We start from the raw sequence: 275,517 nt of genomic DNA on the forward strand, positions 1-275,517 counted from the left end.
TCGAACTCGTTAAAAGTGTACGGAAATATGCCGAAACATCGAAGCACAAATGTGAAAACACTAAGCGTTGTTTTGAACAGTAAAGCTGTATGACGATGCATCGTGAAGTGTTTGTCAACAATAAATCGAATGGTTGTGCATTTCCGTTTGAATATAGACCGAGTGACTCCAACAAATTCGATAGTTAATTAATAATTGATGGTGATAAAAATGGTTAACAATTTCGAATTTAGGTGCGTCGTATTGATGCTTTCTTTCCAAAAATAATTCCAACGCTTTCGATTCGGCCGTTTCCGGAAACTTCATTTATTATGCAAGTGCATGCTGGAAGGATAACCAGCAACGTAAGGTCACAATGAGTGTATGTAATTCAACGAATCGACATAAGTGCCCGTATCTAGCATAAACTGTTGATTTACTTATTGTAGCAGAAGCAATTACTAGCTTCCCGTAGTATTTGGTACGATATGTGGGAACAATTCATTCACAATTCCGACAGTTGAAATTGTACCATTATTATAAGATAAGAAGTGATAGTTCCAACCATCTGAAAGAAAGAGAAATAGAAGCAGGTTGTAAATTGATTTGATTTAGGTCATTATTTTAATCAACATACAATTCTGATTGTCAAACAATAATGCTAATGTTTTTTTTTCGAATTCGATAGTACCGAACATTGATTGGTTCCAGTTCCGGAAAATATTTTTAGGAAAATTTGACCAGCATTTTCCATTTATTATGGAGATTGCCGGCCAATAAATTCTTAAAAGTTAATTTTGGCCATACATTTTGTGTGACTGTAATATTTAAAATTTAAGCTATGGGCATACACAACAATATCCGGTTGTACGCACGTATATTATTGCAAGTACTTTATAAATCGTTCTTATTTTCGCTTTCTAGCTTCATATCGCTGTTTCGCCGATTGAGAGCAGCTTATGGAATTTGCGTTTCAACTCGTCTCATCAGAATCCGACACTAAGTGAGCAAAACTTAACGCGCGAATGCGGAATATATCATAGTGCTCTCCTACGTTTCTTAAACATTCTGTTCTTAGACACCCAATATGATAAATATATTGATTTAGGGAGATGTACGGGAAAAATCTCTTCGGTCCACAACTTTAAACGGCTTGCCATACCAGCATTTCAATCTATGGTACAATATTCCGCGTCACTCTAACTTCCTCACTTCTCAGGGATTTTCAGAAGCCGCAGGATTTGTGTAGCGTAGACGTTTCTGCATGCATTAATTTAAAAAAAAGTTCGATTACTGTATTTTGTGCAGCAAAACTATCAGGGAATGAATACCTCTGTAATATACACTAAAAAAAGGTTTTCATTTTTCACAAAAACAAAAATTTATGTTAAAAATTTGAATTGCAAAAACCCATTTTATATATTTTGTCCACAAAATCCGAATGAGAGAAGAAACGTTTTGAATGTAATTGCATGATGGAGAACTTGTCGATATAAATTGTTCTAAGCCAGTGCTGCATTCGGTAACCGTAAACAGAAAACCTTCCTACACGGTCGCAAGTACTCATATTCGACTCTTTTTCCGTATAAGTTCTCACACTGTGACAGCAGCATATAGTGTCAGTCATACTACGTGAGTGCCTTTGCGAAAAAAATGTTCTGTCTTTTCGCTCTTTTGTTCACTCGGTTTGACTGAAACCTCTCGATGGCAGTCAGTTTTGGAAATTTTTTTCCTTAAGCCTAGCAAAGGAAATTTTAAATTCTGCACGGTGTAAGTCTTTAATTCAATATTACAGTTCAAATACATTACCTATTAAACAATTGGTTTGGTTGCTAACCGAAAATATTTTGACAAATATTGTCTTTCATTTTCCGTCACCGTTTTGATAAGAGCCACGTAAATTGCTCATGTAATGTCATATTTAAAAATATAATATTCATTCTGTATTCTATTGGATTCCTTAATAACATTAAACTATCTTTTGTTTATTCGCAGTCTAGAGCACCCAATTACAGTAGGCAAGGTTAAAATGCAAGGAAATCAAAAGAAATATATGCTGTGTTTTGATCATGTTGTTCGGTTAGTTAAAAATATGCTCTGTCTGTTGATAAATATTTTTGCAGTAAACCAGGTCAAAAAACAACATGCATTACAACCAATTCGGGAGCATATAGGCTATAAGTATATTTCAAGTTTATCAGTATATTACTGATTTCGATCCAATTTAAAGCAAGTGCGAAGGGTCAATAAACACTGGCTAGTGATTGAATCATTTATGGTGACTATATAGTGAACTAGCTAATACGCGACGGGTTGCTGCGACTTTCAACGAAATGGGTGTAAAACACAATTTGTTCCGAAGCGCCATCTGGCGGGCAAACAATTCCCAACCAATAGCACACAAACACGCTCCATAACAAATGCCTACTATGTATAAATTTTGACGGCAATCAATGAAGCCGTTTTAGAGTCCATAAATCATATACATTTTTTTAACAAAATATTTAATACTAGCTAATACCCATCGCGCGTTGCTGCGACTTTCATCTAAATAGGAGAAAAACACAATTTGATCCGAAGCGCCATATGACGGGCAGATGATCCCCAACCAATAGCACATAAACACGCTCATAACAAACGCCTACTATGTACAAATTTTAACGGCAATCGGTTAAGCCGTTTGGGAGTCTATAAATCATATGCATACAAACATTGACTTTTATATATATATATATATATATATATATATATATATATATATATATATATATATATATATATATATATATATATATATATATATATATATATATATATATATATATATATATATATATATATATATATATATATATATATATATATATATATATATATATATATATATATATATATATATAGATAGATAAAAACTACGCTTGTTGAATTTGCGTGGTAGACAAAAAGCAAAGAGAAATTATCATTGCGTTTTCACTTGACTCGGCTGTCTGCGTCTAGTCAATTTTTTTTCTCACTTTCCCTCGTCACTGTTGTTGGTACTCACTATGCTCAGTTTCGGTTGCTCAAGTTCTCTCAAATGGAAAAGACGATCATTTTGATTTCTGACCGAAGCTTTGCGCACATTTTGAAGAAAAAGTGATAGTCATGATTTTGTGCAACTCTGGTTCTAACAATAACATACTTATTGCCTTGTTGTCTCTTGCTGTATTCAAAAACCATCTCAACTCAACTCGGACCATTGCTGCTTGTCGCCAGCCTCGCAGTCTTCGAAAGGTCCACAGGTCGTCCTCTATCTGGTCAATCCACCGTGCTCGCTGTGCGCCCCGTCTTCTTGTTCCTGTAAGGTCGCCCTCAAGAGGCATCTTCACCGGGTCGTCGTCCGACATTCTTACAAAGTGTCCAGCCCACCTCAAATGTCCTATTTTTGCGGTATACGCGATAGATGGTTCTTCCAGCAGCTGATGCAACTCATGGTTCATTTGCCTGCATCACGTTCCGTATTTCATCTGCACGCCACCATAGATGGTACGCAACACCTTTCGTTCAAAAACTCAAAGGGCGCGTTGGTCCTCCACGAGCATAGTCCAGGTCTCGTGGCCGTAGAGGACCACCGGTCCAATCAGCGTCTTGTAGATAATCGTGCGGCGGCGAATTTTGTTCGACCGGAGCGTCCTCCGGAGTTCAAAGTAGACACGATTTCCCTCCAATATCCGTCTCTGATTTTCTCTGCTGGTAGCATTGTCGGCGGTTGACCATCTCGATTTCGGCACCGTCAATCCGAACTCGGGATGGGAGGTTCACATTGTCGTCTCTAGAACCTCTTCCTCTCATGTATTTTGTCTTCGAAACGTTGATGGCAAGTCCAATCCTGCTGGCTTTAGCTTTCAGTCTGATGTACGTTTCCGACATCGCCTCAAAGTTCCGTGTCATTATGTCAACGTCATCGGCGAAGCCAAGAAGCTGGACGGACTTCTTGAAGAACGTGCCACTCGTGTCTATTCCCGCTCTTCTATTACACCTTCTAACCTTCTAACGTTGAACAGCAGGCACGATAGACCATCACCTTGCCGTAACCTTCTTCGAGATTCAAAGGGACTCGAGAGTGTCCCTGATACTCGAACAACGCACATCACCCGATCCATTGTCGCTTTGACTAATCGTGTTAGCTCATCCGGAAAACCGTACTCGTGCAATATCTGCCATAGCTAATCTCGATCGATTGTGTCATACGCCGATTTGAAAACGATGTACAAATGATGTGTAGGCACGTTGTATTCGCGGCACTTCTGCAGAATCTGCCGAATCGCGAATTTTTGGTCCGTGGTGGCGCGGGAACCCATGTATCCCGGTTGGTAGTGCCCCACGAACTCCCTTGCAAATGGTGACAATCGGCGGCAAAGAATTTGGGAGAGGACCTTGTAGGCGTCGCTAAATAATGCGATCGCGCGATAGTTGCAGCAATCCAACTTGGCACTCTTTTTTGTAGATTGGGCAAAGGACACCCTCCATCAACTCCTCCGGAAGAATCTCCTCCTCCCAAATTTTGGCGATTACCCAGTGCAGCGCTCTAGCCAGTGTTTCACCGCCGTATTTTAATAGCTCGCTGGGTAGTTGGCCTACATCGGCAGCTTTGTTGTTTTTCAGCCGACCGATCTCCTCCTTGACTTCTTGAAGATCAGGGGCCGGCAGCCTATCGTCTTCTGAGCGTGCTCCAAGATCCGTTACCATACCGCTTTCGTCTTCTGCTGCTTCACCGTTGAGGTACTCGTCATAATATTGCTTCCACCTCTCAATCACCTCACACTCGTCTGTAAGAAGGTTGCCGTCTAAGTCCCTGCACATATCGGCTTGCGGAACGTAGCCTTTGCGCGAACTGTTCAGCTTCTCGTAGAACTTCCGTGTGTCGTTTACGCGATACAGTTGTTCCATCGCTTCGCGATCTCGTTCCTCCTGTTGGTGCTTCTTTCTCCGGAGGATCGAGGTTTGCCTGTTCCGTGCTTGTTTGTAACGCTCCATATTCTGTGTCGTTCCGCTTTGCATCATCCTCGCCCGTGCTGCATTCTTCTCCTCTATTAACTGCTTACATTCGTTATCGGACCAGTCGTTTCCTCGATTCTGAATCGCTGTACCTAGTGCCGCTATAGCAATACTTCCTATGGTGGAACGGATCTCCCTCCAGCCATCTTCAAGAGTAGCTGCGCCCAGCTGTTCTTCCGTGGGTAGTGCCGCTTCCAGCCGCTGTTCGTAGTCTTGGGCAACCCCAGCGTTCCGAAGTTGCGCAATGTTGGGCCTTGGCGTCCGACTACGACGAGTTTTGTACACCATCTAGAGTTTTGAGCGCATGCATACTGCAACTAGGTAATGGTCCGAATCTATATTCGCACTGCGGTAGGTACGAACGTTATAAATATCAGAGAAGAATCGCCCGTCGATTAGAGCGTAATCCAATTGGTTTTCGGTGCGTTGGTCAGGTGATCTCCAGGTGGCTTTGTGGAGATCTTTGCGAGGTAAGAAGGTACTTCGGACTACCATGCCACGGGAGGCTGCGAAGTTCATGCATCGTTGGCCGTTGTCATTCGATACGGTGTGCAAGCTAAATTCGGTTTGAACATTACCTCCCGTTCTACCTGAGCGTTCAAATCACTGATGGCGATTGTCACGTCCCGTTGCACCTCCTCCAGCTTCGCATAGAACGCTTCCTTCTCGTCATGGGGTCTCCCATCGTGTGGGCAGTGTACGTTGATGATTGTGTAGTTGAAGAAACGGCCTTTGATCCTCAACTTACACATTCTTGCGTTGAACGGGGTCCATCCAATCACGCGTTGACGCATTCTACCAAGCACTACAAAGCCGGTTCCCAGCTCGTTGGTGGTGCCACAGCTCTGGCAGAAAGTAGCCGCCCGATGCCCGCTTTTCCATACCTTTTGTCCTGTCAAGCAAAGTTCCTGCAGTTCTACGACTTCAAAGTCGCGTGGTTGCAGTTCGACGTAGATTATCCTGTCGAAAGCTGGAAAGCAGAGTGACCTGCAGTTCCATGTTTCGAGTTTCCAATAGCAGTCCTTATTTCGTCGCGTAGGTCTTTGCCGGTTGTTCCAATTCGTATTTTCTTCTGCATTGTTCGTAACGGTTAGTTTTCCAGCGCGGCTTGTTGGGTCTTCCCCAACTTCTGTCTCGCCGGAGGACCATCGTGTCAGCTCTGTTTAGAGTCCCACGCTGTCACGAGGACGATAAGAGGAGCCCCCCTTCCCTATCAGCATACGACCATGGTCCCAGCGGGGTTGTTTACCTGATCTTTCCTATGGTTACTCGTACCCCAGCTGGCAACGCGGAGAGGTAGGAATAGAAGTTACTGGACTAGAAGCTAAGGACCACTGTAGCGAACCACAGGGTCCATATTACACATTACCCAGTCATTTACCAACCAACGTGTAATTACGCCCATTTATAAGTTATTAGCGTTACCTCGTCATAAAATATCAACAATCTAATGTTTATCGTTTTGAAGACATAAAAGAAACGTTTTCAGTGTAATTAGATCATGGAGAAGCCTTCAATAAAAAGTTTTCCTAACAGCCCTCTTAAAAAATTGCTCTTGAGTCAAAATAATCTTATTGACCGTGGAAAATGTTCAGTCTTCCATGCCGGCGAAACGCGTAGCGTTTCATCGGAATCTAAGATAGTCGGTCAGGATTTTAAAGATTTCTGGACGGATCTTCGCGGAATTTCTCATATGCTGTTTTTATCTAAGCCAAAATTGAGTACGTAAACAGTCGTATGAGACAAATTGTTCAGACTCAGTTACTTTGTCCTCTCGTCGTTTGAGCGGGTGTCAATCACACATAGGTTAATCAATCCTATACAAATTGTATCAATACCAGCCGCCATTTTTCTTTCTCGATCAATATTGTCGCGAGGAACATTATGTTATAACTAGTAGCAACATTTTAGTCGCTTTACATGATTGGTTATATACAAGCAGGCACGCTGTGCGATGAAACAGAAAAGAGACATCACAAGGTAATTAGGCTGTTTCTCACAACCAAAGCCATGTACATATCCAGAACACATTAATACGTGCCCGTTCTGTGAGCAGACTGCACATTATGCTAAACCTAGCACAGCAGCCATTAAGAACAACTTATCTATAGCTATCCATTGGGACCGTACGTCAGATTAGCATTTGAACTAAAAATCGTTGACAAAATTGTGGCTGTGGTTCAGGCAATAACGACAACAGCAAAATGTATACGCGAACGGAGGTCTTAGTGGAATGTACGTAATTTTCAAAGGTTTTCTTCCATTTAATTCCACTATGTTTTACATAGTGGAATCAAATGGGAGAAAATCTTTGAAATATTAACAGCAAAAGTCACAACTGGTACCTCCAAATCAATAGCCAGCATGAGTTATTAGATAAGAAACTAATTCAAAAGACAGTGGGTTAGCATGGCTAGAACTTTGCAGTTTGTCGATGGATTGCATTTTTTATACATCGACTTAATCAGAAACAGCTGACTTTACTATTGTTAGCGGTTTAGTTTTGTTCATGTACTATAACTATAAAAATATTCAAGAGTTATTGAAATTTACCCCTTTCAGATCTAGTTAGATCGCGAAGAACACCACCTATGTAGTATTAGAACATATGACCGAAAACTACGATATCACTAAAGTAGCACGGGGTTATCGGGCTAAAAAAACCTTCGATGCACAGTACAGTTTAAAAATCTCAACAGGATGCTGAAATAAAATCAGATTGCCGAAAACTTTGCAAAAAAGTCATAAATGCAAGCAAACTATGATCAAGTGCATACGATGTATTTCGATGTGAAAGTGGACTTTTGACAAATCCCGGGTAAAAATTTTACTTCACTAAACGATGTAAATAAAATCTAACATTTTCTTGACTATGAATAATAATGAACTTTTCATGGAATAGTTCATCCAGACGCAAACTTTTCCATTCATTTAATGACATGGAGGTTCAGTGCAATTCGGGCCTAGCTTTGTCAGATGTGAGCAGAATTGTATCGACAAGGAGTGGTTTTGCTGTCGAACGAGCCCAGCGCACCTTCACAGTTAAACGCCAAGGAAGACGAAACAGGGCAGATATGGGAAGCTCATTGCGGTGAGCACCACTACTGCAGTCATGTAAACCAACGAACATTCCAAATCCATGGCAAAATCAGTACGAAAGAGGGTAGCTCTCGTTAATCGTGGCATTGAAAAATGGTGCCTAAAGAATCGTCATTTTATAAAACAAATTAACGGTTACCTCTTTCATGTTATGTATCCAACGGAGAAAGGAGATACAAAAAATAAAAATATAAAAAACTTCAAAGTAGTTCTGAGAAAATAAAAAAATTATATCATCTTTGGGGGGCCCTTCAAATGCGGAATCCACAAAATGTATAATAAATCTTCAAATGGCATTGATAGATTGAAAAACAAATTGCAATCCTTGAAGATGTTTCTTGTTAAAATCACTTGTAACTGTCCAAACAAAAGGGATTGGAACTTCATTGTTTTGGCGAAAATGTGTGCCAATGACAGTTCCAAAAATCTTTTTTTTTATTTTGATTACAGAGGTTTTAGCTCTAGAATCATTCGCCTCTTTTCGGGTTAGAGAATTCTCTTTTTTAGAAAAATCTCTAACCCTATGTGCAGGGTTCGGAATCAAACCCAGGTGAACTGCATACAATGCAATCGATTTACTAACTACGCTATGCCCGTTCCCCCGGTCCAAAAATCTGTAGAACAATGAATTTGCGAAAAAAAATAACACATTAAAAGATAATATAAGAAAACCCATTTTTAAGCACCGTAGTTTTTAAATAATTACAAAAAAAGGAATTATTATAGATAGCCTTTATTTAGTAAAGTTGACTCAATTTAATTGTTTTATAACAATGAAGATCATTACGCAGGTAAACTTCATACATCCAAACAGTTGGTCCTTTGAGCACCCTAACCACAAGGACCACCCTCATACCACCAATTCGAAAAAATGCCAACAGATTCCTAATAAAGTTTTCTTAAAACTTAAAGCTAAAGCAAAATAATTGGGCGCCAGCAGTTTTGTATTCCTTAACAAGGCTTTCGATATGGGCTGAAAAATTAGTGCAAAGTTTTATAGTGACGTCGTAATAACCGAAAAAGAAAGTAAGTACAGAGAGGCTCGCAGTATTACTAAGGTCTTTTTTAAAAATTTATAACACAAATAATAATTTACGTCATTCAGGTAAGAAAATGAGGAAGTGGCAAATGATGTGAAAAATCTTGAAACCGCGGAAGGAAATGTTGAAAAAACATGCTCGTTCAGCAGCTGCGTTTGGTTATGTATTTGCAAACGACTTCTTCGATGTGCACGTCGCCGCCAGAGTGTGGAATAGAAGTTGTGCATTCCTGCTCACGTGGTTTCTTAGCTGTGCGACAACTTTAAATTGTTATGTTGTTAACTCACGCAAAATATATGACGCGCTTTCAATGATGATGAGCACTTTCCTTTCATACGAGCACGTAATGTTTCGAACTTTGAATTGTTTAGAACAGGGATTCTCAACCTCTTTCGTACCACGGACCCCTTAAAAATCACCCTGGGTTGCTCCGGACCCCCAAGGATAAACATCGATTTTGTATGCTATCAATATATTATTTTCAGTTTGTTAGGAAACAAGACTTGAAATTTCAATCTGCACTCGGAAAATATATTTTTCTTCGCAAACCTCCAGCAACGACTTCGCAGCCCCCTACGGTCCGCGGACCTCAGGTTGAGAATTCAGAGTATGATCGAATACTGGCGCCATCATGAACAGATGCAATTACGTTCTTTATGTCCTCTTAACTTCGTTTTGGCGTTTTTGCAGAAAAACAAGCGAAAACATAAACGACGCCGAAACTAATACAGCTGATCCACGGTAGCAGCCGAAATGACAGTCGCCAACGATGTTCTCTACCATGTATCTAATTCACAGCGACCTCTGCAATAACATTGCATAGATAATGCCCTATACCGATTGTACCCTCTTACCTATTTGACCCCATTCTACTATATCCGAAACCCGACATCAACAAAATCAGACCGCGAGAGGAAATCAAAAAACGTACGGGAGGAATAAGTTATGTGACAGCAGTAGAGAGCCGGGCTGTAGATTTGGAATGGATACTGTGGCAAATCCATCTACATCATCACAATACTTACCGAGTACATCAATGTAAAGTCAACCTTAAACATTCCGAAATTTTCCACGCTGTACGATTGATGAAGTAATGCCATAGAAAACATGTCAATCTAGAATCAGTAGAAAACATACAGAAAATTGCTTTCAATAATTAAATAATAATATTCCAAGACCATTCCTTTTATGAGGATATCAACATACAGTTCGCTCTACTCTCTCGTCGATTTCAGCTTTGAAGAATCGATTCACCACCAGGCCAGTCTTCTCGGCTCGTTTGGTCAGTAATGCCGATGCGGACACAATGTAGTAGAACTGCAGCGCTTGAAACACGGATAGACCGAACGCATGGGCGTATTTCAGCAGTGGTGGTCTAACGTTATCACGAAGATCCTGCACCAACGAAGTGTACGCAAAGAAGGTCTGAAAACGATTTTATCAACATTCCAGAACGAGCGAGCAGATTGATCATAGTAACAACATACCCCGGAAATTGTGATTAAAAAACACCAAATAATTGTCATCAGCAAAGAGTAGTCTAACTGTTTCACAAACTTTTTCAATACCGTTGTCACGTCCTGATGAAGATAGGCCAACTTATCCAAACTCGCAGCCACTCGGTAGCAGATTTGCTTCTTCTCCGACGGGTGTAGCAACCAGTAAGATTGATCAAGCTCAAAATCACACAACTTCTGAACCGATTCATTCACCTGCAGATTGATTAATCGGTAGAGATGAGCTGCGAAATAGCACATAGCCACAAATCCATTGCAGAAGACCTCCATTGACCACATGAAGACGAAGTTCAATCCTGTCAGAAATCCAATAAACCCACGACCTCCGTACGTGTAGAAACTGCCGCAGATGGCTAATTTCATGCAAAAGTCTACGAAAACCAATTTGCACAGATATTTTTTCAACAGTTTATAGTCATTCTGAACTCGACTTTGTCGGATGAGAATAGTTGCCAGCATAATGAAAACATTCAACAAGTTCTTCGTATGATTACGACAAAGTATAGCAATAACAATGGTAACCACGAGAAAGCAATAATTCAACGTAAACTGAGCCCAGGAGAAATATGCAGTCCCGGACGGTGAATGGCGTTGGTAAAAATTAGCAGCGCGCCAGTAGACATACGCCATTCCGGTACTGTAGGCAAGCATAATTACCACCGAATAGTATACAGATCGTCGACTATTCTCGAACTTATTCACTCGAAAGTCGTAGCGTAGCGGAAGAATCCCATATAACTTCCACAGGAAATAGGTCACCCTGAACAGGATCCGGAAAAGTTTGTTTCGATCCATTGTACCCTGGTGCCGTGTTTGCTCAAACTGATGCGTTAGGGGTGAAAACTAAATTGCATAAGAACGGCCATGTCGGTGCTAATTGCGAGTAAGCGAATTTAATTCATTAACAAATGAGTTAGTTTACTGTCACGCTTCGGATGATGTACGGATCATGTCGAGGGGCAAGTCTTCGATACGAAGCGGTGCTAAAAGTCGTACTTACATAGCTATCTGTTTAAGGGACCATTAAGTACATTCTTTTAAAAAGTACCTAACAAATTAACAGTATATTAATTTCAGAAGAGGTTTCATTTATGATGTATTGGAATTTTATATACATCAAATATTTTAGGTACATGTATTCCAAGTAATTTAAGTACTTTTGAAACAAACTTAATTTTATTAAATACAGGCATGATTATTGTTAAGTATCACAGATATATGTTTTAGTCCTGTTTTTAATTAATATAACTACTACAACACACTCAAACCTACTAATGCTGGCCCCTCGGATTGTTCATTAAAGTGATGAACAATCGAGAAATTTCCAAACTCACCTTTTCATTAAACCAAAAATAATTGCTATTTTTCTCTAGTGCATATATAATACAAAAAAAAATTGTGCAAAAAGGGGACAATACCAATCTTTGATAAATCGATAAATAAGTGTTCGGATTTGGTACATCGAATTATTTTCATCAGTAACTATTCAGTACTTTCGAGCTCTCTAGATGCGATTCCGTTTACCGGATCCATTACGTACTGATGTATACTGAACCGTCCACTAGATCTGAACCACATTTTCTTGCAAAATAAGAGATAAACCTTGTTTTTATAATCCCATTCGTACCGATTTTGGCAGTTGCCGATTAACTCTTCATAATACACTAATCGATTAATCCATTCCTCGATCGACAAAATTACTTCAATCGTCAACGAATGATTCGAAGAAACGAGCAGATACCGACAGTCCGAGCACGTTTAATTTCTCTGAAACCAAGAACGAATTCCCCTATGCTCACAACCACGCTGAACTTCGTACATAATTCACCACTACATTTACGATGTTAGCTTGGGCATACACAACGTGGTCCACAGCATTGAAAAGGCTATTTCGTAAACGCAATCAAGCTTAGGAGTGTTTCTTGACATTGAAGGTGTTTTTAACAAAGTGTCATTCGCATCTATTTTGGAAGCAGCACGAGATCACGGAGTACCTTCATATATCACAAACTGGATACACGTAATGCTTAGCAACCGACATCTGTGTTCATCGTTAAGACAAGTAGAAATGAAGAAACTAAGTGTCTGCGGATGTTGCTGTCCTTGTTTTTCGGGGCTGTGCCAACGTAAGGAGCTGATTCACACTCATAAAAACGCGACGCGACACATGGATAGTACCGGTCCGTACGAAGAGTGCAAATATAAAAACGGTAAGCCAATAGACCCGCTCAACGTAATGATAGAGGAGGCAAACACTGTCCGTCAAAAAGTCGCTCGTTTGATGGGAGAAGAAAAATTCGAACGGAGATTCCACGTCCCGAACCCGAAAGTCTCTTCACTATACTGCCTTCCGAAAATTCATAAAAACCCAGTGTCTATGCGACCAATCTCATCCAGCATTTGAGCACCCACCGAGAAGATGGCTGTTTGGCTGGTGGATGAAATGAAAAAGTAGCCTGTTACCCACGGAAAAAGTGTAAAAACAGCATAGGTTTAATGGATCCCCTGAAAGGATTGCCCCGCAGTATACATACCCGCTGAAAGTTGTAACCCGTGAGGGTAGCACTGGGTAGAAATATACTATTTTTTTGGGTATACGCTCCGTAGAGTGTATTTGTTGACATAAAATTATGCTCACCGCTGTTCGGTACCGTTCACTTTTTCTTGTAAATTTTTATATAGTTTCGCGTTTGTGAACGGTTTTGTGCGTGCAGACAGGTGTAGTAATTTTTGTTTGATAATTGTGAATTAATAACATAAGGTTTAGTTAGGTAACCGCTCTCCTCTCGCTGCAAAAGTGTGCGGACTATGCTGTACCATAGCAATGACAGCTATACGGCGGTGGGTTTTTTGTGGAGTGCGGAAGGCGGCCTTCGTAAAAGGGAGAAAGTGACGGAGCACGAGAAAGAACAGACGCCCAGAATATTCAGTTTTGCATTCGGGACAGTTTTGCGCCACCGTAACGGAGGAGTTTAATGCGCGCGTGTGACAGTAAAAATCCCTGTCGAAAAGTGCCGACTTGTGGTTCGGGTACTCGTGTGTGGTGTTTTCTCGCCATGGAGGGAAAGCTAACCGCGAAGGAGCGATCTCCCTTCCCCAGCTAAACGTTAAGGAGCGAACACCGACCGTTCTCACTGTGGAGGATCAGTCAAACGAGCCAAGCTCTCCTCCACAGTTAATTGCCAAGGAGAACGAAGCAGGGTGGACAAAGGTTCCCCCTAGGAAGTTTACTGCGGTGACTTCCGGAAAAGTTTACGGCGAGTAGACGATCCGGCAATTCGTCGCCAACGTCGCTAGGGAGGTTCCAACAAAGGAGCCAAGCTCACCTCCCTAGCTAAACGCCAAGGACCGCTGCCGGAGCAGCCAACGGAACCCGGACGAGTACGTGGCCGTTGTTGTCCCGGCCTGTCGGAAGGAAACCGCTCGCCTTCCCTTCACCAGCAGCATTGGGATCCCGCATCAGCAGCAGTGGAGAGTAGGAGTGAAATAAATACGGTAAATTTAGTTTAATAGATCGTGCAAGACTGTGGCTCCAAATGGTTACTTGTGATGAGTCTAAACTTGCTCCCAGTGACCTTACACTTACATGTAGTTTTCCTTTTAGAACTTTCAATGTGAGAATTTCTCCTCGGGAGGAATGGCTGTTTGGCTGAATGGAGAGACAAGTTGAAGAATACGTAGTTTGTTATAATGACGGTTCTTTGTTGGGAGCAGAGTTAAAAATAATCAAAGCTCTTTTTTGACGGCTGAAAATGAACCGGATGCGACTCATGGTGAATAAAAACAATATGTATTCCCAAATCCATGTTATTCATTCAGTTGAATATCGTACAATAATATTTATATAGCTAATTACCTAGGCAAATGTTTTAAAATGTCGGTAGAGCATGTAAAATATCAGTTATCATCGCTTACATTCTTCCCGGGGCCTACTATGATGCGTTTGATCCGTTGCTGCATGTTTGTTTCGTGTAATAATCGGAGACGAATGAAAAGCTGCATGAATGAATGGGCTGGGCGGTTTGTTCGTTTGACGTTTTCAGCTGAGTCACTGAATATTGAAAATGAATGCGGCTGAATATGATCAATTTCCGTTCAATGAATTTGAATATTTGTAACTCTGGTTGGAAGGCCGAGCCGGTTCTGGTGTCTATTGTCGTGCAATGAGATTAGACCAATCCAATTCGCTGGGTAGATACTGTACCGCATTCCAAGCAGAAATATTCGCGATGTTGTGTGGCGTACAATCGGCACTTCAACAGGGCATTTGCAGTAAAAGAATTTATTTTTGCTCTGACAGTCAGGCTACCCCAAAAGCACTTAGTTTAGCAGATTCGAGATCGAAATTAGTACACCTGCGTGTCGAACTCAAATCGAAGAACTTCAAATGCTATCTACCTTTTATGGATCATTCCGGATAAAAGAAAATAAATGGGTGGATGAATTGTCTAAAGGATTTCCCTTCGTCTTTCACTGCCTCCTTCGTCACTAAATCTCCACAAAACAAATTTCGTACTACACGATAAATAATGCGTGTACCTTTAATTACATTGATATACCGACAAATGTCTCGAGACACTAAAAGTAATCGCTTTTCATTATATTCTATTGTTTTGCCGGAATGACGGAACAAGGAATAATAAAATCGTTCACCTGCCGTTTGCTTCAATCAAACGGAAGCAACACTCCCGGCTGTCCGAAGCTGAAGTTGCATTTTCTACAAACCGATCATTTCAAAATTACTTCATTAAACGATAAATCTATCATAAATTCTCGGCAGCCGGCTGTCCAGAGCAATAAACACATGATAACATTACCGAGAGTTGCATAGAACGTATCACTAATCCAGACCCACAGTGTGCGGTTGGCCCCCGTCAAGGGCGCCAACCGTAGAGGAGCGTGGAAATCTTAATGTGCTTTATCAAATAAGAAAGCCATAAGTGTGTCATTTCCAGGAGCTTTTTAAATTAATGTTTGAAAGTCAAACTGAAAAAGAAAATCAATGTATACACCAAAGGGGCGCTAAACTGTGGCTTCATCGAAGGCATTAGAAGAATTCGCTACGGCCTGTAAGTCCCATTCATTTTTTTTTCACAATAAATAGCGTTGCTCTCAAATCTAAAGTCGATAGAAGAATAAATAACGAAGCTATCTGAGTTGCACGACACAAAACTTTCAACAGCAAAGATTTCAAATTTGAAAACTAGCGAAAAGTATTGCTAACTTTATCGCTCGTTTTCATTGTTTCATAGATACACAAATGAAACAGAAATCATAGTCATATGCAAGTTGAGCAGGCCGTCTCCTTCAAGCTGTAGCAAAGATCATGCAGTAAGCTAGATCGATTATCATTGAGAAAATAACCCCATGTTGAACCGTGAGAATAGTAGTTTCTTCGGTGCCGAGAGAAGCTCCGCAATATCATAAAGTTTCCAATGCCCAACCAACCCAACACTAAGTTGAATCACTGGTTGAAATCTTCAGCCATTTGCGATTTTTGGTGTTCCTGGAAGCGATGGAAACTCTTGTTTGATCTAAAATTTTTAAAACCAGGAGCTGGTTTCTTCGACTTTGTGTCAGCGCTTGCTCGAGCAATAATATTTTGCGTCCCCTCAAGAGACAAATTCTAGCCTTTACAAGGAGTTTTATAAGCGTATAGTTTTTATGCGCAGTAACAGATGTCCCCACATGGAGAATGTCATAGTCGATTCTTTACCGAGCCAGGATAACAAGGTTGGATAAATTGGTAACGAACGGAACCAAAGAAAGAAGCTCCAAAGAATTCGCATGGATCGACGAGCGTGGATGGTGGTGAGTAGGGAAGCTCTCTTTCGTATTTCTGTAAAAGGGGCGTTCTTTAAGAGATATCATCCACATGATTCTCTGCGCACATGCCACACCGGTCCTTATTGCTACAAAGGCTCATTTGCATGTATTTGGCGCAAACCATGCCGAAGGAGCGTCTGCCTTCTCTACAGTTTGTTGCGAAGGAGTATTCCGTTTTAATTAGCTGAGGTCACCCGATACGAGTTTTTAGATACGTCAATTTTGTCCCGTCCGGTGCAATTGCAATTTTCACTCAGTGGAGAAAGGGGTCCTTAAAACGGTCAACTCCTTCACCACATGCATGACCAACTCAAATCAGTGATGACACCGTCCATCTCAACTATGTACTACTATGACGCATGAGTCCTTCATAAAACACTTGTCGTCAGTAATGCCATTTGCTTTATTTGGACAGGATATCTGTAACTGGCCAATTCTGAGATTATCTGGGCAAACTTTCGCGATATTTGTCACGACTCAATGTTTCTGCGTCAGTTCTTTCGAAATCTAGCCGCCTTTAAACACCTAGTGTCAACTGATCTCACGAACATTCAGATCAAGATTTGCAACTGAAATTTACACGAAATGAGCGACAGCCAACGAGCTTCGGTTGAATCATTTGGAAATCCGATTTCCAGTGTTTTTAACAAGTTTACCACCGGCGGAAAAAAGTTAACGGTTGGTGGAGAAACAAATATTGAAATGAATTGTTGTGTGATAGGCTGCTGGAACTAATGAATCGTCCGCTTATTGAAACAAATCTGCACACACAGTCTCTCGAAAAAATGCTATATCCATTGCCTTCTAACACCCAGCGTAAGCTGACTTCACAAATTCGCCCGCAAAAATAATTCATCAGTCGCTTTCTGACACCTGCCTAAGTTCTTAATTTCACAAAACTAAAGGTTCTCTCTTGGAGAACATTCGAAAGATTTTCTCAAATTTAGTTTTCGTGTTTTATTATAAAATTCATATATGCCACGAAAATTTTTTTTTTTAAATTGATCAAATGAATGCCAATGTAAACAAAAAAGGGATACCAAAATGAGACTCCGCCCAGAATGCAAGAAGTCCACCTTACGAATCTGCACTCATCAAGGTGAATCCATATTTGTGCAACTCTTTACCCCATCCTACTAACAAATACTCCTTCCAGTGGTAAGCCTGGAGATGAAGAGGTATACATTGTCTCCATAACAACGTTTGTTACACTAGCATTCCTTCCCATCCCCGATGACTGTAAGGATGTGGTCGGCGCTGTTATTAACATTTCAATGTATAGAACTCTCAAAACGTGCACATTGAGGATGGTTAGCTCCCTCCAGGCCTCGTTCGTTGATTCTCTTTGCAATTTCGCTTGTTCTGGACAATCACGGAGTAGCAACTACGAATTGTAAGGGTCATCGTGCTCATGCTCTTGCTCATGATAGTCAGGCTGCCCTAAAAGCACTTAGTTGCGCAGATTCGAGATGAAAATTAGTAATCGAATACTGAGCTCAAATCGAATAACTTAGCATTTCAAATGCTGTCTATCTTTTATGGATCATTTCGGATTAGGTGAAATGGATGGTTGGATGAATTGGCTAGTGATTATTAGTTGGGTAAGCATTCGACCTTGGGCTATTACCGAACATGCCAACCATTTGCGTAGCTTGCAATCCCGCGTTTCAACAAAAAAAATAAATATATAAATTTCTTCTCATATTCGACTCAGAATATTTCCGCTATAAAACATTTCAGTTTCTTTGCAATCGACATGAAAATATTTGAAAATAAATACAAAATCCCTTATTTTAATGAATATTTGCATATTTCAGGATGCAAAAGGAACTACATATGCCATCGAATCGTGACGATTCAAATAGAAAATCTGAATGAAATGAATACAAACAAAGCACCAAAAAGAAGGATGCAATTAGTAACTTACCGAATACATTAATGTAAAATCAACCTTAAACATTCCGAAATTTTCTACACTGTACGATTGATGAAGTAGTGCCATGGAAAACATGTCGATCTGAAATAAGTAGAAAAAAAACAAAAGACCAATCATTAATTAAATATTTAAAAAATATGTTGCCTGACCCTGACCAGTACATAACAATCGCAACTTACAGTTCGCTCTGTTTTCTCGTCGATGTCAATCTTGAAGAATCGATTCACAACCAGGCCGGTCTTCTCCGCTCGCTTGGTCAGTAATGCCGATGCGGACACAATGTAGTAGAACTGCAGCGCTTGAAACACGGATAGACCGAAAGCATGGGCGTATTTTAGCAGTGGTGGTCTAACGTTATCACGAAGGTCCTGCACCAGTGAAGTATACGCGAAGAAGGTCTAAAATCGTATTAAACAATAGCAAAAGTCATTACGAGCGAGTAGCTTCGTAAAAGTAACAGCATACCCCGGATATTGTGATAAAAAAGCACCAAACAATTGTCATCAACAACGGATAGTCTAGTTGTTTCACAATCTTTTTCAACACCGTTGTCACGTCCTGATGAAGATAGGCCAGATTCTCCAGATTCGCAGCCACTCGGTAGCAAATTTGCTTCTTCTCCAACGGGTGTAGTGACCAGTACGGTTGATCGAGCTCAAAATCACACAGCTGCTGAACAGATTCGTCCACTTGCAGATTGATCAATCGATAGAGGTGAGCTACGAAGTAGCACATAGCCACGAATCCATTGCAGAAGACCTCCATAGAAGACATGAAAACAAAATTCAATCCGGCCATGCATGCTATAAATCCATCATTTGAAAACAAGTAGAAACAACTGCAGATGGCTAGTTTCATGCAAACGTCTACGAAAATCAATTTGCACAGATACTTTTTCATCAGTTTGTAATCCTTTTGTACTCGACTTTTTAGGATAAGAATGGTAGCCAGCATAATCAAAACATTCAGCAGGTTCTTGGTGTGATCACGACACAGTATAACAATAATTAGGGTAACCACGAGAAAGCAATAATTCAATGTAAATTGAACCCAGATAATAATTGCAACCATTGGCGGTACGTGATGATAATAAAAATAACCCGCAGTCCAGTAGACATACGCCATTCCGGTGCTGAAGGCAAGCACAATCACCACGGAGTAGTATACTGACCGCCGGCAGTTCTCGAACTTATTCACTTCGAAATCATAGCGTAGTGGAAGAATCCCATATAACTTCCACAGGAAATAGGTAACCCTGAAAAGGATCATAAAAAGTTTGCGTCGATCCATTGCACCCTTCGGCAGTGTTTGCCCTATACTGATGGGTTTAGGGCGAAAATAAATCGCATAGGGCATGTAGGCACTTATTGTGAGTGAAGTGAATATAATTCGCCAACTGTCACGAAAGATAGACGAATCGTGCATTAGAGTAATGAATTGTCGAAAGGCTTTTAAACTTGGCTCTTTATTGAAGTAATTGAGAGAGTCCCTGAAGCAGATTTATTACATTTTCAGAAAAAGTGTAAAACTGAACTATACTGTTTCGAACATGAACAATACTTTAAATCTATTATTGAAAATTACAGTCATTTGATGTATGAAATATGGATTAATAAAGGATCGCGTAGACACGTGAACACCTATCTTTTTTTGATCGAACACATGTTATCTAGGTTACGACCCAAAGCCCAGATGAGTTTAAGGTTCATCTGAGAAAGTTTGGAAAAGCGACCATCTTGGAAAATTAAAAAACAGTTTTTTCTCCCACTGTTGGAAAATTCTTCATGAAAATCAATCAGTTATACTCTACCAATACCCTGAATACATTGATTCATTTTCATGAAAATTTTTGCAGCGATGTGAGAAAAAACTGCTTTTTTCGGTTTTCCAGGATGGCCGCTTATTGAAGCGTTCTCAGTTGAACATTAAAGGATTTATTTATTCGGATTGTTAGAATCAGGGTACTCAGTTATGAAAACATACATAATATCAGGAGGTTTCTCGTCCAGGCGTTACCATAGTTGCGGATTTTTCCGCAATCCTGCGGATTTTTCGCAATTTAAAATAGTGGCGGATTTTTCTGCGGATTTTCTGAATTTGCGGATTTTTCATGAATCAAATAGTTGGCCTTAATTTTTGAATTTTAAATTGTATGTTTAATCACAATACGTACATTATACTATTTTAAAAATTAAATTATGCAATAATTGCCGTACAGGGATGTAACCGACTTTCATATATAGGGGAACATGGGGAGACTTGCACAGGTGTTCAGCTAAACCTACATAACTCTCTAAAAAAGTTTTCAATCCTTCAAAACCCATTGAGATATGATGTACAAAGGTATTGTGCGTGTTCATGATTTTATTGCAGAATTTTTAAATTATTTTTGCAAAAGTTATTCAAGTTTTTTTTCTGTGAACGTTTTCTCTGGTCATCTGCGGGGAGACTTGACCAAGGCCTGGGGAGACTTGACCAAGAAAATATTGAAAAATCAGGACAAAAAATAAAGTCATTCCATGTTGTCCAGATCCTTAGGTAGCAGTAAAAAATAGAAAAGGGTTACGTTTCGTACATTTGGATTTTTAAATGTATTTCCTTTTAAGGATTATCTGTACTGGTAACATTGCATCTTCACACGTTACGAAATTATCCATATTACTGCTCACTTTGATTACTAATACTAAAAGATATAGACTGATATTTTAGGTGGGATTTTTGTGTAACGTGATTAACATTAACAGTAGGTAGCATAGCGTAGTGAATATCAGAAATTTGAAATTTTTCTTCAGCTTATTGCCACTTAGTCAAGTCTCCCCAAACATTGGTTCTAACGTAAAATGTCGTGCAAATTTTAGTAATAATAATTCCAATGTTCCGATTATTTTAAAACAATTTTGCTATTTCATAGGGAATAAGATGTGGTATAGTACTTTGAAAGTAATTATTAGTCGAATAGAAAGTACAAAGTTTGATAAAAAATTACATCATTTAACTTGATTTCATTAACTTCGGAATATTTTCTATAAGGAAAGGATTTTCCATTCCAAACTTTTAAAATTACCTTTTAAAATTACCAAGCATGAAAATATTTTTGAAATTTTCTTAAGAACCTAATAGAATTCGTCATAGCCAATAATAAAATTCTGCGCTTGGTCAAGTCTCCCCATGTTCCCCTACTCACTTAACTACGAAATTTCCGCAACGAGTTGATTTAGAAACGGCAAAGTAAACTTCGGTTGCTGAATTTCAGCGAAATAGTTTCCCCAACCATTGAGAACTCAATAAAAATACATTAAGTGTTGAAGGTCGACAAAAATACTATAAACTGAGATTGTTTCTTCGTTCCCGCTTTTCTCATTGTTTCAACTATTCGTTAAGTATTATTTTAAATTTTTAAGCATTTAAATTTAAAAACGCCAAAGTTTTAAAACTAAAGATTTCAAAGACTAAATTTATGAATGTTTAATTTTTTTGTTTTGAATTTCTGAATATTTTTCTTTTTGATTTTCAATTTATTAAATTTCAAAATTCTTGGATTCTTAAATTTTTATATTTCCGATTTTTAAATTTTGAGAAGAAATTGAACTTTAAAATTTTTGAATTTTATAGTTTTTAATGTTAAATCCTTTAAACTTTATGTTTTTAAAATTTTTAATTCCCAAATTCTGATATAATTTTTACATCATAAAATTTTAAAATAACAAATCTTCAAATTTTAGAATCTATGCATTTTTAAATGTTTAATTTCTTGAATTATCAAATATATTTATTTTTGAATTTTCAAATTTTTTAACCATTATATTTTTAAATTTTCATGCATTTAAATTTTCAAAATAAAAAAAATCGGACTTTCAAATTAAACCTACAAAGAATTTTAATTTCTTATTTCTTTCTTCTTCTTCTTTAATTTGTTCTTCTTTCCAAATTTTTAACCTTTAAAATTTTTGAATCCTCAGATTTTAATATATTTTTAAATTTTTATATCTTTCAACTTTCAATTTTTCATACCTTTCAACTTTTAAACTTTTAAATTTTGAAATGATTTTCTTTTTGAAGTTTTAAATAACTTATTTTTTAATTTCATAGTTTTTAGATTTTTAAAGAATTTAATTTCTAAAAATTTAAATCATGAAGCTTGAAATTTTGAAGCATTTTGATTTTTATATTCGTGAATTTAATATCTCTTCTGGGACAGATACTCCCGAACAAGCTCACAGAACAAGAGACCGTACTGGGTAATCGAAGGCGCTTCGCGAAACAAGGTTGTGCACAAAACTATTGTATTTCTAGGATGTGGAAAAGTGAAATTTATTTAAATAAAAGTGAGCAAACTAGGTGTGGGTGCGTGGTGTGGTTTATTGGGCTATTGTAGGTCTCAAGTTCACTACCGTACCGATGCTGGGCTGCTCGTGGTGTTTGCTGATGGCGAGCGCTCGCTGATGATTCCGGGCGATGCTCGCAGTTCGTTGGGTTCGCTTTTGGTGCTGGTGGTACAGCTATGGCGTCCCGATTTGCGTGGGTCGCAAAGACTCCAGTCGATTGTAATGGCGGATGGGTGGCGTTGCGGGAAAGGAACTATACGGCGTCTTCCTTCTTTGGCTCGATCGATGGGCCACGGACGATACCGTAATGGCTTCACCCTCCTTTACGTTTAGAGCACAATATCCGAGGGTTCACAGGGCGCTGCGGCACCTGTACGCCAACTCCTTGGCAGTTAAATGTCAGCAGATTTCTCTGCCTAGGCCGAAACATGTGCAGTGAGTGTTTTATTGGGGTATAAAAAAGGTTCTGAATGAACAGCACGGTTGGGATCTTCAAGATGTCCGCTAAATATTATCTCACTACTTATAATTCTTTTCACTCACTTCCAATGCACACGAACGCCACGGTACTAATGACCAATGGCGGGTTTTTCATGGTCCCCTTTCTTTACTACTGCCACCCACCATTACCATTTCCATCCCAGGTGTAACCTATCACCACCTCATTCAGGGATGTATTATCTCTCAGTGAGCAACTGTTAGCTCACTTTTCAACCCATTACCGCCCGATGTTGTTATTTACATTATTTTATTATTTATTTTTGTCATGTGTATTTGTCCCTACTATTTAAAATTCATATTTATTTATTTATTTACCAACTAATACTAACCCTACTAACATTAACATTAAGAAACACAACAATTTAAAAAAATACAATAATGCACATAAAAATCATCGTGACTTGTAACGACGGTTATAAGTTCCTGAGTTAGATTGTTTTTACTTCGATCACAGACGTTTTAGCTTTAGGGTAATTTGCCTGCATTTTCAGGACGGAAAAATCTCTTTAGAAAACTCTCTAACTCTATGTGCGAGATTGATAATTGAACCCAAGTGAGCTGCGAACGATTTGTCATCTACGCTATGCCCGCCCTTTGAATTTGATTGACGCATCCTTAAATTTTTGTGCTTTTTGGTCATTTGTTCAGTTCATTTTTTTTTTAATTTTCGATGCTTTTATTTTTGAATTTTAATTGCTTTATTTTTTCATTTTTGGAATTAGGTTTTAATTGTGATTTTTCGATCATTTAAATAAATTTGCAATTTTTATATTGCCAATTCTTATTTTTTTTAAATGTTCCTTTTTGAAAATTTCTGGAACAAGTCAAATTTCCGCATCTTCTTTAGTTCATTGAGAAAGTGGATTTTCTCCCAAATTCAGCGGCGAGTGTGGTAAGAGTTTTCAGTCAAACATTTGAAAATTGAAAAATAAAAGTTATATAAGTAATGATAATAGATTGTAAAAAATCTCGAAAAGCTCTTAGGGATCATCTATAAATGACGTAGCATTATATGGGGAAGGGGGGAGTTTTGTATTTTACGATGATGTGCGACGACAGGGGGGTAGGGGGTCATGTCATGCTACGTAGCTTTTTTGTAGGGGAATAACTAACATCGGTCTCTATTTTTTTTTTAATTTTACAGGGACAAGGATGGGGAGAGTTACCATCAAACTACGTAATTACCAGGAGGGGGAGGGTTTAGGTTTGTGACGAAATGCTACGATGGGGGAGGGGGGTGTTAAAAATCACTCAAAGGATGCTACGTCATTTATGGATGATCCCTTAATGGTGGAAAAAAATAAAAAAATGGGGTTTTTATTGCGCGGATTTTTGCGGATTTTTACGTCAGCCAGGGATATCACATTTGCGGATTTCCAAAAATAGATAATGACAACGAGGTAAACTCAGCCATTTCGACATAGATCTTTCATTAGGGCTTAAATCGCAAATGTAAACAAACTGCGTTTTCGCCTTTATGACATTATTCGACAAAAATACTACAAGATTGAGGTGAAAATTAGTTAAAATGGTTTTTAGTTCGATTTATAATTAAAGAAAACAAAACGGCGAAACATGCATTTTCTTCGAGATTTCGACTTAGGCCCTTTTTGACATATGGAATATAAAGGCTAAACTTACATTTTTAGACAGAACCGGGGCGTACGGTTATTATTCACAAAATGATTTTTGAATCGACGGTTCTATTATATAAATGATAAGCAATATCTACTATGATCATGTCTACGTCGATAGTTGTTGCACTTAAACATTCGAATATTTCGATATTTTCATAAAATTTGAAGAAAAGATGTACGCTCCCTTTCATTTACATTGGGTTTCTATACGCCTATTTGCTGAGCCCTATTAAAAAGTATACTGTCAAGCTCGCCAATTTACCCAGCCCTACCGAGCAAGACAGAGTCAGTTAAGCCCATTTACCGTGCCCTTCTGAAAATTATGTTCACGGTTTAGCCCTTTCGAAAATGGTGGTGGCTGAAGCATTTTTTTTAGTTTCTACCCACTAAAAGCACATAGGAATCAAATTCTTTGTTATATTGTCATAAAGTTTAACCAAAGATGCTTGAGGAAAAACATGGTCATAAAGTAATTTATTCCTACAATAAAAACTACATTTAGAAAAGCATCGCCGAATATTGAAACTGATTTTTCTCCATTTGAGTATATTGCGACTTAGGCCCTAATGAAAGATCTGTGTCGATTTGTGCCCGAAAGTTGCGTGATATGTATGCGAAGAGTGAAAAATGTTTTCTTTCAATATTAATCGCTCGAAATAGTTTATTGTCTTTGAAGTACACTTTACCAAAATATACATTATCTTCCCGTCTATTCGCTGATTTGTAGTTGAACAAGCACAATCAGTTTGCTGGTAATAGCAGCGAAGATCTAGAATTATTATAATGTATAGAGAAGCGGATCCACAAGGATCACTTTATTATACATTTACCGAAAAAAGTAAAGTAAAATCTAATCTGTATAATCCACAAAGAAGAACAGTGTGATCCCGCAGCAATAAACCAACTGTAAATGTTTGAATCTGCAATTATGACGATGCGTTATAAAAGTGACAATAGTACCGTCACTGGTCTTACGCTCTCGTCCACAGCGATATCGACATCGGTTTCGAAAAATTCATTCAACAGGATCAAAGTTTTCTCAGCCTAGTAAAGAAATATAAAAATTAACATTTACATATCTCACTGATTTACTAAATAAAACTCACCCGTCTTACTGTAAGTGCACATGCAGATACCAAACAAAGAAGATGAATAAATTCAAAACACAAATAGAAAATTGAGTTGAAGTATCGGCTTAAAGTGATTGAAAATTCCTTATTCAACTCATAGATGATGGAAACGTAGACAAAGTATACCTAAAAAACAAGAGAATCATATGTTAATTATTAATCACTATATTAATAACAAAAACAAACCCTTGAAATGATCACTAAAAATTGGTTCAAATTGATTAGGGCCAACGGAACACCAAAAATGTCTAAAATACCACGAATCGACTGAGTAGTTTTGTAGTGCAACCTTCGCAACAGAGCAAGTTTTTCACGAACGTCATCAAACAGCCGCGGATCACGGTTTTGGAAAGCTCTTTCGCTCCCCTGACCCAGACTACGATCTAGATCACAGAGCATTCCTATTGTTAGCCTCACTTGCCAGTTGATGAGTCGATATAAATGGGCACCCAGATAAACCGTAAACATGCAAACATTGGACACTTGAGCCACAACAAAAACAGCAAAAACATTCACGACGCGTTCGAACAGCGACACGGGATCGTTCGAAGCATTGACTCCGAAGTTAATAGCAAACAGGAAGCTCATCATAATATCTACAATGCAAATTTTAACCAGTCCGTACACCACCAGTTTTCTATCGATCCAAGCTGGGATGACAAACGGTTTAAGATCCTTTAAATTTTCCAGAAAAGCGTTTCCACAGACCTTGAACTGCCTACGGTATATCCAGGCTAGAACGTAGCACGAAGAAATGATCCCAAAGCGAACAATGAACTCACAGTAGATCAACTGGCGGACAATGTACAGTGAAGGGTACGTGATCAGGGTCACTATTCGATAGAAGCTGAAACCAACCAAGGCGATGATACTGATCCCAGCACACAGAGACCATAGCAGTTGAAATTCACAGTTTACGAAACGATTCAAAGCGTAGCGGAACGGTAATATTCCACAAATTGTTACTCCGTAGTACAGATAGATAGCAGCAAAGTGGAATAGCATCCCTCTGGAAAAGTCCATGGCTTTAAACTGAGCTGCCGATTGTTTTAGCATGTTGCTGATTGCTAGGATAGTGCACTGAAATGAATAAATAATGAAGCACATTCGCATGCAATTAGATGGAGTTCTTCTTTCGGAACTATATCTAACCTTCGGACGTGGCCATCATCTCGACACAATTTTTACAGAAAACTATCTACTGCAGTATCCAATTCAGCAGAAATCAAAACGGAGTGAAAAAGTTTATTGGTCATTTTACTGACAGCCGCCAATAAAAAATCCCGCATTTAAAAATAGCGATAAACCAACGGCTGTTAAGTATGCTGTTATGCACCTAGTCAACATATGGATTCCAGAAACATGAATAATGCTTAAAATTGAAATATAAATGAATACTTCAATGTACTAGAACTCGCAACCTACGGTATTGAAAACAAAATAAATACACACAATAAAAACAGTTACAGTTAAATTCGGAATTTATTATCCTTAAAAGATCAGCTAAAAACGAACGGCTATGAATGGTTTTCTTCCAAACCAAATTGCACCAAGATGATCAGATAATGAGTGATAGTACCTACAATCTGCAAATAAAAACAATGATTCTAGTATTATCCACGTATGTAATAATGAGCATATGAAGAGTTTTTCAAATAGGTCCAATCTACAAAAGAGAGCCTTTCTTGTTTTTATTTTCTCGTCCGCGAATTACTCGGTCACCTTTCTGATTTCCCTGTCTACGTAATAAGCTAGTAAAAATCTTGCTCTTTCGAAACATACTGATAAATGTTTAAAAAGTTTTATGGTTTTGCGTTGCGTTGTGACAATGATTTTGGCGGATTACACACTGATTACATCATATTTGACTGCAGATTTCTAATAAGAGTTACTTAGGAAGTGCTAAGTAGGAATTCATACCAATCCGACCCATATTAAAACCTCAACAGCATGATAGACATCATTGCCGGCCACCCCCATCTCCATCGTTCACGGGGAAGGGTAAAGGATAAGGTAGACGGGAAGTGTTGATGCTGCACCTACTTAACGGAAGGTAAACGACTCATCAGACTCTTCCATAGGTGTCGCGGAGTTGGTGGTTTGGAAGCGAAATAAAGTCTAGGATTCACTCCAAGCAAGCGATGCAATCTGTAAAGCATGGTTTATTAGGTAGTAGTTTAGTTAGTTTTCGAGTACACGATCACTCGAAAAAGAAAAGATCTTATTTAGTTTTGGTTCTTTTTCAACTCTGGGTAGCCAGCTACCGAGAGTTCCTATGTTTTCTAAACAAAAGCAATTTGAACTCCACACAGTCGACGTGGGAGTATTATCTCGAAAAGCTAATCTTATCAGCGTAATGGGCCGAATCACTATTTATTGCAACAGTATTCAGAAATATTTCGCTATTCCTTCTCTACGATATATTTATTGGGTTGAAAACTACCGAGTGACACGTTGTACAGACAAAGAATTATGATAGCTCGAGTTGTTATAAATCAACGAAAGTATTTCATATTTTCCAAATCTAGTTGTTTGTGAAATACACGTATACGAACGATAATTTCGAACATTGAAGGGAAATACAAAGGATCGTTAACCTGATGCACGGGCTTGTTAGCAATAATGGAACTTGAAATTAGATTCATAAAAACAGACGCGGCAAATGGTCAGTACGTATTGAACCGTTATCATCGATACTAGTCAGATTGAAGTTTTATTGGGGCTGATTTCCGAAAAACTATTTATTGAGAAAAAAAATATTTATCGAGGGTTGTATACAAACCGACGGGGTCAAAGAAAAACCAAGAAATAATTTTTAGTTGCCCAAAATAACTATTAAGGTGAAGATATGTGGAAGCCACGTTGCTAGGCACCGACTCGCTTGTTTACATTACGGAAAACTGAAATCTGAAGTGAAAATTCAAACGCACAAATGAGAGTTTCCGAACATTTTCCTTTGGTCATCTGCACATTGGCAGAAAATTTGAAGTTTTGTTAGTAAACGATTAAACTTTCGTGAGTGTTTTTGCAGTGTTTGTGAAAAAAGTGCATTTGAAAAAATGCAATGAAAACGAGAAGAAGAGTGTTTCGAAAAGAAACCCCATGTGAAGAGGGGTAATATTTTCGCACAAAATAGGAGCTACAGATGGCATTCCGTCAAAAACTCGAATTGATTGTATAGGAAAATATTCTAGCTTCCTTAAGTAGCAGTTTCGTGGCACACCAGCAAGGTTAGTGTGTTGAAAAACGTATTTTTATTTTTGCTCATGTCAGATACATGGTTAGGCAGGGGAGAGGGGTGTGTGTGGCGTAGGAGCTATGTTGTGGCTCGCATGTATAATGTCCTTAAATGTATCAAAAGATTCACTCTGAAAGACGGATGCACTAGCAGTTTCACGCGCGCGTCGTTTGTCCCCTTTTCCTGTCAGCATACGACCACAGATCCTAGCCGATCTTCACTAATGCCAACCCCGGTCGAAACGAAACCTAGACATGCTCCAGTCCGTCAACCTGTCGAAGTGAACGAACTGACAGCGGTTGGGGACAGAACCTGACCCAATCCCGAGTCTAAGCAAAAACGATTTTACTGGGCGTAGTTCCCAGCGATGATGGCGCAACACAAATGAGTTGGCGAATTACTGGTGTATACTGTGCGTATGAGCCGTGCCGGGAAGGTTCGAATCGTTTCATAGGATTCTCGATCCGAATCCCAAGACAATAGTCATCAGCAAACCGTCTTTATCAGAACGAATACACAATAGAAAAAAATCAAACAGGAAAATCCGAATCGGTGTAGATGACCGTCGGGGAGTCGGTGGGTCTTTTATGCATTGCTATTGCCAGAGCTGCTGTCTCTGCGGAGTAGACTGACCACGAGGAGGGCAGGCGGAAGGAGAGACCGCCCTCAAAGCCGCTGATCCCCGCTCCTACCCCATCGTCGGCCGTGAATCCATCGGTGAATATTTGAAGGTGGTCTGAATATTTCCGGTTGACTACTTGCTGATAATGGGCTCCGATGCGGTTAGGGAAGTTGCCAGGCTGTAGTCGGTTTTGTAGGTCGGATCGTTGTCTTACCCGGTGTAGGCGGGCGGTAGGGGGCTATTTGTATACTTGTTTTAGGAGACCGTGGCTATGGAAAGCGCAAAGTACTGCTGTTTTTGCGCCTGCTGACTCAACGCAGGCGTGGCAGCAGGTTGGAGGTTAGTCGGATGGCTACGTGATGGAGCGGGTCGAGGACCTCGCCCTGACCGTCTAGGTTGCGATGGATCAATTTGATCCCATAATATATCCTGCTCTGTACATTGATTGTGGGTTTTCTGTTGTTTTTGGGATGGCAAGAACGCTTTCGGCACTCGCAATCCCCCTTTACTTGACGGAAATGTAGGACGAAAGTTGCTTTCCTGTCTAGTGTGATACCGAGCACTTTCGGCTCTATTCGGAAGGGTATCTGAGCCCCCATGACGTTTTCGGGGTGAAAGGATCCGCAGCAGTGAGTGTTCACACACTTAGGGGCAGCAATGCTGAAGCCGGTGGCTAGATCCCATCGTCCGACCGCGTTAATAGCGTCTTGTAGAGAGATCCGGATGTGAGAGATCGTAGATGAATACGTAAACTCCTTTGGTTAATGAAGCGAATGCTGATTTCATCCTAAATATGAATAGCGTTACAGCAAGCGTTGATCTTTGTGAGACTCCGTTGGTCTCCCAGAATTCGTCGGACAGTTCGTCACCGATGTATACCGAGAATAGCTGGTCCCTTAGGTAATTTTGAATGATGGTTCCAAGATTTCCGTGGATGCCCCATCGGTATAACTCTCGTAGTACCCCTTCGCACCACACTGTATTGTAGACTTACGTCACGTTTAAGATGGTGAAGTCGAAATGTAAATGTTGCATCCTCGCTTCATCAATCAGTTTACCGAAGGATCCCAAGTGAATCCCGCCCGGGTCCTTTCCGAAAGGCGAATTGGCGGATATCAAGAAATTTGCCTTCTTCCAGCCATGTAATCAGCCGTCGGTTGACCATTCTCTCTAGGATCTTTGCGGTGGGGAATGGCACGCTGTAGGCAAGTTTCCAGTTGTCTGGGAAGGTTCCACCTTGCTAGATCCTGTTGAAAGCATCGAGGAGTGCATTTTTCCCGCCTAGGATAGATGTATTAAAATTAGATATTCTACTCTGTCGGGTCCAACCGATTTTCCGCGGACTATTCTGAAGGCCGCAATAAATTCCGTCCTGGAGAAGGATTTGTTATATTCTGCTGTAGAGTTTGGTGAAAAAATGGTGGGTTATTACGAGACGTGTCTTGTGCCGTGCGTAGGCGACTGAGAGGGCATCCTGGAAAATCCTGGATGACAACGTAGAGTGGCTCAAGGCGAGAAATAGCCTACTTTGACTTTCGGTTTGACAGACGGATTGTCCTTCCGGCGACGGTCGGGGGTATGGTAAGGGGTCCGCGTGGGTTGAGCCGGTGATCTCTCTTCATTGCCTTTTGAACATAGCGGTTCTGGGTGTTGTAGACATGCTGTATCGTTTTCTTAGACGGATGATTGCTGTGGTGTTACCTGGAGAACTATTTTTGGAAGAAGGTTCGAGACGCTCAGCTGTTTTCGGAGTGTGGATTGGAGAGCTGAACTTGCCCTGGGGTAGCCGGGCCCCCTGCACCGGCTGCTGTCGAAGGCTCATCGGTGGGATCCGGTACATATTCGAGCAGGACCGGTGCAGAAGGCTTTTTCCTTAACGCTCCCGCGCTTAGTGTTCTCGGATACGGGGTGTGATTCGTTGGTTATAATTCGGTGGCCTTATACTGGAGTATCGTTTGTTGGCAACCTTATTTGGAAGGCTACCGGGTGCCAGGAGTATCCAGCAATTGGACTTAGTGATCATTATGTTGGGTCCCTTGGATTCGATTTTCCTTTTCTGGTTTGTCCGGAGGTGTTGTACGTTGAAGATCCCTGTTGACTTTGCGACTTGGCTACCTTGCGCTGGGGCTTCCAGGTGGATGCCGACCGGTAAAGTAAACCAATGCTCTTGAATGTATTTTTAATACCATATTGCTGTAAAATAAATGACATGTAATATTACACGAACGAAAGTGTAAAATCTCATGCTTTCGGGTGCTCTCATTGAGTGCATCGAATTCAACTTAATTTTCAATCAAATTTTTGATTCAAGCTTTGTATGTTTACATTCGTATTGATTTACATGTCGTTTAATTTTCATTATTTTTTGGTGTGTAGCGGATCGCCTTTCCAGCTATCGCAAAAGGTGTGAAAGAAAGTTTGCGCGGGTTGGGTTGACTGTCGTTTCAGTCGGTTGCCAGATCTGAAACCTAATTGGGTGCCAAGAGTATCCAATGATAGGGCTTGGTGTGGTGACTATCATTCGTTGGTTGCTTTGTTCCGGCGTTCGTCAGTTAGTGAAGGCTTCCTTTCGATGTTTGGCTGATATAAGGCTAAAGATGAGATATGATGGGTTACCTGGAAGCAATCCAAAGGTGTCGGTACAACCCCGGTCAAGGCCGGCGCAGGGGAGAAGGTTATCTTCCTGACCAAACGACTAGCGGTTTCAGATGTTATGTTGTGGGTTAAATCTTCAGTTGACTTGTTGTCGTTCCTTGTGCTACCGGAATTGGAGTGCTAATATGGGTACTAGTTTAGTAACATCATCTAACTAGACACCCAGTGGTACTAGTTACTAACGAGATTAATTCGAAACACATAAAAATCAAACTTAATATAAATTACGTTTTGTGCCCTTAATGCGAAAATTGGTTTAATCCAATTTTCCCCCTTTTGGGGATTAATATTACATAACGCCAGGCGCTTGGCTCCCTAGCCAAAAGACAAGAGTTCGATTTGATCAGCCAAACAGAGCTTCCACATTTGCTTCCCGGGACATCACTCGGAACAAGTCAGTTTGCTTAGACGTTCACATGGGTCGTGTGAATTGTTTGGAATTTTTTGTGTCTAACTAGTGCTAATTTGGGTGACGAGACGAATTCGATACATGAAAAACAATCATAATGTAGGGGACTATTTTCCCGGGTGGACTACGATGCAGCCTGAGCTTGTTGGTGTCAAGGTTTGTTCAGCTGCAGCTGAATCCTTTGCTTTTGTTGGTTTCATTGTTGCTGTTTCTTGTGTTTGATACATGGTTTCGTTCATAATTTTGTTTAGCTTGTTTGAGGTCTAGCTGGTGTTGATTATTTTGTGGTATTTCAATCCGAAAAGAGCTGGCTGCTGTCGATAGGCATTTAACGAGCTTTATTTTGCGGTGGGTTTTGATTTTTGGGTGTGGTTCCATCCTGTGAATTTTCGGTCCCTATGCTTTGGAGATCTTTGTTGAACGGGCTGCGGGATCTGTCTGTATCGTCCGAACGGTGTTCTTGCTTGTATCTGTTTCGGTTGGATCTTCTTTCAACGGCACTTGAAGTTGGTGTAATTGATATTTTGCATTCCATCGATCGACACTACTCTCGGGTCTCGGTTGATTGCTGGGGGTCCTATCGGTCTGATGGAGTGCTTTTACAGGTTTTCAACGGTTGTGCTCTTTTTTGTGGAAATAAGTTCTTCTTTTAATCTTTGAGTCTCAATGTTGCCGTCGGCGGTCGGTTCGCTACCAACTTCTTAAGCTTGGCGACTTCCCTCATCAGAGCGTTAGTGGTTCGGCCTCTTCCGTCGACTGGGGACCTGAGGTTTTTTAAGAGTATCTGCAAAGGAGTTATTGGTAATGTTTTTGTTGGCCAGTGCTCTATCCTCTGGGAACGTTAAATTTATATCGATTTTCAGTTTTATGATTTGCGCTTCCATCATCTGCACAGAGTACCATCGATTCCTGGCTGAATGCTGATCACCGCAGTTAATACAATTGCTCTCCTCACTGCAAAGAGATTTCTTTGTTGACTGCGTGTTCTCCGTTACAGTTGCGACACACCTCTTTTTGAGTGCATACCCACGATCCAAGACCGAATTTTCCGCAGCGTAAGCATTGGATCGGGTTAGGATAGTACCGCCTGATTTTAATGCGCACCAAACCTAGGTAGATTCCATCCGGTAGATGGGATCCGGAAAGGAAAGTATCATAAGCGTAATGTTTGAAAGGCTGCCGTTAACTGTTTTACTGATCCTTCCAATCTCTATGACCTTTGCTCTTTTAGATCTTCCAGGATGGTCGTTGTTTCCACCATCAACAGGAGTCATAAAGTAGGCCTTGGACGTTGTTCAGGAATGGATGCGTGATGATTTCGATCTTCTGCCTATCGGCTAGCTGATCGGTTTTTAATAGTTGGTCATAGGATCTCTGGAAATTTGGTCGATTTTGTCGTCAGAGTACAGGTAGGACGTGATTGAGTAACTGGCTGATGCCCCCCCCCCCCCCACCGCCCGGGGGCCACAGGTTTGCGCTCAAAAAGTCGACTATTCTGCGAAAAAAAAATTAATTAATAGCTGCGTGCTCCTGCGTTGAACGGTCTTCCCTATGTGGGTTGTTCCCCTTTACACCAGACAATTAATATTACACCAAAAGATTGGATCCACAAGCCTTAAGCCCTTCTGAGGTTCGTTTTTTCACTCCTGTACAGTCCGTGGGATTGATACGATCTGCAATTAGAAGTGTTGTTTCGAGATGTTGCAGCATATGTGTTCCATGTGTTTAGAGATTCAATATAACGAATGTATAGAACTATGCCATATTTCTCCTTAGTGGAGGAAAATTTTGATAAAAGCTTCTTTTTCTCCACTAAGGAGAAAATTCTTTACAATCATTTTTGCGCGTGAAGAGCAAAACACAATACTCTATTAGTTATGGAATTTGCGTTGGAATTTGAAGAAAAAATATTTTTTACCAAAATTGTTCTCCACTAAGGAGAAACATAACAAAGCGCATCTTGCATTAGTTTGCTAAACCAAACCAAATGTTTCGATTTCATTAGTTCTCATCAGCTTCTGAGCTTCTCTTCTTACAGGACACCACTCTTGACTTGGAATTTTCATTTGCCCATCTGGATTAGGACTATCTGCCACATCGTCTCACGTTTGGCAAGGTCAAACATCGAATGCAATAGAATTCTAAACTTTACATTACCGAGTATAACAACGTGAAATCCACCGGAAATAAGCCAAACAGTTCGATGCAATAGCTGTGATGCAACATTTCGATAGAGAAAACCCCAATCTACAAGAAAAATAAAGTGATAGCTAATCAAAATGATATTTCAATTACACATCACATACGCTCAAATCCACGCGCTTTGCAACGTCCGAAAGAATCAATTCATTCAGTAGGAGTCCAGTTGCTTCTGCCTGAAAATAAATAAATTGTCAGTCAATACTACATATAATACCCCACTGGAAAAAAAAATTACTCGTCTCGTCAGCTGAGCACAAACCGAAACCGTGTAGAAGAACTGCAAACCACACATCAAAATGAACAGCATGGAACAGAAAGTTACACCGTAGTTATGTTTCCTGCCTGCTTTTAAATCTGTTATCAAAAATATGTAATCGTAGTACGCCTAGAAAAAAACAAACAGATGTGAATGATTCACTAATCGCAAATAATGTTTGATTGAAGCCTGCCAGTAGTCGGACTGTTCTGTTACAATAAACTGTTTTACTAAAGCTCTTGTATCCATATCTGAATGTGAATACGTGTTGTTCCAAGTTCTGTGCGCTTTGAAATTTATTTTATGGCAAATACGTCAAATTTCATACTCGTTAGGATACTTCTAGTAATCCTGCAGGAATATCTAGACGTATCGGATGCGGAGACGCCATCTTGAGCCAGCGAAATTGCCTATTTCTTGGGGCAGTCTCTCTACCACTTTTTAGGAGCACTGCTAACAATGGAATTGAAGGTTGCCTGTTTGTCAGTTTTTTTCTCCGCATATCTCTCCATGGAGGATAACTAGATACTAGAGCACTCTAGGTAGAGTGTGGACAAGACGAATTTGACGTATCCAAACGAGCGCAAATTTGATGTATCCAAACGAGCAGAGCTTCTTGTTTTGGAACTACGGGAACGAAGTATTGTGATCTTAGTAAATAACTTTTGAAATTTTCGCGAGCAATTTTGATCACTGGACTAAATAATATTCTGATGTTTACAGGGCCGACGAGAGGGGGGGGGGGTGTTTCCCCCCGGGCCCGGAGTTCTGAAGGGGGCCCGGATTTTTACCAAAAACTAAAATTTTGACAAATACTATTACGACAAAAATTTATTTGAGAATGCAATAAAAAAATTCGAAAATCCGTGTATGATAAAAAAAGAATAGCAAAAATTCTAGACTATTTCATTTATTAAATATCAAATATATATTTTTACCAAATCAGAAGATCAGACCCGGGCAGGCATAACGTAGTTGGTACATCGATTGGCATGTACGCAGCTCATCTCGGTTCGATTCCCAACCCAGCACAGAGGAAGAGAGATTTTTTTTATAGAAATAATCTGAATGAAAAAGCGAATGACCCTAAGAATAAAATTTCTATAATCGAAACAAAAAAAAGATCAGACTTGTTAGGTTTAAAAAAGTTAAATGGTTTGATTAGAAGTTAAGATGTTGTCTTCAAATTTCGCCAATATGAAATCGATTCTTTTGATTTATTGAATTTCCTGTCTTCGCAACTACTGGATTATTATCGAAAGCAATTATTAGAAAGAAAAAGAAAATTTCTCAAACTTGTATTTAGGGTTGCCACGCCGGTTTTTGGAGGCGAATTCCGGGTGTTCGTTCAGGTAATTCGGATTTCGCCCGGAAGAATTTAGTTGATTATTTTGCAATTTTGCGTTGCCCTTTTATTTCACCAGGAACTATCGGCATCATTTTATAAATCGCCCAGCACACAGTCATCATAAACATCATCCTCAGACTGCAGGTCCTAATCAATAAGGAGGGCCCTCTCGGTGCTATTTAAAAAGTTTTCACCACCATTTGGGTTCAGATTTACTTTTCCCCCACAGGACCTTCGTTTCAATGGATCATCGGATTATAGGCTCCCCACAAAAATTCTCGAAAGATACTGAAGTGTGATTTCACGCCCTGTCTTTGCTTACTGTGGAACAGAGCAAAGCTCGCTTGGGTTATCCTCCACAGCGAGAGTGGTTGGTGCTTGTGGATTCTTTGTGGATATTCGAGGAAGCAAAGTACTACACCCAAGTAAATTAACAAAATTGTTCACAAATGCGAAAAATACACCTAAATATGAATGGCACAGAAAAGTGATATGCTTTACCAAAACATTTCACTCTACAGTGACTGTGAAGAAAATATGATATTTTTCCTCCTAGTGTAACGAGCTACATAAGAAATAAAGCAGAGCAAATTTATTTGTTTTTAAGCTTTTATATAATAAAAAGCAATGGAAGCGTTCTAAAATTCTGTCGAGTAATGATTTTAATTCGAAATTCTAACTGATTCCAGCACGTATCTACGTATCTCTTGAAGTCTATCCCCTGTTCAGTAAAATTCTCTTGGTCGAAGTACTACTAGAGGCGACAACCCTACCACTATTTGAGAGCTCAATTGATATTCTAAAAGAATTCGAAATAACTCTAACAATTTGAAGAAAATTAAAATCCATGCTTTGTCGTTCATTGTTCTAAAATCCATAAATCTATTTATTTATTTATTTATTTATATCGTCAATCAAATGTAGACTACATTATATAAATATTAATTGCTTATATACTATCCTGTAAACTATTTCTATGTACTATGATGCCGTAAAGAGTTGAAAAACTGTTTTAAACTTGTTCGGGGCATGGTAAGGTCAATACTTTCACAATGCTCGTTATACACAGCCATCATCTGGTTTAGTGGTCCGAATTTAGCATAGTCTGTACGGTGATGACCTATCGCGAACAAATTTCTATTGCGTAATTGACGAGTAGGAGCATATAAATTTAATTTTGACAAAATGTAAGATGAGTCAATACGCTGCATGACGATATCGTTTAGAAACGAGATCATAGCATAGTCCCGACGTTCTTTTAATGTTTGAATATCTATCAACATACAACGTGCTTCATAAGATGGAAGAGGGAATACTGTCCATCTTAACTTGCGTAATGCATATAATAGAAACTGTTTTTGGATTGATTCAATTCTCACTTCGTGTTTTTTTATGAATGGTGACCAAACAATACTACAATATTCTAAAATAGACCGAACATATGCTACGTAAAGAGTTTTAATTGTGTAAGGATCTTGAAAGTGATATCCGAAGCGTTTTATAAAATTAAGCATATTACTAGCTCTATGAACAATTGTGTTGTAATGTTCCACAAAGTTTAATTTTTTATCTAAGATAACTCCTAAATCTCTTATTTTATCGCATTTCTGAACGGTTTGATTACCTAATGTAATTGACACGGAAGCCGTGATTTGTTTTCTGCTAAAAGTCATGAGATTACATTTTTTAACATTTAACTCCAGTAAACATTTACAACACCATGTATAAAAGATTTGTGTTTCATCGTGAAAAACATTATAGTCATTATTATTTCTGATTTCTAAAAATAGCTTCATATCATCCGCATATATGAGAATATTAATGTTTTTTAAGATAAGAGAGATGTCGTTGACATATAAAATAAAAAGAAGAGGTCCTAAGTGTGAACCTTGCGGAACCCCCGAAGTAACTTTAATTATATCAGATTTCATCTCATAGAATTTTACTATTTGCTGACGATCTGTTAAATACGACTTAATCCAATTGAGGAGTCTCATCTCGATTCCCAATTTTTCAAGTTTGAATATTAACATGGGAATGTCCAGCTTATCGAAAGCTTTGCTGAAGTCAGTGTAAAGAGCTTCTATATGATTTCCTTTATCCATGGCATTTAACGAGTAATCAACAAATTCTAAAAGGTTTGTACTAGTTGAACGGCCTTTAAAAAACCCATGTTGTGAATTTGTTATTTTATGTTTGACTTGGTTGAAAATAGTTTGATTTATGATGGATTCGAAAAGTTTGGGAAAGCAAGACAGAATGGCAATTCCACGATAATTGCGAATATCAGATTTTTTACCCGATTTATAAATAGGTATTAAAAAAGATTTTTTCCAATCTTTTGGGGAAATACCAGATTCTAGTGACTTATTGAACAGCCAGAATAAAGGTGACGTAAGCTCAGTTGCTAAATTCTTTATGAAAGCAGGTGGAATTCCATCAGGTCCTGAGCCTTTAGTGGCATCTAGATCATTGAGACCAGACAAGATATTTTTACCATTTTTTTTTTTGTTAACCATTTTTGTTAACGACCTATTGAGTTAATTTGTCAACAGTTTTTTCGGCATTTAATTAGCAAGTCGCCGGTGAGCTCTAAGCTTGCATATATGATCCTTCCACGCTTTTCTAAACTTTCTCCTTTCAACACCTTGCTCTCCCTTGAGTACTATGGCTCTAAATATTGAAAAATATACTTCACCTTCCAGTCCCTTGCTAATTAAATGCCGAAAAAACTGTTGACAAATTAACTCAATAGGTCGTTAACAAAAATGGTTAACAAAAAAAAAATGGTAAAAATAGAACTTACCGTGATGGGGATTCATCGTTGCAGCGTTGGGTGAAAGCTGCCGACACCGTGCAAATCAGCAACACATGTGACCATATTGTCACACACGCTGAGCCAGTCACAATAGTCGATAAAATAAAATCACTCAGGCAGGCAATTGGTGAGGGAACAAACAAAAACTGGCTCATTCAATGAGTTTCAACGTCGCAAATGCTTAGTGTGGAAGTTTACCGTGACTTAACTTTTCGTCGGTTCCGACAGCATGAAGTAACAAGTTACTTTACGCTTGTTCGGACATGCCGTAGACTCAGGTGATTCGCATTTCTAATGCCAAAAGACCTTGACCACTACGGTAGCAGACAAAGGGTTAAGTCGCCGGTGAGCTCTAAGCTTGCATATATGATCCTTCCACGCTTTTCTAAACTTTCTCCTTTCAACACCTTGCTCTCCCTTGAGTACTATGGCTCTAAATATTGAAAAATATACTTCACCTTCCAGTCCCTTGCTAATTAAATGCCGAAAAAACTGTTGACAAATTAACTCAATAGGTCGTTAACAAAAATGGTTAACAAAAAAAAATGGTAAAAATAGAACTTACCGTGATGGGGATTCATCGTTGCAGCGTTGGGTGAAAGCTGCCGACACCGTGCAAATCAGCAACACATGTGACCATATTGTCACACACGCTGAGCCAGTCACAATAGTCGATAAAATAAAATCACTCAGGCAGGCAATTGGTGAGGGAACAAACAAAAACTGGCTCATTCAATGAGTTTCAACGTCGCAAATGCTTAGTGTGGAAGTTTACCGTGACTTAACTTTTCGTCGGTTCCGACAGCATGAAGTAACAAGTTACTTTACGCTTGTTCGGACATGCCGTAGACTCAGGTGATTCGCATTTCTAATGCCAAAAGACCTTGACCACTACGGTAGCAGACAAAGGGTTAAGTCGCCGGTGAGCTCTAAGCTTGCATATATGATCCTTCCACGCTTTTCTAAACTTTCTCCTTTCAACACCTTGCTCTCCCTTGAGTACTATGGCTCTAAATATTGAAAAATATACTTCACCTTCCAGTCCCTTGCTAATTAAATGCCGAAAAAACTGTTGACAAATTAACTCAATAGGTCGTTAACAAAAATGGTTAACAAAAAAAAAATGGTAAAAATAGAACTTACCGTGATGGGGATTCATCGTTGCAGCGTTGGGTGAAAGCTGCCGACACCGTGCAAATCAGCAACACATGTGACCATATTGTCACACACGCTGAGCCAGTCACAATAGTCGATAAAATAAAATCACTCAGGCAGGCAATTGGTGAGGGAACAAACAAAAACTGGCTCATTCAATGAGTTTCAACGTCGCAAATGCTTAGTGTGGAAGTTTACCGTGACTTAACTTTTCGTCGGTTCCGACAGCATGAAGTAACAAGTTACTTTACGCTTGTTCGGACATGCCGTAGACTCAGGTGATTCGCATTTCTAATGCCAAAAGACCTTGACCACTACGGTAGCAGACAAAGGGTTAAGTCGCCGGTGAGCTCTAAGCTTGCATATATGATCCTTCCACGCTTTTCTAAACTTTCTCCTTTCAACACCTTGCTCTCCCTTGAGTACTATGGCTCTAAATATTGAAAAATATACTTCACCTTCCAGTCCCTTGCTAATTAAATGCCGAAAAAACTGTTGACAGACAAGATATCTTGAACATTAATGTGACTGACACCAACATCCCTTGAATAATCAGGAAAATAAGAAAAATATTCAAAGTCACGATCATTGTTTCAGACAATGATCGTGACTTTGAATATTTTTCTTATTTTCTAGTTAGAATAAGTTTCTTGAAAAAATGTTGCGAAGAGATTACAAATATCTTTTGAAGTTTCACCCTCTTTCCCATCTAAAGACATTTTTGATGGGAAGTTGCATGAATTCAACTTAGTTTTGATGTAATTAAAAAAGTTTTTTGGGCATGACTTGATCTCATTTTCAGTTTTTGCATTATATACAGTTAGTGCCGAAGAAATAGCCAAAGTTAATTGGTCACGAATGTTAAGGTATTTTTCCAAATTATCCTGATTATTGTGTTTTCTGTAAATTTTGTGAGCTTTTTGCTTCCGATTTTTCAAATTAATAATTTCCTTGTTGAACCAAACTGGATTTTTGGATGCATGATTTCGTCGTTTTTTCGTAAGTGGAACTTCCTCCTGTATTATTTGCCATAAAATATTATAAAAGATCTCCACTCCACATTCAACGTTCACTTGATTCTTTAAAAGGGACTGCCAATTAGCACTGCTTAATTTATATTTAATATTTTCATAATTTGCTTTTCTATAATCGAAAACGTCCTCGAAGTCACAATCAATGAAATTATGATTCTTGTGCACAAAAATAGAGAATTCTATTGCTGTGTGAAACGTTTCATTTTTCCATAAGGGAGAATGAGATTCATCAACACAGAAATCTTCATTAATGTTTGTTAATAGCAGATCTAAATAACGATTGTGTTGATTTTTTATATGGTTTATTTGATTGAGTCCTAGCAATGCAATTTTCTCAAACATATATTGTAATGTTTCGTTATCACCAACGACAGGAAGTAGAATGCTCTCATTTTCAGAGTCAGGAATAAAATCTAAGTTGCGCTGATTAAAATCACCATAAATATGAACTTTGAATTCTGGAGGAAAATTAGAGATTATTTCTTCAGCTGCTTGAAAGAAAATCTCATATGTTGATTTGTAAGCTAGGTCCGGTGGAAAGTACACTGAGACAAAAATGTGGATTTCATCAGCGATATGTGCTTTAACCCATACATGTTCAAATTCTTTGAATTTTGGTGAGACAATAAGATCGGAATTAAATATAGATGAAACTGCGATGAGAACTCCTCCGCCTGACATTCTTTGGGTTAGTCGTAAATCACGATCATCTCTAAAAACATTATAGTCACTACCGAAAACCTCTTCACTTTTTATATCCTCATTCCAACTTGTTTCGGTACCTAGAATTATCGAAAATGAGGAGCCTAATATATTCTTATGGATTTCGTTCATCTTTACGGCGCTCCTCATTCTATTAAAATTTTGACAGTAAACCAAAATTTCAGTGGCTTTCGAAGAAGTTGGTTGTGATTCGTTATTCGTAAAAATATTGTTTAAAACTATTGTACTGTTACCAGTTGCGTCATGCTTGTCCTGGTCTGCCTCTGAGAAGTGCGTTAAAATTGGCGAAAACACGAACGTTCACAGGAGCAAGATGAACAATGATGTTTATTGTTATGGTGATTGTTGTTAAGACCATTGTTGTTTCTATTGCAAATGCTGTTTCTGTTGTTGTTGCTGTAACTGCTGTTTCTGTTTTCGTTGTGGTTGTTGTTATTTCTGTTGTAGTTGTTGTTGCTGTTTTTGTTGTAGTTGCTTATTCTGTGATTATTGTTGTTGTTGTTGTTGTTACTGCTGTTAATGTTGTTGTTTCTGTTTCCGTTGTGGTCGTTATTGTTTATGTTGTGCCTGTTTCTATTGAAATTGTTGGTGGTATTATTGGACTTGTAGCTGTTGTTTTTGTTGCTATTGTTGTTTCTATTTTGGTTGTAGTTGTGATTATTGTTATTGTTGTACTTATTGCGGTTCCTGTTCTTATTGCACTTGCTATCTTTGTTGTTGTAGTTGTTATTGTTATTACTGTTGATATTGCTGTATCTTGTACCCTGTTTTCTTCTCGATTTTTTACTCTTTGCTGCTTTATCTTTCTCTTTTTGTTGTTTAATGCGACGCTGTTTACGTAAGTCATATTCTGACCAGTCGGAGCGCCACACTCTTTTCGAACCAAGTGTGCGCCATCCATCTTTTGCCACTTGATTATGCTGCGAACCTGAGATAGCAGTTTTATTTGAAACGACGGTCAATTCGTCCATCAGACTGGGGGGAGACACCGCAGGTGTCAAACGAGCATTATTAACACTGGTTTCCAGGGTACTAATTGTCGCGGCAATTGCCCTTACTTCGTCTAAAATATCGTCGCCAACAGCGCTGGCTTGTGATTTTATTTCGTCAAGAGCATCACGAGCAGAAAACGACTGGTTACCGGTATGTTCGTTGCATTGAGACGCCATGTCAATGGTTATTACGCTTAAATTTTGAACTTCGCAGCATATTTTTTTTAGCTCACGAGTCAGGTCAGTTGTGAGCTCCACCACGTACTCCTCAATGCGCTTCCTTGTGGATTCCATAGATATGTTGAATAATGACGTTATATGATTTTTTAAAACAACGAGCTCATCGGCCTTATTGACCGCGTTGTTTTCCATAGTGCGCGATAATGTTGACACCGCATAATCAACTTTCGCGCAGGTGATATTATTTACATTAGTCACCGCTTCTTTTAGCTGGTGATCAATGTTATCGAACAGTTCACCAAATGCGTTCAACTTTTTGATGTCAGCAGCCATTCGAAGATTGGAATCCGTTTGCGTCTTGATTAAATTAAAGAGCTGCTCCTGTTGGAAAAGCACTTTACGTGTGTCAATCCCCGTTTTAAGATTATGCTGACAATCCGAGCATAGAGGAATCATAAAAGACGTGATGTGATGCTCTTGGTGCCGTTGCACTCCTACACAGGCCGCGTGATACGATTTGTTGCAAAACTCGCACTTCCATAAAAAAACGATCATCACTAATTGAACACGATCGAACACTGCACGACATAATGCTGACTATTTTTTTTTTTGAAAATCGCGCGCGGCTTGAATTAAATTAATCAAATAAATACTTGTAGCGTAGCGCCGTTCAACTACGTCTACTACCGGTAACGGTCGACTAAGAACTAAAAAATCATATTCAAATACGAGATGATACTGAAAGTTTTTGTCAATTAATGGGATATACATATTGGCCAATGATTAGAACTCTAACACTAATGTGCTAAATAATTCAAACCAGAATTATGTTTTTGCTTTTCAGAATGTTTTTCGATTAAAAAAAATCACAACTTTGATATTTGCCAATAGTTTACCATTAATATATGTTTAATTTATAAACTTTGCGCTTAATATAACTAAATGATTCCGACATCATCAAAATCTCGAATTTTTCAACTTATTAAAATCTTTTGCTTGAAGAAAATTCTACAACCTTTGATTGGAGTGCTTAGCAAAACCGGTTGCTCAGAGCTTCATACCGAATCTCAAAAATAATTGAGAATTCAAATCCTCGAAAACTCATCCATAAAAATTGTGACGAATGATTGTTTGTTGGGTTAAAATTCATCGGAAAGCGTAATATATCTCATTATGAAAGAATTTTGATATATAATACAGTTAAACTTTCAATATATAACCCGATTTGGAACGATTTTTTTTCTTTTTATACTATTTTCTAGAAATCAGTTACAACATTCTTGTAATATACGTCAAAGTATGCTAACACATCAACACAAATAACAGGAAAGGGGTGGGCGTAGCGTAGATGGTAAATCGAATGCCTTGTACGCAGCGCACATGGGTTCGAGTGCCGACCCCGCACATAGGTTTAGAAATTTTTCTAAGCCGAAGGGGCGAATGACCTTAAAACATCTTTAATCGAAATAAAAAAAAATAACAGGAAAATTTTTGTTTTTCATAGAATTATGAATGTTTTCGTAACTAGCATAGCGTAAAATCCACCCAAAATCCTTATTTGAAATTTGATCCATATTTCGTTATTTTTTCCATTTTCATTATTTTTACATGGATTTTTTTTTAAATTTTGTTAAAATTTGATTGATTCTTTTCAAGTTGTAGATTTTTTTTGTATTTCTGCAATTTTTACATTCTGCCTTTTTTATCTATTTCCATATTTATGTATTTACCATATTTTTATTTTATCCATCTTTTCACGTTATTCATTTTTTTCCATTTTTATCACTACAACTTACTTTAATTTATAAATTCATTTACCTGTTATTCAATTTTATTTGCAACTAGCTGTAACCCGGTGCGCTTCACTACACCCATCAGGACTAACCGAAATATTTTAAAAATTCTAAAAATAACAAATATTTTTGTTACAAAGAAGAAACTTATTGTAATTCTCGCGGATAGACAATGTTCTTAGCTTGATCACCTGGAGCACAATTAAATTAATTGCTCTGTTTTCCTACACACAATCGTTTTAAATCCCTTGGTATCATTTGAATTCGAGGTAACAGTACATCTGCTCCATTATATTTTCTAGTTACAATCGTCGCTTAAATGAAATTTTTCAACCAAAGCACAGTTGTGGTGGGTCGATGTTGCGCAGTAACTAATATAATAGGCACACAAAGTTTCAATTGCAACACATGCGGTGCGCAGTGTTTGCAAAACGACGTTTTCACGATCAAAATTCAATAACTCCTGAGCCATTGGTTTTGGAGAATGGATTTTGTCGAAGAAGTTTCTGGATATAAATAGATGCATCTTTTGATATAATGAATTGAGTTATTAATCCCCTAAAAGTGAGATAGAAAATTTATTTCCCCAAATAATTTAGCTAGAAACTCGCTGTCTTGAGTAAAGTTCTAGAAAATATTATTGCGAAATTTTTTACTGAAGTTACTAAAGCTCTATATAGTAACAGTAGCGAGATATGTAGTTTGCTTAGGATAGATCCATTCAAAACAGTTTTTCGAATATAGCTTTTTACGATTACTTTTTATTATAAAAAGTGTCTTCTACAAAGTTGTTAAAAGCGATAAAATACACATGTTTTTAAACAACGAAGAATCTGTAGCTCTCGAAACAACAAAGTTATTGTCAATTTTCGAATATTTTTTGATCAATTTACACCTTAAGCAACTTCCTTAATAGGAAAAATTCGTAGAAAGAACTTTATTCTTTCGTTTAAATATAAAAACTTTCGTCTGACGGAGACTGCTGGGTAGGTTACGTATAAAACCAATACTTCTGAAAGCATGGTGGATCGACTGAATTAAATAATTTAACACGTAAATCCATAGATTTATATGCGTAACAGAATTACCATCGATTTTATTTTGGATGGAGTAGTGTATGAAATTGAAGTCAATATACGCAATCGATTAATTCTTCAACAGAGTGTATTAGTTTACAAAACCATGTGGAAATTTGGTGCAATTTATTGTTGCATCGATTAACATTTTCCCAATCCATATATCTAACTTTTTTTTTGGCGAATTGACCTACGAAGGTGACTATAAGAATCATTCAATAAAAGTATGCACATAAGTGAAAAGTTCTGTCTTCGAAACATATTTACAATGATACGAAGACATAACGGAGTGTTGATGGACGTGGGTAGAGTTAATTCATAAAAAATGGGACATTTAAAAAAATATTTTGGCGATACAGAGAGTGTTAGTATATTCATTCACTTTCCATATAATCACTGCACAATTGAACAATATTTCTTCGAATATCATAGCAGAATACTGAAAATTGAGCCAGTGACAGAGAATCTCTGGAGGCATCTCGTTGAAAACTTGCTTTGTGGTGTACATCATAAATCAAAATATATTGGACCAATCGTTTTCAACGTTTGCACAGTTCTTCTACATATCCCCAGGTATTGATCGAAGCTTTTATTTTTTTCTTGATATTTGAATTTTTCGTAGCATTCTGCAGCTAAAAATGCAATTTCCGTTTAAAAAATCATGAAACTTATTTTTGTGAACAAAGTTATGATCTTTAATGATGTTATGAAATGAAGGAGAACTGTGCAAAATCAAACAATTTGGTTCAGTAGATTTTGAGTTATGCTGTACATCGGATTTATTCGAGGTGTCTCCTAAAGATTCACTGTAACACACCCAATTTTCAATATTTTACGGTGAACATTTAGGAAAATATTGCTTAAATGTTGCATTATTGACTGAATAGACTAACACTCGGTATCGCCATTATTTTTTTGAGTACGATATTTTTTCAACAATAATCCTACCCCCTTAAGCAAGAACTGATTTCATCAGTAGGTGTCGACTAACGGGTAAAATTTGACGAAGATCGCCGACCACGCCACCAACTATTCGATTGGTTCCTTTTATGGGTCATCGTGAATTCGTCCTATATAACAGTGTTGCATTCTTCCAGAATTTTGCTTATACCCGAATTTTGATTGATATTGTAAGTAACGTTTTCCGCAAGCGCAAGATTTAGTAGTTTTTTTAGGGCAGAGCTGTTCGTCCATCATCTAGCAATGTTGATTTAACTTCAGATGAAGCGATCGCAAGTGCAATTTTCAATTTAATTTTCAATTTAATTTTCGACAAATTCATGCAATTCATCAGTATTATATTGTCATTCGCGTAATAGATCTCTATCAAATAAATTTTTGCCATTCCATTTATGTTCTGGTAAACATACATGCAACAAAATTTGAAATTTTTGAAGTAATTTATAGATATTGCATCAGAAACCCTCCCTCTCCTTCAGATTCCGAAACCAACAATCATCTTGGTGGAAGAAATACTTACGCCAAATCATATATAATATATATAGCTAAAACAGGGTTCTTCAGTACACCCCCCCCCCTCTCCCTTTCCTCGGCTTAGGTACTTCTCACCCTCCCCATCGAGCACAAAAACCACCCCATGACCATCTCCTTAGTGGAAGGAATACTTATGTCAAAATTGAATTCATCGCTAATAATCACATTGAATGAATAGATAAGGATTACTATATTCTTCGCCCCCCCCCCCCCATTTCGTGGTCCACTCCCATCAACCATTGGTTGAGTGGGAGAAATACATATATCAAATACTAATAAATATTGAGTTATAAATAATTGTTTGCCTAAAAACAACACCCCCCCCCCCCTCAAGCTCAGTGTACCCCCCCCCCCCCTCCCAAAAAAAACCATACAATGAACATCTTCTTGGGGGAAAGAATACGTATGCCAAATTTCATCAAGATCGGACTTGTAGTTTAGAAGTAGTTAGCGGACATACATACAAACATACATTGATTTTTGTATATATAGATCGTCGCTGTTGTGCTATCTTATGACAAACGCCATTTTGGGGTAAATTGAGTTGGATATGCCACATTATTTGTCTAAAAAATCTCTACAAAGTGGCGTTTACAGAATTTTGACATTCTGCTTGGTTACTGAGATATAGCGAGAAACGTGCTGAGAAATTTTTAATTTTTTGCTTCAAATGACTGTGTCTGAGAATTGGCTCAAATTATCTTGATGTATAAGATGTTTTTATATGTAAAACTATCTGAGAAACACAATGGTATAATCATTTTCATAACAAAAATGCTCGAATTGTGAGAAAAAATGCATTTTTAGTTTTAAACTGGAAATATAGCATATTTGGCAACACTGTTACCAAAAATAACTATTTTTACTAGATTCCCTGACTCATTTCCTTCAAAATGCATCTCACCGTTTGTTTATAGACCAAATGAAGCCAAAGATATGAATAAAAGTCAATAATTGATGTTTTTTTCTATGGAAAATTTTTCATGCACGAATATGACACGACATACAAATTTTGTCATCAATACATGAATATATGACACGTGTGAGTGCGACTTTTGTATACATTTATAGTAAAAACTCACGACATAGTCAACCGATCTTCGAAATATTTGAGATATTAATACAGAATAGATAGATACATCAATTGTCTTCTTTGAATTGTTTATATAATTTATAAGATTCAAGATACTGAATCTCAAACTTTAAAAATCGTTTTTCTCGAAATGTGCAAAATGGCGCTTGTCTTAAGGTAGCACAACAGCGACGAGATAGCTAAAACAGGGTTCTTCAGTACACCCCCCCCCCCTCTCCCTTTCCTCGGCTTAGGTACTTCTCACCCTCCCCATCGAGCACAAAAACCACCCCATGACCATCTCTTTAGTGGAAGGAATACTTATGACAAAATTGAATTCATCGCTAATAATCACATTGAATGAATAGATAAGGATTACTACATTCTTAGCCCCTCCCCCATTTCGTGGTCCACTCCCATCAACCATTGGTTGAGTGGCAGAAATACATATATCACATACTAATAAATATTGAGATATAAATAATTCTTTGCCTAAAAACAACACCCCCCCCCCCTCAAGCTCAGTGTACCCCCCCCCCCCAAAAAAACCAAACCATGAACATCTTATTGGGGGAAAGAATACGTATGCCAAATTTCATCAAGATCGGACTTGTAGTTTAGAAGTAGTTAGCGGACATACATACAAACATACATTGATTTATATATATATATAGATTTTTCGAGCGAATTCTACATTCTTCATTTTATTTTTCTATTGTTTCATATTTTAATAACCTGCTTTTTTATTTGTTTCTTTTAACATTTTTGCATTTTTACAAGTATTTTTACGTTTTTAAAACTCATCCTTATTTGCCTTATTGTCCCATTAATTATCCTTTTCCTATTCTGTTCCATGTTCTCTAGTTTTTAGCTTTACGTAGTTTTATTTTTTCCCATTGTTAACTTAATATAATTTTATTTATTTTTTCACATTTTCCCAATTCTTTTATTCTATTCATTGTTGTTATATCTTCATTTTTTCCATTTAACCTGTTTTGAAAGTAATTTTTCTTTTGACCATTTTCCTATGCGTTTACTTTTTATTTGTTATTTTCTTGTTTTTTTTTTATTTCCCTATTTAACATTTGATTTATCTTTTTTGCCATTACCCGTACTTTCTCTTCATTTTACATTTAGTTCGTTGTTTGAATTTATTTCCATTTTTTTATAATGTTTTTTTCACTTTTTAAATAATTAAAATCCATTTTTTTAAATTTCTTCTTGTTATTTTCTCCATTTTGGTTTTCCTAATATTTTTGTTTTCTATTTTGTCCGTTTGCTTCGCTTTTGATCAATCCTTCTAAATCTCTTTGTTTACTTTCGTCTTTTCATCATTCCAGTTTTTCAAAACTTTCCGGTTCGTCGTTTTTTTAATTTTTGCCATTGTTATTTTATTTTTTTTTATATTTATTCCACTAATTTTATGCCCTCTTAACGTTTTATTCACTTTTTCTATTGCATTGAATATAAATATTGTTCTTGATATTAAAAAACGGAAACGCCAACCGACTCAGTTTAACTACCATTTCTTCGGCTCAAGCATTCCAAGACACTCTCACATCAAAGATCTCGGAGTCATCATGGATTCGGCATTAACATTCAAACCACATACGTCATACATCGTGGATAAGGCATCACGACAGCTTGGGTTCATCTTCCGAATAGCGAAAAACTTCAGGGACGTATATTGTCTTAACTCGCTTTACTGCGCGTTGGTCCGCTCAACGTTAGAATATTGTTCAGCTGTTTGGAATCCGTACTACCAGTACGGGATTGACAGAATCGAGGCTGTCCAACGCAGGTTCATACGCTTCGCCCTTCGTCATCTCCCATGGCGAAACAGATTTCAGCTGCCGAGCTATGAAAACCGTTGCCAGCTAATACACCTCGATAAACTCAGCATTCGGAGGGAGAACCAACTATGGTTGCCAGAGCGCTGTTACCGGACTCCAACGAATTTTTAACAGTGTGGCGACGGCCTTTGACTTCAACAGGACGCGGAATGCGATAAAAGTGAAAATGTTGTCAATACTAAAATGTAATTAGTTTAAGCAACCACCATTGGGGCCAAGGGGCCTGTTGGTGAGGGTAATAAACAACATAAACATAAAAATATATTTTATTATTTTCGGTTCATCGAGTTTTTCAGTTTTATGCATTTTTATATTAATGGTTGGTTTCTTTCTAGTAGTTTTTTTTTTCATTTTCATTAATTCTTAAAATTTTTCTACTTTTACCCATTTTTTATTATTTTCACCATTTGTTTAACAATGTTCTACTTCTTCAATCTTTGCAATTTGTTTGCTATTTTCTTTTATTTATATTTTTATATGTTCTGTTTTAGTTTTTATCGAGAATACATATTTTTTCAATTGACTTTAATTTTTTTTATTCAAATCGTTTATTTGATAAGGCACGTTGCGTTAGCTTAAAGGTGCCAATTTTGTTTTGTTTTACATTTTAAATTGCTTAAAACTAGGGGATTACATATTGATTTTTTTTAAATGAAACTAATGCAATTTTATAGCTATCTTATATATCTACACAAGGGGATAATATTATTTTCGTAAGATTAGGGGGGTCATTTAGTTTTTGTGGCAATATGGTTTGACATTTTTATCAGTGAGATTATTGGAGCAAATAATGTTTAACTATGGGGGACAATTTTTTACGACTATCTTAAAAGTAGGAATAACTAGAGGGCATGATTGAATTTTGTAAAGATTCGTAATTATAGTTATTTTTGTGGGTAGTAGAGTTGGGAATTTTCAACGAGATTATATAATATAATAGTTAAAACTAGAAGAGACAAGAAGAGCTAAATGCTTCGCGATGATATTGGGGGGGGGGGGGGGGGGGGTAGGGGTGTTACTTCTGGGTATAAGAGTCAGGGGAAGGAGGGTAGACAAAGATGGCAGGGAGAGAAAAATATTTCAGTTTCAGGCATCGTGAGATCAACGGATGGATCACAAACTCGGGTGGCCTTCATCAGGGGAATCATGTACTGGGACGCCGGGTGGTCCTCCTCAAGATGGCAGGGGTTTTTCCAGACGATTTCGTAGTACGGCTCAGATGTGGATCGGCTACATTTCGAGTTAAGCGTGTTATTTTCGTGCCGTAGGTCCCGTGTTTGTTGGCTCATTCGATACAGATGCTTTGATACAGGTGGAAGAGGGTTCTGAGAATGATAAGGAAAATAAGAAGGGGCAGTTAGACTTGTATATTGATGGTTTTCACAAAGGTGTATATAAGGGACATATAGAGGACATCGCGGCTTGCCAGCACATCTCGAACCGGGACGTTGGTTGGTCTTCCTCGGGCCCGCAGGGTATCCATTAGCCGAGACCTGGCGGAACTGTACTCGGTGCACGCCCAGACAATGTGCTCGATGTCGTGATAGCCGTCGCCACAAGCGCAGATACCACTATCCACGAGCCTAATACGCCGGAGATGTGCATCCAGCGTGTAATGGTTAAGGCACTCTTCATTCGCGTTTCTAACGTCGCATATTGTCGATAGCTAGCGGGTAACCCGTCGTCCCGGAAGGTCTTATACGCGGCGGCCTTCTCCGCGTACACGTCTGAGCACTCTTTGTCCCATCACGGATTAGGAGAGCGTTTTTGTATGTTCGCGCCGGGTACTGGCTTAGTCTGAGCTTGATTCGCGCTGTCGAGAATCAAGCCAGCCAAAAAGCTGTACTCTTTCTCCGGAGGAAGTTCGTGGGTAGATTCGATGTTGTCGGATATCGCGGCAGCATAGCTCTTCCAATCGATATTTCGTGTGAGGTCATACGAAATATTGATTGATTTCAATGGCCTTGAACCGTTATTGATTGAGACCACAATCGGCAGATGGTCGCTGCCGTGGGGATCAGGAATTACCTTCCACGTGCAATTTAACCGCAGCGATGTTGAGCAAAGGGACAAGTCTAAGGCGCTCGGGCGCGCTGGAGGAGCAGGAATCCGTGTCATTTCACCCGTGTTTAAAATTGTCAAATTGAAGTTATCGCAAAGATCCTGAATTAAGGAAGACCGGTTATCATCATAGAGGCAACCCCATGCTGTACCGTGAGAGTTAAAGTCTCCTAAAACTAGTCGCGGTGCTGGCAGGGATTCTAAGATGTCTTGTAGCCGTCGGTGCCCAACCGCGGTGTTGGGGGGAATATATATGGAAGCTATGCAAAGGCTTTTGCCTTTGGTTGTTACTTGACAAGCGACAACTTCAATACCTGTTATCGAGGGAAGGTTAATTCTGTAGAAGGAATAGCACTTTTTAATGCCCAAAAGCACTCCTCCATAGGGGGTGTCTCGATCCAGGCGAATAATATTAAAGTCGTGGAAGTTGAGATCTACGTCGGAAGTTAACCAAGTTTCACATAATGCAAATGCATCGCAACTCAAATTATTTATTAAAATTTTGAAGGAATCGATTTTCGGGATGATACTTCTGCAATTCCACTGTAGAACAGTGATCAAATCCGTGACCTCGTTCGATGAGTTAGCCATCGAAGGATACAATCGCTGAAAGGAGGGGCCATTTAGCAGTCAACTGCTTCAAAAATGTTCTCACTGTAGGGAGAAAAGCCAACATAAGACTTTTAATAGGATCAGTAATATTGAAAGTTTTTATTATCCAGTCCACTATGTCCGAGAGTTTTATAATTCCAGTGCTGTGATTACTCTCGAACTGAAACAAAGGAACACTTGGGATTTTTGATGTTCCTGGAAGTGCTGGGAACTCCTTCTCTGAGCTTAATCCTCCGAGACCAGGAGCTAATTGCTTCGGTTTGGTTGCAACACTTCCAATAGATGTCACTTTCGGAGCCCCGTCAAAGGAACAGCTTCTGGCCTTTACAAGGAACTTTACGAGAGGAAATGTTCCTCCTCTTCCTATAAATTCTAGGCACCCTAGTAGATGTTCCCTCTTGTGGGTTACCAGCCTCGCCCTCGTCAGGAGGCAAGTGAGTATAGATGTTTGCTGAGGATGGTGGCGTAGCATTCTTTAACATTTCTGCGAAAGAATGTTTGGATCGTCCCGCAAGGGAACGTTTCAGTTTATCCCCACGTAGTTTGTACGCGGAACATGCCGAGATATCATGCAGACTCTCCGCACAGTAAGGACACTTTTCGGCTTGCTTACTGCACGAATCATCTAGATGATTCTCCTCGCATTTTCCACAGCGGGCCTTATTGCTACAATGGGTGGCTGTGTGACCCAGTTATTTACACTTTGTGCAATTCATGACCCGCGGCACAAACAGACGCACAGGCAGACGAACCTTGTGAAAGAGGACGAAATTTGGCAAAGCGGTACCAGCGAAGGTCACCCGATAAGAGTTTGATTGGGGGTACGTTTTTGAACCATCCCCCGCAACTACTACTGAGTGCAAACGTTTGCACTCAAGTATTTTCACTGGCTGAAGTAAGCGGTCTCTGAAACGGCCAACCCCGTACTTCAGCAGATCCTCGCACGTCAAACTCTCATCGGTTACGACGCCTTCGGATTGTACTTTTACAGCTGGAATATACACGTTATAATCCCGCGTAAAGTGCTCACAGCAAGCAATATCGTTTGCCTGCTTTGAGTTGGCTAGCAACACCCTTATCTTGTCTGAGCGGACCTTTGAAATTTCGGTCACAGCCGAGAACCGTTCCGTCAGGTCTCTAGAAATCTGAAGAAGATTCAGTGATTTAGTCTTGGGCCGAAAGAAGACCACAAATGGACCAGTTGAGAGTTCTGGATAGCATTTGGGCCGGGGGGGGGGAGCCTTAGAAGTTGAACCCGATTCAACTTCCATTTGACCGTCCGGAGAGGGAACCATAGAAAACGTCAACGCACGGGGTCAGTGCCCGCGCAGACGGAAGAAAGCAATAAATGTGTTACAAAAGACAAAAACCACTTAGCTTTAAACTGGTGTCCAACGACGAACCGATCCAGCTTATACAGCTGGCTATTGTTTAATCCTCACACGCGAACAAAAGACTGAGGACCGAACCGAACTGGCAAAATAACCTTGAATGCGGATTAACACTATTCTTTATCGCCTCACACAGCACTACGGACTAGAAAAAACAACCTCTGTCTCGATAGAGAGCTCGAAAACGAATGACTGACTTTAATTTGTTTCAATATTCAGTTTTTCCATCGCCTTTTTTATTTTTCCATCGCCGTTTAGATAATATTTTTAATTTTTGTAATTACTACATTTAAATTTTTTCCATTTTTTTACTTTTACTAACACTATTGACTAAAATGGCTTTGTTCAAAGTCACCAAAACTTTTAAAAAGGTATTTCAAATATTCCTAAGAATAAACAGTCCTACGTTTTTTCCGTCATTGGCACTACAAATAACTAGAGCAAAAAATTGGTACATAACTATAAAATTTCAGGGAATATCAGTGAACTCCAATGAATTTCAAACTTTAGCGTTTTGGTACTCGGGCAATATACAGTGGTGGGGCCCGTACGTTGGGTACCCCCGGGCCCGCATTTTCTCTCTACGGCCCTGGATGTTTATCATTTAATAAAAGAATGTTCATAACCAATCCACTGCTGGATTTTCACAATCGAAATACTACTGGTTCTGAGGACTGGCTCAGTAGCGCTTCAAATAAGTTCCGTATGTAAATTATTGTTCACTGATAAAATCAATTCAGCGATAAGATAGTACACATTGTTGTTCTCAGATTAGTTACTTGAGATTAGCTTACACCATACTGTTTAGTGTTAATTCACAATAAACAACAACAAACAAAACTATCCTAATTTCAACCGGGTAAATGAATAACCTCACTCAAAGAATATTTCTTACTTACCTCTGATAGCACTATCAAAAACTGGTACAAAATAATGATCGTCATCGGTAGGCTGAACACACGGACTGTTCGCTGGATAGTTTGGTCGACGGCACGATGAAGACAGCAAAGCTGGTCAATTTTAGTGGCAAGTTCGTGACAAATTTCCAACTTTTCCTGCCGGTGCCGATCCCAGAATGAAACATTCGTATCAAATTTCCTCAATGTCTCGATGGCATTCGTTACGCGCCAGTTGATGTTTCGAAACAGCATGGACCCGCAAATGACCACAGATTGAAAGCAATTACAAACCATAGCTAACTGAAATACTGTAATGATGTTGAGAACCCAGACGAGTATCAGCAAAATGTTTCCATCGGTGCCGAATGGTATATATAAGCCGTTTGAACTTGCGAAAATCACCATATCAACGAGAACAACTTTCGTAAGATATTTTCTTAAAAGTTTTCGATCAAGCTGACCGAAATCTTCGATCAAAGCGAGCAACAGGTGGATGAAATTGTTGAAATAATGCTCGATTTCGTCGATGCAGAATAATGCGATGCCGTATGACGATGTTACGATCACATAGGACAGGCACATCTGGCACATCACTAAATTAAAACTTAGACTAGAATTTCCGTAGCCAATCGTAACAAGCAAGTACCAATACGCAATCGGCAGAACCAGAGTTACCAGCGTGGCAAAAGTGATCGTTGCTGTCCGCAGCCATCGTGATCGGACGAATCGTTTCCGTCTCGGATCCCAGCTCAGGGCAACTAATCCGAAAAGTTGCAATGGTTTCAGTACTAATTTTTTTATGATGCTCACAATTCGATAGTTTGTGAGCATAGTTGTTTCTGCTGGAGTACGGAAGTGGGCAGCCGAGAGGTTGATGTACGATTTGGATAGTGTTTTGTCAATCAATTATTAACGGAACAGTGAGTGGCACATATCATCGATTCAAAGGAGTGGTGGAGTGGCTATGAATAAACTTGTATGCTCATTTTATTTATAGCATAAGCATAACTTGCAAGTAGTCAGCCAAGTATTAATATATAAATGATATGTTTTTTCGTGTATCACAATCAATAACACTTTCTTGCAGATCCAACAGTCGCAGATATGGTTACAACTTGTGACGTTTTGGCGTCTCTGTTTCTACCAAACTTCATTAAATTTGTCAATTAGCCTATTAGCTATCGGTCCACATATCTGAAACGTATTAGTTTCACATATATCCTATTTAACCTTTGCAAGAGTCTGGCGATGAGTTACTTCAATGTTTTGCATCACCAAATATGTGTCATCAGGTACCATTACACGAGGCGTCGGTAATGTCAGTTACAGTGAATAGTCAATGACGAAATTCCAATAAAACTTCAGTAGCTTTTAATTCTCGTGTACCATCCCCATGCAACTGAACATGATATAATCAATTTGCATAATTGCCACCTAACCTGGAACATTTTGATTAATTATTCATATTTATCTACCATCGTTCTTTGTCCGTATTGAGTGTGTTACTTGCTGGCAGATGATCAGTCTTTGAAGAGCTCTCGTCCCTGGTCAAGCCAAGAAGACCATCTAAGGTGAACTCTCATAATCTTTTTTTTCTTGCTAGACTCTCCAAATCGGATTCGGAATCTGGGATCAAGAGTTCGGCAAGTCAAAATTGAAAAGCTATTCCCCTCTTCAAATTTTATATTAATCACTACTCGATTATATGGGAGTGTTTAACAGGATTAGAGGTATCTGTAATAGCTTCGAACTTAAGCGCGTACCACTTCGAAGGCGGTTATTTTTTTATCAGTTCGTTTATTTGGCATATTTTCATTAGCTTGGTAGTACCGATTTCTTTTGTTACATTTTAAATAGGGGGGGGGGGGGGGGTTAAGGATTTCAGTGTGAAAAAAATACTTTTTGCGAATCTTTTTACAACTTTATGTGAAGCGAATTGATAAAAACTTTCGTATACACTCAAGTTTTTTTAAGCGGTTTTTTTGCGCGGTATTTTTTATGCGGTTTTTTTACGCGGATTTTGAAATTTACGCGGTTTTCATTTACGCGGATTTTGAAATTTACGCGGTTTTCATTTACGCGGATTTTGAAATTTACGCGGTTTTCATTTACGCGGATTTTGGAATTTACGCGGTATCCATCAATGAGGTTCCCTTTATCGCGGATTCTTAAATTTAAGTGGTCTTCATTTACGCGGATTTTGAAATTTACGCGGTTTTCATTTACGCGGATTTTGAAATTTACGCGGTTTTCATTTACGCGGATTTTGAAATTTACGCGGTTTTCATTTACGCGGATTTTGAAATTTACGCGGTTTTCATTTACGCGGCTCGTATCCCCCGCGTAAAAAAAAACCTGAGTGTATTATAGTGTATCATTTCAACAACATCCTGTAATTTTTCTATGCGAAGTTATCCACAAATGACTCGGTGACGAAGCTTTTTGCTTTTCGTCCCTGGAAAATATAGATTTGCGGTGTTACCTGCTATTCAAAAATTACTTAACCGATTTCTTTCTTTGCCTACACATTCTATGTAAAAAATACCTAACCCCTACGCTGAGTTTTTGAGATAATTTTTCAATTAAGGGGGTTTTTAGATAGTAAAAAGACGGAATTTTTCGTGAAAAATATTTTTTTTATTTCAAATGAGTAGAAAACACCCTTAATTGAAAAATTATCTCAAAAACTCAACGTAGGGAGTAGGTATTTTGTACATAGAATGTACATGCAAAGTTTGAAAGAAATCGGTTAAGTAGTTTTTGAATGGCAGGTAACACCGTGAATCTTGTTTTTTTTTCAGAGACGTTCCACAAAAAGCTTCGTCACCGAGTAATTTGTCGATATTTTTGCATAGAAAAAATACAGGATGTTATTTAAATGATACACTATGATGTACAACAGTTTGGATCAATTCGCTTCACGCAAAGTTCTAAAAAAACTCGCCAACAAAAGTTTAGTTTTGCACGCTGAAATCCTAGATATAGACTCATAACCCTTTCTGATTATTTAATTTAAATTTCCCTTAAGGGGGTCTGACAGCGCAAAATTTAAAAAAAAAACAACATTTTATTTGCATATTTCGGATCTCTAAGATAAGAAAAATATGGTCAAGAAAGGATTTACTCGAATTCAACTTGGTTCGTCTGCTAGAGCCTATCAATCTATCAATTCGCTGACAAAATCGGGTCAAAAAGTTGATAAAATCGGAGGTAGATAGAATCAGGGGCTGATAAAATCGGGTCTTTACTGTATTAAAACTAGGAAAATACAGTAAAATTTATTTTCCCCGCCACTAGGTTGAGGGGTTCGACGGTATTGCAAACATCATCAAGTATATTGCGTGCATACTATACAACCTCTGACAGACAATTTAAAATGGTTATTGTATTACGCCTCGATAGTGGCGCATCGAGGAGACCGAGAGGCCTTATAGTCCTTTTTATGTTTTGTGTTTTTTCATACTCTGCGACTGCCCAATGAACCATATTAACGCTCAACCACTAGCCTGTGCGCGCTGGCGTGGCCAGCTGGCTAACTGTTGCTGTGGGCCGTGTTTGATGACATTGTTCCACAGTTCAATGGAAGTGTTAGTAGACCGGGCTCACAGTGGGGGTCATTGTGTGTCCATTTATCGGTCGACTTCATCATCGTGCACAGGCTAATTAAATTATTTTAATAATTAAATCAATTTTATTGATTCATAAGTAGAAACCTATTAGTTGTCGTTTTGTAACAATTGTAGTTTTAGTATTAGTGCATAATTGTTATGTACTAGTCGTATGTCTATCTGTGTATGTGTTCGTCTGAGTATTTGTGACAGTTGGGTCAGCGAATGGATGCAGAACTGGCGTATATGATAGAAGAGTGACTAATACTTCCGGTTAATTTGCGCTTTCGATTCTATTCATTCGGGAAGGTCGGATGTAATAAATTAAAATACAATTAATTTACCGCGCACGTGAATTATGCATTCCAGGTCAGCATAGCATGATGAAATTCTACCAGAATGCAATTGTTGTTAATAATAAATAATATACTATTCTCTACCTATACTCATATAGGTACAAACGTACGAACGCTCGGGACCTTCGCGGTAACACAAAACTGGTCACAAATGCGACCATGCAATTGCAATCATCTACACATACTTACGCCCGCGATTTCGCCAACATTAAAACACCCCGGCAGTAAGCCAACGATGTAGCACCTATAAACTTACAAACGCGGTCTCAACCATTAACCCACCACTCGCGCGATCATGAAACGGTCATGTCCGGAAGTCTAATCTCGGTCCTAGTAGCCTAGCCACGTTCCATGACGATATGACCGGGATAGTCTCTTCTACCATCTGTGCCATACACTAAAAAATAAGCATTAGATTCATGGTCCGCGTGCGATCATTCAAGAATACACGCCACATGATTATAAAATCGAATTTATACATAAAAAGTCACATACACGTAACAAACACGTTAACATACAAATGCTTAGCCCTTCGCGACCATCCACGGCACCTACATTCGTGATCTCGCAAACATGATATCATCCCGTGAACATCGCTAATAAATTTTGCCAACATTAAAAAACGATTATGAATCGGTCACTTCCGGAAGTTTCTATCCTTGGTATCACCAGACTATGCCTTCAATTGGATCAATTAAAAAAGAAAGCTCTCAAATCTACTAGCCAACACGTTCCATGGCGGCATGACCAGGAGTTCCAGTGATATGGGGTAACTCACTCCCTGTCAGAATGTAAATTGTACACCGAAAACTAAATATCAGAATGACGGTCCGCGTGACCATCCAAGAATGAACGCGAATATGTGAATGGCCACTCGGTTACCAAAAACCAGTTTGGTACACGCGAAGACACATGCACGCTAGCACACGAGACAAACACGTTAACATACGAACGCTTAAGCCCATCGCGATAAACAACGCACACCTACGCGCGCAATCGCGCAAACTTGATAACACCCCGGTAATAAGATGAACGTTTTAACAGTTACGAAGTCTCAAACACGGTCTCAAACGAGAACCTACAAACGTCCATGTTCGCACGATCATGAATCGGTCCCGTTCGGAAATTATTACCCTCCGTCCTAGCAACTTAGGTCCATACATTTAGTTAGACCAATCAAAAAATAATAATCATCCACTAGACAACACCTACCATGGCGATATGACGGGGAACTCTACTGAAAAATTCTCTTTCGTTGATGTCACCTTCTAATTCTAACCCACCTTTGCTAATCAGTCGGCCTTTTCATTACCCGGGATGGAGCAATGAGAAGGGACACAAACAAAGGTAATTTGGTAAGATTTTTCAGATAACTCACGCAGGGATTCCCTCATCTCCCCAGAATATACGAGAATTATTTATTGGGCTTCATAGTACGAAGAGCCCCGATAGAGCTGAGGCTGTCGAAAATGATGGAGTAGTGTCGATGATCCCTTGGGCATACTGAATAGCAGCTAATTCTGCGACGTAAACTGAAGCAGGATCATTGAGCTTGAATGAAACAGTGACATTATCATTCAAGATATCGAAGTCAGTGGGCCTATCGAGATTTGATCCGTCAGTGTAGAACATTTTGTCACAGTCGACTTTTGAGAATTTTTATAAAATATAGTGGAGATTACTTGCGGGCGTTTATGATCTGGGATTCCACGAATCTTTTCCTTCATGGATGTGTCGAAGAATACAGCTGAATCAAAAGTATCTAAGAAACGGACATGGTTGGGATTATATGAAGAAGGATTGATGCTCTGTGCCATGTAGTCGAAGTACAATGACATAAATCGGGTTTGAAAATTAAACTCGACGAGCCTCTTGCGACTTCCAATCACCACCGGGTTCAAGATATCGCATCGATATGAGAGTTTCCAAAATCGATTTTTCAGCGGGAGGACGCCCATCAGCACTTCGATACTCATCGTATGCATGCAACCCAAAGCAATGCGCAAGCAACGATACTGGTTTCTTTCCAGTTTGATGAAGTGTATGTTCGCAGCGAAACACCCGTACTCCCGTTCGTGCCATTGCCTTTGCGGAAGCCAAATTGTGTATCTGACAGCAAGCCATTTGCTTTGACCCAATTTTTTTATAAAACGTTTATTTGACACGGTATTTGCAAAAGCTTTTTTACGCTGGGGTTCACTTTGGCCCAATTGTCGATACAGAATAGGATCAGTTCCTCGTACAACTTCCGGCCACAGGGCAGCATTGTAATCGGTCGATACGAGTTGTGGTCGGAGACTGGTTTTCCAGTTCATGTGAAATAATGTTACCCTCATGGAACATGTTCAATAAATTCAACGAGTGCGTTAGGCAGATTCTTCAGCAAGTTCAATTTGATTCTGTCAACCCCGGGGCATCGCCCCAGTAACAATTGTGGTTTTATGGTAGTTTTATAGCCACTGATAAAACTTAAATTGCACTTGTAGCGTGCTATTTGTTACTTGGGCGGGGCACTCCACCATCGAAAACGGTCTTTCGTTCGCGGTATCGTAAAGAGACGTGGTGCGATATGTTTTCTCTACCGGAAGAGTCCGGATAGATCTTCTTAGTGAAAGCGAATATCCAACGATTTGAATATTCCACGTTCTCGTTGGTACTGTTTCGGTTACGTAAAGACAGCCCCATACCGTACCGTGTGAGTCAAAATGTCCTAGAACTATCCGCGGTGCCGGCAAGAATTCAGTGGTATATTAAAGCACTCGGTGCCTTACGGAAGCTCTAGATGGAATGTAGATGAAAGTTATGCAAAGATCTTTACCTTTCATTAGAACTTGACAAGCGACAACTTCAATGCCTGGTGTCGAAGGGAGGTTAATTCAGTCGAAAGAATAGCAATTTTCAATCCCCAAAAATACTACTGCATAGGGATTTTCTTGATCCAGACGTATTTTATTAAATTCGTGAAAGTTATATTTATATCGAAAGTTAACTACGTTTCACAAACTGTTTAGTAAAAATTTAAAGGAATCGCTTTTCGGGAGGACACTTCTGCAGTTCCACTGTAGAACAATGATCGAGTCTGCGACCTCGTTTGAAGAAGGATGCGATCGCTGCATGGAGGGGCTCAGAGGAGGACATCTTAAGACCCTCATGAAGTAGTCTAGGGGAAGCAAGATTTTTCCTCTCGCTGGACTCCTCCGGGTTAACAAAACTTGTGGATCGTTAGATTCTTGCTCAACACGAACTAAAAGAGCATAGGAATTTTCGGAAAGATCAGATATCGAAACATTTTTAGCATGTCTGCATACGTGGATGATATGCGGAAGGCCTGCGCATCTTTTCATTATTTTTGCTGCAAGAGTCCTTCTTTTTCTCTGCACTGCATTTCCCGACGAACTGTGTCAAGGGGGATATGGTTGGGAAGAGAATACCCAGCGAAGGTCACTCGAAGCGAGCCTGATAAAAAATAAGCAGTCTACAACCCCCCCTAAGTATTTGCGGTATACAACTGCTTGCAGTCCAAGATCTTAACCTGTTAAAGTGAGGGGTCCTTAAAGCAGCCAACAACGTGCTCCAACAGTTCTCCACACTTCAGGCCCGATTCGGATAAAACCCCGTCAATTTCTACGGCCATTGCTGATACGTTTGCTTCAAACTCCCGCGCAAAGCACTCACAGTAAGCAATCTTATTTGCTTGGTCGAGGTCATTCACTAAAATACGTATCTTGTTTGCCTGTACACGTGTGATCTGAGCTATAGTCGAGTATTGAATAGTCAGCTCTCGACCTATGACCTTCAAAACTGTCAAATTTTCTATGGGGTCCGTTGTATAAAAAATAAAATAAAAATATTGACATTAGTTAATTTGAAGCGGCCATGGCAAAAACAGTGCAGCAACTACGCTCGATTGTTTGTTCGTGCTACCGGCTCCATCCAGGAGCGAAAAGTTGAATCTAGCTTCGGTGTGTTCCTAGATATTGAGGGTGTTTTTAACAATTTGTTCTTCCAGTCTATTTTAGCAGCGACGCACAGTCATATCGCGGGTTGCGTAAACGCAATGCTTATTAACCGCATCCTTTGCGCGTCGCTGAAATAGGCAGATATAAGGAAGTTGAGTATTTGCAGATGTCTTCAGAGTGGCGTTCTGTCACCTTTACTATTGAACCTGTTTTCCGACGGTTTGTTGAGAAAGCTTAATGAGCTAGGATTTCCAAGCTACCGGTTTACAGACGATTATAAAATACTATTTACTGGGCTTTGCATTGACTTGATGCAACAAGCATTAAGAGCTATCGAACAGCGTTGTCGACTAGTTAAATTATCAGTTAACGCAGACAAAAGTTCAATGGTTCTTTTCACGAAGAAGCGAATAACAACCGGGGTTCATTCATTCGGTGATACTTAGAGCGTGTAGACGTGTTTTCCAATCCCTGCAGTGTAGCGCTATAAAGCAAAGTTTACTAATCCGCTTTCAAGCGTATTTCAACCGTTGTCCCCCTCGTCGAGGTTTTGAAATTTTTTCTTCTTTTATGTGTGTGCGTGGCAGTGTTTCTCATCTTGTAAGTTGAAAGAAAATAAAGATAAGTACCGCTATTACCATTCCCTCTCTTTGTTCTCCTACTAGCATGTATTGACACAAAACTTACTTCCCCCGAAAATGGTTATTGAAATAAAAACGAATCCCCAACCGAAATTGTACCCATCCTTCTCAACCGGGCCTTTCGTGATCTTTTTCCGGGCCAAACACAGAAAGTGTTTGAATCTACTACATATTTCCAGAGTTCTGGCGGAACGATATCCATCGGCGACATGAATATCGAAAATACGCTCTGCTAAGCTTTGGGTGGTGGTAAATAGTTTCAAGCAGGTAGATAATATTGCTGACTACGGGCCTATGAAGGAGTACAGAACATATATATATTTACCAGTTAAGCGGGTTGAAATTAACGGAGTTGTCTCTGATTTGAGTTTAAATTGTGCGGAACTGCTGGCATATGAAGTTGGCTGTTTTAAACAACGCGAGGAAAAACTGAAACGTGATATTCAGGGACGCCCAAGCTATCTTTAGCAGACATGCTAAAGGTAGCTACGCCACCGATCTCTACGATCTATACTAACTTATCTAGTTGAATTCTTGTTGAATACGCGCAATGCTTTATAAATCTCATGGTTTCAAATTCGCCGAAATCCAATCCATATAATAGGAAATATTTGTATAAATAGCGGGAGCTGTTGTACCGCACGCTACTCTAAGCGAAGAGATACCAAACTGTACGAAACGAGTTCCGTAGAGTTGGGCTCCGTATCCCAACGGTCCGCCGCCATCTCCAGCACAAGTGTTTGCTAGGTTCGGCTCTCTTCCTCCCGCGCATATTTGCCCATCATTCAAGGCGAAACCCTTTGGAGAACCACTCAGCCACTGTTGGCACAGAGTCCGATTTGCTGGGAAAATGGTCGCCTTTAGCAGAGTGTGTGATGAATCTTCAAAAGCACCCGTTCTACCCCATCCAGTGATGATGAATCGCGAAGGTTCATGGCGCCTGAGATCCGCTGTGTACGGCAGACAAATTGGTTGAATGTGATCTATGAAAAAGGATTTAGTAAATTATTTTTCTTTTATGAAATGTTGCCAATGCATCGAACCATCGAACGTAACTTCCTCACTTAAACGAATTAATGCAATATCATGTTGCTGTTTCCTTATTGCGAAATCTGGGTGTGTTGTGATACACTCAATTCTATACTGTCGTACAGGTGGAGCACAATCCTCGTTTTCATTACAATCCGTAGCCTGGCCAATTGTATGCTCGCCCAATAGTACTTTTTTCCTGTGAATTACAACAACCGATGTATTCAGTAATCTAATAATCAATTTCTAAAAACTAATATTTACGGTAGATCATTCCTTATACAGTGGGCAACAGTGAGTATATAACGCTTGTTGATTAGCGTCCCTGGACATAAATAATCGCTATCTTTATTTTGTAATATCGCCATCCAAGGAAACTCAAATACTCGTGTAGTTTGCCCACCAACGATGCGGTTAGAAATATACACTCCACAATTGCGAGGGAAAAAATATGTCTATTACATTTTTACATTGAATACATACGAACTAAGGGCATCTTTGTGATTTCTCGAATCCAGGGGAGGTATTTCTGAACTCGGGTAAATACTCCATAACCCTTTGTATAGCAGTAATTTGTGCCACCAGATCTAGTCTGAGAAAAGGACACAATCCCTCCTACAAACCATGAATTGGCCCTTTTGAAAAAAAATCCACCTCCGCTGTCACCATTGCACACACTTGTTCCATTAGTGTAACCTGCACAGAACAGTCCGTCGTCTAAAGTTTGCCCAAAAAATACGCGATCACTTTTCAGACACGCTACGGGATCAATAACTGGCATGTCTGCTCGTTTCAAGGTGGCCGATGTCTCGTCATCCTCCATTAATCCCCAACCAACTACCGTTCCGAAGTCTCCTGTTATATTCGGCTCGAGATTAACACAAACCGGTTGAACGTAAGGATTGAATCGGATAATCGTACTCAGCTCGAGTAACGCAATGTCATCGATCAGTCGGGTGAAGTTAGCAAACTTGTGGACTTTCTCTACTTCATGCTGTTGTACCGACTTCGGATCGAATGATTCCAAATCATGAATCCCCATCCGCACAAACAATCGATTCGGAGTCAGCTGGAATCCATTTACGCTGTTCATTACACAATGCGCTGCCGTCAGGATGTACTGATCGTTGATTATGGTTCCTCCACAGGCGTACTCTACGGAACGACCTTTGCGATGGTAAAGGGCAACATGCCACGGCCAGTCGCCCGGAGAGGTGTCCTGTCCATGTACTATCAACTCGTTACCACCGATCTGCTGTATTCCGCATTGTTGTTGATTAGGTTGGGCTGAACTCGCCGTTCGAAGGAGCACCACAAAAACCAAACACTCCAATAGTCGTAAGTTTGTCATTGTTGCAAACTGCTAGCTCACGATCCGAACCAACACTATTCGACCTTGAAGCTAGGAAGCCGTCACTACCAAGTAGAAGCTCTCGTTACCTGAGCGACCGCTTTGAACTAAACAAAAGCAACAAAACACTGACACCGCTCGTGCTAACTAACACCTTCGTGCTCGAAGAGGTAGCACAACGAGTTAGCGTTAGCGTAATGAGCTACCACCATGAGCTAGTATGGTGCAGTAGAGTAAGCAATGGAATGAAAGAATAGAACAAAGCAAGAAATATGCATTGGTAAATGTGCGACAGGTTGCTGAACAAACGAAGCAAGCATTGATACTCACACTAATGCGTCGCCTTTTTTCTACTTTGCTATAGCTCAGTGTAGCGTGCTAGTGAGAGCTCTCGCTCATCGTAGCTCGGCCTACTTGCTAGATCTATAGAACACTAGTGCAAGCCCTAGCTCAATGAGCTGAGCTCGGGCACATAAAGAACCTGTGCACAGGAATATCAGAGTGTCTGTTGTGACGACAAGTTAACTCATGAAAAATTTCAGTTTTGGCATCAAGGAAATTTTATGCTGACAACACTGCTACTGCTTTAGCCTGGAATGACTTTTCAATTGTTGTTGATTTGTTGGGCTATAGATGGCTGATTTATTCGATGTGCACATGACCTGAATTATCTGACTGCTTGGTAATATGAAAGAAACAATTAACGAAATTCCTACTTATTTCGTGGAAACATATTGAACCAATCCTTTGGCGTTCTTTTCTATCGCAGCAGTAGCCAGGGGAATACAAAATATCTTAATGTAACGAAAATCACCTTCATATACAGTCAACAAAAGCAACGTTCAACGCACACATTGGTAGAACTAGAACAGTATCCGTAATGCAACATTCGGTGTGTAAAAAAACTGGGAGGTAAAAGTAGGAAAATCTTGTCATTTTGCTCGTATGGGTGACAACTCCAGAACAACCAGAAGCAGCACAAGAAATTTAATGGCACTTTGTGTTATGTAAAATAAATTGAAAAATTCACAACATTGGTAAAATAATCGAATTGTTTGTTCGAATGCACGCGGCAACTGCAACATTCAGTCAGTTGCTCCAACCGTCCTATGATTTTAATGGGATTAAATAACAGTGATTATTTATTGATCGACATCAAAGTTTATTTACTACAGACTAACATTAACAGAGAAAATGATTAGAAATTTCAAAACAAATACTGCTTCAAAATGACAACAATAACAATACTGGTGATGATTTAATTTACTTCAGGTGGATTTGAAAGGTCGTTTGTTCGTTTGGAATGACACTGACGGATGGTTAATGTTATTTCAATTTTGACATTGTCGTCACTTTCCATATATACTTATACACTTTGAGGAATATGACACGGTGCAGAACCGTTATTATGCATGCCTGGTTGATACTACAACTGCACTGAATTATTTCACGATCCATACTGTCAGTAGATGCATCCAAACCAGACATTGGTTATCGCTGATGAAAATAGTAACGCGATTGGAACAAACTCGTTTGTGTATTAAAACGAGAGGACAGATACGTAACTGCAGATAATCCATATCAAATGAATAATCTAATCTCTGGAAATTAATTACTTCACTATGTTTGTACCGGTCGTCCCTGGCGGCTTCAGGGAGGGGCACGGGGGGTACGTGACCCCCCCCCCCCCTATTCGACCAGAAGCTGTTTTGGTAAAAATATGTTTGCATATCCCTACTTCAATATGCCAAATATTTCATAAATGATCAGTTTATTTTTTTAATTTTACCACTTTATTTAACCAAGTGTAAGCAAATTTGTTAAATTTTGTCACAATTAAAATTTTTATTTTTTAGCAATAAATAAAGTATTGGTTCTATTAGGATTGTGGTACCGGTAGAACTGGTATCGAAAATCCGAGGAATACCGACCCATTTTGGGTACAGTAATGCCGCTCAATATTGCAATCTACAGGACGTATAAGTAAACACTAATCGTGACATTAAAGTTGTCATTCGTAACTGATCACTCAATCTACGCTGGATAATCAGAAGTGTTTGTAGACAGGAAATTCAGAAGCGACATGCAGTTTTTATGGTACACATTGTGACGAGCGAAAGTTTGAAAGGATAAAAGGATAGTTAATGTAATGACTGCTTTGCCCTTCAGGAACTGTTTTAATTTGGGCGGAGAGAGAATTGTTTGTTCAGTTATGTATGCTGTGAGACTCTCTTTACATGCCTTTGTAGAGTGTAGTTGAAATCTCGAAGTTTTTGAAACTAGCTTTACCGCACAGTTTTATCCTGATCAAACCTTTCAATATTCTTGTTTCAATATTCTTGTTTAAAATTTTAAAGTATTTATAATGAATGGAAAATATGATTCTTTGAAAATGTTGCTTCAGTAGCGTCTGGCTGAAATGGCACGTTCCCCATGTTGATCGGAGATTTGTGCCGAAGTTCTAATTTGTTCCCTTTATTCGCTATGCACCGACATAATAAGCACAGACAAACAGACGTAACACGAGATGAATTTTCATCGCCCACAGAAAAAACGGTCGATTTAAATTATGAAAAATGCGCCATTTCACCGAGCGTGGCGCTTGTGAAGCGATTTTGACACATAGCCATAATGTGTAACTTCGTTACCGCAAGCACCTGAAAACCAAGATGAAGGGAACGAAAGGTGGGAACATTCGTCACTTTTAAGTGTATTAGTTTTATACATGTCAAATGGAACAAAGTGTCCGCGACCCATAAAATAAGTAAACATCGTCTAACTAGACACCCAGATGGTGCTAGTTACTGAAAATGGAGGTGAACCAACGCGAGTCGAGTGTCAAAAAGTAAAGTTCAGTTCGGTTACGATCGGGCACGAGTACGGATGGTTTTACGAGTGAAAAACACATCAGCTTAAAAATTTTCAGATTAATATCTAAAACACATTCCAATAGACAATCGTCGAGCTAAGTTAATTTAGTTTCGAAGTGAAGTATTGAACAATAAAAAAACCGCAGGAGAGGAAAATGAGTGCAAGTGACGGTGCCCCTGATGGGGTACCGATAATACAAAATGGCGGAAATGGAAATAAAGAAACTAACATTCAGGGCAGTTCAAGCAATGGCGGCAACAAAATGGCCGAAAATTTCCAATACAAGCAGTGTGATAATGGACCGTATAAAGTGGTGGTAGAAAAAATGCACGAGGAAAAGATGGCGGAAAACGATGCACGAGTTGGCGGAATCAATAAAGTGGCAGTAGGCCTGCTGTTGAAACAAAATGGTTTCACAAAAGCAGTGATGGACGTCAAAAAGATTGGACGAGCAAAGATGATCGTGTTCTTCAGCAACTGGAAGGATGCAAACAGGCTAGTGACATGTCAAAACCTGATCCTGAAACGTTTCAAGGCGTATATACCGAAGAATTTTGTAACCGTCAAAGGAGTCATAGCAGGGATCCCAGAGGAACTACAACACAATGAGCTGGTCAACGATATTGAAACGGACAAGGAGATATTAGAAGTATTTCGACTACAGCGCACCACAGCCACAGGAAAAAAAAGTACCGATTAGAAAGCTTGGAATAGTATTCCGAAGCAATAAGCTTCCAGGATACATTCGAATTTACTCAGTCATAACGAAGGTTGAACCGTATGTCACAAAGGCAGCCATGTGCAATTCATGCTTACGATACGGACATATCGCCGCGAATTGCAAAAGCCGAAAACGTTGTGGAAACTGTGGAGAAACGCATGAAGAGCAGATCCAGGACCGGGATTGTCCAAATCAAACGAAATGTGTGCACTGCAAAGACAATCACAAATCAACAGACGTCGAGTGTCCCGAACGAAGCAAGCAGAATGATATAAAAAAACTAATGGCGACAAAAAATCTTACCTTTCAAGAAGCTCGAGACGAATTTCGAGTAGCTGTGCGCAATGGATACAACATTCTGGAAAAAGCAGACGAGTTCCCATCGGTCTATGAGAGCTTTGCGAACATGTTGAAGAATTCCTACAATACTGATGAAAGAATACAGTCCACCACAAGACAAAACAAGCATAACGGAGCAGTAGAAGCAAAAGGTAGGAACTTAGGAGCAATTAAAAAGTTACTACCGAAAAATAAAAAAACCGGAAACCAGCAATGCAAAAGGTGTTGACCAGGGACTGGAGAATACACAATACTCTAGCAAGAAAAGGAAGACAGAAAACGAAAATAAGACAGAGCAGGAAAATACACCTACTGAACCCCAGACAATAACAATAGAACAACACCTAGAGCTTAGGAGAAGATGGGAAGACAAAATGAAGGAAATTGCACAGCAAAAAGAAAAGCTGCAGTCAACGGTTGGTAAAACGTTTCAAACACTGTCGCAAGTCATTGAAGCAAAAGACGACAACGGGTATTTTATCGTCATGGAAGTAGTCAAGCAATTAGCAATTACTCTGGGGTATAACGTACAGAACGGAATACCTAATACCGATATCGAAAATGGCGACATTCAAGATATTACAGAGTAACATACAAAGCCTCACAAAGAATAAAAACGAGGTTGCGCACGAATTACATACAAAAAACATAGATGTAGCACTATTATCTGAAATATGGACAAACGAACACACGATAGCATCATCAAGCATAACAGGTTATCACAAAGTACTACAACCACGATTAGTAGGAACCGGTGGAGGTGTCGGCATATACCTTCGCGACGTATATAATTATATCCCATTAGATTTGACCACTAGCGCTATGTTAGAGGTTATTAGCATCACGATTCCGAGCATCAATTTAAACTTAGTTTCGGTGTACATAAATCCGAGAATACCAATAACTGATTTGAGTGTAGGTTTGGAAAATCTTTTTACTGAAACACAAACGATGGAACACTTACTAATTGGAGGAGATTTCAATGCCCACAACGAGGCCTGGGGTTGTGAATCTACCAATAGTAAGGGAAAACTCGTTCTAGAAGCAATCACTTCAACGAAGCTTTTAATTTTAAATAACGGGGAGAAGACCTACAAGCCATCTACCCTAAAACATACCCCTAGTGCAATCGATTTGACTTTATGTACACCCGACCTATTTCATGAACTAATCTGGTATGTAAAAGATTATACATTTGGAGGTTCAGGTCATCTCATAATCGATATCCTGCTAACAAAAATAAAATCAAAAAAGCAAAGACCTATATACAATCGGAAGAAAATAAACGAAGAAATATCGTTAATCGATGCTGAGCAACTGGGTTCTATTATGGACCTAGAAAGCATAGTAATCGACACGATAAGCAGAAATAAAGGGGTTAGCAGCTACGTACCGAAATACTATTGGAGTGAAGAGCTAACGGTACTGTACAAAGAAAAAGAAGAATGCTGGAGAAGCTTCAACCGGCTGTCTAACGAAGAAAATTTAATGAAACTACAAATGGTTAAAGCACTGTTTCAACGAAAGAAGAAACAACTGCTGAAAGAAAAACTAGCAGCCATCACGAAAGATATCGATCCTCGAAATACCAAGGGTAATTGGAATCTGATAAGAAGACTACGCTACAGCCATGATAACAAAAATAGGAATAACATAGTACTCACCGCAAAAGATAAAGCAGTAGAATTCTTAGAGGGGCATTTTGGGAACACACAATTAACATTGGCCCAACCCAAAATACCAAGTACCTCACCCGCAAAGGAATTACTCAACCTAGAACAATGGAATCGCATCATTCAAAAAAAGAAAGCCAGGTCAGCTCCAGGAACAGACCAGCTTACTTATGAGATCCTGAGGAACTTGAACACAGAGCCTAAGAAAAAAATTGTTCATGAAATTAATACATACTACACCGCTGGAAACTTGCCGGAACGATTCAAGGAGATTAGAATAATACCAATTGCAAAGCCTGGTCGGGATACAACAGTAGTATCATCATACAGACCGATAGCATGCCTGTCGACGGTTGTTAAATCAGCAAACACAGCAGTACTACATCGAATACAACAACACGAAAAGAACGAACAGCTCCTACCGGCATTGTCGTTCGGATTCAGACAAGGAAAATCCACAGTGGACTGTCTGGAGTTCGTTACAAATCACCTAATGGCAGCAAAAAAAACAACATGATTAGCGTAGCAGTTTTCTTCGACTTTTCTAACGCCTTCAATGCTGTTGACATAGACATTCTTATTGCAACTTTGACCAGAATGAAATTTGCAGAGGACATCAGAGTATGGACCGAGAATTTCCTCAAAAATCGACAGGTAGTAATGCGGACAGAACAGGGATTGGTATCAACCATAATCTCGCGAGGGTTTCCGCGGGGTGACGTATTATCGCCTACGCTTTTTAATATTTATACGACGGAGTTACACAAAATCGACCAGGACGAGGATAATGTGGTTACAGTACAATACGCGGACGATTTCGTTAAAATAATCAGCGGACAAAACCTAAAAGAAGTCAAAGACATAGCGCAGCGATTAATAAATAACTTTGTGAATTGTAGCGAACGTTTGCAACTGGAAATCAACGGCAGCAAAACTAAAGCCATTATATTCCAACCGAGAGAGACGAAAATAGATCTTCAAATTAAGAATACATTTATAGAATGCGTTAGATATTATAAACTACTTGGAATGTATATAGACAACAACCTAAATTACGGAACGCACGTACGAGAATTAAAGTACAAAATAAAGGACAGACAAAATATGCTGAAGATTATCGGCAGTATAAAGAAAGGAGAAACGCCAAAAGTAATGGTACTGTTCCATAAAGCTCTATATGATAGCTTTCTGCGATATGGAAGCTCAATCTACGGGAGCACAACCAAATCCTATCGGAATGACTTGGATGTAACACACCGCCAATGTCAACGAATAGCTACAGGATGCTCAAGGACAACACCGATAAATACCTTGGCTGCTCTAGCTAACGAGGAGCCACTAGAACTGCAGCGGTACTATTGGGCAAAGAAAAGAATATCATCTCACTTCAAGAAACAAGACGCAGTATATCACCAGTTGATACAGCTCGATATCAATGACTCAAACGAAAGCAAAAGATACACATTCATCGAGAAAGTGTACAAAGAAAACGCGGAAGAAGTTAGCAGAATCTACGAGGAAATATCCGTAGAGGATGCATACGACGTTATTATTCGGCACAAAATAGAGGGAATGACTAGCAGTAAAACAAATATGACCCCAACTACCATGCGACAAATCAGCTTAGAATACATAAACAAAGAATACTGTCTGTGGCGTAAAGTGTATACAGATGCCTCAAGAACAGTGGAAGCCTGCGGTATAGGAGTTCACGAAAGTGAGAATGAAATCAACATCAGCCTTAAATTGGAACAACACTCTAGCATAATGACAGCCAAGCTCCTAGCTATACGGGTCGGTCTGGAAGAAATATCAAAATTGGATAGAGAGAATACAGTGATACTCACCGACTCCCAGTCTGCATGTCTACTTTTGGAAAAACACCAAGAATCCAAATCATGGGACAGTCTGACTGGTACAATTTGCAAAGAACTGCAAACAACGGGCACTGTACTTCAGTGGATTCCAGGCCATGTGGGTCTGGAGGGAAACGAAGCAGCAGATACCCTGGCAAAGGCAGGATTGAATAATGATGCGATTATCGTCAACAAACTTCTCTGGAACGATATAACACGGCGCTATAAGAACCAACTAGCAGTAGCAGAAGCGACGAATGTGGTACAACAATATCGCAGTAAATGAAAAAGGGAGAAAATTCCATGAATTATTGACCTGCTTTCCAAGAAGACCGTGGTTTTGGAATTCAACATTCAATGGGGAAGAAGTGCGAACACTAAATAGAATACTGGCTGGACACGACTTCTCGAACTACTGGTTGGCTAAAATGCGCCTAGTAGATTCGGAAGAATGCGATCTTTGTGATGAAAAAGACACAACGGAACACATGTTGCTATACTGTATAAAATACACACACATTCGAAATCACTTCTATTGGGATGATAAAAGAAGCATACAAGACATAGTACGTGACAATGATGGAGTAAATAATGAAGAAATGAAAAACATACTAAAATTCGTCCGAATGGCAAGAATAAAAGTGTAACGACATGTAACGACTAATCGTCACAGCCACTGGCGTTTATGAGGCAAAGTTCCTCGGGCCAAAAAACACAAACTACAACAACAACAACAACGCGAGTCGAGAGAACAAATTCTTTCCAAACACCTGGAATTTACTGACCTGTCGCACCGGCAGTTGGGAAAAATGTTGAACATTCACCATTCAACCGTCCCAGAGTGTTGAAACGGTTCCAAGAGCGGTTGACGTTGGACCACGGCAAAGGAGCTGGAAGAAACCCGGGACCAGAGAACAAAAAGACGGAAGGAAAGGTGAAGCGGATGATTAAAGCAAATCCCAACGTCTCAAGCCGTGATTTGGCTAAAAAGATCGGAATATCGCAGAGCTACGTCCAGAATGCAAAGAAGAGAGCTGGACTACATACATACAAGGTACAGAACTTCCCAAACCGCGATGAGCGGCAACAATCGACGGCTAAAACTCGGGCACGGAAGCTCTACGAGAAGATGCTGACAAAATATGGCTGCTGTGTGATGGACGACGAAACGTATATAAAAGCCGATTTTAAGCAAATTCCGGGGTTAGAGTTTTTCACCGGCAAGAGCAAGTTCTATGTGGACGACAAATTTAAAAAGAAGAAAATGCCGAAGTTCGCCTCCAAATATCTCATTTGGCAGGTCATCTGCCCTTGCGGACTGAGGAGTGAGCCTTTCGTGACAAAGGGCACAGTAAATGGCGAGATCTACAAATCTGAGTGCCTCGACAAGCGCCTTTTGCCGTTCTTACAGCAGCACGACGAAGCTCCGCTATTTTGGCCAGATTTGGCATCAATGCACTATTCTAAAAGTGTCCTGGAGTGGTATGAGGCCAATTCTGTCCATTTTGTTCCAAAGGACATGAATCCGCCAAACTGTCCGGAGCTGCGCCCTGTGGAGCAGTACTGGGCAATGATGAAGCGGGAACTTCGGAAGAGCAAGAAGACAGTCAAAGACGAGAAGGACATGTTAGGAAAATGGAAAAAAAACTGAGAAACTGGTACCGGATGACACTGTAAAGACATTGATGGAGGGCATCAAGCGAAAATGCGTTCAATTTTACACTCAAGGCTCCATCGATTAACTTTTCTTTTGATTTTTGAAGTAAATATATGTATGACACTACCCTAAAATTTTGGTTTGATTTTAAACATTATAAGAAAATCGGCATGACATTTTCGGTGTCGCAATAATTTCGCGTTCGCCCTTTAATTTATCACAAAAACAAGTTAGACTAATTGTGACTATCACCTTTCATTTGAGCTCGAACAGTTGTAAGTATTATACGTAAAACTGAAGGTATTGCAAGTAATGTGATTGGATTCTTATGAAGTAGTGCTGCCAGGAACAGTATAAATAAACGGTGAAAAGTGAAATTTTAATAAACCTTCGTTATCTTGAAATATTGTGGAAAACTTATTAAACCTACCAATTTCGTCTGATTTGGACTACATTTTCCAAGCAATTGTACTGTTGTAAAATATCTAGGAGAATTGTATCGAGCACAGGAAGGTAAAAGTTTTGCAGCTTCTACACAGCAAGATGAACGCCTATCTTGATCAAAACAAATTTTCCGTGTTTGTTGGCCCCACCAGTAAAAATAGTATAGAAATCCTATATGCGCTAGGTGTGAAAGGGTTAGGTATCAATATTTCTTAGGTAGTACCGGCAATAAGGGTATCAATGCCGCGTTACAGATTCTTTTATCTATCGTCATTTGATGCAACAGATCAATATACACAGTATGTAAATGTAGCGCGAAAATTGGAATGTGTTCACAATTTATTGTATATTTTGATTTAAATGTAGAATAGCCCGGGCTATTCGAACCTACCTAAGCAAATCGCCCTTTTAGGTTGATAGATGTGAAAAAATATCAATCAAAGATCCTAATTGTTAGTTCGAAACCTCAGCTACATTTTGGAGCCATAAAAATTAATTTGCTCTGCTTCATGGTAGCGCTAGTCGACGATTAGAAAAACTCTACATTTTTCCATGCTCTTACAATGTAGGGCTAATTCGAACCTCCCTACGGTGTAATTCAGACCGTCAATTTTATTTAGTATTTTTACAATTGCATTGTGCTTACCTAAGTAATCTTTATTGGAGAAACTCCTGAAAATAAAAAAAAACTGTGGTTCAAAAAATCAATCTGGGCAGTCACAGCTGTCAAATGGTGAAACATGTATTTTCTTTGCAGCGGCGTGTACAATCGTGTGCGTAGCTGCAAGCCGCTGAAAGGTGGTTGATGGAATAGGAGCCTCTAGCTTTGCAAAACCCCTAGCTGGTATTTTTTCACTTTTATTTGTGACTAATCACCGTTTCACCATTATATTGATTTTTGTTTTGAAAACGACAAAAACATGAAACACGTTGTACCTCCTTTCTATAAAAACTGCAGAATAAGATTCATCTGTCAAAATTAAAGCTTCTGAATGGCGCATCCACTAATATGTACAACAGTCAGAAAGTCTTTCGATTTTCTGAGAAATTGAGGGGGTCTGAGTACCCTCACTGTCTAAATAGCCCCGGGTTCCCTTAATTATGCGAAAAAATAGTTTCCGGGCAAGATTTGAACAGGCACATTTTGGGACCCACCTCCCTACGATATCTCTAGGTATGATGTCTCCAGGAAGAGCACTTAATTATCATATTGATGAAAGTAAAACGTCTCCGCCGTCAAGCAAGATCATTCGATCGACCAACGCAACTCATAATACATAAAATTTTATTTCACGCTCAACAATACATCTTCATATCACCTCGCTTAAGTGTGACATCTTTGTCACTGTCCCTGTACCCACAAATAGACGAATGGGTATGTCAATACTTAACATCAACCGGTGTAGTTTCACAGTGCAGGAATATAATACATTGTATTTTTGTTTTTGCACAATGTACAAGAAAACAAAAATCTTAAATCTGTTGCTTTGCGCGGTTATCCTTATGTGGTCGAGTTAGAGCAGACTGGACTGCTGATTTTAAAGGTTGAGTGATTTTAGGATACATGATTCGTTATAATCGATGAAGTGCAAAACTACCAGTTATAGTACTCGTGTTGTGGCAAATGTCTGAACAATTATCGGTGAATTAGGCGATTTTATGTACTTTACATTTTACTGATTTTCCTTAAAGGGAATTAAATGAGTCCAAACAGATAAAACATAGGAAAAACATTGTACCAAGGGTAAATTTGAAGAATATTTGCATATTTTTCAAACATTTTGATCAAAAAAATCGAAAATATGTGGTAGTTTCTAATACAACTCCCGAACATTATGCTAATAGCTTCATTGTTAAACTCATACTTTTGTTTGAAACTCGTAAATTTAATTCATACAGTTTCTGAAATTCTCCATTTTAAAATCATTTCTAATTCTGTTCGAAATAAATAAAATTTTAGTTGGGAATGTTTCCGATATCACAATCTCAAATATTTTAAAACGATTCCAAGTGAGCACAAGTCAAACGAAATGACAGAAGCAAGAACTTTCAAATTCATGTATTTTTAACTGCTTATCAAGAGCGGAACTGTTTTGTGAATTCAGTTTACTGTTAATACAGTTGGCGCATAACGTAAATGGACCATAATGGGAAAGGTGATGTTGATTTTCTTGTCATAGGAACAGTTCCCTTGCCAAATCATTTTTTTTATGATAATTCATCCTCGAAAACAAACTGAAATCTGCCAAAAACCGCGAGAAATAGCCCTGTAAAACTCGAGCCCAATGATTAATTTGAAATTCATCTTCGAATAAGTTTCATCGTCGATGAAAACACATCTATCGAGTTTGATCAGCACTCGCCGGTAAGTGCAGCAAAATGAGAACAAACCTTGATATCTTTTTGGCAATCACAATATGAAATCAAAATAACAATTGAATTCGAAGCTAATATCAAAATGTTATTTCGTTTTTCTGCAATTATGATGTTTGATTTTACACGGGAAATGACACGATTGTACATTGATACTACCGAAAATGCTTTTTGAGTTTGTATCGCTAACAATTCTGCTATAGCAAAACCTTTCAGATTGACCAAGAGAAATAACATAAAAAAAATCACCATGATCTGTTTGCAGTAAAAAAGTATGAATGGCGAAATTAACTCCCTGAAGAGGACAAAATAGTGATTGCATTCAAGGTTGGTGTGATTTGTCCAACTATTCGCAAAACTCTAAATACGAACCTTGTTAAAAATATGTTTCCTATACTATTTTGTCAAAAGGTGTGCCCCCCCCCCCCCTTTGTCAGCCGGCTGGAGCCGCCTATGCCGGTCGTTGGAACGACTAGCTCTTGGCGATCGGGGTGTTAGTTAATTACTTATTTCAGGTTGTAGTGTTGGTGAGATGATGTGAGACAGCGCCGGTGGTTGAGTGGTGAGCGTAACCGCCACTCACCCCAATTGGTCTGGGTTCAATCCCAGCCGAGGTCGTTGAGATTTTTCTGAGCTGAAAAAAATCTGTCATGTCACGAAGTAAAAAGTCTCCCGGTCCATGAGTTTTTTATGGGTCGTTATCTAGTCCAGATAGTGAGGTCCCCTAGAATACTGCAGTTATGCTTGGAAAAATGCAACAAATTCTTTGACATTGTCGGACTCACATCCGCCAGAAAAGTCTTTGTTTGAACGCAAGTTTGCCCATGGTTGGCATGTTCGGATGCAGCCCAAAAGTGAATCTTGTGCTTTATTCAACTTCTCGACAGTGGTAGAACTGGTTCTGGACCAATGAAGTCAGTCGCAGCGCCAGCTCTAGCCAATTCGTCCGCCCATTCATTTCTAGTAATACCGGAATGACAGCGTATCCATAGAAGGTAGATAGCATTTGAAATGCTAAGTACTTCGATTTGATTTCGACATGCGATTACTAATTTCTATCTCGAATCTGCCGAACCAAGTGCTTTAAGGGCAGCCTGGCTGTCAGAGCAAAATAGATTCTTTTACCGCAAATTCCCTGTTGAAGTGTCAATTGTACGCCATAAAAAATCGCAAAGATTTCTGCTTGGAATACGGTACAGTATCTACCAACCGAAATTTGATTAGTTTAATCTCATTTCATGACAATAGACACCAGCACCGGCTCGGCCCTTTAACAAAGCACCGTCAGTATAACAAACTACGTATTCTCCAAGATGTCTTTCTTGATCCTGAAACCGATGTGAGGTCTCCAATTAAGTTTTAAGCTAAGAATTACCCCAACTTAATTAACTTGATCTGCGACAATAATTTCAGAATCAAAGAACTGCAATGGACGAGCTCCAGTTGTAATCTTTCGTTGTGTGAATGTACGACAAGGTTACCCGGAGAGAGATTGGGTCTCCCGCACCAGCAGCCGCCGGGGGAGCATCGCTACAAGGCGGAACGTCTCCGGCCAGAGCACGGGGGAGTGGGCCTCACGATTGGTGACTACTGGATTTCTGGATGGTTTAAAAAGTACCGGGTGCCAAAACGAACCGGGGACCGAGCTATCGGGTGGTATCAGAACACCTGATCCGGTTCACGTTGTAGTGGAGCTCCTGCTTGCTCGTTTTATTTCCTGTGTTGCTTTCAAGGTTGGGCGGGGTGATCGCCTGCTCTGGAACCCAGTAAGATGTGGCGCGCTAGAGGCGATCATGATCCCCGTTGTTTGAGATTCAGTTGATTGATTTTCTTGATTCTTGTTGACCTGTTGTGGGTGTTAGCGAATGCGTAAAATGGATGCTAATTAGAATATTAAGGGGACTTCCCTGTTGAACTTCCAATGGTCCTGTGTAATTGGCATCCCCAATTGCTGTCCTAAAGTCAATGCAGAGTAAGTCGGACATTACGTAGTATGCTCGGGACAGGAAGTTTTGTGGTGTATCGGTGTCCAAGATGATGGTATCAGAGTCACCGTTCGATACTATGGCTCGCAGTAATAGGGTCGGCTTCTCAATGATGTCGTCTAAGTTTAAGTACCTAAACTCCCAAAAATAAAATGAATTTTATCATTGACGTAATTGCAAACATAATTTAACACACCGTAATTCACGAAATTACGAAACATTACCGTTTTCCGTTTAATTTCACATGAAACTTATACTTTACATGCGCGATGACATAAAATTTCACTTACGGCCATTCAGAACAAACGCCATGTGTGGAGTAAAACTACATGATTTACGAAATTAAATGTCATGTAAAATTAAAATCACACGCAAAGCTAAGTCATTTTTGGTACTCGTATTTGTCAGGGTCAAGAGACGTAAATTTACACAATTTGTTCTAGGTGTGTAGTCAAGGTCATACTCAAAGAGCGCTGGAAAAGCACCGCACACTGCACTACCATGTTCACCTATGGAGTAGATTGCACTCATTCGGTTTGAATTTGCACGCGCGCGGGTGAAGCTGTTCAAGCCGATGCGCGTAGTGGGGACGGACGCTTATCCACGGTTCGTACTTTTGGGTTTGGTGGAGGCGCGTTGTCGTTCACCTCCTTCGGACTCAGTACTCCTGGTATCGGAGGGAAAGTCGCTTTCGAAGTTTTGGTTTACACGAGACTTATCTTTCGCGTAACAGACCGGGTGGAAGCCAGTTGCTTCACTGACCGGGTAGGTGAGACTTCGAGAGAAATACGGGTGAGTGTTTAAATTCGGAGCTTGTGTTGAAAACAACCGAATGTTTCGAGTGATTGAACCTAACTGATCTGCGCTTTTTCATTCATTTCCTGTGTAGAATGATTTGCACTCGGTATTATGACAGCTCAGCCTCGAATTGTCATTCGCAGTGATCCAAGAGACTTGTGGGTTCGGTCGTAGCCACAGTCCCACAAACCATATAATCAAGTTCTACGTATTAAGCAATGTATTTTTAATAGACACTGAACACCATTCTTTCCTCCAGATTCCGAAATAATTTAAGAAAATTATCCAAGACTGTACCGAAAACTTCCATAAAGTAAATGGCTTATTATCGGCTAGCCGCGGGCGTAAAAAAAACAAAATATTAGCTGACGTTCAATCTGTGTTTCCTGAGACGTTATCATCTCGAAACTTTACCAATGCGGGCTTTCATCGCCTTTGAATAATTATTTGTAAATCTGTTATCAAACAAGCAGCTTTATTTCTCTAACAAATTGTGAACTAAAATAAGGTAAAAGTCTTAACCAGTCTTAACTAGACAACGGCTATCACATTTCTGATACGCTACACTCCTAGTTTTAAATTTGGTGTTTTCATTGAATGATAAATGAAACAGTAACAAAATGCTGTTTGTTATCAATATTCTGTCATTGCGAATTGGACCATTATGATGAGATATTGCGCCATAGCTGCCGCTACCTGAAATGCATGTATAAAAAAGACAAATATTAAAATAGTGCCAATATAGCGGAGGTCCAAAATAAAAGCGGTCCAGTCAAAAATTGTTCAACTAGCGGAGCACAACTGTACGTGTAAACATTTCCGCACATGATGAATCTTTTTACGAATAAACCATTTAGTATAACATTTTTGAACGAAACGGAATTGAAAATGGTTCCTTTAATCTTTAATCCATTAATCTTCATATTTCAAGCAGTTCCGTATATGGAATCGCAAGCACAGCAACATTCAACGTTACTAAGTAGGCGATGAGTACTAGCCCCCTTCTATTGTGAAAAAGCGTCTATAAATAAATTTGTCACTTAATACCATCAACAACGAGGTAATGTGGTCTTGAAATAATATGCCAGTTATCACGTAAGAAGTTTCCATCCTTGGAAATCGGAAATGTGTAATTGATAATGAGTTATAAATATGAAATATAAACCTACTAAATGGATATTTACCGAGAAAATAAGAGTATAATCCACCGAAAAAAGGCCGAATATTTCAATGCTATAATTGTGATGTAGCATCTCCAGGCAGAATGATTCAATCTACGGAAAAACATAAAAGAAAATAATTAATGAGGAGACATTCATTAATGCAGAAAGACATTTTCTCAAAATAGAACTCGAAGGTTTCTGGTTTGACATCAAGAAAACCGTGCGAATCTCAATAACAATAAATAATATTCAGGACTGTTTTAAAATTCGTATCATGCTCTAACATTTTTTTTCGAAAAACAACGTGACCAGAATACGTACACTAAGCTCAGCCCGTTGGTCCACGTCATCAAGTAAGAAGTCATTCAGCAAAATTCCGGCTTTCTTAGCCTAAAAATACTAAACTCTTTAACAAAACTTCCCTTTAACGATTACACCAATACAAACCCTTCTCGTAAATTGACCACAGAAGGAAACGTAGTAGTAAAATTGCATTCCCATCATTACGACAAATAAACCAGTACTTAAGCTTATATAAAAATTAGGCTGAAGACCAGCCATTACATCTTTCATCACAAATACATAACTGTAATATGTCTGAAATGAAATAACGTTTAAATGAGTTTTAGTAATTATCGACTGGATTATTAAGCCTTTAGTTATTAAAATGACATTTTTGTTATTAAATCTCTACGTTTCGACGCTTAAGTCACCTGAAGAAGATGCTCACTGCAGCGTCGAAACGTTTGTATTTAAAAAAATTCATTTTAATGTGTGCTAAAGGCTTAAAAGCCTCGAAAAATTTTGAAAAATGCATCAATCATACATCTGTCAGCAGAATTATACACTGATACAGCATCGTCAGCATCACTGGAAGTCCAAAAACGTGAGCCATTCGGTGGACTGCTTCATCAATAAGTCGATGATAATAGCTTAGGTGATGGATCTCCGAAGCCAACTCACGGCACAGTTTAACCTTTTCCTGTCTGCGCCGGTTCCAAAACGATTTGTCTTCGTCGATTTTACGCAATAGTGCAATTGTACCCGCGATCCTATGGTTAATGCATCGATACAACATCGATCCGAAAATAGCCGTTGCTCGAAAAAGATTGCTAACCATCGTCATTTGGAAGATGGTAATGCAGTCTATAATGAAAAATGCAAGCAGCCAATCTGTCATTTCTGAAAAGGTTGACACGGCCATGCAAAATGTTGCCGCGTGCATTACAATGTCTATGGCGATAAACTTGAACAAAAATTTCGTCAGTAGTCTCCTGTCAAGATTACTTGAGTCTACGATTATGTTAAGAAATAGTTGCACGAATACATTCAAGTACAACTCAATGCGACTAACGTTCCACAACACTTGTGCATAAGATATAACGATGATCACGTAAATCATAAATACTTGAGTAATCATGAAGTTAGAAATAAGTGTCCATGCTTCGTCCAAGAGCATTTCGAGCATGACCCAAAAATATATCGGCAAGAGAAATGCACTCAGCACGGCGAAAATAACGGTCACCAGTAGGAGTTTTCGGGATCGAATGAACTGTTTCCGTGTCGGACTCCATTGCAGTGGAACAAATCCGAAAAATTGTAGGGTGCTGAACACTAGTTTCCAGGTGAAGGATGCGAGCTGACGATTCGTGAACATTACCATCACTAGTGAAGCGCGATGCAGTGTCCAATTGGATGAAAGTTGCTTATGAATAATTAATGTGATAATGATTGACATATACTTCATGTACTTGACCGAAATAGCTGGGACAATCATTTCTCGAATACTTTTTGATATGAACCAATCCAACGATGAGATACTATTTGTTTATTTTCTCTTTTGGTTAGAAGGGGGCCGTTAAACAACTTCTTGAATATTTTCTAGTAGAAGAGACCGGCGCAAATAAACACACGCGACATGTTCATACAGTTTACATATCTTTTATTAAAAACCTTGACACGGGTTCACGTGCATCAAAACATCCTGCTGCGCAAAGGCGCTCTGAATGCACGTCATATTTTATTCGATTGTGTAGGTAAACAATCTTCTTACTTTTTGTGGTTATTGCAGTGAAAAATATAAAGAATTCTCCACTTTACAGTTAAATCAGTGGTTTAGGGAAACGTTTCTCAACATTTGTCGTATCACGGACCCCTTCGATATAACCCTGAGTTGTTGCGAACCTCCGCACCCACACAAAGCTACTGCGGGCAGGAGGGTGTTGTGGATGCAGCTTGCTACTGCGTGTTGAGAACCTTTTTCTACGCGCTAATGCATTAGCTGTGATAGCTTGGTAGTCAACCCATTTGCATTATTGTTTACGTTTATGTCTTGATCGGTACAGCTTTCAAGATGTTCGAAGATCTTATTTGTTTCTTGCTCTTACGGGTCTCTGTCGTATAAACATCTTGAAAACTGTTTTTTTTGTGTTGGTTGTAGAAAATGGATTTTTCTTAGCGGCTTCGGAGCATTGTTTTCCGTAATGTGCCTTCTGGTTATAAAACTGGCACGTAGGAATCTGACCAGAGTAGATGCACAGCGTTATTTGCCAACCGCATTTTAAGAACACGAACGCCGTAGGAAATGACACTGACATTTTTTCTTCAAGTAACGGATTCCACTTATCCGTATTTCGTAACGGATTTAATCTTTCAATGTGTTCTGGTCTAATGCGCGGAGCTAGGACGGGTAAGCACACCTTAATTTTTTCGTCATCCATATATTCAGGATATATCTCTGTCAACGCAGAATCCGTCGAGCTGGCAACACGGCCTAGCAAAGGCAACGCGTTCGCGTCAAAAGCAACACGACAACAGTGAAGCGCCGCGTCAGTGGGTGACAGACGTCATTTGATGACAGTGGAGGTACGTCACCGAACTGTCAACGGTAAGACCGCGTGTTTCTGTAATCGGTCTATTCCAAATAAGACGTGAAGGTGAACGGATATCAACGGAGATCAGTTTAGCAGTTTATTTCTTAAAATAAAAGATTACTATACAGTGGAGAAAATAAAGATTGTAGTAGAAGTAGATTAATAGTTGAGCGGTCCTCTGATACCTGTAAAATAAAAGTAAGTTAAATAATACCTGAAAGGAAAGAAGAAATAATAATTAATTACGTTTAATCAGCCACCCGTCAACCCCGCCGCAAGGTCCGCCGGGAGAACGAGGCAATCAGTTAGCATAGGGCGTTAAAAGGAATTCCAACACCAAATTGTAAGTGAAGATAGTTTTGTAACAAAGTTTGTACTAATATATATAATTTACAGTTGAAGCCTATTAAAAAGTTCGCTATCAAAACGGTCTTTTCCTGCGCCCTACAACCTCGACAATCTTCAAAATTTGGTGGGCTGTACCCTTTTATTCGCCCTTGCTGCCAGTCGTGGCTCTTTGCCAAATAATACTGTCTTACCGCCTTTCAAATCTTTCCTGTTTTTCACTCTACTTTCACTTATACCTTACTGTACTTCTCTTTTAAACTTTTGCTTTTAATTTCACTTTCTATCTGCTGCCGTTCACACTGAGCTTCGATGAGTAAAAGAACTGCCAAATGAAACGTGGTCTAGTCGTTGACAGTGCAGCGTCGGCGCTTTCCGTCTGTATGAGCCAGCTGGTGGAAAGGCAGCAGCTAGAACGAAAACGCGCGGAAATAGAGCTGCAACGCCGCCATCTTGATGAGCAACAAAAACTCATCGACAAAGTGTTGGAAGGAGAAGAAAATGGCAGCCATCGCAGTGGTGTTTCAGCGCGCAGTGCTACCAATGAAGCGGCTTCACCTACTTCAAGTAAGCGTCTTTCTACTCCACTTCCCCCCGGTGCCCCACTAGCATCATCTGTTCGTCGTTCGGTACCGGCGCCGGGTACACCCAGATCGGTAGCGCCACCGATGGTAACCATTCCCCTAGCAGTGTTGAAGCCGTCTGCGTCTCAGTCACCACAGGGAACGAAATCTGAGGATGCATTGTTGGAACTCAGGAACCGAGTGGAGCAATGCGAAAGGCGAGCAAAACCGACACACGAACAGCTATCAGCACTACAAGCACAGTTGGAACTGTGCCGCAACCTACTTGAGGGATTTCAATCCAGTGCGGAAATGTGCGAACGAGTCGGACAACCGGAAGCAAGCAGTACAGTGACGGAGCAGCTACCAAAGCCAGCGGCAAGCCAGCCGCGCATGGAGAAGCAGACCGGCGCCATTCCCAAGGCGGGCCGAACGTTAGCAACTGTCCCGGAGGACGAACGAATTCGGTCTAAAAATGGTTCCGAAGCTGAAGCAGTAGGTGGAATCGACCCAATGAATCGTCGCTGGCCTGTGAGGGAACCGGTAAGCCATACTAGTTTGGCAGCGGTAAGTCAAACAATCGCAGCAACGGAAAGCAATCCAAGCTATATGGAACCCCCAGGTAAGCGTCAAGCCTTGAGTAATTATTCAATAAATGCAAACGAATACACCTCTCAATATTGCCCCACGACCAATATGTATGAAATTTCCCGTGAACAGTCGCGAAATTTCGCGCATCCGGGAAATAGTAACATGCCTCCTGAAGTTCCCCGCGAGCAGCAGCAAGTTTTTCACGCGCGCCCGGGTGTAACACAAATACTAACTCTGCCCAAGAGTCAATATAAGAATAAAACCGATGAACGAATGCGTGATTCCCCCACATACCCGGTTGAATTCAATAAATTTCCTCTGCCCCCTCGTCTGTCAGAAAATGTGTACCAAGACCAAGTGATTCCCCCTCGAGCTCCAGGAGGTCCAACGCAGCAGCAGCTAGCAGCACGGCAGTCCCTGGCTAAGGAACTTCCCCGATTCTCTGGAGACCCAGCGGATTGGCCGATCTTTATTTCAAGCTATCGATACACAACAGAAGCCTGCGGCTTTTCGGATGATGAGAACATGCTTCGCCTGCAACGATGTTTGTCTGGTTCTGCGCTTGAAACAGTACGTAGTCGGCTGGTGTTACCAGCAGCGGTGCCCCAAGTGCGATTTGGACGTCCTGAGTTGCTGATCAACGCTCTGCTACGCAAGGTGCGAGACATCCCAGCACCACGGTCCGACAGATTGGAAGGTCTCATCGATTTCGGGATGGCGGTGCAAGCGTTATGCGACCATATCGAAGCGGCGAACGAACGCGCTCATTTATCGAATCCTTCACTACTACAGGAACTCGTTGCGAAGCTTCCCGCAGATCAAAGGATGATGTGGGCGTAGTACGTAGTTTTCAAGTCGTCGATTTAAAAACCTTCGGCGATTACATGACGTCGGTGGTGCAGGACGCGTCGAGCGTAGTAACCTTCGAACCTGAGTCCAGAAGGAACAATCCACGCGATCGTCCGAAGAACAAAGCGTTCGTGAACACTCACGCGATGGAAGGAGCAGTCAGTTCTGTACGGTCAATAAATGTGCCAACCGGCGCAGCGAAACAGTTTGACTGCGCACACTGCAGCAAAACTGGTCATCGAGTGCGCGAGTGTATTGCATTTAAAGCGTTGCACGTCGACGACCGCTGGAGAAGAGTCCGAGCTTTAGGTCTTTGTCAGAATTGTCTATTCAGCCATGGACGCAGGGCGTGTCGGATTCGTAGTAGTTGTGACATCGAGGGTTGTCAGTTCCGCCATCATCCACTGCTTCACTCTCTACGTGGGCCTCCACAGGCTCCAGCATCGAATGCATTAGTGGCGGAGAATCACACCCACCGTCTTCTGACTTCGTCGACGCTGTTTCGGATAATTCCCGTGATCCTACATGGAAGCGACGTCTCGATTGATACCTTTGCATTCTTGGACGAGGGATCAGATCTGACACTAATGGAACATGATCTGGCTGTATCGTTGGGTCTGAAAGGTAGCCCTCAGCCTTTGTGTCTACGCTGGACGGGAAACACTTCCCGCATGGAAAAGGAATCGCAACGCATCACTTTCGAGATCGCAGGTGAAGGACAGCACAAACGGCACAAGATAGTGAACGCAAGAACGGTTCAATGTCGCAATCTGCCGAGTCAGAGTTTCCAGGTGGAAGAAGCAGCGACAAAACACGCGCACCTTAGGGGGATTCCGGTTAGCAGCTACCATAACGCAAAGCCTAAGATCCTCATAGGAATCGACAACCTACGACTTGCGCTACCACTTAAAGTAAGAGAGGGCGATGGTACCGGTCCGATAGCTGCGAGAACCAGATTGGGCTGGTGTGTCTACGGTCCGCGAGAAAGCGGTGACACCGAAGCTTATAATTTCCACGTAAGCAGATGCGATTGCGACGAAGAACTTCACGATATGGTGAAGCAGTTTTTTGCCATCGAAGAAGCAGGCGTGCGCCCGTCAAACATTCCAATCTCTAAGGAAGAACAACGAGCGCTAACCATCCTGGAAACTACAACCCGACGAGTAGAGAACCGTTTCGAAACGGGTTTGTTGTGGAAAGAAGACAATGTAGAATTCCCGAACAGCTACACGATGGCGGTACGTCGTCTAGAATGTCTCGAACGCAGAATGGATCGCGATCCGCTGCTAAAAGAGAACCTCCATCGACAGATGTGCGAATACGAGGCAAAGGGTTACGCGCACAGGGCTACGAAAGCGGAGATAGATGCAGCGGACCCAAGAAGGGTATGGTACCTCCCGGTGGGAGCGGTAATAAACCCTAAGAAACCAGGAAAGGTCCGAGTTATTTGGGATGCAGCCGCCAAAGTCGATGGAGTCTCACTTAACAGCGCTCTTCTCAAAGGTCCGGATCAACTCTCGTCACTTCCAGCCGTGCTATTCCGCTTTCGACAGTATGGGGTGGCGGTCAGCTCGGATATTCAGGAAATGTTCCACCAAATTCGTATCCGAGAGGAAGATAAGAATTCCCAGCGCTTCTTGTGGCGCGCTTGTCCATCGGAGAAACCTACGATCTACTTGATGGATGTCGCTACCTTCGGGAGCACCTGTTCACCAGCTTCGGCACAATTCGTCAAAAATCGGAACGCAGTACAGCACGCTGAACTGTTTCCTGAGGCATCGAAAGCGATCGTCCAGGATCACTACGTTGACGATTACCTGTCGAGTTTCGGATCCGTAGAAGAGGCGACAAAGGTAGCAAACGACGTGCGATACATTCACGGCCAAGGAGGCTTCAAATTGCACAACTGGCGGTCAAATAGCAGCACGGTCCTCGAGCAACTGGGCGAAGTACCAGATGAAACTAAGAAGCAACTGAACCTGATCGACGGGTCGACAACCGAGAGAGTGCTCGGTATGCTTTGGAGCCCATCATCCGATGAATTGAGTTTCTCTACTCAAATGAGCGACGAGGTACAAACACTGATTCGCATGGCAACCCGACCGACGAAGAGGCAGATTCTACGTTGCGTCATGACGTTGTTTGATCCACTGGGGTTACTCTCGCCGTTTATCATCCACGGAAAGGTCTTGATCCAGGACCTGTGGCGCGAAGGCACGGATTGGGACGAACAAGTAGGCGATTTAGTCTATGCGAAGTGGCAGAGGTGGATCGAGATGATCAACCATATCGCAGAGATCCGAATTCCCAGATGTTACTTCCCCAACGCCACGAGAAGGACCTACCTCAGGGCTGAAATGCATGTGTTTGTCGACGCAAGCGAAGTAGCTTATTCGTGCGCTATCTACTTACGCACCTTCAACGAACACGGTAAACCACAGTGCAGCTTAGTAGCGGCAAAATCAAAGGTCGTCCCCCTGAAACCGTGGTCTATTCCCAGGCTGGAACTGCAGGCATGTGTACTGGGCGTACGGTGGTCAAAATTTGTGAAGGAAAACCTCGACGTCCCAGTTTCCAAGACGGTTTTCTGGACCGATTCCAGAACGGCGCTATCCTGGATTAATGCCGACCCTCGAAACTATCGACAGTTCGTGTCCTGTAGAGTAGGTGAGATACTTGAGCATACTTCGGTAAGCGACTGGAGATGGGTGCCTTCCAAATTCAATCCAGCGGACGAAGCAACGAAATGGGGTAGTGGACCGTACTTCAACCACGACAGCAAGTGGTTCCAAGGACCGCATTTCCTGAATCTCCTGGAAGCAGATTGGATCTGTCGCAAAGAACCGGCGATGGTTACCGTGGAAGAAATGCATGTATCGACACTACATCACAGTTCGTTTGAACCAACGATCGATTTCGACCGATTCTCTTCCTGGGACAGGTTGCAACGTGCGACCGCATACGTTCTCCGTTTTCTGCACAATGTATCGAAGAAACAGCCACGATATAGTGGACAGCTACAACAGTCGGAACTGAAGGCTGCTGAAGAAGTCATCTTCAAGTTGGTGCAACGTGAACAATACCCGGACGAAGTTGCAGCGCTGTCAAACAAAGCGCCCAATGAGACCGGTCAAGAAGTCATCGGGAAAAACAGTTGCATCTACCAAATGATGCCGAAGCTGGACGAGAAGGGTTTGCTACGTGAACAGGGTCGAATCGCGGCAGTTAAGAACGTCGCCTACAACGTGCGCCATCCCGTGATTCTACCGAGAAGGCATCGCGTCACGGAACTTCTGGTGCATCGATTCCACCGCAACTTTCGCCATGGCAATGCTGAAACGGTCGTTAACGAAGTTCGACAATTGTACGCTATCCCGAGGCTTCGATTGGTGGTCAAGAAAGTGGGCAGAGAATGCCCGTCCTGCAAAATACGGCGAACCAGACCAATGATCCCTCCAATGGCACCACTGCCATCTGCCCGCTTAGCCCATCACGAGCGAGCTTTCACCTACACAGGGGTGGATTATTTCGGACCATTGCTGGTGAAGTTGGGGCGATCCAATGTAAAGCGATGGGTCGCACTGTTCACCTGCCTAACGATTCGTGCCGTACACCTAGAAATCGCCTACACACTATCAACGGAGTCCTGTATTTCGTGCGTTCGCCGATTCGTTGGACGGCGCGGGCCACCTGCCGAGTTTTTCAGCGACAACGGAACGAATTTCCAAGGAGCCGATCGAGTACTGCAGCACCAGATAAGCCAGGGACTGTCCGCAACGTTTACCAGTGCAAACACGAAGTGGAACTTCATACCACCAGGAGCGCCACACATGGGCGGAGCGTGGGAACGCCTAGTACAGTCCGTTAAAGCTGCAATGAAAGAAGCGTATTCCGAGGGGAAGCTTGACGACGAGGGGTTGCAGACGTTGGTCGTGGAGGCTGAAAGTATCGTAAACTCAAGGCCTCTGACGTATCTGCCATTGGAGAGCGAGGAGACCGAGGCCCTCACCCCGAACCACTTCCTGTTGCTAAGTTCAAACGGAATAAAGCAAACAACCGACAAAGATGCAGGACCGAGACAGTTCAGCGAATCAGTTCGGTGTCGAATCCTGGGGGATTCCTGGGAGCACATCCAGCATCAGTTAGAAGTCTTCTGGGGGCGCTGGTTGCTGGCATATCTGCCCGTGATCCGCCGGCAACCGAAGTGGTTCAGCGAGACACCATCACTGGAACCAGGCGACCTAGTGATGGTCGCTGATCCGACGAGACGGAGTGGATGGGAGCGAGGGCGAATAGTCCGCCTGAGGCAGCATGCGGACGGCAGAAATCGACGAGCGGTCGTGAAGATAGGTGACAAGACCTGTGTTCGACCGGTGTCGCGGTTGGCTGTGCTCGACGTGAGGAAGAGTGGAGCTCCGGTGGACTCCGGACTACACCCGGGGGAGACTGTCAACGCAGAAACCGTCGAGCTGGCAACACGGCCTAGCAAAGGCAACGCGTTCGCGTCAAAAGCAACACGACAACAGTGAAGCGCCGCGTCAGTGGGTGACAGACGTCATTTGATGACAGTGGAGGTACGTCACCGAACTGTCAACGGTAAGACCGCGTGTTTCTGTAATCGGTCTATTCCAAATAAGACGTGAAGGTGAACGGATATCAACGGAGATCAGTTTAGCAGTTTATTTCTTAAAATAAAAGATTACTATACAGTGGAGAAAATAAAGATTGTAGTAGAAGTAGATTAATAGTTGAGCGGTCCTCTGATACCTGTAAAATAAAAGTAAGTTAAATAATACCTGAAAGGAAAGAAGAAATAATAATTAATTACGTTTAATCAGCCACCCGTAAACCCCGCCGCAAGGTCCGCCGGGAGAACGAGGCAATCAGTTAGCATAGGGCGTTAAAAGGAATTTCAACACCAAATTGTAAGTGAAGATAGTTTTGTAACAAAGTTTGTACTAATTATATATAATTTACAGTTGAAGCCTATTAAAAAGTTCGCTATCAAAACGGTCTTTTCCTGCGCCCTACAACCTCGACAATCTCCCTCCGGACTCCGCAAATAACCTAAACGTTATTCAGAACCATATTCAACCCGCACTTGACATTGCTAATTCGCTAGAACCCCAAGCTTCTCATTTGTTATTTAGAGATTACAACCAGCCTGGTCTTGTATGGAAAGCTACTTCTTTCGGTTGTGCTTATGCCGACCATTCCGACTCATCCCTTTCGAGATCTAGCATTGCTTTACTCAACATGCTGCAAATGTGTACGATCACGAACAGACTAAATCGCACGTTAGATCTTCTGTTCATAAATGAGGAAGCATACAATTACTGCCATGGCTATCGTGCAGATGAGCCACTCGTTAAAATAGATTCACATCATTCTCCCCTCTTAGTTGAGCAGTCCTGGACAGGTTATTGTTGACGAGATTCTTGACGATTTGAGTATAACTTTTCAAAAACCGATTTTCCTGGACTCAAAAACTCACTGCAAACGAACATAAACAGCAACCGAAATTCGTCATTCCACCGTTTACTACTTAGGCGGGAATATGAGTTTAATACCGCAATGCACAATTGTGTGGTGTTACCGAAAATACAATAGAATCTTACCCAACAGTAATAGAAACATACCCGTCAAATTTTGGGTGTAATAGCAACTAATAGAATTATCGACATTCTGATGATTCATTGAAAATTTGGCAGTTTATCAGTATTGAAACAACAAAATTTGTGGTTCCTACACCAATCAATAGAAAAATGGAAAAAAACGAACAACAGTAAGTAAAAAACCTGTTTTAATCCACCTAGCGGTGCAATTGTGCCTTTCTCATTTTGTCATGCGGGGGTGGGTATGTGAGGAGGGCGAAAGTCCCATGAACGAACGACTCCCCAGCTTAAATTGGTATGCTTTGTGATATAGTGGTGGTTTAAAGATGATGGGGTTGAAAGGGAGGGGTATGAGGGCTGGATGGGGTGGTGGTCTGAGGGGTGATTTAAGGAGATTTTTAAAGGAGGGGAGTGAACAGTAGAGGGGGGTGTAACCCCTCTCCGTAAACCATCAACTACGCCCCAGTTAAAATCTAGAAACCTTATGCGAGTCGAAAAAAATAGGGATTAGGTTGACGTTTTTCAGAGTGATTGCAAAACCTTTCTATATGAGAAAGGCAAAAATGTGCCAAAATCCAAAAAAGTGAATCGTCGTCAAATTTTTTTTCGAGTTTGCATCAAATCTCGACGTTTTATGCACCTTGAACACATTTAGCATCAAAAATAAAAATTCTATTTTTAATTTTTCCTATAGTTTATATGAGAAATTTCTGTGTGGCCGCACTCTGAAACCCGTAATTCGGAACCAGAATTCCGATCGATCCAACATTCAATAGCAGCCGATGGAAAGGTTGCACCTTTCATTTGAGACTAAGTTTGGGCAAATCGGTCCAGCCATCTGAGAAAAATGAGTGACATTATTTGACACATACGCACATACATACACACACATACACACATACATACACACACACATACAGACTTTTTCCGATCTCGACGAACTGAGTCGAATGGAATATGACACTCGGCCCTCCGGGCCGGGATTAGGTTGATGTTTTTCAGAGTGATTGCATAACCTTTCTATATGAGAAAGGCAAAACATGAAGGCTGTCATGCGAATGTGCATTCGAGCAACCAGAGCCATATTCTGTCAAAAAAGCGTGCAGGTAATTAAATGTATCACGCTCTACTGCCCTTTTATGCAAAAGTGACGTTAGCGCCACTTTGGTCAAATTTCATTTTTTCGTATTTTTGAGATCTCTACAAAAATCCACGTTTTTCAGTGTAATTGTCTTTCAAAAATTATGCAAAATGGTCTTTTAAAACGCGAAAAACAAAGTGACGTAAACGCCATTTTTTACCAAAGTGACGTACCGGTGCAAAATATGTAGTATTATAATGAGGCTAGGGTGGTATACAATTTATCTTTTTAGTACGATCAAATTCCAATAATGTGTCGATAGAAACGTATTTTTCAACCATTTATATTTTATAAAGAAGTCTCCTGTGCAAGTTAGAATGCAAAGCAGGGAGCTTAGCCTTTTTCAACATGGATACCACAATAGTGTACGAACATATCTTGGTGGAAACTTTTGTTCAAAACTTTGACAACTGTTGTTTTATTTCTCATTATTTTGGTGCACAATTGGTTCCAATTATCAGATTTCTCAATCAATTCCAACCAAACCACCTGCAAATGATCTGGAATTTATTCAAGTTTCATAAATCGTATAAGTTGAACTGTTCAGATATCCGGTTCCGAATTTATACGAACATTTCATGGGGTCTTTCCGAGGCAAATTTAAGTAAGCTTCATTGATTTTTTAAAGTATAACTTGAAGACTGGTAATAATATAACATGATCATTAATAAATTGTATATGGAAAGGCTCTAAGTCAATTTTGAAACCATCTGAGAGACTTGGGTCCATAATGAGTAACCCATAACTGCGAAACGCTTTTACCTGAATACACCTGTTATTCGACACTCTCGATCTACTATCAATGCAATCAGATGTAAAGTCATCAGATGACAAGGGGCATATTACGACCAACGCCAGAATAACCGTATGCTGTGCTTGAATAGTTTGTAGACAACCGACATGATGTATTTTGATGTGCCGTGTAGCAGGAATATTCACTAAAAAACTTACCAAAGCAGCGGAATCCCGAATAACCGGGATAGATTGCTAAGTGGGACACTGTATCCAAATGTCTTCAAATATGATTGCATTCTTCACAGATCACAGAATTTGGTGTGCCGCATGACAGAAATAATTCTTAGAGTTGATTGGTCTGAGCTTCCGTATTACGGAATCCCATTTAACTTTGAATTTGCATTGTCCATAATTTTTTTTTTTCAATTTGTTTATTTGATAAGGCACGTATGCGTTAGCTTAAAGGTGCCATTTTTTCATTGTTTTACATTTTGAATTTCTTAAAACTAGGAGGTTACACATTTTAATATTATTTTGTTTTATATAATGAATCTAAAAAAAACTTTACAGCTAACTTATACATATAAAAGAGGGTATAATATAATATTCGTAAAATTTGGGGGACGGGTCATTTTGTGTGATCTTTTTATAGTAATTCACTTTATGATTTTTAGAAGGGAGATTGTAGGAGAAATTAATTATTAACTAAGCGGAACATTTTACAAGCTTATTAACTAGAAATAACTAGAGAGAGAGTGGTTCAAGATTAGGAGGAATTAATTAGGGCTATTTTAAAGTAGTGGTACTGTTGTGCATTTCTTAACGAGATTAACTATTGATCAACTAAAACTAGAAGATAGGGGGGCACATAAGTTTTGGGAAGATATTCAAGGGGAGAAGGGGGTGAAGTCATACATGCGTGTATCAGAGACATGGGAGGGAGGGTGGACAAGGCTGAAGGGGGGGGGGGGGGGGGGGGGGGGTGGGGGGGAGATGTAAACTTTCAGTTTCCGGCATCAGGAATTAATGGCCAGGATTACAGATTCGAACGGATTGATCAACTAAAACTAGAAGATAGGGGGCACATAAGTTTTGGGAAGATATTCAAGGGGAGAAGGGGGTGAAGTCATACATCTGTGTATCAAAGACATGGGCGAGAGGGTGGACAAGGTTGAACGGGGGGGGGATATAAACTTTCAGTTTCCGGCATCAGGAATCAACGGCCAGGATTACAGATTCGAACGGATGTATCAAGTATTGGGACGCCGGGCGGTTTTCCTCGAGCCGGTAGGGGTCCCTCCAGACGATTTCGTATTTCGTAGTACGGATCGGGAACACACCGCGCTGCGCGTGTGATGTTGTACTGTAGATCTCGTGTTGTTGGTTCATTCGACAGATGTTTTTTCTCGTCTTGGAGTCGTATCAAACCATCGTTGGGGACGGTAGGCGGAAGAGGGCACTTCTGGGAATGATAAGAGAAAGGATAGGGGCATTTAAATTTGGATATTGATGGTTTTGAGAAACGTGTATATAAGGGACATGTAGAAAATATCGCGGCTTGCTAGTACATCTCGAACCGGGACATTGGGTAATCTTCCTCGGGCCCGAAGGGAATCGAATTGTTGAGATCTGGCAGAACAGTACTCGGCGCATGCCCAGACAACATGTTCGATTTCGTGATAACCGTTGCCACAAGCGCAGATACCGCTATCCACGAGCCCAATACGCCGGAGATGTGCGTCCAGCGTGTAGTGATTGGACATGAGCCGAGACATCACGCGAATGAAATCCCGACCCACATCCATCCCTCTGAACCAAGGTTTCGTTGATACCTTAGGGATTATCGAATGTAGCCACCTTCCCAGTTCACCATTGCTCCATGAAGTTTGCCAACTTTCGAGGGTTCTCTGATGAGTGATACTGAAAAATTCGCTGAAGCTAATTGGTCTTTCATATACGTCACCTTGTAAAGCGCCCGCCTTAGCTAAAGAGTCCGCTTCTTCATTACCTGGAATGGAGCAATGCGAGGGAACCCAAACTAAGGTAATCTTGTACGATCTTACAGACAAAGCACGCAGGCGCTCCCAGATTTTCCCCAGAAAATATGGAATGTGCTTTCTAGGTTTCATTGAACGGAGAGCCTCGATTGAGCTGAGGCTATCCGAGACAATAAAGTAATGATCGGTGGGCAACGTATCAATGATCCCAAGGGTATACTGAATAGCAGCAAGTTCTGCGACGTAAACTGAAGCAGGATCATTGAGCTTGAATGAGGCGGTGAGGTTTTCATTGAATATACCGAAGCCAGTGGAGCCGTCGAGGCTTGACCCGTCGGTGTAAAACATCTTGTTGCAGTCGACTTCTCGAAATTTACTATGAAAGATGCTTGGGATCACTTGCGGACGTATGTGATCCGGGATTCCACGAATCTCGTCTTTCATGGATGTGTCGAAGAATACAGTTGAATCAGAAGCATGAAAGAGATTGACACGGTTGGGATAGTATGAAGAAGGATTGATATTTTGTGCCATGTAATCGAAGTACAAGGACATAAATCGGGTTTGAGAATTGAGCTCGACAAGCCTTTCGAAATTTGCAATTACTAACGGGTTCAAGATATCGCATCGGATGAGCAATCGATATGAGAGGTCCCAAAATCGATTTTTCAGCGGAAGGACGCCCGCCAGCACTTCTAAACTCATCGTATGTGTCGAGTGCATGCAACCCAAAGCAATACGCAAACAACAATATTGGATTCGCTCCAGTTTGATGAAATGTATGTTCGCAGCGGAGCGGAAACAGAAACTCCCGTACTCCATCACCGACAATATTGTTGTTTGGTACAGCCTGATCAGGTCTCCTGGGTGGGCACCCCACCATGTTCCGGTTATTGTACGGAGAAAGTTGATCCTTTGCTGGCACTTCTGTTTCAGATACCTAATGTGACATCCCCAGGTTCCTTTAGAGTCGAACCAGACCCCGAGATATTTGAGAGTTGAAACCTGAGCAATAGTTTGACCCATTAATTGAAGCTGTAGTTGCGCTGGTTCACGCTTCCTTGAAAATACGACTAGCTCAGTGTTCTCCGTGGAGAACTCGATACCTAGCTGAAGGGCCCAAGCAGACAAATTGTCCAAGGTATCTTGCAATGGTCCTTGCAGATCGACGGCTTTGGGACCTGTAATAGAGACCACACCGTCATCTGCAAGCTGCCTTAGCGTGCAGGAATTGACAAGACATTCGTCAATGTCATTCGCGTAAAAGTTATAGAGAAGGGGGCTTAGACATGAGCCCTGGGGAAGACCCATGTAGCTAATTCGTGATGTCGATAAATCACCATGCGAAAAATGCATATGTTTTTCAGACAGCAAGTTTAGCAAAAAGTTGTTTAGAGTCGGTGAAAGACCATGCTGGTGCAGCTTCTCAGAAAGAATTTTGATAGAAACTGAATCAAAAGCCCCCTTTATATCTAGGAAAACTGATGCCATCTGCTCTTTGCTAGCATAAGCCATTTGAATTTCTGTTGAGAGCAACGCAAGACAATCGTTCGTCCCTTTGCCTTTGCGGAAACCAAATTGTGTATCTGACAGTAAGCCATTTGCTTCAACCCAATTATCGAGGCGAAACAAGATCATTTTCTCGAACAACTTTCGGATACAGGACAGCATCGCTATCGGTCGATACGAGTTGTGGTCGGAGGCTGGGTTTCCTGGTTTTTGAACGGCGATGACCTTCACTTGCCTCCAGTCATGAGGGACAATATTACCCTCAAGAAACTTATTAAATAAATTCAACAAGCGTCTCTTGGCAGAGTCTGGCAGATTCTTTAACAAGTTAAATTTGATTCTGTCTGGTCCTGGGGCTTTATTGTTACATGATAAGAGAGCAAGTGAGAACTCCACCATCGAAAACGGTGTTTCGTTCGCGTTATTGTGAGGGGACGCGGCGCGGTAGATCTTCTGTGCCGGGGCGGAATCCGGACAAACCTTCTTGGCAAAATCGAATATCCAACGGTTTGAATATTCCACGCTCTCATTAGTACTGTTTCGGTTTCGTAAGCGCCGGGCCGTACTCCACAGAGGGCTCATCGATGTTTCTCTCGTTAGTCCGTCGACGAACCGGCGCCAGTAGCTACGTTTTTTGGCTTTTATCAAACTCTTCATGCGCGTTTCCGCTATCGCGTACTGTCGGTAGCTAGCTGGCAGCCCGTCGTCCCGGAAGGTCTTATACGCAGCGGCCTTCTCCGCGTAAACGTCTGAGCACTCTTTGTCCCACCATGGATTGGGAGGACGCCCGCGTGAGTTCGCGTCTGGTACGCGTTTAGTCTGAGCTTGAATCGCGGTATCGAGAATCAAGCCAGCCAGGAACCCGTACTCTTCCTCCGGAGGAAGCTCTTGAGTGCACTCGATTTTGTCGGATATCGCGGACGCGTAGCTCTTCCAATCAATATTTCGTGTGAGGTCATACGAAACATTGATTGTATTCGGTGGCCCTGAACCGTTAGCAATAGTAATTACGATTGGCAGATGGTCGCTGCCGTGGGGATCAGAGACTACCTTCCACATGCAATCTAACCGCAGCGATGTCGAGCAGAGGGACAGATCTAAGGCGCTCGGTCGCGCTGGAGGGGCAGGAATCCGTGTCATTTCACCCGTATTCAAAATAGTCATATTGAAGTTGTCGCAAAGCTCATGGAGTAGGGTAGATCGATTATCGTCATGAAGGCAACCCCATGCCGTGCCGTGGGAGTTGAAGTCACCTAAAACTAGCCTCGGTGCGGGGAGGAGTTCCGCAATATCGCAAAGCCGTCGGTGGCTAACTGAGGCTCTAGGGGGGATGTAGGTGGAAGCAATGCAAAGGTCTTTGCCTTTAATTCTGGTTTGGCAAGCGACAACTTCAATGCCTGGTGTCGAGGGGAGGTCGATCCGATTGAAAGAATAGCACTTTTTGATCCCCAAAAGTACTCCTCCGTAAGAGTCTTCTCGATCCAAGCGAATAATATTAAAATCGTGGAAGTGTAGGGTTATTTCTGAAGTGAGCCATGTCTCGCATAGGGCAAATGCATCGCATTTCAAATTATTTAGTAAGATTTTAAACGATTCGATTTTCGGGATAATGCTTCTGCAATTCCACTGTAGAACAGTGATTAAATCCTTGACCTCGTTCGATGAATTAGCCATCGAAGGATACAATCGCTGAAAGAAGGGGCCATTTCGCAGTGAACTGCATCAAAAATGTTTTTACTGCGGGGAGAAAGCTTATCAAGATACTTTTAAGGGGGTCAGAAATGTTTAACGCTGTAAGAATACGGTCCACAATGTCAGAGAAATTTATTAAGCCAGCACTGTTTTCTTTCTCTGGCTGAGATATGGGAACACTTGGGGTTTTTGATGTTCCTGGAAGTGCTGGGAACTCCTTTTCTGAGCTCAGGTTACTGAGACCGGGAGCGACTTGCTTCGGTTTTGCACCAGTACTTCCTTGAGTAGTTATTTTAGGGGGACCATGAAGAGACACCTTCTGGCCTTTACGACGAAGCTTGGAAGAAGAAATGTTCTTCCTTTTTCTACTACTTCTAGGCACAGCAGAAGATGTTCCCTCCTGGGGTTCATCACAGTCGCCTTCGTCAGTAGACAAGTTGGTAAAGATGTTCGTAGAGATAGGTGGCGTAGCTATCTTAAGCATTTCTGCAAAAGATCGCCTAGAGCGTCCCTGAAGGGAACGCTTAAGATTTTCCTCGCGCTGTTTGTACGCGGGACATGAAGGGAGATTATGTGGGTTTCCCCCACAGTAGAGACACTTTTCGACATCTCTACCACAGGAATCATCCGCATGATTCCCACCGCATTTCCCACAGTGGGCTTTATTGCTACAATAGGAGGCTGTGTGTCCCAATTGTTTGCAATTAGTACAGTTCATGACCCGCGGCACAAAGAGGCGAACAGGTAGACGAACCTTGTCAAAGAGGAGGTAATTGGGCAGGGCAGAGCCGGCGAAGGTCACCCGATAAGAGTCTGAGTTGACGTATATTTTCTTACCGTCAGCTGCGACTGATGCTGAATGCAAACGTTTGCATTCCAGTATCTTCACTGGCTTAAGCATGGGGTCTTTGAAACAGCCAGTCCCATATTTTAGCAGGTCCTCGCAATTCAGACTCGAATCGGAAACGACCCCACTGACTTCAACCCTGCTAGCTGGAATATAGACCCTGTACTCCTTCGTAAAGGGCTCGTAGCCAGCAATATCGTTTGCCTGAGTAGAACTGTTAACCACCACCCGAAGCTTATCAGGGCGAATTTTCGATATTTCTGTCACGGCCGAATACCGATCCGTCAGAACTCGAGAAATCTGCAACAGATTCAAGCACTTTTTTTCTTTGGTCCGGAAGAAGATCACAAATGGCCGAGCTCGGATATACCTTGAGCCGGGGAGCCGATTTTATTTCGACGTCCATCTCACCTTGAGATGAACCGCCGTCAGGGGAAGTCATTTTTGCACGGGCCTATTGCCCAGTGCACGTTATTAAGACAGCCAAGAAGGGGAAACGAAAACTAATACTTAGCTTGTGTAGGTAACGGTATCCAGACGGCTTACTAAAAGAACACTGCTTCACTTCACTGACCGGCTAACGGTACTCAGAAACACAAAAGAAGGGAAAAATAATGAAACCTCAACTAGGCGTAGAGTGTGCCAATAACCTTGAACGCGGATTAACACTATTTGTCGCTATAGAGTGTACGGACCGATGACAAAAGACTTCTATCTCGACTGAGTGCTCGATAACGAATGATTGTCCATAATTTTGATGTTATTTGATATGCCGCATAGCAGAAATGTTTAAACCTCCGAAAGTCGCGCAAATGGCTCACTGAACGAGCACCCGCTGGTGCCCTAAGACAATTTCGCTAGATTTTCAGAGCAGCGTGCACTCAGTGCACTAGCGCGGCTGCCGGGAGGTTAACAAAAATGTTTCATCCGAAAAACCGAATTTCGTAATAACCGGAATTTATTATAAAGCGTTCCTGTGTGCCAGGCAGATTTTATATTTGATAGTATTGTTCGTATAAAATCAAGCTGGTGATGTGCCGCGTGATAGGAATATTCACTTAAAATATCGTCTAATTAAAATGCGGAATCACCGGAATGGGTCGTAAGGTTTCCCCGTGTGTCCTTATGACTTTACCTGTTTGCATTGTTCAAAGATCATCGTTGAAGTGCTGCGTGGCAGGTATCTTCAAGTATAAATGTTTCACAGACACGGGTACACAGTGGGACGAGCCCGGACTTAAGTCCAGATATGAAGGTCACGCGATATGTTCATCAATATTTTTCTTTTGTTGGCTTATATGTCAGAGACAATTTCGTGAGATTTTAGGCAATTCGGATGAAAAATTCAACCGATCAATTTTTCACAGCTTTAAGAAGGAAGTAACTCCAGTGTTTTTCGCATAATTTGCTCACAGCAACTTTATCTGATTATTTTAGTTTTTCGAAGAAACAGTTGATTTTATGGCATAGGTTACTTCAGCAAAATTATTCGTTTGATTAAATTACATCGTAACATTACAACAATTTAGTTACTAGTTCGTTGATTCATTGTTTAAATAACTGTTTGTCATGATAATTACAAAAATCAAGAAATTCAAAAGCCATAACAACTACGACGCCCGCGAATGCCTGCTATCGAACTATACTCATTCGCAAGCTTTTAATTTTCTCTATCATATAAGCCCTTGATAATTTTGCGAAAACTTGCGATAAGCAATCAAAATTTAAAAAAACTGCAAATGGAGGCGCGTGGTATTTATTGATATAAAATTTCAATAATTATTTTATAGCTAGAATAATGGCATGAAAACATGCCAGCTTTCAAATAATATTGAGAGAATGATCCACGAAGTTTATACCAGTGCATAAATGAGGGGAGCCGAGTAGAATGAGTAGTTGTTTAGGTGTTGATAGTATCCATCAGTTTGTTTAAAATTCAGTAAATGTTCCGACGCGTTGAAATATATCACTAAATGTTTCTGGAATTATTTCATGTTATCTTTCGCAGTAACTGTCAAATTTAGTTAACAAAGCTGAGTCCACGCTTACTTCGTTATATTCATTTATGTGAATCGCTGTTTTCATCAGAATTTGTGATATTGTTTCATCTTACGGGTAAACGAGTGAAGCTGTTTCTATTACATCTAAAATGCAAGGTAGCTCAATTTAGAATTCCTTTTTTTGTATATCTGCGTATCACACATATTTTCATATGCTGACCTACTTTAACAGAAATATGTCTAAAAAGAAACTCGATTTACGAAGTTATTCGCAACCTTCCTACCCTGCGTGAGCGCAAAAATTCTGCTCGTGAACTGTTTTTCGCTCATTGGAATCGCTCCCCTGAAGAAGGTGACCAGGAATTTGAGCTTTTCTGGAAATCTCTGCTGAGAAAATTTGAGCAGGCTTCGAGGAAACCAAAATATTTTGAGGTAAGATTTAAAGACTGGCTAGAAGGCTACTAAATCGCTCCTGAATCGAAACAACCGTTGCAATTGGGCCGACCACAAAAGAATTTTTCCATGAATTGTGATCGAGTAAAACGACGAAAGACCGAAACATTGCGTGCTGCTCATTCCTCGACGGAATTGGCATACGCTGCTCAAATGTCCATGCGTGCGGAAGGGAACATTGAAACTGCTAATATATTAAAAGAAGCAATCAATCCGCACCGAGAGGTAAAGGAAATATTTCCAGAAAAGGCGTTGGCTATAATTGTGAGGGCTAAACTCACAAAAACGCGTATAACATTGTTAGGGAGCCTGCCAAAGATCGATATCCTTCTTACTACAAAGTGGCCGAAGAAAAACAGAAATGTTATCCTCCTGGAAATTTTTTCATCGTAACGGAAATGAGCATCAGGATAGATCTTCAAGCTATCTTGAACAAAACAACTGAGAGATTGCTTCTATTTTTGGAGAGAGACAGTTACGCCATTATTCCGGAAACTTTAGTTCGTACAATAAAATGGGGCTGCGATGGTGCGTCTGGGCTTCCAGAGTACAAACAAAAATTCAAAAATTTCGCTGACAAGGATTCACACATATTCTTTATATCCTTTGTCCCGCTTCGCTTGTCAAGCAATGGCAATGTAATATGGGATAATAATCGTCCTGGGTCGCCTTTCTGGTGTCGACCAGTGCATCTTCAGTTTTTACCGGAAACCGATGAACTTATTCTACAGGAATGTGAACGAATGAGTGACGAAATAGATCGCTTGCAACCGTTCGAGACGATTTTCTGTGGTAAAAAAGTAGTGGTCACTTATTCGATGTACCTCACAATGATCGATGGGAAAATTGTCAACACACTAACAGGTACGAGCTCCGCGCAACGATGTTAACGATTTAGAAAAAATGGAATATGTAATCCCCACACAAGATTTTCTAATGTTCAGAATTTCATCACTACACGCTTGGATTAGATGCTTCGAGTGTCTTATTCATATATCTTATCGTCTTGAATTCAAGTGCTGGAGAAAAACAGAATTTGAGGAATCTTTCAACGCAGCCAAGAAGAGAGTACAAGAAGGTTTCAGACAACGAATGGGTTTAATTATTGATAAACCGAAACAAGGGGGATCATGAAGCAGTAATGATGGCAACACTGCTCGCATTTTTTTTGCAGATCCATTAACTAGTTCTGACATTACTGGGATAGATTGGTGTTTTGATTGATAGAACCAGAAACACTCTTATAGCTATAAACTGTGGCGAAGATATTGATCCAGACAAATTCAAAGTGTATTGCATGGAAACGGCTAAATTGTACGTCCATCTTTACCCATGGTACTATATGCCCACAGGCATGCAACGAGTGTTAATTCATGGTCACGATATAATGCGGTGGTCAGTTTTACCTGTAGGCAGGATGTCAGAGGAAGCACAAGAGCGGAGTAACAAAAGCATCAAGAAATGTAGAGAATCATTCTCTAGAAAAATTTCAAGGGAAAGTACAAATCGGGATATTTTCAACCGTATGCTCGTTTCTTCCGACCCACTAGTGAACTCGCACTTGGATCCCCCGAAAAAAACATGTCAAGAATCTACCTGTAGAGCTTAAGTTAATGCTGAAGCAGAAAATTTCTGACGAATCATCATCAGAATCGGACGGAAAAATAAATTATGCTGCATTTTTTAAGAATAAAGATAAGATTTTTTTATCAACATGAAATCAAACTGAGAAATCTTTTTAAATTATCGTTTGCTTAACTTTTTGTAGATAAATCGATTCAATATCCCAAAATAACCCAAGTAAAATATAATCTGTTTCATTAAATCACATGTGATGCGATGTGATATAAAGCCACAATGAATTCATGAAAATTTGTAGGTAATTGAGTTAAAACGGTTGAAAATATATGACACGCTTTAATCGGCAGTATTTGTTTGTATACGTACGTAAGAATTGCATAAAAACAGTGGAATTAAATCGCTGTTTTTCTGCAACAGTTACGTAAGTTAAAATTTATGTAGTTTTTCCAAAAAAAAGGGAGAATTAAAGCAATTGGCTATTATCTACGATGAATTGTACACATTTTGTACAGAACAGATAGTTGAAATATTAATTGTACTTTTGATAACATCACGAAATACAAAAATTGGTTTACTGACAAATATTCCTTTTGGCGCTAACGTCACAATTGCGTAAAAGCGCAGTACCGTGAAGTATCGCGCCAGGAAAACCTGGCCTGAAGAAACAAGAAAAGGTACACATTTTCCACCATAGAAAAAAATAAAATAGTGACATGGATAGCCCGAAAAGATTTAATAACCATGAAATTTAATTCTGGAGTAAACATTAGCGAGTTCGTCGTACATAGGGTTGCAGAATGAAAGCAATTTATGCTCTAATGTTCTTCTGTTGAAGAGTAATAGAATAAATATATTGATTTATGACAAAGGTGGTGCTAAGAAGCTTCATAAAAATTTGACTATGCAGAATACTAAAATAAATACCGTAAAACATAGAATTGATCTTTTTCGAATAACTTTCTTGAAATCAACGAAATGTAATTAATTGCATTTTCAAAGTAAGTACTAGTACCCAAAGATTCCTAACGTTGCAATTGTTGGAAGATTTATTTCGTTTTATTGAAAAAATAAAATAATTTTGTATTGAATTTTCAATCAGTCCCCGAGTCACTGGAGAAAAACTGATATACAGTTCGAAAACTTGTATATATTGCATATATCCAGGCAATTTCATATTCATTATTGTTACATCCCAAAATAAAACAAAACTCACTCTGAAGGTACAAAGTACTTTTATCGAACTTTTTCAGGAAAATAGTAGAAATTAAATAGTTAGGGATTATAGCATAACATGAATACCCGCGCAAATCGTAGGATGGAGTTGCAGAATTGAGCATATCTATTGTCATATCAGTTTTCGCCACGATCTGCAATGACATAGACCCGGTTATTTCCACACACCTGACTACGTCCTTACAAGCATTTTTATTTTGATAGTAGTCCGATCATCTATTTATTGAAAACGCTCGGGACCGAAACAGTTTTCATAGATGACGGAGATAACAAAAGGCGAAACGAATGTATGCATATAAACATATATTGGAAGTTATATTCGTACTAATAAAATTACTAATACATACGCAACTCTCCTGAAAACAATATAATTAAAATAACATGGAAAAATCTCACCGGGAGCTCCGTGGTGCCTTCATAACTTTCGGCTAAATGCTGGTACACGCGGGTCTCTCAATATTCCAACTTGGGACTAAGGAATACGCTCAGGAATTCGCTCAATCGTTACGTGTCTGTCGTTCCTGTACATAAGTTAGGTTCAGCTCCGATAGTTTCTTTAATGAAAAGTTCTATGGTAAAAGTGTTAAGTGGAAGAGATTGCTCGTTTCCTTGTTAATCTTCATCTGCGTGTAGCATCAGGGTTTGCTGGTCGATTATGTCCCCAGTGTTTAAGTATGGTGGTCCCCAAGGGGTTGGGGGGGGGGGGTGTCCAGGTCCATGTTGGGGAGTTGTCTTGGCTCTCACTCGAGATTCGCCAACCTTCTTGAAACAACGCCGAAAATACTCTCTTATTGAAAAGGATCTTGTCCGCAAATTTTCTTCGAGGGTGTTGCTACGCACTGAACAGAGTTTACTGGTAACTACGATAGTTATAGCGACCCCACATCAAATAACGATGGCCCGTGTCGCGGGGGAAAAAATTTCTTCAGCAATTCTTTACTGTTTGTGTTTGTTGAGGAATACGTCGGGAAACACGATATTTACACTTCTTCACGTCACTGGTTTTCACGATAAAACACATTTTAAACGATTTGGAGGAGCGGTCTGTACCGAAAATGATAATTTTTCCGAGTAAAAAAAGAGTTGCGAAAAAAGTCAACTACTCTTGAAAGGGCCTTAAAATCACGCAATTCCGATATACTGGACCGGCTTCAAACGATTGGATCGACGGAAGCCTTCTATGTCCTGATGTACAGTTTACCCAATACCCACGCTTTCACTTCGCGGAAACACTAATCCTCCTACTGCAGCGAAAACGGATTCAATACATCAAACTTTCCGTATTTATCGGAAATAACAACACACTTTCCGGAAAATTGTAAATCTGCAACTACAGCACCTCGAACAAGAAAATTTCTGACGGGAACGAAAACAATTTGCGTGCGCCGTCGACGACTGCTACGATCCTTTTTCAGAAATTAAATAGTTAGGGATTATTTGCTAAAAATATTTCCACAAAAACGCATCAGTTATAGTGGCTATAGATGAATGTCGTTTTCAATTTGAATTTAAGTTTTTTTTTAAATATTATTAGAAGGCAAAATATTCGTCGCCCTTAAATACCGGCTGGCTTGTTAGTATTGCAAATGCTTTACTCCACTATATGGGGCTGAATTTAGGTGTAAAACTAAAATTTAAATCAGCAATCGCTTCAGAAAAACCCAACTTAATAAATGTTTGAAGCTTTATTTTGGCACTATTCAAAAATCCGTATTTTGAAAACATTGTGAAAATGTAAGAAACAGAAGTTTTCGTTTAAGTTTCATTAAGGGGGAATAAGGGTTTCAGAATAAAAACTCTTCTTTCACGATTTTTTTTTTTGAAATTTGTGTAACGCAAATTGATTGAAACTTATGCGCATTATACTGCATCATTTCAATAATATTCTTTACTTTTTCCATGCAAAAATACAGACAAGCGACTCGGTGACAAAGCTTTTCGTAAAATGTCTCTGGAAAAACACGATTTGCGGTGTTAACTGCCATTCCAAAACTACTTAACCGATTTATTTCAAACTTTACATACACATTCTATGTAAAAAAGTTATTGAGATAATTTTTCAATTAAGAGTTTTTTTACTCATAAATCGCGGAAATGCAATTTTTCAAGAAAAAATCCGCTATTTTATGAGTAGAAAGCCCCCTCAATTGAAAAATTATCCCGAAAATTCAACATAGACATCAACATTGTTTTTACACAGAGTATGTATGCAAAATTTGAAATAACCCGATTAAGTGGTTTTTGAACGGCAGATAACACAACAAATCGTGTTTTTGCAGAGCAGTTCCCCAAAAAGCTTCACCACCGCGTCGCTTGTCGATATTTTTGAATGGATAATTTACAGAATGTTATTGAAATGACGCAGTAAGTATAATGTACAAAAGTATCGATCAATTCGCTTCACACAAATTTCTAAAAAAATCACAAAAAGTGTTTTTTACGCTGAAACCCTTAACTAACCCCCCCCCCCCCCCATTAAATATTAATGGATTGTCATAATTCGACCACCAATCAATTCAGAGGATTGCCAATTACAATTTTCGCAAACTTGTGCAAGACTTTCCGTAACGCAGATTTCGTCACCTTACTCATAAGCATCATACAAATCACATCGCTTGATAAAAACTTTTATTCATTAGTCAAAGGTTTCGAGTGCCATTGAAATAATTAATTAAAGGAAAGAATAACAAAATTTTGTTTTTCATATTTCATATTTTTCTCTGATGCTAAAATGACTCTTGATATTACCTGAAAACTGAAAAAATACCATTTTATGTAAAGGGCGAACACGAAATTATTGCGACACATTCAACAGGGCATAACTTTTTTACCATTGGGTAAAAATCAACCAAATTTTGCACACTTTCTCATTGATGTGTATTGTTTACATGCTGTTAAACTTGAAGTCGTATTTTTCGATTCAACGAAAATGGAGTTGAACCAACGCGAGTCGAGAGAACAAATTCTTTCCAAACACCTGGAATTTCCTGACCTGTCGCACCACAAATGTTGAACATTCAACCGTCTCCAGAGTGTTGAAGCGGTTCCAGGAGCGGTTGACGCTGGACGACGGCAAAGGAGCTGGAAGAAAACCGGGACCGAACAACAAAAAGACGGAGGGAAAGGTGAAGCAGATGATTAAAGCAAATCCCAACGTCTCAAACCGTGATTTGGCAAAAAAAAATCGGCATGTCGCAGAGCTACGTCCAGCTCTCTTCTGCTGGACTACATACATACAAGGTACAGAACTTCCCAAACCGCGATGAGCGGCAACAATCGACGGCTAAAACTCGATGCTGAAGATGCTGACAAAATATGGCTGCTGTGTGATGGATGACGAAACGTATATAACGTATGACGTATAGCCGATTTTAAGCAAATTCCGGGGTTGGAGTTTTTCACCGGCAAGAGCAAGTTCTATGTGGACAACAAAATTAAGAAGAAGAAAATGTCGAAGTTCGCCTCCAAATATCTCATTTGGCAGGCCATCTGCTCTTGCGGACTGAGGAGTGAGCCTTTCGTGACAAAGGGCACAGTAAATGGCGAGATCTACAAATCTGAGTGCCTCGAGAAGCGCCTTTTGCCGTTCTTGCAGCAGCTTTTGGCCAGATTTGGCATCATGCCACTATTCTAAAAGTGTCCTGCAGTGGTATGAGGCCAATTCTGTCCATTTTGTTCCAAAGGACATGAATCCGCCAAACTGTCCGGAGCTGCGCCCGGTGGAGCAGTACTGGGCAATGATGAAGCGGGAACTTCGGAAGAGCAAGAAGACAGTCAAAGACGAGAAGGACATGTTAAGAAAATGGAAAAAAAACTGAGAAACTGGTACCGGATGACACTGTAAAGACTTTGATGGAGGGCATCAAGCGAAAATGCGTTCAATTTTACACTCAAGGCCAGAGTTAAAAATATTCAAATTCATTGAATGAAAATTGATCATATTCAGCCGCATTCATTTTCAATATTCAGTGACGCAGCTGAAAACGTCAAACGAACAAACCGCGCATTCATCCATGCACATTTTCATTCGTCTCCGATTATTACACGAAGCGACCGTACAGTAACGAATCAAACGCATCAAAGTAGGCCCTGGCACAATGTAAGCGATGATGATTGTTGTTTCATATGCTTTACCGGCATTTGAAAACATTTTCCTAGATAATTGGTGAAATGAATATATTGTACGATATTCAACGGAATGAATAAGGATGGATATTTGAATGAATATTATTTCTATTCACCACGAGTCGCATCAGGTTCATTTTCAGCCGTCAAAAAAGAACTTCGATTATTTTTAACTCTGCTCAAGGCTCCACCGATTAACTTTTCTTTTGATTTTTGAAGTGAATATATGTATAAAACTCCCCTTAAATTTTGGTTTGATTTTAAACATTATAAAAAAATTGGCATGACATTTTCGGTGTCGCAATAATTTCGTGTTCGCCCTTTATTATTTGTTGAATATGCGTATAATGGAATGTGCTTATTCGACCCTGGGTCCATAAAGGGAAACGGGTCCATCATAGGAATATGGATAGCAGTTCGAATTATCGAATTTCACTAAGGAAATCAAGTTGAAATGCTTTAAATTCTAATTATATTGTTTGAAAGACTCGGTATTATCAATTGATAGACTATTACATTAAAAGTACAACTGGTTTTATCCAAATTCTACAAAACACAAAATAAATTCGCACTATTCTCAAATTTAGAAACTGATTCCTCAAAAACAGAAACCAAAGTATTTTTCGCAGATCCTATTTTTATTCCATTTTAATAGGGCTTAAAAATCAGCTTTTTTAAATAAATTGTTGTTTAACAATTTACGTAAAAAAGCTTATTTTAAAGTTTTAATAATATGGTATAAAAATAAAATCTGTGAAAAATTCTTTGGTTATCTGTTTTTGAGGAACCAGTTTCTTGATTTGGGAATAGCGCGAAATTCAATAACTAAGTAAAGTTACTGTTTTGGTCTCGAAAACACCACCATAAATCTTACTGATAATTAAAGCTTTACAAAACTGAAACAAAGACCCACCCCCCCCCCCCCGCCCCCCATAATGACGCACACTTAAGGCTTCGGATCAGAAGGTATTCTTAAGTTTTTTTTATCGCTTTTGAGCGGCTTTTAATTTTTTACTCCACTATCGGGGTTAGGTGTCTGTGTAAAATTTGAAAATAACTTTGCTTTGATGGGTTTTGTAGTTTTGTTTCGATATTTTTATCGATTTTTCTATGTATAATAAACGTACTATGTTGAAAAATCCGTGAAATCTATTTCATAAAAAAGTAAAATTTCCATACAGCTATTTATGGGCGAAACATAGATATTGAGCACAGAATGAACCTAATCGAATATTGGGAAGCATTGCGCAAGAAAAGTTTTTATTTAAATCTCAAAGCCCCCCCCCTCTCCTATTGTGACAAATGACAAAGTAGGCTAAGATGCCAAATATCACATCATTTGGACAATTCTAGACCCCCGCACACTTCGCTTGAAATTTTTTAAATTGGTGCTATGGGAAAATATGGAGGAAAAATATATTAAATGCTATAACTTTTGAAGTAGCACACATAAAATTACAATTCATACCTCTTTTTAAAGGAAATAATCTTAGTATTTGAATGGAGATATTTTTTCTTCTCGAAAAGTACGGTAAAGTGGGGTACTGGGCCATTTTGTCCCCAAAATCCCCTATTTTTAATATTTTTTTTGCTCCTGGATGCAACTCATACATATTTTGCAGTGCAAAAATCGAACGGTACCTTTTTGACCCTTGTCCGAATAAGAGAAGTTTGGGTTGTAGTGCCTTTTCTCATTCATATTCAATTTTATCATTTTCTCTTGCATATATCTCTATTATTCTTCGCTCAATTTTAATCACCTGTACCTTGTTGGACGTGGAAAATCCTTAGGAATAAAATAAAAACAGATTCGTAACCGGTAAAATTCATAAACATTAAATTTTCTGACATTTAGTCACGCTTTCGCATTTTTATCATTAAATCGCTCATATTAACTCCATTTAACAATAAATTCATATTTAATTTACTACTTTTAGTGTAAAATACTCTTAGGGATCACATGAGAAAAAAAAATTTCCTGGAAAAATAGGGGAAGTTGAGGTATTATGACATTTAAAGAAAAAAATGTGATTTGTAGAGTTAATGTTAAATTTGATGTTTCGGAATTTTACCGGTAACGAATCTATTTTTGTTCTAATTCTAAGAATAATAGAGATATGTGCACGAGAAAATGATCAAATTTAATATGAATGACAAAAGATCCTATAACCCCAGCTCCTCGTATTCGGACAAAGGTCAAAAAGCTCCGCCCGATTTCTGAGATTTGTTCACATTAGAAAAACTGCAAAATATGTATGATTTGTATCACGGAGCAGAAAAATTATTTATAATAGGGGATTTTGGGGACAAAATGGCCCGTTTTCCTGTATTTTTGAGAAACAGAAATATCTCCATTCAAATACTAAGGTTATTTCTTTAAAAAAAATGGTATGAATTGTAATTTTCTGAGTGCTACTTCAATAGTTATAGCATTTAATATATTTTCCCTTTATATTTATCCATAGCACCAATTTAAAAAAAATCAAGCGAAGTAACCGGGCTCTAGAATTGTCCAAATGATGTGAAATTTGGTATCTGAGCCTTTGATGTTTGTTGCAATATGAGAGGGAGGGGGGCTTTGAAATTCAAAAAAACTTTTTTTGCAATGCCCTACTGCCCAATTTCGTCATACATATATTTTACAGAAACTTGCTGGATATTCGGCAAATATTCATTAACATCTTCGTCAGATATGTGACAAATAGAATCTCGGCCTATAAGTTGAATATATATATATATATATATATATATATATATATATATATATATATATATATATATATATATATATATATATATATATATATATATATATATATTATATATATATATATATATATATATATTATATATATATATATTATATATATATATATATATATATATATATATATATATACATATATATATATATATATTATATATATATATATATATATATATATATATATATATATATATATATATATATATATATATATATATATATATATATATATATATATATATATAATATATATATATATATATATATATATATATATATATATATATATATATATATATATATATATATATATATATATATATATATATATATATATATATATATATATATATATATATATATATTTATATATATATATGTAATTTATTTCCTGTACTATAAAAATGTGCTCTTGAAAAATCAGTAAAATTGAAATCTTCACAAAAAATTAAATGATTAAATGACACAACCAAGGAAATAATTAAAAGGGCAGAAATTTGCACGTGCGAATCAATTATAATTCTTTAAAACTATATACTCGTCAGTCCTGAAATGGGGCAAAAGTTTTGATAGATTAAGATTCATTGGCAAAGAATATTGCACGCTTGTGAAAATAGCTGCATTTTTAATTTTTGGTCAAAATACTTATCTGTGCAATGCCATGTGCGCTATCAACGGGAGTATTGATGCCTTCGTAGTATATGTCAAAAAACTGAAAACAAACAAATTGATAGAAAGAAACGATAAAACCTTTTTCCCGTTTTTCATGAATAAAACAATTGATAAAATTGATTCTCACAAGAAGTTTTTAAAAAATGTCATCTATATAGATTATGATTATTATAACTATTTATTCAGTAAAGCACCATTACAATAGTGATGTTCGGGTATGATATAGATATAATGGAGTATGAAAATCTTCGGAATATACAGGGTCTTCGATTCATGATTAAGAATCTCATAGAGTGCCATATCTGGGGGAAAATACGTTCTACACATACCATTCAAATTTCTAACTGTTACAAATTTATTGAACCTTTTCTGTAATGAGCTAGTTGATTTATTTTGGTTGTGATGAAACTTTCAACGTTTGTTTATGCTGTTGGCTGGACTTTGGTCAACTATCGGTCTAATACTTCAACGGAAGAAGAGGAAAATCGAGGATCGATCGATCGATTGATCTGAAGTGATAGGTAGATAGGTGTTAAAATCTGTCTAACTCTGGTAAAAATTGCTGAAATTTAATGCAGTTTAGTTTGGATGATGTTGAAAATAGAAGATACCTTTTCGATTTACAATCGATGCATTAAAAAAATATTCATATTTTACCGTAGAAAATTGGCAATTTTAATACATTCATAGCTCTTTGCAATAATATAATTGGGGGTAGGTTAGTACGTACGAGATTTAAAGTAAACTTAGGGCCATAAGCTTGAGATATAAGCTGGTGTGAAGAAATTTGCGAAATGAATAACATTTTTTCAGAAACTTCATTTGTTACGGTTTCCTAATTTCATTAACTTACAAATATAAGGACTTTCTAATGTAGGGTGACCATACGTCCTGGTTTCTCAGGACATGTTCTGGTTTTTCACTGACTGTCCTGGTGTGTTGGGAAGTCAAGAAAAACGCTTGATTTGTCCTGGTTTTTGTCCTGTAAGCATGAAATATTTTTCTTTACTGAATCTTCGCTTTATTTTCTCAGGTTCATATCGCAGCTACGACCAATCGTAACCATAACTGCGACGTAAACTAACCCTCAAGCAAAATATGACAAAGATAGTTTTATATACTCAAATCCCTCAATTGTACCATACGATATCTTTTTTAATCTCTTAACTTTCTTCTCTTACGTGGAAATTGAAAAGATAAAGAACGAGGCGTTCGTAAATAGACGAATTTCGCGCTAAATCGTATTCAGAGTAGGCAGCACCCTCTCAGATTTTAATGAAACTTTCTGTCCATGAAAACTTTGTCACAAAAAGCCACTTTGCGTACTTTTTTTTCCAAAAATGATCTAGACTGTCTTTTGAAAAGGCCAACTTTTTTACCATTTTTTTCAAATGCTTATAGTTTGAAAATGACAAATCCTACAAAAAAATGTTGTGGGAGTGATTTTCACAAAATTAGTAACATTTTTGAATAAAAATATTGCAAAAATTCTTCATCAACTTCTACACTGAAAAAAATTGATTTTAAAAATTTAAAGTCGATTTACAAAAAAACCATCTTTGATTTGGATGAAATTTTGTTCCAAGATAGGTAATTATGTTCCCTACTTACCGTCCAAAATTCAAGCACCTTCAAGGAAAAAAAGTTATTTGAAAAAAAAAACTTTTCCTTTGTTCAAAGTGAATATGTTTTCAATGTATTTTCATCGAAAACTAAACCAATGAAAGTCATAATCATCTCAGATTTCCCAACTTCTAGTTACCTGTTACATGCAAAAAGTATCAATAACGAATTTGGTATATATTCATAAACTTGAATGAGGGCAAAGATAGGCCATTTAACATCATCGATATATGCGAGATTTAACTTAACACCACCTGGCCGTGTACGAAGAAGTATCTTGTCTATGTACCCGCTCAGGAAGTAGAGATTGATGGTGTAGTCTCCAACAGGGGCCCTAATTGTGAAGTATGGGGTTCGCTCCTTCAAGAACCCTTTTCTTCGGCCAGTGAAAATTCTGGTTCGCAAACAATTGCGTTCAGGAAAAATCAAGGAGTATATGAAAAAACTTATTTTCCATCAGCCTCATTTCGAACCCTTCGCCGAATTTGCTCTTCCAAACTTTGATCTTTTGGACAGGGCTAGTCTACCTGTTCGTTTTTTTTGTGCTACGAGGCATGAGCTGCCGTCGTTGCAAACAATTAGGCCTAAAGCGACTTATTGCAGAAACAAGGCACGCTGTGGGAAATGCGGAGAGAATCATGAAAAGTTTTCCTACTGTGGAGAGACTCCGCATGATCTATCGGCATATCCGGCATATAAACGCTTCACTTCGATAAAAAATGCAAAAGAGCGCTACGCCACAGACGACGACTAATTTCTACATTTCCTTGTAAACTAATGAAAGCTGAAAACGCGATTATTGGCACTGGTCCGTCGACGGATTAACGGACGGATCATCAGAGAAACAATGTTTCATCTGGAGGCTAGGACCTACGTTGTGTATTCGATTCATCCTGTGATTGGAATACACGGAACGTTCGTCATATGAATGAGGGTCATGATTTCATTCGGGTGATATCTTGGGTTATGTACAATCATTATACGTAGAATGCTCATCTCCGGCGAATTGGGATCGTGGAGAGCGGTCTCTGCGCTTGTGCTGGCGGTCATCGCGATATTAAACATGTTGTCTGGTCGTGTTCTAATACCAGATGTCCGTTTAGCGCTCCAGTCCTGTCCGAGATGCTATACCATATTCGTTACTGATACTTTTTGCATGTATCAGGCAACTAGCAGTTGGAAAGTTGGATTATGAGTTGATTATGACTTTCATTGGATTAGTTTTCGATGCAGATGCGCTGAAAAAAATTCAGTTTGGAGAAGGAAAAGATTTCTTCAAATAACTTTTTTTCTTAAAAATGTCCAAATTTGAATTTTTGACGGTAGGTAGGGAACATAATTAAGTATCTTGGAACAAAATTTCATCCAAATCAAAGATGGGTTATTTTTTGGTAAATCGACTTTAAATTTTTAAATTCGATCTTTTTCAGTGTAGAAGTCGATAAACAATTTTTTCAATATTTTTATTTAAAAATTTAACTAATTTTGTGAAAATCACCCCTACAATATTTTTTTGTGGGATTAGTCATTTTTAGACTATAGTCATTTGAAAGCAATTGGTAAAAAAAGTTTGACCCTTTTCAAAAAGACACTCTAGATCATTTTTGAAAAACAAAGTATGCAAAGTGGCTTTTTGTGACAAAGTTCTCATGTACAGAAAATTTCATTAAAATCTGAGAGGGTGCTTCCAACATTTGTACGAGGTGGCGCTATTCCATAGCATAGCACCTGTACTGCTCTAGCCTGAACGGTAAGGTAAAGTACTGTTATGACAGGCATAACATACCCAATGTATAGGAAATCCATAGAAAATGAGACTCTTATGCGTATCACGGCAGTGTAATCCGTTTTCAAGAAAATTTGGCAGCCGAACAAATCGAAATGGTTCCAGTTGTGGACCAATCTCTGGCCGCTATCAATGTCGATGAAACAATGATAACTAGAGCTTCTTCCTGGCTTAAATTGCCTTTAAATCCAGGATCCGAAGAATTCCTTTTGGTGCCTCTGAGAAGACAAATTGAAGTCGTTTTGGTGACTTTGCTTCTGCTTCACTAACCTATCCGATATTTTCCATATAAAAGTTGATGAAATGAAGAAATTTGTAATTAACGGTAGTTTTGCAGCTGTTTCGATCCTAGTTCTCAGATCGAGAGGTAATGATTGTCATTGGAGATTGCCAGCTACTTCTTTTAAAATTGGCAATGGCGTAGGGAAGTTACTTGGGATCGTTGATGTTTCTACTTTACTTCAACGACGTGTGTTTAGTGCGAAAAACCCCTCATCGGTCCTACACAGATGATTTCAGAATATTTCGTCCCCTAAATTAATGATTGCCAATTTTTTCAACAACATCATGTAACCTTCGCTGATGGTTTTGTAACAAGAACGGCGTGCGTGTAAATCCGTAAAAAGAGCTCGGTGATCGAATTGTCATGAGACTTTTTGGCTGAGCTGAACTGTTTTACTGCCGAAACTCTACCTACCAGAACCTAGAACCACGGACATAACACTTAGCTTCGCCCTCTTTAACAGTCGTTTTTAATATATTTGTAGTTGGGGCTGTGGCCACATTTGAAATTATGGCGCCACTGACATATGAACAAGCTTATGGGGGATAGACCACTAGTGAAAAATTACTCCCAAACCTGAGGGGTAACCCACCAGTAAATGAATGTTTGGGACCGTGATAAAAAGGTGGAGCTGGTGTTCTGTGAAAATTGACGGATCGATGTTTTTGAGGGAATTCCCTCATCGTGTTATGTCTGTTAGTCTGTGCTAGAACCTTTTAGCTGCCGCAAACCTGGGGAGAAGACACAATCGATTAAGAGGTGATGGAGGGTGGTAACCCCTTTGGACTGTCCTGGTTTTTGACTCGCTGGATATGGTCACCCTATTCTAATGTAGTTAAAAGAGAGCAATGCAATGTATATTTTTTGAGTTAAAAGCATCTTAAACGGTTACACGGTGTGCCCTAAAACCGTTATTGACCCAAAAAATGACCATCAATTTGGCATACGGCATTCGAAAGGCACAGTGTCCAAGTATCTTCTCAGTGAATATCAAAATGATCCATCGAGCGAATCGAGAGATATGGCGATTTGATGTTTTATGACACGTTTTCATAAGGCTACCGCCGCAGGTTTGGTCTGATCTTTACAAACAAAAATACAGTATTCAAGCATATCCCCAGAAAATTCGAAAATATTTCATTGATGGAATCCAAAGTTATAGCGATTTGAATTTGTATGCGGTCATCGATGTGTTTTCTACAAGACTTCTAGCGTGAATCCATGTTTGTCCATTGATTATGTAGAGTATTTATATGGCGCTTTGAAGCGCGCCTCATCTATGAGGCATTTTGACTCGAAATGTCGTGTTTCCAAAAATGACTTTCCCGTGATCACGATTGCCGAAAAACTACTCAACCGATTTTTGTTTTTTCAATTGTACGTCATTAATTTTTCTCGTCCCCCAAAATACCATTTTTATAGATAAATTTCTGTTTTCTAGATAAGAATTTTAAATGCAATTTTTCAGAGCTCAAAACATCGATTTTTTCAGATTCGGATGAAACTTTTTAGCTTTTACCTGTTGGGAGAAAAAGTATTTTTCTCTGGCAATAAAACTATTTTTACTCAAGAGAAAATGCGTATTTTTGCAATCCTAAATATAACAAAATATTGTAACCGTCATTTGTATAATAGAACTATAGGAGAATGAGTTACAGGGTATGCACCCTTCTCTAAAAAATACTATGCGCTGAAAAAAAATGTAATATTTTTCAAGAAATTAGAAATTTATTACACCTTATCACCATGAATCTTTGGAATTTAATAGAATGAAGAAATTTGCCGTTAACTGTATTACCAGTAGTAAATGATAGGGGAATACAAGGAAAAGTGTTAAATTGGTGTTCATTTCTTGTCTTATTGGTGCTAGTGATCACTGGACTTTTTAGTTAAATACCAAGTCACCAAATGTTGCGCTGATACATTTACGAAAGCAAAAAATGTCACGTAAGACTTTCTCTCTTTTGCAGACAACATCAACTATTACTTACGGAATAGTAGTGCTGTGGAAAGCGCGTTGAACTAGTCTGAAAATAATGGTATTTTCGTTTTTAACATTGAACTACACCGATAGAGTCGGTGGTACACTCATTCGATCGTGAGTGTTATATTCTCTTCTTCACGCCTCATCGGTGTAGTACCACGCAAAAAACGAAAACCCTGTATGATTTAATATATCAATACTTACCACGAATATCGGTTCCCACTGACGAGATCGAAATGGTGAATGAGAGGAATTGATCGGCCAAGTTTGAAGAGGATAGTGCTCTTACAAACGTTCCGTAGCACTTTGTGCGTAACTAACGGGCTGAGGTCATCTTAGCACTCTGCTTCCTGCTATGTAACTTTTTCGGGATTGTAAGCCACTAGGATGCGGGTCACTTGGTTAATTGGAGTCTTCTGGAAAACGAGGCGTTTTTTGTCATTCCCATCGAAACGGGGATCAATTTCAGAATGAATATTAAACCAACTGTATCGGGCGTTAAAAGCAGTTAGGGATTTCGGACATAAAACAACGCAATTTCTTGCACTAGTTACATTATTCCATATTCATTAGCATATTTCATAGTTTCCCTCATAATGTAATATTTAGATAAGAAACGTTTACTTAGAAATGTAGTTTAATCCATACAATCGATTATATAAATTGCATATCTTTCAATGTATTCATTCGTTATGGGTTATCATCAACGTAAGTTTAGATTATTACTATAAATTAAATACACATGTCTCTAAAAAAATCATGAACCAACTTACTGCCGGTTCGGTTTTATCAAAATATGCATGTAGTCGTGCAATGTATACTAGAACATGACCTGTACTACAACGTGTTTAAACATTCTAGAGTCAATGTATTCAAACCAGGGAGAAAGTATATGTGGATACCTTTTAAACTCAAACTTTTGTTAGTGTATATTCGTACCATTATCATTACAACATATGTTGGAGGAGCTCTCATAGACCATGCCATTAAATTTCCCCACCTTCGGTCGTTATTTGCATAAAGTTTTGAGTTACATGTTTACTAAGGGATATCATTATCTTATCCAGTATAAAAAACATATTTCCTTAACAGTTACCTAAGTGGATAATATATCTACCAATTGAAGCGCACTCACCTAAAAGAAGCCACGGTACCCATTGGCTGCTGACACGCCTGGACCGAAAATCTCTGTTTGCCGCTTAAAAATTTCTGCGCACGCGCTCGATATACTTGGTTCTGGTGAGCGCACTGCCACCATCGGTCGGATCCATCATCCGGGACCAATCGGTAACGCCGACCACGAAGCCCATCTGGCGCATCTTCCGTTGCGCCTTACGTTCCTCGATGTCCGCCCAGCGTACGCGCTTCTTTCCGGATGACGATCCGCCGTAGTCTTCGTCCGCCGCAAAATCGTTATCGTCCAGCTGGAGGAAGTCCTCTATCGTCGGTGGGCGACGCGGTGGCTTGCTGGTGCCATCCAGACGGGCTGCCAACGGCGCAAAGGAAGAACGGAATTAGAATATCCCAACGAAAGTACAGGCAAGCGGTTTTTGTTTGTAAACAGAGATATTTTTTCTAGAGAAAAATCATTTTCAAGGAACGAAAGCAGAGGCGACGTGTCGGTACGTTCAACCTGTTCATTGAACAGGTAAGCGAAATCTGATGACCCGAAACCCATTTTTAGTTAATCCTCCGGAAGTCGCGCAAATGGCACACTGAACGAGTAGTCGCAGCTGCTCTAAGATGATTTCGCTAGATTTTCAGAGCAGCGTGCACTCAGTGCACTAGCGCGACTGCCGGAAGGTTAAAATAAAACAACAACAGCAGCACGCAAATTCATTTATAGGAAAGTTCGACAATTTGATCCGAACGATCAATCAACCCATCATATCAAACAGGTTAATTTCAAAAAAATCTGTCTTCCCATGATCGGTTCAACCTCAAACATGCACGCATCTCGTAGTCTCACCGCATGCTCTAGAATGGATAGAGCAGCTGCATGAGCGACGGCTGGAACAGTAGCGTGAGTGTCATATGCGACGGCTTTTTCTATTTCATTTTGCACCGGTTCAAGTCAAATATTGAACCAGTGTTCATTGGTGCGATGTCCATATGGGCGTTAGAGTTGTGTGCAAACGAGAGTGGCTTATAATGTTTAAGCGCGTGTCGCCGTACGTTCATAACAGTCGGTCGAACGCATGTTTTCTTTGGTAGCCTAAACAAATGTTGGTGCACTTGGGGCATATTGGTTTTAGGCGTGTATGTATTTCGTTGGTTCAACGATAATAATGAACCGTCTACTTTTACTCCAAAGAAATTGTTTTCTCTTTGCATTTACATGTTGAAAACTTGTCTACTGAGAGTGAAAAATGGACATAAATTCAAATCAAGGGTTGTTCGAATGATTTCGCGTTTATTGTAATAATGAACGGGTTGATGTTGGATGTCTCATGCCAACGATATTTTACGAGAAAAATATTGTTTTCTGGATTCAACGAATTGCATGAGGCACATTCAAATTTCTATGCCATTTGAAAGAATTGGAGGGAAGCCGGATGACAAATATTTCAATCATTCTTATACAGAACGACGATTATTTCTTGGTGTGTAGAACATAAGATTCTACATTTAAAGTTAAGTCATATCATGTCATGATTTATAAATATTCAATGATAGATTTACAAATATTCGAATTCATTGAGTGAAAATTGATCATATTCAATATTCAAACGTATCAAAGTAGGCCCTGGCACAATATAAGCGTTTTCAGCCGTTCAAAAAGAGCTTCGATTATTTTAACTCTATTCGATCATACTTTTATTCATGATTGTTTTTCTTAAATTTTACTTCAGATATCTTTTAAATTGCTCGCTTCTCGAGTATGTTATATATTTTTCATTCTTTTAAGCATTCTACAAGACGTTTGTTTGACAATTTACCGGTGGGCTTTGGCAACAAATGTGTTTTACTCAGCTCTTTCGAACAGAGAATCCCATCAACCCGAGTAACGTCAGAAGAGATAAACAAGAAATAATCAGTTGATCTAAAACGTCTCATGCAGTCAAATTAAAGATGATTGTGACGTTTTGTGGGCCTTTGTGATATATTGAACAGGTTGACGGTGAAACCACGCGTCGCCTCTGAACGAAAGTTACATTTACGTGTGGGTGTGGGATTGATAGAATATTGAATGATACCAACCTAAATTCTGCTCGGTCGTATCGGTGTCCCATTTGCTCGCGAAAAATCCAAGCTAGATAGGTATTTGCCAATAGGTTCATAGATTAAAATCGGTCGACGTGGCGTTCCGTCGCTAACGCTATTTGATGTGATATATTTGCTCGGTTTCGATTCGTAACGGGGGTATCAACAATGCTACAAGCATTACAGAACGGATGAGGCAATCAGATAACCCAACCCACCTCTTGGAGTCTTTTTGGGCGAATCGATTTATGTACGAGATGGTGTACCAGTATGAGTAGTAGAAACGAGGAACCACAGTAAGAATGCACTAAAATTCTGACGCCGCAAGCGTACCCCGAATTTCGAATTCACACTGACAATTCGCGATGGACAGTTACAAATTAACCTTATTCTACGTTACGACAGATTTTGACTGTTTAATTGTCTTTGAAAAGTGAATTCCGTTACTTCGAAAGCAAGAAGACTGCAGAAAACCTGACCACAGAGATAACATGAAATGCTTAGATATGGGACAAGCTATCAAGGGCGTTAAAGTGTAATTATGAACGATAAAAGCATATTTTTATTGTTGGCATTGTACTACAGTGGAGTTACATCGACTATACTCATTGGAATTCGTAGATATTATAGATTTACTGCACCATGTGTGAAAACGAAAACGCTATGAATCCGTCAAATTGTACGCATCAGAATGAATGGCGCCTACTATTGCGCACTTCTCACAAACCTGCACTCCGCACTTTCAAAGTGAGAGTGATCAAACTGCTACTGAAAACTGCGTGCTATCAAAACACATGTATTTCAAGTGATAGAGATGTTTTTCTCATAGACAGACCAGTTGAACTAACCAGTCTATGAGAAGAATTAAATAGAAGAATAGTAAGTGCGCGCAGTGCGGTTAGAATCCAGTTTTTAGTGCCACAAGCAAGATTGATAGACAAAGCTTTGGGAGCCTTCTGAAAAGAGATTACAACTACTAGAGGTCACATGTCGCTGTTAGCACTGATAATTTATAATCTCGCTCTTCCATATGCTAGGTCCACTAGTTTGACACATATTGCCCCGGGTGCACACATGTCAAAATAATGGGATACAATATGCTAGAGCGAGACCCCATGTTTCAGTCCATGAGTACATGAAGACAGTAGCGCTTTGCTCCCTCTAGTAGTAATAATCTTTTTTGCCCTCTGTCATAGAAATCGTTGATGCTACCAGATTGTATAAAAAGAGAGTGGAAAACTGTCAAAAATGAAACAATATTTAACTCACAGCGTCATTCCAGACGAACGAACGTTCTATCAAATGTATGAATTTGAGAGACTGTTTATTCGTTTGGAATGACACTGACAGATAATCACGGTTCATTTTTTGCCAGTTACATACACTACGGATACAATTATTGAGTTATTAGATGTCAATGTGTACGGCCATATAAGCAACCGAAAATAAAAATAGCAAAGTGTATCGATTTTGTTGGCTATTTTCGGCAAATTTGAGACTAAGAGAAACGAAAGCAATGAAATTGAAAGACGGATCCCGAGCAAACGTAAAGTCCATAATAACCCCATACTCATGGGGTTGGGCATGGGTGTTTGAAATGGGTTCAGGCCACGAAAACACTATCGTCATGGTCCGGTATATCCCATAGAAAAACCATGCGTTGGTATATTTATGGGTTATTGAGACCATTTTATGGGGTTTTAATGGTTGTGAAAGTGGGCACGGACCATGTTCATGGTATTTTCAAGGGGCTGTGTGGTGTTTGAACCCATGAGTATTTGCTCGGGATAGGTATTCTAGAGCGAATCAGTTATAAACTTAGAACGGAAAACTAGAACTAGGCAGGCTCATATGGGCATGATCGAAAGAAAATGTGAAGAATTCTTTGCCTTCTGCAGAGTAGGAGTTGGGCGTTTCACCCAAGTCTACCGCATGGTCTATGGTAGAACATAACTCATCATCATGTTTTACCGCCGACGCCGGCTAACATAAACGCCGGTAAAACATGATGATGAGTTATGTTCTACCATAGACCATGCGGTAGACTTGGGTGAAACGCCCAACTCCTACTCTGCAGAAGGCAAAGAATTCTTCACATTTCCTTTCGATCGTGCCCATATGAGCCTGCCTAGTTCTAGTTTTCCGTTCTAAGTTTATAACTGATTCGCTCTAGAATACCTATCCGTCTTTCAATTTCATTGCTTTCGTTTCTCTTAGTCTCAAATTTGCCGAAAATAGCCAACAAAATCGATACAGTAGAACCTTGCGGCAATTAAAACATAGTAACACAAAAATAGCAAAGACATAAACCACGCTTCAGATTTGATTGTAAAACTTGGAAATAAACTTCAAGCGAACAACTCGGACTGAGATCCGTCAGCATAAGATGCGCTTGAAAAGTTCTAAATTGTAAAACTCGTAAAATAGGATGAACATCAAGTATAAGAACCGGATAAAAATAAATAATTCGTGTACAGGAGCTTCCGTATATTGTGACGTTCAAGATTAAAATTCGGCCAAACAAAACTACTTGGTAAGATCCGATTTTTATGCTCCCAGTCCGATTTTTATGCTTGAAGTTAATATCCAATTTTTAAACTTTTATATATTTGAAGCGGGTTTTACGAAGCACTTTGATTGCCAGTCGTTCATAAATGTATACGCAAAAAGAGTGTGTGTGAGATTTTCCAACTGATTTAAGCAAAATTTACACCTTTCCGATCCGATTCAGTGATTGCTCAGTACCATGCATGGACACCAATATTCTTTCATATGTTTTATGAACTTATCCAGCTGCGTTGGTATTGTGTCGTTGTGACGTTTGAATTGGGACGAAAACAAATCGTTTACACGGCGAATTGGAAGGAAAACAAATCGCTTCTTGGCTTGAAAAAAAAGGCGAGATCTCAGTGTGAGTATTTTAAACGTCAACATTCACATATGTCCGGTACGCATTTAAAGTGTGTAAAAGAATATTATTGTCCGTGCACAGTACTGGACCATCACTGTATCGGATCGGATAGGTGTAAATAGTGCTTTAACCTCATTTGTCAAAAATTCCACCCGATTTAATCTCAATCTCGCACTAACACAACTGCTCATAGATTAGTTCATAGTCGATATTACTGAAGCTGAATCTCTGAATAAAGACTCGAAATCTTAAACATTTGGTTACTATTTCACTGCAATGTTATCCAATCGAACACGAGAATTGTCAATGGCCCTCATTCGATAAGGATTCGAAAAAAATTCTCAATTCTAATACTATTGACAGCTCATCCCATCCCAAAGGAGTAATATTAACCTTCTTAGCAAAGTCACTTCCAACGTTTTATCATAACCCCCTATAAACTGAAGCGGTCGGTACGGTTGTCCTCGTTTCTTCCTCATTCAAGTTTCAAAACGATTCGTTGGTTGAATTGCTAGATAAATGAATAATTCAATTGCCGCATAATATTGCTAATAATCTTCAAACCCAACTCTGCACAGTAGGCCTGGCCGTTTTAATATTTGCGACATATTGTAATATGCTTCAAATATTAATGTTGACAAGAAAAACACTAAAGAATACCTTTTCAATACAGGCTGTGTAAGGGTTAGAATAGAATAGAATAGAATAGAATTCTAATACTTTTGACAGCTCTCGTGCTCGATTGAGACGACGCTAATTAAAAATTGGGATGATACTGACGGATTACAAAAAATTACGATGTCGAGCCTTTATTCAGGTTTTCAACATCGTTAGTCGATATTGGCTGGTTGTGCTATTTTGAATTCTGGCGTGTTTTTTTTTGTTTGTAAACGACCAATAAGCATACTGTCAAAATTCACTTTGAGAGAATATTTCGAACAAACCGTAACTCGCCGAGAATGGATGTTAACATTTTATGAAATAGACAAGTTTTCTTTTTCGTCTACTGCCGTGATTTATAAACGGTGATTAATGGTTTGTTTGGAATTTTCCATCAAAGCAAATTTTGACAGTATGCTTATTTGCCCTTTTTCAAAAAACGCGCGAGAGCTGTACTGCTTTTTAGATGGATAATAGTCAAGATCTAATATAGGAAAGTTCTAGCATGCATCATAACTTGCTATGTGTATGTATGTGTGACAATTCGTTGAACGTATGGTAGCGACGTCATCATTACCACGTTTTATGTAGTTTTAGTTCGGAATATGTATGCAGTCCTCATCTGTTGTTTAAGGGGGAGTAAGGGTTTCAGCGAAATAAAAAACACTTTTTTGCGATTTTTTTAGAACTTTGCATGAAGCGAATTTATCAAAACTTTTGTACATTATAGTGTATCATTTCAATAACATTGTCGATATTTTTGCATAGAAAAATTACAGAATGATAATGAAATGATACACTACAATGTACAAACGTTTTGATTAATTCGCTTCACGCAAAGTTCTAAAAATCGCAAAAGAATGTGTTTTTTTCACGCTGAAACCGTTGACCCGACCTCCCCCCCACCCCTAAAAATACGCACACTCAGATTTCACATGTTTATAATACCGTCCACCTCTCCCCAGAAGCAGTTTGTTTGCCTCCCAATTCATCGTGCAAACGATTTAAATGTCAAAATGACACACTACCAACACAGCTAAATCAGTTTAGAAAGTTAGGGACCATTTAAAACTACGTAACACTTTTAGGGGAGGAGGGGGTACGACAAATTGTGACATGTTGGGACATATGAGGGAGGGGGAGTAAGCTAGAACGCTACGTAACATATTTTTACTGAAGAAAAAAATTATAAGTTTTCTTACGTAATAGCGGAGGGGGAGTATGGAGAAATTTGTGCCGATTTCTTACATGGGGGAGGGGGATTCGATTTTGGGCTATTTTTGCGTTATGTAATTTATATGATCCCTCAACCACGCTATGTTTCATAGCGTTACTTTCCGAGCCACAGTTCAACCGGGGTGACAGTCACTGCGCTCTTTGCGTACTTAGATCGGCTGTTCTTAAGAAAAGCTGTGAACAGCTGATCAGCAACGGTAAACATTGAGCACAGCAAATGTCATTCCGGTCGAGCTGGGGTTCTGAAAGTAACGCTATGAAACTCAACGTGTTTCACACTTCATTGTGGTTTATGATTGAACGCCCGACATTCTTCTCTGTCAAACTAGCGTAAACAATTATTGCCCCAATAAGAGCTATGAAACGTATTACGAACAAGACGATGTAGACCACATTCATTGACTTTTATAGTAACACAGAGAATTATTCTATACTACTACGATCTCTTTCATGAAATCAGTGGTTGATCGACGTAAATAAAAAACTGAAAATAACAAACGGCAAACGTGATTACTCTATGCCGTGAAAATCCAACGTTAACCCACATCATATCTTGGAAAAAAAATTATATTATCTCTTTTGTACAAGAAAATAATGAACAACGTATTTTAGACACGGTATGTCGTCGCTGTTGTGCTATCTTATGACAAACGCCATTTTGGGGTAAACTGAGTTAGATATGCCACATTACTTGTCCAAAAAATCTCTACAAAGTGGCGTTTACAGAATTTTGACATTCTGCTTGGTTACTGAGATATAGCGAGAAACGTGCTGAGAAATTTTTAATTTTTTGCTTCAAATGACTGTGTCTGGGGATTGGCTCAAATTATCTCGATCAATAAGATGTTTTGTGTGTGAAACTACCTGATAAATACAATTGCATAATCATTTTTAAAACAGAAATGCAAGGACTGTGAGAAAAATGCAATTTAAGTTTTAAACTGGAAATATAGCATATTTGGCAACACTGTAACCAAAAATAACTATTTTTTCAAGATTCCCGGACTCACTTCCTTCAAAATGCATCTCATCGATTGTTTATAGACCAATTGAAGCCAAAGATATGAATAAAAGTTAATATTTGATGATTTTTTTTTCTATGGAAAATTTTCCATGCACGATTATGACACGCCCTACAAATTTTGTCATCAATACACACCTATGACACGTGTGAGACCGGCTTTTGTTTACATTTTTAATGAAAACTCGCAATGTAGTTAACCGATTTTCGTAATATTTGTGAGCTTAAGGCAGAATAGATAGCAGCATCAATTGTCTTCTTTGAATTGTTTATACCATTTATAAGTTTTAAGATATTCAATCTCAAATTTTAAAAATCGTTTTTCTTGAAATGTGCAAAATGGCGCTTGTCATAAGATAGCACAACAGCGGCGATGTGTGACTGTTCTGGAACAAACGGATATAAAGGAACCCTCGCGGAATAGACACTAAACATAATTATACTCCAGCATTTGTCACCAGAAAGCGATAATCCCCGACAAATAAAATTGAGCATTAAAGTGATCAAAAATAAGTTTTTCGTGCGACTGTGCCCCAACCGAATTTTGAAAATATAAGCAAAAACGCGAGATTTGAGCTATTTCTTTGATTGAAATTCCAACCGGAATTCCTGGCGCACAGGTCTCTAGAAAATATTGCCATTTTTATTGTTTCATTGAATTAATAAAATTATATTTCGTTTCGTTTATTTTTTATGCTTACTTCAAATGTAATAATCAGCACAATGGTCGAGATGTTCCGAAAATAGACATTTTTATGCTATTATTGAGCTTTTGTCACAAACACAATTTTAAAATGAATACACCCATTATGTTGCACAAAAACCTGAATTTCACATCAATACCTATTGATATGCATCATAAATTTTCATATTGGTGGTCAAACTTCCTCAATGAGGAATCCTTAATGCATCCAAACAATACTCATCCAGCAAAAAAAAATCTTTATTTTATCATTGTTGGTAATTTATAAACATTATTTAGTGAAAACCCAAGAAATTACTCAAATAAAACCCAAATAAAAAGTTTTGGACAATTTCTTTGGTCGCCACATTGAACCTAAGCATTTCTTATGAAAAACACTTTCTTTTCTTTATATTTCGAATTTAATTGAATAATTTATTTTTTTCCTAAATAATGTTTATGAATTATCAACAGCGTTTCAATATAAAGCTGAAGTTATTTTTGCTGAAAATGACTATTTTTTGGATGTATTAAACTGCGGAAGTTCGACCATCAATATGCACATTTATGATGCATATCAATTGACATGACATGACATGATGTGAAATACAGGTTTATGCATATAATGGCATTTTTTATTGTGATAAAAACTCAAAACATGCATAAAAATAGCGATTTTTGGCACCTTTTGACAATTGTGCTGATTATTACAAACTAAGTTAGCATAAATAAATATATAAATGAAACTCAATGAAACAAACAAATACCACTTTTCTAACATCTTGTACCCCGTCGTGCGTTGCAGCGACTTTCAACGAAATAGAAGTAAATCATAATTTGTTCCGAAGCGCCATCTGGCGAGCAGATAATCCCCAACCAATAGCACACAAACACGCTCCACAACAAATGTCTACTATGTATGAATTTTTACGGCAATCGGTTAGGCCTTTTGGGAGTCCATAAATATCATACATTTGTATGTGTAATTCAATGAAACAGTGAAAATGGCAATATATTCTAGTGGCTTGTGTCAGTGGTTCTAGTTTATAATATTCCACTGAAAGAAAACAGATTAAATTTCTTGTTATTGCTCATATTCATAAAAACCGGTTGAGACACTATCGTACAAAAAAACTTTTTTACCACTCCATTGAGCACACGTACACTGAAATGAACAATTTCAAATAACTTTAGGATTATGATTTAAAATAACTTTATGATTATCACCCGCTGAATCCAGATATTTTCCTAAAATGAATAGAAATAAGAATCTAGATTTCCTTTTAATTCTAGTAATTGGTAAAAGAAAATCTTGTCTCGTTTCATCTCTATTTATTTTCTGGTAAAAAGAAATTCTAGTGTTTCCACCATCCTGCTAACCAGCTCCGAATACCGTCATAGGCCAGTAGGTTCAAAAGATTGTAGTTACTTCTACAAACATTACCATTTAAAATTTGTAGTCCGGTTGTTTTCGAAAATATATTTTGCGGGTCACCCAGTTGACCGAATTCAATGAATTAATCAGTAATGAAATCATCGAAATAAAGATTCCTTGTAATTTTTTTTCGATTTGAAAGATTTTTTTTGCGTTTATTTTTTTATAAATTGTTTATAACCACATGGGAAAAAATCTGTCCTGGACCACTTTTTCATTATGAAAACACACTTTTGGTACTTTACAAAAAGTTATTCCACGCCGAATATCGAAGCGCACTGGTGGATGACGGGATGAGCGTGATGGGATTTTTCATTGAAAACCCCCGGGGTAGTGTATTGCACTGGTGTTGCATTTTCTAGCAGAAGAGCAGGCCACTAATCGTGTTTCATTCCCACTCCTGCTAGAAAGTGCAAAACCAGTGCAGTGCACTGCCCCGGTGTTTTCTATGATCTTTTATCAACCAATAACTTTGAGTTCAAAGCGACGACATCTACATTTCATACATCAATTGCAATTAATTAAGACTTATGGGAGAAACTTTTTTCAGGGAAAATATGCTATTGCATTGAACATTCACTGAATAAGCGAAAATACTCTATTTTTTCTTCACATCATAACTACATTCGAATTATATTTTTTGAGAATTTTCTATAAATTTAAGAAAACTCTGTTTCATATCCTACATTAGAAGCGTTTTATTAATATATAAAAATGAATATACCATCACTTTGAATTCAAAGTTATTAACTGAATAAAAGTTAACCAGGTTTGATTTGAAAATGCATCAACAGCTGTGACAGGCATCTTTCTTAATACGATTTCGCGGCAACGCAATCTGTTGGCGCCTTAAATCGTAAAAGTATTTCAAACAACAAAAGTATTATACGTATGGTTTTTTGTACAGAATACAGAATACCTTTTTCCATGTTGGTATGAACAATTCATAAAAACAAAAACAACAACAAAACTTTCTGGATCGGAAAAATCACGATAAATTTGTGTCTTGATGATTTCATGGATTTATTCAAATTGGTCCATTGGGTCACCCGCAATACAGCTTTGAAACCACACGGACTAAAAACTTGAAATGTTAATATTTTTGTTTTTTTTTTGCATCTGGGTTTGATTTTCCAAAAGAAAATATATACTTTTAAAAGATCTTCTATTGAAGTTGTAATTTTACCTTATTTGGGAAATTTTCGACTCTTGTGCAAAAGGAAACAAAAAACAAAGAAGAAGCAAGAGCAACGATGGGTTCTCTTCTATGTGTGAAAACCAATGAGGGTTAATCTAGAAGTTTTGATGTGACAAATGGAAATCAATATTTGAATAATTTGAACAAGTATTATGCAGTAAACACTTTTCTTTTGATTGTTGCATTTTCTCAGTTCCTAAATATACTCTTTAATACATAACGTTCTCAATCTGGGGAAATTGGAACAGAAAAGACGTAGTCTCATCGCAAACCGAATTCTTAGCTGAGTTAAGGTATAGACACGCAAAGTAATATACTGGGGCATTTTATAGAAAGTAAACGAAAAATCAAAGCCTGAAACAAAAATCTCATTGCGGCATACATACAGTATTGTGAATTATTTTAAAAGTAGGTGTTAATTGATACATTAAGCCATATCCTACGTTTAGTATTTTCCGACGCAGCTGACAAAGTAGTCAACATTTTTCGCTTTTTTGTGCGTAAAGTGCTAAATAAAAACTATTTCATGAATTTTAATTATTTGGGCCACACCTTCAGTTCAACCACCTTGACCCTTATCGTTTTGCTGGGTTAACTGTCAAAGATGCTAACTCATGTAGCTAAAGCCATTATCAAGTAAGACCGATAGTGTTAAACAAGGATGTATTCACATTTTCCTAGAAAACCATTCTGTAATTTTAAGGGTTGATATTGTTACATTTGGAAAGCTTAGCACTATCGATGTACGATAGAGCATTGCAAAAAATCACTCATTTTTGAACCCTCAATGTCGAAGGGTTTCATATTGTGATAAATGTCAAAGTAAGCTCAGATACCACATTTCACATCATTTGGACAATGTTAGACCTGCACTCACTTCGTTTGAAGTATTTAGAATTTGTACTATGGAAAATTATGGAGGAAAAATACATTAAATGCTATAACTTTTGAAGTAGCGCTCAGAAAATGACAATTCATACTGCTATTTAAAGGAAATAATCTTATTATTTGAATGAAGATATTTCCATTTCTCGAAAAATACGGGAAAGTGCGGTGTTGGGTAATTTCGTCCCCAAAATCCCCTACGTTTTCAAATTGTTAGGCCCGTACTGCAAATCCTACATATTTTGCTGTTTTTTAATGTGCAAAAATCTCAGAAATCAAACGAAACCTTTGCGATCTTTGTCCGAATAGGACCCTTTGTCATTCAGATTATATTTTATCATTTTCTCGTGCCAATATCTCTATTATTCATCAATCAATTTTCATAAAATTCCTAGGAACGAACGTTAACGGCAAAATTTAGAAGCATCAAATTTTTTGACATTAACTCTACAAACCACATTTTTTCATGAAACTAAAACTTCTCTCATGTGATCCCAAAGCGTATTTTACACTTAAAGCAGTAAATTAAATAAAAATTTGTTGTTAAATGAAGGTGATGTGTGCAATTTAATGATAAAAATGTGGAATCGGAACTAAATGTCTAAAAATCTGAGGTTTCTGAATTTTACCGGTAACAAGTCTGTTTTTATTTCGTTCCTAATGAGAGTCCACGTTCAACAAGGTACATTTTATTAAATTTGATTAAATAATAAAAGAGATATATGCACGATAAAATGATAAAACTTAATACGAATGTCAAAAGGCCGTATAACCCCAAATTCTCGTACTCGGACAAAAGTCACAAAGCTTCAGTTCGATTTCTGAGATTTTTTCACATTAGAAAAACTGAAAAATATGTATAATTTGCAGCACGGAGCAGAAAAATTGTTAAAAATAGGGGATTTTGGGACAAAATAATCCAGTACCCCACTTTTCCGTATTTTTCGAGAAATGAAGGTACCTCCATTTAAATACTAATTATTTCCTTTAAAAAGAGGTATGGGTCAGATTTATAACCAAAATTTTAATTCCTTTCAAAAAAAATTTCTTTCATTGTTTAGCTAAAATAATTGACACGTATTTTTTGTTTTGGCTGAATATGATTTTTTGTTTCAAGTTATTAGTTTATGAACTTTTGAAATTTATACGATTGAACATTTTAGATATAACAAAAAAACTTCGTGGCTTTTTTTGGAAAATTTGTGTTTTCAAATGAGCTTACATTTGAAAACATAATTTTTTTTATTTAATATTCTTTTCCATATATCGAATCGTTTCCGAGTTATAAGTGATTGAAAAATGTTCAATGTTATAAACTTCAAAAGTTCAAAAACTAATAACTTGAAAAAAATATCATATTCAGCCGAAACAAAAAAAAATACGTGCCAATTATTTTTAGCTACAGAATGCAAGAAAAGTTTTTGAAAGGAATTAAAATTTTGGTTGTAAATCTGGCGTGGAATGACCCGTACGAATTATAATTTTCTGAGTGCTATTTCAACAGTTATAGCATTTAATATAGTTTTTCTCCAAATTTTTCAATGGCATGGATTTTAAAAACTACAAGCGAAGTGGGCGGGGGGATAAAATTGTCCAAATGATGTGAAATTTGGCATGTGAGCTTATTTTGACATTTGTCACAATATGAAAGGGGGTACTTTGAGAATTCAAAAAAATAAATTCTGCAATACCCTAACGTACGTAATGAAAGAGAAATATCCGTCATTTATTAACCTAACTTTCCCGTTCTCATTTGATTTTGGGAATATTACTGAAAAAATATAGTGTTTTATCCATAATACAAAATCATACCGCCACTTATTCAATAAATGTTGTGGATCCGATCTTGTCATATAATTCTAGATATTTTTTATAACCTTTGTGCCAACTTGACGAGTGGTTGGTCAAACACTCACAGAATCCAATCAAATTTTGCTAGTATAGTTATTTTCTTTTATTAAACTACTTGGCATACTTTGCTTTGCCAATAGTATTATTGAAAAAGACTTTTACACTGTTAAGCATCATCAACCTTTGTTTTCTCGTAATAATGTACACTCATTAAATGCAGGTCTCAGTTGTTTCTAGTTTTCAGAATTGTTAACCGATTTCAACCAAATCGACTACAAATGATCGGGAATTTCTTCAACCTGTATATGTATATGTTGGTCTGGTAAAAAACTGGCTGCGAATTCGTACGAAAATTTAATGGGATCTACTGAGGATTCTTTAAACCATTTTCAATATTTTTCAAAGTTTAGCTTAAATTCTGCCATTATTATAACATGAACATAAACAAATCGTAATCGTATATGTACTCTGAATTCATTTTGGAACAAATTGCAATGTTTGATCACTCTGAAACCGGACCAGAGTAAATCATAAATGTGCAACCCATGTCTATGAATCGTTTGTACCTGACTATACCTATCATACAACACCTCAACTCGATGATCTATGAACAGTAGAGTGGCTCAAAAATGACATTTTTCAGCACAGCACCTTTTGAGTTCCTTTTGTGGTCCCAAATGCCTGTGCAAAGTTTGGGAGCGGTCGGTTGCTTCCCGGGTTTGCGCATTACGTTTAAATTTTGTATGGGATTTTATATGGGGAAATCAATTATTTTGCATTTACGTTAATAAAGATCGCTATTTCATTCAATGTGAAAAACCAGCTTTATAAAACGATAATTCAAACCTTGGTTAACAACTTTGTCGAATACAGTAACTAGCTACGAGTTTTCAAAAAATAGTTATAACGATTTTAAAACTTATGGTTCAATCCAAATGCAGAAATTCATTATTTCTTCCAACACTGTCTGTACACCACGACACCGATACTTTAAACATGAATAAATGAGAATATATTCATCGCAGAGACTTGGTACATTTGAATGAAATGTTCAAAATGAATTGCTGGATAACATAGACGTAGTCAGAAAATGAAAACAAGAGGGGGTGTGGCTTGTGTACTCCCCAGTTCCCTGTTTAGATAGTGTAGTATAACATAAGGAGCACATCTTCAACGCAGGTTTAAACCGCCGAATTAAAAATTAATCTTACGTGTTTTAGTGCTACTATTTAAGGGCTCTACTGTTATCTCATTTAAAATGGTACAGCAGTTTTACATATTTTAGGACCCTATTTCTTAGCCGTTCAGAGTCATAATTTAGAAAAATGCATATTCTTAGATTCCTTAAAGTTTCGGAATTGTTTCTATTGACGTTTTCGTTTGAGAATTTAGGAACGAAACCAGGATAGTTATTTCAAACAAGCGTTTTTTATGAATTTGAGTTAGGTTCACGCAAAACAAAGGTGATGTTGGCGAACCAGAAATATACTTCAGGTTAGAACCCAACGCGATTTCCAGACCTGAGTTAGTTTTTGCCCCTAGCAAAACAACACATAAATTTGTAGGTGTAAATTCTAAATATTGTAAATGTTATTTCCCACAACAAAGATTACAATCTGATTATGATTCATATTTGGGTCTATCAAAATATTAAGAAAGTTCAGTCGTTGACATTTACAAGGACGTAATGATTCTTTGTTTTATACAAAACAATCTAAGCAGGGACTGGGGAGTACACATGCCCCCCCCCTCCCTTCTTCTTTTCATTTTCTGACTACGTCTATGATATTCAGCAATTCATTTTGAACATTTCATTTAAAGGTACCAAGTCTCTACAATGAATATATTCTCATTAATTTAAGTTGTTAATGTCGATGTCGGTGGTGCACAGGCAGTGTTGGAAAAAGTAATCAATTTCCGCATTTGGATTTTACTATAAGTTTTAAAATCGTTATAACTATTTTTTGAAAACTCGTAGTTAGTTACGGTCTTCGACAAAGTTGTTAACCAAGGTTTGAACTGTAGTTTTATAAAGCTGGTTTTTCATATTGAGTGAAATAGCGATCTTTAAAAACGTAATTGCAAAATAATTAATTTCCCCATATAAAATCCCATACAAACTTTGAACGCAATGCGCAAACCCGGGAAGCAATCAATCGCTACCAAATTTTAAAAAGGCATTTGGGACCACAAAAGGAACTCAAAAAGTGCTGTGCCCGCTAGTTTAAATCATTGTGAAGTTTTCCCATACAAGCGCGGGCCACTCTAATGAACAGTGCAATCACATATAGTCATCAGGACACACGGGAAGACTATACGACCGAGTCGTGCTACTCCGGATCCCGGTTCTTTGGACCAAACATTTTTGATGAATATTCCTATCCTGTCAAATTACCGGAATCTCTAATAACTGGAACCGATCGTACAGTGTCCTCGTTACTACATTCTTCACAGGTCACCAAGTTGATGTAACTCGATTTGACGCGTTAAGGAAATATTCACTAGAAATATTTGGTCCGAGGAACCGTATTCCGGAATAACCAGAATTAGTCGTAAACTATACCTTCTCCATTCCTATGTATCAATATAATTTCACGTGTAATTGAATTGTTCCTCAATCATCGAGTCTATCTGCCGCATGACAGATATACAGTCGTGATTCGCTGGTTGGGCCACAATCTCTGTCCAACTAACGAATTCGAATCGCTAGTTAGACCGAGTGACAAATGTCTAAAACTCTCTAAAAGAGACGTTAGCAGTGTAAATGCTTCTGTTCACATCACTAATTATTGTAAGATTGATTGTCAAGACAAACTTGACATGAGCCTTTGGCATACAGTTGTTTTTTAGTTGGACAATGGTCGCCCATAATCGGTTCCAGGGTGCTAGAAAATGGCCAATATTATTCAAAAATGCAGTTAGGAGTTCAAATACAGTATTTTACAAAACATTTGCAACTGATATCCAACTTTATTGAAAAAGTTAGTAAACTCAATCCTTCTTGAATCGAAACGAAGTAATGTTGTACAGTCGGAGTCAACTTCGACAAAAACTGCAACGTTTTCTCTTGATTCTATTTGTCACAGTGTAGAAAACCAAGTAGGTTATGTTTCACAAGTGTTATACTATTTAAGAAATTTTTGGTGATGCCAACGGGAAAACAGATCGAAATGGCGAATTAAAGGAAAGCAATTATGCGAACAAAAGCACCCCAGCGGCAGGATCGAACCTGAATGCCTTGGGACTCCGGTCCAATGCACAAACCTTTACGCTATCCCTGGGCTATGATGACGTCCCAGTAAGAATAAGGTATTGGCACTTACGTCAGATCGCAAAAAAATGAAATTATTGGTTGTACAACCTACCGTATTCTACCATCACGATGATAATATCACCATAAATACTCAGATTTTGTGACGTTAAAGTAGTAAAATTTATGTTGACAGCTTTGGATTGGGGTTCAGAAGAAATAAAAGATTGAGCGAAGTTCAAAACAATGAAAATCAGTCGCCAATAACAATTCTAAAACAATGCTTATTGATGTGTGTTATTCAAGTAACATGTGATGAGTTTTTTCGAAGAACGGCACATACCCTGATTGTCTGGTTCGATGCAAATAGCTTAAATTTACTTTGTACATTGATAGATGACTTGCATAGTCCTTTTTTGAAGTAGTGAAGTGTGATCTTTCACCAGTGTTGTCGGAAGATTTCTTCCCGGTGGAATGAAATTTGGAACACAATCGTGATATATATTTGCCAAAAATAATTGTTGTGACAACTACGCTCTAGCAGTAAGCGATTTTTTCCTCTTCTGATTTTCAATCTAAGGCTAAGTAGATTGCCCATGTAATGATATAGAATGAAATTACACTCCAAAGGCACCAACCTTATTTGTTTCGATTCAAGAACGATTAAGTTTACTGGTGCTTTTAAATAAAGTTCGATATTAGTTGCACATGTTTTGTGCAATACTGTGCACCACTTGTTTGTGTTCACGTTATAGTAATGTCTGCCTTGAATCTAGATTCTGGAAAATTGATGAAAATGACTTAAATGAACATAGGACAGAGCCCACAGAATATCCGAATAAATCCGGAACCTGTCATCATCACCATGACCAATACAGCAGTCTATAAAAGTGATGAAGTTCTAATCATTTACAAGTCGTTTAATCGAAAACGGTTGTAAATTATTAAAACTAGAGCCTTTTGAGCACCCAAATTGATGAATGAAAAGTATCACGGGGACCCAAGATTCAAGAATCTCTTGAAGGGTTGTCAAATAATCAAGCATGACGAAAAAAATCCTTCTTCACATATGATCTTAGCTCATCCCTTGTACAAAATTGTTTAACTGATTAACATCCTAATAACTGTCGTTGAATGGATAACCTGTTTTGCTCTTTTTTAACATAATACAACGTACATGCAAATACGGACGGTTCAGAATCGTGATTTTATGCCTAAGGGTGATCGTAATCGAAAAAAGTGACAGCTTTGAATCAACCTTTACTGATTTGAACCAATTTTAGGGAAATCGTTCATCTAGTGCCAATATCTAACGATCTTTTGGTTCCGTTGAACCCTCCCTTGCAATATCAATTTCCAATTGATTTTGTACAATGGATTTTCTCTAGAATCAGTTCGCGGTATGCTTTTTGAAAAAAATTGTTCTTACAAAAATACCGATTTGCTGCCAAATATGTATTTATTCTGGTTCCAAATCCACACACTTATCACTCAAAGCATATATGTTAATTTTTAAAATTCTAGCACCATCGTGTTCCTCAGACACCTTTGCTAAAAAAACTCTTAAAGCCTTAAAATAATTTGAGCCGATCCCGACATACACATTCTGAACTAAAAAAACTCCTATTTTCCCATAAAACATCGCAAGCACATCACGACAAAACTTTGTTTCATTATAGAGGAATTCCACGAAGATCTGCCCGAAAATGTTTAAAATCCTGACCGACCATCTTAGATTCCTATGAAACTTTACACGTTTCATTGGCATGGAAGAATAAAAATTTTCCACAATCAGTAAGATTACTTTGACTCAAGGACAACTTTTCAAAAGGGCCTAAAGATTTCTACGTGCATTAATTTTAACATTTTTTTGTTCGATACAGTTTTATACAGCAAAACTTTCTGAGAACGAGTTTCAGAGAATGAATATTTATGCGCGAAAAAAATACACGCTGAAAAAAATGTTGTGTCATTTTCTACAAAAACAAAAATTAGTGTTAAAAATTTAAATTGTAAAGAAACCCATTTTTCCTATTTTTTTTTATTTTGTCAACAAAAACCTCAAGAGAAAAGAAACATTTTGAATGTGATTGTATGATGGAGAACTTATCGGTAAGAAAGTTTTTCTAACAATAACATTATACATGTTTTTAAATTTCATACTAATTGGCATACAAAACTGTAATTTTATTACAGAATATAATTCGAAGTCTCATTTTAAATTAAAATGTATTTAGCAAAAATCTTGCAAAATGCGATAGTTTTCGAGATATTTGGAATTATGTTCCAACAAAAACAGTTAATTCGTGTGATTATGCCCTTTTTAAAAGTTATTCGCTTTACCCTATCATAAAATGTCAAAAATGTAATGGTAATCGTTTTAAAGAAACTTTTTCTGTGTATTTTAATCATGGAAAAGCTTTCAATAAAAAGGTTTTCCTAACAACAACATTTGACATATTTTTATAATTCATACTATTTGCAGTTAAAAATAAAATTTTCTTTTTGAATGTGATACTAAACGCTATTTTAAATCAAAACGCTAATAACAAAAAATTTCTGAAATGTAGTAGTTCTCGAGATATTTCAAATTTAGTTTAAACAACATAATTCTTTTGTTTTATTACAACCTTTCCAGAAGTGATTCGCGTTTCTCCATCAACAATAATAAGTTTTTCATTTCCTGTAACTTTCTCTTTGACATCAAGGTGATATTGTAAACCATTTGAAAGCTATACAAAAACAATCAAAATGCTATTCAACCATAGGGTCTTATGATTAAACAAAATAATTCGATCATATTTTGGTTGTTTTCGTATATGTTTCAAATGGTTTATATATCACCTTGATGTCAAAGAGAAAGTTACAGGAAATGTTATGGGCTTTTCGAAAAACTTATTATTGCTGATGGAGAAACGCGAATAACTTCTGAAAAGGTCGTAATAAAAAAAGAATTGTGTTGTTAAAACGAAATTTGAAATATCTCGAGAATTACTACATATCAGACGTTTTTTTATCAACATTTTGATTTAAAATAGCGTTTAGAATCATATTAAAAAAGAAAATTGCATTTTTGACTGCAAATAGTATGAATTATAAGAATATGCCAAAAAGTTGCCAGGAAAACTTTTTTATTGAGAGCTTCTCCATAATCCGAATACACTGAAAAAGTTTCCTTTCCGTCTTTAAAACGATAAATATTAGATTTTTGACATTTTATGATTGGGTAACGCGAATAACTTTTAAGAAGGGCATAATCATACGAATTAACTGTTTTTGTTGGAACAAAATTCCAAATATATCGAAAACTATCGCATTTTGGAAGACTTTTGTTAAATACATTTCGATTTAAAATGATACTTAGAATTATATTCTGTAATAAAATTACAGTTTTGTATGTCAATTAGTATGAAATTTAAAAACATAACAAGTAATTGTTAGAAAAACTTTTTTACCGATAAGTTTTCCATCATACAATCACATTCAAAATGTTTCTTTTCTTGAGGTTTTCGTTGACAAAATAAAAAAATAGAAAAAATGGGATTTTTTACAATTTAAATTTTTAACACAAATTTTTGTTTTTGTAAAAAATGACATTTTTTTCATTGTATATTTTTTTTCGTACATAAAAATTCATTCTCTGAAACTCATTCTCAGAAAGTTTTGCTGTATGAAATACAGCAATCGAACAAAAAAATGTTGAAATTAATGCACGTAGAAATCATTACCCCCTTTTGAAAAGTTGCTCTTGCATCAAAATATTGCAATTGTCAAAGAAAATAATGGAGATTCATAAACCGAAAACAACTTTAAAGTTTCGTTCGAATCGACGATGGTCATATTTTGTGGTCGGCCGGTTTCTCATGGAATCCCTCTATACTGAGCTTGCTCATAAATTATCGTAAAGTCGTAGATGAATGATAAGAAATTGTGTTTTGATTTGCCTGTAGCAGATCAGAAGATATCTGGGAAACACGATGGCATTCCAATTTTCAAAATTAAAATTAATGCGTAGAATTTAAATTTTAAAATAAAAAAATTGCCACCGCCACTAGAATTTTTTTCGAGATTCCTTGATGAATTTCCTTCTAAAAGCATCTGGCGCATTCATTGAAATAGCTGATATATAATATAACCAAGAGTAAATCAATATTTTTGATAATTTTGGAGGGTGTTTCCAGGCTAGGTCAAACCAGACAAAAAAAAGTTCGATCATTATATATGAGCCCAACTGAAAAAAAAACCCACGTACCTCGGTCACTTCGAACGAAATAACCCACATGCAATGCAGTATTTTTGACATTTCATCGATACGGAAAGAGATAAAAACTGCAGAACATGTTGAGAACACCGATATGTAAATAATTCGAATGCTGATATTGAATATTTTTATTTTTAAATGAAATTACCGAGAACGCCAAATTTTAAATATACGACTTCTGTAAAAATTTACTTTATTTAAAAAAAACCGAGAAGTATAAGAATACTTTCGGTACAAAATTGTATTAGCATTCCCTCAAATCCAGATAAGTATACTGATCGGGTTGGCGATCAGAAACGCATAACAAAAACATTTTGGAACTATATCTCGCACTGTTGTTATAATTTTCTATTTTAACTACTAATGAGACCAGATTTATAGCACAGCACAGTGACCGGAAATGCCAAAAACGTGAACTTAATTCACTAGAGGCCAAACCATCGAATATATTCACAAGGTGTCTTTGGAGGAATTGTTCGTATGAATATTCCCCACAATCTGATAAAAATTAAAATGAGGCTTACTATGATTGAACTGGAAAAATTAACTTTTTATACAAACGAGATAAAAAGTTGGTGTCTTCGACAAAGTTTTAGAAATGCTCATAATGAAGAATTTTGTTGAACAACTTAAACTTGTAGGACTTAAGGTAATCGATTCATAAGGCGTTTTCTATGACAAACCCCTTAAATTTAGATTTTTATGTAACTCACTTTTCTGTTTCTTTTCGTTCAAACGATGTTCCAAACAAATGTTAAGATATTAATTCCACATAATATTGTTGAAGACTGTATGTAAAAATACTCATTCGTGTTAGAGTTATTGAAGAATTTTATTTTTTACACCAACTTCAATTGCGTATAAGAGAGAAAGGTGCAAACCAAAATGGACGAGCAGGCACTATTTTCAATGTCCAAACTATGCATAATAAAGGTAAGAAGGTTTGATGCGTGGCACTCTAGAACCCTATAAATAGGGTAAGCTCCTGTTTCATTTTTTTTCACTTTTCCATATAAATATCAACGAAAAAAGATTTGGATTTTTTCATAAAATTTTGTAATTAATGGTTTAACATTTTTTTGTAAGCATTAAATTCATTATGACATGTGTATTTGAGTATATATCAGTTTGGGATCTCCAATGATAATAAAAACTCCATATTTTTTCTCCCACGTTTATAAAATCGGAAATAATCACGTATAAGTCATTCTTGCAATTGAATATCAAACTAAAAATTACAAAAATTTTCTAAAATGCTTAAAATTTTGTTTTGCTGATTTTGTATGGAAAAACTCAAAAAACATGATAAAGTAAGCATACCCTATTCATAGGGTTCTAGAGTGCCACGAATCAAACTTTCTTGTCTTTATTGTGCATAGTCTAGACATTGAAAAAATGCCCACTCGTGCATTTTGGTTTGTACCTTTCTTTCTTTTACGTTGTTGAAGTTGGCGTAAAAAAATGTTAAAATCTTCAATAATTTTGAAACGAATGAGTATTTTTACATGAAGACTTCAACAATATTATGTGGTTTTAAACTCTCCACATTTGTTTGGAACATGGTTTGCACTAAAATTCGCAATAAAAAAAGTTATATTAAAAAAACTAAATTAAGGGAGTTGTTATAGAAAACGCTTTAAGAATCGATAACCTTAAGTCCTACATGTTCAAGTTAGTCAACAAAATTCTTCATAACGAGCTTATCTAAAACTTTGTCAAAGACAGAAACTTTCTACCTCGGAAGTATAAAAAGTTAATATTTTTAGTTCGATCGTAGTAAGCTATGCCAAATTTCATTTTTTTTTTCAGATTGTGGGGAATATTTTTACGAGCAATTCGTCCAAAGACACCCTGTGAATATATTCGATGGTTTGACCATTGCACTATGGTCCCATAGCTGTATTTAGGAAGACAAAACTATTTGCGCCCAAGCCGTTGATTTTAGATATATAGTATCTTCGGCAAACTTTTTTAGAATTTCCCTGCCGATTTTTTTATATTAGTTGTATTGTGGTGGTCCTTATGGTTAGCGTGTTCAAAGTATCAACTTTTTAGATATGTAAAATTCAGCTACATAATGTACTATAAAGTTATAAATCAATCAAATTGAAGTAACTTTTCTGGAGAAACTATATGGCTATCTCTAATGGTTCATGTGTTATGATTTTTGCAATATTTAAGGTAGGGTCGCTCTAGAAAAATCGGTTTTCTGTAAATATATATTTATGTGTCAATTTCTCGCAAATACGTTGTTCTAGAGGTTTTTAGAACTTTTGTAAATGCACATTTTACCGAAGGAATAAAGTTTCTATCTCTTTTGTTTGCATAGTTACAGGCGATTTTCAAAACAAAAATGGTTTTTTCAAAGCGATATATCTTTCAAGATTGCAAATGGATTTTTAATATTTTAATTTAATTTGAAAGATCGGAGCTTTGCTAATTTTTATTGAAAAAACTGCGAGAGCGTTATTTTTGTAAAAAAATAAATAAATTTTTAAAAATGGTGTATTTTTCAACAAAAATCGTTTATAAATTTTCAAATAGACGAGATAATAACTTTGTTACTTCAGCAAAAATATGTGCCATACAAAGTTATAAAAGTGCTCCATACAAAGTATTTACGACACATCAATGTATGAAACGACAAATGGAAAATAGTGATTTCAAGGGTTCACGTTGTCACCGCTCAATCACTTATGGTAAAACCAACTGAGAAATAGTCAATGTGTGTGATAATGCCTGAAGTAACGGAAATTCTATTGGATATGTGACACTTTTTGAAAAAACAGTTTACCGTACAACTAAATGTTAATGTAAATGTACAATAGTTTTAATAGCGTACTATGGTAAATTCTAAATAAAAGTTATCTATTACATGCCCAATAAAGCAAATACCGTCAACATGCATTATAGAGACGCTATGGAATTATGCTTTATGAGTTATTTTACCAGTTCGCGGTTAGCGATTTTCAGACGTTATAATCGATATTTAATTTATACTTTCAAACATTGCATAATTGTTAGAAAAGCATACAATAATTTCGTGTCAAGCTTTCATTTTAATATAACAAGACATGAACTAAAGCATTTTCTTTCTAGCATTGGTTTTGAGCACAAGTCCAAACCAAACAGCATTTACTTAAGTGAGCATAGATACTTTTGTTGGGCGATTTAGAATTGACGATAGTGTGCAACTAGCACTACTGTAAATTAACGCAACCATTTAGATGTACGGTAGGCTGTTCTTTCAAAAAGGTTTACATATCCAATAGAATTGCCGTGATTTTCGGCATTAGCGCACATATTGACTATTTCTCAGATAATTTTACCATAAGAGATTGAGCGAAACGTGAATCCTTAAAATCACTATTTTTCATTTATCATTTCATACATTGATTTATCGTATATACTTTGTACGGAGCGCTTTTAGAACTTTGTATGGCACATATTTTTGCTGAAGTAACAAAGTTATTATCTCGTCTATTTGAAAATTTATAAACGATTTTTGTTGAAAAATACACCATTTTTAAATATTTTTTTTTTCTACAGAAATAACGCTCTCGCAGTTTTTTCACTAGAAACAAGAAAAGTTCCGAATCGGCAAGAAATTTCTAAAAATGTTTGCCGAAGATACTATATATCTAAAACCAACGGTTTGGACGCAAACAGTTTTGTCTTCCTAAATACAGCTTTGGGACCATAGTGCATTGTGCGCAGCTTACTACAAAAATTGCATTTTGTTATAACCTGATCGGAAATATAATTCAAATGTAGATAAAAGCAAACAAGTTCAATGTGTTGAAAATGAAAGGAACAATCTTAATGAACATGGGGGTTGGGAATAGCGTAGTTGGTAAATTGGTTGACTTGTAAGCAGCTCGCCAAGGTTCGATTCCCAGCCCCTCACATCGGTGGAATTGTTTTTAGTTTTAGATTTTTTTTCGTTGAAAATTCAAAAATTGGTAAAAGAGCCCTTTTGGGCAATTTTTGATCATTGTGCAGATTTGTACAAACTAGGTTAGCATGAAAAAAATACTTAATGCAATAAACAACAATTAAAACATTTTCGATATTTCCTACCGGAATTAAACGTTGTTAATTCGATGAAAGCATATTACAATCGTAATATTTTCAAGTGATCAATAGCTCCGGTTGGAATTTTCCGAAAAAAAAACCGCTAAAAATTTGATTTTTGGACCACTGACATGATTGTTATATACCGATAATATTGGACAACACATTTACACCATGATGCAACAACAAATAAAACTAGTTCGAACATCACAAAGTCGTGTCGTAAGGAATAGTTTCTGCCGACTATGGATCAACCTTAACGTGTCGTGGTTTAGATCTTAACTTCAAAATCATGGTGGCGTGCAGATAACTGGATCTCGAAGCGACTTAGTGGCATGCCATAAATAGCACAAATTCGAAAAAAGTTTCCCCTTTTCGATTCCACTGTATTAAAAAACTACAATGTTGTTCAAAAACTATACCTGTACTGTTTAATACAGATACACCTGCATTTCAAAATACACATGCACTGCATTGTAACAGTTAAGCATATTTCGATTAGAAATTGTAGTCTTCATCAGACTGATACAATCACTGATGAAGACTAGAAGTTGTAGTCGAAATACGCGAATCTGTCAGAGTAGAGTGCAAGTATATTTTGAAATGCAAGTGTGTCTGTATAATGCGGTACAGGTGCAGGTTTTAAAAAAGATCGTAGCATATTACATTATAGTGGAATTAAAAGCAGAAAACTATTTTAAACAATGGCAAAAGTTCAATAACTCTGAAATGATTGACATTTGTTCATATGTACAATGTATATTGTACATAGAGGGATTTTTTGTCAAATTTGATCTGTTATAACACCTCAAGAGATTCCTAATAATATATCAAACACCCTGTATAACTGAAAAATAATATCAAGACCTGCAGGCAATTTTTATCTGAATTATGAAAAATAATACAAAATTAAAAATGCTTTCCTTTCCGGAAAATGTGATTTTAATACAAACACATACAAGCACTATCTACTAGAAAACTGAAATTCGCAACATTGAATCTAATGAATTCACACACGAGTTTGTGCAATTTGCAGATATATGTAATTCATTTGTAACGCACAGAGTATTCACTCTCGAGTTCACCTCAGATCCTCTACTCATCCTATGCATTTGAAACCATTAGTTAGAGCAGTGTCTGCTATCTCTGTTTAACGTATTGCAGAAGTTTCAAGTTTAGTAATACAGAAAGAGTTGGTCTATTTAGTCAATTCCTATCTAATAATGCAACATTAGAACAACGTTTTCCTAAACTTAGCATAGCAAAATATTGAAAATTGGCCGAGTGACAGTGAATCTTCAGGAGGTACCTCGAAAAACTGCGATGTTAAAAATAATTCAAAATCTCCTGGACCAAATTTGAGTAACTACGGGAGCTTTTTGTAAAATTATTATTACCATGATTTTTATAATAACAAGTTAAACGAAAATGGAATTTTTACGCTACAAAAAATTCAAACATCGAGACAAAAATAAAGATTTTCGTAGTTATCTGGAGAATAATGAGAGGAATCGTGAAAATTTTTTTAAAAGGATTGGTTCAGTAGATTTTGAATTGTGACTTACACCGCAAGTTTTTTTTGCGAGTTGTCTCCGGAGATTCACCGTCCCTCGCTCAAATTTAGTATTTTGCAATGAAAATATAAGAAAATATATTTCAATTGTTGCATTATTTTTACCAAATCAACCTTAATTTAAATAGTGGTGTGATCTAAGTCAATTAAAATCTGGAAATTTACATTTAATGGCTTGAGCTAGAGTTTCGCTTTCAAAAAATTGGAAAATTAACATTTTTAAAAACATTGTCAAAGGCAAAGGAGCCTTATCCCTAATACTTTTCTATTTACAAGAAATTGATAAAAAATATGGTGCTTTAAAAAAAAAACTGGATTTATTTATATGAATTTTGCAGTTTAAGTTTTTCGTGAAGATGGCTTTAGAAATATTTTCAGATATTTAAAAAAACAGTTTGTCTCAAACCTCTAGCTTCTTTCGTTATTAAGTTATAAGCATTTTTACAAGGAACACACAACTTTTTAAATGGATTTTCTAGATAAAAAAAATGCCAGTGTTAGTGTAAAGTGAAAACTCAAAAAAGGACCATTTTGTAAAGGAATAGCCTAAAGATTACTTTTTGATTCTTTGAGACATGGAATGCCTGAAAGTTGTGTTCTTCTACAACTCGATTGAAAGGAGTCAAACTATATCTCGAACCGTTAAAAAATTCTATTTTAGATCTTACTAACATTTGAATCACCCTAGCTGCTAGAAGGAGAAAGAAGGAGTATACGAAGTAAAACTTTCCAAGCATCATAAGGTAAAGTTATTTAGTTTTAGAAAAAAAATAAATTCCTGCGAATTTAACAATCTGGACCACTGTGCTTTGTGCATTGACTCGAACAATAGGATGAAAAAGGAGCGTTGGGGTCGATTTTTGCTTCGTTCAAACGCGACTACTTTCATTATTTTTTCACTCCATTACAGTTAGTGAACAGTTTATTAGAAACAAATCAAATATGTTGAGATCGATTCAAGCCCAATTGGTCGACCAAAAATAGTGAGACTAATAGGATGAATAAGAAACCATCTATTCTAAATATCGTGTATAAACAAACTAATAAAACTTATCTGACGTAAATCGAAGTGAGATAAGTTTGCCACATACGGTAATTACTTTTTTCGGCCCTTCTAGAAAAGGTTTCGGTAATTACACGATCTCCAATCGACACAGAATACCTAAAAATTGACATCAATATCTTTGCTACGTTTCTAAGAACCAGTATAATAATACAAATTGTTCCAAAATGATGAAATACTCATGTTTGAGCGGAACAAAAACTCGAATCAAGTGCCCCAATTTTCACCTCATCATTTGAGCCAATGCGTTGAGCAAAGATGGCTGCTCTGTCCAACGGCTTCAAATGTGTAGGATAATAACAGGAATATGGTGAACCCCAGTTACCCCAGTTTATAGCAGTTGCCGCTATCAATTTATGAGCACGACTTATGCGATTAATATATGCTACACGTTTTTGTGCAAATACATATCATATGTGCGGAGTACATCAAATATAGTCTATAACTTTTTTACATTTTAATATTTTTTTTTTCGCGTTTTTTTAATAACTGGGATTCCATTCGTCGCAGGTCAATCTTCTTTTAGCCGATGACAGAGCGAATTGCCTGCGAACCTGAAGCATTTGCTATCCCATTCAACAGATGAATGTTAGGAGTAAGTGTTAGTCAAAAATATTTCAACGTTTAGAGTAATATATGAACCACAGTAAACAGTAGTTTAAATGAAATAAAAGTTTTGTGTCCCCTTTCCGTATTAAAATAAACCAAATATTTTACTTTTAAGCTGCTGTTGAGCAGGTTATGAGACTGCGCAAGCTGAACTAACTTAGTCAGCTCAATGCTACGAATACTCTAAGCTACCAGAGATACCTAGAGAGACCCAACCAATTTATTGATTTTTAAATGATTTTTATCATTTGATTCCTGTTTTCATGATAATATTACGTCAAAACATTGACAGACGTTTACTTTATGATCTCATGTAATATGAAATGTTATGTTACCCTTACCTTCGAGAAGTTGTGGCATTTAGTAAATCGACGAAGATGTACCTGGTACTATGGAATTGTTCAACTTCGTGGAACTAATGGCCGACAAGATCTACGTAGGTGAGGTTGGCTGGCAACATTTGATTGACTACTGAAGTCTAATGCTGTTTTCGGTTTTAGAATCGAGTCGCCCTAGGTTCGCTCTAATGTTTACAGTTTCCATACAAAAGTGACAGCTCCGAGCGAACCTAGAGCAACTCTGATCTAAAAACGAAATCAGCATAAGAGAAGTGTTGTAGTGCAGACTGCAACGATCAGAGTAGGCTAATCGATCCTTTCAATTTAGGATGTTAGGTGGAAGATGTTTTCGGTGGAAAAAAACATTGCTATAAAAATTTATCTATTCAGTCAATGTCCATACCATAATGCAATATTTGAACAGCCCAAATTTTCATTGCAAACCATTAAAAATTGAACGAGCGACAGTGAATCTCCGGAGTCCGTCATTACCCAGGTAACTACAACAGCCGTTGTTAAATTTTTTTATTCGTGTTTCAGCGTGCTAAGAAAAATTCGTAGATTGAAAAAATATAAAAAACCTTCATGGTCTTACCAGGGGAATTGTGTAAATGAACACTGTGCAAAATTTTATAACGATTGGTCCAGCGGAACTTATGTTATGAGTACACAGTAAAAGATGTTTTTTACGAAGTCCCTCTCACTGTCATTCGCTCAATTTTCAGTATTTTACAATGACAATCTGAGAAAATATTGTTCAATTTTGGCATTATAGAGTATAAGCACGATTTCTACACGAAATGACGCAAGATAACTGATTTTCATTTTCTGTCTTTGTTTACATTCTGAAAAAATGATTTGCGTGTCGGAATGGGATTTTTGCAACTAGTCACCAAAATGCAAGGTGTTCCTCCCAAAAAGCATAAACATATTGTGCTAGAATGGAGCTCTATTCCTAATACATATTTCACTAAGTCAACTGGCGAAACTGGAAAGTGTAAGTATCGGAGTGGTTCGAAATGCCATCCTAAAGTTTGGTGACGATTGTAGCTTTGCGAATGCATCATTCAAGATGTTGCCAAAAAGCTGGGTACTTCTAAGAATAACGCCAAAGCCAAATTTACACCTATCCGATCCGTTTCAGAGACGGTACCATGCACAGACACCAATATTCTTTCGTATAGTTTAAATGCGAACATTCACACATGTCCGGCACGGTGCCGTGCCGGCTAAATGTGGATGCTCGTATTTGAAGTGTGTGAAAGAATATTGGTGTCCGCGCACGGTATTGAACCGGCACTGAAACGGATCAGATAAGTGTAGATAGTGCTTCAAAGCGCAGGTCCGCAAACTGTATGGTGGTCTACTGTGTGAAAAATCCGCGAGATCCGGACATGAGGGCCGTCAAAGATACCATTAAGTGCATTTTCATCGACTAATTCGGTAAAAAGAAAACCGTTTTGGCAGGCGATTTGCGAATACGGAATTTTGTTAGAGCCTTTTGTGGTATCAGATACAATAAGGAAGATACGTACATCCGGGAATGCTGGAATCGGCGTTTGCAGCCAAAGCTGGAGCATGAGAGTCCAGCATAGTTTCGGCTGGATTTGGTATCTGTGTATCATGCGAAAGACACATTAGCATTGTACGACGCCAATAAACTTCAATACGTGGTAAAGCTTATTAATGCTCCGAACTGTCCCCAGGCCCGCCCCCAATCGAGACATTTTAGGCTCATAATATGAAAGAAAAAATACGTTAAAGCAACGGATACCATCGTGATCCTTTTATATGCTACTGAGAAAGAACATTATAGATAAATTATTCCTAAAACCAAAATCATATTTCCTCCAAAAAAATGTTTTTGACTTGAATTTTTATCTTGCTTATATTTTCTGTGACACCCTATATTAAATGGAAATTGGACGAATAGATCAACACTCTCTGTATCGCCAGAGTATTTTTTAAATGTATCTTTTTTACCGAATTAACTTTCCCTCCCCTCAAAATTAACGTTGAATTAATCAACATACGAATTGAGAGTTTTGAGTCACGGGCCACTGCACTATGGTTGCAATGCAGCATTTAGGAAAACAAAACTGTTTGCGATTAAACTGTTAGTTCTAGATATATGGTGTCTCCGGCAAACTTTCATAGTACTTTTGTGTCTATTTTTTACAGGGGTTGTAATTCTCTCTCACTCACGCGAGAAGTAGCTTATCCGATGTCCAACTTTTCCGAGATAAGATGAGTCGCAAAATTCTCCGTCTCCACAAATAGCGTGAGAATGATTTTCCGGATAAAATTTATTTGACTTTTTCCTTCTCACCGGAGAAGGTGATAAAATTTTAATTTCGTGGAAATCAATAAAAACTTCAAAAAATACACTTAATTACAAAGAAAAGCGGCAAAGAAGTATGATGGACTTGTTTTATCGTGTTTTGGAATAACGACAGCAAAGCAGGGAACGCCAAAAGGATACCGTGATAAACTCATTCACTCATTCTCCGGCTGTTTTATTTATCCGGAGAAATAACACGTTGTATTTATCCGGAGAAGTTGTGTGAGTGCCAATAACTTTTCGTGTGAAAATGTGAGTTTTTATTGTCGCAGTAGCAAACTATCCGGGCGCATTTACTCATATGAGCGATAAATGCAATGCCTGATTTTTTATATTAGTTGAATTAGTGTGGTCCTTGTGGTTAGGGTGTTAAAAGTATCAACTTTTTAGAAATATGAAATTAATCTACGCAATGTTCTACAAAATTATAAAACAAATAGAAGCAACTTTGATAAACAAATTATATGAATATCTCTAACGGTTCATGTGTTTTTTAAATTTATTTTAAAATGTTTTAGGTAGGGTGGCTCTGATTGGTTTCCTTTCAATAGATTTTTCTATGATCATTTCTCGCACATACATACTATGTTACAGAGATTTTTTAGAACTTTTGTAAACGCAACATTTTGTCCGAAGCAACTAAGCTTTTATCCCTGTTATTTGAACAGTTACAAGCGATTTTCAAAACAGATATGATTTTCTTCAAAGTTATATATCTTGAAGGATTGCAAATGGATAAATCCAATATGATGCTGTCAGCATTATCAAACAAAGTTAAGATTTGTCTGTTCATTTTACCATAAGAAATTGAAATTTGAGTGAAAACCAGTTTTACTCCACTAAGAAGAAAACTGGTAAAAACCACATTTGCGCGTAAAGGGCACAAAACCTATAACTAAATTAGTTGTGAAATTTACCTTTCGACTTCGTCTCATCAGAATCCGACACTGACTTAGCGAAAGAACCAGCTAGCGCCGGATTGACGCTGGTTCCAAAAAAACGGAGACACAACTTGTGGTCCTGAGCAAATCCCTTGTCAAGTGTGATGAATTCCTTTTCCTGCGGGCTATTCACGCTTCACTAGTCGTTTGCTCAGAAACACAAATTGTGTCTCCGTTTTTTGAAGCCTTCATTACTCCGACGCTTAGTCATGTCACTAAGTTAGTGTCAGATTTATGAGACGAAGTCGATACGCACATTCCATAACTAAATCACTAGTTTTAATTTATCATTCAAACATCATAAATACGTTGTTCGCACCACTTTTCAAACTTGGTATGACGCATATTTTTGCTGATGTAATCAAGTTATCTCGTCTATTTAAAAAGTAAGGAACAAAAAAGATAGAAACTTGGTTGCTTCGACAAAAATGTGCGTTTCCAAAAGTTCTAAAAATCTCAGGAATAAAGCATTTGCGAGAAATTGACACATATAAAGATATTCAAAGAAACCCAATTTTTCAAGAGTCACCCTGCCTAAAATATTTTAAAAGTGATAATACATGCACGATTAGAGATAGCCAACAAAATTCAATTGTTTTATAACTCTGTAGAACATTGCGTAGCTTAATTTCACACATCTTTGAACACCCTAACCACAAGAACCACACTAATTTAACTAATATAAAATCCACAAAAAAAAATACTAAGAAGGTTTGTCGAAGACACCATATATCTAAAACTAACGGTTTAGGTGATTTAGGTGAAAACAGTTTTGTCTCCCTAAATACGGCTTTGGGACCAAAGTGCCGCGGAGGATGTGATCTCATGTTGAACAAGTACCTACTGCATCAACTAGAGATGAACGATCGACTCACGAACCAATAAAAAAATCGAATCTTGAACAAGAGTGAATTTATTTACCATGGGTCCTTTTAGAGAATTGTAATTGAATCTGACAGAACTGAATCAGTTTCCCCACCTCTAGTTAGCATTTAAAAAATTATGGATTAAATAAAGTTATTGATCGTACCACAATAAATTTATGTACTGAATCCAATAGTGTATGAATGGTTTCAAAAAAAAATATCGTTTCCTTTTAATTATTTGATTGAAATTGATGGCAAAATAGATGAAATAATTTTTTTATTGAAATGAAAGGGATATACTTCTTTTAATAACAAAATTTTTTGTGGGCGAATAATTTTGTCATATTAAACAATAAACAATGAATAATAGAATTCGATAACACATGTTTTTAATTCAAATATGCCAAAGTTTTCTGTCTTCCCGAATGTAAGATACGCTCCGAGCATAATGTTGAAGATAATCAGGGTCAGCAATGTTAGTATTTCATTCAAATGAAACGACTGTTTCCCAAATATTGCAAATCTGAGCAAACATCATCAACTCGGAAGCCTACTACAAATGTCGAAGAATCACGTGGCATGTGGAACGTATTGTAGGTATTTTAATTGATGGACGAATTGGAGATATATGGTAGTATACCATGAATGAACAACTCAATACTAATTCGTCAAAAGGACTCTCAAACATTGTAAAGAAAGTTGTGTAATTGCTTTTATGAAGGGTTAAGCTATGGATGAAAGTTTACTTTTTAAGAAGATCCATACAGCAGCGGGAATTTGTTTATCCAGTGTATAAGTTTAAACCTGTTAACTGGCGTAAGTATTAAGTTCCAATAGACACGTCACAATTTTTATGAGTTTAACATCTATCAAATTGAAAAAGAAATTTGCAAACACATATCTGGTCTAAAATGCAAATTATTTAATATATTTAAAATGTTAAATATAAATTGCATTATGCATTGCTAAACACTCTTAAAAAGTCATTGACGTATGATACCGAATACCGCGAAGGAAAATTCCTAGCATAATTACCTCTCATCAAATGTTAACTTCCTTATACTCATGTTGTTTATAAACAATTACGTTTTCACACAGCTATATCTTTTGATTTGGGTAAGATTTGTTCAGAACAAGTAAGGTCAATACGACGGTTGTAGAACAACAGCTGCAGACAAAACTCACATTGAACAGGTTAAGTCAAAATTGTGGACAGAAGCTGAACAACGTCGTAGCGTCTTCCAGTAACTGTAGCGTTTCAACTGTATTATCACGAATGAAGCGGATTTGGCAGAAGAGGAAGCACAGAAATGAAAAAGCGGAAGCGCAATCCTGCCACGGGTAAAACCATTAACCAAACATTTGAAATAGATCTGCCCTCTACAAAATGATTCGAAAAGCCGAAGAAAAAGATGCAGTATTCACCGAAGACTAAGCAATCCCGAGAGGTGTCGGAAAGGCTACTACTACACAGTGAATCATCCAATAGGATCGTTGGTGGTGACGCTACATGGCACGGAGAATCGAAATTTTTCGCCGCGCTTGGACATACAAAGGTTACAACCCATGTAACAAATGAAGTTTGATAGCACGCTACATGTAGTGGCTATAAAACTACTAAAAGCCTCAATTGTTACTAGGGAAGTGCGTTGCTGGCTGATGACGACAAAAAGTTGCAGTTAGCAGAGTAGGCCGTGGAGTTTTCGGTGATCAGATTGAAAGGCACCGACCGTATGTGTCGAAAGTGACAAGCGGACTTGTGTCAGTCAATATTCTGGCACAGAAGTTTTTATGTTTTCTGATAAAATAGATATGTGATTCAAAATTCTAGTGGAAAGATCGGTGCTGTCCCCAAACGGTACAGAAAGCTGTACCGACTGGGCATTACAGAACAAATAGTGTGCAGTTCGCGATCGACAAGTGAGTGTTTTTTCCACGTGAGCTTTTACTCTGATTCTTGAATCGACTGACGCTGAAAGAAAAAGCACTTTAGCACTTTAGCGCCTGACACTCGAATATACCAGACTTACGAATACAACCAAAACGACTCTTCGCCTTTTCGTGTGATCGTGCAGTTGATAGATGACGACGGAGGCAATCTACGTATCACCTAGCTGACGATTGGAAAAGCCAACGAAGGTCAACGAATACAAACGAAAGGACACCAACAAACAAGTACAAGGCGTACATTCCTCGCAACTTCCGGCCCTATTCTGCGCGGCGTGTGACGTGAAACGACTAATCTCACCTCACTCTAAGTGACTTTTCTCACCAAATTCTGAAGAGTCACTTCGGGTGACGTGATACACCCATTTAACTGCAATGGGGAATCTCACATCACCCGAGTCGGCTCTCAGAATAGGGTGAGAAAAGTCACGTAAAGCGAGGTGAGATTAGTCGTCTCACGTCACACGCCGCGCAGAATAGAGCCGTTCGTGTCGCTAACAGCGGCCCTATTCTGCGCGGCGTGTGACGTGAGACGACTAATCTCACCTCACTTTACGTGACTTTTCTCAGCCGATTCCGAGAGTTGACTCGGGCGAGGTGATATTCCCCATTGCGGTTAAATGGGCGTCTCACGTTAATCGAAGTGACTCTTCAGAATTGTGTGACAAAAGTCAGGTAGAGTGAGGTGAGATTAATCGTCTCACGTCACACGCCTCGCAGAATAAAGCCGCAGGTGTCGTAACCGGAGTTCCAATCGACATGAGCATCGACGAAAGCCAAGAGCACATCTCAAGTCAGTATCCAATTTTGGCCATTAACCGACTGCATCATTAATTCGTTACAAGACAGGAATAAAAATTGAAACCCAGAATCAGCATCACTTTCCGAGCAAACTCCCTCCCGACACTCGACAGAGGCACGTCTCTTCAACTCAGTACGCCCATCCCAAACTATGGGACGCAGGGAGTTCCCTAACAAGGTTAAATGCAGGTATTGCAGGGAGCATGCTAACCATGTGACATCTGGTGAACAACGCACGGAAATGAATCGACAGAGAAATATTAAAATTCTGGCTAAGACGACACTCACCTACATGGAAGCAAAGAAACAATTTCCAATCTTTATGGAGAACCGCTACTAAGAGCTTGTGAATACAGAGTACACAGTAGTATCATCCGCAGCGTTCAAACGAAGTTAACGTAGCGGACCAAGTGCAAATATTCGCCGAGAAGAAAATTCAGAAACCAGCGAAGGTATAGCTCTGTTTAATGCCTTCAAGCGTCGGATTCCGACCGAGCGCTGGGCTCAACGTATGGAGGGACAACGTTTACAACAACTTCAGCAGCAACACGGTTTCGACCGTAGTTTCAGCGAGGTTGCGGAAGTCGGAACGACAGGTACGACACATAACTCAAGAAGATACAACGAATCCACAAATGTGACAGAACATCATAGGTTCCGAAGCCGCGAACCTCAGTCAACCGGTAATAAGAAAGATCGCAATCGAAAGTAATGCCAGTTGAAAATTTAATAATTTTACTGTTGAACATCCAAAATTTGGAAAAGAATGAAAGAGAATTAACCAGAATGATGTAGACCTATTATCAGAGTTAGAGAAACAATAACTAGAAATATCTCGAATCAAATGATGAGGCTACGGCTACAAAAGTGCAGGTATCTTAATCGAGAAGAAATTGAGATCGAAATAGATCAAACTCGTCCGAAATTCAAATTGTTGCCCGATTGATGGTAGCCTATGACATCGTGGTGCTGTCGGTTTATGTACCACTCAAAATTTCCCACTTCGTGCTCAAAAAACAGAAAGATGCTTCTGGGTGATGATTTTAATGCTCATTAGTCCACATGAGATCCCCAGCATAGATATAACAAGAGAGCAGCTCTATTTGACTTGACCAACAATGAAGCACGCATACTACTAGAAGAAGGAGAGGTGACATTCGTGCCAGTGGAGCTCAACAAGGTTCCTTCCTCAATAGATCTTGTGCTGGTGACCCCAGTACTATTCCCGGTAGCCAGGATGAAGCTCTTGTGGTGTGACAGTTGACAATATCGTCGAAAAGATGTACCACGACGAACATATCTGGGATGCTGTCAACAGATTAATTACGAGTATATTCTCTGAGCTGTAGAAAAAATCGCGAAAGGACCAACAAAGTAGCGCCACCAGCTAGGATGCTGGCATGAAACCACAAATCGAGTCTCGGGAGAAATTCCATTATGGGGACCAGTTGAGTAATGTGCGACGTGGCACCGGGCTCGGATCGTCGGGCGCCAGTAAACCGGACGTCGGACTCCACCGGAATCACCGGACCGACCTCAACACCCTACCGGTCGGTGGGCTCGTGAGAGACCTATATCCACTTCCAGGGATTAGAGCGAGTAGATCGCGTCGAACAGCTAACAGTGGGTTGTTGGGGCGCCAGTCAACCAGAAACTACGCAATATCGTAACAAAAATGGAAGCTAACTGGTTCACGAAATAAACACCGGTACCGAGAGAAATTCCGCCGCCAAGGATCTTTCAGTCGCAGTACGGTGAGTTCTCCACCGGGGACCACCTAAGTCGATCAGGATAAGACTAGGAGCTGAGTGACTCACTGAAATAGCAATTGAAGCCGTCATTCCTCACACCCAACAGCAAGCAACATTATACGTATTTTGTCAATAAGACCAAAGCGACGCAGTGAAATCAGCAGGCACGACGTCGCTAGTTATTCAGAACATCAGGTGCAAACGAAAAAAAATAATGAAAAACGGCAATCAACAGAAGAAATTTGTATCCAAATTCGGGTGAAACAACGAAGTGGAACTGGCAGGTGAAGAGATATCGGTTAAATCAGCGGTTGTCTGAAATCACTTATAAACCTTAAGAAGAAGGAAGCAATCTTCAAGAAAAACGAATCTTCGCAGAAAAAATCGAGAAATTCGAGCCCCGACCTCCGAACCGCTGCCAAATTATCCTGGGACAAACTGAGAAAACTCCGGATCAAAGAAGATCAGAGAGCAGATTCTGGTTCATGACGACCGTGAGATGTCACCGGATTTCGTACACCTCACCCATCCCCGAGAATCTAAAATCTATCAGAAACTATTGAAGGAACGCTCTCTATGATGAACTGCGAAATGAAAATCTTAAATGCGGCGGTGCTGAACCAACAACAACTCCACCTGGCGACCATGGATATTCTACCAGGTTTTCCGTTTGGCTTTGGAAGAGGTCTGTCAACCGTCAGCTGCTTGGAATACGTAACAAACAATTTGTTTCTTACAAAACGAGACTGAAAAATGCAGGTAAGGGCTCATTTCAATATATACACACAACTAAACTCCACAATATTCACGACGAAGGCGTCATCCTAGTATCCTAGTACGCGGATGACTTTGTGGTCATGATAGAATATGCAATCAATACATGAAACTCTTCACTGAAGCTAATTTTGTTACGAGCAGAACTTTACCATCAACGCACAGAAGTCAAATAGCATTTTATTCCTGAACACACCAAGGGCATTGAATATCCAAATGGGAGTGGAACCAATTGAAACATCCAACTTACATAAATATCTAGGGCTACTAATCGACACTTCACCCAGATTTGGCACATACAGGAGCTCACCCAGGCGACAGAACGCCTCAACATCTTCAAGGTGATCATCGGTACCAAATAGCGTAGCCATCCTACAATCCCCAAAATGGCATGTAATCCGCAATCTGGTCGCCTTTCTGAAGAAAATTGAAGGTTTTATTTAGAAATAAACGAGAGCTACGACATGATCTCGGTGGTTACAAAACGAACATGACAGCAAGACACCCAGCACAAAACACAATTGAGTATAAACAATAATCGCTGCTGTCGCTGTTATAGCTGTACTGCTGTGCGATCCTTAATGCTCGGACATTTAAACAGAAGAGTCGGAAAGAAGAAGGTTTGTAGTTACCACCGGCTCCACACCAAAGCGAATAAGTCCGTCTGCGTGGAACACCTCATGGCGGGTACAGCCGAGCGCCCGCTAAACATCGTCATGAGGAAGCAGAAGTCGAGGTCGGCCGTGTCAGAAGCGAAACGGCCACCCGAAAGTAGCGGCTGAAGATGCGCTATGTAGTTGCAATCATGAACGACGAGACGTATCTGACGCTCGAAAGCAATGACTGGCAGAGGACCGGCCATTTCACGTCCCATAAAAAGGCGATGAATAGCGATGTAAAGTACATCTCCTATACTAAGAAGAAGAAGGTCATCTTATGGCCGACAATCAGTGAAAAGTGGATGTCAAAGCCAGCCTTCTTTTTTGCGCAACTTGCGGTCAACAGGAAGATGCGCTGCACGAAGTGCTTACCGGAAGTTGCGGCTTACATTGAAGAACACCACCCGAAGGACGATGTTGTGTGCTGACCGGATCTGGCATTGGTACATTACGCGAAGCGGTCACTAGAGCAGATGGGACTTTTGAGGATCCCAGTTTTACCCAAGTTTTCTTACAAAAAGGAGATTAAGAATGATACTAAGATTTAAATCTCAATAATATAATAAAAACAACACACTTAAGGAAAGATTTATGTTGAAGGCAATTGCCGAACTTATTGTTGATAGATGGACAACTCATACAAAGTGACGTGTCCATTGCAGCTTAATACGCTCACTAACGACATCCCCGAGAAACAGCGGATCTAAACATACACACCTGGTACAAATGTCACTGTTACCCTTTTGACGAAATTATATAGAATAACAATCGATGAGGAAGACCTTTCCCGTAAATTTAGTAAAAGGTTCATAGCAGAAAGAAGTTTCTCCGTTCCTTCAAAAATTTTCGAAAATGTTTAAAATAGCATTCAAACGTAGTGTACTCAAATGATTATACTGTTAAGAATTACAGATTCCACTGGTATATTGAGAATAACTAATGTCTAGGATGCAATATGCAAGTTGATTTGAATACCAAAAATTAAGTTCGCTTCACTTCAAAAGTTGGTTGATAAAACTCCAAAAAATCTTCGTGCATTTTTCCTATTTAGGTATTGATTTGCAATCAAACTGGAAAAGCTTATCATGTTTTTCAAGAAAAATTTCCCTCCTGCGAGAAAAAAAAACGAGACAACCAAACTATGCAAAGATTAGGCGTCACTAGCATCTCACCTCTGGAACATCAATATTTGAATCCTCATCAATGTCTTGCGGTTCAGCGGTTATCTGTTGAAATATTTTTTTTTTGTTGCAGAAGACAACCGATTAGTAACCCAGATAAACGCTTGGTCTAGAGAAAATTATAACTTAAACTTAAGTACTCATACTTCTTGTTCCCCGAGCGCCTTTTCGTCCGGTACAGTATCTGTCGGCAGCTGGTCGTCTTCCTCGGTGCACAGCTCCATATCTGCCAGTACGATCTCACTGGTATCTTGCGGATCCAGCAATGTGCTAGCATTGATTAGAATATGGTCTGCCGGACCCAGTGCCCATTTCTCAGCGTAAGCCTTGATGTCACCAGCTGTACGCTTGTGAATGTTTTGCTCGATGCACAAATCAATTTCTGTTTGCATCGTACACGTGTAAACCTGTGGAAGGAGAATTGAGCGTGAAAAACTAAGGCCTAGCTAGTCGAGAAATACTTTCCTTAAATCCGTTACTGCGAGCAAAGTTGTGGAACTCATTGTAATGCTGCAGCCGCTCATTCACACAATCCACGATGACGAAATTGTACAATTTTTCAGTAATCGTCCGTTTAAATGCTTTCACCAAGTTTTGCATGTATACCTCCTCCATCTCGGCATCGAACTGATACTCGGACTTCGTCACCATAACTAAACGACCTGTAACGGGATCCGGTTCGCGCTCTTCACTTTCAACCAAGAAGTAATCGTCGATGCTCAACACCCGAGGAGCTTGGCCGCCATTTTTAACCTCACATTCCTTGATCATACGAGCCAGATAGGATTTTCCACTGCCCGGAATTCCTCTCAGAATGAAACAGATTCTTGGGTGCCTTTTGAATCTTCCGGGCGGCAACAGGAGCTCATCGATGAGTACGATTGGATTAATGGGAAGATTTTTCGGGTAATCTTCTGAGCCACGTTTCATTTCCAGCTCGTAATCGCTAGGGCGCACTAGCGGAACGTCATTCTTACACAATTGCTGATTCGATACGTCAGTAGTGCTAGTATCGAGCGGATTCAAATTTTCATCATCCTGTTTTTGCTGTTGCTGCTTTCTGATCGAGGACGCTCTCTTGCCCCGTTTCGTTCTGGGACGATTTGGACGATTGTCATTCATCAGAATAAACTTGCTCGGATAGCACGGGTTGCTTTCCTGCGGATTCGGATTATTATGCATGGCGGCCAGCCGACTGGTTGAGTTTGCCGTGTAGTGAGGTGGCATGTCGACAACAAATGGTGCAATATAACAAGCGTCCGTGTTTCCTTCGGTGGGCTTGGTGTGATGGTAGTCAAAACGTTGCAATTGGAAGCCATCGTCTGCATGGTAATAGAATGAACATCAGAAGCGTTTCAAAAATGATTAATAGGCAATAACCCCAGTTTAAAAGTGGAAAGAATTGCAATTTTTTTTCTGTTATTGCCTTAAGTATTGGACAATTTTAAAAACTATGATACTACTGAACAACGGAATGTTGGTAAAATTGTTAAAAAAAAATAAAACCTACTTCCTCTTCCACCGGGTTGAACCATCTGCGGTTGTCCGCGATCGCCACCTCTATTGAACCAGTCCTGACCACTCGCGCTGACTGGTTCGCTCTGTCCAATTGGACCGCTGCTGTGACCGTAATCAATAACCCGCGGTGCTCCGTTCGAATAATCGATTACCTGCTTCGGGCGAAAGATTTCGTCCTCGTTGGCAAATGGATTTGCTCGCTTGAAATTTCCAGATTCTTGCTTGATCGGTTTAGGCATGCCACCCTGCCAGCGGTCAAAATTACTGTTGTTGTTATCATTATTGTTGTTATTATTAGCGCTGTCACTATCAAGTCCAAATCCAGGTGGTTTAACGTTGAGTAACGGAACTGCAAGTGGCTCATTCCCCGCGGCGGGAGGTTCACTTCCAAAACGAGACGGTTTACTTCCGACGGTGGGTGGTTTGCCTACGCCACCAGCTCGTTCGGCTTTTTTCTTCTGTTCGAGTAACCGAATAGCCAGTTCCATTTTGTATTTGCGCTCCTCGAAAACTTCAACGTGTTCAAAGCGATCGAAAATCTCCTGGTATTCATCTTCCGTCATCCACCTTGGTTTAGGAACGGCACACGGTTCGTCCTCTTCGTCATCTAGCGGCAAATCATCGTCTGGATCGTGATAAAGACTGGGATCTTCATCGTCGGGAAGGCTAACTCCGTTGAAAGGTTCTTCCTTAATCGGTGGTTGAACTACCTTGTCAATCGGTTCTGGTTCCAATTCCTGTTTAATGTTTAGCTCATCCTTATTTCCCCAGCGCGAATTACGTAATTTTCCACCTAATGATGATGTGCTGCTCAAAGCTGGCGACGGTTGTTCAGAACGTTGTGGTCTCAGAACGGCTGGTTGAGATCCGAATAATGGTGGCGGTCTACTCAAATCGATATCCATCAGCGGAGGAGGAACCTTGACATTGAAATTTTGTGCATTATCTTTAATTGGTTCTGCACGATTCAACTGTCCGTGGGGTCCACGATTGGTATTGTTGTTGTCAAGTCCAGGCGGCGGGCGACGTGTGGGATCATGACCTGGAGGTGGACCACGCTCATCGAAATCATGACTTGGAGGTGGACCACGATTGAAATTCTCAAAATCGCGGCCAGGTAGTGAACCTCGTTTGTTATCGCGCCCTGCATTAAAATCGTTGAACTGCTGTCCCCGAGGTGGTACTCCACGTTGGAAATCACCAGTATTACGACCTTGTGACGAACCTCGGCTAGAATTATCAAAACCACGACCACGTTGACCGCGATTGGAGCGATCAAAATTAGAACCTGGTGGGCCCCGATTAGGACCATCGAAATCGTTATCAGATTGATTTTGGTTGACGTCGTCGAAATTACGACCGGGACCCCAAGAATTAGAATTAGGACCATCGAATTCGTTACCTGATTTATTCCGGTTGAAATTATCGAAATTACGACCGGGTGGACCCCGATTAGCCTCATTTCCTGACTGATTCTGATTGAAATTGTCGAAATTACGACCTGGCGGGCCTTGACTTGGTGGGCCCCGATTGGGACCAGCAAAATCATTCCCTGATTGGCTCTGATTGAAATTTCCAAAATTACGACCTGGCGGGCCTTGATTTGGGCCTCCGAAATCGTTACCAGGTGGTCCTCGGAAAGAGCCATCCAAATTTCGACCTGGAGGAGGAACACGATTAAAATCGACAGCTGGTGGTGGGCCACGATTGAAATCGTTATTCATGGGTCCGGGGAATGAGCCACGGCTGAAATCATCTATATCGCGACTGCGTTCGTCACCGGAATGCATCGATGGTTGATCTCCAGGAAACGAGGAACGACTGCGTTCATCGACCAGCGATGGCTGTGCTACAGGCCAAGCGTTTTGATTCTGGTTTCCCAGAGCAGGGCTGCCATTCTGATTTGCATTTATAACCGCCCCGGCCGCATTCTGAATTTGTTGTAACAGTTCTGAATTCCCAAGACTGCTCAAATTTACCCCCTCTCCGTTAGCATTTGCCGAAATTACATTCAGCAGGGCACTCACTTTGGGATCTTTCAACAGGGATGCTAGAGCGTTAACCGGATTTGCCGGCTTATTCAAGTTCGTATTCAACTGGTGAACATTTGGTTTCTCCTCTCTGTCATCGTCCAATTCGATAACTTCGACCACATCGTCCGCTTGCTTATTTGCCCCAAAGCCACCATCGCCTATTAAATCTAATCCAGGAATTCCACCACCAGAGTTGGTACCACCGCCTCCGAGAGCATTCCTAAAAAGTCCGACATCCATTCCACCCCTTTCCTCAGGTGGAGGAGGAGGCGGTGGTTGATTGTATTGAGACTGCTGTTGATAATTTGCCACCTGCACAGGAGCAACCGTAGCAGCACTTGTCACCGGAGCAACAGTACGCGCGGCCGCGGCAGCAGCAGCCTCCGCTAATCTTTTCTTTTTTAGATATTCACGGCGTTCGACCAGTTTCTTTCGACAATCTTCAAACTTTTTCTCATATTCACGATACGTTGATTTGTCCGGATGATTCGCATTTTTACGCTTCCAGTTATCGAACTCCTCCTCCCACTTTCGAAACTGTTCATCGAAAGCTAATTCCTCCGCAGTTTTCTGTACCTTTGCAGGATCTTCTGTTGCCGGTGGTGGTGGGGCAGGGGCTGGAAGCAAAAATGAAAGCATAAATATTGATCCATTTGCACTCGTCATCAATCGTACCTTGCCCTACACTCAACGTGTCTGGATGAGGTTCCGACGGTGGTGGTGGTGCAGCTCCAATTGGAATCGGTGGAGCAACCGCCATCATAGGTACAGTCGGCGTTATCTGCGCAGGAATAATCGCCGGTGGAGGAACATTGGGCGGCATGGCCATCGTCGTCATTGGCATAGGCGCCGCCACGGCCGGCAGCGGTTTACCCATCTGACGAGCATATTGCTCGCCGTATTGGGCATGCCATTGGGCGTACTGCTGCTGATATTGTTGCCATTGTTGCCACTGAGCGTACTGATCCGGAGTCATTGTAGAATAGGAATTCGGAACCGCAGCTGCACCCATCGGTGCAACTTGTGGCTGAACTGAAGTTGTATAACCAGCATAATTCGGCTGGACTTGCCAATTGTTTGGCCAAGACATTTTTGTCTGCAGAATTTACGAGAAAGAAAAAACGAAAAAATGAGGCTGCCTAGATACGCAAAGAAAAAAACTTTTTTCACCTACAATTTACTTCCTTTGGCTGAAGTATTTCACTTATTCGACCCAACGCACTTGAAGTTGTATTTATTACCTAATTTTGACCGGTTTAGCACACTTTTACATAAATTTTTTCCACTTTTTCCACTTCACAGCATCACTTTCCAACATTATCCATTTTGTTTTACACTTCCAAACTGACAGTGAATCGAGCCGACGTATCATCCATATTGCTGTGCTGTCAAAATGCTAACGGTACCTGCGTACAGGGTGTGCCGTAAGTAGCCGGGTGGTATTTTTTAATCTCCTTTTACAACGTTTGTTCTGGTTAGATGTCTCGTGCCCCCATGAAATTGAATATGATGAAGGCATACACAAATTTAAATTATTATTGATAATCGCAGTCCGGTTACGATCGGGTACGAGTACGAATAGTTTTACGAGTGAAAAACACATCAACAAAAAAAATTCTCGCATTGATATCAAAAACACATTCCAATAGAAAATCGTCGAGCTAAGTTAATTTCAGAGTTTTTAATAGTAGAGTTGCGTAAAGAGGATTGGCAACATTGGACCAATCATTGGTCTTTTTTAAATTTTGGCAACCTTTTATTTTTAGTTAAATTTCAAATGACTTCTCTCGAACGCTTCAGTTAGAAGTTAACTTTGTGCATTTAAAAATTTAAAATTAAGTGTTTAGTTTTATTTTGTAAAAATCAGTACGATAGATAACATCGTATAAAGAATATAAGCTTTTTCCGGTTCACAACTGATCCGCAACTAAGAACGAAATGCATTGATTTTTGCCGCTTGCCGTCTGATTGGGGTGTGACAAAAATCAGTCGAATTTGCAGCGTAAGATAAATTTGTATAAGTACATATGTATAAATGGAATACGTCAAAATTTTAGATGCACTTTAACTATGAGAAATACCTTCATATTTCCACTGTCGGTGGAAGATTATTAACACTACCCAGAGCTGTTCCGGTTTTTGAAATAGTGCCAAATTTGAATATCAGTGAACATATGTTTTTGCCTTTCTCATATAAAGAAAGGCTATGCAATCACTGTAAAAATCGACTTTTTAACCGAGGCCCGGAGGGCCGAGTATCATACACCATTCGATTCAGTTCGTCGAGATCGGCAAATGTCTGTGTGTGTATGTATGTGTGTGTGTGTGTATGTGTGTGTGTGTCATTTAAACTCACAATTTTCTCAGAGATGGCTGAACCGATTTTCGCAAACTTAGTTTCATCTGAAAGGTATAACGCTCCCATAAGCTGCTATTGAATTTTTAGTTGATCCGACTTCCGGTTCCGGAGTTACGGGTTGAAGAGTGCGGTCACACAGCAAATTCCCATATAAACTGGTACCACCATAATGTTCAAATGATGTAAAACATATTAAAATTGATGTAACATTACTCTAGTTTGCGGGTCTGGGTCACTAATGATCAATCAAAGCAGCTTTGACCACATTGACCACCTATGACGGTTCATGACGCCCTCGGGGAACCCGCCAAGTTCCTAAGCTAATATCACACCCATTCCACAACGAATTCTCTACCGATTTTTACGAACTTAATTTCAAATGAAAGATACAGTAATGCCATTGACTGCTGCTGAATTTCATTCGGTTCTGACTCTTGCTTCCGGAGTTACAGGGGCGTTAGTAAGGATACACTGGAATTTCCCATATAAATCGGTACAATCGTAATACCTCAGAGGCTAAAAACTATTGAAATGGTCACCAAATTACTTCTAATCGTAGATCTAGATCACTGATTGCCAATCAAACATTCTTTGAATATATTGTCCACTATCGACGATTCCGGAATTCCGGGCATATTCCACAATTAAAGTCACATTGGTTCATCGGTGATGACTGAACCGATTTTCTCAAACCAAATCGCAAATGGAAGGCAAAATATGCAGTTGAGTATTGCGTAGCCGCCCCTTCCCCCCCTCCCCACCTTGCCCTTACACCTCCCTCCTTCATCACTCCCCTCTTCTTGGATCACCCTCACGCCCAGATTTCCTTCATCCACCCCGTATACCGAAGCATCCTCCACACCCACTCTACTAAACCCCCATTCCCTACACGTTCAAACGCATTCCACCAACCTTTGCAAATTATAATCACATGAAGATAACATTGAACTCATGCTTATTAAGCTAATTAAATATTATTCTTTTGCCTTTCTTATATAGAAAGGTTATGCAATTGCTCCAAAAACCGACTTTCCAACCGAGGCCCGGAGGGCCGAGTCTCATATAACATTCGACTCAGTTCGCCGAGATCGCAAAATATCTGTGTGTATGTATGTGTGTATGTATGTGTGTGTATGTGCGGATTTGTTAACAAAATGTCCACATCGGTTACTCGGAGAAGGCTGAACCGATTTTTACAAACTAAGATTCAAATGAAAGGTATACTATTCCCATAGGTTGCTATTGAATTTCATTTTCAACCGATATCTTGTTCCGAATTACGAGTTGAAGAGTATGGTTACAAAACAAAATTTGTTGATTTTTCCAAATCGGTTTCTCGGAATTTTCTGAACCGATTTTGACAAACTTAATTTTAAATGAAAGGTCCATCAGCTGCTGTTGAATTTTGTGTGGATCCGAGTTCTGGTTCCTGAATTACAGGGTGATACGTACGATCACGCAGCAAATCCCGATTCTAACGAATTCTGCGATAAATGTAAAAAGGTGATTTTTTTTCCAAAATGTAAACACAACTGTTGAATTTGTAGATCTAGGTCCCCAACAGTCATTCAAAGTCTCTTTGGCCAAACTGGCCACCATCGACGGATCCGGAAGCATCCAAAGTCAGAATAACGGTTATATTGGTTTCTCGAAAATGGCTAGATTTGCTCAACTTAGTCTCAAATGAAAGGTGTTGCGTCCCCAGAAACTGATATTAAATTCCATCTCCATCCGACTTCCAGCACCGGAGTTACGGGTTGTGGAGGTCGATCACATAGAAAACTCCGATTCAAACCGATACCGCGATGAATGCAAAAAGGTGATCTTATATATACTTACCAAGTGTAATAAGAATGAAAGACATTTCCATAAAGTTATATTGTACGAACCAGCTATTAAATCATAGTTTGGAGAAATGAGAAAGGCACAATTGCACCTCTAGGTGGATTAAAACAGGTTTTTTAATAATTGTCATTAAGCGAAATATTCCTGGTTTTAAATAATGCTAATATTACATCATTGAATTTTCTCATAATTATAGTCACATAATAACGATACTCCCCACGCATTCGAGCATTGTTATTCTTCGTGTCCGATAGGTAGACGTTTTGAGTGTTCAATAGGTAGATTTGCTTCAGTCTTTGCGCAACTGTTCTTTATAAACTGTGGTTAATTTAAATTAAAAGAGAAGTATTGAAAATTAAAAAAAATAAAGTCGCTGGAGAGGAAAATGAGTGCATGTGACGGTACCACTGCTAGTACTTTCGTCTGCAATATTTCCTGGAATATGTCAGGAGCATTGCAGAGTCCAAAAGGAAGTCGTTTGAAGCGGTAGGTGGCATACCCGCGAAAAAATTGGTCAAATGTCGTGACTGTTCGGCGGTTTCTACGTGGAAAAAGGCACTTGTTAAGTTGATAGTAGAGAACAGGGCTTAAAATTCTCATATACTTTCAATGAACGATGAAACCCGCTGGATTCACCTTCGTCTTTTTTCCGCCTCTTTCATTACTATATACATACAAAACCAAATAAAAAGCTTTTTCTTTCGATTCTATGCAAGCGAGTGGCAGACGTAGCGACTTTCGTTTTCCTATGACAATATGAAAATTCAATTTCGTTTTAATTTTAAATCAGCTATTTTGATTTTTTCTGTGATCACTCACACCACTCATGTAAAATTCATCTTACGAATACCAAAGTGCCATCTTTGCCATACCTGTATATATAACCTTGAATACCACCGGCGGCACATTAAATTTGGGAAATTCATCAGACTTCGCTACCGCAAGAATTTCACCAGGAAAACCAATAAAGGAGTAACTGTCAGATGCTGAGCTCCGAATGGGTACACTGAGCCCGATCTGTGGGACACTGTATCGGAGTGCTGTACCCTTGCTTAGCAACGACCTAGCATTTTTTATGACGTAAAATTTTTCGAAAAAACATGGTCGATCCTCCGAAATAAACAGTTCGGCAACGAATCTTCCTACAACAGTGATCTCATCTTGACTAGCGTACGCACGGAGTGATTTGTCTGTACCATTGGAGACACAAAACAATTGCTCCTTGGAACGTTTGTTGCTCATGAGTGTGCTGAAAATATCCTCGCCAACCGTATTAGCTTCTGCGCCGGAATTAATTAGGAATGCAACGGGCACGTTTGCAATACGACCGAGAATGCTTCCGTCCTGGTTATCAAATGCATAGCATCTATTAACGCATATACAACGATAAAGCTGATTTTCGTGTTTACAACAAAGTTTTTTTCCAACTCAGGAAACGTGAAAATAAAATTTAAATTTAAGATATAGAAATATGTTAACAGTCTTGATTTGGCACTATCAGAAGAATTTGATATATCGAATTTCACGACAAATGATGCCCTGTCAGAAAAAAATGAATGCATGTTTTCCTGGTTTTTCCGCAGGGGTTATTTTTATTTGAAATAAACACCAACGACACGACCTGAAACTTCATGAAATCATCCGATGAAAAAATGTTCGAGTAATTTACCACCAGTTACCAGCACATTGAGTCACCCCTCGATGCAGCCGAAAAAATAAGTTTTCCAGCAACGCCTCTTTGTTTATTTGATTTTTGGTTACTGTCGTTGTTGTATAGTAACCATGTTATGTTTACAACATAAACTTCTGCTACCGAGTATGATAATGGATTGGCTTATGAAGCAAACGGTAAGTAATAAATGTTAGTTATGTTATATTTCTAGTGTAATTTTGGAGAATTTTCAGGTTCACTTCAATGTTGCTGATTTGGATAAACGCGACAACACGCAGAAAAATAAATTTTAATATCAAATAATATGTGGGTTAAAATAACAAATTAACCACGTTGTTCTGTGTTCAATCGAATATTGTCGTTGTTTCTAATAAATTAAATGTTGAAATAAATTTGAAAAATTGATTGGATCAAACTTGAAAAACGATTGAATCAAAAAAATATTTTGTTGATCACATTATAACAACAATCTGAAACTAAAAAAAATATTGTTGAATCAAGCGGAATGTTTTATTGCTCCAAATAAAATAAATATTTAAATGAATATATTTCAAATGCAAAAGCAAATAATATTTTGTTAATCATATCATGATAACAAATAAAAATTTTTTTGATTCTAGTCGTATTTTCTATTGTTTTAAACATAACGAACGATTGGGATCAATGCATTTCGGACGTTAAAGCAAAGTAAATTTAGTTTATACCTGTATTATAAATATACATTTATTTAGAATTTTACTGTAAGAACGATCCTGAAAGCACAAATGCATTGCAGCAGAACGGTAGCGGTTTTGATAGATAATGTACAAATTTCGATTCGACAAAACCTGAAATTCCGTTCATCCCTAAGTTGTCACCAAGAACGAATCCTAATGCAAAATAAACACGTTTATCTGTACCATTACAATCTATGCTCAATCCATTTATCTCTAAATTGATAATAACATCTACTAGATGATGGAATACTTTATCGTTTTCAAAAAGCTTCCTGTCGCAAGACCTTACATAACCTGCTGTTAACACATTTTCTAGCTTAGACAAAAAGTATGAAGGTAAACATGGGATATTGTAGTATATTCCGCAAATCGATGTTGCAGCCAGAATACAGTGTCGCTGGTGTTGAAGTCACCGAAATAAATGTTAATGGGAATCACTACTCTATCGACGAATGTACTTATCCTTGATTGCCAAATAGTTCCGTCCACTAATGATCTGACAATTCCGTCATTGGATGGCTGAAGATGTTCGATGATGCAGTCCAACATACCAGGTAATTCCAAATATTTCTTTAACTGGAACTTGATAGGCAGCAACACACCCTGCACCTGGTCTTCTACCTATACGTTGAAGAAAAATCAAAGAGACCTTAAAATGCTGCACGTTTGAAGATTGCTAAATATACCATTTCGTGGACTTCACGCGAAACTCCTGGTCTTAACTCATTGTTTATGGTGTACACCACAGGATCATCATAAATCTGGTTCTCTTTCAAACGTTGGATAAACTTATACTCTGTTTGTTCTTTGAACATATCGAACATATTTTTAAGTGCAATCTCAGAATCGTATGATATACCTTGTACTGCAGATAATGAGGTAACTGCTTGTTTTATCGGCTGAATTAATAATGCTGCGATATCTTTTCGTATATCAAATACTATTTTCCTAGGTAATGAATCCTTACTTATCCATTTAAGTGTGAAACCAAGACTTAATGCAATTATATTTGGAATTAAATTGTCTACGTCGATAGCATTTTCAATCCCATGCATCTGTGCATTTTCAGGAATTGAAACGACCGTTTTTTCATCCGTGTTAGTGTGTACTTCACTTTTGTTCGTAACAGGAATTCTCACTGCAAGCTCATAATTGTGAACATTTTCGTTTTTCTCTAGTACAATTTCTCGATTACTATCGATCGCTGGGTGCTGAACAAAATGTTTTTTAAATGATGGTAGAAAGAAGAGTATGTTGATAAGATGCGACTGCAGTTATTTTGATTACATCGATAAAACGAAAGATTACTGTGCATTCTCTTTAAATGTACCAATAACTGGCAGCTCTCCAGTTGCAGTTTATTACTATGCACGTAATCATTGTACTGCATGAATCAAGTTTGAAATACGAGAAATTTTCAATTTATTGTGGTCGATGAGAAGGTCAAATTCATAAAGAATGTGGCTCACAAGATCCCATGGTCCAGAGCATTCGCGTGGGAAACGCAATTCGTAGGTTTTAAATATTTTAAAACATGTCAAGCGCCTTCTGAAAGCTATGAAAGCGATAATATACGTCGCCAAAGTATACCAGATATTCCTCTATCCGTACGATCTCAAGACCCACGACTACAATGAATGGTCGCTTCGGCTGTTTCTTTTCTGAGTAACGTATGTTGAGTCGGCCAATTCTGGTTTCAATATCCGGAAAGCACTTAACATGCATCACACATGCTTCTCGTGATTCCGCAAATGAAGGCTTCCATCTAATACTGTCTTTGAAAAAGATTTTTGAAGTGGGTAGTATATACACCAACAAGACAAACGTTAAGCAATCCTGACTATCTGGAAGTAAAAGACAATTTTATGTGCAGATATTATCAATATGACACAAAATTGAACAATCACACAAATATGCGCAATCCTTGAAAAGAAGAAAAGTGTACATTCACGTTGAATCGCTTGGGAATGTTGGGATAACTGGTCTCTTGATTTATGACATATAGCGAATCGACGTAAACGTGCGTTTATATCTTACTTACAGAGGGTGCTATTTAATGTGATAATTCAACTTGTTTTGAATGGCATAATAAAACATCTATAAATACCTTCGTTAATATCATCATTAAGTAAGTGTTTCAAGAGGGCTCTACCTCCAGGATCGGCGATATCCGCTTCAAAAGCTGGCAATATGTGCTCACGAAACTTTTTCCAGTATTCAAACAGCGAACCTTCTTTTCCCGAAAACTTATACTTAAAATCTGATTGAATCAAAGAATAACCTTGAGGATTACGAAGAGCAGGATATTCCGATAAAATATTGTCAATTGTTCGATCCGGAAGGGTTTTGATTTCATTCAATCTGTAAGGTGTTAGCTCGCTCCACTTCTGTCTCAATACCTCCCAGTCATCATCGTGATGGCGCAGCCAGGACTTTATGGCTTCATATTCCTCTTCTGTAACTGAAAAAGTAAGAAATATATTATATCAATCATAAGACATTGCTTTAAAAACAAACCTGCAGCAGGAGCGAAAATTATTTCTTCGCTTGCAGTCTCAGCTAGTGCTACTGAGATTTTGTGGTCGATATGTTTCGAACTAAAACTTACAGCAGTTTTGGGGCAGTAGTTAATGTTCCTGTCGTATAAACAACCTTTGGGATATTTTGACACTCGAACTCGCTTTCCACTAACATCAGTAGAAAATGTTGGTTGATACCATTGCAACTGAAATATTAAGTTTGAATTAGAACTGAATAAGTAGTATTATGATTAAATATATTACCTACCTATATATTAAATTTTGAATGATAACGTTAAGAATGTAATCAAACTTTACTTGTTTTTTCCTCGAAACTGGTAAAATATTACTTATTTGAAGCAAACTATTGTGACAAGCAGTGTTTATTTTGGAACGACAGGAATGGCCAAATCGCAGAGTTGGATGCTTTATTTTAGCTGGAATTCAAACAGAAATTAAATTTTCGGAGAGGTTGGATTCTGAATTGAAAACTATTATTGCATTTGAACTTGAATCGGGAATAAAAGTCTAAATTCTGGCTAGTTTGACTGGGTGTAAACATTCGTCGAATAAAGCAACTTACCTAGAAAATTCCCGATACTTTCATCCGACATACCGAAGGATGTTAAAAGCTGGTAGAGCTCAATTTGGCTTTCATTGAGATGATCGAATTTTACCTCTTCGATAAGGTCTTCCATTCCATGCATTTTATGTTCTACTACCTGGGTCCGCAATTCGTTAGTAAACGAAGAATGGAATAAAACACAATCCCCATAACCTCAAAAAAGTTTTATACAACTATACTAATGAACATGCAATAAACTATACTAATAATCATGTAAGTACTTTCGAAACTTGTAAATATATAAATTTATAAAATAATTCGGTAAATTATTTAGCATTAGTATTTTTTCGAAAATTTAAGTTAATTTTTCAAATTTTTAGAGACGAAACAAATGGCAAAGTGATACTTACACGACGAAGCTTACGATGAACCACGCACTACAATTACACTACAATCGTCACTTAAATAATTAAACTTTTTTAGCCGCTTACCACCATCGGGATTATCACAAACTTTTCTGCACCGCGTGAAAACCAAGAATGAATCGTTGGTACATCCAAAAGCAAAATGGGTGGCACGTGTAAGCAACTTTTAATTTTGTTGAACTGTCCCTTTATTTTGTCATGTCAGTCTACTAAGTGTTGCCAGAATAATGCTGTCAGTTAGTTTGAATCAATTGCTAGCATTTTTTGTTTGAACCACACAATTGTTTGGAAGGAAAAATAAATTTGTTGATTTTCGAAACGCACAGATAATAAAATTTGTAAGATTGAATCAATACTTTATTTTGGTTGATTGAATAAGAAATTTTAATTTATTATAACAAAAAATTCAAGATTAAAAATAAAGAAACAAATTATTGAAACAAACATGGATAATTCTTTTGCGTGTACTTTGCCAAACTAGTCCCAGAAGTATCAACCTAATTACTCCGGACGAAGATCGGCTGTAGAAACAAAGGTAAGCACATAATTTTAACTTCTAGAAGAACAACTTTGTCACATGTTGAGGCAGAGCGAGGTACACGATGACAAATTTACAAAATCGGATATTATCCGCTATAATCATCTCTAGGAGTAGCTACCCCGAATGTTGAGAGTCGTTTAAGCGGTATCAGAAACTATATAAGTTCCTATAATGAGCCCGACTGTGTTGTAAAACACTATAAAGCTGCAGATTGTTGGTACTCGTTGGCGATACCCTGCGTAAAACTGAGACGGGAAAAAGCAAAATGAATTTAATTAGCATCGAATGGTTTTTAATCCAATAGGTAACTTTTAGCTTCGTTCTTATTTTCCTTCAGTGAGAGAAAAACTTATAGGTATTTATCTTTTCTTTCACAGCATATCGTCCGACTATTGGAGCAATGTAGTTTTACCGATGTCTTTCACACGGTTCGGCTGATTTCACCAAATCTTAAAAAAAAATTCTACTGGTATCTGAATGGCGTATGGTATGCTGGTGATAAACGGTTCAGTCTTGGAACCCCGCACCGTCTACGCAACCAGTTTTGGTAGGGAACTGCACGCATTATGGGACGACTCAGCTCCTTTTTCGGCGAATATTATGTATTGAATTCATCGTTGCATGATTTGATGAAACGTACTAACATATGCAGATCAAGAGAATTCACAGATGAAACGCGCATTTCCATCTTAATGCTACCATCATTAGCACATCACAAAGTGTTCTCAGAAAAATTAACTCTTCGATAGTTTTGATTCCCCGATTCCACCTCGTAATAGGTTGATCTATCTTGTTCTATACAAGCTTACGTGTGCTTTGACTTGCAAAGGTTCATACAAGTCGCCAGCCAGAATTCCGGTTCGTTTTCCGACTGGACTTATCAACAGCCTATGCAAGAGCGTGTAAGCGTGAAGATGTTTGGTTTGAAGCATAGTGGCAAACTTATCAAACCCAAATGGAAAATACTGTTCAATATCGAATGCCATGTATTGATATTGACAAAAACCATACCGAGTTTCTCTATTCTGGATATGTTGATTTCCGCCATCGGATAATTATTTCAATGAATAAATCATGTACGGGCATTGAACCAAATAAAGTAGACGAATCGCGAATTCCATATAGTTACTACAGAATATTTTATCGGTTCCCTGAAATGTGGTGAAAAATAATTCACTTATTGCATGCATTTAATCTTTGCCTTTGGTATCAGATCAGGTCGTTGTAAGCACCATCCAATGTATATAGTTCTCACGTGTTTTTTGTAAACGGCCAATAAGCATGCTGTCAAAATTCACTTTGAGAGAAAATTCCGGACAAACCGTAGCTCGCCGAGAATGGATGTTAACAATTTATGAAAAAGAAAAGTTTTCTCTTTCGTCTGCTGTTGTGATTTGTAATTGGCGACTAATGGTTTGTCCAGAATTTCCTTTCAAAGTGAATTTTGACAGCATGCTTATTGGCCCTCTTCAAAAAAACGCGAGAGTTTTTTTTTCATTTTGGAGGTTATTATCTTGATATGCCTGAAACAACTGCAGTTTTCCTATGTATGGTTATCTATGTTTACATAAGATTTATTTTAAAAAACAAAAAAATCGTTTTTGCGTATTACAACGAATTTTTTTTTAAATTATGTTATATTATATATAATATTGGACCTAATATTTATCGAATGGGACGGAAAACTATATATAGCTTAAGGACCCAATTTGTAAAGATTTATCATTTGTTGCATTAGTGCGATTGGTTAAATATGCAAATTAAACTTCGGATAGCCGTTTATGAGGAGTATTGCTTATATATTAATAAAACGATATCGTTCAATTTTTCATCACGCCGCGAATGTTTTATGTATTCTGCCGTGTCTGTGTAAAGTTTTTCCGGCGATCGTTTAAATAAAAATTTCAAAAAATATTCGGAAGAATGCGATCTTTGTGATGAAAAAGACACAACGGAAAACATGCTGCTATACTGTATAAAATACACGCACGTGCGAAATCACTTCGATGGGGATTTGATTTTGACTTTTTTTCGGAACACTGTTAAATCAAATAGTAATTGGCTTCACGTGCCTCTTGTCAAATATTAGCTTTTTTCGAAAACTTAAATTCACTCACAGGAGTTTTCAAGTTTGTATGTGAAAATATATGAAAAATAGGCAATTGGGTCATTAAGCTATATATAGTTTTCCGTTCCATTCGATAAATTTTAGGTCCAATATACATAATATAACATTATTTCAAAAAAAAATTCGTTGTAATACGTAAAAACGATTTTTTTTTTGTTTTTTAAAATAAATCTCATGTAAACTTGGCAACCATACATAGGAAAACTGCGATTGTTTACATCTGGCCTATCAGGACAACACCCAAAATAAAAAAAAACTATATGCAATGGATGGTGTTTATGTCAAATAAAAATAACCCTCCGGGAAAACCGAGAAATCATGCCCCAATTTTTTCTGACAGGGCATCATTTGTCGTGAAATTCGATATGTCAAATCCTTCCTATAGTGTCAAATCCAGACTGTCAACATATTTCTTTATTTTAAATTTTAATATTATTTTCACGTTTCCTAAGTTGGAAAAAACCATTGTTGCAATCACGAAAATCAGCTTTATCGATGTAAGTAATAAAAAACTATTTTTTTCTCATTTAATGACCCAATTGAAACAATAAATTCAGTACAAAATGCCAGTATCATCTTGTGCATCCCAAAATCTGCAAATATATAGCATAAGGTGTAAGGATCAATATTACCGAAGACTGCAAATTGATCCGATTTTGCAGCACAAAAAATATTCTCATATAAAGTTATGTGTTGACTCTCTTTCTCGCACATGCTTAGAATAGGAGATTTCAAAAAAAATTGGTTGGTCTTCAAAGTTAGGGAAACTTTTTAGGGGAACCCCCAATCAATATGCAATCTTCAACAAAGCTATTCGTTATAAAATAAACTACGCGACCATAAGTTTTGAGGTACGTAGCGTTACTGTGAAATTTTTTATTGGAATTTTAGATTTTATTTCCGAGTTTCCATATATATTACTATAGAAACTTGAAACCCTTTGTGGGTGAACTAGAGTCATCAGAAAAAGCTCATATTTTGCATATGATTATCATTACCAATTACCATTCGAATTTGCAGTGTTTCGAAAAAAAGATGGGTGGGTAATGTCTGCGACATAACCGGAGAGATGTAGAATACATAAGGAACACGTTCTTCAAATATGTTGATACTCATTGGAATTTTCGGACAAAAGGTGATTTGGGCGAGGAATATTTCAAATTATTCTTTACAAAATTGATGGTGGTCCTGAAAAGGACCGGTTTTGTTGGCGTTGTTGGCCTTGGTGAGGGAGATGGCTAACGATGAAATTAATTGTTAGCATGAGGAAGTCGCGTAGTACTGGCCAATGGAAGAACAGATAATAATTGATTCCTGAAAATCAATTTTTCTTTATTCATGTAAATTATACATACTTACAAATCTAACAGAAGATTCCTGATCATATTTCTGAATCATTAGTGCGAACATTTTGTAATTTGGTTAAGTACAATGAAAGTTACAAACTTTCCAAACTCGACCTTCTGTTCATTCAGAAATATTGAAATGGGGTGTCGTGGTCACAATAAAAAAAGATGGGTGGGTAATGTCTGTCACATAACCGGAGCGTCGTGATTTCAATTCGAGACGTTAATTTAAATCTAATAATATTCAACAGAATCACGTTTGAATGGGAAATTTTCAAATAATTCTCTATGGTAATAATGGTGGTTCTGAAAAGAACCTTTGGTATCGGCGTTGGTGTTGATGGTGATGCGCTGGATCGTTGGATATTTTTGGCATGATAGTTACGTGCCTGGCGAACTGTTTTGTAGCCTCGAACAAAACGACAAGACTGGCTTCTTCGGGTACCATTACGGCTGAACTTTATAAGCTTAGCTCGACTTTGAAATCCTGCACAATCTCACGAATCAGACACTGGTAGGGCCATTTTGTTTGCTACTAGCACAGAGCTGCACAAAAAATCATTTAATGCAGTTAGTTCACGGGGGCTGCCAAAAAGCTTGAATAGAAGCATGCGACTTCAACGTTTCTCTTAAACACATGCAACAACACATTCGTTTTGGTAATACTGATAATAACAGTAGAAAGGAATGGAAAAGCAGTGCACGAAACGAGCGAGAGGATAATTTAAATTTTTGTTCCGTGTGCAAGCTACTTCTTTCCACCCAACGTATTATGTTGCTTGTTGAAAATTTGCTACACACCTTAAAATAAAAGTTTCAGTTTAACTCTCACTAGAACACAATTGATTGGTCCTAAAAAAGAACCGTTGCTTTTATTGTAATTTACGCCCACTCCCACAAACCGACCAAGTAGGCATCAGTGGCTTCATTACGGCTGAGTTTTGTAAGCGTAGCTCGACTTTGAAGTAATACACAACCTTACGAACCAGACGCTGGAATGTTAGCCAGCGGATTAGTTGCTCCGTTGCCCTTTAGTTGGGGCGAAATACTAGCATGGCGACAGTTCCTGATCGGTAGTTGGTTGCGATGGGCCACCAGTAGCTGGGGCACTTTTGCGGACCGTCATCATCGCCAACTGCTTTCCTCCGGTGGACTGGCTGCTTGCTAGTGCTTGAACGAATACGAATGATGAGAAAAACCGAACGACCAATATTCATATATGAACACACGAGAAAGCACTACTATCGCTCGTTTTCGTTCCATTCCTTTCCGTTTGGCTACCAATACTAGCATAACCAAAACGAATATTCTGTCTTTCCATCGCCTTCAATCTAGTGGCCAGTGCTAACAAACTTGCATGTTCAGTTTTTCAATAACAACATTCAAACAATATTTTCAAAGAATGTTGCAGATTTGAAAAGAAGGAAGGAGAAGATTTTCACAAATTTAAATTCTTTTGTTTTATTTGTTAGCGCTGATAAAGGCTATTTAGTTTGCTACTAGCAAGGAGCTGCACAAACAAATCGATTTATGCAGTTAATCAACGGAGGCTGCCAAAAAGTTCGAATAAAAGCATGCGACTAGTGTACTTTGCATGTTCTATATTTTATCAATACTAGAGAGGATCAATAAAATAATTCAAATTGTTATAGCGACATGCAATTGTGGCAACACTGGCCATGAGATGGTGGGGGAACACGCACATTCGTTTTAGTTATGATGGTAGTAGCAGCAGAAAGGAATGGAAAAGCAGTGCACGAAAACGAGCGAGAGAAGATAATTTAAATTCTCTTTCTTTCTTTCCACACATCGTATTTCTTATATTGCTTTCTGAAAATTATTTGTTATACACCATAAAATGTAAATTTCAGTTGAACTCTTATTAGAACACAATTAATTGGTCCTGTAAAGAACCGTTTATTGTTTTATTGCGGGAGCATAATTCAGACGCACTCCCCGCGGACACGGTGAGCTAGAAAGCACTATTTTGCATTCTCGAACAAACCGACCAAGTAGGCATCGTTGGCTTCTCGGGGCATCATTACGACTGAGCTTTGTAAGCGTAGCTCGACTTTGCAGTCCTGCACAATCTCACGACCCAGACGCTGGAACGATAGCCTACTCTGTTGCCCTTTAGTTGGGGCGAAATTCTTGCAGGGCGACAGTTCCGATGAGTCACCAGTAGCTGGGGCACTTTTTCCGTCCGTCGCTATTGCCAACTGCTTTCCTTCGGTGGACTGGCTGCTTGCTAGTGCTTGAACGAATACGAATGATGAGAAAAACCGAACGACCAATATTCATATACGAGAAAGCACTACTATCGCTCTCTCGCTCGTTTTCGTGCCATTCCTGCGCCTTTCCTTTCCGTTCGGCTACCAATACTAGCATAACCAAAACGAATATTCTGTCTTTCCATCGCCTTCAATCTAGTGGCCAATGCTAGCAAACTTGCATGTTCAGTTTTTCAATAACAACATTCAAACAATATTTTCAAAGAATGTTGCAGATTTGAAAAGAAGGAAGGAGAAGATTTTCACAAATTTAAATTCTTTCGTGTTATTTGTTAGCGCTGATAAAGGCTATTTAGTTTGCTACTAGCAAGGAGCTGCACAAACAAATCGATTTATGCAGTTAATCAACGGAGGCTGCCAAAAAGTTCGAATAAAAGCATGCGACTAGTGTACTTTGCACGTTCTATATTTTATCAATACTAGAGAGGATCAATAAAATAATTCAAATTGTAATAGCGACATGCAATTGTGGCAACACTGGTCATGAGATGGTGGGGGAACACGCACATTCGTTTTAGTTATGATGGTAGTAGCAGCAGAAAGGAATGGAAAAGCAGTGCACGAAAACGAGCGAGAGAAGATAATTTAAATTCTCTTTCTTTCTTTCCACACATCGTATTTCTTATATTGCTTTCTGAAAATTATTTGTTATACACCATAAAATGTAAATTTCAGTTTAACTCTTATTAGAACACAATTAATTGGTCCTGTAAAGAACCGTTTATTGTTTTATTGCGGGAGCATAATTCAGACGCACTCCCCGCGGACACGGTGAGCTAGAAAGCACTATTTTGCATTCTCGAACAAACCGACCAAGTAGGCATCGTTGGCTTCTCGGGGCATCATTACGACTGAGCTTTGTAAGCGTAGCTCGACTTTGCAGTCCTGCACAATCTCACGACCCAGACGCTGGAACTATAGCCTACTCTGTTGCCCTTTAGTTGGGGCGAAATTCTTGCAGGGCGACAGTTCCTGATCGGGTTGCGATGAGTCACCAGTAGCTGGGGCACTTTTTCCGCCGTCGTCATCGCCGACTGCTTTTCTTCGATGGACTGGCTGCTTGCTAGTGCTTGAACGAATACGAATGATGAGAAAAACCGACCGACAGATATTTATATAATCGCGCTAATATGCACTACTATCGCTTTCTCGCTCGTTCTCGTGCCGTGCATGAGCCTTTCCTTTCCGTCCGGCTTCTAATGGCCTAACCAAAGGAATATGCCGTCTTTCCCCCACCAAGTGCTCTCGTCAAGCAACCCAATGCGAATAACCATACGAACAAACATGTAATGGACCTATATATAAACTTTTCATTATTTTATTGTTCGGTTGGTCTACCATAACGACGGCTCTGTGCGGGATGGGCTGAAAATTTTCACTTTTCCGAGTCGTTTTCGAAAGATTTTTCAAAACACATTTTTTTTGTTATTAGTACATGTTATACATACTTCAAATTTTAATACAGCATAGAGGAACATATTTGCAACAAATTGGTCTAAAAATCAAATCATTCTGTTAAGTATGATAAAAGTTATTAACGTTCAAAATCTGACGCGGCGCCGCAGCCGATATTTTGAAACGGGACCCCTATATTGAAACCTTAAATGTATTCTACATTAAAAAGTCAAAATTGTTGCCGGTCTAATGGGGATGATAAAAGAAGTATACAAGACATAGTACATGATAAAATGGAGTGAATAATGATGAAATGAAAAACAAACTGAAATTCGTTCGAATGGAAGGATAAAAATGTAACGACTTGTAACGACTAACCGCCACAGCCACTGGCGTTTATGAGGCACAGTTCCTCGGGCCAAAAAACACAAACTGCAACAACATTATTGATAATATATAATGTTACAGCGAAAATAATTTCTCTATACATTTCTACTCGGGTTCACATATTATAGTTGTACCAGAGACATTGAACATTTCTTATTCCAGCCATTTCACCACATCGTCACCCCTAGCAGCTCAAATTCGTTGGGTATCGACTTGACAGGAAATGTGCCAATTTTTGTTTACAACCTGTTAGGGGATCCATGCCGTCCACGCAGATACTCTTTTCGTGTTATATTTCGGCAGACAAAACCAGTGAAAAAATAGAATTATTGTAAAATCTGTTGTAAAAAGTGATAGATACGTTAGCTACAATGGCTATCGTACCACCATCGCTTGCCCAGCTTCAGGCGCAGTTCAAGGAAGTAGTCGAGAATGTTTTCAATCGATGGACAGCACTTCGTCTCGCGGTGGAACACGGAATGGGTGGATCGTTGGGTGTGAACGTAAGTCATTACTTAAACGACGAGTACTTCATCTTACAGCACTTTCCTATATTTTAGACCGCGTTGGAAATCATAGACTATATTACTTGCTTTTGTACGGAAAATAAAAAAGTTGATTCTCACGATTTGCGGGAAGTTCTCGAGGAGATCATGGATCAAGAATTCGAAACCATCTGTGAGGATGAATCGATTGACGGTAATTGACATGCTTTAATCTGTCTGTAATTTTAATTAACCTTAAACGGTCAACCCTTTTCAGAAATTAGCGATATTTTAATGAGGCACCTTAGCTTACTGAAAGAGAACAAAGTAGACCAGATAAAGGCAGAATTATCCCGATTAGGACCATGCGAGAATTGGATTAAATCGGGTAATCGGATTAAAATGCAACATTTGGATGATAGCAGCGGTACCGAGGACGATGAAATGGATTATCAGGACCAAGATATGGAATCTGTACCAACGACAGGAGCTGTCGGTACGAGCACAACACCGAGTATACATGGCTCTACGTCTGACTTTTTAGAAGAGGATACGGAACCTGGTTGGACACAGGTTTGCCACAGGAGGCGAAAATAAAGCTTGGTTATGATCTACTTATGGTAAAAGGAGGCTGTAGATAAAGTACATCGGTAAGGAAATCCTGTAATTTGTGTGCTAGCTTTTATTATCCGAATTTCTGTAACTATTTTTCATCTTCAAAACTACTAATATTCCAATCGGACTCATCTTCGGCTTTGGACAGCGATGGTCCAGTCGCAAGATTCGTGTCATTAGATGCTTTACTTTCCAAGTTAAACAATACTCTCTTTTTGGGAACTGGTGGTTTAGTTTGCAAGGGTACTGCATCTAAAAGAATACTCAAATCTGAATCGTCCCGCTCATGCTTGTGCTCCTGAGTGATGATACTTTCGGGTGGTGTTCGAACTCGCTTAACTGGCGTTTCGAGTAATCGTTCCAAATGTCGCTCGTACTCGGGTTTTCGAGTTGATCTTAGAAGGGGAACCGGACTGCTAGGCAATATATCAGGAATGGGATTAATTTCCGCTTGAACAGTTATTACATCGTCGTTGGTGAGTTTTATTTCTGGAACAGTTACTAATGAGGACGAAGTAAGAACTGGCTTTACTTTGAAGGGGTTTGCAGTGGAACCGGATGAAACCGTCAACCTATCAGCCGTTGTAAGTTTAAGTTTGCTGGGAAGTATTTCAATCGATGGTTTTCTTGTCGAACTTGGTAGAGGCGACCGCGACTTGATATTTGGTCTCACTGGAAGAGCGATAGATTCTCGTTTTCCAGATTCAATAGGTTGGTTACCGGTACTCAAGTTGGACGTTTGTTTGATCGTCTCTCCCATTTTGCTTCTGGCGAGCTGATCTACTTTGGCGACCAGTTGATTTCTCATAATAAAGAAATTTCGATTTTTCTTCTTATTGGCATCCCGACGTTCTGCTAGTACTACAGAGGCCAAATTAAGATCCTCTTTCGGCAGTAACCTGGTTTTGGAGTCAATTCCTAAGCCTTTGAGACGACTTTTGAAAGTGCTCATTATTATTTTTTTAGGTGAAATGGGTGGTTTTTCTAATTTGTTGCACTTTTCCAGATTTTTCTCGGTTGGACTCGCGTCCTCTCGTGCTAGTAGTTCTCTTCTAGCTGTTTCCAGTGTCCTTATTTCTTCATCGCTCTCAATCTCTTCCGTTTCTTCCGAAGAGATATTACTTTCGATTGCCTCATCAATACATAACGCTTCTTCCGCTTCCGTCTTAGGTATAATTGTCTGCTCACTTAAAATTGCTGACGATAAAGGTTCTTCATCTTTTTCTACTACGTTTAATTCGATTGAACGTTGCTCTAGAGTATTTGTTGACGCATCTGCCTTTTTAACGGCCAACGCGCGTTGCTCCATCATTCGTTCAAATTGTTTAATTTTATCCTCATAAACCAACTCGACATTTTCTACCGTTTCTCGAACCTGTTTCTGGCTATTCTGATACATCCGCTCCAGCTCATGGTACCGTTCCTTCCATATACTATCCAGTGCTGGGTTTTGTTCGACAGGTAGCATAGAATGATTATGAGATGCAACGGTTGCATTTATTCGATCACGTTGTTCCAACTCCCGTAACGCGTCGGTCATATTTTGACGGACATTTTCAATTTCTTGGTTAAACTTTTCTCGTTCCAAAGCTTTCCAGCTTTCAAACTGTTCTTTCTGTTCTCTTACGATAGCTTCCAGGTCAGTTTTAGAGATGTAGTCCAACGGCGGTAACTGATGCCGTGTTGGCGATGGCGAAGCACGTGTTGATACGCTGGAAATAATATTTTATTAAATCAATGCGTATTCATTTCTGTCTAGTTTAAATACTTACCACGGTGAAATTTCTGACTTACTAGTCTGAACTTCCTGCTCATTAACATCTTTCGTATCTTCCAGATTAGTCTGAATACCAACATTGTGATGATCAATGTTACTCCTGCAGTGATCATTCTGATCCCTATCACCGGTTCGTACCTCCCTGCTGCAGCCGTGGCAATGATACTCCCGACTACGTTGATCCATTAAATCCTTTTCCGCGGCATTGAGCCTTTCCTTGAGTTGCTTAACTTCTAACTCCAGCTTGATGGTGTTGATGAGATGTGTATCTGTCTCAGACAATTTACGATTGGTACCTGATTTTAATTCATTTGTGGTACTAGTTCCAAGTTCAACATGCTTTCGGGCTACGTGTGCATTGAGCAGTTCCATACTTATGAAATTTTTCGTGCACTTCGTACATGGATAAACCATTTGTTGGGTTTGATTTTCTACCTTTTGCAATTTCCGATGTAATGCGCTCAATTCTTCATTCTTTCTTCGACACATCTTTTCCAGTCGGCTGTTATCTCTCTGAACATCCTGGGCCGAGTTCCTTATTTCTACAATAGTTTCGTCTAGAAACTGTTTACAAAACAACAAATACTGAATACTGAATTGGGCCAAAATGAAATATTTGCCAATCGCTGGATCCAATATTCGATTTTGAAGCACCGAACCGATTGGAACTTCGGAAAGGTGAGGAATGAATTCGTCTAGTTTTTCGTAATCTTTTTCGCCCACGATTGCGTACGGATCAATCGAAGCTGCCAAAATATCTCATTATATAATTGCAAAAATAAAACACGATTAACCAACTTACCGATGAATCTCCAATCGATACAGTGTCCTGTTGATAGTTCTCGAATAGTAAAACCAGCCTCACGAGCAATTTTGGGAAAATTATGATTCCATTTGTGAGCCATCGAGTCTCGAAAAAAACTTTGTTTTACTATTAAAAACTACATTTGATGATCACAACATTGTTTTTATTTGTTAGCTTAATGAGAAAATACAAAAACAACGAGCCAAACATTTCGTTGCCATGGCATTGACGAAATATCTCAAGGTGAGTGCAGTACTAGAACTATCACGTGCACTCCTAAACGTAGTGTTTATTTTTTATCCTATAATAATTCCACAATCCCTTCTAACACCAGTGGTTCCACATCGCGGTACTTAAACATATGAATCGAACCCGCAGCAATGTTGATTGTCTCGTGATCGGCACTGATCGAAAACTCGGCGACATTTTCCTTCGCGCGAATAAACACGTGACTGTCGATGTTGGGAACGACTTTTCGCACATGCTCATCATCCTGATGATTCTGGGGAATATGTCTAACCGCTAACTGATAAAAATGCGTTTCGATACCTTTGTAAAAATCAGTTGCAAACTGAAGCTCTCCCGGGGAAAGTCTCTTACTGTCCGGCGATCGCTTGGATTCCTCGTCGAGAATATGAAACGCATACTCTTCGATCTTCTGCAACCTACAGCGATGGTAGCTAGCCAACACGTACCTAATCCGTTCAACTTCCATCCGATGAGCTATGTATAACATTTCATTCTTGTTTGTGTTGGCTAAATTTTCTTCCATGTACACAAGCTGGCTCATTACCATGTCCACAATAGCTTCCTCGTACGGCAGAATTTGAACGGCAAACTTTTCATTCACCCATGCCCGCTGTAACGTATCCAGCACCTGTAAACGTCATAATTTATAAACAAGCTACAAAACACTTCCAACGAACAGCCGACTAGCCTTATACCTGCTTGGATGTCATCGGAATTTCCTCCTCATCTAGGTCCTCTGGCTCATTGGTATCATCTTCTCCCAATGCAACCATCTCGGCCACTAACCGATCATCTTCTGGGTTGATTTCAGCTTGTTCCATCCTTGACAGTATATAAGCTCCACAATTTCACAATCTAAAAATAAAAACCTTCCAACAACCCCGGCAACTGAAACGAAAACAAACTATATGCTCGCTTCAGTTGAGATTCTCGCGCTGCGCAGCATAACTGTCAAACAGAGCTCAGAAACATACAAATTTAACCCAGCGGTGCAAGCAGCTACACGTATGAACAATGTATCTAGCTATAGCTACACTGAGCTAAAAAAACTTTAAATATATAAGAAATTATCAGGCAACTATCACCGTGCGATGAGGGTACCCGGACAGAACGGAACATCGTAATTGATAGTCGAAACATTGCATTTACAACAGTTATCATTGTTAACAACAGTTTTTGTCGTGACTAACGACTTACCTTTCAATATAGGGGCCCCTTTTCAAAATTTCGGAAGAAAAATGATGTAAGATTTTGCACACTTATATTTTTTGTTGTACTGAATGGATTTAATCAATTTCTTCGGCCTTTTGTCGAAAATACAAATAATGTTGTATTAAATTTTGGAACGGATTGCCAATCTTGTTTCATAACTCGGAAGGAAAACGCTCAACGCTTGCTACCGATACGTTGTTCGCTATATAAAATTTGTTTAAATAGTTCAAAAACTACTTTAAATGAGAATCAACATTAATGATAAAACCTATAAATAGAGGTGTCGCAGCTTTTCTCAAAGCCAGACGTGTGTAAGACGCAATGCATAACAGACGTGCGTGGTCGTAAGAAGCTGCATCGGACGACCAATCAAATCGGCCACCACCGGAGAGAAGAAGAAAAACGTTGGTGGAGGTGAGAAGACCAAAAAGCCAAAGGCTAAGAAACGCAGTCACTGAAAGGCGGTAGCAACAGCCACTAAAAATGCCACCAAAACATCGAAGGCTGCAGCGAACAAGCCGAAGACCCCAAAGCCAAAGAAGGCCGCCAAACCTGCCAAGAAAGCTGCCCGAAGAAGGTAAGTAAATTCACGCGTTTCTTAATCTACAAACCTAATCTACAAACCTAAATCTACAAACCTAAAGATTATTGCAATTCCTTCCAAGCAAATCAGTGAATGTGGCAACTCTGCCACTAAGCGAAAGCTACACCAAAACGAATGATGAAAATATTTTCATTTATCGCACAAAAGGATGGCCTTCCATCTGCAACGAAAAGTTAATAAATAGGAACGCCTTGATGCAAAGCGTGCTCATTCGGTGTGAGCTGCGAAAGGGGAATGATCATTTGTGTGTACGCAGTCAAACAATCTTCGGCAAGGTTTGAATCGTTTCAAAAGATTCTCGTCTTGTACCACCATAGTTATCTACAAACCAGCCTTATTAGGACGAATGCAAAATGGAAAAAGAATTTAATTAGAAAGTTTCTTTTATTAACTAGTATTAAGTTTGCGCTTGTTAATTCTGTACTTTTACCAGTGAATCATAAGAAAATGTTTTGAAGTAGAATACTTCTAACGTTTCAATATAGGGGTCCCGTTTCAAAATTTTCTGCCGGAAATTTACCCGATTTTTTAAACGTGAATTTCTGCCGTTGTACTGAATGGAAAAAGATGAGTTGTTAATGTATATGACATAACAGAGATGTCGTGACCATACTTCGAAGTTATTTAAAATCTTGCAAAGCATAAATTGACATAATTTCAATGATTGTTCCTATATGAATGAAATGACAAACTTTCAGGTTAACACGGCAATAACTTTGCAATTTATAAAACAATTTTTAGTTATCATGTAATAACTGTCATCTCTTCCAAACTATTTAACCCTCTGCTGCCAACGCCGTGGTTTTGCAGGGTTAAGGATAATCATTGTAAAAAATGTCCAATACACGATTTTATGTTGTTACCTCCACTAAAACCACTTCAAAACACTCCCACCTGTCATACAAGTCATACATTGTCTGCTTGTTGAAATCATTATATGAAATTATTGACCTGTATTCAATGCGGAGAACTCGTTAATAAAATTGTTTTACTGAATAGATTAACGAACGGGATCCCCAGTAAAATTTCGCTGAGCCCGGTGAATCGAACTTAATGCGTAAAATTTAGCCATTTGAAAGAGATACAAGCAGAATTTTAAGAATATGATCATAGCGGTTATGTCCCAGACATTACCCGCCCCTAGTTTTTCGCTAAGCGTGATTCATTTCTGTACGCTAGGAAAAAGATTCCGATGGTTCTTTTGAGAGATTTTATCATTGATATTTCAAAGCAAGATAATATGAACTTTGTTCATTTCATGAATGAATGTCTCAACGAGCTTAGAATCCCCTATCAACGCAGACGCCAACAACAAAGGTTCTTTTCAGAACCACCATAATTATTGTAAAGAAAAACTTGAAACATTCTCACATATTTCCTATACTTACTATAAAAGATGGGTGGATAATGTGCTAGACATTACCCACCCATCTTTTATAGTAACATCAATGTTTTTGTTTCAGTACTTTCTATGAATTTACACAAAAATGACGCTTTTCGTTTTTTTGCGAATTTTATTCATTATTATTTTCAAACTCACTTTTTTTTGCCACGGCGTCCCATTTTACCGATTTGTGGAACATTTTCCAGTTTTTACAACTTTGGTAAAAAGATATTATATATAATGTGATGTATAAGAGAAATCTAGTTAAATATTTTCATTTTACAGGCTGGCAATCGTGAACATCCGGGCCAGTTTGTGGCCTGCGTGGTCGATCATCAAAAAAAGACAAAAGCGAGGATAAAAGACAACAAATGTCACGAGTATGTTCGGCGGAACATAAACATGTATCAAGTAAGTAGAAGTATGATTCAATATTGCTACGACTGCTAAAGGTTTTGTTTGCTAACTTTTTATTTCACGATTTTTCATTCTTTTTTATTTTATTTTTCGATAGTGCGTAAAAAGAGCTTTCAGTATCCGTATAGATATTAAATCTCTATCCATGAATTAAAGTTATCTTTTAAATAGTTTTTTGTAAAATATGCGGTTGAAGTAATATGGCGGCGACGCACGCGGGGCAAGTTTGTGCTACTATTTGCAGTGCAAATATAGGCATCAAATATTTTTATTTTTGGAATTCACTCCAAAGTAAAACTTTGTGTATCTCGTCAATAAAGGGGATATTTACTTCGGCCAAATCGGCCTAAAGAATTTCAAAAATATGCTTTTGAATATGGGATACGCGTCAAAGTAAAATGCCGGGGTATTGAGCCTGAAATATATTGGCAGTTGTCGGTTAATATACAATTTTATTGAAAAGACATTCAGCGCGAACCTTTGATATAATTGAATCTCCATTTTCTGGCGTACTCATACATACCGCCAACTTACCCCGGGGCCGGGGTAAATTGGTGGGATTTCCGCGTCACACATTTTTGTCTACAAAAACAAAGACAATACAACAAACACTTTGATAAAATTCAGGGATGTTGGCTATAGCCGCATATTCTATTTTGCAAGATCTATCTACATCAAAGCGCTAAAAAAGGGAAACTGAACACACCGCAAACCAGCCCCGGTTTCCTCTAAACATTTTTGTTTAAAGTGAGTCAGCGTCTACTTTCGTGGTAGTCGTGGGATACGTGGTAAGTGAAATAAGAATGTAATAGACATTTCCACAATTCTATTGGACAAAACCAGCTAATGAATCATAGTTTGGATAAATGAGAAAGGCGCAATTGTACCACTAGGTGGATTAAAACAGGTTTTTTATGTAAAAATCGGTTTTACAACGAAATTGATTGTAGAAACAAAACATTTGATTGTATTTTCAATGTACATTTTGCATAATATCTGATTCTTTTACATCGTTTTTCATTGTGATGTAACAATGAATATCGTTGTAATTCCGTTATACATTTTTATTCGGGTATGGTTGAACAATTTGAAATTTTGTACCAAGTACAAATAAATTACAAATTATGTCTAAGAAAATTACAAAATTGGAACAAAATACTACAATCCAGGTTTTGGGTAGCGGTGTACGACCTTGTATCCTCCCTTTGTATTAGGCACTACCTGCATATAAACATAAATTGATTCATTCATAGCCATCTTACATGGTGTCAGAAATCGATTACGCTCGTGATATTTTTGCCTTTCTCATATCAAGAAAGGCTGTGCAATCACTCCAAAAATCGATTGTCCAACGGAGGGCCGAGTGTCACATCTTATTCGATTCAGTTCGTCGAAATCGTAAAATGTCTGTGTGTATGTATGTGTGTATATATGTGTGTATATATGTATGTGTCAAATAAAGTAACTCAATTTTCTCAGAGATGGCTGAACCGATTTGGACAAACTCAGCTTCAAATTAACGGTATAACGCTCCCAAAAGACGCTATTGAATTTTTAGTTGATCGGATTTCCGGTTCCGGAGTTACGGGTTGAAGAGTGTGGTCACACAGCAAATTTCTATATAAACTGGTAACCCTATGCTGTCCGAATGATGTAATACATATTCAAATACGTTCAACATTACTTGGATTTGCGGGTCTAGATCACTAATGACCAATTAAAGTAGTTTTGACCACATTGGTCACCCCCTGTTTGATGAACCACGCCTGGCTGATTCGTCGGCCGCTTCGTTACCATTCCTTGGTAGCCTGGTATCCAGAATATCCTTACTCTATTCCGCGTTGCCAAATGTGGTAAAGATGTGATGCACTCCTAAACCAGTTTGGAATCACATTTTGACGACCTTAATGACAACAGTGCTGCTTAGCTGTCTGAAAAAAATTGCGATTTTTCCATGTCTGTAGTTTCGTTTCCTACAGACCTCCGAGCAAGTGTATATTACAAATATCTCTGCCTGTAAAACTGTAGGCCACTTTCCCATTGAAATCGCTTCTTTAATTCTTGGTCGTAGACTCCCGAGCCAGTCAGCTCACCCATTTTAGAACCATCTATATAGAATGATACTGTACCTTGAGGTACTTTGGGACCCCCTACATCCCGTATCTGACGATCCACTATGTGGACCTCATATGAGATATCGAAGTTCGGTTTAGTTTATCTTGAACTGTTGTCAAGACAGAGTTTAGTTTGAGTTCCTTTATTATACTCAAGTGACCATTTAAATCCCCATCAAATAGTGGTTTACCCTTTAGCACTCACAGAGAGCCAAGTCTCGCCTTCCTCATAACATGTTTGTGCAATGAAGATAGATGAAGCATGGCTTCCATAGATGTAGTGGGTGTTGATTTCATAGCGCCTGTGATAGAATGGTATGTAACGAAAAGTGGTCCAATTTTAAACGCATATAATTCAGCCATCTCCTCACGATAAATTTTCTTATTTTTGCGCATATCGCCCCGAAATACTTCTAAGAATAGATTCCAATAGATAAACCCAAAGATTTTTGATATCATGGCATTAAAAATTTAAATAATGTTCAACCGAATCAAAATATCGCTCATTTACACACAAAAGATAGCGCTTCCCAAGTCCGGCACGGCAGATTTGTGTACCTAACGGATTTGGCCGGACAAGCTCAGCTGCCTGTTGAACGGCAGGCGGAGCAGATCACTGCGCTGTGTGTTTCCACAGCCACTGTAGCTGAGTTAGAAGTCCGCTACACTGGCTATGGAGGTACGCTACCCAGTGCCGTCCAACACGCGACTGAGCTTGTCCGTTCGAACACTATGCTTTCTTTTGTGTTGTGCTCGTTTCCAGCACACTTTTATGTACAACTCGAACTCAATTATTCGTACACAAAATCGCTTGTGTATTCGAGCTCAATTTTTCAAACACGGTTAACATACTAGTTGTCTCTTTCGCTCTACCCATCATCATCATCAGCGTTGACTCATTTTGCTTTGTTCGCTTGGGTTCAATGTTTGCAGTGAATGTGTAGGTAGGTATATCTAATTTGTTTGCGATTGTATGCGTAACCTGCATGATAGCAATCTGTGCTTTCGTTGCGCAAAGACGAAAATTTTCTTAGCAACAAATTTACGCGGATCAATGGAAAGCACAACGAAAGTTTATTATTTACGTTCGATCCATTCATTGATTCATTTCCACTTCACGTGATTAATTTCCATTCAGCCTATCCTATTTTGATTCTACTAATAGGTACATACTACAAAGCCTATTTATAAATGAATACACTGTCACTCGAAAAACCGTTGCAAAAACGCATCTAAGTCCATATATACAATTGTTTTCGATTCTTGTATATTTATAGACCACTGCATTCGCTACATTTGTATGCGTACTTTAGGAAAGTTACAATAATGGCAAAATATAACTAGAAAGCTTGGTCTATATATGAAATGTTCTGTGTTATATTCTCCAAAATTTGATTTTTTTTACCGGTCCGGGTTTTTTACCACACACAATCGAAAAGTTTTTACAATTTTTAAAAGCTGACCTTGTGCTATAAAGATTGTTAGTTCGGTCACGGTTTTCTGTTTTCTTTCTTCAGATCTTCTCAAATAAGTTTAGTAGGATTCGATCACCTACTACGAATGAAATGACCTGGTAACCAAGAAGGTTTGGTTCAATATGTAACATTCGATGTTGATTGGTTGTGCTTTAACTATACGTAAGTAATATATTTGATTTATTATTAGTCTAAATGTACTAAGAAAATAAATATTTTACATTAAGTAGTATAGTCCAACGCCTACAGTTCGTGCAACCCCATAAAGGGCGAACACGAAATTATTGCGACACCGAAAATGTCATGCCAATTTTCTTATAATGTTTAAAATCAAACCAAAATTTTAGGGTAGTTTTATACATATATTTACTTCAAAAATCAAAAGAGAAGTTAATCGATGGAGCCTTGAGTGTAAAATTGAACGCATTTTCTCTTGATGCCCTCCATCAAAGTCTTTACAGTGTCATCCGGTACCAGTTTCTCAGTTTTTTTCCATTTTCTTAACATGTCCTTCTCGTCTTTGACTGTCTTCTTGCTCTTCCGAAGTTTCCGCTTCATCATTGCCCAGTACTGCTCCACCGGGCGCAGCTCCGGACAGTTTGGCGGATTCATGTCCTTTGGAATAAAATGGACAGAATTGGCCTCATACCACTCCAGGACACTTTTAGAATAGTGGCATGATGCCAAATTTGGCCAAAATAGCGGAGCTTCGTTGTGCTGCTGCAAGAACGGCAAAAGGCGCTTCTCGAGGCACTCAGATTTGTAGATCTCGCCATTTACTGTGCCCTTTCGACATTTTCTTCTTCTTAAATTTGTCGTCCACATAGAACTTGCTCTTGCCGGTGAAAAACTCCAACCCCGGAATTGGCTTAAAATCGGCTTTTATATACGTTTCGTCGTCCATCACACAGCAGCCATATTTTGTCAGCATCTTCTCGTAGAGCTCCCGTGCCCGAGTTCTAGCCGTCGATTGATGCCGCTCATCGCGGTTTGGGAAGTTCTGTACCTTGTATGTATGTAGTCCAACTCTCTTCTTTGCATTCTGGACGTAGCTCTGCGACATGCTGATCTTTTTAGGCAAATCACGGCTTGAGACGTTGGGAATTGCTTTAATCATCCGCTTCACCTTTCCCTCCGTCTTTTTGTTCTCCGGTTCCGGGTTTCTTCCAGCTCCTTTGCCGTGGTCCAACGTCAACCGCTCTTGGAACCGCTTCAACACTCTGGAGACGGTTAAATGGTGAATATTCAACATTTTTCCCAACTGCCGATGCGACAGGTCAGGAAATTCCAGGTGTTTGGAAAGAATTTGTTCTCTCGACTCGCGTTGGTTCACCTCCATTTTCGTTGAATCGAAAAACACGACTTCGAGTTTGACAGCATGTAAACAATACACATCAATGAGAAAGTGTGCAAAGTTTGGTTGATTTTTACCCAATGGTAAAAAAGTTATGCCCTGTTGAATGTGTCGCAATAATTTCGTGTTCGCCGTTTAGGGCTGCCCCTTGCAGTTTTTTCCATCTCTTTTTCTCAATAAAAAATCCGAAGACCTTAAGCACCTGACAACCAATTAAACAACTCAAAATAAAGTTTGTTTGCATTCGAGAAGTTTCAAGGCGAGTGTTGTTAGGCTCGTATCAATGTGCGTTCGCTGTCATTTTTAGCAACTAGCTGAGCCAAGAAATCAGCTTATGTTGGTTTCATTCATTTTTCAAAGAAACGTCAAAACATTCACCCTCTTGAGTAGGTGCTACCCCATATTGTATGACGTGCCTTGGCATCACATCCAATAATAAAGGGCTTGTTTACGCTTCTGCAATACTTTGTTAGGGCATCGATTTCCAAAGGTGTCAACCCACAAATATTTTCAAAGTTTTGCCAAGCATATAAAACTAAACTGAAAAAACTAGACATGTTAACATCACATAGAAAACACTCGAATTGATTAAATTGTAAAACACATTAAAAGGATACGTTTACTATTTGAATATCTAATAGAGTGTGGACAATGTGATTTTCAAGTGGAATTCTTGCAAACATTATATGAAAATCACATATAATAATTATCGTGCAATAATTATATTAGGTTCTTTACCGACACAGTTTACGTCACTTTTCTTGACAGTTCACTGGTACTGTTTACATGGATTTGGAAAAATTTTGTGGGCAACTAGATTCGCTCTAAGCAAATCGCAAACAATATTTCTAATGGCGTTTTTACTTGACCCCGAAACTGAGTCAGGTTCTAACCCCAACTGCTATCAGTTCATACATGTTGACAGCAGCTGAGGTTAAAACTGACTCAATTTCGCTTCAAGCAAAAACAACATAAGTCCATGTAAACAGTACAAGTGAACTGTCAAAAATAACCACTCGAGTTCATTTTTAACGTCACCGTAAAGTATTCAATTATAATTAGAAACGAATGCAAACCTTGCATAGAGTGAATGCCGTTGGTTTGGTTCGTGAATATGATGAATTTTATCAGAAGAATTCATAGAAACAAATGAATACATTCGAAGACACTGGGTTGACCGACCTCCCGATAACATGCGGAAATAAAGGTATTCAGACTGGACATACCGTAGACTAGGGTGATTCGCAAATGATGAAAGTGCCAAGATGTTGCCACTTCACTGAACAATGTATTATTAGATAGAAGATGATCTCGTTAAGACTATATTTCTATTCGTTTTCTCAGTAAGGAGTTAGTAATAGATAAAACATCACAGTTTGTCTTGCTACTATATTTTATAAAACAACTAAGTGGATCTGGATACCCAACATGAATAACATCAATCAAGAGTACACTAGTAACTTGGTTTAAGCTTTTTCATCGGAAGCATTCGTTGCATCTGATACAACCGACTGAGAATCAGCAGGACCGTGGTTGGAGTTATCGTCCTGGCAGGATAGTGCCGGGAATTTCTTGTACAGAGCTGCGCGGTACTTGGGATGGCTGATACCGTATACAATCGGGTTGTAGACGGCATTGGCCTTAGCGAAAACTGATCCCCAGATGGTTGCCAGTGGGCTTAGCTTGGCAGTTTCGAAGATTCCGGTGAAGTTGATAACCAGGTATGGAGTCCAAGCCATGAACCACAGGGAAATGGTAACCAAAGCTACCTTGGCCAGCTTGATTTCGGCGCTAGTCTGCTGAGCTTCCGAGGATCGCAGCGAAGCGACGTTCATTTTCTTGGCCTGTTCGCGCATCTGACGCTCGTGAGCGGATACAGCCTTCAGGATGAAGTAGTACGAGTAGATAATGGTGAACAGAGGCAGCCAGTAGCAGAACACGGAGTAGACCAGGATGTACGAGCGGCTGAGCCAGTCCTTGGTCAGGTAATCGGTTCCGCAGGCAGTCATGTTACCTTCCGGGACATATCGGTTCCAGCCGAACATCGGGGCGATCGTCCAGATCAACGAAAACAGCCAGATTCCCAGGATTCTCAACAGGGCTCCATTGTTGGTCATGGGCTTAGCTGACAAACCTTTCACAATGACGTTGTATCGGTCAAAGGCAATCATAGTCATGGTCCAGATCGATGCACAGCCGAAGATTGATCCCAGCATAGCGTACAGCTCACAGGCGAAGGCACTGAAGTACCATGTCTCGTTGTAGCAGTTCACAACCATCGGAGGTGCCATCGTAAACATCATGAAGAAATCCGAGAAGGCCAAATTGACCACTAGTAAGTTGGATGGGGTGCGAAGTGCTTTGGTAGTTGTGAAGATGTACATCACACATCCGTTGCCGGTGGTCGATATAACTCCCAGGCAGAAGATGACGAATCCAAGGATCGAGTGCCACAGCGGATTCATCGGTGGGAATTGGTTCCAGTGTGGGTGCACCATGTGGAGAATTTCCGGCGAAACCTTGTCGACGACGGTCATGTTACCGCCTCCAGATTGCCATGCCTCAAAATGTGGCTCAACGAATGCTGCCATTGTTCTCTTTTGTTGGTTTGTTGTTATAAGTTAATACTGAAGAAAATCGTTGTTGAGACGAACTACTCCAGAATTGCACTTTTGTACTGTAGGTGGTTGCCTGTCAACCCCAAAACACGACTCGAAAGTGTGTCAATGTGTCGGAGCAATTTATACGACTCTTCTAATTAGATTTGGAAACCTCCTTGAACTTAGCGAAAGACATAATTAGTGGTATTGTTTTTCTTTTCTTTGGACTGTCGCAAAAGCAGCTTAGCATCTCACCCCTTTTGCTGTATTGCTTGCATAAGTGCATGCACTTCTTCGTGCCTTCGTTGCACATTCGAGTAATCACCTATTCTTGCTGGTCATAATTAGCTCGATTTTTGTTGCTATCTATAGTGTAATGAAATATTAGTTCAGATATATGCGCAAAATCACAATCTGAATTACACCGGAATGATCCTAACGGCAACTGTGGTTTGATTGAAGTATTTTTATGTTTGATTTTGCTTTCGTTATTGAGTAAGTAAATCATATTCGTAAGTATATGCAATTCGCTGTAATACAATGTAATGTTGATCTTTTGACCAAAACTTTAAAATTTACAAAAAAGATTCCCATTTTGGGCAGAATTTTTGAATTATTCACCGAAAAAAACTTGTCGCGTCGCAATCATTTTTATCATTCTGGTTTAAATATAAATAGTATAAAAAATGAAAATGCAGGTAAGTTAAATTGTTTTCTGAAACCTCTTTGAACCGATGCTAAAAAAATATATAAAAATAATTTTCTACGCAATAATTGTTTTGGACGACCGATGCATATTACCAAATGAAAAGACAGGAACTCATTCACTTATATCTATAAACAGTTAGTTGACTTTTGACCGGGAACAATAATTGAATATCACTGTTCTATACGTGAAAAGTAGCCTTACAACAAGTGACGCGTTTCGAGTCTTACCCAGAGGATGGTTGACTAGAAACCTATCATCAAAGCCGTCTGACGACATGAGGCGATACCAAAATAGTACAGGCCAACTTCTTGTAAAAGGATTGTGACGATATGCCAAGAACACGGTGCCCGTAGGCCTAATTTGATTAATGTCTGTTACTATAAAACTTAAAAATTTCGTCACAGTCCTTTGAGTTGTATTTTGGTGCTGCACCAGTAACCAGTTCAGTTATTAGTGAAAGTCTGAAGTAGTTCGTCTAACAAACGAAATTTCTTCAGTCTTAGCACACGTACTAGAAAAGGTCACATCAATTTTCTTATAAAGTTTACTACAAAACTTTGACAAACGAGAAAAAAATGGCAGCATTCGTGGAGCCACATTATGAAGCCTGGCAATCAGGAGGCGGAAACCTGACCGTTGTCGACAGGGTATCACCGGAAATTCTTCACCTGGTGCACCCGCACTGGAACCAGTTTCCACCGATGAATCCGCTGTGGCACTCGATCCTTGGATTCGTCATCTTCTGCCTGGGAGTTATATCGACCACCGGCAACGGGTGCGTGATGTACATCTTCACAACCACCAAAGCACTCCGCACCCCATCCAACTTACTAGTGGTCAATTTGGCCTTCTCGGATTTCTTTATGATGTTTACGATGGCACCTCCGATGGTTGTGAACTGCTACCACGAGACATGGTACTTCAGTGCCTTCGCCTGTGAGCTGTACGCTATGCTGGGATCAATCTTCGGCTGTGCCTCGATCTGGACCATGACTATGATTGCGTTTGACCGATACAATGTCATCGTGAAAGGTTTGTCAGCTAAGCCCATGACCAACAATGGAGCCCTGTTGAGAATCCTGGGAATCTGGCTGTTTTCGTTGATCTGGACGATCGCCCCGATGTTCGGCTGGAACCGATATGTCCCGGAAGGTAACATGACTGCCTGCGGAACCGATTACCTGACCAAGGACTGGCTCAGCCGCTCGTACATCCTGGTCTACTCCGTGTTCTGCTACTGGCTGCCTCTGCTCACCATTATCTACTCGTACTACTTCATCCTGAAGGCTGTATCCGCACACGAGCAACAGATGCGCGAACAGGCCAAGAAGATGAACGTCGCTTCGTTGCGATCCTCGGAGGCTCAGCAGACTAGCGCCGAAATCAAGCTGGCCAAGGTAGCTCTGGTGACCATCTCCCTGTGGTTCATGGCTTGGACCCCATACTTGGTTATCAACTTTACCGGAATCTTCGAAACTGCCAAGCTAAGCCCACTGGCAACCATCTGGGGATCAGTTTTCGCCAAGGCCAATGCCGTCTACAACCCGATTGTGTACGGTATCAGCCATCCAAAATACCGGGCAGCTCTGTACAAGACCTTCCCGTCGCTGTCCTGCCAGGACAGTAGCCCGAGCAACGCTGATGCTCAGTCGGTAGCATCGGCCGCTACCAACGCCAGTGATGAGAAGGCTTAAACAGTCCAACTTCTGAGGATGACGGATGACAACAAATGGCAGGAACCTTACAATAGTTAGAGAAATAAAGCAAATTTTGAAGCAAGCAAGATTAATTGAAAAACTATTTCTTTTCTTCTACACACATTCCGTTTCGCCTTCTTTGACTTTCTAAAGTGTTGTAATCGATCTTGAGCTCTGGGAAACATTATAAATGGTTGTCGTCATTTTTTAGCACGTGTCGCAAGGGCTGATGATTTCGAATCGCATCGGGTTGAGGATCTTCTCAAATCAGAAACGGTCTTAATTTCATATAGGTCGCCACAGTTCTTTTTATTGCTCTCAACACGATACATGAGCTTAACAGACACATGGGCCTTTCATATATTTACAAAGAAATATAAAAGAGGAACAAGCCCCCCCCCCACTCGGAATATTTCATTGAATTTTGAACAATTGAATATGTTCAACAAAAATGTGCCTAATATTCTAAAAATTTTAAATGGAGTTCTCTAAGTTTCTTTTGCAAAATTATCTTCTGAGAATTCCTTGGCGACAGATTCCGGCACCTACCGGTTGGCTCGGTGTGGAGACTAGATCTACCGCCAAAGACTAGACATCGGTACCGAAAGAAATTCCGCCGCTGGTGAACTCTCAGTCGGAGTAGGGTAGTTTCACCGCCGGGAAATATCCGTGTAAGGGCCGATTTCTTCACCCTCGCTTAGCGCTTAAGCCAGGTTTAAACGTACTGGTGAACCTGGTTTAAAAGTTAAGCGAGGGTGAAGAAATTGGCCCTAAATCTCGACAAATTCTGGGAGCTAAATGGCTCAAGGAAACGGATATCAGTTTCGGGAGAAATTCCGCCGCTAGGGAACACTCAGTCGGAATAAGGTGAATTTACCGCCTGGGTCTTTTCGAGCAGATCGCGACAAAGTTGGTGACCAAATGACTGGCTTATAGTATCAGGAGTCAAATGACTCACTGAGACGAGAGCTGAGTAGCCCAAATGGTTCAAATACGCGGAGGATCTATATAGCGTAATAAATGGAGAGAATTGCGGAAAGCAAGAGAAATATTGAGAACAAAATGAATGAAAGCCATTTCATGGATCAACCGAGACTCCGAGTTATCTTCAGAAAACTCTTGGGCAAAATGCTTCGTGATCGCCAAAATCAACGGCGTCTTCATGTGCAGCTGTTGCGTATCTCCAAGGGGAGAAGTTCAGCCTAATGTCTGAAGAGTTTATCGGCCGAAAGCCGGTGGTGACTTCAATGCCTGTGCTCTGGAGTGGAGCAGTAGAGTAACCAACACAAGATGATGTATCCTGCAGGAAGCTCTAGCGTAGTTGGACGTGCGATTATGCAATGAATTTTCCGTAGGCACATTTCGGAGAGACGGGAGGGAGTCTATCATCGACGCAACATTCTGTAGTCCTTCACTGACGGCGAACATTAACTGAATAGTGCCCATAGCGACCACCAGTTCTTCCAGGCGATACAACATCGACAAACGAAAGTGGAAAATGAAGGTCTTCATCAAAGACCTCTTCGTTGAGGTACATCGCTGGAACAGCGGGAGCGGGAACATTGATGCGGCTGATCTAGCAAGAAGGTTTGTGAAGGCTGGTGACGCCACAATGTGATGCCGCGGAAACTGGAACCACGCAGAAGACGGTGTCCAGCTTACTGGTGGAACGGAACGTTCAGTACGCTACGCGCTGCTTGTCTCGGAGCCACAAGGCTGGTTCAGAGAGCAGAATCGGAGAAGGAGAAAGAAGTACAAGGCGGCATTTCGAGAAGCTAAGGCCGCTTTAAAACGGCAGATCAAGCTTAGCAAGTCAGATTGCTATAAGGAGCTGTGCTGAGAAGAAAACTCCAATGCTTAGGAGGACGCGTACCGAGCCGTTATGGTGAAGATGAAAGCCCGTCGATGCCAGCTCAAATGTGCCCTGGTAAGCTACAGATAATCGTTGATGGTCTCTTCCCGAAGCACGATCCAACTACCTAATCACCTGGCACCGTACAACGAAGAAGTGGAAGCAAACACGAACGATTGGCAAGAGACTAACGACCAAACGCCACGTTGAAAGCTGCGATCCTGGTATATCCAGGATGTTGCTGCAGAAGTGTTTAGATGACGGTAACTTCTCCAAAATATGGAAGGTACAGAAGCTGGTGTTGCTGCCAAAGCCAGGGAAATCACTGGGCGATCCAGGCTCGTATATGCCTATATGTCTACAGGATATACTCGAAAAACTCCTAGAAACAATTATCCTTAACAGGCTAATTAAATGCACGGAGGGTGAGCACGGACTGTCTAAAATGCAGTTCGGATTACGCAAAGAAGTATCGAATCGCGGGCGTTACTCGGAGTCAACAATGGTGATGGGGGGAGCACTTGAAGAACTGAAGGTGTCGGTGACGGAGATAATAGACGCGACCTACAGATGGATGAAAGGAGGCAAGCTGCATATATATGACTTGGCATGGAGTTTGGGTCGTCGGGACACCAGCAAACCGGACGCCCTCTCCACCTGAATCGCCGAACTGACACCTGGTTGGTTGACTCGGTTTCGGGAGAACCTCTCTCACCAGGGAATTCTCCGTCGAAGTAGGCTAGATCCATTGTCGGGGACTAGACCGAGTAGTTCGCGAACAAGTCCGGAGATCAACGAGGAAGTAGTACTAACACACAGCTAGCTTTTCTACTTCCATACAGAAATTGCCACGCTATGTGCATGGTCGAAAACTGGTAGTGTGTCGAGGATGGGTGTCCTAACCCTGCTGAAATAACTCCTAATTAGTTGGATTGGAATGTGTGCTGTGCCCATAAATTGACCCTATAATTTATGTGCACAGCACACACCGGCTACCGAAACCCGTTCCCTGAGTTGTTGATTTTCCTGCTCCCCCCTCACCTCACGAAAAAATTTCTTACTACGTCTCTGCTCATAATGGTTTACATAAGCATAATCACATAAATGGGACATTTATGCGTTCATGGGTAGTTAAGTATGCATTGAAATACGTTACGTATTTTTACTATTAATATTCTAAAACGCCGAAATCATATGCTGCCAGGAATATATAAAAATCCTTAAATCCTGCTTTATAGTAGTAAATTAATCGATTATAGTTTCTTATTTCTTCACAATACTTTTCCAAAATATTACTTCTTAGCTTCGAAAGTATTAAGACAAATGGTTAAGTTTCAGCATTTATATTTTTAAGTCAATCATATATCTGAAAAGCAATGCAGTAATTACTACCGAAAATCAATAGAAAATCATCCAAACTGTTGATCCAACTGTTCGCTGATGGGCTTCGTAAAATTTGTATTCTTCCTTCTGGATGCATTAGGTTTCGAACGATAACTCCAGAACGTCGTCATAGCATCGGCGGTTTTGTAGAGGTCATACTCCGGACCGTCGCTACTATCCCGGGACATATAATAATCCGGTTGCTTTTTCAACGGCATACGTTCTTCCTCTTGGCGATGGAGAATTTCATATCGTTCCTGTGCTTGTCTTAAAATTTTCTCTGTTGCCTTTATACGAAACTGTTCACGTAACAAGTCGCGTCTTAACTCTTAAATAGCACATCGGAACTTTATTAGTTCGATAGATCAATTGCATATTCTTTTAAAATACTTACTCGGTTTATTGTCGTATCTGCAGCAAACAAAATTACTTTCGTATTCTGTCGGCGGAAATTCCATGCATTCATGATGCTCCGGTTCGTCGGAATCCTTACGGAACGGATAATTCTGAGAGAGGCAATTTTTTTGGGCCGATTGGATGTTACCTGCTACTGGCAGCATTTTCTAGAAAATGAAACAAACCATATGCTCCTGCAAACATAGCATAGAAGTGACATATTAACCCGCGGTTGCTTGGATGCCTAACTGCATGGATAACAAACTGTTTCAAATTTACCTCGTTTTGTTGTTTGATCAATGGCTGCGGTCGTGCTCCCGATACCTAAGATTTATTACCAAGCGTTTGGGAACATGTGGCTCTCTTCCGTGCGCTCTTTCTAAAAATTGCTTAAATTCAATTTATGGATTATCGTCAGAAACAATTCAACTGTTTCCTGTAAAGATAATTCAGCTACCTAAATACAAACTAATGTATTTGGTTCAGTACTAGTGATGCTTATTTATTCCGTATAAAAATTCGGTTCCTTGCTATCGGACATACATTGAAAACGTCGTTGGTGTTTCTGTCAACTTCCGTAAATGAATACACCAACCAATTCGTGTGAACTATAATCTCGACTAATATCCTGTAAGCTTTCGCAGCCCCGTACCGCTCCGGCAAGCCAATCGGTCAATCAACGAAATCCGTATTACATTACTTCCTTCGTTGATTTGAACTATGTGAAGCGTAATTAATAATAATTCCTTTCCAGGCTACCGCAACCTCATTGACCGCAACCTCACTGACACGGATGATAGCAGGACACTTTATTCGAAAATAACTGAGAAATTCTGAAACCGATTGTATCGGAATCGGCAGTAAAATAATAAAAAATAATTGCAACATTCGACTGTTGAAGTTGCATTGTGAATTTCCGATTAAAGTCAACAAACGATAATGCTATCTTCAATACTCGGCAGCCTTCCGCCCAGAGTGATAAACGATTCTGATAGATGAGACTTATGCTGATTTCGTTTTTAAATCAGAGTTGCTCTAGGTTCGCTCGGAGCTGTCAATTTTGTATGGAAACTGTAAACATTAGAGCAAACCTAGGGCGACTCGATTCTAAAACCGAAAACAGCATTATCAAAGTGAACACAGATTTCTATAACCTTTTACGACATCCCCCCAACAAAAGCCTACTGAAAGGGCACAGCTAGCGTCGTTTTTTTTGGCATCTCAAAGTACAGTAAAACTCGTGAAACGTACAGATTGACTATGGATAACTATCCCAGGTACCGTTCGTTATCGTTTGTTCTATTCAATCAGGGGATAGCAATTACGAATCATTTTCATTCTGGGACCTAGTTATGTACTTACTATCATATCAAAGAATATAAACATATTATATTTTTGGTACAAACATATACTTGGTTGAAAAACCAGCGTAATCACAGAACTAATAATTTTTTCGATTGATATATGCAGTCCATTCATAATCAAGTAGCCAATCTGGACGAAAAGGAGAGAACTTATATACCTAACCGGTTCTATTCCGCAGATGTGAAAACAAACCTTCCGGCAGAACAATATGCGTCAATCTACCATCGTTTCATAGTCTTTTGACGTCATTCGCCAGCTTATGGGCAGTAAATCCAGAACTATGTTTGGTAACAAGTTCTTCTAAATATTGCAAAACAAACGAAGTTTATTTTTAAATTGCGGTCAAATTCGAACGTTCCAAAAATAGCGACATTTATAAGGCAATACATCGTTGAGTGGAATTTCGTGGAACGGGGCACCACCTCTGCCCTTTGATGACGGACCGTAGGCAGGTTTTTTGCCAGTGTCCCATCGTACAGTTTGATAGCATGCTATATTCGATAAACAAAAGCAGATATTCAATATACATTCAGGAGGAATTGGGTCGCCTTAAAAGTTTTAAGTTTCATCAACATAAGTGAGTTTTGAAGAAAAGTAACCTAGCGAAAAACTTCAATCAGCAAAGTTGTTTGTTTTGTGTCACGTACGATGTAAACATGCTTACTACTTTGGTGAAAAGTCTTACTTCGCAGCAGATTCAACATCAATGTAAACATTGAAGTTTCAAAGTCGCTAATGTATTTTTATGGTCTTCAAAATCAAAAATTAAAAGTGAAAGCATGTAGCTTCAAAATGAAAAATTAAAATAGCTCAATATCGGGTCTAGAGAGCAGACGACCCCCTTAATGCATTGCTCGCAAATTGCTCATAATTGTTTTCATAAATTTCGAAAACCCACCGTTTAGTCAAGTGATAGTGCCCTGCACAGTGTTCACGAAACTCCTCCGAAAACCCAGTAGTAAGCTGACCCTGAGACCCAGATCGCGGGGACTCTTGCTACTGCGCTTTACCGAGTAGAACAATTACAGCCGTCAGAGCAGAGTTATAGCTCACACCTTTTCTCTGCCAGATCGTGCAATTGTTTGGCGATTTCCTACATTAAGTATATGCAGATTTGTGCTACTTCAATATCCCATCAATTCGGTACCTCTCAAATTGATATATGAGCTGCCCCAAATTATGTGGTTGGCATATGCATCACTGCCGATTATGAGTGGAAACCAATTTCTGGCACAGTATGATACAGCTCTTTTTAAATCATCAGAATGTGATAATTCATTTTACAGTAAATATGCCGAACAATATATGTGTTTATTGTTGATGTTATCAACAGATATGTGTCCATCTTACCCACAGTGTCCGTCCACTCGTCAGCAACTGACACCAGCTTCCTGCCAGTTAGACGATATAACCAAAATAACATCAAATCGAGGTCAGTTAGACACCCAAACATTGACCACAACATGTGTGAACGCCTAAAGCAACTGGCTGGCACCGAGTGATAAATCTAGGCGTTCATACATATTGTGTAAACTATTTGGATTAGGTGTCTAACTGACGCCAATTTGGTGTTAGCTTTGATATACAGCGAAGACCTGATTTAATCAGCCTCCTCATTTTATCAGCAATTAGCTAGTGATTACTGAGTAGGGAAAGTTATGAAAATTTAGAGCCATAATACTCAAATGAGCGCAAGAATGTGAAATATACAGATCGGAAAACTAGAAGTGGCACTGGGTCATTAGAAACAGGATTAAAATCTTACGGACTAATCTTTTGTCTTCTGCTAGCAGGAGTCGAGTTTAGGCAACATTACTACGAATCGGTCGGTTCTTAGGGTAAAGAGGACCAAGTCTGTCTTTGCTGTGAGGCATGTTGGTAGACTTGAGCGATTCGTAGTAATGCTACCTAAGCTCTATTCCTGCCAGCACAAGACAAAAATGTTGCGTGTGTCTACTGCATAGAGTCAAATTACTACTATTTGATCTTGACCTTCACAATTTTATCACCAAATGTAACACGATCTGAGAACGATAATAATATTATCGACAAATCGATCGATCGTTTTTCAATACAGGACTTTTTTTTGTTCAACCAAAAAAGTGCTGTGCTCCGTTGATGTGGTTATGATTACTGTCGTGCGGGGCTACTTTGCACATTTTAGTTTTTCAATAATTTCTAACAGACACACTTTTATTAGTTTTACTATACTTTTGATATTTGTAGACCCATGTCTTTTTACCATGTTGCATGTGCCTTTTAAACTTTAAACTTAAACTTTAAACTTTGTGGAACATTACAACACAATTGTTCATAGAGCTAGTAATATGCTTAATTTTATAAAACGCTTCGGATATCACTTTCAAGATCCTTACACAATTAAAACTCTTTACGTAGCATATGTTCGGTCTATTTTAGAATATTGTAGTATTGTTTGGTCACCATTCATAAAAAAACACGAAGTGAGAATTGAATCAATCCAAAAACAGTTTCTATTATATGCATTACGCAAGTTAAGATGGACAGTATTCCCTCTTCCATCTTATGAAGCACGTTGTATGTTGATAGATATTCAAACATTAAAAGAACGTCGGGACTATGCTATGATCTCGTTTCTAAACGATATCGTCATGCAGCGTATTGACTCATCTTACATTTTGTCAAAATTAAATTTATATGCTCCTACTCGTCAATTACGCAATAGAAATTTGTTCGCGATAGGTCATCACCGTACAGACTATGCTAAATTCGGACCACTAAACCAGATGATGGCTGTGTATAACGAGCATTGTGAAAGTATTGACCTTACCATGCCCCGAACAAGTTTAAAACAGTTTTTCAACTCTTTACGGCATCATAGTACATAGAAATAGTTTACAGGATAGTATATAAGCAATTAATATTTATATAATGTAGTCTACATTTGATTGACGAAATAAATAAATTTTGTCATTTTTCCTAACACTGGTTACCAAAACAAACAAAACACTTCAAGGGTCGATAAAGTGATTGGAGGCTCGTAAAATGAAACTGCTCGACAAAGCAAAAAATCTTGAGTGTATTGAGACCACATACTGTTTTTCGAAAAGAGGAAAAAAAATGGTGAAAAGTGGCGTTTTCCGTTTGTTTCTAGTACGTAAGAATCGGTTATTATTATTATCGGTTATAAGCATTTGAAGATTTTTGTGTTGTGAGAAATGGCGTTTTCCGTTTGTTTATAGTACGTCAGGATCGGTTTTTATGAGCATTTGAAGATTCATGTGTCTTCAAAAAAGTTATTTATAATGTCATTATCAACAACTATACCGAAGATATCAAGCCTCCAAATATTGTTTCCCGTTTATTTTCCATAATTATTTCCAGGAAGATTAATCACCAAAATAATTATATTTTAAGAGATGCTCTATATTATCTTGCATAATTTCTTCGAAGACAGTGAACCTCTCAAGCTGGTGGTTGTGAAATAATGTGATCTTGGTTGTGAAAAAAAAAACTGGTTTCGAACCTTTATTTCAGAATTTTTGACTTAAATCAAATTTCCAATTCTGCCGCAACGTCTCTTATGTACACCCCGAGCGTATTGAAAACTTTAGCGGTGTTTTTCTCGAAACCACGTTTTTTGAGCAGGCCGGAAACGTAACTCGAAAAAATGATTTTAATCGCTTTGAACTTTTTACAGTATATTCAAAATAGATATTTCCTGCGATGGACGTAGGATTTTTTTTATTGGTTAAATTTTTAAATCAACAATTTTGTCCCAATTTTTATGACATTTTCAGCGTTTTTTCACTAAAATTAGCGCTATTTCGCGAAAAATCTAAATATCGAAAATCTAAATGCGTACGTCGCTTGCTGTTGTTATAAGAAATCGAAAAACCTTAATTTTAAGCTATAGATTACAAATTATGGGAGATAGGTTTCCGGCCCTGGATCCTTTCCAAAAAGAGGCGTCTACGGGAAAAGGCTACACAGTCGCCATCTTGTGACAAAATTACTGATTGATTTTGAGAAGAAACCAATGATTTGAGAAGAAACCGAATATAATATTCATTCGACATATAGGTACGTAATTTTTTATTTTTTGATTCTTCTAAATTGATGAACAAACAGCTATTAACCTGCTGGAAGAAGATTTCGCTAGAGTTTCGGAAGGTGTTGCACAAAATACAACGGCGCGAGTGCCAGAGGGTTAAGAAGGAAAGCCTAGCTGTGTCTAAAATAATTTAGCGCTAATATTTACGACATATTTTGGACACTATTTATTGTATACCACTAACTGAAACTTTACAAATGAACAATTCCATATACATAAACTGCACAATCCAAAGAGAGACAAAATTATTAGATCATTGTAAACAATTAATTGTTTATTTAAACCGTGGAACCGTTTTCAATGACATTTTTTCAACTGTGGATTAATTTGGAGCAATTAGAGATAAACTAAGATGTTGAAACTTAAAAACAACCCAAATAATGTTAATATCATCATCAAATGAAACGAAGTTGGAGGAAAGGAGTACAAACATATGAGAAGTGTCCAAAATATGCAGGGTTCCAAATTCATTTGGTTACCCTATATATTTTGTTAGAGAAGGTAATAAAGCTATGCATAAGCATTTGAGAACATTTCTACTTTTATATACCTCATCCAATGGAAGCCAATGCTAGAAAATTATACGTCAACTTCCTGCCTGAAGCCCCAAGCGCGAAAATTCAAAGCAGTGTTCCGCCAAAACTTCCTGTTATGAGGATTAACGTATGCAATGATGAATTCAGATTGAGAAGACAACCCGCAAACTGTGCTAATCAAATTAGTACACTTTTAAATATAAAAAGAATCACAATACATGGCGTTAGTTTTAGTTGTTCCCTATAGTGGGATGTCGTCGCCAATATCAGTGATTTTCTTCAAGTTACTACAAAGTGAATTTTTATACAGGCACTAATCAAACCATGATTGTGTTCACGGGACCGCAGTTCCCAGTGATGTCTGCGGTTACTACATCCAATATAACCGTTGTTGACAAAGTCCCACCGGAGATGCTTCACTTGGTTGACTCCCACTGGTACCAGTTCCCACCGATGAATCCACTGTGGCATTCACTTCTCGGAGTAGCGATTTTGGTACTATGCTTCGCCTCGATGGCCGGAAATGGATGCGTAATGTTTATATTCACCAACACCAAGTCTCTTCGGACGCCGTCCAACATGCTGATAGTGAACCTTGCTTTCTCGGATTTCCTCATGATGTTCACGATGGCACCACCGATGATAATCAACTGCTACTACGAAACCTGGGTGCTTGGTCCATTGGCATGCACAATTTACGGCATGTGCGGGTCGCTGTTTGGCTGTATTTCCATCTGGACCATGACTATGATTGCATTTGATCGGTATAAGGTGATTGTCAAAGGTCTATCAGCTAAACCGATGACTGCGAATGGTGCTATACTGCAAATTTTTAGTGTGTGGTTTGCTTCACTTGCCTGGACTAGCTGTCCTCTGTTCGGTTGGAATCGATATGTTCCGGAAGGAAACATGAGCGTTTGCGGAACTGACTATCTTACTAACACCCTGCTTAGCAGATCTTATATTATGGCCTATGCAACTTTTGTTTACTTTCTACCACTGTTTTTAATCATATATTCATATATTTTTATTATCAAGGTAAAAATCACAAGCATGTTATATTCATGATTAATTTAATGTTTCTTTGTATTAATTTTATGTAGGCTGTGTCTGCCCATGAGAAGAACATGCGAGAACAGGCCAAGAAAATGAACGTTGCCTCGCTTCGATCGCAGAATCAGAGCACCAACACGGAAATAAAACTGGCCAAGATTGCCCTGGTTACCATCTCCTTGTGGTTCGTGGCCTGGACACCTTACCTGGTGATCAACTTTACCGGAATATTTGAAGCAGCTCCTATTTCTCCGTTAGCAACCGTCTGGGGGTCGCTGTTTGCCAAGGCCAACGCTGTCTATAATCCGATCATCTACGGTATCAGCCATCCAAAGTACCGAGCTGCTCTTTATAAGAAATTCCCGTCGCTATCGTGCAGTGAAACGGTAATTGATGATAACCAATCTAAGCTCACGTACACATCAACCTTGGCTGCAGAAGAAAAGTCACCAGCATGAACAATAACGAAGTGAGAAAATTATGATATTATATATTTCGAATTTATTCTTTTGATCAACTTTGACGACGAATAAATAAACATAGAACAAGCAACTGACGAAAGTACACGAATGTTGTTTTCCGCCGATTATTCAGGTCAGTTTCCAAGAAGAAATAAAAAAGTACAACTGCTTTGCCAACAGCACATGAAACAATCACTAACTCCGGATTACGTCAGCGAAAATACCCATTCCTAGGAGATAAGTAAACTCCCATCAAACGAAAGATAATAGCTTTCACAAAGCTTTACTTGTTCCTAACAAACTTGTGTGTTGCTTTTGAAGAATAATCGGATAGATTTTTAGTTTGCTCATCCGATTGGCAAAGTCAAAATTCATCCTCACCACACAAATCACGTGCTCTGTCAAATCAACACTGCCAACTTCACTAAACAGTACAAATTTCCCGCGGTCAACGCAGGCGAGGTTTCCCATGCCCTTGCCCTTACTACTGACCGGTTGCTGTTTGGTGAATTCCCCGTCACAGCCAGCTGATTTACAGCTGTAATTCCCTTAGGCAATTGACTCTTGTTTTAATTTATGTTCATTTGCCCGCTCGGGCGATCGCGCGGGCGCGGAATAAAAGCAAGCTACTAGATGCAACAAGAGGTACTTTACCCTGCCCTGCAACACCGTCGCAGCACGTTTAACGTAACAAACTATCCAAATCGGGAGGTATTTTTGCATAACGACTGGTTTCCGACAAATGTATGCATTAATTTCCCATATCTTTAAAACAAGCATCGTGGTGTATGTAGTAGTTACATTAAGTAATATTCGGAGTGTTTTCGGGGGCAGGAACCAGCAACAAATGGCACATATCGTGACGATCTCGATTTCGTCATGTTCTTATTGTTACTCTGTAAGTTAGAGCATCGTGTACTATTTCTATCCTACACTGCCGAGCAAATGGGGTGCTCGTACTTTTAACCCGAAATCATTTTTTTTCCAAGGGAGGTTTCAATCTTAAAGTCATTCCTTTCCGTTTTAAGATATAAAAAATCTTCAACCTTACGCGTGAAGGTGTTATAAATCGAACCCAATTGAACTGCGTATAAGGCAATTAACTTACCAACAAAGCTATGTCCGCCCACACGCAAGCTATTTTTGTAATCGACTGTTTCTTAATCACACATCAAAAATATGCATACCAATTGATTCGCAATTATTCATTGTTTCCCAGATATTCAATGGGTTTAATATAGTCCCATCACCCTATATGTCTTTTTTCGTAGTTCAGTGCTACAGAGACCTGAAATGTAAATCAGTTTCATATAAAGAAACTGGGGGTAAGCCTGATACCTTAAGTGTTGCCAAATGTGCTATATTTCCAGTCTAAAACTTAAGAATTAGAGATTCGAACTGAGTAGGCCGGTGTAAACAAACGGCCGGTGTTTTCAACTTGGTATTTTTTCAACCGCTCCTCCAAGATTTTTCAAGACAAGTAAATATTATAATTGTAGCAGTGTGGCACGTGGAATAGAATTTGGACTTCCTGCTCACCAATATGGTTCCATGTATGGACTTCTGGGGCCAACTCAAGACTACTGATAAACCAGGTGCTGCGGCCCGCGGGCAGTGATGTACCGATGGGAAAAATTCCATCTTCCCGGGTTTTTATTTTTGGGTTTTAACCGGGTTTTTTTTTCAAATCATTTTAACCCGGACGAAATATGGGTTTTTTCGTTTTATCGAATGTATAATGTTCATTTAAATTTTTTTATCCTTTCGGCAGTCGCTCTAGTGCACTGACATTCCGCAGGAAACCTTGCTCACAGCAGCTATAGCAACATTTCGAAAACGTCGTACCGAACCCCATAAGTTCCAGTTGCAGGCCCGTGCGCAAGGGGGGGGGGGTTGGGGGTTCAACCCCCCCTCCCTTCCATGAGGGTTTTGAATTACTTTTAAAAAATTATTAACTTCCTGTTCAGGAAAAAAATATACTGCAAACCGTTTTGATACATAAAGTGTCATTTGAGATCGGTCACTCTAGTAACAAGTCAATGAAGGAACTAAAATTTGCGAGAGTGGCTGGAAAGGGTTGTATGTCAAGTTGGACGGCTTCTCTGAAGGATCGGTTCACGTTTCGACAAGCTTCGATATTAGTAACAATAGTGAGTAGACAGCAGATGTCGGTCAGCGGGCTAGCAACGGCAGCTAAGGAGGAAAAACACGAAGTTGGAGAAAATCGGGATATCGTAGTCTAGAGAAATTTTACCGCCGATGTTTATTCCGTTGGAGTGGCAGCGAAATGGATCGCGAAAATAGGCATCGGTATAGGGTGAAATACCGCCGCCAAGAAGTTCTCAGCACCAGCTAGCAGATAAATAGGAACGACTAGCACCAAGAAGGATAAGAAGCCCGACGAAGGTGGCTGTAAACAGATGTAAATCCTCATGGTCGACACCTCCGGATCGGTTCATGTCTCAACAGGTGACGATATTTGCAGCAGACCCGAGCAGGCCGGATGTATCGACAGCAACACAAAACAAATTAAGTAAGAACACAAAGCAGTACTTAACGGTTGCCTCGGATGGATGAGGATTGCGAGATACAAGTTTAGGTTTAGTCGGATGGCTTAACAACTACTACAAATCAATCCGAATCCACCACGAGCCAGCAGGCAGCGCATCGGAAATACCAAAAACGTGAACTTAATTCACTAGAGGCCAAACCATCGAATATATTCACAGGGTGTCTTTGGAGGAATTGTTCGCATGAATATTCGCTACAATCTGATAAAAATTAAATTGAGGCATGGCTTACTATGATTGAACTAGAAAAATTAACTTTTTATACTGACGAGGTAGAAAGTTGGTGTCTTCGACAAAGTTTTAGAAATGCTCATAATGAAGAATTTTATTGAACGACTTGAACTTGTAGAACTTAAGATTATTAAGATTATCGATTTATAAAGCGTTTTCTAAGGCAACCCTCTTAAATTTAGTTTTTAATAAAACTTTTTTCCACCGTGACTTTTCGTGCAAATGATGTTCCAGACAAATGTTAAGGTGAGGTATTAAAACCTCATAATATTGTTGAATACTGCATGTAAAAATATTGTTCAGGACTGCATGTAAAAATTTTACCTGAAATCGGCGGCGCGGTGCACACCACTTGTAAAAAGAATGATTGAAGAATTTTAATTTTTTTTTTTTGCACCAATTTCAACTGCGTATAAGAGAGAAAGGTGCACACCGAAATGGACGAGCAGGCACTATTTTCAATGTCCACACTACGCATAATAAAGGTAAGAAGGTTTGATGCGTGGTACTCTAGAACCCTATGAATAGGGTAAGCTCACTTTGTAATGTTTTTTTACTTTTTCGATATAAAAATCCACAAAAAAATTTCGGTTTTTTTGGTAAAATTTTGTATTTTTTTGTAAAAATGTTAAAATCTTCAATAACTTTGAAACGAATTAGTATTTCTACTCACAGTCTTCAACAATATTATGTAGTTTTAATGCCTCCACATTTGTTTGGAACATGGTTTGCACGAAAAGTCACTGTGAAAAAAGTTATATTAAAAAACGAAGTTTGAGGGGGTTGCCTTAGAAAACGCTTTATAAATCGATAATCCTAAGTCCTACAAGTTTATACAACAGTTTGTTCAACAAAATACTTCATTACGAGCATTTCTAAAACTTTGTCGAAGACAGCAACTTTCTACCTTGTCAGTATAAAAAGTTAATCGTATTAAGCCATGCCTAATTTTAATTTTTATTAGGTTGTGGGGGATAATTCTTGCGAACAATTCGTCCAAAGACACCCTGTGAATATATCCGATGGTTTGCCCTCTAGTGAAATAAGTTCTCGTTTTTAGGGCTTCCGACCGCTTTTGATGACTCCTTCCCGATAAAAAATCAAACCCCCCCCCCCCCCTTTAGAATTTTCTGCGCACGGGCCTGTCCGGGGTATTGGATGAGGTGAGTGGTAATGTGGTAATCATAACAATGCGCGGACAATAGGCGGGCTCAACTCCCCATGTATTGGGACACCTCTCTATATAATGGCTTGCTTCATAACTTGAAATAGAATTTTGTCTTTGGAAGGTGAACCTTATAATGTCCGTGGAATGCACGTAAGTGTATCTGCTTACGGGTCCACCCATGTTCCTTTGGGCCCGTAAGACAATGACAGACTGAATGTGACGAGTATGTGAAGCATGAACAATTTATTCTAGAAAGACTGTCCACTGCCACTGGTTTTTTCTTTGCTACAATGCAATGGGTGGCAAATCATATCATCATCATCCTGCATCATTTCCTTTTCGTCTTTCGCCTCTCCTTTAGTCTTCCGAAGTCCGCGCTTCACCATGGCCCAATAGATTTCGATCGGACGGAGCTCACGACAGTTCGGTGGGTTTATGTCTTTCGGTGCAACATTCGCGAAATTAGCCACATATCACACCTGCATGGTTTTGGAATAGTGGCATGAAGCTAATTCGAACCAAAATAACGGTTTTTGGATCGTGCTATCTCAATAACTGCACAATCTGTTTTGGACGCACTCAATTTTGTTAATTTCTCCGTTTATGGTTTATGGTTCACTGCGTTTACCACAAGTGCGTATGGTCTGCCAAATCTGATTTCGAAACGAATTTCGACAGCTTCTTCCATTTGAAATAGTCATGCACAGCAAACTTATTCTTATCCTTATGAATTAGTCCTCTCCCAGAGACTGTTTAAAATCTACTTTTATGAAAGTCTCATCATCAATGACGCAGAACCAGTCTAAAGAGAAACTGATCAAAAATTTTAATGTCGATCAAGTATGTTGCGGAACGCTCCCCTTTCCATACGAATGCTCTCCTTTCCATACGAGCAAATTTCTTGCCGAATCATGTATTTTTTGGCAAACTTTGACATGTTCTACTTTCTAGCTTCCTCGGAGGCTCGAACTTCAGAAATCAAGAATCAGTAGCGACTGGCTCAAATGGAGTCGAACTTATTGCGAGCAGTAAAGAAAAGAAACTCAGAAAGCTACCGAAAATCTTTTTTCACACAAACCTTATCATACATGACGAGACGATGCGTTGTAGTCAACAGGTGAGTGTAGAAGTTTCCCTCACGCGATTTCCCCCACTTCACTCTGCTATTCATTGCGATTATAGGCGCCTTTTGGACTTGGTACATATGTAGTCTTTCACGTTTTTTTGCTTTTTTCGCAAAAGTTTTGCTTAAATGCAGCTATTTCGCTGCCTCTCTCGGTGAACTATTGAGATTGCTCTTGAAGGCTTCCACTGCCCGTTTTAAGGGGGACGTCTGGTGTAAAGTGCTCAATAGACTGGTTCAATTTTTGACTTTTAACTCCACCAGGCTCTACTGATTCCTTTTATGACCCTTAGTAATTGTACAAATTTTGGTACCGATCGGTTGTGTCTACGAACCCTCCAAAAATTTCAAAGTTTATATGCAAGTTTGTATGGAAAATCGGTAAACATTGAAAATAAATTCTTAAAAAATCACCTTATCAATCAATTAATCAGAACACTATATATTTCTAAAGGTATTCTTCTACTGAACACATTCGTGGAACATTAAAAGTTTATGAAAATTCGCTGAGAAAAGTTGTTAACTAAAGAAGCAGCAGGACTTCAAAACAAGTGGATTTTATTATTAATCATAGCAGCCCTGTTTGAATAGCTGTATCTGCCATTCGCGAGCGGTGGGTGGCAAGTCTAGTTTTCACTGGTATAACGATGTAGCTATTCAAACAGGGTTGCTATGGTTACTAATAAAATCCACTTGTTTTGAAGTCATACTGCTTCTTTTGTTAATAATTTTGTTAATAACCTTTAGAAATATATAGTGTTCTGATTAATTGAATGATGAGGTGATTTTTTAAGAATTTATTTTCAATGTTAACCGATTTTCCATACAAACTTCCATACAAACTTTGAAATTTTTGGAGGGTCCGTAGACACAACCAATCGGTCCCAAAATTTGCACAATTACTGAGGACCATAAAAGGAATCAGAAAAGCCTGGTGGAGCTAAAAGTCAAAAATTGAACCAGTCTAGTGCTCAACCTGAAGGTTATTTTGGTTTACGATTAAGAAGGTATGGTAACAATGGATTTTTCTTGTGATGTTAAGATTTATTTATATAGTCAGTGTGTACGAAAAAAAAATCAGTAACGCACACATACGAGCGTTCCAAGAGTAGACGTCCAACCATTTCCACGTCAAGGAGCGCCGCGGCGAATACAATAACTCTTGATAAAATTGTCTAAAACGGGAAATACAATAAGTTTTGTAAAGCATAGACTTGTAGTCAGTCGATGAACCACAAAAAATAGAAAAAAGTTCGAGTTTCGGAAAATGGCTTCATAAAAACCGAAAAATCTCATATTTAAAAAAAAATTATTCATTTGTGCAAATTTTTATTTCATACATATGTGCATTCTCACACAAAAAATCGAGTCAATTCGTTGATTAGTTTTTAAGTTATCGTGTTCGCTATTAAAGGGTGTCCTACATCAAATTGCATCACGGAAAAAACGCTGTTGAAAATGATCCATAGGGTATTTTCTCTTGGAAATTTGGGTAGAAGTAGTTTAGAGTGTATTGTTTACATTGTATTTTTATCGCTGTCAGTTTTTCGAAAATTTTTGCCGATAGATTGAAATCTGCGTGTTTTATAGCGAATATGCGCTAGGAATGCATGGCTGCTTAAAACAAAAGAAGTTCAGCGTGACCACCGAGATTGCTGGAGACTATTCTAGGGGTTTAATACTAAAAATTAAGCGGATAAAAAAGAAGTCTATTTGTGTTTGCCCACTACACCAGGCGCCCCCCTTAAAACAGGCCTTACCTCTGTCCATATGGCGGATCGTAGATAGAAGGCGACGACGATCGTTTATAGAAGACATTTGAGGTTGACTTCCAGCTTAAGCGGTGATCGCGAAACTGTTGGGAATTTGTGATGACGTCATCGCAGTTTCTCGATAGTGGAATGGTTAACGCACCCAACTACAGATTGAGAGATCGCAGGTTCGATTGCTGTTCGAAGGAATGCCCTGTTCACAGTTCAGCGTTCCATAAAAAGATGAATTTTCACCGTATCCCTTTCTGATTACTTCGGATATTATTTCTCTACCTATTTTTACATCTCGTCGCTGTTGTGCTATCTTATGACAAGCGCCATTTAGCACATTTCGAGAAAAACGATTTTTAAAGTTTGAGATTGAATATCTTGAAACTTATAAATGGTAAAAACAATTCAAAGAAGACAATTAATGCTTCAATCTATTCTGTATCAAACTCTCAAATATCATGAAGTTCGGTTGACTATGTTGCGAGTTTTCACTATAAATGTAAACAAAAGTCGCACTCACACGTGTCGTAGGTGTGTATTGATGGCAAAATTTGTATGGCGTGTCATAATTGTGCATGGAAAATTTTCCATAGAAAAAAAGCATCAATTATTAACTTTTATTAATATCTTTGGCATTATTCGGCCTAGAAACAATCGATGAGATGCATTTTGAAGGAAATTGAGCAAGCAATCTAGAAAAAATAGTAATTTTTAATTACAGTGTTGCCAAACATGAAATATTGCCAATTTAAAAGTAAAACTGCATATTTCTCGCAATACATGGATTTTAATTTTAAAAATTATTATGCCATTGTGTTCCTCAGACATTTTTACATATAAAAACATCTAAAACTTCTACATTACTTAAGCGAATCCCAAGATACAGTGATTTAAAGCAAAAAACTGACAATTTCTCATCAGTTTTTTCGCTATAACTCAGTAACCAAGCAAAATTTCAAAATTCTGAAAACGCCATTTTGTAGAGAATTTTCATATTAGTAATGTTGCATATCTAACTCAGTTTACCCCAAAATGGCGTTTGTCATAAGATAGCACAACAGCGACGATCTGACACTTGGCAACTGTTTATCGAATAATGTGATATAAGGGGCCATTTATACACCACATTCACAAAAAAAACCCTCATTCAGCACACTACTAGTGCTGTATTTTTCAAATTTTGTAATAACTTCTTAAACGTTTTTAAACGAACTTTTTAATACATAAAATATAAAATGGAAAGTCCACGTTGATGTTTGCCATGACCTCCCACCTGCCCCATGGACAAGCGTGGACTAAATTATTCACGTGGTATATGGGTGGCCCCTAATCTACATCCTGAATCAATTGTCATTGCGTTGTCAAAAATATCAATGAGAAATGATCTACGGTTTTCCAAGCAGAAGTTTGTGAATCATACATCCACTCGAAAATCTACTGGAAACGATACTACAGGCACGCACAAATCACAATATTTTCAGACAATAATAGGGAGGGGGATAATGGAATTTGTGACAATTTATTACATGGGGGAGTCAATTTTGGGCAATTTTCGCATTACGTAATTTATGAATGATCCCCCAGTCACCAAGAAACCGTTGGTAACGAAGTGGCTGACGAATTAGCTATTTATAGTAAATCTGTGCATTCAAACTGGAACTTTCATCACTACTAAATAACTGGTGTAACGTAGTAAGTTTGTGACAAACTAGGAAATTATACTTTCCAAATACAACGAGAGCCAAAGAAATTAATGGATGTAAAACGAAAAGACATACGTATAATAACGGGGCTGCTTACAGGACATTACTCAATCGGTTGATGCATTTAAGCAAGAATTCATACTGAATCCACGCAGATTCCGAACCGGTTTCGGAATGTTTTGACTGGGTCCCAGTTAAACACATTCCGGAATCGGTTCGGATTTCTGCATGGAGTCAGAATGGATTCCAACTCAAATGCAACAACCGATTCCGGGGCAGCCACAAAATATAACCTGAATGCAGACGAAGTGATAATGTTTAGGAATAATAGGAAAAATGCCCAAAAAACGAATAAAACTGAAACTAAATAAACATTGCAACACATTGTATATAGACTAGATCAGCTTGACGAATAAATAAATAAATTACAGTAGATAATATTCTATAGAGGAAGCAAGTAAAAATCCTACAATAGCGAAAAATCCAGAAACTCGAGAAAAAGCTTTTCAGCGATCCGGTTTGGTACAGAATATCCCAGACTGAGAACTTTTCTAGCAGCCTCCGTCACTAGAATCGTTACTCGCCAGTTGATCTCTGCTCTCACCCTCGCATACACACGCGCGCTGCCTATTCGACTTCGATTAGGCATCAAAGCACCCAAAACGATCGCGCTAAGCAGAACAGCAAACATTCGTAAAGTTAGCGCCGTGTAATAAGATCGATTCCGCGCACGGTTTCTTCCTGCCGGCGTTATTCCTTCCGTACCTGCACTTCATCTGGTCAATTTGTTATCAATTACGCGTACCGGTACGCGTCGCACACGCGGGGCTAGCAGCGTTCAACGCTTCATCGAATTCCACTTTACCTTGGCGCGGCATTTTTTTTTTCGTTCCTGGTGACCGGCGTTGATGCGGTGTGTACTTTGTTTATTCGCGCATCAGCCGCCGCGCGTTCGCTGATCTTCACAAATCGATACAAATCATTGCCAATAATCCTTCTAGTCAACACCGTGCCAGAGTAGTAACATCGCGCAATTGAATTAATTGACTGAGCCAATAATCACGTTAACCAAATAGCCACGAAACTGAATTCGAAAGTACCGGTGAGGAAATGAGTTCATTTTTTTGAATCAGTAATATTCGGACCATCGTGACAACAAGTGCCAAAAAATCTGGATTGCGGAAAGCGTGGCCAGGAACACTGCAAGTTGGGCAAAAGTAACGATAAAGTCTAGAAGCAGCGAAAACGTTAGACAGGAAACGAAATGGAAGCCTCGTAAGTTTCGATTGATTAGTGGAATAAAAAGTATTAGAACAATGGAGAAAAGCGTATTGAGAAAGGAAACGGATATACCGGTGCGAAGTGAGTTATACCTACTAGCAAAGAAGGCGCCGCAAATAAAAGATATTAGAGCGGGAAAACGTGAACCAATCAAAGTTGGAGATATAAACCAATTAGTGTTTGCGGGATGTAGCAAATTAAATATGAATGTGGTTTTTATGCAATTAGTTTGCGATCAATATAACATATGTCCAGTATGGAAGCGTGACATTCAAATCCATTGTGCTCGCATATAATCACACAAGATAGACATTACAATACTCCATCACTCAATCTAGCCTATGGTTCAGGAAATTTCATTTAGCCCTTATTGGTTGTTGTAATAGGATAAAATAAAACTAGTTCATATTTCATTTTAAACCTGTGAAAATAAGGAAATTCCAATAGGCAGTGATATTTCAGCAATAATTGGTTTGTACTACGGTAAATTCAACATTTCATTTTCGAAGAATAATTGTATCCTATCGGGTGAAAAGTGAGCCTGTAAATCACTCTGAATGCTCGAAGAATATATAAAACAAAAAGCCCCTTTTCCAAGAGTATTTTTTTATTCAAATTACTTTTACACTTTTACTGAGAAGTGAAAAGCGGGACTTTGATATATTAACGTTTGTGTCAACTTCTAATTAATAGTATCCTAACTTATAATTTTTTTTCAATGATAAAGAAATTATTGAAAAAGCTCGTATCTTTCTCCATGTTTTTTTAATTTAAAAATTTAAAATAATGACATGATAGATGCAACGGCTTTGCCAGAAATACTACCTTAAGATGATTGTTGGGAAAATACATTTTAAGGTTTGAACCGTTGTAGATGCGACTGCTTTGAAATCTACAGACTAGAGTAGGTCTCACATAAAAAGATTGAGAAGTATAACAGCGCGAAAAACTTTAAAAAATGCGACACCAAAGGTTCATAAAATATGAATCTATACAATTCTGTATAAGACTGATATTCAATATTTATCAATTGAAAAGTAAAGTATCAGATCATACCAAAATTAGAACAACCGTACCCGCAGTTTAAATTTATAGAAGAGTATTTCACAGTGCAAAAAAAAATTGTAAGAGCGAAACTATCATTCATAAGGTCTATTGTAGAGGTAATGTAAACATATTGCTAAGAGGCAATTTATGAAGAACCTAGCTTTTATTTAACACAACTATTGCAGTTTTCTTATAATGCGTTTATTGGACTCGGATCCATATGTGAGCTTAACGAAGTCTTATGGTTTTAATATATTTAATTAATATTTTTAATATATTTAATAAAATACATACTTAATATTTAAATTGCGTCCATTGGGTTCTTCGCACGAAGTTAGCTTCTTTAATTGTTGCTTTCGCCCATACGTTTATCACTGCTGCTATATCGGAGATTGGTAATTGATTTTATTAATCTGCTCGGTTTGCGAATTACGGCCGCGATTCCATATTCAATGAGTACTATCGTCTCATTGGTGGTGTCGACTATTTCTACAATAGCACTGGATGTAGTCATCATTAGTTTAGCAATCGCTGTTGGTTGGGAGCAGCCGCGCAGTATGTAGATTGGTTATAATACTGATACGTGGCAGACTAATTGTCATAAGTACACAGAGTGGTCTGAGAATAGGCTGTGCCAGGTTTAAAGGTGTCAAAAGAAAGAATACAATGTTTCAACCGCATTCTTACCATTCGAAGCCCGTTCAGACAGCCTGTTAAAAATTCTCCATTTATCATTCTTAACTAAGATAACCTCTCCATATAGCGATATAAATATCCGAATAGCGCCGTCGAATGTATCCAGAAATAGATCGTGTGATCGTACCTCGATTGTATCACCTTCCACATACACGGGGTTCTTGACTCTAACGTTATCACAAACAAAGTGTTTCGTGTTGTTACCGGCAAGGAGTTTATGTTCTTCCTTAAATCCCATCAGTGCAACATTTGTAAACTGATTTGTATAAATTTTATAATTATTGAAACATATTTTATTCTTCAGCAAACCCTCCACGAATAGAGATCTAGTTTTAACGCCACTCACTCTAGGTCATCTCGATAGATGTAATTCTCGCTGTAGGCGCAAAACTAATGGTTTAGATTGACTAATACAAAAGAGAAACTACCGGTGCTTTGTTTGGATTTTTTATTGCTGTGCTCACGTACTGAAAGCGGCTGGTAAAATGTATATTTCTTCGCGTCTACCTTCTAAGCTTATCATGAACAATGTTTTTACTGGTGGAAAACGGACTGAATTGCAGTTTTTGTTTTTTATTAGGGACTTAAGGATTATGGATATTATTTCGGATAACTTTCAAATTTTTTGAATATTAACATTTTACAACTCTAGCTTCTATTATTAAAAAGAATATCTTTCAATTTAAAAAATAATATGTTTTGAAACTAATCCTATGAGATTTATAAAAAAATATATAGTTATCGCGATTTTTTCCTCAAATAAACTACAAATTATGTACTTCAATGTAGCCGAAACATATCTTTCAGTTGCCCTAATCAGCGACATTGGCATTCTAAAAAGCTTCGTTTTTGGGGAAAAAAATATCCGCCCTAAAGCAAACTTTAATTTTATTTTTATTTTTTTGTGGAATGAAAAGTATGAAAGATGTGATGTATTAATCCGACATTTCTGAAATAAGTTGTTCTACAATTTCGTTGAAGCTATTATGAATTTAAAAAAAATTAGAGCAACCATAACTATTGAATCAACAAAAATGATCAAAGATCTCTCAAATTACGCAAATTTTACCAAAAACAGTTTTTTTAATGAATCGTCGGTTTCAATGTGGAATCACTGACTCCCACCTTCCTCTCCATGGACAAGTGTTAACTAATTCGTACCTCCTTCCCACCCCTAAAGTTAACAGCCGCTACTTATTTTTTAAAAATTGTTTCATCTATAACCAGCTAAGTTTTAACCATAGCTTTATATGAAACAAATAATTCAGACCGATCTTCGGCAAACGACGTGTTAGGAAGAATGATAAACCAATGAATTAGCAAATAATTTTGCCATACACAGCATTTACATTCAAATATATTACAATCACCTTTGAAAAATGCCAAATCTAGTATCCGAAACGTCGGGAGGTTTACCATAACAGTTCTAAACTAGTGAACCATCAAAGCCAACAAATATTTTGGTCTACAAACAAGTTTGAAAAATATACGAATATTATTGGGTGGCCGTTAGATCTTTTATATTAAGGGGGTGTGGTAAGGGTTCAAGTGATTTTGGTGGGGGCCTTAAGGCATTGCAAAAAATCACTCCTTTTTAAATTCTCAAAGTCTCGCCCCCCTCTCCTTATTGTGATAAATGATAAAGTAAGCTCAGATGCCAAATTTCACAGTATTTGGACAATTTTAGACACCCGCCCAAGTCACTTGAAATTGTTGCTGTGGAAAAAGATATTACATGCTATAACTTTTGAAGTGGCATTTAGAAAATTACAATTTATACCTCTTTTCAAAGGAAATAACCTTAGTATGTGAGTGGAGATATTTTCGTTTCTGGAAAATACAAGAAAGTTGGGTACTGGGTCATTTTATCCTCAAAAGTGAAATGTGAAATAATCTCAGATATCAAACAGAACCCTTTGCAACCTTTGTGTGAATACGAGAAGTTGGTGTTATAGGTCCTTTCGTCATTCCTGTTAAATATTATCATTTGCTCGCTTATATATCTCTAAACAAAATAATAAAAGTTTAATAAAATGTACCTTGTTGAAAGTGGAAAAGCCTTAGAAATAAAATAAAAATAGATTTGTTACCGGTAAAATTCAGAAACATCAATTTTTTTGACATTAACTCTACAAACTATATGTTTTCATTAAATGTCCTTATACCCCGATTTCCCGTATTTTCCAGAAATAAAACATTTTTATGTGATCCCTAAGCATATTTTATACTACAAATAGTAAATGCAATAATTTATTCTTAAATGGAGTTGATATGTGCAATTTAATGATAAAAATGTGGAATCGAATGTCAAAAAATCTGAAGTTTCAAAATTTCACCGGTAATCTTTTTTTATTTTGCTCTTAAGGGTTTTCCACGTTACATTTTATTAAAATTTATTGAAGAATAAGAGAGATACATGCACGAGAAAATGATAAAGTTTATGATTTGCATCACGTAGCAGAAAAATTCATAAAAATGGGAGATTTTGGGTACAAAATGACCCAGTACCCCACTTTTCCGTATCTTTCGAAAAATAGAAATATCTTCAATCAAATACTAATTATTTTCTTTAGAAAGAGGTATGAATTGTAATTTTCTGAGCTACTTCAAAATTTAAAATATTTTTCCTCCATATTTTCCCATAGTACCAATTTTAAAAACCTCAAGCGAAGTGGGTAGAGATATAAAATTGTCCATATGATGTGAAATTTGGCATTTGAGCTTTCTTTGACATTTGTCACAATATGAAAGAAGGGAGAACTTTGAGAATCAAATTTTTTTTTTGCTTTGCCCTACTGTATATACAGCTTACTATTACGCATGACAATCCAACAGAGCAAAAAAAAATTGTCCATGGTCTATGGAAATTTAAATTCACTCTGTCGCACACGACAATGTTGTCATCACTACTACTACTAATGTTCTTTAGCACATGGTCGGATTCTCTTGGTTGATTCTTGCACGTACGGGTCACAATTGTGTATCCGTCTGCACTGACATTTTTTTCTTCGCTAGTGGTGTTGACTATTGATTTGGAGGTACTAGGCGAAGACATTATTGTGCGAACATTTGTTACTTCCTAAATAGCAGTTACCGGTTGAGCAGCCGTTTCACGTCTGGCACAATATTTTTTGACCATGTGCTTGAAATGATTAATGTAGACGGGTTTACGGTAGCGGCTTTTGTGCAGGATTGCATTGCATTCATTGCAAAATTGGAATTCGAAATCGGAATTCAGGATCGGAGCTCGCAATCGGAATTCAGAAGGGGAGTTAAAAACTGAGATTCGGCATCTGAATTTGAAATTTGGAACACGGAATTTGGAATTCAAAATACGGAACTGATATCGGTATTTGGGTTTGAGAGAATTCGAAATCGAAATTTGGAATTGGAATTAGTAATTGGAATTCGGAATCGGAGCTAGGAGCTAAGATTCGGAATTTGGAATAGGGAATTTGGAATTCGGATTTGTGAATTCATAATTCGGAATCTGGAATCGGAATTCGATCCGGGCTTCGGCATCGGAATTCGAAAAGAAAATTATAGAAAGGGTGGTGTAATTAAACAATAATTTTTAACATCATTGAAATACTCTAGCTTACATTTACGAGGACTGTTAATATTAACGAATGCATTTCATTGTACTATGATTCTCCAACAACACTTTAATTTCAAAGCGCAATTCGCGAATATCATAAGGAAGATAATTAACAAAGGATAACTCTCCTTTTCACAACGCTTGAAATCTCATGTGATGACACAGAGGATAAGGTCTGCTGGTCTCATAGTCATAAGTCATTCGTCGAATGTTCGAGTCCACCCAGGAAGGATTCAGTAGAGTTATAGTACCAGCACTGCAATTGTTCTATAAGCTTAGAACCGACTACGAAGTCTGTGGAAATAAAAGACCATAAATCCTAAAAGGAATTGTAGTGACATAAGAAGTACCATTCTCACAGTCACGTCACCTTGTGACTAGAAGGAAATTTCCGCCTAGTCACTAGGTGACGTGACTCTAGGAATAGGGGTCAAGATTTTGTTTTATGTTAAACAGATGTCAACATTTGACACGCCGATCCACGTCGCCACCGATAGTTATCAACAGTGTAACGCCGACAACCATACCATGATCCCCAAAAGGTAGAGTAGGGAGGAATAGTCACATTATCAACACTTCATCACCATTAGCAATATTTACATGGGAAGAAGTTTCACACATAACGGATTTTACATTTCTGTATTGCGTCATAATTGTTGAAACGATTTTTTTCGGAAATGGACAATTATAGCGCGTGGTGTATATCATTTTCAACATGTACAAATCGCTTGCCGAACCGTATATTTATTGACAACGATAGCTTCATTTCTTTAACTTGCACTGTTATCCTTGTTACAAACGGTGGCATATTATTACAAATCTAATGTCCTATGGTGAGGCAATACGGTTTCGTTTGTTTTAGTTACGTTGAAAATTTTGGTTCCCGGCATCTCTTTGCTCACTTGTGGTCAAACGTTTTCAAAGAAGTCGTAGGAAATACTAACCAATCTGCGTTGCTCATCTGTACTATGCAATTGCTAATGAAACTTACAATGCGTTGAATAATACACTATTAATTAGTTCACTGAACCTATTGAACTGTTTTCGAAATTTTCGCGCATTTCTACCTATATCCGGCAAGCCCCTGCTTCGAAATATGCACATAACACCTCGGCAAAAATCGTACAGAAATACTTATGCTGACCCTGAAAAGTATAAAAATAACACAGCCAATCTTAAGTAATCGCAACCAGTTTCACCCTTCAGATCCAAGTACTGCTAAAAATAGCAACAACCCCCACGGTTAGTATTTAACCATCTACCGTCCTTTCATATATTAGCCGAAACTTTCACTTTAATAGGTAAGGGGCAAAATCATGTTTGGTGGAAGAATAACAAAAACATTTCCTTCAGAGGATTAAATATTCTTGGACTTCTAGTTTCTATTCATAGAAAATGATTTACAAGGTACCGGTTGCTATGTTCCTACTTGGTGTAAAAGCTAACAAAGCATAGCCTGCTGATGGTTTCCACATGAAACTAAGTCTCGCCTGTTCAAGTCTGTAAACGGAATGGACAGTAAAGAGTTCACAAAATACCTTGAGGAGCTTTTTGCAAGAGTAAGTATCAGGAAATTAATAAAAGACGTCCACAGTCAAATGAGACGATGGAAGTTACAATGTGTGCGACTGTGAGGGAGAAAGGATTGAATGAAATGTGATCTTCGCAATGTTTGTTTCGGCGAAGCTTAATCGCGCAGATCGAACGCAATCCGCCCAGCCCCTTTCACTATGGGAACGCTTCCAACGAGTTTTTCGGATGATACCTGCTCGCTGTTGCAAAATACGTCAAACCGAATGGTTTTTTGTTATTTCGACGGAACGAGTTTGTTTTCTTCGTTATTTGCTCATCACTGATGTTAGCATGACATACATTACCGACAAGGCGCATTGGTTACAATCAAGGACTTGTGGGGATGTTGGGATAAGGGTTTGCGCACTTATGAACTTGGTGAGATATTTAGAATTTTTCGTGATTTTTAAAGTCTAAAATCAGCTAAGGAGTTTTCAATAGAGCATTTTTTTAATGCTTAGCGAAAAACAATGTGCAATCAGTGTAAACTGGCTGAAATTATGAGCCAATTCACAATTCGATCCCGGACAATGAATAGAATCCTACATTACTGTACCAATTAACATAAATCTTCGAACCGTACAAAAAATAGTTATGATTGTTATGATTCATGAGATAATTCACAATTAGGTTCTTTACTGGCACAGTTAACCTCACTTTTCTTGACAGTTCGCTTGTACTGTTTACATGGACCTTTTGAAAAATTTGTGGACGACTAGATTCGCTCGAAGAAAATTCAATGGAAATGTATTCAATTGAGTTCTACCAGATGACGACACGAATGAACTAATGATGAATGAAGTTCATGTTTGACAATTCTCGGTGGTTTGTTTACTTTGTCAGTTGTGTGAGTGCGAGTGCAACGGGTGCTCATCTGTTACATTCGAGCTCACGCAACTCGTATGTAAACAAACCACCGAGAATTGAATACTTTACGCTGACGTCACAAATGAACTGAATGTTAATTTTTGACAATTCGCTTGTACTGTTTACATGGACTTAGAATTTTTTTTTGCGATTTTCTTCGAGCGAATCTAGTCGTCCACAATTTTTTTCTAAGTCCATGTAAACAGTACAAGCGAACTGTAGAAAAGTGAGGTTGACTGTGCCAGTAAAGAACCTAATTGTTAAACGAATTTCATCCGGCTCATTTTGCGGGGTTATGTCGGTTGGTGAAAAACCTAATTATGAACAGAGTTGCTTGATCTGTGAGCTAGATAAAAAAACAGAAAAATGTCAATTGACTAAGACATTCTGATTCAACTTAGCCAATTACATAGTTATTTGCCATTTAAGCCAATATATTCTGAAAGCCTTTGCCTGTACATAATATCGACCGCTACTGAACCTATTGACACGCGCCCCATCGTGTAAGGTGCATAACCGATAACGATCAAACCGCGCCAAGCAGCCGGAATTTGATTGAGAACTAAACGGGCAATAAAACGAGAAGCGTGTGATGTATTTTAAATTGCCAATATGAATGCCGCCACCATTCAATAATACTGTTTAAACCAAGTTCAATGAGCATTAGCCATCACGTCATGGCAGATTACTCAATGAGCAAGTGTAAGGACATTATTTTTTGCATTGCACTCATCGCTCGTATGATAGATGACGAGTGGTGCAAAATAGTTTGATACAATGTTATTTTGTTTTGGTTTTCTTCTTCTAATTGTTTATATAGTACCATGTTAACTTATTACGTGGCAAAACTTTTCACGAACCGGTTGAAAACTTTTGTATCTCATCGTGAATAAAGTCATTACGTCTGAACCAGAGTTCAGTGTGTATTTTTGCTGGACACAGTTTAACTGTTTAAGGGGATTACCAAACTCACTGGAAAAAAAATTTAATTATCGATGACACTCTGAGCGAATGTGACGACGCACGGAGAAAATTCCATCCATCCATTCGCGGAATTTTTGTCGTTTGTTTCAACCAATTTCGCAACCGATTATTGGCCTACTGGAGTGAACAGGAGGCAAAGCTAGTAAACCGATCTTTCTGATACATAGAAAGTTTTCTGGTCATGAAATTAGGCTACAGTAGAACAAGGAAATTATTTTCTGGAAGCAGGATAAAATAGAATACTTGCTTTACTTTTTGCTTGCTTTACTGTATATCTCAAAATGTGCTCAGAAAAGTAAACCAAGCAACTCGACTCCCTTAGTAAAATAGTATAGCGAACAGATCAAAAACGTTTAAAACAGATGCCGAAGCTCGAATGATCAATCGTCTTTTTCTCCATCAGAGCATTTTATATTATACGTTTTATTGTTTTTTGGTTAAATCTGAATACTTTGTAGCTGTATGACTCTGATCAGGCGATCTGTTGAATTTCCGCGATTTTAAAGATATTTCCAAATTATAACATTGATATATAACTCAAGGTGTTATCTCGTTGGGCGATCATGAAAGCTAGGATTAACAATAGAAACCTATTCAAAAAAGCTAACTGTCACTCCCAGAAACGCTAGATCCAATATTCTGTCTAATCTCAATATTCTGTCTAATCTCAATCTTTTTCTAAAGAAATTCGACAGGTTCATGCTCAAGGCAACCTAATGTCTTAAATTTTTAAAAAGGATTATCACTGAACGTATTTGTTCTTCGATTTTTATGAAAATTTCAGCGCTTGTTTGTGTATATGTGGGATGGCCTTCGGTCAAATATTAGATTTCTACTTTGATAGGAAGAGAGGTAAAACGGGCAATGCACATTGATCCGCAGAAATAGACCGAAATTTTAAAATCTCTCTAACTCTAGTTTAACTTGATGAAATCTAATTCTGTTTAGTTTATCTGAAAGGGTTTTGGGAGAGGCTGAAAATAGAATAAACCTTTTCGATATGTATTCAATACATTGAAAAATATTTATATTTTACCTGACAACAATAGCAAATCTTAAAACGTTTTCAGATTCCTCAGGCAATTCTACCTTTCGGGGGCTCAGTGCGATCGAAAGACTCCCCTTTGAAAAAACGCACCAGGGCTCAGAAAAAATGTCCGCCAAGCTTTTGTTTGTTTGCCTCATCATTCATTCGTTCGATGCAACGCTTTCATTCACTTGTTTTCAGTTCAAATTAAACTGAAGTTGCAAACTGAATTTTGTTTTAATGTTGACTCTGGGTGGAAGTATTGAACAAAAATATAGTAGGAGACCTTCATAAATTACGTAACGCAAAAATTGCCCAAAATTGACTCCCCCTCCCCCCTTATAACAAATTGTCAGAAATTTCGTTATACCCCCCTCCCCTATTTCGTAACAAATTCTTTAGAAAAAAAAATTTCTTCGGTAAAAACCTGTTACGTAACATTCTAGCTCATTTCCCCCTCCCCTATGTCATGACATGTCACATTTTGTCATACCCCTTCTCCCCCCCCCCCCCCCTAAAAGCGTAACGTAATTTATGAATGGTCCCTAGTCAATAACGCAGTTCAATTATACCCGAAAACGAAAAATATACCACCTTCTGCCTTCAATTTGTAATAAATAAGTGCTAGATTAGTGAATGAATTTACATTTCCTCTGCACTGATGACATTCGATTCCGCTTGAAACTTCAGTCAACTTGAAGGTGAATAAATGGGGGAGGCGTTGAAACTGCTTACTGGTTTCGGTAAATTCACGCAGATTCAATAGCCAACTGAATTTAAGATTTCGCCCCGCTGATCTGTACACCGATACATATATCTTAATTTTGACAAATTAACATTTTTCATTTTGTCAGTTCTCTATTTTACTACTCAATCCATGTTGGAGTATTTTTCGGAGGAATTCTATATATTTCATTTTCATCTATATTTTTAACTTTTTGTATTATTTTGAATTATCTTGTGTTCTTTTAGTCCAGTTTTTTTTCAATTTTTCTATTTGCTACCGTTATTTTTATTGAACCTTTTTTCTATTTACTATGTATCTCCATATTTTGGCTTTTGTATAATTTTTTCGAATGATAGCATTATTTTTATTATGGTTCATGTTTCCTATTTTTTGTTTCTATTTTATCTGGTTCGCTTTTTTCTTTTTGCTTTTCATTCTTTCTTTGAAACTTCTCTTTTTTAATTATTTTCAATTCTACATTTGTTCATTTAGCGTATTTTTTCAGTTCGTTATTTTTCTACATTTTTTACTTTTCCATTTTTTTGGTTTTGTCATTTTCTTATAAAATATTCAATTTATTTCCACATGAAATGTTGTTGCTTTGTGCATTTTTTCTTCGTTTTTCATTTTGTTGATTTTTTAATTTATTTCACATTTCTTCTGCATTGTCATGCTCTTCTTGTTTCTCTTTACAATTCTTCGTTTTTTTTCAAAACCCCTTCACCTTTTCCTTTTGTTTTTTGTCCATTAGAAATTTGGAAGGAATGGATTAAAGTAAAAAATGAGAAAAGATCACTTCATTTTTTGCCTTTAATCCATTCCTTCTAAATTTCTATTATTCCACTTTCTCATTTTTATCTTATCTCGTTTTCTATCTTTCTCCCCACTCATTCTATACTAATTTTTTTGTCTGAACATATTTTTAACATTAAAACCATTTTTTCTAATGTCTTAAATATTCCATTTTATGCAATTTTTGTTAATCTCGATTCGTTATTTTTTGTCGTGACTGCGACTAACGTTGCAATATAGGAGCCCCTTTTAAAAATTTGGGAAAAAATATTGTAGAATTTTGATAACTTTCATTGTACTGAATAGAATTACACAATTACACACACATGAATCTTCTATTAGATTTCTAAGTATGTATAACTTACATGAATAAAGAAAATGGAATTTCAGAAATCATTTTTTTAATCTAAAGATTTATTTGACACGGCTCAATGCATTAGCACAACTGAGCCGTGGATCTTTCATGTTTTTACAATAAGTAAAAATTTAAAAAATGCTGAAAATGTCGGTCTGCCAGCTCTTGTAGACGCAGTTTGCTGCTGCGTGTTGAGATCCTTTTCCTTAGCGGTGAAGCCACTTGGGGGTCATTCAGTCTGCCTTCTCTCGCGTTTTCGTTCCCGTCCATGTCATCATCGGTACTGCTTTCTTGCTGTTCATGATCACAGGTTCTTATTTGTTTCTTGTTCTTACGGGTTGCTGTTGTAAATCCGTCTTCATCGGTATTTGCTTCTTTATTGGCGATGCTAGTTGTTGGTTTGGGAGCGGTATTCGTGGTCGTTGTACCTGCAATATTAGTTAATTGGATCGTTGTTTTTGGTTTATCTGTAGGTGTCGGTGGCTGCTTATTAGAATTGGCTGTATTTGTAAGTTTTGACTAGTTGCTTTGGCGCATGTTTTTCCATAGTGGGCTGTATGGTTACAGAACTGGCATGTTGGGGGCCCCGTTGTTTGCGCCTTCCTTCGGTGATTTGCATTCGAGGGTCATGTAAGAAGGTATCGGTTTATTCACTTGCATCCTCACAATACGAACGCCTTTGGGAATGCCGGTGAAAAAATTTCTCCAAGTGGCATTCGTAATAGATTCCACTTCTCCGTATTGAGACATAACTTGTTAGATGAAATTTTAACTTTAACTAATTGTTCCACTTCCAGAACTATGGGTCTAACACGAGTTTTATTAAAGTCGTTCGAAATCGTGTTACCCCCTTTTGTTTCATTTGGCAAACTCATTTCATTCCGCAGCCGGGGGCAACGATACAATATTGTTTGTGCACTGATATAGGACAAAAGCTGGCTTGCTTCACTGGTGCCTATAGCCTGCTATAGCTTTGTGAGAGGTCAGAAGATAGACTGATCAGAAATCAATTATTATCCGTGCCATGATTGGCAAATACTATTCGTCCGGCGCATACTAGCATTTCATTTCATTGTTAGCCCCGCCTTTTTGACGACGTTAAACCATGCAACGATTATAAGACATTGCGTGTTTCAATTTTTCATCATTCGTTTACCCGTCGTCGATAGCAGTCAGCGGGACAGTATAAGCATGGTTCACTGGAGGGGAATTGCCCCAGCAACGAATAAGCATCGATACCGGACAGAAATCGTCATCGGCGAGAAATTCGTCGCTACCAGATGCCGTTTTCGATGGTCGTGCACCGGTGTAGTGAAGTTCACTGGTTTTTCACTTTCGATAACAAGCGTCAATGGAACATACCCAAATGTGGCACCTATCCTCGAAAGTACAAAACCAATGCGCGGAAGTACCTCGGTGCACATGAGTCGAAAAGTTTAAGAGAGGACTGAGCTGCTGATCAGCAAGTTTCTCTTTCAACTGTAGCGACCCTCCGAGAAATCAGTGAGGCCATATTTGTTTGATTTTTTTTGGTTTGGAGATACCATGCGAGTCATTCTTGCAGAAAGATATCCAACCGGTTTAATGAAAAACGGGCCAAAATAAATACCCCCGTCATTTGCAGGACAATAAAATATTTCTAATACAACATCACAGGTTCTTTTCAGAATCACCACAATTATCTTGAAGAATAATTTCCAATTCATACGTATTTTCGTTGAATATCATTAAATTTGAATTAACGTCCTGAAGTGTAATGACGACACTCTGGTTATGTCACCCATCTTTTTTTTATTTTTCCTATTTTCAGCATTTTTTTGTTGTATTTCGATTATAGATATAGATTTTTATCCTTTGGGTCATGCGTCTATTTTTTCATAATTAGTCCAGGTTTTGCGTTTCGACTTCGTCTATTCAGAACCACGGAACTTCACCAATGCACACTAAATGACTTCTAACTTACGATGACTTTAAGTGAAGAGGTTCTGTTTGCTGATGAGACATACTGAAATCGACCCTTGTTTTCAGCTACGAAACGCAAACACCTGGACTTATTATAGTTAGTTTTGTACCCTTCATGCATAAAAACGGTTTAAAACCAATTTTCCCCTTAAGGAGTGAGTAATATAGCATTTTTTTTTTCATGTTAGATAAACATCTAATCGTATGCACGGTGGTTGGGAAGAGAAATCAGGTGAACTGTGTACAAGGCATTTGATCTACCAACTACGTTAGGCCAGCTCATGTATTGCTTTACTAGTTTTTACTACTTACGCAGTCTTTCAATATTTTTCTATCGCTTCAATTTTTGTAATTAGTCTAAAATCCTGAATGCTGTTAAAATTTGTTACATCCTACTCAGGATTTTTATAAAATCTTAAAAGTTCGTGTTTTGGATTCTCTGATCAGCATTCTTGGCAAGACTTCATCAATTTGGTGCTAGTTTTAACTGATACCAAGTTCGTGCTTATTACTGATGAGTAACAAGCACCAACTTGGTATCAGTTAAAACTAGCACCAAATTGATGAAGTCTTGCCAAGAATGCTGATCAAAAATTCGTACACGCTTCTGAGGTGTTCTGCTCCGAATTTTGATCCTGATGGATTCCATTTGAATTGTGGCCTGAGCAAGGCCTAAATTCTGAGAAGAGTTCCATCACAATATTTCTGAACCACCAGCAAGACTAGGTAGGTCGATATAATTAGAATACCGCTAGAATTCTGGCAAAGATTTTATTCAGAATATTGTCAAGATTTCATAAGAAACATGAGGCCTGAGCAAACCACAATCAGTAGTAGAAATTCACAATGAGAAGAAATCCACCAGAACCCATAGAAGTTTTCCATCAGAATCTCATTGTGATTTCCACTAATATCTCGGGTAATTCATCGGAATAATAAGTTGCATACCATTCGAATCCCAAAAAGGACACCACCAGAACCCTGCGATATGTATCATCTGAATACTAAGTAGGAAAACGTAAAAGTGCAGCCTAGGGCTTCATAGAAATGCTGACATGGTTTTCATCGGAATGCTAAGAAGACTGCTGACAGAATCCTGAGGAGAATTCCTAAGGGATTCAGAAAAAGAATAAAATAAAATCCTGATGCCGTCTTTCATTGGAAACCTTAGGGTAATGCATTGCAATGGTTTGCACTGGTATAACAATTTCTAGCAGAAAAGCAGGCCACTGGACGTGTTTCACTTTCGCTTCTGCTAGAAAGGTTCAACACCAATGCAATCCACTGTCTCTGGGTTTTTCAATGAAGAATTGCATGAGAAGAATTGTAACGAAATCTTAAACCAGGTTCCGTTCGTATCCAGAGAAGAATGGCAATACATGGAAGCATGCGCACAAAATTTACACTATACAAATCTGTTACTCCCTGTTGCTCTGTGCGGCAATTAAGCATGGTAGTTGAAGGGGTCACTCTCGAGCGCTTGGAAGGCTGAGTGCTTAATACTATTCGACACAACAGATATAAAAGATTCAAAATTTTTCACTTTTTTGTCATGAGAATAGTAGCCCACGATCGCGCGACCTAAAGGTCTGAAATACTTCCATGACTACCTGATTTTTGAATCATGACAATAAGAATGAGTCTTTCTGTAAAATCAAACTATTCACGGAAATTATTATAGTAGGAAATAGTTCACCGTAACAAATATTATTATATGAATCAGTCCATTCTAGAAGATACTATTCCGGTGTTGTCGTATTTGTGATACTAACTAAGGGAAATTTTTTTCTGGGGATCATTTTAGTTTTTGTTGATGAGAGTTTTATCTGGGAAACGAAGTCTGCGGAATATTTCACAAGGGCAGGGCCGTCGAGAGCCGCGCCGGGCCCCGGGGTTTGAATTACTGACGGGCCCTACCATATATGACTTCTTATTTCAATATCGCTTAGAGAAATTATACGGATGCAACCGCTTCAATTAAACTATTTTTTATGAAAATTGTTCATTTGACACGATTCAATGCGTTAGCTTAACAGAGTCGTATTTTAAACATGTAGTAGATGGCAAAAATAAAAATTAATGAAGGAATATTTGTGGCTGGCCATCAGAATGACTTACGTCCGACTTACGATATCGCCAACACTCATGCTCCCTTAACGCACGTTAATGCTACCATCGTTAATGCTGCCCAGAATCAGAGCTTAGAAAAATTGACATCCCTGCGTGAACTTGAAAGAGAAACAAAATTCAATTCGTGCCCGCCGCGATGAATCGAATGTTTGGTTTGTTTCCCTCGTCCTTCGCTTTTTCGGTACAACGCATCCACGTTCGCATATGTTCGGTTTCATGGATATAGATATAGATTACGCAGTTCAGTTATGCTCGAAAATGTAAAAGAACTTCTGCCTTCAAACTGTCCACATAATAACAAATGAATGCTTTGGTTGGTGAATTAATTTATATTTCCTCTGCACTCAACCATTCGATTCTTCATAAAATTTCAGTCAGTTTGGAAGTGAATGAATGAGGGAAGCGTTGAAACTGAATATTGTTTTCAGCAAATTAATCAGAAATAAGCAACTAAATGTGAAATTTCGCACCACTGATTCTGCCTTGTTTCTTGTTGCTGGTACATGCTGTTGATTTTGAGGTACTGGATGCAGCTGTTGCAGTTGTCACTATGACCTGAACGAATTTCCTTTATCGGTTTCTGAACATGGTAAAATAGGTTTTGGAATCAGTTGTTACATTTGCGCTGACATTCAGAGAAAAAACATTACGAATGCGATGACTGGGATCCAACAACGAAGTCTGCTGTTAAAAAGACTGAAACAGGGAGTTGTGAGAGAAAGAGTTTCAACTTTTGGTGAAAACTAATGGGTAGAATAAATATCCAGTTAAATTCCCATATTTTTCTTCATCAATTGTGTACTAGAGTGACAGAAAAAAAATGACCCCCATCGGCCCACCCCTGAGTCGATTCCTAGTCCCACCAGGAGTGTCTGCTCCAAATTTGAGCCAAATCGAACAAGTCTAGCTACCGGACCAACGTGCTTGACGTTTGTATGGGATTTTTCGACAATTTACATGGAGAAAACCCTCTTGCTCACATTTTCGCCGCTAGGTGGCACTGTATACATCAGATTATCACCAAAAGTGAAACTTAAGAAGCTAATTTTATTATCTACAACTTTGTTGAAGACTGCAAAGCGATCCGACTCGAATAGGAAAAGTTATTAAACTTTTAACGAAGTGATGTCTGAGTCAGTTTTGCATGGGGCCTAGCAGTGCATGGTAGTGTATCAGTACTAGGTTCTAACAAACTAAACATTTTTGTGGAAAAACGGTTAGATCTAGCTCAATAGTACGTTCGGAAGAATTGCAGTACATAATACGAGTTATGTTTTGGTTAGAAAATTTTAGTTCCACCTGTGACCGCATAGATGGCGCCAACACTAACTTTTCAACGGGGAGAGATAGAAATTAGGTGTCTTCTACAAAGTTGTAGAACAAGAATTTTTCAGTAATTCTTCCAAACATTTCGATATTCTATCTCTCTCCGTTGAAAAGTTAGTGATGGCGCCATCTATGCGGTCACAGATTGAACTAAAATTTTCTAACCAAAACATAGCTCGTATTATGTACTGCAATTCTTCCGAACATACTATTCAGCTAAATCTAACCATTAATCCACAAAAATGTTTAGTTTGTTAGAACCTAGTACTGATACACTATCATGCACTGCTAGGCCCCATGCAAAACTGACTCAGACATCACTTCGTTAAAAGTTTAATAACTTTTCCTATTCGAGTCGGATCGCTTTGCAGTCTTCAACAAAGTTGTAGATAATAAAATTAGCTTCTTAAGTTTCACTTTTGGTGATAATCTGATGTATACAGTGCCACCTAGCGGCGTAAATGTGAGCAAGAGGGTTTTCTCCATGTAAATTGTCGAAAAATCCCATACAAACTTCAAGCACGTTGGTCCGGTAGCTAGACTTGTTCGATTTGCTTCAAATTTAGAGCAAGTACTCCTGGTGGGACTAGGAATCGACTCAGGGGTGGGCCGATTGTGTTTTCAAAAATTCATTATTTTTCTGGGCAGTCTATTGTGTACACTGTAATCTCCATTGACGAACCAAACCAAGGGTTAGTAAATTGAATTAGTTCGTAAAAAACGCTTGAATTAGTTCGTAAAAAACGTTTTTTGGGATTTAGATCGTAAAAAAAGTTTGCTTTACATTCTTACTAAAATTCATTGGTTGAGCAACATTATCGATCACCCTAACAATAATGGTATTTCCGAAACGGGCTTGACAAGTACATGATGAAAATGGATATTTGGTACCTTTTTGAAATCCAGTATGGAGACTTCCGATTGAACAATAATGTCGGTAACCCTAACAATTTGGGGATTTTTGAAACGGGTTTGACGAGTGTATGACAAAAAGGGTAGCTTGGAGCTATTTCGAACAATTTCTGTATAAACTATGAGGGTATTTTAAGCGGGTTTGACGAGTAAAGGAGCAATGCCCTTTTGGAGGCCAAGATAATGTCTTCTGGTTGAGAAGTTTTCTATAATCATATCATCCGCATCACAAATCACTATATCTATATCTATTCTATGATTATATTTCGAAAATGTCAATATTTTAGGTTATACAGATATCTTAAGTAGAATTCACCATCTTGGATTTCAAAATAGCTTCATGCATTGATTTTCATCATCTACTCGTCAACCCCATTCCGAAAATATCCAACTTTTATTAGTAACAGTAAGCTAAGAATTGTATACAACTTCATACTGTACTGTGCGTATTCAAACTTTTTTTACGAACACTTTTAAAAACACTTGCGATAAATGAAACAAGAATGGTTCAATTGCACTGTTAAATGAATCTGATAGGATTCACGCACTTCAGAAAACCATTGGAACGACTGGAACGTAGTTGATTGTGGTATATTTGCAGTGCCAACAGAAACAATAAACTTCAACAATTAAATTAAAATAAATTAAATTCAGTTAAAAATGCGGGCCCCCAAAACAGACCCGAGCCCCAGGGTAGTAGCCCCCCCTGACCCCCCCCCCCCCCTCTCGTCGGGCCTGAAGGGTCTCGACAATTATCACGTAATCACGTGAAAGTAGTCAAATGTACACCATAAGGAATTAGACACAAACTTGTCGACCAAATAGTCGTACGAACTTTTATCTGTCCACGTGATATCATCTATTGACATTTCTAACTGTATGATAAATACCTACATAAACATGTTGCAATCGCCAAAATTAACACTTCGCGTCATATGATCGAAAAGCAACTCATAATCATACTGATCGATATACTGCTCTGATTTCCATTACAGATTCCGCCACAACCCGGAACTAAACGATAATATGGGCGTTCGAGTGAAGCCATCCCATCACAAGGAACACTTTGACCCGCATAATCCTGAGCTTTGGGATAGCTTCAGTAATTATCGTGAGCTGAACAAGGGCGGGAAGAAACGGTATGATGCAAGCAAGTATAACGACATTCATGAACTGCCGGCCGACTTTAAGGAACTGAGGGTCAAGGGCAAGAAAAAAGACGATCCCAAGATGCGTAAAGGGCGGCGAAAGAAGAAAAAGAAATCCAAATTAAAGTTTGAGGGTGAAACTTTCAAGGATCCTGACCCGTACCAGTTGGCTGTTAGGAAGACCAGGTACGCGAAAGAGAAGGGCAAATTTGTCTTTGAAGGTGAAACATTTAAAGATCCTGATCCGTTCGAGCTAGCCATAAAGAAGCAGAGCCCGAGTCGGGTACAAAATCATAAGGGGATTGTGGAGGAATTTAGGAAACAACTGCATCACGCACATCCAGGAATGGTGCATATAAATTCGGACGGGAGTAGAAACTCGTATGTAGCAGAACTAGATGAGGACGATGACAGTTTTGAAGATATCCAGGACAAATATTATAGTCATTCGGCACTAGCACAATTCCTAGCCGTTGGTGTTAAAAATGTTCTACTTCTTGGATACGGGATGACATTAGGATTCCCGACAATAGTGATTCCCGCTATTCAGGGCGGAGATGGGCGAGTGCCAAGCTATGAAAAAGATTTCACCCTTAATAGAGAGGAAATATCCTGGCTTAGTTCCATTAATTTGATCTGCGTTCCGCTAGGATGTGTGTTCTCTGGGATGCTAACCCAACCGATTGGAAGACGAAAAGCTATGCAGATTGTGAATATTCCCATGCTGATTGCGTGGCTATTGTTTCACTTTGCTGAGGATGCCCATTTTCTGTACTGTGGTCTAGCCCTGGCCGGATTCAGTGGTGGACTCAGTGAAGCACCAGTAAGTATCTTTTGTCTTGCTAAACTCAAAAATCAATTGATAATTTTAAATGTATCTATCAAAATATATTCTCATCTTAAAGGTCCTAACTTACGTATCGGAAATCACTCAACCCCGCTATAGAGGCATGCTAGCGGCGACGGGATCGACATGCGTTATCATCGGAGTTCTCATCCAGTTTCTAATGGGCAGCTTCCTTCGATGGCGCACGGTAGCTCTGTGCAGTGCCTCCGTCCCGATTATATCCTTCCTGCTGCTGTTTTTCGTGCCGGAAAGCCCAGTTTGGCTAACAGGAAAGGGTAAATATAAACAAGCTCAACGATCGCTCGCCTGGCTTCGTGGATGGACTTCCGTGGAAGAAGTGGAGTTGGAATTCTACGAAATTCGAAAACACATTGAAGGCAGTGTAGAGCGAGACAAGGACTACACAGTGATTCAAAAAATCAAAAAATATGGAACAAGATCGTTTCTGCAGCCGTTTGGCATCATAAGCTTATGTTTCTTTATCGGACACTTCTCCGGTATGACTACACTGCAAACCTATGCTGTTCAGGTACGTTGTTCTATCACAATTAGTTAAAAGTACTCCTATTAGTGTCATTGTTATTTCAGATATTTCACACCCTAAAAGCACCCATCGACAAGTACTACGCCACAATCTTATTGGGAGTAGCAGAACTACTAGGAACTCTTTTCTGCGTTTTTCTCGTCCATTTCAGTGGCAAACGACCGCTGGTGTTCATATCAACAATTGGATGCGGTATTTGTTTCTTCTCCGTTGCCTGTTACGCTTATTTCTTAAATTCGATACCTGGATCTTCAGTAGGTAACGTAGTTGCTAACGTATCATCCATCAAAACAGATTTCCGTGTGATACCGTTGAATCATACCGATCATTCAGAGGATCACTTAGAGATTATTATTCAGAACCTTGCCAAGGCACACAACGAATCCATGAACACGCTACGTAATACCGAAGCAGAAACAATATACGACAGTCAAAACTTTACGCCGTACTACTTGAATGGGTCGTACGATGATGCTGTCAACAGCAGTGTTCGTTATGGGGAGTACACGAAGTCAGCAATCCCAAGGGAAGTGTTGGTCAAGATACCCAACGCCAATGAAAATAAATATCTATGGTTGCCGTTGACTCTTCTATTGGGCAGTGCATTCCTCACGCATGTGGGGATTCGCTTAATACCGTGGATGTTGATCGGCGAACTGTTTGCTCCATCCATTCGGAGTGGTGCATCCGGAATTGCCGGAGGAACCGGTTATATTTTTGGTTTTTTAGCCAATAAACTATTTCTGAAAATGTTGGCAGCCCTAACATTGCCTGGTACATTTTGGATGTATTCTGCAATCACATTGATTGGAGCTATAGTGCTATACCGAATTCTACCAGAAACAGAGGGAAAGACACTTGTTGAGATTGAAGGTTACTTCGTCTCGAAACGCAAACGAAGCTTTCATCTCGATATTGAAGCAACACCACCAATGCCCAAGCCACGAGGAATGGCTACTGCATTTGCTCCTCCACCACCTTTACCTCCTCGATCGCATCCCTTGACGGATGACATGGGTCGAATACGGAAAATATCACAGCAATTTGGAGCACAGTCGCGGAAGAGTTCGGCAAGTACACCTTCTCGCAAAGTCTCAGTCAATTCTGACAACGAAACGGCAAGAAAAATATCCACCGCCTCCTCAAAAAGCGGTCAACATTCCTATAAATTGCCATCCACTCGACCTAGTCAGACTTCAGTTGAACATTACCGAAAGATTTCAGCAAGTAATTTACCGCCTTCGCTGCCATCCATTTCTGCTAGTCCAGAACGCGCCAGAAAGCTAGCTACGTCTCAATCAAAGTCCGTTGTTATCACAAAGAATCTAGAAGAAACCAATGCACAGCCGTTTCAGCACTACCGGAAAATTTCCGACGCTCATTACGCATCTGTCAACTCGAATGTCCCGATACTCGTGGTGTCCCCACAACCTGTACCTGCGAATAAACCTAAATCTAAAATAGCAACTAGTAATCCGAAACCATCTACCATGAGCAACTTCGACGTTAAAAACTGGGAGAGTAACAAAAAGTTCGAGGAACTACTTCGGCGCAGAAAGCGAAACGTGTCGCGTGAAGACGATGGCGATTCACTACAACATACGTCCAGTCAGCATGACTTGGAGCGGTTTGAAGAAATGGAGAAGCAACGGGATGTCCAGCTTCTGTCCGTAGGAATGCGAAGACACAGACAGAACTCTGGCAGTTTGAATGCACTTACGGACATTCCTAGTCAAGACAACGAAGTCAACAGTCGAACGGAAACAAATGAAACCAGAATGTAGATAGAGTAAGTAAAGAAAAATAAGTGTAGTTAATATTAAATAGTAAAGCTGAAGAATGAATATTGAAAAACAAAGAATCAAAATGTGTATAGTTATCAATTCAGGGAAAGTCCAATACCAGAATCCAAACTGCCTTGATGAACGAAGAAATTGCTGGGGACGAATAATACAAACATAGGTAACCCACAAATTTTGTAAATTGAGTGTACGGTCTGGATGTGCAGGTGTAGGGACTTTACGATCACGTGGGAATGAGCATATTTTTATTCGTGTTTGAGACCGTGTTGATCCGATTATAAGTGCAATAGTGCTCACTAAAACATAGGAGCGTTTTTATGTTTTTGAGATCTTGGGCGTAGTTGTGCCTGGATGATCGCGATCGTATGCTCGCTTTTGTGTATGATGGCGAGGGGCTCGAGCGTTTGTAAGTTAACGTGTTCGATCGCGTGGTCTTATGAACATCGTGTGTGCTAGCGTGTATGTAGCATCGCGTGTATAATTCGATATTATAATTGTGTGGCCATTTGCACATTCGCGTGTATTCTGCAATGCTCGCGCGGACCGTGAATATGATACTTAATTTTCGGTATACGGTTCAAATGCTAAAAGGGAGTGAGTTTCCCGTATCACTAAAGTTCCCGGTCATGTTGCCGTGGATCCAGCTGAATGCTACTAGGGCCGAGGGAAAGGACTTAGTGGCGCTAGGAGGGAGCAAAGAGGGCAGACGCGGCATTTCCCGCACAACTTTTAAGTAATAGTTTAAGTTTCAGTAATTGTGGTAAAGGTCAAACGCTAGTGAAATGTTTGAATTTATATTATTTTGGTTTCCGCAGAAGATGAAAGAGGTTGACGATCGGAACGACGAATGCAACGTGCAGTTTAAAGCTATATATTGTTCAATTTCGAAGGGTGCGTCGGAAACTAGTATCTGTTCACCTCGCGCATGATTTTAGTGTTATTAAATACCGGCACAGATTTAACTGAGATGAGTTTCCAACCGCACTTAAAGTGGTAGGAGTATGAATACTAATTTGTTAAGACTAAACCAGTGATCGCAATCACATATAGTGTTGTATTTGGGAGAAAAAAAGCTCATTACTCGATACATTTCCGCACTTATGAATTATAACAGTATATCTGGCAATCAGTATTCGTCAATTACATACCGTGGATGATGTAGATCTTAAGTATTTAGCGACTTTTAAACCTATAAACAAGATACGAAAACGTGCTTAATATTGCCCTTAATATTGCCTTATTAATGAATGTTATATTAGTAGAAACACGGTTCTTTCACTTAATTTAGAATATATTTACATTTATTTCGTAATAAAAACTGTTTTGAAAAGCTGTTTGCTACCGCCCGTTAGAAAACGTCAGTCTTCGTAATGTTTGATGTATCGTCGCTGTTGTGCTATCTTATGACAAACGTCATTTTGGGGTAAACTGAGTTAGATATGCCACATTACTTGTCTAAAAAATCTCTACAAAGTGGCGTTTACAGAATTTTGACATTCTGCTTGGTTACTCAGATATAGCGAGAAACGCGCTGAGAAATTTCAAATTTTTTGCTTCAAATGTGTCTGGGAATTGGCTCAAATTATCTTGATGTATATGTTTTATATGTAGAACTATCTGAGAAACATATTGGCATAATCATTTTCAAAAGAAAGATACACGAATTTTGAGAAAAATGCTACACACAGAAAAAAATGTTGGTAAAAATAAGTTTTTCACTCTTAGCAAAAAACAACCAACACATACTCTTAGTTTAAAAATAAAACTTTTGTTTTGAGTACTATTCTTCATTTGCTTAAAAGGAAAACTTTTACTTTGATTATTATTCTTGATTAATTTAAAAGTTTTACTTTCAACCTAATAGTTGGCGTTGGTTGCTTTTTGCTGAGAGCGGAACACTCTTACTTTTACCAATATTTTTTTTCTGTGTGTATTTAAGTTTTAAACTGAAAATATAGCATATTTGGCAACACTGTAACCAAAAATAACTATTTATTCTAGATTCCCTGACTCATTTCCTTCAAAATGCACCCCACTGATTGTTTATAGAACAAATGAAGCCAAAGATATGTAAAAGTTAATAATTGATGATTTTTTTCTATGAAAAATGTTGCATGCACGATTATGACACGCCATACAAATTTTGTCATCAATACACACCTATGACACGTGTGAGTGCGACTTTTGTTTACATTTATAGTAAAACCTCGCAACATAGTCAACAGATCTTTCAAATATTTGAGAGATTAATACAGAATAGATAGAAGCATCAATTTTCTTCTTTGAATTGATTGTATCATTTATATGTTTCAATCTCAAACTTTAAAAATCGTTTTTCTCGAAATGTCAAAAATGGCGCTTGTCATAAGATAGCGCAACAGCGACGGTATTTCCAACGAGATTGATGCAAATATAAAGACAAATCGAAATGGTTCAGAAATTCAGTTACTGGTTTTTACCTGATTAAAAGTAAATAACCCCTGTATTCTGAGGATAAGCTGAAAAGTAAGACCACAGATTACAGACAGATCAATTTATTTTTTTTTAATTTTTACCACTCATAAACCAAATTTTCGACTTATAAATAGTTGTTTTTCAAATTTACATCACCAACTTAAAGGGTCTAGAGTTTTTTCTCAAAACCGAGCTAATTTTATTGTCCAAAAGCAAATCACCGCATTTTTTCAAAAAAGTTTTCATCCATCTGACACTTTTCACTGTATCTCAATAAAAAGTAATAAGAAGGGTTGCCAGACTCCTAACAAGTAGATTTCATAAGATTGGAACATTTCTCACTTCATATTCCTGCTTTATGAACGAAACGAAAGGGTGGCAATACAGTTGCCACTGCCTTATAAAGGGCTGTATGTTGACAATAACGTTCATCGTTCGAGGGAAAGATAGTTATGCAGTTGTAGGCAGCTGACATGTAGTTCAAATGTTTGATCATAACTGCAACTACCTAAATATTTAAATGACTTTGAATGAATTTGTTTACCAATAGTACTAAAATTGAATTAATTAGATTATTCTTCTTTACCAATTAATAAAAAATATTTACGCCTTATGTGGCTACACCACATCGTTTCAAGTAGCGTTCTGTTCGACATCGCTGTCGCTCAGTCGGACTTAAACTAATTTATAGCCCCTAGGGGCCATGCATAAATGACGTAGCATTTTGGGGGATAGGGAGGGTATACCAAATTTGTGACGAAGTGTGACGAGGGGGAGGGTAGGGTCAGAAGTTGTGCGACGTAGCATTATGTTTAAAACCCATTGTTTTGAGAAAACAATTTAATGATCCTCCATTCCCAAGAGAAATGAATTTAAATTCCAAGTTACTTTTGATGCAGTTTTTCATGAGGTAAATTTTACGATTCGCAGAATTTCAATTTCAAGTTCGCAAAAATACGAAAAGATTTTATCTGCGGATTTAACTTGCTACATTAGTTAGCTAATGTTGAATTAAATTTTCACTTCTGAATCAACCAAACTAAATTTAGTGATTTAGATGAACGTATGCTTCTTAGAATCATTGGCAGCTACAGGATTGAGAAAACTTCTCTTCATGCTCCCCTGGACATATAAAATTCAAAACAAATCTATCAACACTATATTTGTGATGAAATGGGCTTGCACGTAATTTGCTGTTATAATGAAAATGTTGATAAAAGTCGTCAAACATTTCGAAAGGACATGTATTTAAAATAATTGAAAAGCATGTAATTTTTTTTTTCATCACTCGGTCGCTGTGCATGGGACGAGGGGGAGGGGGTAGGTAAATGCTACGTTATTTACGAGGGGGAGGTTAGAATTTTGTGACCAAATGCTACGAGGGGGGAGGGAGGGGTCAAAAATCGCTGAAAAAAGCTACGTCATTTGTGTACGGCCCCCTATGTTTGAGTAATCCGGGCAAACGAGTAGATGACAGGCTTGCTTACGAGGGGCCGCCGCTTCCGATGGCGGGTCGGCGGACACCTCGCCAATAGGATCGTCAGCGGTATTGCGCCGCTTTGGATCCCCAAGTGCTGCAGCAGTGTAAGAACTGATGGTTGATTATATTTAAGTTCATTCTATAAATCATCGTTTGAAAACTTTGGTGAAATCCACAAATGATAAAGTATATTATTCGGCATAATTTTAATTATTGAAGCACTGTATGAAAACCAAAACTCACTGACGATCATAATAATAATGGCCAAAACAAAACGTACGTCTGGTAGTTCGAAGTTATACACTATACTATACTAAAACGTAAGTCATAGCAAAGAATCCATAATTGCAAAAATGAACAAGTACAAAGATTTCAAAAATGAAACTCAAAAGAACCGCTCATATTTAAAAGAAGGCAAAATCAGTTGTATTCACTCGACATATAATCAATATCAGGTAATGGATAACAACACATTGTAATTATTGCTTAGTCTAGCTTTAACTTTATGGGTAATTCACCTGATAAACTTCACATTCGTCTGTTAAGCCAAATGATGTTCAGTGAGCAAAACTATACTGAATGTCCATTATGCCAAATGTCCGTTATTCCAAATGACCCTCACTTTGCGCAAAATTAGAAATTATACCATTATGACGGTTATCCTGGAGATAAAATAAATTATGCCAAATATCCATTATGCCAAAGTACGCTCAGTGTGATCAATTCTCAAAATTATGCCAAATGACCATTATGCCAAATGACCGTTATGCAAAATGTCTGTTATGCCAAATGACCTTCAGTGTGATCAATTCTCAAAATTATGCCAAATGACCATTATGCCAAATAACCGTTATGCCAAATGTCTATTATGTCAAATGACTTTATGCCAAATGACTTTATGCCAAATGGCCCGCTTCCGGCTGCACGAGTAACTAAGCAGACGAAAAATCGTTTTAACAAAGGACAGGGGCGTGATAGGTTCTATCACATTCGCCCGAATGACATTCGCCCGAAAGTCATTTACCCGAATGACGTTCGCCCGAAAACCATTTACCAGAATAGACCATTTACCCGAATGTCATTAACCCGAATGGACTATTTACCCGAATGGCATGTTGATCCACCCGTCGCCGGATTTATAAGCAAACCTGTGATCCTCTCGTTTGCCCGGTTTACTCAAACATAGGGGCTATAGCTAGTTTAAAGCTGACTGAGCAGCAGCGAAGTTGGACAGTGCACCAGAAAGCGATGTGGCGTAGCCACATTAGTCAACCGAACACTGACCACCGAACACTACGCCACATCGCTTTTAGGTGGACTGACGCCGCTGAGGTTCCGTTGCTAACGCCACAAATGCTATTCAGGTGCAAACTGATGTATATAGGGCGCAGTTGTCAGCCCGAGTGGTGGAATCTCGTATACCAAATAGCCCTCGCAATCAAACTGGTGATGCACTCGTTTGCCCGGTTTACCCACACACAGGGATTAATTCCTTCTTTTAAACATGAGCAGCTCCTTTCCCACAATTAGGTGTTGATTGCTTCTTTCAAACATGAGCAAATCCTCCAAAGGTATTCCAATGGCATTCGAAGAATTGAGGAAAAGTTGTCCAAAGGTTCTCGACGATTTTTTGGATTACATTGTATTTTCGGTAGGAAGGAAGCTAAGCTAAGGTCAGTTTTTGAAAATGTATCAAAAAAGATTCCTAGGACCACCAATAATGTGGAAGCCCTAATAAACATCTTATGATCCAAGAGCCTAATGACCTGTTCAAAGTATAATCCAAACAATATGTGGAATCATTGGATTATATTAAAATTCGTGTAAAATTTTTTTTATTAGGGAGGCTGGCACAATAAATGAAACGGTTTGTTAAGTCGTGAAAATCCTACATTCTATGGTGTGTTTAAGCAGTTGCAGCCTGAAGACAAAAAACCCTAGTACGCATGTTTTAAGTACACTACAAGCGATACCAACAGTTAAAAAGTCTAAAAAGAACTCACGAAAGGACCTCACGGTGTTCCTAAAACCGTTATTAACAAAAAAAATGACCATAAATTTGTCATACGGCATTCGAAAGATACAGTATCCAAGCATCTTCTCAGTGAATTTCAAAATGATCCATCGAGGGATTCGAGAGAAATTGCAATTTGAAGTTTTATGACACGTTTCATAAGGTTACCAGCAAACACCCACGGGTTTGGTCCTATCTCTACAAACAAAATTTTTTTGTCTATTTATTTAGTATATGGCATTCGAAAGATATAGTAATCAAGTATATCCCCTGCAAGTTTGAAAATATTTCATGGACGGAATCGAAATTTATAACGGTTTGGATGTGGTATGCGGTCATAGATGGGTTTTCTACCAGACTTCAAGCAAGAATCCATGTTTATCCATTGACTATTTAGATCGTTTATACGTGTCGCGATTTTTAAAGGAAAACCTTACCATTTAATTACATAAATATAATGTACAAAAGGTGTTATTTATATGGCGCACTGAAAAAAATATGAAAATAGGGTTGTCTACCAAACGTTAAATATAATGTGAAAACTAAAAAAATGAATAAAAGTTGGAATGTTTACTTCAAAAAGCCCTATATCAATGGTTTGTTGACTGATTCTAATTATTTTTTTCAGATTTATTTTGCCCGACTTACCTCGTTTAAAGGTGGCGAAGATGAGTTCACCAAATATTACTGATTTCTTTCACAGAACAATGAATATGAAAAACATCAAATTTACTACAAATTAAGTAAAGTAATATTTCGCTATATGCTACAATTTAAATGTAGCATCCCGCTAAGTCACTCAAAATGATGTAAAAAAGTCATTTTGCTGCAATTTTACCAAATCACTTCACTGTTAGTGGCGCTTATCACCAGCTGCACCAAGGTATGGCAGATTTGTTCTAATCCAACTTACTAGGTCAACATCAAACGAGTTTTTCCCTTGTTGTTGCTACTCCTGCAGCGACCCTTAACTGTTGGATACACGCTCATTAAAAATAACTCAAAAGTGAGTAGCAAGCCACTCAATTTCATAAAAAGTGCACGTAGTCAAAAGATGAGTTCTTCTATTTTACTAAGTTTTGAGTTCGTGATAAAGATGTCAAGTTTGAGTACTTTTTACTCAAAGGCCAAATACGGAAAATAACCATTTAGTATATCTAATAACATTAACAAATAAACTTATCACTGTTTAAAACTTCACTAACCACTAACCTTCACTAAAATCTATTTCGAGATCTTTTCTCGCTGTGAACCGGAACCGCTTCTACGGGCAGGAGCAACCAAAAAATTGAAGGAATGTTATTTCAAAACATCAACAAACTTGTCGAAACTTACTTTTCAGATTCTGATTGTGTCCTCCCCGATTCTTGCACTGCCAGATCGGTTTTTTTTTAACATCGCGTAGTTGGCGTCCCACCATATGAACTTTAACAAAGTTTTTTTTCACCCAACAGATTGAAAATTTAGTTGTTACTCAAGAGTGGAGTTAGTTCAACTCAAATCGAAACTCATATTTTGACAGATCGCCCCAGTTTTTCAAATTGAGTATTAGCAACTCAAATTTTGAATAGTTTTAAATGAGCGTGTAGGGGATGAGTTTTGCCTCTTTGTGTCCCCGACCTCTGGTGATGAATAACCGACACCAAATAGTGCTTCCCATGTGATGCCGCAGTCTCCTTTGCTCTCGTTTTCCTGTTAGTTATGGAGGAGAGCAATGCTCGTTCGAGTTATCCTCCACAGCAAGAGTAACTGATGCTTTTATATTCTTGGTATTTAGCAGGGGAAGTGAAATACTACACCAGATTAAACCGACAAAACCGTTCTCAAATGTGAAAAATTTACAGCTTTACTGTAACGTAGTAATAAAAAGCGATTAAAGTGCTCTAAACTGCCGAGCAATCGTTTTGATGCCAATTTCCGTCTAGTTCCACTCAAAATCCACCACCCTCCAATGGAAAATATGATTCACACTTAATTTAAATTAATGGGCACAGTAAAATTTTGCTGGGGTTTTGTTAGCAAACCGTTCGGTAATCAATAGGGATCTTTAATTTGGAAAAATTGTGCCAGTTTATCATATGTATTGATAGCGGGTGTCCTTACGAGTACACTCATATCATTCTTGAACCTTAATTATTTTTTTATGATTTTTAAATTTAAAAAAACCAAATTAAATTCAACCAGCAAACTGACCGTTGTCCTACTAAATGACGTATCTGCAAATATCTCGTTCGCCTCATTGTTAACCGGGACAGCACCCCACACAGCATGATCTGGTACTTTTTCAATCCGCTAGCAGCCTGCCATCCCAAAGTTTCATCTGCAAACTATGGTAGATCTGATAAGGCAACCTATAGAGTCGTGCAAGTCGCATGGGTTTGGATGTGTTATTGTCCTAAAAGGAAACAAACTAAAAAATGTTTTTTTCAATAGTTTCGGGCCAAAAAATTGAAAAAGGACTGAGATATTAACTCACGGTACTAATCTGCATCAGAATATGCCTTAACCCGCACACTTCTAAAGATCCCTATTCAGTAAAACAATTTGGTACCGAACTCTCCGCAATCCGTTCTATCTAAACGTCAAAAAACACTGGTCAGTCAGCATTTTCCTCTGAAAATGGCGACTTGACAGATGATTTGCTGTACCTATTTTGTAACGAGGTTCGATAACGTTGGTATAATTTTGCCAAACAGTCAGTATTTTACTGGATAATGTTAATGTACCGAAAAAAACAGAAGAGCTGATAAATTCAGTGAAAAATATTGCGGGTTTCAGTAAATTATTCGAAAAATTACTGAAAATCGCTAAAAAATGAAAACTATTCCGCAATTTTTTATACAATTTGCTGACAGCTCCTTAAAAATATCACTTTACTGAGCAAGTCGTCAAAAGAAATTACCGAACAAGTTTGGGCTGGGTTAGTGTGTTCCTATTAATTATAAGTGAAAGAAATTTTAAATTTTGTGATCAAATATAATCTTTTGCGATATGATCATATTGTCCCTTAAGATTGCTCATATTGCCCCACAAGGTTTTTACCAAGCCAAAAATCGATCATTACAAACAACGATTATTTTCAAAAATTTCGAATTTTCTTCAGCATGTTTAATAACTGCATGTGAAGAATATGTTGTATTCTACCAATAGGGGGAAATTTGGGATTATTTGTGCGTTTTGCTATAGATATATTTGCCTACAACCTTAGGGTGCTCATATTGCCTCACTTTTCCCTATTCTCGAAAGAATACGAGCACAAAATGAAACAAACTGAATTTTTTTAGCGAAACTCCTAGAGCAAAACAAACACCGAAATCTCAAAAGAAAAAAAATACTACTGCGACCAGATGGATCAACTATGGCCTTAGCCAGTTTTCACAGCAAAGGACAAAGAACTTTTTCCCAAATGATGCACCTCATCGTCGTACTGAGCTATTCTGTGACTACAAACTCCTATTACGAATTTACGAACGCAACCTTCCTCTTCGAGTACAAATTTTTCAGCTTGGTTCCATTATAGCCGGATGCGAAATGCTCTTTTGCTCTATTTGTTGATTCCCAGGAGGGTCATCATACTATACGACTAATCACGATCCCATGCAATTGACAGTATATTACAATTTCGTTGTATAGATAAAAAAAAATCTCTCACCTTACTCGTACTCGCACAAATGGCCACATTTGGGACATTTGGGGTTGTTCGCAAACCAACTCTTGAGGTGCTTCAGATGCCCACCATGAGAGCAACCCTGACACCAAGCGTACAGGCCTCGCACGACACCGTTGCAAACACTGCACTTCGAACTTTGTGCCGATCGACACTTTGAGCAGTACCATCCAGCCGCGTTCAGCAAAGGTCGGCCACAGTCCCCGCAGTTTGTGTGCATCGTGGTCGACTGCTGGTTCATGTCCGACACCGATCGAATCCAGCTAAGATTAATGATTTGCGTAGCTTCGTTCCACAACTGGTGGCGATGAAGCAGTTCGATGTAAGAGAGCAGCCAATTTTCGTGAATGATTTCATCAATCTGCAGACTGTGGCGGCGGTCACCAAGAGCGATTAATATGCAGGTCGAAGTTTGAACGTCTCCGATTTCCGTCTGCAGAGTCAAGCAATCGGCAAGAACTTGATGAGGTTCCCACAGTGGAGGTTGAATCGGATTGCTTTCCGATATTTTCAAAAACGATGGAGGATTTGGTGGAGGTGAATGCTCGGAAGCATTATCGGAGCGAGGTTCCTTCCTAGGACGTGCATGATGTAATTCGTGGGCATTCATTAGATTTGACGATGGAAAGGTGTAATCTTTGATTAAATCATGGGGTCCTGTGTAAAGGAATCCGTCGCGAAATCCTTTGATGCAGTTTACATTGTCGAACGTTAATTCTGTTTCACCAAACACAAAATCACAACTGTTTGGCTCAATATCAACTGAGAGCAGTTGTCCTTTGCTGGTAAGATTGGTGACTGTATCGCTTTTCGGGTTTAGAAAATCCAGGAAATCGTCATTAGTACTAACTGCCTGAATGACATTGCCGAGATTTGGATTGCTCCCAGCTTTATCATCTGTCCTGCCAGTGCTGGATTGATTGGAGTTTTGAGCCATTAAACGATTCGAATGGCTCTGACTGGCGTTGGAATTGCGCTGTTCCAATTTAAGATTAGCAATTGAACTATACGCGTAGAGCTGACTGATAAAGTTCCAAAGAAAACTAACATTTGTCTTTCCATATTTTTTCGCAATGGAAGAATTGTGAGCGCATATTTCTGCTAGAGAGGCCCCCGTCAGTATATATTCTCTGGCACAGCCTTTTAAAGCATGATAATCCTTCAATAACGACGTTTTGGTTAAATCCTTAGAGTTGGCAGCAGGCGACTTTGTTAAAAAATGGTATAAACTCGACTTTGCCAGATGAAATTGGTCTGTAGAGGGGGGTGTTTTCTGCCTACTTCCCAATATACTCGTTTTTTGTACTGGCGGAGGCGTTGGAGGACCTACAAGTTTCATTTTGTAGGCATAGAGAAGATCACCTTTGAAATTAAAACTGGCTCCTTGTGGATTTGCTTTTAAGGCTGGTCGGGCTGCGTCTTTAAATACGTGCTTATAAATAGTAGAATCTTTGCTGGTAGACAGCAGAATATGGGAATCGTTCCCTTTGAAAGCGATTCCCGTGGTGACGTTTGAGTGTTCATTGAAAGAAGCGTAAGGAATAAACGGTCTTCGAACGTCCCATATGTAGATACTGTAATCTACGACAAGGGCACAACTTGCTATATGATACATTTTGTCCGGACGCCAGCGAACACGACCAACAACAGCTATTGTATGTATACTATACTCCAATGAAACATTCTTTGGATTCTCTAGTGACGAATTTTTTGGATTGGTGTTCCAAATCTGAAAAGAAAGATGTTCTTAAAAATCAAACATTGTATACCGAAATAGTTTACCTTTATCTGCTTATCCCTGCTTCCGGTAGCAAGCCACTGCTGTTGAGGATGCCAGTCACACGTATAAATTGGACCACTGTGCGCCGTAAACTGAGACGTGCAACGATCGTTCTTCCGTATATCCCACAACTGAACCGTCCCGTTTTCCGAAACAGCAGCAAACGTGTTTGGAGCATGTGGGCTAAACTTGACATCTCTCACACTTTCAGAGTTACTAAAGTAGGTGTTGATAGCCGTTTTGTCTGATCTCAAATCAAAACATTTGATCGTACCGTCCTGTGAGCCAGAAATCAACAAATTTGCCTCCGCTCCATGAAAGGCGACCGAGTGAGCGGTTCTTTCGTGTTCGTTGTAAACTAGCAGCTGTTTTTGGCGACCAAACTTAGACAAGTCCCACACTGAAACCACTCCGTTAGTAGCTGCTGTAGCTAAAATATTCGAATCTAGTGCACTCCAGGCTACATCATTCGAAGAGTAACTGAGGTTTTGATTTTTTCCACCACGCATATTGCAAACTTCCGTAAAGCCATCGTTTTCGATGGAGAACACCTTCAGAACTGCGAAACGAAAGGCCTCACGTTATGTTCAAATGCATTTTAGGAGGAATCAAGTTTGATACGTACGACTTCTTCCAGCTACAGCAATCTGGGTGCACTCCCGGTTCAACGCAAGGGCATTTGCGTGACCATCCTGACAAATTCGAATCGAACACGTCCGATCGTCGTTCATCGTAATTTAATCTCGCAAAAACTATAAAAAATTACAAGAAACTAAACCGTGCTAAAATCGGCCGCAAAACATATGGGAGTTTTTGTTATGACAAAACAGAACTGATAACAAACAATTTAAACAGCTGATTGAAATTTCATCCACAGCTCCCAGTGAAAAAAGAATGGCTCACGGAAACGAATTACACGCTAACAAAAATGTTTAGCTGATGCGTAAAAAAGTGTAAGACTCACTTAAAAATGTATTGGAATGTGATTTACGGCCGATTTCTTCACCCTCGCTTAGCGCTTAAACCAGGTTTAAACGTGCTGGTGAACCTGGTTTAAAAGTTAATCGAGGGTGAAGAAATCGGGCCTAAGCGAGGTTGAAGAAATCGGCCCTAAGCCTAACAAATTTCTATTGAGCCAGTTATTGAAATTGGATACATTTGTTGTAATTTCATCACATTTTTAGCAATATTCGATTGGTTAGAAAATTGCTTAAAATTGCTAAAATTAGCGGAAAAATACGAATTCGTGCAAAACCAAGAGGATGACATGACGTCATATTGGCGTAGTCAACATAAGAACTTGGTTCGTAACAAAATTATCGAAATTTGTCTGAATACAAACGAGGAGCACTTCAGTTTACATCAAATTAGAGAAAGTGTGCATTGTTTTCTATTTGTTGGGTGGATTGAATAAACGGCTTTTCAGCATGAATCAGCTAAAAGATCGGTTCAATACGTAATCCTTCTTCTTCCCAACAATTGTGCAGGTAGAATACTATCCCGTTTAAAGCTTAACTTGAACAATCCGACACCGTCCGTTCTGACCGACAGTATTCTTGTGCTACTATCACGGGATTTAAATTTTTGCTTGTGATGTTCACGAATTCAATGGTCTATATTTTCAACTTCTAACAAATTTCATCTATATTTTTTCTTATATCTTCCTCTCATCTGTGCTTGACGTCTATCTTTTTCTATCCTACCATTTCAAACGATCCTTTTTTCCTTTTTTTCTATCCTTCCATTTCAAACGGTCCTTCTTCCCTTTTCCTATCCTTCCATTTCAAATGGTCCTCACTACATCAAAATTGTCCTTCACCGACAGGTGGTCGAACGTGGAGTTGGAAGGGGTCAGCGGGACATACCGTAACACTCCCCGACCCGTAAGGCTGGTTAGCTATCTCCGGTTCAGCTTTACCTTCTGCTGTTCCCGGCTGAAGCCCCACCTTTTCTATGTCGATTCGCGCCAGCTTTGCTACAGGTCGATGCACCATTCCGTCGGGAGTCTGCACCACGGCATCGCGAACTCGCCCATCTCGGCCCACCACGACCTTGGCTACACGTCCTCGAATCCATCCGTTGCGTATCTTCTCCTCTACGATGATCACCGAATCACCTACCTCGATCGGTTTCGTCTCCTCAAACCACTTGGTACGACGTGCGATGGTAGGAAGATATTCTCGCACCCACCGGCGCCAAAACTGATCTACCATTGTACGGCATAGATTCCAGTCGTTCCTGCAGGCTTGTCTTGGATCCGTAAGCGTCTTCGGAGTCTGCGTTACGCCGCTCGAGTTCATTAGAAGAAAGTGGTTCGGTGTTAGAGCCTCCTGTTGCGCCGTCTCCAGAGGAATATATGTTAGCGGTCTCGAATTGACCACACTCTCAGCTTCCACTAGCAACGTTGCAAGCGTTTCTTCGTTCGGCGTTCGAGAAGACTCCATTGCAGCAAGAGCGGTTTTCACCGACCGCACTAGACGCTCCCAGGCGCCACCCATGTGAGGTGATCCAGGTGGGTTAAACACCCATTTCGTGTTCGCGTTGGTGAACGTTTCGGCAAGTTGGCGCTCGATTTTGCCCATCTCCTGCTTAAGTTCGTTGCTCGATCCGACGAAATTTGTGCCCCTGTCGCTGCGGATCTCCACAGGTGCTCCTCTGCGTCCGATGAAACGCCTGATCGCCATCTTGCAAGATTCCGTTGAAAGTGTGTGAGCGACTTCGAGATGGATTGCTCGTGTGGTCATACACGTGAACAGAGCTACCCATCGTTTTGCAATACTTCGGTTCACCCGCACGCCGATCGGCCCGAAATAGTCGACGCCTACGTAGGAAAATGGACGTACGTACGCCTGCAACCTGGCCGCCGGGAGTGGAGCCATTCGGGGTGTCGCCAGACTTGGCTTCTTGACTTTACACAAGGCGCACTCTTTAGCCACCTTACGCACGAACGGGCGCAGCTGCGATATGTGGAAACGCTGTCTCACTTCGTTCACGACAGTCTCGCCATTGGCGTGAAGAAATCGTTGGTGGTACCATTCAACCAGCAGTCTAGTCACTGGATGGGCTTTCGGCAATATTACTGGAAACTTAGTGTCAAACGCGGCGACGGTCGCAGCAGATATCCTTCCATCAGAACGAATAACACCTGCTTCGTCCAAGTACGGAGACAGTTTGTATATTTTGCTGGTTTTCTCTAGCCGCGCCTGTTGTCCTGGCTGCTTGTCCCGCATTACTGACAAAGTCGCCACCTCGTCCGGATACTGCTCACACTGCACCCAACGAAAGATTGTGGTTTCGGCTGTTGCTAATTCCTCTTGAGTGAGTGGTCCGTCCAGTCGAGTCTCTCGTTTTACCGTTCGCCGTAGATTTTGTACGTAGCGATGAACATGTGCTACCGATCGATACAAATGCGTCAGTTTCGAGAATCGCTCCCACCTCACAAGTTGTGGCGGTACGATAACCTCCTTGTGCACCAAACACGACCTCAGCTCTTCATCGGTCGTCGCGCCGACTGAATCTGCATCTACGGTCCATTGATCTTCTGGCAAATATAAATCGTTGTCACCACGGAACCAACGGCCGCCTGAGGACAAACACGGCCCTTTTCCCCACTTTGTCGCATCGTCGGCGACGTTCTTTCTCGATGATATCCAACGCCATTGCTTCGCCTCCGACTTGGACAAAATCTCACCTACTCGGCAAGCTACGAACTGGCGATATCTTCGATGATCTGAATTTATCCAAGCCAGCACCGTCTTAGAGTCACACCATAACACTGTCTTCTCGACTACGAGCGAGTGCCCAGTGAGGATGGTCTTCATCAAGCGTACTCCGATTACCGCCGCCATCAACTCCAACCGTGGGATGGAGTGTGCCTTCAGTGGAGCCACCTTGGATTTCCCACCGACTAACGCAACAGAAATCCCATCCGGAAATACCGCCCGAAAGTAAGCGACACACGCATAAGCTTCTTCGCTAGCATCCACGTAGATATGCAGTTGCAGCGACAAGATATCTTTCACCGAACGTTGCGGAAAGTAGCAACGCGGAATGCTAATCTGGTCCAGATGTTTGAACAAACTCGTCCACCGCATCCACTTCCCAAGTAACTCCTCCGGAATTAGTTGATCCCATGTCGTCTTCGCCCTCCACAGCTCCTGGATTAGTACCTTGCCGTGTATGAGGAAAAAACACAACAATCCTGCCGGATCGAATGGGCTCATCACTACTCGCAGTGCCTGGCGCTTAGTTGGATGCTCCGCACCCACCGCTAGCGTCGTTGTAAACGTGAAGACATCGTCGACCGGCTTCCAGTACATCCCGAGCACGCGTTCGGTTGAACTGTTCTTGTCCAGCTGGAGACACTTTTCTGTGACTGGGTCTCTCTCCCCGACCCGTGCGAGAACCTCGGTGGAATTTGAAAGCCAGTTCCGCAGATGGAATCCGCCGAGAGAGTGGACCAGTTTGACTTCATGTGCCAGCTTCACCGCTTCGTCAACGTCGTCAGCGCTGTCCAAGTAGTCATCCACGTAGTGCTTCCGGATAATTGCGTCGGCTGCAACTGGATACTGTCTTGAATGCTCCTTAGCGTTCAAATTCTTCACGAATTGTGCCGAACACGGTGAACACGTTGCACCAAACGTTGCGACGTCCATCAAATACACATCGGGGGCTTGTGTAGGATCATCTCGCCAAAGCAGTCGTTGCGCATGTCGATCTTCTCGTCGAATCCGAATCTGGTGAAACATCTCCTTCAGATCTGCGCACAGAGCGACCCGTTTCTCCCGGAATCCGTATAGAACATTGAGCAACGTATTTAGCAGATCCGGCCCTTTCAACAGCATCGTGTTGAGTGCGACTCCATCCACTTTGGCCGCTGCATCGCAGAAGATACGAACCTTGGACGGCTTCTTGGGATTGATGACCACTCCTAAAGGTAAGTACCACGTACGCCGTGGATCTGAATCATCGAGCTCCTTCCGGGTCGCTTTGTGTATGTACCCTTTCGCTTGATACTCAGAAAGCTGTCTCCTCACACTTTCGCCGATGAGTAAATCCCTCTGCATACGCCTTTCCAAACACTGCAGTCGTCGAACCGCCATCTGGTAGCTGTCCGGGAACTCGAAGCTATCGTACTTCCAGAGAAGCCCAGTTTCGAATCGCTGTCCGACCCGCTTAGTAGTTTCCATCAGGATCCGATTTGCTCGTTGAGTTTCCGCGGACTCAGGATGGGCGACTTCCATTATTCCCAGACTCTCGACTGAGAAAAACTTCTCCACGAGCTCATGTAGGGTCTGCTCGGCCTCCTGGCACTCGCATATGTGGAAACTATGAACGATATCCCCTGACTTGTCCTGGTTGGATCCGTAGACCGTCCATCCCAAACGTGATTTTGCTGCTATCGGCTCTCCCGGTCGGCCATCTCGTAGCTTGAGTGTCGATGTAACGTGAGCGTTGTCGTTTCCGATGAGGATGCGCGGTACCGCTTGATCGTAATCATCGATCGGTAGGCCCTTTAGGTACGGAAAGGTTTCTGCGAGTTCCGCGTACCGCAAGGATTGTCGTGGTAAGTCCAGCTTGCTTACGGTGCGCACGTCCGACAAAGAATGTTTGGATGCCCCTGACCGTCCTGCTATTTCCAATGCGACCCGTTGAGAATTAGCTTCTGACCTCTTCACGTTCGCCGTCCACTGCAAGCACAATGGTTGCGGATCTCCTACAACCCCAAGGTCCTTTACCAACTCTTCGTCAATCAGCGTTCTCTCCGAGCCGTCGTCCAAGAAAGCATACACGGACACAGATCGATTGTTCCCATACAAAGTCACTGGAATAATACGAAAAAGCGTAGTCTTCCCAGCGGAATGATGGTTGGTGACAGCTTTGGAACTACTTGGCTTAGCTTCATTCGATACTTGCCTGGACCCATTCTTCGCCGAATTTCCGTCGTTCCCAAACTTCTTACAGCCATTTCCTGGCGTCTTTCCGTTTTCCCTGGCCTGCTGGGCTTCATTTGTGTCCCGTTTGGAGTGCAGCAAAGGGTGGTGACGCCGTTGACACCCGTCGATATCGCATTGCTTGCGATTCTTGCAGGGGCGCCTTCCGTGTGCTCCAAGACAGAGCCGACACAAGCCGAGTTTCTGTATTGTCTCCCAGCGTTCATCGACCGTTTTCTTGTCGAACTCTGAGCAGTCTTTTACCCGATGCCCCGGGTTTTTGCAAATGAAACACGCTGGGCTTGATGGGCGCATCGTAACGCCAGATGCTTCTTTGTTCGTCGCCATCAAAGAAGAATCCTCCATTGAGTGAGTTCCGCAGAAGTTTTTGTCCTTTCCTATTCGCGGCTGCTGTACAGGTTGCGGCCTAGGATCGTAGTTCACGGTCACGTCGGATGCCGCTCGCACGAGCGTCTGCATATACTGCGAGAAAGAACGCAGGTTCACTTCCCCGCAGCGCTGCTTGTATAGCGACCAGTCCAGTTTCATATGTGCTGGAAGCTTCTCTACCAACTCGAACAGTAGCATCGGATTGTTGAGATGCGCTTCATGCCTCCCGGCTTCCAGATGATCACAAAAATTCTGCACCGCCATACCGAAACCGATTAGCGTATCTAGTCTTTCCTGTTTTGGCGCAGGTACCCCTCGGATCCTCTGCAACAACGCATGGATCAACAATTCCGGTCTACCATAAAGTGTCTCCAGCGTAGCTAAAACATTTGGGACGCTCGCCGGTAGCAACAGTCGACTCCGCACCGATTCAAGTGCGTGCCCCTTCAAACACCGTTGCAACCTCGCCAAATTTTCCTCGTTCGAAAACCCGCACGTCTGAGTAGAGTTAACGTACGAGCTAATGAATAGCGGCCAGTCCTCCGGATTACCAGAAAAGATTGGCAACTCCTTGTTCATCACGTGTCTTGCCGCCAATTGTCGCGGTGTCGGTCCCCAATACGCCTGCTCGTCATGCAACGGAGGTTGCTGCGCACCAGCCTGGAACTCCGCAAACCGTGGTTGCTCCTGCGGTCCCAATTGGATTCCTGGTGGCACCGTCTGCCTTCTCGAAAACCTTTGCTCAGTGGGGATCACAGACGGTAACGGTTGGCCGGCGTACGACTGGGAATACTCTCCTCCCAGTAATTCTTCCACTGTCACTGGACCTCTAATTGGGCCTGCACTATCTCTATTCACTGCGGTCGATTGCGCGGCGATTGCAAAATTCGGATTACCAACTCGCGGAATGACAAACGAATTGCCTGCTGGGTGAGAGGAAAGGGATAGTTTTGGAAAGCATGCTGCTTGGGGATTACATTTGCGATGCCTTTGCTAGGCCTGGTGAGCGCGGAGGTAACCGAGAAAATGTTAGCCTGACCTCTACCAACTATTGGCGCTGTTGTGCTTTCGGCTCGACCGATAATACCCCCTAACGTTGGCTCAAACCCTGACTGCCCAAACGAAATACCTGCCAACGCTGCTTCTAGAATACCCTCGTTAATGCTAGTTGGTTGCTGCATGCCATCCTGCCTAGCTTGTATTCCAGTTGCGGTCGTCGCGTTACTCGTACCAATAGCTGGAGCCTTCTCCGTCGGGACAACCAACGTCGAATGGGCGGCCTTCCACTGCTGTACCTTGCTGAAGGAACTCTGCACTGAGGCGACACTCCGGTTGTCTTCATCGCCTTCCCCACCTAGGTCAATCACCTCTCTCAAACGGAATGACTCGTTCATTACCGCCTGCTCTAGCTGCAATTGCCTCCGCTCAAACTCTGCTTCCTTTTTCTGCTTCTCTTGCTCCATCTTCCGCTCGTGCTCCCGGCGCTCCAACTCTATACGCTTCATCGCCAAAGCCTTCTGGGCCTCAAGTCTCTCGAGCTGTAGGCGAGCCCTTATTGCTCCAGCACTACAGGTTGAAGTGCTCGTTCCTGCTTTGCTGTTAGCCTTGCTTCCGGGTGCATCAATCACCGGAATCTGTGCCGACGGTCTCTGACAGTTTGGGCATGTAAACGGTCGGTCTGTCGCATCAATGCTGTCGTTCACACCCACACAGGTAAAATGCCACCACGAATCGCAGTGACAACAGCTTACCATCCGATCCGTGTCAGGTTCATTACACTGGTTACAGTGTGTTTCCACGGTGGGGGCACTTCCTGTACAATTCGGCATTGCTTCGTGGTTATCTTGGACGATCTTTTAGATTGTTGGGTGGATTGAATAAACGGCTTTTCAGCATGAATCAGCTAAAAGATCGGTTCAATACGTAATCCTTCTTCTTCCCAACAATTGTGCAGGTAGAATACTATCCCGTTTAAAGCTTAACTTGAACAATCCGACACCGTCCGTTCTGACCGACAGTATTCTTGTGCTACTATCACGGGATTTAAATTTTTGCTTGTGATGTTCACGAATTCAATGGTCTATATTTTCAACTTCTAACAAATTTCATCTATATTTTTTCTTATATCTTCCTCTCATCTGTGCTTGACGTCTATCTTTTTCTATCCTACCATTTCAAACGATCCTTTTTTCCTTTTTTTCTATCCTTCCATTTCAAACGGTCCTTCTTCCCTTTTCCTATCCTTCCATTTCAAATGGTCCTCACTACATCAAAATTGTCCTTCACCGACAGGTGGTCGAACGTGGAGTTGGAAGGGGTCAGCGGGACATACCGTAACACTATTGTTTACTGTTACTGATGACATTTCAAGCGATTTTGACGTTGTCAAACTGGCCCCCATTGATCGGTGGAAAAACGATGTTACCTATTGTCAAACTCTGTATGTAGATAGGAACGTCAGTTGCCTGTGCAAAACTGAACGGAATATAATTTTTTTCTGAAGTGACGTTCCCCTCGATCCGGTATATTCAGTATATAAGTTTCAATCGTTGTACGAAAGCGAAAGAAATAGAGCCAACAGACCACTACCTGGATAGAAATCTACAATAACATTAACCATATTACTGTTTCCGAGAAAAAAATTCGTTCCTTTTTCTTACGGCCAATTTCTTCACTGGATGAAAACCGGTTTTCGCTGAAAACCAGGTTGCTGGTGATCAATTAGCCAAAAACCGGTTTTCAACGAAAACCTGTTTTCATACATCTAAAGAAATTGACCGTTAAAGTTGAGATAAAAGAGATTATAATCACCAGAGAGAGCAAAGCGCTATTGTCTCTATGTATTCACTGACTAAAACATGGGGTCTCGCTCTGGCATATTGCATCCCATAACTTTGACTAATGGGCCTAGCATATGTAAGAGCGAGATAATAAAGCATCAGTGTTAACTGCGGCATGCGGTTTCTAGCAGTTTTATTATCTTTTGTTGAGATACATAACTACAACATCATTTTGGTGATTCCAACACCAACTTCCGAGTTCTCATTGAACCAGCAGAACGCACTTGTACAAATTTCTTTCAGCGCGCAATTGCGCGAGCATGTCAGATGCTTTCGGAAATGTGGTTCTTTTCGCACCGGAATGAGGGTGAAATGAATCACAAATGGAATGAAACGAGCAATAGGAAAACGATGAAATCCCTTCGGAGCAAAATTCGGAAAGCGCCTATGAGGATTGCATTTGTGAACATTTGATATCTCGAATGTTATATTCATGTATTATTGAGTGCAGAATTTACGATTTTGAAATAGACAGACTACTACTTTTTCGGGAAATATATAGTAAATACTAATAAAGCAAATTATAATGTTTTCGTTTGGAGAACTGTTTGTAATAGGAAAAAATTCGGCGTGTAGATCTTTTGGGAACCGACCGAACACCTAGGGGCAGATCACTCTAAGAATGTATAACAAATTTGCATCAAATTAGAAAAAATGCATTTAATTTCCATTTTTGCATCAGCTTGGCACTCCCTCACAGAAAAGTTTGTTTAACAAACGTCCTACGCTGATCCACTTTGTTCGACGTTTTGTTAAATGTAGGGCTAGTTTTTCTGTAGGGTTTTGACGTCTTACACGCAACGCAAACCACATTGCAGGCAACGCAAAAACATTGCACGCAACGCAAAATACATTATGAATTTCTATTTTGATGGAAATAAATGCATTTAATTTCGCTGATTTTTAAAAATGCATCACAAGTGATCTGCCCCTAGCCGAACACTTCAATATTCTCAGCTATGGTTCTCTTCAATCTGTATTGGCAGTCACAGGATGAAACCAACGACACTCAATGAAATATGCCGAAGAAAAAGTGTTCGAGTGATTTACCGCCAGTTACCTGTATATTGAGTCACCCCTCGATGTTGACAAGAAAATAATTTCTCTAGCAACACTTCTTTATTTAATTATTTTTCGGTTGCTGCCTAGCAATAGCAACCATGTCGTTGATGAAACCGAGAATCGAAAAGTATTTTTCAAACACTCTTTCACTATACCTTTTCCAGTTTCTAGCCGTCATTCTTTACCGCTTAGCGAATGCACTTTAGAAGGATGTGCTCTTTGCGCCGTGTGCATCGAAGCGAAGAACAAAAAAAAAATGACAGCTCTCACATATGCGTGCGCTTTGCGATACTCTGTAGTAGTGTAGGTATGTGTATTGCCCCGGGTACACACATGTCAAAGTAATGGGATACAATTTGCTAGAGCGAGACCCCATGTTTCAGTCCGTGAATACATGGAGACAGTAGTGCTTTGATCCCCCTAGTAGTTATAATCTCTTTTGTCAGAAAATACGTCATCGCGCCATCTACACGTAAACGTGTGCTTTAATCTGTCAATTGGATGAAAGTAGGTTTGTTACAGTACACGGAAGTCACTCCGGAGTAAACAGAAGCAAAAAATACTTGCTCCTTTTTACTCCGATTTGCTATCAGAAAAAGAAGACGAGAGTACAGGAACGATTTTCTCCGGAGTACTTCCAGTTTCTCCTGGTACTGGAACAATCCTACACGCAACCATAAAATAACCTACAGAATAAGTTCTTTTAACTTAAATTTAGGTACTTTTGAGCTGTGCATCGCCCTCGCACTTATTAGTGTTGTCAAAAACAAAACGAGAGATTCGACCTAGGGGCAGATCACTCTAGGAATGTATACAAAATTTGCATCAAATTAGAAAAAACGCATTTAATTTCCATTTTTGCATCAACTTTGCACTCCCTCGCAGAAAAGTTTGTTCAAAAAACGCCCTACGCTGATCCACTTTATTCGACGTTTTGTGGAATGTAGGGCTAGTTTTTTCGTAGGGCTTTGACGTCTTACACGCAACGCAAAAGACATTGCACGCAACGCAAAATGCATTATGAATTTCTATTTTGATGGAAATAAATGCATTTATTTTCGCTAATTTTTGAAAATGCATCACAAGTGATCTGCCCCTAGAATTCGACCTAGGGGCAGATCACTTGTGATGCTTTTTTAAAAATCAGCGAAATTAAATGCATTTATTTCCATCAAAATAGAAATTCATAATGTATTTTGCGTTGCGTGCAATGTTGTTTGCGTTGCGTGTAAGACGTCAAAACCCTACAGAAAAACTAGCCCTACATTTAACAAATCGTCGAACAAAGTGGATCAGCGTAGGACGTTTGTTAAACAAACTTTTCTGCGAGGAAGTGCAAAGCTGATGGAAAAATGGAAATTAAATGCATTTTTTCTAATTTGATACAAATTTGTTATACATTCTTAGAGTGATCTGCCCCTAGGATTCGACTCAGTCGAGGTCTTCCGTGCAGTAAGGTACTTTTAAGTTGTTTGGGGTATACTCAAATTAGGTAAATTCAACTTAAATTTAAGTAAATTAAACTCATGGTTGAGTTATTTTTGCCGTAATTAAATGGAAACTGCCTTCAACACGGTTTACCTAATTTTACCTTCCTGCACTATACACGCTCATTCATAAAAACTCAAATTTGAGTTGCCAGCCACCCAATTTCATTAAAAGTGCACGTAGTCAAAAATTGAGTTTTTCTCTTTTACTCAGTTTTGAGTAGGGGATAAAAATGTCAAACTTGAGTACATTTTACTCAAAAGGCAAAAACGAAAAATAATCATTCCGCATTTCAATAAAACTACAAATATATTCATTGTTATTTCAAATGTCATTTACCTGATCCTCCAGGCCGTTGTCCATGCGATTACGATGACAGGAAATATAATCCGGGTGCTTTTCTCTACATCTACTTCATGCCGATCGGCATCTTGAAGAAATTGCAGAAACTGCAAAAATACAACTGGAAGTTAGATTTGGAAACAAGAGAATTCAATGAAACCTACCTTATAGTTTCATGAACGATCAGCTCTTGTTTAAGTTTAAGTCGACGTCTGACTCTGCACTTTTTTGAGAACAAGTAGTTTTTTCACTCAGAACTTTGAAAATTTAATGATTACTCAAGAGATGAGTTAGTTCTACTCAAATTAAAACTCATTTTTTGACATATTGCTATGACTTTTGAAATTGAGTGCTTTGAACTCAAATTTTGAGTAGTTCTGAATGAGCGTGTACCACGAGATTGAGTCAAAAGTACTGAATTTTAGGTAGTTTTTCGGTGCACGGTTAAATAAAACAACCTGTAGAATAAGTTCTTTTAACTTACTTTTGAGTTGTGCGTCGCTTTCGCACTTATTAGTGTTGTCAAAACAAAACGAGATATTCGACTCAGTCGAGGTCTTCCGTGGAGGAACGTACTTTTGAGTTGTTTGGGGTATACTCAAAATTAGGTAAATTCAACTTAAATTTGAGTATAAAAAACCTATCAATGAGTTGTAATTTTTGCCGTGGTTAATTGGAAACTACCTTCAACACGGTTTATTTTAAGTTCCCCCACTGTAACTCCTGGCCGTCGCGCCCGATCACTGTACAGCACGCCTCGCTTACTCGACCACGACCGATCACCGTAACCGTCTGAATCCAACTGTCTCGTCGTACACACTCTATCACTGTCGAATGTGTTTTCTCTCTTCATCCAACACGTCAAGTAGACCCGTCACTGAAACTCAGAGGATTATCTCTTTTCTCATGTATGCGTCAATCTAACCGTTACATCCCTCCCTTTTTTTAGAAATCTAAAGAACATAAGAATCCAATTGATCAATGTTTTATTCACAACCCTAAATTTACCTCACCTACAAAGACTTACCGTATACCTTACAGCACAAAGTCTTCGTACTTAGCTGGTATCTTTCGTCGTCTCTCCAGCGTCGCTCGGTTGTATGCTGAAGGTCCCTCCAGTCTCTCGAACTCATTCTCATTTGTTTCATCCATCGTATTTAGTTTCGGTTTTAATGTTTCCCTCTCAGTGTATTCCTCTTTGCTCTCCTCCAATTTTTTTAGATGAGTGCTGTTACGAACATAAATTTTACCTGTCTCGTTGGATTTGATCTGAACTGCTCCTCCGTTGACATCAACCACTTCGAACTCTTCTGCTGTGAAATTCGGCTGCAATGCACCTTTTTTCAGATTCCACTGTAGTACCGTATCACCCCTGTCCAAATTGTGATGCGTAGCGTTGCGTTTAGTGTCTGCTATTTGCTTGTGATATTCCTTTAATTCCATGTCCTTATCCTTAGCTGCTTCCAATGACAGTGAAGGAGGTTGATGTATGGACGATATGCCGTTGTATATTTCCCTCCCAAACATCATTTTATACGGAGACAATCCGGTTGTCTTTTGTGGAGTGGAGTGATATAGTATTAAATATTCGCTCAAATCAGTTTTCCAATCAGTACCTTGAATGGAGCTGATTTTCACCCTTTTCCCTATGTTGCGCATCTGCCTTTCTACGGCGCTATTTTGTTCGGGCCAATATGAGGTAGAAAGATTAAGATGTATTCCGTAGCTGAAGCAAAAATTTTTAAATTCATGGGCCTTGAATTGCGGGCCATTATCAGCGGTGATTGACCTTGGAATTCCAAATAAGCTAAACGTTTTCAAAAGCACTCCGATAACCCGTTGTGTGGTGGCCGGTTTCATTGGTTCGGCTTGAATAAAACGTGAGGTATAGCAAACAACGACAAGCAATGACATGTCTCCGGGAAGGCCTTCTTTGAAGTCTATTGCAACATCTTGCCATGGTTGCGTGGGGAGTCGTCGAGACATAGGATTGGGTTTATCGGGAAGAGATGTCATTTTACACGGTTTGCAATTTTTAACGGTTGCCTCTATCATTTTGTCCATAGTTGGAAACCAAACCTTAGCTCGGAGTTGTGCTTTCATGGAGGTACTTCCTTGATGTCCGAGATGGGCCAGATTGATCACTCTCTCTCTCAACGCTTTTGGTACAACTATTCTGTCACCCCGTAGAATCAGCTCTCCGAACAAAGACAAGTCCTCCTTGATAGTCGCGGTTTTGTATTCCCTTGAAACCTCTTCCCAATCCGCCGAGTATATCGCTGCTTTGACCTTCTGGAGCTCTTCGTCTACAATTGAGGCTTCTTCCAGCTCTTCCACACTTATAGCACATGGCCGCACTTCTTCTGCTAGCCACGCAATAACATCTGGTTCCGCTTCAGAAATCTCTAGCACCTGGGACAATCTGGATAGTGGGTCAGCTAAATTTTTTTCCCCAGGATCATATTCAACGGTAAAATCGAAACTTAGTAACCGCAAAATCCAGCGCTCGATGCGAGCTGATGGTTTTGATTGCGATTTGTTGAATAAATATGCGAGTGGTTTACAATCCGTCACCAAGGTAAAATGGATTCCGTATAAATAAATGAACAGCTTTTCCATTGCCCATATTATGGCAAGGCACTCCTTTTCTGTTTGGCAATATTTCTTTTCGTGATCTGCCAAACTCTTCGAAATGCATGAAACTGTTCTAGGGATGTCGTTCTTCATTTGGACCAGTATGGCGCCTAAACCGTATGGGCTCGCATCTGTAATTAATCGCGTTTCGTCCTTCGGGTCAAAATAACCTAAAGATTCAACCTTTCCCAAGATTGATTTAATAGCTTTTAATTCTTGGTGCTGCTCTTCCCCCCACACAAAAGAACTCTCTTTCAGCAGCAAGGATTGCATGTGACGGGTAATCGAAGCTAGGTTGGGAACAAATTTTCCGACAAAGTTGATCAACCCTAAAAGAGATCTCAGTTCTGTCATTGAGCTGGGAGGTTGTAAATCCAGAATTCGACGAGAACATTTCAAATGGGCCGATAAACAAAACGTAAACAATTCCGGTTAATACTTACTTCAAATGGACACTAACAAAGCTTTATACATACCTTAAATAAGCCGATTCTGAAACCTAGCTGTTGAGGAAATAATGGATTATCGAAAAGGCACATAAGCAAAATAACTCGTTTTGCTTATGTTCCCTTTCACTTCCCCTCAAAAATTAACGGCTCATAAACACCAAACAACAAAACGGAAAAATTTGTTTATGGGCCCTTTTTTTAATGAAAAAGACTATACTTGAAAAGGGAACAAAAACATCGCAACACCAAGAAAGGGATCAAAATAAACGTCACATAATCATTTGTTGTAAACAAAAGGGCTCACCCGCACGCACTATAAGCTAACGTCTCGCCGAAAAGGGATTATGGGAGAGGGCACAAAACCAGTGCGATGTTTCAAAAGGGACCAAAACATTTATCTACAAAAAACGTTCAAAATACAATTGTTTTAATAAATCTGTTATATTATTCGGAAAAAATGGTTAATTTAACACGGCATTGAGTTGTTTGGTACTTAAATCAAGCTCCTGTTCATAAATGGGAATATAAAGTACGAGGTGATTTTTCAGACGCCATTTTCTCAACATGAGCTTATTGTATATAATGCCTTATGAAATGTTGACGTCGAATTGCTCCGATTTTCTCGTCCGTAGGTCTGATGCCCTCTGTTGAAACGTGATGACCCAGAAAAATTACTTCTCTTACTCCAAACTGAGATTTTTGCTCGTTGACCTTCATGTTCATCTGTTGTAAACGATCCAGAACTTCTTTTAGTGTTTGGTCATGTTCCTCATCAGTTGCTCCGTAGATCAGTAGATCATCCATGTATCCATTAATACCTCTAAAAAGATTTTCCATCTCCCTTTGGAATAGTTCGGGAGCCGACTTTATACCAAACATATGTCGGCAAAATCTGTATACCCCGCTTCTTGCGACAAATGTGGTAACGTTTCGGCTCTCCCGATCCAGTTCGAAATGATAATACGCCGTTTCCAAATCAATTTTCGACAGTTTTGATACTTTTCGAATGGACGCTATCGCCGCGTCAATATTTGGCATTGGGTAGTTCTCTCGTCGTACAGCCCTATTTACCGCTCTCATATCCACGCACATGCGAAGCCGTCCGTTGCTTTTCCGGATTGGTACCAAAGGTGAAACCCACGTCAATGGGCCCTCGGCTCGTTCGATGATGTTCTTTTGAAGAAGTTCTTGAATTTCGGTTTCGACATCTGCCTCCATTGCGATGGGGAATCTCCGGGCAGCTTGTGCAATTGGCTGAACGTTTCCATCAACCTGTATTTTCAGTGTCACGTTCGGTACCTTTGGAAATTCCGAAAGATTATCGACGGGATTTTCTTGGCTTATTTGGTTTATGTTATAACCGATTTTGAGCACTCCCAATGCAAATGCTGTGCTTTTACTAAGCAGATTCGTTTGACCTAGAGGAGCAACAAGAATGTGTGACCAAATCCCTGAGTCAGCTCCTGGTATCATGATTTCCGCCTCGAAAGCATGGCTGAACGCAATATTTTCGTCAGAAGCGAAAGGTTTTAGTCTCATATCATCACGATCGAGAATCCTTTCATTCAAGATATGTGCTTTGTTATTCTTGATAAACTCAAAGGTTTGAGCGTTGATTATATTTGCCGGCGACCCCGAATCAATTAACAAAGCCACCTCAACTCCTCCAATTTTCATATGAAGTACTTCGTTAAGTTCTTTATCCTCAACGAAAAACACCGCTTTGTTATTCTCGTGATTCTCTGTAATAGCGAGCACTCGTTTGGGTTGAGCCGATGGTTTGTGGAAATCAGTTTCGTTTTTCTTCCTTTTACGACAGCATACTTTAAAATGGCCCTTAGTACCGCAATTGAAACAAGCAAAGTCCCTGGCCGCACATTTCTCCGTTTCTCTGGCAAAATGGCCATATCTATTACAGTTATAGCACTTCTTAGAACTTTTCTGATCACTGTTTGGAGCTCTCGATTTCTGGTCTGTTATTCGTTGAACAATCGGCATTTCACGTATCTGTTATTAATTTTATAATACAATAAGAAGATAAATAAAAATAGTACTTACTGATTCGTCATGTTTTCTAATTATTTACCGTTGTTGGATGTCTCTCGTATTGCTTGGTTTGCCTCTGCACTTCTTCGAGGGTTTTGCCGAGAGTAATCAAATCGCTTAATGTTGTATCCTCTGTCAGCAGACGTTTCCTCAGGTCAGATGATTTGCATCCTTCGATTATCTGATCCACAATCATGTCGTCGATATCAGTGAAAGCACACCGATTTGCTTGATCCTGCACCCTAAACACATATTCTTCAAAAGGCTCCAGCTCTTCTTGCTTCATTGCTCGCAGGAGGTGTCTTTCGAAACGTTTTTTTGATTGTGGCGCAAAATATTTCTCAAGCGACATAATTGCTGAATCATATTTGACTAGCACAAGTTCTCCACTACCATCAACTGCGGGTGTTTGCACTTCCCATCTGAACACTTTATCATAGTAAGATTGTAGCTCAAGGCCACCCAGCACCAGTAAGAGATCATATTTTTCCGTATCTTCTTGAATCGAATTAGCTTTGAGAAACCTCTCAAACGCTCTTTTCCATTTGCACGCCATTCTGTTTTATTATAGGACGCTTCGTTTGTTCCGCATTGCCATTAATTTCAGTAATCTAATTAGTTAAAACTTTTTTATTCTAGCATGGCGCGGCACTAGATAGTTTTTTTTATAATGTGGTTAATTTTGCACTAAGCACAGTTTTCACCCACCGATTTTCATCCTCGTCGCCATTGTAACTCCTGGCCGTCGCGCCCGATCACTGTACAGCACGCCTCGCTTACTCGACCACGACCGATCACCGTAACCGTCTGAATCCAACTGTCTCGTCGTACACACTCTATCACTGTCGAATGTGTTTTCTCTCTTCATCCAACACGTCAAGTAGACCCGTCACTGAAACTCAGAGGATTATCTCTTTTCTCATGTATGCGTCAATCTAACCGTTACACCCACGATACCACGAGATTGAGTCAAAGGAACTCAATAGGGATCTTTAGGGGTGTGCGGGTTAAGGCATATTCTGATACAGATTAGTACCGTGAGTTAATATCTCAGTCCTTTTTCAATTTTTTGGCCCGAAACTATTGAAAAAAACATTTTTTAGTTTGTTTCCTTTTAGGACAATAACACATCCAAACCCATGCGACTTGCACGACTCTATCGGTTGCCTTATCAGATCTACCATAGTTTGCAGATGAAACTTGGGATGGCAGGTTGCTAGCGGATTGACAAAGTACCAGATCATGCTGTGTGGGGTGCTGTCCCGGTTAACAATGAGGCGAACGAGATATTTGCAGATACGTCATTTAGTAGGACAACTGTCAGTTTGCTGGTTGAGTTTAATTTGGTTTTTTTGAATTTAAAAATCATAAAAGAATAATTAAGGTTTAAGAATGATATGAGTGTACTCGTAAGGACACCCGCTACCAATACATATGAAAAACTGGCACAATTTTTCCAAATTAAAGATCCCTATTTTAGGTAGTTTTTCGTTTCCGTGTACTCTATTTTACTCCACACGGAAACGAAAAACTACCTAAAATTGAGTTCCTTTGACTCAATCTCGTGGTATCGTGGGGGAACTTAAAATTAGGTAAACCGTGTTGAAGGTAGTTTCCATTTAACCACGGCAAAAATTACAACTCATTGATAGGTTTTTTATACTCAAATTTAAGTTGAATTTACCTAATTTTGAGTTCACCCCAAACAACTCAAAAGTACGTTCCTCCACGGAAGACCTCGACTGAGTCGAATATCTCGTTTTGTTTTGACAACACTAATAAGTGCGAAAGCGACGCACAACTCAAAAGTACGTTAAAAGAACTTATTCTGCAGGTTGTTTTATTTAACCGTGCATAGTTTGCTACCAGAAGAAGAAAAAAGAAGACGAGAGTACAGGAATGATTAGGTCTGTTCCAGTACCAGGAGAAACTGGAAGTACTCCGGAGAAAATCGTTCCTGTACTCTCTTCTTCTCTTTTTTCTTCTTCTGGTACCAAACCGGAGTAAAAAGGAGCAAAGATTTTTTGCTCCTGTTCACTCCGGAGTGACTTCCGTGTACTGGAACAAACCGATTTTCTCCGGAGTACTTCCAGTTTCTTCTGGTTCTGGAACAAACCTACACGGTTAAATAAAACAACCTGCAGAAAAATTCTTTTAACTTACTTTTGAGTTGTGCGTCGCTTTCGCACTTATTAGTGTCGTCAAAAACAAAAAGGGAGATTCGACTCAGTCGAGGTCTTCCGTGGAGGAAGGTACTTTTGAGTTGTTTGGAGTATACTCAAAATTAAGTAAATTCAACTTAAATTTGAGTATAAAAAACCTATCAATAAGTTGTAATTTTTGCCGTGGTTAAATGGAAACTACCTTCAACACGGTTCACGTAATTTTAAGTTCCCCCACGCTACCACGAGATTGAGTCAAAGGAACTCAATTTTAGATAGTTGTTCGTTTCCGTGTGGAACAAACCTATACACTGACGCAAACTTACTTAAGGATTTCATAAGTTGCAACTTATGAAGCTACACAATTTTGATTTCATTGGACGCTTATGGATTTCATAAGTTCGCCCTATGGAATTTATTGGCACATTTTATAATTTTCATAACCGATTTATTGTGCAAATGTCATAATTTTATCATATGAAATCAATGAAAATGGAAACTTAGGCATTTTTGGAAGTTGGTGAAAATTAATGGTTTTTTTTTAGCAAATTTGTGGAAATGAAATGTAAGTAAATATTTGTTTATTTCTCATTGCTCTATACTTCAATTTTTTCATAGAAAGTTCATTGCATTCGTCCAAACTTTACAGATTTTTTCCATTCATTTTACAGCCTTTTGTAAATATTGTGCGACATCCTTGTACACATCATCATGG

The 275,517-nt window shown here is 39.0% G+C and overlaps 19 protein-coding genes and 2 long non-coding RNA genes across 25 annotated transcripts; 5 read left to right on the top strand and 16 right to left on the bottom strand.

The window, feature by feature from the left end:
• Positions 1-438: 438 nt before the first annotated feature.
• Positions 439-11,467, bottom strand: LOC131681112 (uncharacterized). The gene is made up of 4 exons (XM_058961823.1): positions 10,643-11,467; positions 10,362-10,580; positions 10,181-10,270; positions 439-547 (listed from the first exon to the last, which is right to left on the bottom strand). The coding sequence occupies exons 1-4, from the start codon at positions 11,465-11,467 to the stop codon at positions 485-487; spliced, it is 1,197 nt and encodes a 398-aa protein (XP_058817806.1). The 3' UTR covers positions 439-484.
• A 14,280-nt stretch (positions 11,468-25,747) lies between these two features.
• LOC131681113 (uncharacterized) lies at positions 25,748-27,050 on the bottom strand. Its single transcript, XM_058961824.1, has 4 exons — positions 26,214-27,050; positions 26,004-26,153; positions 25,873-25,941; positions 25,748-25,801 (listed from the first exon to the last, which is right to left on the bottom strand). The coding sequence occupies exons 1-4, from the start codon at positions 27,048-27,050 to the stop codon at positions 25,748-25,750; spliced, it is 1,110 nt and encodes a 369-aa protein (XP_058817807.1).
• Positions 27,051-27,544: 494 nt separating this feature from the next.
• LOC131681114 (putative gustatory receptor 28b) lies at positions 27,545-56,162 on the bottom strand. Its single transcript, XM_058961825.1, has 5 exons — positions 55,911-56,162; positions 35,389-35,538; positions 35,258-35,326; positions 35,109-35,198; positions 27,545-27,613 (listed from the first exon to the last, which is right to left on the bottom strand). Exons 1-5 carry the CDS (start codon positions 56,160-56,162, stop codon positions 27,545-27,547), a joined length of 630 nt encoding a protein of 209 aa, XP_058817808.1.
• Positions 56,163-63,104: 6,942 nt separating this feature from the next.
• On the bottom strand, positions 63,105-65,988 carry LOC131685785 (serine protease grass-like). The gene is made up of 3 exons (XM_058969731.1): positions 65,768-65,988; positions 65,518-65,702; positions 63,105-65,457 (listed from the first exon to the last, which is right to left on the bottom strand). Exons 1-3 carry the CDS (start codon positions 65,869-65,871, stop codon positions 65,039-65,041), a joined length of 708 nt encoding a protein of 235 aa, XP_058825714.1. The 5' UTR covers positions 65,872-65,988; the 3' UTR covers positions 63,105-65,038.
• Positions 65,851-67,224, bottom strand: LOC131685784 (chymotrypsinogen A-like). The gene has a single exon (XM_058969730.1). It carries the CDS (start codon positions 66,852-66,854, stop codon positions 65,970-65,972), a length of 885 nt encoding a protein of 294 aa, XP_058825713.1. The 5' UTR covers positions 66,855-67,224; the 3' UTR covers positions 65,851-65,969.
• A 2,484-nt stretch (positions 67,225-69,708) lies between these two features.
• LOC131682160 (uncharacterized) lies at positions 69,709-74,837 on the bottom strand. The gene is made up of 3 exons (XR_009304033.1): positions 74,631-74,837; positions 74,306-74,515; positions 69,709-69,765 (listed from the first exon to the last, which is right to left on the bottom strand). It is a non-coding gene; the product is annotated as an uncharacterized LOC131682160 (long non-coding RNA).
• A 7,293-nt stretch (positions 74,838-82,130) lies between these two features.
• On the bottom strand, positions 82,131-84,835 carry LOC131681115 (uncharacterized). The gene is given in 4 exon segments (XM_058961826.1): positions 82,131-82,267; positions 82,756-82,845; positions 83,056-83,424; positions 83,558-84,835. Coding segments are annotated over 4 exon segments (879 nt in total). The 5' UTR covers positions 83,915-84,835; the 3' UTR covers positions 82,131-82,204.
• A 3,155-nt stretch (positions 84,836-87,990) lies between these two features.
• Positions 87,991-92,213, top strand: LOC131681116 (uncharacterized). Its single transcript, XM_058961827.1, has 2 exons — positions 87,991-91,979; positions 92,027-92,213. The coding sequence occupies exons 1-2, from the start codon at positions 87,991-87,993 to the stop codon at positions 92,211-92,213; spliced, it is 4,176 nt and encodes a 1,391-aa protein (XP_058817810.1).
• Positions 92,214-120,535: 28,322 nt separating this feature from the next.
• Positions 120,536-161,937, bottom strand: LOC131685787 (YLP motif-containing protein 1-like). The gene is made up of 4 exons (XM_058969736.1): positions 161,657-161,937; positions 161,502-161,555; positions 123,200-123,251; positions 120,536-121,484 (listed from the first exon to the last, which is right to left on the bottom strand). The coding sequence occupies exons 1-4, from the start codon at positions 161,900-161,902 to the stop codon at positions 121,198-121,200; spliced, it is 639 nt and encodes a 212-aa protein (XP_058825719.1). The 5' UTR covers positions 161,903-161,937; the 3' UTR covers positions 120,536-121,197.
• Positions 161,931-166,416, bottom strand: LOC131685786 (uncharacterized). Of its 3 annotated transcripts, XM_058969735.1 has the most exons (5): positions 166,236-166,416; positions 165,737-166,157; positions 164,617-165,678; positions 163,021-164,529; positions 161,931-162,832 (listed from the first exon to the last, which is right to left on the bottom strand). In XM_058969735.1, exons 2-5 carry the CDS (start codon positions 166,149-166,151, stop codon positions 161,946-161,948), a joined length of 3,873 nt encoding a protein of 1,290 aa, XP_058825718.1. In that variant the 5' UTR covers positions 166,152-166,157; positions 166,236-166,416; the 3' UTR covers positions 161,931-161,945. The 3 variants fall into 3 exon arrangements, with proteins under 3 accessions (XP_058825718.1, XP_058825715.1, XP_058825716.1); XM_058969732.1 differs by having other exon boundaries at positions 163,021-165,678; XM_058969733.1 differs by having other exon boundaries at positions 163,021-165,678; positions 166,303-166,412.
• Positions 166,417-172,054: 5,638 nt separating this feature from the next.
• LOC131682161 (uncharacterized) lies at positions 172,055-174,363 on the bottom strand. Its single transcript, XR_009304034.1, has 4 exons — positions 174,171-174,363; positions 173,761-174,108; positions 172,340-173,497; positions 172,055-172,274 (listed from the first exon to the last, which is right to left on the bottom strand). It is a non-coding gene; the product is annotated as an uncharacterized LOC131682161 (long non-coding RNA).
• Positions 174,364-183,489: 9,126 nt separating this feature from the next.
• LOC131685788 (uncharacterized) lies at positions 183,490-184,402 on the top strand. Its single transcript, XM_058969737.1, has 3 exons — positions 183,490-183,753; positions 183,811-183,949; positions 184,013-184,402. The coding sequence occupies exons 1-3, from the start codon at positions 183,622-183,624 to the stop codon at positions 184,330-184,332; spliced, it is 591 nt and encodes a 196-aa protein (XP_058825720.1). The 5' UTR covers positions 183,490-183,621; the 3' UTR covers positions 184,333-184,402.
• LOC131685789 (cilium assembly protein DZIP1L-like) lies at positions 184,403-187,063 on the bottom strand. The gene is made up of 3 exons (XM_058969738.1): positions 186,930-187,063; positions 186,123-186,873; positions 184,403-186,062 (listed from the first exon to the last, which is right to left on the bottom strand). The coding sequence occupies exons 1-3, from the start codon at positions 187,030-187,032 to the stop codon at positions 184,439-184,441; spliced, it is 2,478 nt and encodes an 825-aa protein (XP_058825721.1). The 5' UTR covers positions 187,033-187,063; the 3' UTR covers positions 184,403-184,438.
• A 34-nt stretch (positions 187,064-187,097) lies between these two features.
• On the bottom strand, positions 187,098-188,111 carry LOC131685790 (DNA replication complex GINS protein SLD5). The gene is made up of 2 exons (XM_058969739.1): positions 187,877-188,111; positions 187,098-187,809 (listed from the first exon to the last, which is right to left on the bottom strand). Exons 1-2 carry the CDS (start codon positions 188,000-188,002, stop codon positions 187,234-187,236), a joined length of 702 nt encoding a protein of 233 aa, XP_058825722.1. The 5' UTR covers positions 188,003-188,111; the 3' UTR covers positions 187,098-187,233.
• Positions 188,112-197,116: 9,005 nt separating this feature from the next.
• Positions 197,117-198,467, bottom strand: LOC131685791 (opsin-1-like). Its single transcript, XM_058969740.1, has one exon. The coding sequence runs from the start codon at positions 198,330-198,332 to the stop codon at positions 197,208-197,210; it is 1,125 nt and encodes a 374-aa protein (XP_058825723.1). The 5' UTR covers positions 198,333-198,467; the 3' UTR covers positions 197,117-197,207.
• Positions 198,468-199,451: 984 nt separating this feature from the next.
• Positions 199,452-200,847, top strand: LOC131685792 (opsin-1-like). The gene has a single exon (XM_058969741.1). The coding sequence runs from the start codon at positions 199,626-199,628 to the stop codon at positions 200,742-200,744; it is 1,119 nt and encodes a 372-aa protein (XP_058825724.1). The 5' UTR covers positions 199,452-199,625; the 3' UTR covers positions 200,745-200,847.
• Positions 200,848-203,959: 3,112 nt separating this feature from the next.
• On the bottom strand, positions 203,960-204,556 carry LOC131685793 (uncharacterized). The gene is made up of 2 exons (XM_058969743.1): positions 204,377-204,556; positions 203,960-204,310 (listed from the first exon to the last, which is right to left on the bottom strand). Exons 1-2 carry the CDS (start codon positions 204,540-204,542, stop codon positions 204,009-204,011), a joined length of 468 nt encoding a protein of 155 aa, XP_058825726.1. The 5' UTR covers positions 204,543-204,556; the 3' UTR covers positions 203,960-204,008.
• Positions 204,557-210,659: 6,103 nt separating this feature from the next.
• Positions 210,660-211,990, top strand: LOC131685794 (rhodopsin-like). Its single transcript, XM_058969744.1, has 2 exons — positions 210,660-211,410; positions 211,476-211,990. The coding sequence occupies exons 1-2, from the start codon at positions 210,697-210,699 to the stop codon at positions 211,881-211,883; spliced, it is 1,122 nt and encodes a 373-aa protein (XP_058825727.1). The 5' UTR covers positions 210,660-210,696; the 3' UTR covers positions 211,884-211,990.
• Positions 211,991-221,081: 9,091 nt separating this feature from the next.
• Positions 221,082-244,046, top strand: LOC131685795 (uncharacterized). Of its 3 annotated transcripts, XM_058969747.1 has the most exons (5): positions 221,082-221,719; positions 240,716-241,691; positions 241,774-242,244; positions 242,304-242,335; positions 242,411-244,046. In XM_058969747.1, the coding sequence occupies exons 1-5, from the start codon at positions 221,709-221,711 to the stop codon at positions 244,041-244,043; spliced, it is 3,123 nt and encodes a 1,040-aa protein (XP_058825730.1). In that variant the 5' UTR covers positions 221,082-221,708; the 3' UTR covers positions 244,044-244,046. The 3 variants fall into 3 exon arrangements, with proteins under 3 accessions (XP_058825730.1, XP_058825728.1, XP_058825729.1); XM_058969745.1 differs by having other exon boundaries at positions 242,304-244,046; XM_058969746.1 differs by lacking the exon at positions 221,082-221,719 and adding an exon at positions 228,591-228,625 and having other exon boundaries at positions 242,304-244,046.
• A 9,562-nt stretch (positions 244,047-253,608) lies between these two features.
• On the bottom strand, positions 253,609-256,326 carry LOC131685796 (GATOR complex protein WDR24). The gene is made up of 3 exons (XM_058969748.1): positions 256,082-256,326; positions 255,459-256,015; positions 253,609-255,405 (listed from the first exon to the last, which is right to left on the bottom strand). The coding sequence occupies exons 1-3, from the start codon at positions 256,185-256,187 to the stop codon at positions 253,663-253,665; spliced, it is 2,406 nt and encodes an 801-aa protein (XP_058825731.1). The 5' UTR covers positions 256,188-256,326; the 3' UTR covers positions 253,609-253,662.
• Positions 256,327-257,258: 932 nt separating this feature from the next.
• Positions 257,259-263,608, bottom strand: LOC131681117 (uncharacterized). Its single transcript, XM_058961828.1, has 2 exons — positions 262,909-263,608; positions 257,259-262,702 (listed from the first exon to the last, which is right to left on the bottom strand). Exons 1-2 carry the CDS (start codon positions 263,606-263,608, stop codon positions 257,259-257,261), a joined length of 6,144 nt encoding a protein of 2,047 aa, XP_058817811.1.
• Between the last annotated feature and the right edge of the window lie 11,909 nt (positions 263,609-275,517).

Source organism: Topomyia yanbarensis, chromosome 2, assembly GCF_030247195.1.
Source record: "Topomyia yanbarensis strain Yona2022 chromosome 2, ASM3024719v1, whole genome shotgun sequence".
Classification (NCBI taxonomy): Eukaryota; Metazoa; Arthropoda; class Insecta; order Diptera; family Culicidae; genus Topomyia; species Topomyia yanbarensis.

Bases quoted from the DNA above. Each gene is read 5' to 3' on its own strand.
- LOC131681112 (XM_058961823.1), bottom strand. From the start codon at position 11,467: ATGGATCGAAACAAACTTTTCCGGATCCTGTTCAGGGTGACCTATTTC. The intron at 10,581-10,642 runs GTATGTTGTTAC...AATCGTTTTCAG, and splicing joins TTTTAATCACAATTTCCGGG to ACCTTCTTTGCGTACACTTC. The intron at 10,271-10,361 runs GTATGTTGATAT...TACTGATTCTAG, and splicing joins ACGAGAGAGTAGAGCGAACT to ATTGACATGTTTTCTATGGC.
- LOC131681113 (XM_058961824.1), bottom strand. From the start codon at position 27,050: ATGGACTTTTCCAGAGGGATGCTATTCCACTTTGCTGCTATCTATCTG. The intron at 26,154-26,213 runs GTTTGTTTTTGT...CTTGTTTTTTAG, and splicing joins TTTTAGTGATCATTTCAAGG to GTATACTTTGTCTACGTTTC. The intron at 25,802-25,872 runs GTAAGACCAGTG...AAACATTTACAG, and splicing joins ATATCGCTGTGGACGAGAGC to TTGGTTTATTGCTGCGGGAT.
- LOC131681114 (XM_058961825.1), bottom strand. From the start codon at position 56,162: ATGCTGTTTCGAAACATCAACTGGCGCGTAACGAATGCCATCGAGACA. The intron at 35,539-55,910 runs GTAAGTAAGAAA...GTTTTTTTCTAG, and splicing joins TTTTGATAGTGCTATCAGAG to GCGTACTACGATTACATATT. The intron at 27,614-35,108 runs GTAATGTAAAGT...TTTTATTTGCAG, and splicing joins ATTTCACGTTGTTATACTCG to ATTGTAGGTACTATCACTCA.
- LOC131685785 (XM_058969731.1), bottom strand. From the start codon at position 65,871: ATGGCGATATTACAAAATAAAGATAGCGATTATTTATGTCCAGGGACG. The intron at 65,703-65,767 runs GTAAATATTAGT...TGTAATTCACAG, and splicing joins TGTATAAGGAATGATCTACC to GAAAAAAGTACTATTGGGCG. The intron at 65,458-65,517 runs GTTCGATGCATT...CCTTTTTCATAG, and splicing joins TGAGGAAGTTACGTTCGATG to ATCACATTCAACCAATTTGT.
- LOC131685784 (XM_058969730.1), bottom strand. From the start codon at position 66,854: ATGACAAACTTACGACTATTGGAGTGTTTGGTTTTTGTGGTGCTCCTT.
- LOC131681116 (XM_058961827.1), top strand. From the start codon at position 87,991: ATGACGTCGGTGGTGCAGGACGCGTCGAGCGTAGTAACCTTCGAACCT. The intron at 91,980-92,026 runs GTTGCTAAGTTC...ACAAAGATGCAG, and splicing joins CTCACCCCGAACCACTTCCT to GACCGAGACAGTTCAGCGAA.
- LOC131685787 (XM_058969736.1), bottom strand. From the start codon at position 161,902: ATGCAAACAGAAATTGATTTGTGCATCGAGCAAAACATTCACAAGCGT. The intron at 161,556-161,656 runs GTATGAGTACTT...ATATTTCAACAG, and splicing joins AGGCGCTCGGGGAACAAGAA to ATAACCGCTGAACCGCAAGA. The intron at 121,485-123,199 runs GTTGGTATCATT...CGCCGTTGGCAG, and splicing joins TACGACCGAGCAGAATTTAG to CCCGTCTGGATGGCACCAGC.
- LOC131685786 (XM_058969732.1), bottom strand. From the start codon at position 166,151: ATGTCTTGGCCAAACAATTGGCAAGTCCAGCCGAATTATGCTGGTTAT. The intron at 165,679-165,736 runs GTACGATTGATG...TTTTGCTTCCAG, and splicing joins CACGTTGAGTGTAGGGCAAG to CCCCTGCCCCACCACCACCG. The intron at 162,833-163,020 runs GTAGGTTTTATT...ATTACCATGCAG, and splicing joins TCAACCCGGTGGAAGAGGAA to ACGATGGCTTCCAATTGCAA.
- LOC131685788 (XM_058969737.1), top strand. From the start codon at position 183,622: ATGGCTATCGTACCACCATCGCTTGCCCAGCTTCAGGCGCAGTTCAAG. The intron at 183,754-183,810 runs GTAAGTCATTAC...CCTATATTTTAG, and splicing joins GTGGATCGTTGGGTGTGAAC to ACCGCGTTGGAAATCATAGA. The intron at 183,950-184,012 runs GTAATTGACATG...AACCCTTTTCAG, and splicing joins TGAGGATGAATCGATTGACG to AAATTAGCGATATTTTAATG.
- LOC131685789 (XM_058969738.1), bottom strand. From the start codon at position 187,032: ATGGCTCACAAATGGAATCATAATTTTCCCAAAATTGCTCGTGAGGCT. The intron at 186,874-186,929 runs GTAAGTTGGTTA...ATATTTTGGCAG, and splicing joins TATCGATTGGAGATTCATCG to CTTCGATTGATCCGTACGCA. The intron at 186,063-186,122 runs GTAAGTATTTAA...TATTATTTCCAG, and splicing joins AAGTCAGAAATTTCACCGTG to CGTATCAACACGTGCTTCGC.
- LOC131685790 (XM_058969739.1), bottom strand. From the start codon at position 188,002: ATGGAACAAGCTGAAATCAACCCAGAAGATGATCGGTTAGTGGCCGAG. The intron at 187,810-187,876 runs GTATAAGGCTAG...TGACGTTTACAG, and splicing joins TTCCGATGACATCCAAGCAG to GTGCTGGATACGTTACAGCG.
- LOC131685791 (XM_058969740.1), bottom strand. From the start codon at position 198,332: ATGGCAGCATTCGTTGAGCCACATTTTGAGGCATGGCAATCTGGAGGC.
- LOC131685792 (XM_058969741.1), top strand. From the start codon at position 199,626: ATGGCAGCATTCGTGGAGCCACATTATGAAGCCTGGCAATCAGGAGGC.
- LOC131685793 (XM_058969743.1), bottom strand. From the start codon at position 204,542: ATGCTGCCAGTAGCAGGTAACATCCAATCGGCCCAAAAAAATTGCCTC. The intron at 204,311-204,376 runs GTAAGTATTTTA...GTGCTATTTAAG, and splicing joins CAGATACGACAATAAACCGA to AGTTAAGACGCGACTTGTTA.
- LOC131685794 (XM_058969744.1), top strand. From the start codon at position 210,697: ATGATTGTGTTCACGGGACCGCAGTTCCCAGTGATGTCTGCGGTTACT. The intron at 211,411-211,475 runs GTAAAAATCACA...AATTTTATGTAG, and splicing joins CATATATTTTTATTATCAAG to GCTGTGTCTGCCCATGAGAA.
- LOC131685795 (XM_058969745.1), top strand. The intron at 241,692-241,773 runs GTAAGTATCTTT...CTCATCTTAAAG, and splicing joins GTGGACTCAGTGAAGCACCA to GTCCTAACTTACGTATCGGA. The intron at 242,245-242,303 runs GTACGTTGTTCT...TTGTTATTTCAG, and splicing joins TGCAAACCTATGCTGTTCAG to ATATTTCACACCCTAAAAGC.
- LOC131685796 (XM_058969748.1), bottom strand. From the start codon at position 256,187: ATGAACGACGATCGGACGTGTTCGATTCGAATTTGTCAGGATGGTCAC. The intron at 256,016-256,081 runs GTACGTATCAAA...TTCGTTTCGCAG, and splicing joins TGCTGTAGCTGGAAGAAGTC to TTCTGAAGGTGTTCTCCATC. The intron at 255,406-255,458 runs GTAAACTATTTC...CTTTCTTTTCAG, and splicing joins GCAGGGATAAGCAGATAAAG to ATTTGGAACACCAATCCAAA.
- LOC131681117 (XM_058961828.1), bottom strand. From the start codon at position 263,608: ATGCCGAATTGTACAGGAAGTGCCCCCACCGTGGAAACACACTGTAAC. The intron at 262,703-262,908 runs GTATTTCGTTTG...CTCACCCAGCAG, and splicing joins TCTAGAAGCAGCGTTGGCAG to GCAATTCGTTTGTCATTCCG.